The sequence below is a fragment of the Quercus robur genome, chromosome 12, assembly GCF_932294415.1.
Source record: "Quercus robur chromosome 12, dhQueRobu3.1, whole genome shotgun sequence".
Lineage (NCBI taxonomy): Eukaryota > Viridiplantae > Streptophyta > Magnoliopsida > Fagales > Fagaceae > Quercus > Quercus robur.
Window position 1 is genome coordinate 4,831,681 of NC_065545.1, and position 288,358 is coordinate 5,120,038.

The 288,358-nt window shown below is 34.6% G+C and overlaps 17 protein-coding genes, 6 long non-coding RNA genes and 5 pseudogenes across 35 annotated transcripts; 19 read left to right on the plus strand and 9 right to left on the minus strand.

Annotated features, from left to right (window-relative positions):
• The first annotated feature begins 3,701 nt into the window (after positions 1–3,701).
• On the plus strand, positions 3,702–5,044 carry LOC126707919 (carboxylesterase 1-like). The gene has a single exon (XM_050407661.1). It carries the CDS (start codon positions 3,844–3,846, stop codon positions 4,849–4,851), a length of 1,008 nt encoding a protein of 335 aa, XP_050263618.1. The 5' UTR covers positions 3,702–3,843; the 3' UTR covers positions 4,852–5,044.
• A 6,924-nt stretch (positions 5,045–11,968) lies between these two features.
• On the plus strand, positions 11,969–14,074 carry LOC126708049 (carboxylesterase 1-like; annotated as a pseudogene).
• Positions 14,075–16,420: 2,346 nt separating this feature from the next.
• On the plus strand, positions 16,421–17,827 carry LOC126707921 (carboxylesterase 1-like). The gene has a single exon (XM_050407663.1). It carries the CDS (start codon positions 16,691–16,693, stop codon positions 17,681–17,683), a length of 993 nt encoding a protein of 330 aa, XP_050263620.1. The 5' UTR covers positions 16,421–16,690; the 3' UTR covers positions 17,684–17,827.
• Positions 17,828–25,315: 7,488 nt separating this feature from the next.
• LOC126710659 (small nucleolar RNA Z102/R77) lies at positions 25,316–25,402 on the plus strand (annotated as a pseudogene).
• A 1,491-nt stretch (positions 25,403–26,893) lies between these two features.
• On the plus strand, positions 26,894–27,427 carry LOC126708050 (carboxylesterase 1-like). Its single transcript, XM_050407872.1, has one exon. It carries the CDS (start codon positions 26,894–26,896, stop codon positions 27,425–27,427), a length of 534 nt encoding a protein of 177 aa, XP_050263829.1.
• Positions 27,428–33,674: 6,247 nt separating this feature from the next.
• Positions 33,675–83,344, plus strand: LOC126707923 (carboxylesterase 1-like). 2 transcript variants are annotated; one of them, XM_050407666.1, is made up of 2 exons: positions 33,743–34,720; positions 82,998–83,344. In XM_050407666.1, exons 1-2 carry the CDS (start codon positions 33,935–33,937, stop codon positions 83,196–83,198), a joined length of 987 nt encoding a protein of 328 aa, XP_050263623.1. In that variant the 5' UTR covers positions 33,743–33,934; the 3' UTR covers positions 83,199–83,344. The 2 variants fall into 2 exon arrangements, with proteins under 2 accessions (XP_050263622.1, XP_050263623.1); XM_050407665.1 differs by lacking the exon at positions 82,998–83,344 and having other exon boundaries at positions 33,675–35,141.
• Positions 42,936–43,398, minus strand: LOC126707930 (uncharacterized). The gene is made up of 2 exons (XR_007649165.1): positions 43,226–43,398; positions 42,936–43,137 (listed from the first exon to the last, which is right to left on the minus strand). It is a non-coding gene; the product is annotated as an uncharacterized LOC126707930 (long non-coding RNA).
• Positions 73,855–75,074, plus strand: LOC126707920 (carboxylesterase 1-like). Its single transcript, XM_050407662.1, has one exon. The coding sequence runs from the start codon at positions 73,968–73,970 to the stop codon at positions 74,964–74,966; it is 999 nt and encodes a 332-aa protein (XP_050263619.1). The 5' UTR covers positions 73,855–73,967; the 3' UTR covers positions 74,967–75,074.
• LOC126707928 (carboxylesterase 1-like) lies at positions 75,975–77,230 on the plus strand (annotated as a pseudogene).
• A 15,738-nt stretch (positions 83,345–99,082) lies between the features above and the next one.
• LOC126707927 (carboxylesterase 1-like) lies at positions 99,083–100,402 on the plus strand. The gene has a single exon (XM_050407670.1). It carries the CDS (start codon positions 99,197–99,199, stop codon positions 100,172–100,174), a length of 978 nt encoding a protein of 325 aa, XP_050263627.1. The 5' UTR covers positions 99,083–99,196; the 3' UTR covers positions 100,175–100,402.
• A 3,170-nt stretch (positions 100,403–103,572) lies between these two features.
• Positions 103,573–105,890, minus strand: LOC126708051 (uncharacterized). The gene is made up of 4 exons (XM_050407873.1): positions 105,755–105,890; positions 104,434–105,200; positions 104,175–104,262; positions 103,573–103,943 (listed from the first exon to the last, which is right to left on the minus strand). The coding sequence occupies exons 1-4, from the start codon at positions 105,888–105,890 to the stop codon at positions 103,573–103,575; spliced, it is 1,362 nt and encodes a 453-aa protein (XP_050263830.1).
• A 1,821-nt stretch (positions 105,891–107,711) lies between these two features.
• On the plus strand, positions 107,712–108,909 carry LOC126707929 (carboxylesterase 1-like). Its single transcript, XM_050407672.1, has one exon. It carries the CDS (start codon positions 107,889–107,891, stop codon positions 108,693–108,695), a length of 807 nt encoding a protein of 268 aa, XP_050263629.1. The 5' UTR covers positions 107,712–107,888; the 3' UTR covers positions 108,696–108,909.
• A 3,342-nt stretch (positions 108,910–112,251) lies between these two features.
• LOC126707924 (carboxylesterase 1-like) lies at positions 112,252–132,861 on the plus strand. Its single transcript, XM_050407667.1, has 2 exons — positions 112,252–112,341; positions 131,668–132,861. The coding sequence occupies exon 2, from the start codon at positions 131,674–131,676 to the stop codon at positions 132,652–132,654; it is 981 nt and encodes a 326-aa protein (XP_050263624.1). The 5' UTR covers positions 112,252–112,341; positions 131,668–131,673; the 3' UTR covers positions 132,655–132,861.
• Positions 112,325–116,305, plus strand: LOC126707925 (carboxylesterase 1-like). Its single transcript, XM_050407668.1, has 2 exons — positions 112,325–112,346; positions 115,169–116,305. Exons 1-2 carry the CDS (start codon positions 112,340–112,342, stop codon positions 116,140–116,142), a joined length of 981 nt encoding a protein of 326 aa, XP_050263625.1. The 5' UTR covers positions 112,325–112,339; the 3' UTR covers positions 116,143–116,305.
• LOC126707922 (carboxylesterase 1-like) lies at positions 112,400–114,171 on the plus strand (annotated as a pseudogene).
• Positions 132,862–135,504: 2,643 nt separating the features above from the next.
• LOC126708052 (peroxisomal fatty acid beta-oxidation multifunctional protein AIM1-like) lies at positions 135,505–151,444 on the minus strand (annotated as a pseudogene).
• An 881-nt stretch (positions 151,445–152,325) lies between these two features.
• LOC126709901 (putative pentatricopeptide repeat-containing protein At1g02420) lies at positions 152,326–154,504 on the minus strand. The gene has a single exon (XM_050410270.1). It carries the CDS (start codon positions 154,091–154,093, stop codon positions 152,543–152,545), a length of 1,551 nt encoding a protein of 516 aa, XP_050266227.1. The 5' UTR covers positions 154,094–154,504; the 3' UTR covers positions 152,326–152,542.
• Positions 154,505–155,018: 514 nt separating this feature from the next.
• LOC126709784 (pre-mRNA-processing protein 40A) lies at positions 155,019–186,360 on the plus strand. Of its 4 annotated transcripts, none has more exons than XM_050410126.1 (30): positions 155,019–155,206; positions 158,627–158,666; positions 158,751–158,813; positions 159,408–159,473; positions 159,571–159,894; positions 159,988–160,185; positions 161,002–161,075; positions 161,256–161,325; positions 165,344–165,396; positions 165,530–165,587; positions 165,687–166,054; positions 166,164–166,236; positions 166,565–166,663; positions 166,774–166,842; positions 166,920–166,997; positions 167,206–167,292; positions 167,417–167,451; positions 167,562–167,667; positions 169,296–169,376; positions 169,488–169,580; positions 169,646–169,699; positions 169,898–170,014; positions 170,147–170,245; positions 172,560–172,601; positions 172,672–172,764; positions 177,712–177,819; positions 177,933–177,997; positions 182,486–182,588; positions 185,420–185,795; positions 185,895–186,360. In XM_050410126.1, the coding sequence occupies exons 2-30, from the start codon at positions 158,643–158,645 to the stop codon at positions 185,909–185,911; spliced, it is 3,093 nt and encodes a 1,030-aa protein (XP_050266083.1). In that variant the 5' UTR covers positions 155,019–155,206; positions 158,627–158,642; the 3' UTR covers positions 185,912–186,360. The 4 variants fall into 4 exon arrangements, with proteins under 4 accessions (XP_050266083.1, XP_050266081.1, XP_050266079.1 ...); XM_050410124.1 differs by having other exon boundaries at positions 155,022–155,206; positions 165,347–165,396; positions 185,420–185,791; XM_050410122.1 differs by having other exon boundaries at positions 155,023–155,206; positions 185,420–185,791.
• Positions 186,361–196,887: 10,527 nt separating this feature from the next.
• LOC126709447 (uncharacterized) lies at positions 196,888–199,120 on the minus strand. Of its 2 annotated transcripts, none has more exons than XM_050409694.1 (3): positions 197,940–199,120; positions 197,732–197,855; positions 196,888–197,644 (listed from the first exon to the last, which is right to left on the minus strand). In XM_050409694.1, exons 1-3 carry the CDS (start codon positions 198,450–198,452, stop codon positions 197,091–197,093), a joined length of 1,191 nt encoding a protein of 396 aa, XP_050265651.1. In that variant the 5' UTR covers positions 198,453–199,120; the 3' UTR covers positions 196,888–197,090. The 2 variants fall into 2 exon arrangements, with proteins under 2 accessions (XP_050265651.1, XP_050265652.1); XM_050409695.1 differs by having other exon boundaries at positions 197,732–197,822; positions 197,940–199,118.
• Positions 199,121–201,242: 2,122 nt separating this feature from the next.
• LOC126709428 (kinesin-like protein KIN-7N) lies at positions 201,243–209,050 on the minus strand. Of its 2 annotated transcripts, XM_050409670.1 has the most exons (18): positions 208,760–209,048; positions 208,525–208,614; positions 207,863–207,981; positions 207,654–207,767; positions 207,496–207,577; positions 207,330–207,397; positions 207,174–207,251; positions 206,896–207,038; positions 206,718–206,820; positions 206,517–206,597; positions 205,581–205,649; positions 205,450–205,509; positions 205,173–205,325; positions 204,450–204,740; positions 203,877–203,963; positions 203,320–203,478; positions 202,820–203,089; positions 201,243–201,804 (listed from the first exon to the last, which is right to left on the minus strand). In XM_050409670.1, exons 1-18 carry the CDS (start codon positions 208,902–208,904, stop codon positions 201,367–201,369), a joined length of 2,550 nt encoding a protein of 849 aa, XP_050265627.1. In that variant the 5' UTR covers positions 208,905–209,048; the 3' UTR covers positions 201,243–201,366. The 2 variants fall into 2 exon arrangements, with proteins under 2 accessions (XP_050265627.1, XP_050265629.1); XM_050409672.1 differs by lacking the exon at positions 203,877–203,963 and having other exon boundaries at positions 208,760–209,050.
• Positions 209,051–213,868: 4,818 nt separating this feature from the next.
• LOC126709576 (MDIS1-interacting receptor like kinase 2-like) lies at positions 213,869–260,570 on the plus strand. 2 transcript variants are annotated; one of them, XM_050409871.1, is made up of 2 exons: positions 213,869–217,028; positions 260,098–260,570. In XM_050409871.1, the coding sequence occupies exons 1-2, from the start codon at positions 214,283–214,285 to the stop codon at positions 260,160–260,162; spliced, it is 2,811 nt and encodes a 936-aa protein (XP_050265828.1). In that variant the 5' UTR covers positions 213,869–214,282; the 3' UTR covers positions 260,163–260,570. The 2 variants fall into 2 exon arrangements, with proteins under 2 accessions (XP_050265828.1, XP_050265827.1); XM_050409870.1 differs by lacking the exon at positions 260,098–260,570 and adding an exon at positions 217,154–217,792.
• On the plus strand, positions 226,139–228,611 carry LOC126709578 (uncharacterized). Its single transcript, XR_007649427.1, has 3 exons — positions 226,139–226,694; positions 227,406–227,491; positions 228,274–228,611. It is a non-coding gene; the product is annotated as an uncharacterized LOC126709578 (long non-coding RNA).
• LOC126709577 (uncharacterized) lies at positions 229,086–231,553 on the minus strand. The gene is made up of 3 exons (XR_007649426.1): positions 231,252–231,553; positions 230,529–230,615; positions 229,086–229,475 (listed from the first exon to the last, which is right to left on the minus strand). It is a non-coding gene; the product is annotated as an uncharacterized LOC126709577 (long non-coding RNA).
• Positions 249,610–252,074, plus strand: LOC126709579 (uncharacterized). Of its 3 annotated transcripts, none has more exons than XR_007649430.1 (3): positions 249,610–249,851; positions 250,862–251,052; positions 251,221–252,074. It is a non-coding gene; the product is annotated as an uncharacterized LOC126709579 (long non-coding RNA). The 3 variants fall into 3 exon arrangements; XR_007649428.1 differs by having other exon boundaries at positions 251,645–252,074; XR_007649429.1 differs by having other exon boundaries at positions 250,862–252,074.
• Positions 260,571–270,697: 10,127 nt separating the features above from the next.
• LOC126709168 (basic leucine zipper 4-like) lies at positions 270,698–271,270 on the minus strand. Its single transcript, XM_050409282.1, has one exon. It carries the CDS (start codon positions 271,217–271,219, stop codon positions 270,776–270,778), a length of 444 nt encoding a protein of 147 aa, XP_050265239.1. The 5' UTR covers positions 271,220–271,270; the 3' UTR covers positions 270,698–270,775.
• Positions 271,271–271,346: 76 nt separating this feature from the next.
• LOC126710023 (uncharacterized) lies at positions 271,347–273,940 on the plus strand. Of its 2 annotated transcripts, XR_007649556.1 has the most exons (3): positions 271,473–271,776; positions 272,413–272,499; positions 273,553–273,940. It is a non-coding gene; the product is annotated as an uncharacterized LOC126710023 (long non-coding RNA). The 2 variants fall into 2 exon arrangements; XR_007649555.1 differs by lacking the exon at positions 273,553–273,940 and having other exon boundaries at positions 271,347–271,776; positions 272,413–273,328.
• A 469-nt stretch (positions 273,941–274,409) lies between these two features.
• LOC126709125 (uncharacterized) lies at positions 274,410–275,619 on the minus strand. Its single transcript, XR_007649322.1, has 2 exons — positions 275,529–275,619; positions 274,410–274,747 (listed from the first exon to the last, which is right to left on the minus strand). It is a non-coding gene; the product is annotated as an uncharacterized LOC126709125 (long non-coding RNA).
• A 4,769-nt stretch (positions 275,620–280,388) lies between these two features.
• Positions 280,389–284,201, plus strand: LOC126709891 (MDIS1-interacting receptor like kinase 2-like). 3 transcript variants are annotated; one of them, XM_050410256.1, is made up of 3 exons: positions 280,389–283,262; positions 283,359–283,532; positions 283,634–284,201. In XM_050410256.1, the coding sequence occupies exons 1-3, from the start codon at positions 280,517–280,519 to the stop codon at positions 283,756–283,758; spliced, it is 3,045 nt and encodes a 1,014-aa protein (XP_050266213.1). In that variant the 5' UTR covers positions 280,389–280,516; the 3' UTR covers positions 283,759–284,201. The 3 variants fall into 3 exon arrangements, with proteins under 3 accessions (XP_050266213.1, XP_050266214.1, XP_050266212.1); XM_050410257.1 differs by having other exon boundaries at positions 283,655–284,201; XM_050410255.1 differs by having other exon boundaries at positions 283,359–284,201.
• Positions 284,202–288,358: the final 4,157 nt, after the last annotated feature.

The following is a 288,358-nucleotide window of genomic DNA, read 5'->3' on the forward strand; positions in this document are numbered from 1 at the left end:
ATTCGATTGCTTTCTCCACACACCCCTTATACCTGCTCTTAAGTTTGGGCCGTCTTTTAACTGCGCAAAACAAAAAGTAAAGGAGTCAATGGTGGTAACGGTAAAAGCAACAAAACTTAAATGATGAGAAGAAATAATGACGAACCTAAGGTCGGGATTCCCCACCGACAATGCAACCTTGGGAGATCACCTTAAACCTCTACAGAGGGAGTCTCAAAATTGTCCCCAGACACAAAGAAAAACTTGGATTTCCAATATTTGAAAGACGAAGGTAAACCCTCGACGATCCTGGTCTTCCGTTGCCAGGGCACCAATTCATAGTACCCGTGCTCCTTAGACTCTTTCAAGAAATATAAGTAGATAAGCTCGTCTACCTTGAGCATACCTCCGTCCGAAAGCAGCCAGCCATATCCCTATACAGTTGATCACTATCCTCCATGAATTGGGCATAAGCTGCCCAGGAGCAATACCGAAGTGGTCCAATAGCTTCATAAGGAAGGGATGGACAAGAAACCTCAACCCACAGACGAAGGCAGACTCTTAAAAGCATACCTCCCCGGGGAAGAAGTGACTAGCCCGATGCTTTTCATTGGGTAGACGAACCCTAACTCGCTCCAGGAATTGGAATCTATCCTTAAATCTACCCAGAGTGTCGGCATCCAGTCCACACTCCTCCTCGAGGACAGGAAAAGCCCTAACCTCTCAAGGGATAGAGACGGCAGTATCTCCCTCCACTGGGTCACCGCTAGACGATAACCCAGTCTCGAGTTCACTAGACCTAACCTCAGACATTCTCTCCCACTCTCTCACCAAACTCTTAAACTAATCAATCGATTGACGAAGCAAAGGCAACAAATCGGCCAATGCAATGCTCAAACTGTTACCCTCAAAAACAAAATTCTCAATGTGCGGGAAAACGCCTAAAAACCCTCCTAAGCGCGCAAAAAGGAAAGAAATTGAGGGGCAAGCTATCCTAACCTCAAAGTTACTAACCATGGAAAACCAGAAAAAACACAAAGGGAAGAAATAAAAGCTAAATCCCCAAGAAATCGAAGACAAACACTAAAAGAAAAGGAAAGGAGAGAAAGAAAGAGATTAGAAGTTGTATCGCAATAATAAAAAATAAAAAGGAAGCAAGAAAAAGAGAAGAAAAGTACCTCAAAAAAAAGGCAGATAAGGGAGGCACCACCACACTGCACACTGGCTTGAAGAAGAGTTTCAGAGTGAAGTTGGGAAAGAAACTACTCAGAGCAATGATTGGAAGTTTTGAGAAAAGTAAAAATAAGAAGGGGAGAAGTTTAAAAACCAAAGCTCAAAAAACTGAAATTCAACGAGAAACCCAAGAGTCATACGATTGGAGCATTAACTCCACTGATCAAAATGTGCCACGTGGCCACGATGCGTGTGGCGCCGCCACTGTGCATTTAATACGGAGCGAAATCCCAAGGGTCATGGACAGATCATAAAAACCTTTCATCTTCTATAGTCGTCATGACACGTCACGACAACCATAGAACCTCGGGGGCAGCTGACGGGACTGACGAAGTCAACCTTCTTGGACGAAGTCATTGATACTAATGAAGTCACCTTGACAAACGAAACAACTAAGCATCCCTGGCAATACAACCACACCTCTGACGAAGGTAAAGAAGCCATTCAATACAGTCAATAAATAAGACAAGCAATCAAAAGGCCAGCTGGGCAGACCATTGGAAGCCCATTAAAATCGACATTACTAGGGAATAGGCGTTACCTAAAGGAGCATTAAAACCCCATAATAGCCACAACGGCTAGGAGCTAAGAGAATGTATATATATAGCCCTCACCCCTCCAACAGAAGGTACATTGACACATAAACAGTATCCCTAGTTATTTTTATACTTTGTTATTTACTATAAGCTTCTTATATTGACTTTGGCATCGGAGGTGTTATGGTAGGCACCACACCGGTGACCATTGTGAGAGATTGCTATTTCTACGGCGACGTAGACAAATACCTAACTCCATCTGGACGTGTTCATTACGACTGACGAATTTATACTTCATCAAATATCATTGATTATTTTAAGAGTAATGCTATACTCAAACTTTTTTACAACATTTTTACAAACCGTTTTGGTAGCAAATTCTTATTAGTTCGCACATGGACCCACCACTCACATCATTTTTTTACTTACTAGTAACCACTTATTACATCAATAATTTGTAATAAAAAAGTTTGTAGCGCTAGTATTTTCCTCATTTTAGTGACTATAAAAAAATTTATAAATCTAAAATCTAAAACAAAATATACAGGCCCAAAAAAAAATAGGTCAACAACAAAAATTACCAATAGTAAAACTTTAAAAAAAATTAAGCTCAATTAACCAATTTTATTTAAAATAAATAACCTTGTCATTTAAAAAATATAAACAAAAATAATTTTGTTCTTACCAACAAAAAAAAAAAAAATTCTTAACAGCTAAGTAGTAGTAGAGTTAAAGCTTGAAATTGCTGCACATAACCAACAGTAAAGCTGCCCCCCTTAACTCAAAACTCTGGTTCCGTCTTTGCATGTGGAGTGACGATCACGATTAGCACTTTGAACAATACAAGAGTTTATATATTTTCCTTATTATTCAACTATTTCCTTTATTTTATAGCAAAGACTACTTAAATTACTGAACGAATACTATATATGAGCCAAGGAAGTTAATTTCGTACCGTACCAACTGGTACCGTCAGAATTTGCCGTACCAGTACTTAGGCTGGTACAGAAATGCTCTTGTTTCGTTTCGGTTTAAATACCGGCTGTATCGAAGCCGTTTCGGACATACTGGGATAAATACCGGGTTTCGGCTGGAACCGGGCGAAACAAAAAAAACTCAAAAAACCCCCCAAATTTCAAGATCCATCTCCTCACTCTTACCTCGGTTTTTCCTCCTCTTCTTCGTATTTGTCTCTGCTACGCATTTATTCTTCTTCTCCTTTGTTCGCCGGCCTCTATTTCTACAGCCCCTTCATCTTCTTCATTTAACGTGTGGCTGTCTCTTTTTAGTTTTGGTACACTCACTTGAAAGTAGAAAAGTAGTCAGTCAAGAAGCAAGTGACAAGACTTCAAAGCAAAATGTGTGGAGGTGAAAAAAAAAAAAAAAAAAAAAAAAAAAAAAAAAAAAAAAACCTTATAATGATAGACTAATGGGCTACAACCGTAATCAAGATGTGTGGTAAAAAAAAGAGTGGTAAAAAAAAGAATGAAAAAAGAGAGTTAGGACTTTCAATAGTTGACTGGGTGAGTCAGTAACTTATTATAATTTTTAAAATAAAATTTTTAAAAATTCTAGCTATAACTTAACTATTGTAATATGCATTTTTTGTGTTTTGGTGAAACTAAAATAACTATATAACTTCATTGCTACTAATGCTCTAACTCCACCAAAAAATATAAAAAGTTGCCAAAGTGATATATTGAGTTATCAGAAATATAACATTGTATATTGTATAAAATAGTAAAAAATAGCGATAAACTCAAAACGGTACACCGGTATTGATCGATATCCGAAATATATCGTACCGTTGGTTAAACCGGTACAGTTTCTGGTACGGTATTGACTTCATTGATATGAGCACGCCTAACTTGTGATGTTAGCAATGTAATAAACTACAGATCACGCAATAATAGTCCATCTAGCAACCCACTAAGTATTAAATACAAAATAGACCAACGAACTGAATCGCATATAAAGTAGGAACCACAACACTATCAAAGCACTACACTGCTAAACAATATTTTTTTCGATTCTCAAAAAACAAAACAAAACAAAAGAAAGCTTTCTTTATCCTTTCATCGACAAGATCAGTGCCATGTCCGGAGACCAAACTGCACCACCGGTTTCCACCATTGATCCCTATGAGTACCTCCAAATCATCCAAAACAGTGACGGTACCATCAAACGTCTCTACGAAATTCCTAGCACCCCTGCCGCACCTGATCACAACGGTTCCACCCCTGTGATCACCAAAGATGTCACTCTCAACCCAAATCACAACACTTGGGTCCGAATATTCTTACCTCGCCAAGCACTAGATAACACCTCCACCAACAACAGTGTCGGTAATACAAAACTTCCTCTCATTGTGTACTACCATGGTGGTGGTTTTATTCTTTTAAGTGCTGATTCCACCATGAATCATGACTTTTGCTTCAACATGGCACTTCAACTCTCCGCCGTGATCGTCTCCGTCGAATACCGTCTCGCTCCCGAGCACCGCCTTCCTGCGGCGTACGACGATGCAGTGGAAGCGTTACATTGGATCAAATGTACACAAGAAAAATTGTTACGTGACTTTGCTGATTATTCCAAGTGTTTTCTAATGGGTACTAGTGCGGGTGGCAATATAGCCTATCACGTGGGGCTACGTGCATCTACAGCCGTTGGTGATTTTGAACCATTGAAGATCAAAGGGCTGATTTTGCACCACCCGTTCTTTGGTGGGTCAAAAAGGACTGAATCCGAGCTAAGGTTGCTCAACGCTCCAGTTTTGCCACTATGCAGTACTGATTTGATGTGGAAATTGGCTTTGCCAATTGGGGTTGACCGTGATCATGAGTATTGCAATCCAACGGTGGGTGATGGATTTGATCAATTTGATCAAATTAGAGAGCTGGGTTGGTGGGTTGTGGTGACAGGTTGTGATGGAGACCCATTGATAGACCGTCAGATGGAGCTGGTAGAAATGTTGAAGAAGAAGGGTGTTAAGGTAGAGGCACAATTTAATGAAGGAGATTATCATGGGGTGGAGCTAATGGATGCCACGAAAGCTAATGCACTGTCTGTGTTCCTAAGGCATTTCCTAGAAAAATGCTGCTAGGATGGTTTCCCGGTTCTCGATTCCACTTGGAAACATATGCTGTTTTCTTTTATTTTCTATGAATAAATTTTTTATTCAATAAGCAAATTAAATTTTGTTTCTTATGAGTGTTCTCTAATTCTGTGTACTGTAAAGGTTTACAAGTAAGCTGGAATAGATAAATTCAGCCTCAAATCCACAACAATTATGAGTTGGCTGGGCTTTGTTTATACTTTATAATACTCCTGCAGTCCTACTAGCTCTAATCTTTATAGAGACATTTAATTTTGACTTATAAACAAAAGCTATCAAGAGGTTTATCTTATCCTAATCCTTAGACCGTACGTAAACAGCTGCTATTTTATCTTCAAATCAGACATGGGGTTTATTTCTTCTCAAAAAATAAAGTCAAGGAACCAAAGTTGTAGGTTGTAGCCGCCCTTTGCTGTTGATTTGTCCTAAAACGCGTCGCAAAAAGAAAAAAAGAATTGCAAGTTGTATTATACTTTTTTTTTTTTTGCTCTGACGTGTATTATACATTTATACTTTAAGCAAACTGAAAGAGCCGTGCTCTGGTTGTATCTAAACTAAAGTTAACTGCTTTAGAAGATAGATGGCCCTAGAGCAGTAAGAGGGAAGTCTAAGGACTCCTTAGGTAATGTTGTTTTAGTAACGTTAGGTGGTAATGTTGTTCTAATAACGTTGTTTATATTTTCTAAAAATACGTGTGAGTGAAAAAATGTGTGAAAATATGTGTAATATTATTTAAACATTGAAAATTGTTATTTAAACAACGGTAACAAATGGGCCCTAAAATTCCTCATTTGAGAAATCGGTTGTCAAATATTTATTGTTAATGAGTATGCAAATCACGTCATAAAAAAAATAAAAATTCTTTCAAGTAGATGCCTTTTAGGTCTTTTCAAACTATTTTGTTGTTATGGGTCTAGATTTATCTCGAATACAGTTTAAAATTTCATGAAATAATCTAGTTCAACAAGAAGAGTGGATGTAAGTTGAGGTTGCCAATTTTGTTTTGGTTATCAATTTATTGCCAACCTTCTTTGATTACTTACTATTCTTTCCCTTTTCTCTTTAGTAATTTCTAACTATTTCTCTTTTCCATGGATGGTATTTGGTCAAGTTCATAGGATCATAGGAGCATTGCAACCTGAACCAATAAAATAGGGTTTACTGGATTAGGATTCGATGCAATACCTTAGATATTGCACCGGGTGCAATACCAATTCACCTCATTTGTCTCACAAACTTTTTCTACTTTCTACTTCTTATAAAATTTTTCTTAATTTTTTTTATCAATGGTTGAGATTGAAAGTTACTTTTTGCAACTATCAATCTCAACCATTAAATGTAATTGCATCAGGTGCAATTTGATCTCAATCCGGGTTTACTAGGGAAAAAACTAACCCAATTCAGGTCACTGATTAGGTGATAAGGCTGGGTTGAGGTTTTTTTTTTTTTTTTTTTTTTTTTTTTTTTTTTTTGTGGTAGCTTGTTTTGGACTTTGGATTATTTCCTTATAATATTTTTTTGGGCGGGTTAGTTTGGACCTAAGTTCTAAAATGGATCAGAATGTTTGGCCCAGGTCCATGCTCAGCCTTGCTTGGACAAAAGGAGCTTGAAGTTTCCTCTAGGCAAATCAAATGTAATTATCACATATTCCTACAATCCTACCACATGTGAGTTAGGAATACCATCCTCAACAATTATACTATTGTAGACACTCGATTTTGCACCCATGATTTAATCAAGGAAGATGACTGGAATGACCATCCATGTACCCCGAAAATCATGATTGCATTACATGCATCAATTTTGATAGGCCAAGAATGTATTGACCCCTTGTGATAAATTAACCAATTGATTTAGCCAAGTTAATTAATTAATTCAATTAACATGCAAAACGTGTAGTAGCACAAACAAATCACAAATTAACTAAATATGCAGCGAAAATTAAATTGACACGGTGATATGTTTACGAATGGGGAAAACCTACACGGCAAAAACTCCCACCGGGTGATTTTAAGATCACCACTCCCGAAAATTCACTATTATCATAACAAGCGGTTACAAGTAAAGGAATCCCAGTACATTATACCAACCTACAGTTAAACTCTTTCCTCAATACCCAATTAGACTTTTTCTATAGTGACAATTTCTCTTTTTCAATACACAGCTTCCAGTACGTGACTAACCAATAGATGTGTAGATCCCAGTACGCGACTTAATCACCAACTTGAGAAAGATGTTGGCTGCAAAGTTCTTCAGTTTATCACACGATGAAGATCACGAAACCCTTTGGTCACAAAATCCTACAGTGTACAAACACAACAGCCTCTTCAAGAGAAAAATGAATTAGGGCAAATTTTGTCTCCGGTCACAATTTGCATGAACAAAACTTTGCTTCACACTTGCGCAACCTTTGACGGCCCTTAAAATAATTCTTATATATGTTTAGGGTTGTGAGAAAAGAAAACCTAAACATATACACACGGATTGGATGAAAATCAGCTCTGAAAAACTGAATTCCATAAACCTTGACAAATAGGGTATCTATCGAGTTAGCTGTCGAGTTTCGAGTTTCAGTAACTTTTTAAACCTCGATAGATACTAGCTGTCGAGCTAGCTGTTAAGCTTTAAAATCCACCACTTCTTCACTTGTTTTTTGAACAGATTTGCATGGTTTTAACACTAGAACTTGAAACATTGTTCCTTGAAGTATTAAACACATCCTAGATCTACTAAATTACAAGTAAAGTGCGTTTTGTTAAAGAATTAGCCAATTCTAAAATGACATATGTTCCTAACATCAAATCACATATATCCTAACAAATTTGTTCTTGCATTACATGCATCAATTTGTTCCTGCATTACATGCATTAATTTGTTCATTGCATATCATAAAAATGATTTTGAGATTCTAACGATCGCGATGGTATGTTCAATTTCCAAATCGAACCATCAGATCGAAAGATATCACATAATCAAATTTGCACAATCAGCATGCATTGTGTCTAGGTAGAGTCAACCACACACGATTAATTTAAATTAATTCTGATTGGTTAAACAATTAAAATTAATTAAATAATTTTGTGATTGGTTGATAATTAGTGTTTAAAATAGGGATGCATGCATAGGAATAAAAGCGATGACTGGTGTGGTGGGCTCTTTTTACAATGTTAGGTTGGGCTGCCTTCGCGGTATTAGGCCTAAATGTTCTGAGTAAGGGAGTCAGGACTGGTCCAACTGCAACTTACTTTGGTCCGACTTGTGTACAAACTATACCTCGTTTGCTAGGCTTTGATCATAGACCTATGGCAGACAGAGCTGCTGCAGGTAAGTTACGACAGGCAAACATGATAAAGACAATACAAGAAATAATAGACAAAATGAATAAAAGGGAGCGATAAGCGGCAACTCGTAGGCCGAAAGTAGAGAAATAAACGAGGAACAATAATAATGAGTTTATTGAATTAAAGAGGGAAAACTCAGTCTGCCATGCCAAATAATGTTGCGGAGTTGAAACCAAGAAGGTAAACTACTTCCTCAATGCGACTAATCTCCCAGTGGAAAGAAATTAATTGCTTTGAGGGAATGGGCCTGAATGGTTCATGTTTAATAGGGATCATCTGTCTTTTTTATAGAGAGCAGGGCTTTAGAGGGAGAGAGGAGATCAACCTATTGGTGCATACCTGCCATTCTATACTCTCTATTCTCTATCCTTCCTAGTTTTTCATTTCTTTCTTTCTTTTCTTCCTTTTCTTTCTCCGTGTTTTCTTATTTTGTTGTGATACTCTCCTAGAGGTTGCTATTACAGTGTTTTTGTGATTGTGATCCTCCTCACTTTTATTGTGCATGGAAAAACCCCTTTTTATAGTGCTTGCCGTGACCGGATTTTACTATTTTAGCCTTTAACAACATTTGTCTGGTCTGGGTATCCTTGCCGACCACTTACTGGTTTGCCAGCCACCACCATTCACCTGTGCTAGCCGTGACACCAGACAAAGAAGACTATTTTGTTTGTTTACCTGCCATGCTACAATGTGAGTGCTCTCTCTCTCTTCCTATCCTTCATGACATGCACCTAGTGGTCCTAGCTCATCCTTGCTTCTTTTAGGTGGTATGTCATCCCAGTAGGACGTATCCCCCAAAAAAGCCCAAGCAGGAGCTCCAGAATAGGTTTTCCCCTCTCCCCACTACTAGACCATGCCCTCCTACCTCTGACCCATGACCTCACCACCTCTTGTATTGGCTGAATCTAGGCTGGTGATGTTTGGGCCTTGCACGTGCTTCATTTCCATGTATATCTGAAATCTGCCTGTTGCTCACGCGTTCTCCGTCGTCTGGAGACTTGTCTGCACATCCTACCGCCTATCCTTGGATTCTTATGGTGTGAACCATTTTCTAGCTTCTCATTCTTTAAAGCCTGCTCCTTTCGGGACTGGGCTTTTGCTTGGCCATAGGCTTTTCCTCCTTTGGCCCACGCCTTTGTTCTTTTCTGCAGTCTTTGTGTGTCTTGCCGTATTACTTTGCCATTCCTGTCGTGGTGTTATTTGACCCCAAGCCTGCTAGGCCTCTTTGGGCTTGTTGCTTATTCTTCCCTCAATGATGCAGTATAGTCATTTGAGCCTTTTTTTGTTACGCTGGGCATCCTTGGCCCATTTACTCTTCTTGGGCCCTTTTGGCCCTTTTCCTAGCTCTGCATTCCCATGGGCTTTACTAATTCCTTTGGGTTTCCCTGGCCCAATTACTCTATCCTTCATCCTTGCGGTTCATGGACTTTCCATCAACCCTTTAATTTCTTTACTTTCATTATTTCAGGCTTGCTGTGGCCCATTCTCACTTTTCTACATCACATACTGCCCATGGGTTTGCTTCTTCTCTCTTTCCTGGCTCCTTTAGGCTCATCTACTTCCTCAAGGCCCATTTGCTTATTTTATGGGCCTACAATCCATTATTCCTGCCATTTGGGCTTAATGGTTTTTCTATCCACTTACTAACTCTTTTTTGCCCATGTTGTTGGGCTTCTTCTTTCTATTGGGCTTTCAAAAATGATCATCAACAACTGGATAACAATAAAATTATGGATAACCTAAACTTTATCAAGATTTATTTTAAGGAATTTATCCACAAGATAATTGTTCCTAAAAAGTCTGAATTATCCAAAAAAGAGATAAAAAAAAAAATCATGGGCTAAGGCTGAAAACACGTCTAGGTGCAAGGACCGGATCAAAAAACCCTAGAAAGAGAGTCCAAAAGGTACCTAAACACAAAAGAACGTTTGGCATCCAAGAGCACCATTTGGCACTTTTGGAGTGGCACTTTAAAAGTGTTGAATTGGCTCCTTTTAGGCTTTGGCCCAACTCCTTTCAAGTGACGATAAGGCACACTCTTTTCGATCTTTTCACAGAAGAATGCGTCTCGATTCGCATTCTACACATCGGAGCTATTTTTTAGAGTCTTCTGGTCTTTATAAATAAAGACTGAATCTCATAATTCAACACCTCTTTTCCTATGCTCTGAAAGGAATACGTTTTGAGGCTCTCAAATTGCTGATATTTGCTGATCCTCTCTGATATTTACTGCTAAAATTAGGGTTTTTAGGTTTCAAAGATAATTGAATAAATTTCTTTGAACCCTAAAACATTCTCTCAAGAACAAGAAGTGCTCCATGCAAGAGGTTGTTTTCAATCACCCTATTCCTTTTCTTTATGTCTTTTTTATGTTGTTGAATGTTTTTCTTTATCCATGAGTTATTAATCATTGTTTTGTTAAAGCATGATCTTGTTTTTTTTTTTTTTTTTTTTTTTTTTTTTTTTTTTTTTTTTTTTTTAAATAATTGTTATGATCTCTTTCTTAATTCCAATAATCTGCATATGATCGATGCTTTTTCTTAAAATAAAAACGGATCTACATCTTTCTTAGATATAGATTTGAATTTTTCTCAAACAAAAAATGAATCTGCATCTTCATTAGATACAGATCTAAAATTTTCTCAAATCAAAAATTGATTTGTATCTTTCTTATATACAGATCTGATTTTTTTTTTTAACATATGCAGATTTCGAAACAAAGAAAAAGATTATGCATGAATGTGTTTATTGTTGTTTGTTGTGTTTAGCATAAATTTATCTTATGAATGAAATTCTCTTCTCAAAAAAATCTTTTTCATATTTTTTAGACATATAAAAACAAATCTGGGTTTTTTGTCATCAAAAAACCATTTTTTTAGTTCTTAAAAACAGATCTGGTTTTTCAGTCATCAAAAAACCATTTTTTTTTAATTCTTAAAAACATATCTGATATTTTTCAAATCAAAAGACTTTGTTTTATGTAATAAACACAAATTGGAATTTTTTATCTCCAAAAACCATTTTTTTAGATTCTCAAAAGCATATTTGATTTTCTTTACAAACTAAAATCAATTTCTTTTAATCCCCAAAATAGATCTGGATTTTCCACCAAGAACCATTCTTTTTTATTATTACAAAAGATATGATATTTTCAAAATCAAAATAAGATCAAATTTTTTTATCACTAAAACAAATCTGAATTTTTTTAAACAAAGAAGAGGATTCATTCATAAATAAATTTGCATGATTTAGTTTTGTTTCACATGTTCAACATATCATTCATATCATGCATAAAGGGTACATAGGTAACAAGAGTCTAGAAGACTAGACTCTGTCTGAGCAGAATGGGTGCCTAACACCTTCCCATTCCATAACCTAGCCTCCGAATTTAGCTTTTTGGATAAGTAGATCTAAGCCTTGTCTTTATTTTATTTTGGGTAGAATGTAACTAGGACAAAAAACTATGTATTTTTGATAGATTGTAACTAGGACCCAAATCCATGTAATTTTCAAATTTTCAATTATGTAATCTTTTTTATTCAATCAATGAAAGGATACTATTCAATTATGTTTTATTTATTTATTTATTTATTTGTATAAAAAATAAGTGGAGACTTCACATGACTTACACAAAAAGAAAAGTGCCCTAAAAAATACCCAAATCTGTTTTTTTGAGAGACACCCCAATTTTGGCGGTCTTTCACAACTATTAGCAAATTTATTCCTAACACTCCCTCTCAGATCCAATCTTAGCTCATCAAAAAATGTCAAGTCAAACACCTCCATCAAACCCCACCACAGATCCCTACCAATACCTCCAAATAGTAAATAACTCTGACGGCACCATCACACGCCACCGCGAAATCCCAAACACCCTAGCCACACCAGATCCCGACCACCCCACTCCAGTTCTCTCCAAAAACATCCCTATAAACTAGGGGTGGCAAATGGGTGGGTTTGGGGTGGACATAATTGGGTTGGGTATATAAAACTTATTTACCTATTAAAACCCATTTAACTAATTGCTTTTAACCCAAATCCAACCCAACCCAATTATTATGGGTAAACCCCAACCCACCCTAATACCCAATGATCAAAATTACCAAAATGCCACTAAAGTGAAAATGAAGCTTCAATTTTTTACACACACACACACACACACACACACACATATATATATATATATATATATTAAAGTAGTAACCTTTTTTTTTTTTTTTAAATTTTCCCAAGTTTAATCTAATAATTTAATTTTCCCAAGTTTTTTTTTTTTTTTTTTTTTTTTTTTTTTTTTTTTTATGATAAAATTTTTTAATCGATTTTTTTAAACCAGTAACTTTTTTCCAGAACTGTTTTTCATTTATCTACTCCGATTTTCCATCACTTTCCTTCATTTTCCTTTCCAACCTTCCAAACAGAGAATAAGCCAATAAACATCAATGGAGAAATTCAAAACCTTAGAAATCTTGTAGAAAACCCCAAACTCTCGTGTCTTCCACCTCTACCTGAACCGTCCATCTCATCGCAACGCACTTTCACGCAACTTCTTCTCCGAATTCCCCAAAGCCCTCGCCTCCCTCGACCAAAACCCTAACGTCAACGTTGTAGTCCTCTCTGGCGTCGGAAACCACTTCTGCGTTGGGATCGACCTAGGAACCCTAGGCTCGATCTCCAAAAATTCCGACTCCGATGACCGCAAACGCGGTGGAGAGAAGCTCCAGAGACATATCAAGTACCTCCAGGACGCGGTCATCGCGATCGAGCTGTGCCGGAAGTCAGTGATTGCTAGTATCCAAAGGGCGTGCATTGGCAATGGAATTGATATCTTCACCGCTTGTGACATAAGGTTTTTTTTTTTTGTGGGAAAGACTGGGTTGAATTTGGGTGTATTGTTTTTGGGTTCAATGAGTTTTTAGTTAAAACCCAATAATTCCTGGGTCTAATTGGGTTGATGCCTATTTAACCCAATTAGTAATTTAGTGAGTTTGGGTGAACAAATGGGTTTGAAATCACTTTGCCACCCCTACTCTAAACCAATCAAACAAAACCTGGATCAGAATATTCCTACCCAAACAAACACCCGATAATACCTTTCCTTCCAAACTGCCTCTCATAGTGTACTTCCATAGAGGAGGGTTCATTCTTTACAGTGCATCCCCAACAGTGTTCCATGACTTTTGCGCAAACATAGCCATTGATGTCAATGCTATCATCGTATCAGTTGACTATCGTCTTGCTCCTGAGCATCGTTTGCCTGCAGCTTACGATGATGCTGTGGAACTGGAAACACTGCACTTGATCAAAACCAACCAAGATGAATGGCTTACGAAATATGCTGATTTTTCTGACACTTATTATGGGTTCTAGTGCAGGCAGCAACGTGGCCTACCATGCGGGACTACGTGTAGCTTCCGAAGTTGAAAATCTTGAGCCTTCGATAATAATCAAAGGACTAATACCGCACCAACCATTTTTTGGTGGGACCAGAGGACTTAATAAGAACTAAGACTGGTCAGTGATTCTGTGTTGCCACTGTTTGTGAATGACCTTATGTGGGAGCTGTCGTTGCCAATTGGCGTTAACCGTGATCATGAGTATTGCAATCCAACGGTGGGTGGTGGATCTCAGAGGTTGGAGTCTTGGAGAAGATTAGATTGCTGGGATGGAGGGTCTTGGTGATTGATTGCAAAGGGGACCCACTGATCGACCGTCAGATTGAGCTGATTAAGATGATGGAAGAGAAGGGTGTAGTTGTAGTGAGTCAATTGGACGAGGGTGGTCACCATGGTGTAGATCTTCAAGGCCTGTCCAGGGTTAAGGCAATGCATGTGGTCTTAAAGAATTTCATGCTACCTTTCTTGGTTGTCTAGGAAAAATAATGGGTCTGCTTTATTTTAGAAAAATCATATAGTAAAATTACTAAATTTACTTGTTTTTCGTTATTTTTGGTTTCAAATTTCAATATATTGAAATAGAGCACTGCCTTAATTTGTTATTGTTTAATTCATATTTCAAATCTCATATATATTAACACTGCTATAGAAAATGTAGGTATATGTTAAGGAAGATATTACGTTTACAATATTTTTACAACAAATTACAGGTGGTTAGTTGTTATTGGTTCAAATTTCAAATTAACGCTAAAATTACTTTTTTGCCTCAATAATATCAACTAGTAACAACTTGTCACTTAGAATTTGTTATAAAAATATTGTAAACATATCATTTCTCATATTTTAAATGTTTTTAGGACTTATACCCGCATTTTTAGAACTTATAGTTTTTTTTTTTTGTGTGTGGAAGTATTGTTTCATTTAGCATTTTTCTTTTCTATGAATGAGATTTTATGTTTCCTTTAGTTCTCTCTCTCATTACATACCCGATATATCATATACTCTCTTATGTTCTTAAAGTTAAAAATAAATAAATAAATGATCGACCAACTAACCACTAAATTAAGAAGTAGCAAAGCACGGAAGATTGCTAAGCAGACACTATATTTTATTTCGAATAACAACGACCCTTTACATTTGGCTCAATTTAGTCATAAAGATAAAGTTTTATAGGCTATTGATAAGTTCAATATATGGCAACGGCCAAGAAAACATGCCAAACTGAGATTTCATTTTTGGTACAAAAAATATGAATACAAAAATCTTTATCATGAAAGAGATATATAGTAAGATTAAAGACTAAATTAATCTCTTCTTCACATGCCCGTTTGATCATATATTGAATTTATAGGATAATTTAAAGATGGTGTTGTCCAGAAAGCCTTGATGATGAATAGGATACTCTTTAAGAGTCTTATCAATTCCTATAAAAAAGAAAAAGAAAAAAAAGAGTCTTATCAATTGGGCAATACAGAACTGGAAAGGAAAAAGTACTTTAAGGGCTGATTGTTGTAATCAAGGACGGAACCACATTGAGGTTGGAGGGCCATGACCCCCTCAACTTTTTAAAAAATTTCACTTCTATATATATGTACACAAAAAGTTTAAAGATTACACCCCAAAATTTATATTCTTGGCCCTCCTACCCAAAGAAAATTACAAATTGACCCTTGAAATCCAAAAGGAAAAATAGACCGATTATTTGACCTACCCTTTTGCCCAATTGGCCAATTGTCTCAAGAATAACAACAACAACAACAACAAAAACTTAAAACAAATAAAAATACCCAACTAAACAAATCATAGATCTGGATAATAAGAATACCCTTTAGACAAAAAAAAAAAAAAAAAAAAAAAAAAAAAAAACCATCATTTAACAAATCAAAATCTGTTCTATACAACAAACATACCAATAAAAAAATCATAAACCACAAATTCTCTCACTCAGTCAAGATTAGGAGAAAATATAACTTTCATTCTTCTATTCACCGCTCCACTCCAATGACATCGATTAATGCCACCAACCGCTGTACAAAACAATCCGTTAGCATCTCCACCTCTTGGTCAATCCCCTATCTCTGACTCTCTCTCTCTCTCTATATATATGATGTCTTGTGAAGAGTGAGTAGACGTATGGCTATAATTTATCTATCAGAAGATAAGAATGTGTAATAAATTATAGGGGTAATTACACACTTCTCTTTTGAGGTTTGGGGAAATGACATTCTACCCCAAACTTGAAGGGAAAAAATATGTTTTCCTCCGGTTAACATCTGATTGACCAAACTTAGTTAAATTAATATTTAAGATGTTGTGTGTGAATTTTGCTTGGTATTTTTTTTTTCTTTTTTCAATGGGTTATAGAGAGATTTTTCATTACAAGTGTTTTGGTGCATGATAAATTTTGCATTTTTATTCTAAATTTATCAATTTTTTTAACTAATTATTGTTAAATTTTTGTAAAGAGATTCTTATAAAAATTTAGAATATTTCATTACTAATATAAACAAAAAGGGGGAGGAGTGTTAATTTATTCAAATCTCAAGGAAGGCTTGGGGTGAAGTGTCATTCCTTCAAATTTATAAAAGAGTGGAGTATAATTACCTAAAAAAAAAGAAAAAAAAAAAGAAAAGAAGAAAGACAGAAAGAGAAACTCATTTAAGTAGACCTTTTAGTTCTTTTTCAAACTATTTTATTGTTAGGGTCTAGCTTTGTCTCTAAGACAGACAAAAATTTGAAGAGTGCATGTAAGTTGAGGTTGCCAATTTTGTTTTGGTTTATCAAATTATTGTTAACCTTCTTACTTTCTAATCTTTCCCTTTTCTCTTTAATAATTTCTGGCTATTTTCTTTCCCATGGATGATATCAGTGCCAACTAGTTGTAATTTTATTGCAAGTGATATGCTTCACGCATATTATTGCTGAAATTTATTAAACTAATTGAGTCAAATTAAAACATTGACCCAATTAACGAAGCCACATGTGACTGTGAGTTGGGAATACCACTCTGATTCCTCAACAACTATTATTAGCAAATTTATTTCCTACACTCCCTCTCAGATCCAGTCTCAGTTCATCAAAAGGAGTCCAAAAATGTCAGGTCAAACACCTCCATCAAACCCCACCACCACTGATCCCTACCAATACCTCCAAATAGTCAACAACTCCGACGGCACCATCACACGCCACCGCAAAATCCCAAACACCCCAGCCACACCAGATCCTGACCACCCCACTCCAGTTCTCTCCAAAGACATCTCTCTAAACCAATCAAACAAAACCTGGGCCAGAATATTCCTACCCAAACAAGCACTCAATAATCCCTCTTCTTCCAAACTGCCTCTCATAGTTTACTTCCATGGTGGAGGGTTCATCCTTTACAGTGCATCCTCAACAGTGTTCCATCACTTTTGTGCAAACATAGCAATTGATGTCAATGCTATCATCGTATCAGTTGACTATCGTCTTGCTCCTGAGCATCGTTTGCCTGCAGCTTACGATGATGCTGTGGAAACGCTGCACTTGATCACAACCAACCAAGATGAATGGCTTACAAAATATGCTGATTTTTCTAACACTTTTATTATGGGTTCTAGTGCAGGTGGTAACGTGGCCTACCATGCAGCACTACGTGAAGCTGATCAAATTGAAAATCTTGAGCCTTTGATAATCAGAGGGCTGATATTGCACCAACCATATTTTGGTGGGACCCAGAGGACTGAATCAGAGCTAAAATTGGCCAATGACCCTGTGTTGCCACTGCCACTGTTTGTGAATGACCTTATGTGGGAGTTATCGTTGCCAATTGGCGTTGACCGTGATCATGAGTATTGCAATCCAACGGTGGGTGGTGCATCTCAGAGGTTGGAGAAGATTAGATTGCTGGGATGGAGGGTCTTGGTGATTGATTGCAAAGGGGACCCACTGATTGACCGTCAGATTGAGCTGGTTAAGATGATGGAAGAGAAGGGTGTAGTTGTGGTGAGTCAATTTGACGAGGGTGGTCACCATGGAGTAGATCTTCAAGACCTGTTCAGGGCTAAGGCACTGAATGTGGTCTTAAAGAATTTCATGCTAACTTCCTAATTGGCTATCCAGGAAAAATAATGGGTCTGCTTTATCTTAGAAAAATCAAAAAATAAATTACTAAATTTACTTGTTTTTCGTGATTTTTGGTATCGATTTTCCATATATTGAAATGGAGTGCTGGCCTAATTTATTATTGTTGAATTCATATCTCATATATATATTTCTTTTCATATACCCATTGATGGAGCAACTAACCACCAAGCTAAGAAGTAGCAAAGCACAGAAGATTGCTAATCATGCAACAAAGTATAGAAGAAGCAGAACACTATATATTATTTCGAATAACAACTACCCTTAATTTACATTTGACTCAATTTAATTAGTCATAAATATAGAGTTTTATAGGCTATTGTTAAGTTCAATGGCTACGGCCGAGAGGACTTGGCCAAACCAAGATTTCATTTTTGGGACAAAAATATGAAAACAAAAATCTTTACCATGAAAGAGATATATAGTAAGAATAAAAGCTAAATTAATCTCTTCTTCACATGCCCATTTGCTCAAAGAATTTAGAGAATAATTGAATTAAAGATGGTGTTCTTGCTCAAAGAATTTAGAGGATAATTTAATTAAAGATGGTGTTGTCAAGAAGGCCTTGATGATGAATGGGATACTCTTATCAATTGGGCAATACAGAACTGGAAAGGAAAAAGTGTAAGGGCTGATTGTTGTAGGCTAGGCTTTAGTGCTGGTATATACCATGTTAAGCACCAAAAAATTGTGAGAACAGAGGAACAAATTTTAGGGGTCATAAAGGATTAGGTAAAAAACTGGATTGAAAGTTGTGAGAACAGAGGAACAAATTTTAGGGGTTATAGAGAATTAGAAGAAGAACAGGATTGAAAGTAAAGGTGTATATCCCAGCTCTAGTATATTTTTCTTCAACATATGGGGCATCTCAGATGTTGTATTTAAGCCTAAAGTTTGATTTGTGTGGCGGTACTGCACACTCCAATTGATGTAGATTGATAGATTCTTCTTCTTGTTATTTTGGTTTGTTGGTTGATGGGATTTTGTCCTAGTTCTCAGCCTTTGGGTAGTCAGTCTCAATTGTGTAGTTTAGCTACTGTTGTCTTCTTGTTGTTGGCCATGTTGCTGCCTTTGGCTGTTGTGGCTGGTTTTCCAATCTGTTGCTTAGTATAATTCACTTGATTATCAGAAAAAGAGAAGCTAAATTAATTCATGAAAAATAAAACTGAATTTCTATTCAATATTAACCAAATATAAATAAGAGAAAAAACTTAAGATAATTACTTTTTAATACACATGAATTTATCAAGAGCCTTATAATTTAGTGGCATAGTCTATTCTTTTTTATTAGGAGAACCATGATTCAAATCCCTCCTTGTTGTATTATTTACTTATTTAAAAATAAATAAATACATTTGAACTCATTATATATCCACTATTCTTACACAAAAGTATCAAAAATCAACGAGTTGCCAAATAAAATAAATAAATACCATATTAGAATTGTTGTTGAAATTGATTTTACCAAAAGATGTGGCAGAAATGAGGCATGGACCGAGTCACTATCTTGAGACAAATCGTACCGTCTACGGTATATCCAATGTAGTTAGATAATATATTTCTGCACGTTGTCCCCAGGATACAACGGTCTAACCACCTTTATTGATTATCCTTGTGAGCCTACACTGCTTATAGGATATAAACTCTTTATAGTACTTTATTTTTCCAGAAAATTTAGTAAAAGATAATATATTTTTGTGAATAGTAAGAAGTTATAGATAGTAAGTGTTTAGAACAATAATAAAAATTGTTTATGAAAGTCTGTAGCTTTTGTAATTCAAAAATAATATGTATCTTCAAACTTTTATTTCTTTCCATATTTATAGAGCTGGACATGTAACTTGTCCTTAGCCAAAGAATCAAAAGGGTTTGATATCAATTAAATGGTCATAAAATTGTTGAAATCAATATATGATCAAAAGGTTTCTTTATCTATATATATATATATATATATATGTATGTATGTATGTATGTATGTATGTATTATATATAAACCAGTCATCAAAAGTCTTTGCCAATGTATATATGTTGAAACAAGTTAATAGCCAAATTAAGTTGTCTTTTAGTGTCATAATGCTATTGAAAACAAAACAACAGCCCATAACGTGTCTGATCTTTAGATATCAATTAATATTTTCCTTCGAAACTTTGACTATACACAATAGTTACAACCAAGAATGAAAAGCAAGTTGTAATGCTATAAACCATTAACGGTAAATTATATAAATATATAGTTGTATAATTTTCTGATACTTTTCATCTATTACGTAACTATTAAATATATTAAAAGAAACATTTTAAAGCGAAAATTTATAAATGAAAGTATACTAAAACCCAGTTATCAAAAGGATCAAAATTGAAACAAAACAAGATCTAAATGGTTTTGGCCAAAAATAAAAATGTAGCACCCACCCCTATGCGATGCGAAATGAACCCAAAAAATGTAGCAAAAAAGAAGAAGAAGAAATGAAGTCCCAAATCTTCTTCTTCTTATTCTTGTTGTTGATGGTAGATCTGGTAAGTTGGTGATGATGGTAATGAATGAGAGGTTGATGAAGAGGATGAAGAGGAGGATCTTTTTCAATCTCTACGACTTCCATACCTTCCCCACCACTACCACCACCAACACTGAGGACGAGCAACCCTTCCGAGTAAAGATGAGTGCTTTTCTAGAAAAACATGCTCACCTCATGCACTTGAACTCTGCCGCCATGCTTCCCGCTTTTCTAGACTTGGTTGTTGGAGCATCATCGTTGGGTGATGGCAAATTAGAGGTGGTGTGGGTGATGGTAGATTAGCCCTGGGCGTTGATGAGAGGGAGAGAGAAACAGAGATGAGAGGGATCAGAGAGAATAAGGCCTTGTTTGGATTTTGCAAAACTAAGTTAACAAAACTGAGATTTGTTAACTCATAACCCAAAATCCGTGGGGCCCACATATATAAACATTGTTTGGATGATTTTGGGTCAGTTAACTCAGTTAACAAAACTGAGTTTTTTGAGATATGGGTTACCAATTTCGGAAACAGCAACTTGTTTTCAAAGTTTTTTGAGATATGGGTTACCAATTTCGGAAACAGCAACTTGTTTTCAAAGTTTTTTGAGATATGGGTTACCAATTTCGGAAACAGCAACTTGTTTTCAAAGTTTTTTGAGATATGGGTTGCCAATTTCGGAAATAGAAGCTTGTTTTCAAGTTATGGGTTTGTCAACTCAATGGCAATTTTCGTAATTTTTCAGCACAATTAGGTCCCATGGAAGTTTGTAGTTCCATCACTACAGGTTGAGATGCTCCAACGGATATTTTCTCATAACTTTCCCAACTACCCATGCTTGCTTACACTTCATATCACTTTCCCTTTTCATTCTCCCAAACCCACAGCACACTTCAACAACTAAAATAAGCTCTAGAAAACACCGATCAGCACAAGGCCGAGCTCCAGGTCAGCTCCGTTCACCGATTTCACTTTCCGGTGAGACCCAAATTTAGCCCCTCCATCTGTTTACATGCCCGAAAGGATATGTAAATTTGCTAAACCAAAACAATTATTGCTCCAAACAGTCAAAACAACATTGTAAATAAAAACCAACCTTAAAAAAACAAACATTTCTCTGAGTGTCAATATTATTAGACCCACTTTCGCTAATCACACCCCCCAAAATTTCAATATTTCACACAAAGACCATGAAGAACTCCAAAGCTTAAACCCAATATAAAAATGAAAACCCCAGCTCATTTTATCTCCAACCCATTAAAATATTTCACAAACCATTCACAAATTTATGAAGGGAAAAAAAAAAAAAAAAAAACACCCGACATTTTATAAACAAAACCAGGAAGGTTTGAATTGAAGCATACCTTGATGCATGTGGGTTAAGCTTGCAAGTTCAAGGAAAAACAGATCTTGAAAATTGAACATTTTCCTTTATAACATTTCTTTCCTAGACGACAAACGGGGGAGCTAACAGATGTGGGTCCCATGGCGACTATGCAGTTAAGCGACAATGCTATCACTCAGGTCAACGATGGTCAGTCGTGACGAGGTTTGAGAGCAACGGTGTGAATGGGTTTGAGGTGTTTGAGAGGGGAAAGTGAAAGGGGAAATGAGTTTGCACTGCACAATGAAAGAGGAAAGTGCTTGGCCAAAACAATTTTGTTCAATCCATGGGTAACCTAACCGTGTGCACTGCACAGTGGCCAGCCCATGGGTCCCACAAAAAGGTGAGTTGTTGTGAGTTTTTAGGCAAAAATTAGAACTGGGTTTAGTTGCCAAACAAGGGTGGGAGTGTTTTGGGGATTTTTAAGTTATGAGAAATAAGTGATAGGGTGATGAGTGATGAGTGATGGGATTTGAGTAATGAGTGATGAGTTAACTATCACTCAGCAACCAAACAAGGCCTAACATGCTTGAGTTTGGAAAAAATTTTGGGATTTTATGTGGGTTATAATCGTGTGTAATAAGGTGTATTAAGTTTAAAATTATTGGCTAACGTGGTGCTTTATTATTGGTGGTGTGTAAAAGAGCTATTTTACGCCAGCTTTGGACAGAAATTATTCTCCAAAAAAAAAAAAAAAAAAAAAAAAAAAAAAACAGAGAGAGAGAGAGAAATGTTGAAGTCTTAATAAGGGGGAAAAAATGAAAACTTTGAGCTTAGTGGTTCTATTTTGTAACCAAAAAAAAAAAAAAAAATGTGTTTTTATTTTATATATATAATTTTAATTTTAAAATTTTAATTTATAAGTGGATAAAGAAATTTGTAAATTAGGAGAGTGGCTCTATTTTTTAGGCAATATTTTAGTAGGAGTTAGAGTTATATTTTTACCGGATTGTCCTTTAATTTTGTCTCTACTTAAACATAAAGGTATAGGGACATTTTTTAACCAAAAAAAATTGAGGATCCCAAATTGGAAAAACCTTAAATAGTTGTATATATTACCATTATGTGGCATTGGGTATGGGTTAATGTTTTATGATTCCTAAGAATATTTAAAAATTCCCATATTTGGTTGCAAATTACACCAGGAAAATCTGGATTCCCCCTTTAAACCCCTCTCAGTAGGAATGTGGATTCCCTTTAAAATACGTGAGTATCTAGATTTCCAAGTTTAAAGGAAATTGTATTTTTTATAAATTGACAATTTTAATCCTTTTTCCTTATCATTTAAGCAATTAAGATAAAATATAAAACAATTCATCAAAATCTTTTCTCTTGTGTTTATCTTTTCCCTCCAAAATAACATAAATAGGACAGATCTAGATAATTCTATTGATATATTCTTTAACAAAGTTCTATTTAGATTTCACGTGAGGAAAAAAAAAGTTTGAAGGGAACCCTCTATTATTGCTAGGTATTCACTTTTGCTGTTGTGTGTGTGTTGCTCAACAAATTATTAATAGTTTATATTTTTTTAATTATTTATTTAGAGGAAGATTTTTTTTAAAGGACTTGGTAGTTCACGTTCAAATCTAAAGATAGAATGGAAAAAATAAATAATTCATTTAAAATTCTTGGGAATAAACCAAATATTATAATTTCATATTCCTAGGAGTCTTAAGAGATTTTCAATGAAACTAAACATATGAATAACTACATTCCTAGGCATCCAGATTGTAAGGAATCACATTCCTAGGAATCTGGATGCTAGGAATAATGTGGATTCCTTGTACCAAACGCCACATTAGCGTACTTTTCAAGCATTTACAACATCTTTTTTATTTTTATTTTTTATTTAACTTCTATTCACAGAGCGTCATAAACCTCTCCCTTTCTCTCACGCAGTACCAGATTACTTTAGTAGATTCTAAATAGCAGTCAAGGGTTGAAGCACATGGATTTCTCCTCATTGAATCCAACAAAGTAATTCTGCTTCATTTCATTTTCTTACCCACATATCTTAGATTTTTCCAATCTCATTTCACCCAAATATATGAGATTTTCCTCAAATCTCACTTCATTTCCCTACAAATCTAAGATTTTTTGTTTCTTCTTCTTCTTTCTTTCTTTTTTTTTTTTTTTTTTTTTTTGTTTTGTTTTTTTTTTTTCAATTACAAGAACCTGTTTAACCGCTCCAATTTTCAGTTTTTATTTTCCTTAGTATTTGGGTTCCTAAGACAATCGAACTAGATTAATGTCTGATTCTTAACTATACCGATAAATCCGGTCTAGTTTTTAAAACCATGATATAATTGATCGTCACTTGCATTGATATTCACGGCAAATTTTATAATCATTTGTCGACCCTCAACCAACAGTCAAATGGTATCTAGAACTAGAATTTAGGGATGATAATTTTGCCCCGCCCCGCTTAACCCGCCCCTCCCTGCTTCGCCCCATGCAAGTTTTCCCCGCCTCGCAAATGTGGTGGGGCGGGGATGGGGCGAGATTTTAGACCCGCACCATGGGGCGGGGTGGGGATGAGTTTACACTTTTTAGACCCACCGCGCCCCGCCCCGCCCCACCCCGCATTAATAAGGGTTAAATTGTAATTTTTTCATACCCTAAAACCCTACTATTTAAACAAAGATATTGTAGGGACACAATTATTCATGACCCAAGAATGACATTGGGCTCGTACGTAAAGGGCCCGAACAATATAATTTGTAGAGTGTGGGTTTGAAAGGCTTGACCTTGGTCACTGGACAGCGGTTTAGTCATGGTTTTTATGGAAGCTTATATGAGGGTGGGTCTGGTGTGGCTAGCTAAAACTTCCATCGGTGCGAACTGTAGGGTTTTAGTCCTCAGACCCCGTCCGAGGAGCTTGATGCTCTCCTCGTTGTCCCTCCTTTAGGACTTCCTTTTTCCAGGGGGAGGGAAGATCCTTTCTCCCCTCATTCTTCTTCCCTTTTATACTGGTATTTACTTTCCTTTCAATATCCACGTGTCAGTTTTACTTTCTGGGGTGGAGACTTGTCCTATCAGCCCATACCTAGAGTGATTGGAAGCAGTTGTAAAAGTTGAACAGCATGGTGAAGAGCATGGACCTATCAGGCGCAAAGTCCTTTATTACTGTATTGGCAGATTTTCCACTTATCCTGCCTCTGCACTGAGCTCGTCCTTTCCTTCAGGCGTTCTGTGGGATGCCAAGTATAAGATTGTCCTCGGCCAGATTCTTAGGCCCCTTTTTTGGGCTTTCATTATGCGTCCTCGGCAATGGTTCTCCTCGGCTTAGGCTTTGGGCCTTAATGTAAAGTGGGCCAGGATCGCAGATTTTCTGGCCCCACAGATATCATTAGCTTATTTTATTCTACCTAACATAGCTCTACCTCTTTTTTCTCTCTAGCAAAGTTGGAAATAAGGTACCAATTTTAACCTTTTTTTTTTTTTTTTTTTTTTTTGTCTTTATTAGAAACAAATTTATATACTATTGAATTATTGGTTTCATTTATATACTATTAAATACCTAACTTACTTTTCATCATGAACATAATATAATTTTTTTTTTTAATGAGGTACGGGTTTGAGGCTCTAAATATTTGTGTCTGTATCATTGTTTTTGTAATTTTGTGTGGGCATTTGGCTGCTTAACAACATTGCTTGTTTATACTTGTCAAAATCCATATCTATTTTACAAGCTGGGTTTTTGTTTTTTAATTTTTGGAGAACGAGATGATGAGGAATATGTTTCCCTATTGGTTTGATTGCAGATATGATGGCATCAATCATGTACTAGCTCTAACTGATTGTGGGGCCCAATAATTTGTGGCCCTGGCCCACTTTTACGTTGGGACCCAAGGCCCGAGCCGAGGAGGGATATAGCCGAGAACATATAATAAAAGTCCAAGTAACCTAGAGACATAGTCGAGGATGACTCTGTCCTCGGCATCCCCAAGGCTCTCCTGAAAGAAAAGACAAGAACGGTATAGGAACAATTTTGGGAAAAACCTAAAATATCTGCGTTGATAGAAAAAGGACTCCTGGACAGTATGGCGACAAAGGAAAAAGGAAAAGCTGCCATTACTGCCATTAAATACTCTGCACCTGACAGGACCATGCTCTTCAGCTTTTACAACTACCCCCAACCACTTTGGGTATGGGCTGATGGGACAAGTATCAGTCCTGGAAAGTCGAACCTACACGTGGACGTTGGATGAGGGGTACAAGCTAATATAAAAGGAAAAGTAAGCAATCCAAAGAAGAGGCTGGGAAAAAAGGCCAAGAACCAGAGCCTCCCAGACCGTCTCGAGGAGAAAGACTCCTCGAGCGAACATGATTTAATTCTGTATGAACACCACGACTAACCACCGTTCGGTGACCAAGGCCTAGCCTTTCAAACCCACACTCTACAAATTATATTGTTTGGGCCTTTTTACGTGCGAACCCGATATCATTTTGTGGTCGTTACGAATCGAGTCCTTACACTGATCGTTCTCATTCTCCACACAAAAATTATATATAGAATTTAATTTAGTTTTCTGTATTTTTATTAAAAAAACATAAGGTACAGGTTTTAGACTTTGTCCCATTCTCTATGAAATAGTCACAAAATGGAGGAATTAAATAATGCACACTACTTAGTATAAAGGAGATTTGTTTTAGTGTTTTTTAGGCCAATGAAATATAAACATTTAGATAATATTATTTAATTTTTGCTAAAAATTAGTTTGATTTGATAGGATAAATTTATTTATAATTTCAAGTATATTTTTATTATTGAAACATGTTATTTTATTTGAAAAAATGGTAATGGTTGTAAGGAAAATTAACAAGAAATAAAATTTTACGGTGTAAGGCGGGGCTTCACAGGTCTTCGCGGGGCCTTAAGGGACGGGGATGGGGTAAGAAATTTTCCCTGTCATGCGGCAGGGCGGAATGGGGCAAGAAAAATCCATACGGGACGGGAGTGAAGATCTCATCCTTCAGCTCCGCCCCACCCCATTGCCATCCCTACTAGAATCATCTTACATGGGCAATATTTATAACACCAGCAGTCTAGCAGCCGGCCAATTGCCTTTTATGTGTTCCAAACTTGCCTGAATTAAACTATTAAAGTAAACCAATTCACACTCACCAATGCAACAACTTTTAACTTTTATATATATATATATATATATATATTTATATCTTCCCAAGTGAAAGTCAAACACATAGCAAATTCCATCCTTGGTTCCTTACACAGCTATATTACAGTTACTCAACAATTTGAGCAGAAAGCTCATCACAAATCTAGAGAGTTCGCCATGTCAAGTCAAACTGCTCCCTCAAATCCCACCGTTGATCCCTACCAACACCTCCAAATCGCCCTCAATCCCGACGGCACGATCACACGCCTCCAAGAAGTCCCGAACACTCCAACCACACCTGATCCTAGCCACCCCACTCCAGTTCTCTCCAAAGACATCCCTATAAACCAATTAAACAACACCTGGGTCAGAATATTCCTACCCAGAGAAGCACTTGATCATAACTCCTCCACTAAATTGCCTCTCATAGTTTACTTCCATGGAGGAGGGTTCATCCTTTACAGTGCAGCCTCATCAATTTCCCATGATCATTGTGCCAACATGGCAATTGACCTCCACGTCATCATCGTATCCGTGGAGTACCACCTCGCCCCAGAGCACCGGCTGCCGGCGGCTTATGATGATGCTATGGAAGCATTACACTGGATCAAAACCACCCCAGATGATTGGCTAAGAGATTATGCTGATTTATCTAGTATGCTGTCTAGAAAAAATAATGGTCTGCTTTATCTTAGAAAAATCAAAAAGTAAATTACTATATTTACTTGTTTTTTGTGATTTTTGGTATCAATTTTCAATATATTGAATTGGAGTGCTGGCCTAATTTGTTATTGTTAATTCATACCTCATATATATATATATATATATATATATATTATTTCTTAATGTAACTATCATTCATTCTGCCCATTTCTTTTCATATACCCATTGATCGAGCAACTAACCCCCAAGCTAAGAAGTAGAAAAGCACAGAAGATGCAATCAGCAACAAAGTATATAAGAAGCAGAACACTATATTTTATTTCGAATAACAACTACCCTTTACATTTGACTCAATTTAATTAGTCATAAATATAGAGTTTTATAGGCCATTGTTAAGTTCAACGGCTACGGCCAAGAGGACTTTTTTTTGAGAAAGAAGACTATGAATATCATTAAAGTCAGCCATAATTGGCGAACAGTACAGAATGGAGATGTGGAGGAACATCCTCCATCCACACCTTAAAGCCTATCACATGTCTTGCATGTTTTGCTAGGTTATGAGCAACAGTATTGCCAATTCTACGAGTATGGGAAAAAGTAATACAACTGACATCTGTTAAGGATTTGGCCGAAGCAAGAATGTGACCAAATGAAGATAAGGATTCATCATTCCTTTTGAGAGTGTTGATCACCACGTTGGAGTCACCTTCCAAAATGTATTCGGAGAGGCTGAGTTCCTGAGCGAACGTGATGGCTCGTGCTGCTGCAATTGCTTCAACCAGGTCGGAGGAGAAAGGTAATTGGATCTGTTCCAATAGGGAAGCAAGTACCTGCCCATTTTCATTTCGGATAACAACACCAAACCAGCTTTATTAATATCTCTAAAAAGTGCTCCATCGAAGTTGATCTTGAGAGAGTTTGTAGGTGGTGGGATCCAAGTAACCCGGTTTGTATTTGATACCGTAGCTGGATATTGCTGAGCTCTGTTTTCACGGTGGAAAACAGAGAGTGCTTGCCGAGCATTTGGAACGACCTGGGATATGGGGTAGTCACGTTGCTGCACTTTAATCTGATTTCTACGAGACCAGATTGTCCACATTATTGCCACCATCAGCTCTATATTTTTTTCCTCTCCGTTGGCAAAGAGTAACAACTCCTTTATGTCTCGGAATGAGCGATTTCTACGAAAATAGAGCTCCTGTATAGATTCCCAGATCGGTGTAAGGGTTGGACATTCCCATATTGCATGGAGAACCGTTTCAGACACCTGGTGACAATGATCGCAGCTATCTTCTTGGAGGATTTGTCTCCTCTTCAGATTCTTCTTCACGGGGATGGCATCTCTGCATGATCTCCAAATGAAATTTTTTACTTTATTTGGGATCCAGAGACCCCAAATTAGCTTCCAAATCCCATTGTCTTTATCCAATTGTCCTTGAGCTTGGGTATTTGAATTCACCTTTACTAGGAAGTTGTACCCAGATTTTACCGTGTATTCACCCGAAGTAGTGAAGGGCCACACGAGTGTATCTTCAGCTGAGGTGATGCATAATGGGATGCTCTTTATTAAACTCACCTCCTCAGAAACAAATAGACCATGTAGCAGATTTTCATCCCAGCTTTTAGATTCTGGGTCTATGAGATCAAAAACCTTCAATTCTTCAAAGCCTTCAACCTGTGGTGATAGGATTCGTGGATGGTGTAGGGGTGGTAACCAAGCATCCAGCCATACACTAATGGATTTTCTACAACCCACTCTCCATTTTGCTCCCTTCAACAGTACATCCTGACCCTTTAGGATACTATGCCAAGCATATGAGGCTGAGGCTGAACCAGTAGCTTCCATTATTGAACAATCTGGGAAGAATTTGGACTTGAAAACTCGATAGAAGAGGGAATTTTTGTGGTGCAAGAGTCTCCAAGCTTGTTTGGCGAGAAGTGCATCATTAAAGAGGGCTAAGTCCTTGAAACCCATACCACCATCAGATTTTGGACGGCATAGAGTATCCCATTTCACCCAATGTATCTTCCTCCTATCTCCTTTTTGTCCCCACCAAAATTTTCTATTGAGACTTTCAATTTCTGAGCATAAACCCAAAGGAAGCTTAAAGCATGAATACAAAAATCTTTACCATGAAAGAGATATATAGCAAGATTAAAAGCTAAATTAATCTCTTCTTCACATGCCCATTTGCTCAAAGAATTTAGGGGATAATTGAATTAAAGATGGTGATCTTGTTCAGAATTTAGAGGATAGTTTAATTAAAGATGGTGTTACAAAGAAGGCCTTGATGATGAATGGGATACTCTTATCAATTGGGCAATATAGAACTGCAAAGGAAAAAGTGCAAGGGCTGATTGTTGTGGGCTAGGCTTTAGTGATGGTATATACCATGTTAAGCACCAAAAAATTGTGAGAACAAAGGAACAAATTTTAGGGGTCATAAAGGATTAGGTGAAAACTGGATTGAAAGTTGTGAGAACAGAGGAACAAATTTTAGGGGTCATAGAGAATTAGAAGAAGAACAGGATTGAAAGTAAAGGTGAATATCCCAGCTCTAGTATATTTTTCTTCAACATATGGGGCATCTCAGATGTTGTATTTAAGCCTAAAGTTTGATTTGTGTGACGGTACAGCACACTCCAATTGTTGTAGATTGATAGATTCTTCTCTTGTTAATTTGGTTTGTTGGTTGATGGGATTTTGTCCTTGTTCTCCGCCTTTGGGTAGTCAGTCTCAATTGTGTAGTTTAGCTACTGTTGTCTTCTTGTTGTTGGCCATGTTGCTGCCTTTGGCTGTTGTGGCTGGTTTTCCAATTTGTTGCTTAGTATAATTCACTTGATTATCAGAAAAAGAGAAGCTAAATTAATTCATGAAAAATAAAACTAAATTTCTATTCAATATTAACCAAATATAAATAAGAGAAAAAACTTAAGATAATTACTTTTTAATACACATGAATTTATTAAGAGCCTTATAATTTAGTGGCATAGTCCATTCTTTTTTATTAGGAAAACCATGATTCAAATCCCTCCTTGTTGCATTATTTAATTATTTAAAAATAAATAAATATATTTGAACTCATTATATATCCACTATTCTTACACAAAAGTATTAAAAATCAAAGAGTTGCCAAATAAAATAAATAAATACCATATTAGAATTGTTGTTGAAATTGAGAGCAAATTATCAAGAAAAATAGGAAACTGGTTCAATTTAACGCATTACGTCCACAACATAAAACCCCATATATGACTACACTTTTTATATATTGTTAAAATGGATCCAACATATATATATTAGATATAGTGTGATAACTTTAAAACCATTAATAGCACAATGTTTTGTAACTACTGTTGGAAATAAAGGAGAGATAATACCTAACTTTTTCTTGAAAATTACACAATTTGATTTTACCAAAAGAAGTGGCGGAGATGAGGCGTGGACCATGTCACTATCTTGAGACAAATCGTGCAGTTTACGGTATATCGGATGTAGTCACACAATATATTTTTGCACATTGTCCCCAGGATACAACAGACCAGTCATCTTTGTTGATTTCCTTGCAAGCCTACACAACTTGTAAAATATAAGCTCTCTATAGTACTTTCTTTTCTCAGAAAATTTAGTAAAAGATAATATATTTTTGTGAATAGTAAGAAGCAATAGATGGTAAGTGTTTAGAACAATAATAAAAATTGTTTTTGAAAGTCTATAGCTTTTGTAATTCAAAAATAATGTGTACCTTGAAACTTTTGTTTCTTTTCATATATATAGAGCCAGACATGTAACTTATCCTTAGCCAAAGAATCAAAAGGGTTTGATATCAATTAAATGTTCATAAAATTGTTAAAATCAATATATGATCTAAAGGTTTCTTTATATATATATATATATATATATATATATGTATGTATTATATATAAACCAATCATCAAAAGTACTTGCCAATGTATATACGCTGAAACAAGTTAATAGCCAAATTAAGTTGTCTTTTAGTGTCATAATGCTATTGAAAACAAAACAATAGCCCATAACGTGGCTGATTTTTAGATATCAATTAATATTTTCCTTTGAAACTTTAACTATACACAATAGTTACAACTAAGAATGGAAAGCAAGTTGTAATGCTATAAACCACCAACGGTAAATTATATAAATATATAGTTGTATAATTTTCTAATATTTTCCATCTATAACGTTACTATTAAATATATTAAAAGAAACGTTTTAAAGCAAAAGTTTATAAATGAAAGTATACTAAAAGCTGGCAATATATGGTATTAAAAATCACATTAATTTTCAGAAATTTTCCTAACTAAAACCAGTGACAAAAGCTATTCAAATTTTGAATTATATTTGAATTTCAAAATTAGCAATCAACGTATCTGACATTAAGGAGTAATTGATTTCCTCAATTCACATAAATAAGTATTAAAATAAATATGATATTTTTTATTAAAATATCCAACAACTACTATTAGAATAGTCCATGATATTTAATAAAACCATTGTGTATGTGCCTAGGTACTTACCATCTCCTTAATTATATTCGGATCTAGATCTTGTGCAATATCACATAGGTATTGCATGGTGCAATACTTTTGAAAAGTGCAAATTGAAAGTAATTTTTGTAATTTTTAATCTAAACCCTTGAATGAAAAAAAAAAATCAAAAATAGCAAAAAAGTAGAATGCAAAATATATATATATATATATATATATATATATATATGAGAGAGGAATAGATAAGAGAGAAAGAAGATCCATCAAGGGTAAGATTCAGCTAAGCAAGAGGAAAAAAAATGAGAAAGAGAACAAGGTGAGATTATAGGAAAGAAAAACTAATGGTCCCTTTGAATTGAGGGGGAGGAAGGGAAAGTAGAGTAGAAGTGGCCCAAAATTAGCCTATTTTCAGCAAACTCTCCTCCACTCTCCCTTTCTCCTACCTCAATCCAAACGGGCCCTAAAATGGAGAGAGAGAGAGAGAGAGAGAGAGAGAGAGAGAGAGAGAGAGAGAGAGAGAGAGAGAGAGAGAGAGAGAGAGAGCCACGTGATTGTGGATGTGGAATTTGTGAGCCACGTGATTGTGGATGTGGAATTTGTATTAGTGGAGCCAAAGGTAACAATGGCATCACATGTGGACGGGTGTGAGAGAATGAGTGTGAAATGAGGTGATATCGTAGAGTTGTTGAGAGAAGAAAATTTATGATTCCTAGTTTTATGGTCTAATCAAAGTTCAACTAAAAGTCAAACCAATGACATCACATCATTAATATAAAAAAAAAAATTATTATTTTAAAATTAATTTTATTTAAATTTTCATATCTTATTTTAAAATAATTATAAAATAGAAAGAACTTTTGTACACTCCTTTTAAAAAAAAAAAAAAATCTTATTAGTAATCATTGACAATATATATCATAATAGTTTTTTACCCTACTTCAATAAAGAATGAATAATATAAGAGTAATGTTATAGATACTAACTATTTTACAATATTTTTACAAATTGCTGATGTGGCGAATTCTTACTGGTTCTAATATGAGCCAATCACTAGTATCATATTTTTACTTACAATAACTATTTGGAAAATGGTAAAATCACATTAATAGTTTGTAAAAATGTTGTAAAACAGTTTATGTCTGTAGCATTATTCATAATATAATAGGCAATTAGACATTACTTCACCTTAAAAAAAAAAAAAAAAACTCCCATTCCCACTTCTCAGTTCTCACAGCACCCACACACGGCCACATGTTATTTACCTCTAAACAAAAACAAAAAATACAAATACCACTCAACAGTTGCCACACATTACCATTAGTGTAATTTTCAAGCATTTACGACATCTTTTTATTTTTATTTTTTTCAACTTCTATTCACAGAGTCATAAACCTCTCTTTTTCTCTCGTGCAGTACCAGAGTTCTTCAGCAGATTCTAAATAGCAGTCAAGGCTTGAAGCACATGGATTTCTACTCATTTCATCCAACAAAGTAATTCTGCTTCATTTCATTTTCTCACCCACATATCTGAGATTTTTCCAATCTCATTTCACCCAAATATATATATGAGATTTTCCTCAAATCTCACTTCATTTCCCTACAAATCTAAGATTTTTTTTTTTCTTTATTTGTTTTTTTTTTTTTTTTCTGGGTTCCTGATAAAACAATCGAACCGGATTAGTGTCCGATTCTCAACTGAACCAATAAAACCATGATATAATTGATTGTCACGTGCATGGACAATGGACATTCACGGCAAATTTTGTAACCATTTGCCGACCCTCAACCAACAGTCAAATGGTATCTAGAATCATCTTACATGGACGATATTTATATTTCTAAGACTAACAGCTAGCCGGCCAATTGCCTTTTATGTGTTCCAAACTTGCCTGAATTAAATAAACCAACTCACATCCACCAATCCAATAACTATAACCTGTCTTCCCGAGTGAAAGTCAAACACGTAGTTAATTCCATCTTCACACAACTATATTACTAAACAGTTTGAGCAGATAGCTCATCACAAAGCTAGAGAGTAGAGAGTCCGCCATGTCAAGTCAAATTGCTCCCTTAAATCCCACCGTTGATCCCTACCAGCACCTCCAAATCGCCCTCAATGCCGACGGCACGATCACACGCCTCCGAGAAGTCCCGAACACTCCACCCACACCTGATCCTAGCCACCCCACTCCAGTTCTCTCCAAAGACATCCCTCTAAACCAATCAAACAACACCTGGGTCAGAATATTCCTACCCAGAGAAGCACTTGATCATAACTCCTCCACTAAATTGCCTCTTATAGTTTACTTCCATGGGGGAGGTTTCATCCTTTACAGTGCAGCCTCATCAATTTCCCATGATCATTGTGCCAACATGGCAATTGACCTCCACGTCATCATCGTATCCGTCGAGTACCGCCTCGCCCCAGAGCACCGTCTGCCGGCGGCTTATGATGATGCTATGGAAGCGTTACACTGGATCAAAACCACCCCAGATGATTGGCTAAGTGATTATGCTGATTCATCTAACACGTTTATTATGGGTGGTAGTGCTGGTGGTAACATAGCCTACCATGCAGGATTACGAGCAGCCACAGAAATCGATAAACTTGAGCCTTTGGTGATCAGAGGGTTGATATTGCTTCAACCATACTTTGGTGGGTCCCAAAGGACTCAATCAGAATTGAGGGACAATGATCCAATTTTGCCACTAAGTGTTTGTGATCTAATGTGGGAACTGTCATTACCAATTGTTGACCGCGACCATGAGTATTGCAATCCAAAGGTTGGAGATGGGCCTCAGCTTCTGGAAAAGATCAAGCTGCTAGGATGGAAGGTCTTGGTGGTGGGCTGTGATGGGGACATACTGTTTGAACATCAAATTGAGCTGGTAAAACTGATGAGAGAAAAGGGTGTGTCAGTGGTGAGCCAATTTGGTGATGGGGGTTATCATGGGATAGATATGTTTGAGCCTGCCAAAACAAAGGCACTCCATGTGGTCCTTAAAAATTTCATATTATCTTCATTGGTTGCCTAGGAAGAATTGGTGGTGTGTGTGTGTCACTGTGTTGGTTTGCGATGTTATCTTATGCATATATTTTAATAGAATAGTCCACATGTCGAAAGTCTTGCAAAAAGAATAACGTTGTAAAGTTGTTGATGTGATTAATGCTAGTTGTTATATATATATATGTATTGAAAAGCTGTTGTTTTGGCATTGATGCTGTTAAATCATAAATAAAACATCATTTTCATAATTATTGTTTTCCATCTTCTCTGTTAAAAAGACCATTATTGGCATGGGGGGTGTTTTATGTGTAAAAAGTGGAATAATTGAATTAAAAGTTAGAACTGCATTTTATTATATCAATAATAACAAAAATTACCATCTTTTTATATATGGCTGCGGAAGCTGACCATCTTGGACCGTTGAATATCAGAGGGTTGATATTGCAACAACCATTCTTTGGTGGAAGTGGAGTGAGTCAGAGTTGAGGTTGGTCAGCGATCCAACGTTGCCACTGTGTATTACTGATCTGATGTGGGAGTTGTCATTGCCAATTGGGGTTGACTGTGATCATGAGTACTGCAATTCAACGGTGGGTCTAAGCTATTGGTGAAAATAAGGTTGCTGGGATGGAAGGTTTTATTGACTGGTTGTGATGGGGACCAATTGTTTGATCTTCAGGTTGAGCTGGTGAAGCTGTTGGAGGAACATGGTGTACACGTGGTGGGTCATTTCGGTGTTGGAGGTTGTCATGGGGTGGACTTTCATGACTCCTCTAGGGGCAAGGCATTCTTGGAGCAAGTTAAGAATTTTATATAAATTTGATTACACAAATGATTATGTTTTTTCCTTCTAAGACGTGAGTCATGGTGATTAGTGATTTAATTGTGTTGCATAATGGTGAAGGAGTTCTGAATTAAAAATGGCCCTTCCTTTCTTTGTAAGAGTATGATGGAGAATGGAGTTATTATATATGTTCAAGATTCAAATGAATGTGTCCTCAAAATTAAAAAAGAAAAAAAAAAAGAGTTTTATTAAGAACTCAGTGAATGATTCTATCAAGGGAGTCCATCTCGTACCATACCGGCCGGTATAGCTGGAATATTTTGCACCGATGCTTGAAACGGTACATAAATGTGTTTGTTTCGTATCTGTTTAAATACCGGGCTATGCCAGATTGTTTCGGTCATACCAGAAAAAAAAAATCGGATTTCGGTCGAAAACTTCATACCGGACCAAAACAGCAAAAAAAAAAAAAAAAAAAAAAATCTCATATTAATAATCTCTCTCCTTCCTGAATAACTTACTAACTTGCTCTTGCTTGGGTTACTGCCATCATTAACACTGTCGTTGTTGCCACCACGTTGCCTATAACAATCCCTTTGGCCGATCTTCTCTTCAACTTCTGCTCAGACCATACGTTGCTTCTTACGGCTTTTATGTTTGTTTTTATTTTAATCTTAACTCTTTGTTGTTTTGTGTGCTTGACAAGTAGTGACAAGTCACTAACAACCAATGTGAACATCATTTAAAATTCAAACCCTACCTCTTTTAAGTATATATATATATATATATATATATAGTCTCAACAGTACACATCTGCAACAAACTTTGGGGCTAAACACAGGAATAAGAAAAAGCAAATAACTAGGAAATAACTGATTAGCTTGAACAAATAACACAGAATAGTAAATAGAAGATTAGAAGGGAGGCTCAACCTACCACCAAAAGAAATTATAGTAGACAAGTATGGAGAAGAGATAATAGATGAAGAATGTGACAAATGGTAGTGGAAGAGTTATCAGAAAATAGATGTAAAACAAAATATAACATGTAGGAGATAACATATTTAAAATAATGATAATGCACAAAATAATGGATAACTATGGCGGTATGACTTGCCAACTTGATTGAAAATAATTACAGTAACTTACAACTTACGATCGGCCAAAAAAAAAAAAAAAACTAAAGTCACAATCCTCAAGAAACAACCAACATCAGTAGATCCAAAAAAAACATCTCACAAGAAACAATTAACATCAATACATTAAAAAAAATAATTAAAAAAAAAAAAAAGTCATCTCACAAAAAAACAACCAACATCAATACATCCAAAAAAAACTCATACAAGAACATATGGGAGAATATAAAATTTTTTTGAGGGAGACGAACCGGGTTTATGGTGGGGAAATCAAGGAAGAGACGAACTGAGTTAGAAAAGAAAGCTGTGAAAAAAATATAGAAGATAAGGAAGTTGAGCTAAGAGTTTCATATGAGAGAAAATAAAAATTTTAAAAGATGAGAAAGGAGAAGCAAGTGGAAGGGAGTAGGGGTGTCAATGTTCGACCCAACCTGCGAACACGACACGAACCTGACACAAGTTTTTACGGGTTAGGGTTGGACCTTAATGGGTTTAGGTCATAAATGGGTCAACCCGAAAGTGACACGATAAGAAACGTGTCATAAGCGGGTTAACCTGCATAACCCGCAATAGACACGTTTGACATGCCAATTTATTTGTGTTAACTAAAAATGACCTGCTTAACACAACTCGTTTAACTCGTATAACAAATAAATATTCATTTTATTTTAGATTTGTCAAATATCTTTTATATCTAACATATATTTTAAATTTAAAAAGAAAAGTGAGTAATTACAAAAACTTACAAGATATATAATTGAAAATTGAAACTTTACAAACCCTAAATCTCTAAACCTTCTTATAAATATCTAATTTTATTTTTTTATTTTAGCCGTACTACTCACTCTACTATCTTATAGTCTCACGCCCAATTCTCAAACTCAAAGTCTCAAACCGGTTATTGCTCTTTCTCTCTCTAATGTGTTTAGTGAGTTTTAGAATTAAAGAAAACCATTTTCTTGGTGTTTCAAAATTCTGTAGTAATTTTTTCTGCATAATGTTTTTGTTCTATAAACTTTGAACCGATGTGCCGTAATTAATATACGAGATATATTAATTGTTCATTAAGGCCATGGTTGTGCTTTTGTCTTGTGCTGTGTGTTTTTTTTGGTGTTTATATTAGTGTTGACACCATCTGCATATTTTGCAAGTAGGTTTATTGAGATAATTTATAAACTAAATCTGATGGGTATTGCTTTTAAAGATTACAACTACGAGTAACGTTGTAATACTCCCTTTTGATATCATATAAACAATTTTATGATTGCATGATATGGGCCACTTGTTTTAGTTTCTTTGAATGAAAATAAGACAACTTGACTTTGTGCTTGTTGGCCGTAGAACTTGTTTAAGTATTGTAACTACTAATACTTTTTTTTTTTTTAGGCATAGAACTTGCACAAATGAAATTAGATGAGCTTGTGGAATATGTTATGAATTTGGACATCAACAGAGAATCTATGAATGGTAATCGTAGTCATAGTCAGGATTAATCTACTATTTGCTCAAATTCTTTCAATATTGATACTTAGCATTTGGCGAGTTCCAAGGATATTATATTTTTGTTGAACTATGTTATTTTATTTTTATTAAACTATGTTATTTTGAATTTGGGACGTTGAAGTGTATGCACTTCTTTTCGAGTGTAAAAAACTTATTTCTAGATTAATGTTATATTTTTGTTGAACTATATTATTTTGAATGTGGGCTGAAGACTTGAAATGTATGCACTGCTTTTGAGATGTAAAAAAAATTATTTCTAGATAGATATTATATTTAATATTATGTAGGTTGAAATGGGTTGTGTTACATTCATGTCAACTCAACATGACTCGTTTATTAAGCGTGTCAAATGGGTTAGGTCAGGTCAACTCGCCTTATTAACATGTCAGGTTAGGATTGAAGGAACATGACAAGATTATTAAATGGGTCGGGTTAGGGTTAAGCCATTTAATCGAATACTCCTACCTCGACACAAAACAAATCCAACACGCTAACCCGAATTAACACCCTAGATGAGAGAAGATAAGTGTGAGGGTGAAACAAAATGTGTGGTTGAGAAAAACAAAAAAAGGAGAAGTAAAAATAAATAAATTAAAGTAAAAGGTGGCTTGATGGGATATGTGTCTATCATGGAAGGAATTTTACAAAATGAAAATTACAAATTGTATTACAATAAAAATAAATTTTCACAAAATTTTCACAACAATTAAGTTATCAAATCTTTCATATGTGAAAATAAAATTAAATAAATTAATAAAATATTAGATTAGGATTGACCACAACTAAAAACAAAAAATATTGTGAAAATATAGTCACATTTAATTGTAGGACAAAATTTAGCTAAAAAATTGGTTTTAGCCTTAGGCTACAAAATTGGTTGTAATATCTTTTTATTGGAGGTAAATTTTGACAAATCCACCATTAGATTACAATTTCTTCTTATATCTTTCATGGTTGCAAAATTTCTAGAAAATTAAAGATCAAAAGTTATGTCATCAATAAATTTTTTAAATTCCAAGTTTTTGTGGTTTAAAATTATGTATAATATATGCACTTTATTTCCTTAAAAAAAATTATGCATAATATATAAGCTTATAGATAATATAGTAAATAATACCTGATTGACACAAAATTTGGCATATGTATTAAGAGCATGTAGCACACGCAATTCAACTGTTAGATTTTCAAAATATATAGTAATATTTATTTTACTAAGTAAAGTTGTAGCTTTAAATTACAACTAGTTTTTTAGCTAAACTTTGTCCTTTATTGTATCTCCAAACTTTTTAAATTAGTGATATTTTTCTTTAGAAAAAAAAAATTGTGCTATTTACACAATATTTTCATAACAATTTCATGATAAAGTTTACGCAATAAATTGTTATTGGTTCTCATCTAAACCTACTAGTGACATTAATATTTTTTTAACTACCATTAATGAAAAAGAAAAACTGATGAAAACTAATGAAAAAAAGATAGGAAGATCAATTAAGAAATTAAAAGATGAAAAAAGAAGACGAAGATTTGTAACCAAACAAATAAGGAAGGATAAGAGAACATAAATTCACAAGCGCATTAGAGGAAACTCAAATCTTAAATTTTCTTTTTCAACTCTTTACCATTTATTTATTCTACTATAAGAGGCTAGAGGTATGCAACCAAGTCATCGATCCGCTAAAACCTATCCAATTCAACCCAACCTATCGATTTGGGTCAGTTTTTAGAGGTTGGTGAGTCAGTAAATTTGCCTAACCCAACCCACCTATATTTGTTAGGGACATATTTATGTAATTAGCTAATCCTTTGACAATACATACTTTACTTGTAATTTGGTAGATCTAGGATGAGTTTAGTACTTCAAGAAACAAGCGTTCAAGTTAAGTATTGAAACCATGCAAGTCTGACCAATAAACAAGTGAAGGAAGTGTTGTTCATTAAAGCTTGACAAAAATCTCTACAGAAAGACTTCTATTGAGATTTAATGTTGAAGCTCGACATAAGTTGTATCTGTCGAGAATTACGAAATCAGACTTTTCAGATCTAATTACACGCATATCCTTAAGTATTTGTGTAGGGTTTCCTTTCTCACAACCCTAGACATATATATATATATATATATATAATTTTAAGAGCCGTCACGATGGGGATGCAAAGGAATATACATGCATATTGTGACTGGAGGCAAAAATTGCTCTAGTTCATTATTCTCTCTGTAGAAGCTACTGCGTCTTTACGCCAAGGGTTTTGTGACCAAGGAGCTTCCTGATCTTCATTGTTGATGAACTAAAAAACTTTGCAACGAACAATCTTCCTCAAGTTGGTGTGTTAGTCATGTACTGGGATTCGTGCATCATTGGTTAGTCACGTACTAGGATTCGTGCATTGAACGGAGAGATTGCCGCTACAATACAAGTCTAATTGGGTATTGGGGTAAGAGTTCAACTGTAGGTTGGTATTTTTTGATAGGCCAAAGGGTTTGGTAAGATTCCTCATACTTATAACTGCTTGTGATTGATAATAGTGGATTCTCGGGAGTGGTGGCCTTAAATTCACCCAATGGGGTTTTGCTTCGGTGATTTTCCCCATTCATAAATAAATTACTAGTGTCAAATTTATTTTCCATTGCATTTAATTATTTGGTGATTTGTTTGTACTACCACACCATTGCATGTAATTTGACTAATTAATTAACTTGAGTAATTAATTAATTTGCAAGGGGTCAATTCATTTTAACCTAACAATATTTAATATATATTTTAAAAATATATTATATAATTTTATTATTTATTCTTTTGTTTATCAACCGAGTTAGGATAGAGCTATATGATATCCTACTAATTTTGAAGCATTAATAAAATAGTTTGTGTTAGTTTGGTAGTAGGCTCAGGCTTATTAGGTTATAAATTTGCTTTTATTTGTATTGGTGTTGTTTGTATTGGTATTGTTTGAATGCTCAATTATTATTATTATTTTTTAAATTCCAACCTGATCTAGGTGAGCTAGGTTGGGTTAGATCTTTTTTCAACTTGATTATGGTGAGTAGAATTGAAAATACTCCTCAACCCAAATCAAAATATTAATTTTGATTGAATTGTTTATGCTATGGGTACACCAAAAAAAGAAAGTTAAAATGATAACAAATACATTAAGTTGTCAAAGTTGATACTTTAAAGACCAATAACATTCACTTGATACTTTAGGGACTAAAGCACTGATAAATAAATATTAGGGACTAACAATGTAATATTAAAATGGATTAGAATTTAGGTTTGAATCCCTTATAAATGGGCAATTTGAGCATAATTTAAATTTCTTCAAGAAAATTTAATTTAAATTAGTATTTATTGAATCTCTTATAAAAATTTAAGTAAATTCATTATAAAAAAGAAGGTAGAAAGAAGTGTTTTAGTACAATGACATAATATTGAAAATGATAATGTGAATATTCGCTAGCATAATATTTTCAAAATGGAAATGCAAAACCAAAAAAAAAAAAAAAAAAAACAAGAGAAGTGTCAAAATTGACAAAGGCATTATATTGTCAAAATTAATATTGTCCAATGACATAATATTGTCAAAATTAACAAACACAATATTGTCATAATTTTTTTCTTTTACAAGCTCAAGAGTTTGTGCCTAACATTTCAAAGAAAATATTGGATTCAATCCAATTTCACTTGAAATACTTTTTTTTTCTTTTTTCCGCACCATTTGAGGAAGTGCAATTATCTTTCTCCAGACATGTTGAGATTTTATGGCCAACATGCTTGCAAAAGCCACAAGACTTCCTTTTTTTTCCTAATTCTCTTCCACCTTTCATTCGTTTTTTCCTCGAGCGACCTTTTATCTTTGAGAGTGGAGGACAATTAATGAGGTAATCTCCATCAATCATATCATTAACATTAGAATCAACCATATTTTCCTTGTCCACTAAATTTTCATCATCCACCACTAGCAATTGTTTTTCACTTAACTAGTCAATAACCCGTGCGATGCATGGGAAATCTACCAATTTTTTCCAAATGATGTGACATTAGCTATTGGAATTCAGCATCGATTCTCTGGTAGCACATTCTTATTTTTCAATTTCATTTATTTGATGTCTTCCACTAAATATTTAATGCATTCATTATATTTAAAAAATGTTGAAGTTTAGATATTGTTTTTCAATTCCTCTTGATTTTAAAGACACAACTATTGAATCTCAACAACATACCAATGCAAATATTAATTACTTAAAATTCAAAATAAATTATTTAAACATGATAAGTTACAATTCAAATTGAGTATCATGAGTTTTTTAAATGTAAAGAGAATACTACAATATTTAGAAATTAAATGTATATAGACAAACAGTTAACGCTATACTAAAAGAAATCCTCAAATAACTAAATATAAGAGTTTAATTCCTCTATGTTTCAATTTAAAACCAAATTGTGCATAAAAGCAAAAATATTTCCTTTGTTCCAATACGTCTTTAGTATCAAAATCACAAATTCTTTAAAACCAAATTGTGTATAAAAGCAAAAAAATTTCCTTTGTTCCAATATGTCTTTAGTATCAAAATCACAAATTCATTAAAACCAAATTGTGCATAGAAAATCTTAGAGATTGAAAGACAACTTTAAAGTGTTTTTTGTATCTTCTTCCTTTGTTGCTTTGTAGTAGTCCCTAAATATGCCCTTTTGTTTTCCTTGAGTACAGATGTTGGTGTGAGTTGCACATTGGTTTGAACATCAAGTTTTTGAAATTTTGTACAATCACCATCTTCTTCAATTGATAAGTTGTTGCTACATTCATTTGAAGTATCACTGATGTAAACCTGACAATAGAACAGGTTGAGGAATGTATTACAACTTATACATCTTAAATATCATATTTGTAATTTTTCTAAATTAAATAATACTTACTTCTGTCATTTTATCAAGCTGAATTGCTTTGTCAGTTTCTTCAAAAGAGTCAAAAAGTTTCTTGACAGTGTAGAATTCCCATCCATAGTTGAGATTATAGTTATTTAGTTGTATTTGGAAAACAAATTTTTTTTCCTTTCAGATTTTCTATTTGCACAGGAAGGATGACTTCATCGGGCTCCTAACAAAAGTAACATTTTTCAAATTGTACACTGAAGTAAAGTTTAGTAAATATTAAATACTAATTTTATCTTCGACTTTCTCACCTCTAAAGATTTATTCAAAAGGTCTTTGGCTAATATATTGAATAATTTTTCTGCTTCTGAATCAAATAAAATGAATGTGGCCATTCTTGAGCTATCTTTAACCTTTAATTGAATTCTACACTTGATAAAAGAAATAACATATATAATGTTAATATCATATTATTTGTTGTGTATTTTAATATAAAAAGTAAACATTTTCATTTTGTGTACCTTGGGATTGGGAAGCATGCCTTTTTGTTGCAATTGTCGCACCATAAAAATTCATCTTTTGATTTTACCTTTTTACGATATACTTCGCAAGAGATAAAGTACCAACCAGAATGATCTATGTCAATGTTTATAATCTTTCCTTGACAGGTAAAGATCGTTTCCTAGAAATTGAATTTAATATCAATCAATTTAAAATTTTATAGTTAAATTTTGTAAAAGCAAGTCTAAAGTACATAAAGCAATGTTAAGGACACAATGTTATTGTTGAAGGTATATTTTTTTCTTACCTCATTATCAGAGTCCCACATAACTTTTTTGATTTCACTTATGGTTCTTCTATTGATGTTCATCTCTTCTTCAATTGATACTTGTGGTTTGAATTGCTTGGGCATTTGTACTATTGGTTGGTTATTTTCCACCAGCCTATTATATTGCATAAAGATATTAGACATAGTATTGTAGAGACTGTAAATATATTAAAATGGTGAATCCAAAACAAAGCACTTACTGATCTTTGAATTCAACAACCTCAGGAATGTCCAAATCAATATAAACTCTTGTTCCACTTGTTGACGATAAGTTATACTCTCCTGGAATGCATAAGATTCATTAGGAAAAAAAGTACATTGAAGTTTCAATGAAATAATTACTGTAATCAGTGAGAGGTCTAGATTAGAGGGCATAGTATCTTGTAGACATGTAAAATACAGAGGTAAATAATCCAACTTTGCTATGGTAGATATAGATGCTAAAGATAATGACACTTGAGAAAATGTTTGTCACATTTTGAAAACCAAAGGACCCTAAAAACCATGCTCTTGAAACGGATTAAAAAAAAAAGAAAAGAAAAATCTCTTTCAACAATGAAAAATGTAAAGGGAGGGAATGAATCCCCCAACAGTAAGTGATGAATATCTTTTTAATTCTTATACATTGAAATGATTTTTCTCTGCTCAATAATTTAGAGACATAATTATCTTGATTCATTGGATGCTTACATAATAATGTAGGCAAAATACTTTGTATTTCAAACAATTGGATGATTTCTTATGTAGTTCAAAAGATGGTTATAAAGAGAATTAGAAAAGAGAAATGAACTTGCCTTTAAAAGTCTTGACAGTCAAACATGTAGCAATTATGATAAAAGGGCTTGGATTTTCAGTAAAGAAGCTCTCCTCAACTTCATTTGCAATTGATCCCCAAAGTGTAAGCTTTATTTCATTTCCTCTGTCAAAAATTTCCAATGTTACAGTGTAAGTTCATATAATATAAGTGCATGTATTGGTTTATCAAAAATAAATAAATAAATAAAAAGTGCATGTATTGAAAATAATTTCTTTTTTTTTTTTAAAAAAAAGACATACTCTATAGTCATGACATTTATATTTCTCATCGAGACATTTGATCCTTTGATGCAAGGTTGCTCAATCGGTCCAACACCAATCACCTTTGCAATGATATCTAGGCATTAGAAAGATGTGGATGTAATTATTTTCATTTATAACAATAATATAATGCATAATTATTAATAAATTTAATATAACGCATAATATATATAGAGATACCTGATAGCTGGACATGTTTATTAACGCGTTCATGTATTTTATTGTAGTCAACAAATTCGAATTTATGACGCGGTATATCAACATCAACCTCCTTTATTTCCTTAATGCTAGTTTTCAATGTGAACATGATCTTGATGTCATTGTCTACTGGTCTATACAATGCATTGCCATCAATCACTTGAAAATAAGAGAGTTCATAAAATTTTCCTTCTTGCAGAAGAGGCTTGAACTTTTTAGCAATATTATTTCGAATGATTGCATATATTGAATTATTTTGCAAGTAAAGTGCATCAGTTTTATATAGATAGAGTTCATGGTATATATAATGATCAAACAATATTAAAAGCTATAGAAGAAAAACAAACCTACTCATCGATTAAAATCATATCTAAACTAATAATATCATTATTTTTTGAGTTGATTGTATTCCACATCCTTGATATTCTGATCTTGACTTTCCAATTTTCTTTGTGTTTGTCTATACAAAGCTGATTAAGGAGAGAATATTGCATCATCTTGGATCCCTACCTGTACAGATTAATAAATTTGAAAGTTTATAAAAATTCTATCTTTCATTTAGATACTTCATTGAATAAAACAAAACAAAGCAATATAATAAAGACACGAAAAAGTAATTAGCTTGTTAAAGATAGAAAATAGTAATTAGCTTGTATTCAATTATGTTTTAGACATGAAATTTAACAAAACAATAAGCATATACGAAGTGCCTAAATCAATTTGGAGGAGATAAACAAAATATATATATATATATATATATATATATAAATTGATGTTACCTTTATTAGTTGGTTTCTTGAGTCAAAGATTGGTAAAAACTTCTTTATACACAATATTTTTTATTTCAGACTTTTTTTCAGTCTCATCGTTAATGATGAGGAATTTTGGGCCATTTCTGCTTGTAACTCTAGACACTGCAACGTACAATTGCCCATGACTAAAAATAGGTTTTGGCAAATACACTCCAACATGTTTCAATGATTGTCCTTGGCTTTTATTTATAGTCATTGCAAAGCACACTGAAATTGGAAATTGTCATCTCTTTAAAACGAATGGCCATTTTGAATCACTTGGAGATAATGTTATTCTTGGAATGAACACACGTTTGCCTATATTAGTGCCAATTATGATTTTTTGCTTCTATCACCCATGTAGACAATCTTGTTATAATGAGTCTTGTTCCATTACAAAGACCTTCATTCTGATTCAAGTTTCTAAGCAACATTACAGGTAAACCTATTTTTAATGTCAGTTTATGGTTTGGCAATCCTGGAAATCTCAACGTGTTAAAAAATTCAACAGTATACAGGAGATCTTGGTCAGGAACATTTGAAGAAGCCTTGCATATAGAATCTGAACTTAGATATTCATGAACTTCTCCATTTAAGGATGACACAATATAGTCATTTAGTTCTTCCACAACTTCATTTGTAGGGGCAAGAATTGCTCTATCCTGTAGGTAACTTGGATCTGTGTATTTATTTTCCAAACCTGGATATGTGTTGTCAATAATATCTTGCATTGGATTCTCTAAAGGTTGGATAATCAAATCACTTGGAATTGAAATGTTGTAATCCCCATCTCCTTCTCCCAATTCACCATTACTTATTTTAAGAATCCACTCACTAAAGTCCTTTATAGATGATGTTTCTATTCCACTCATACTGTTCTGTAGAAGCCTCATATTTGTTTGGAGTTTAAAGACATTACAATCATTCCATAGATATGACTTGCTAATTGAGGATTGGACTATATCTTCTCGTCTTCCCTTTCTCACAACTGGAAGTATTTGTCAAAAATCACCCCTTAGAACTACAACTTTACCACCAAAAGGTTTTTCAGCATTTTGAGGATCTTCAATTTGTAGTATATCTCGTAACGTGCGGTCAACAGCTTCAAAACAATTCCTATGTGCCATCGGTGCTTCATCCCAAAGTATAATACTTGTTTTTTAGAGAAGTTCTGCTGCTTGTGTTCTTTGCTTTATGTCACAGGTAGAGTCATCATTTACATTAATTGGGATATGAAATCTTGAGTGAGCAGTCCTTCCACCAGGAAGCAACAATGCAGCAATTCCTGAAGACGCAACAGCAAGAGCAATTTTGCCTTTTGTTCTTATACCAGACAGGATGGTTCTATAAAGATATGTTTTTCCCGTTCCACCATGTCCATAGACAAAAAACATTCCCCCTCTTTCAGTAGCAACAACTTCCATTATAGAATTGTAGATTATTCTCTGTTCATTGTTTAGGCCAGAAATTAGGATCTCATGTTCTCTTTTCAAGCTTGATACATTATACGACATTTCTTCTTGAATAAGTCTATTCCCATTCTGAATAAGATCCATATTTGGCTAAGGCATTTGTGGATAATCTCTAAGTGATCTTCCATATTGTTGGAGGATTTGTTCGATTTCATACAATCCATAATTTCTCAATTGGTCATCTGATAAAATTAGTTCTTGGAATTGGAGGATACGCCTTTGCCTATTTAGTATATCTTTTGTAATCAGTTTCCAGTTGGATTCCCAAAGACTTAATGGATCAGCTACCTCACAAAACAATAACATTGTAACAAATAGTTGACGCAATTGTTGCCCACTGGCCCAACTCAAAGCTTCAATTAGGGAATCATGCCATTCTTTGTCATCATCAAGAAGTCCAAGTGCATAACAGGCTTCCTTATAAGTTGGATAAATAACATCGTTTATAGTCTTTAATTCTTTAAAGTTTCTGGGACCTTTGACAATGTTAAGCAACATTCTCAAATAAAACCTTTCACCACTTAAAGGATGTGCGTAATACACTCTTCCAATACAACATTTAGATTTCCTTCTTTGCAATTGCTTATCATTACTATGCCATACCCATTTTGTAGGAAATTCAGCATAAGTCAACTCTCGAGCATCTTCAAAAGCCTCATTTGTTTTCATCCATTTTGTAAACTTTGTTTCTTCAATACCAGGTATATTTAAAACATTATCCAATCTTGTATTTTCCGGATAAATGATGGGATGTTCGTCTTCCAAATGAAAATTTAATCTTTCAACAGGTGGATATCGAAACTGAATTGGAAATTCAAATATCCTCCAACATGATTCAGAAGCTGAAATATATCTACAATCCAAGTATGCTTTTGTCTCATCAACAACAATTTCGGTCTCTTGTCCATCAGTCCCAATATTTGGCAAATTCTCTTCTACAACAACTGTTGCTCTATCTGATCCCTTGTTTATATATTTAAACAAATATTTGATCAATCGAGATCTATTACACCATTCTACATTCAAATGGGATTGGTACTTCACCAAAAGATCTACATTATAAGGTACAACATATCGGTTATCCAAAAGAATTCCATTCTTCTCTATTGCTTTTCCATCATTTCTCCTTTTATATACTGGAAAGCCTTCTTCATCAATTGTTGTTTCATCATAAAATCTTTTCGGAAAATGTTTTGTACATTTACCATTCATCATGCACGGTGATTTCGGATTTGCAAATCCACATGGCCCATGCATCATACATTGTTTTACAGCTTCATTAGCAACAGGATCCTCATCTGGATCTAGTATCTCAGCCATAATGATACCATCAATGTCTGTTGGACTTGGACACTTATCCTTTGGATCCAAGAATAGAAGAATATGTGCATGTGGGAGTCCTCTTTTTTGGAATTCAATTGTATACACAACAGCAATAACTCTTCCAAAATGAGATTTATGCCTCAAATCATGTAATAGTTCATCTAATTTTATCTTAAAAACCCTTGCTACAATATCTGGCCAATCCTCATATTTTAGGCCTTCTATAAATTCTAAGGAATGATTGATTTCTGGCCATTTTGGATTGCAAGTAAATGTAAGAAATAAATCTGGGTAACCTGCCCATCTACATATCGCCATTGCATCTTGATAATTTTGAACCATGTACCTTGGACTTCTAGTAAATGAGGATGGTAGGACTATTCGTTTGCCTACAGTAATGGGATCTGTATCACCACGAAGAACGGCATCTTTCAAACCATAGTACAGCTCTGACCTCAATTTTTTTTTATTGAATCTAACCCATTGTAGTCTTTTTTCTTTGATGGAAGTGTATGCATCCACTATAAATTGTTGAAAAAGCCTCCTGCCAAGCAACAATGTCTTGCCCTCATGAAAGCGTTGTTGAAGCCTATAAGCATAGTATTCTCTCATTGTTATTGATTCCCTTTTTCTAGAATTGCTCCCATTCAAATTCCTATAAGGTATACCAAGCATATACCCATCCTCACCATACGGAAAAAGTAATGGATATTGCAATGCCATAAAGCTTGGATGAGTTCCATTTATACGTTGCAATCCTAAACTTCGGTTCTCAACAATAATATCTATATCAGAACTTTCAATATTAAAATCTCCAACAATAAGAGCAGCTATCTCAGACGTTATAGGTAAGTCATATTGCCTTTCACCAGAATTGCGACTTCGTATTAAACGAATTCTGACATTATGTATATCTGATTCATCAAATCTGTCCCTGACCATTCTAAAACATTTAACCAATTGGTTGCACTGGTCTAACATTTCCATCAACCTGGTAACAATATCTGGATCCACATAATTTCTATCATCTTCACGTATAACTGCATCAATTCTATTTTTAACTTCATTATTAGTTTCATAAATATAAAGCTGTGCATACTTAGGTTTTTGGCCATGGACAGGAAGAAGTGATCCAATTCTATGATGAGTTTGTCCATTTACACGAAACACATATGGACCAGAACCATTATTCACTGATCTATCAACATTACCCCCCAAAGAAGTGAAAGAAAGAGAGAGTTGTAGATTCTTATCCCAAGTTGAAAGTTTATTAATCTCTAATCACTATTAATATTGAGTAAGTTTCCAAGAAAGGGTGGAGGTTCTTTCAATAGAGGGAGTTCAACTCTTCCTTCAGAATAGCACAAACTAAACTTCGGTTTTGTAGGCGTTTTTGACCTTACAGTTCTCTCTTCATACCAAAGTTGAGCTCCACAATGTTCACATACTATTGTTGGAGGTCCTAAATCCAATGGTTCCGTAAATTTTCCTATGACAACAAAAACAAAAATTCACTTTTTCTTCCTAATTTTAGAACTTTTTTGGGAGATCTAAAAAATGCAACACTTACGTTGTTTTCTGCTTTCATCATTAATGCTATATTGTCTACGTCAAATACTCCTTTCAAATGGCTCGTCATCTCTTGTTCTTGTTTGGCCTAGGTTACATACTAATTATTAGGTTACATACTAATTATGAGTTTTTTAAAGAAAAATATTTTTTTAATATGTCAATATCGTACCCCTTCTATTTCTCTTTTCAGATAAAATTAATCTTCATCTCAATCTTGCATAGAAAGCAGAGTCCATGCTTGGGGAATAAACTAAAAGCAAAACATTCACAAAATTTTAATTCATAAATATAACTATATAGCAAAAACATATATTACAAATTAACAGTTAGATGTTATAGAAAGATGAAAAATTGAAGAAAAATATAGCATTCACATACTAACTTCAGAATTAAAAAACATAAAGATATGATTATTTGATAAAATTTTCAAATTCTCTCTACAAACATATTACCAATAAATATACAATAAACAGTACAGAATAAAAGAAAGACTGGTAAATACTTGACTTTCCCGGTCTTGTAGTTGTTTTACCAAATAAGCCAGATATCAAAATGCTAAATCCCTACCTGCAAAACCAATAGAAGACAATGATAAAAGCAGATTTAAAACAGCAACCATATGAACACTATTTAGGAATTCTATCAAACTCTTGTGAGAAGCCAATAACAAAAACATATGTACAGCCAACAAACATCATTATTATGTACACATATATACATCCAACAAAAAAAAAAAAAAAAAACTCTTGACACACACAATGATACTATTTGATTTTTTTTTAATTAAAAAAATAAGGATTGGTATTTGGTACTACTTGGGTTTTTTTTTTTTTTTTTTTGGGAGTTGCACAAAAAAAGATCAATTGCTATACCGGTGTATTTTAATGCTTAAAAAAATAACAAAGGACAAAGTCTAAGAGGTTAAAAATAGACAATAAAGAAACTTTGACTTGAGACTATTATAGATTCAAAAGTAAAATGAAAATAGAACATTGGATCATGAATGTCTGGTTCTTCTTCATCACAAACGCAAATTACTTACAAATAGAAAAAAAAAATCCAAATTTGTGAACAGAACACTACAATATACTATGATATTAAAACTCCAAGCATACAAGCAAATTTAAACCCAATGTAAAGAAAAAAAAAAGACATATAATTCAGTATGAACAATGTAATGAAGAACTAACCTTAACGTACTCCACACCAATTTCGCTAAGATTATCAGGAAGCAAGCTGATAACTCCACCTCGCTCAGTTTCCACTAAACAAATTCAAACCCGTAGCTCAGTTTCCACACAAAAACATATATTCAAATTGATTACCTAAGTGTGTGCACAAAAACTACAATTCAATCAACTCTCGAATACAAAATAGGCTGGGGTAAAAAATAAATCATAGCTCAGTTTCCACACAAAAACAATTCAAAATTGACCAATAGCTCAGTTTCCACACAGAAAAACATATAACTAAAATTCAAAAAACACAAAAACAATTCAAAATTGACCAACAGCTCAGTTTCCACACAAAAACATATAATCACATATATTCAAATTGGTTAAAAATAGACAATAAAGAAACTTTGACTTGAGACTATTATAGATTTAAAAGTAAAATGAAAATAGAACATTGGATCATGAATGTTTGGTTCTTCTTCATCACAAAAAAAAAAAAAAAAAAAAAAAAAAAAAAAAAAAAAAACTCTCACCACTCACATACACAAATTAATACAATAAGCAATATTCTACCACCCCATTACACTGTAGACATATATAGCAACTTCTTCATCACAAACGCAAAATGAAAAGAAGAAAAAATCCATTGCACCATGAATGTCTGGTTCTTCTTCATCACAAACACAATTTAAAAGTAATATGAAAATAGAACATTGGATCATGGACACAATTTAAACTGCATATTTGAGCTTGATCAAAATTCTTGGATACATGGAGGTTAGAGTAAGTATAATATTCAGAATAAAAACATGTAAAAAAGGTTGCTGGGCGCTGGTTTGAAAAATTGAAAAAAAAAAATGCAACAGATATACTATGCTCAAGCTGAAACAAAAGTGCACAGGGAAATAATTTTTTTTGTTTATTGCTGATTTAGTAGATAACTTATTGAAACAATTTCCTCAATCACCCTCTTAATTGAAATATTGCATTAATGAATGCTAGAGATATATAAACGTGTAAGTTTTGTGCATATTTCAATAAAGTTTCTCTCAAGGCAAGCTTAGAATAAAAACGTGTAAAAAAGGTTGCTGGGCACTGGTTTGACAAATTGAAAAAAAAAATGCAGCAAATATACTGTGCTCAAGTTGAAACAAAAGTGCACAGGGAAATAATTTTTTTTGTTTATTGTTGATTCAGCAGATAACTTATTGAAACAATTTCCTCAATCACCCTCTTAATTGAAATATTGCATTAATGAATGCAAGAGATATATAAAATTTAGGAATTCTATCAAACTCTTGTGAGAAGCCAATAACAAAAACATATGTACAGCCAACAAACATCATTATTATGTACACATATATACAGCCAACAAAAAAAAAAAAAAAAAAAAAAAAAAAAAAAAAAAAACTCTTGACACACAATGATACTATTTGATTTTTTTTTTATTAAAAAAATAAGGATTGGTATTTGGTACTACTTGAGACTATTATAGATTCAAAAGTAAAATGAAAATAGAACATTGGATCATGAATGTTTGGTTCTTCTTCATCACAAACACAAATTACTTACAAATAGAAAAAAAAAATCCAAATTTGTGAACAAAACACTACAATATACTATGATATTAAAACTCCACCTCGCTCAGTTTCCACTAAACAAATTCAAACCCGACAAAGTCTTAAGAGGTTAAAAATACACAATAAAGAAACTTTGACTTGAGACTATTATAGATTTAAAAGTAATATGAAAATAGAACATTGGATCATGGACACAATTTAAACCGCATATTTGAGCTTGATCAAAATTCTTGGATACATGGAGGTTAGAGTAAGTATGATATTCAGAATATATAAAAATGTGTAAAAAAGGTTGCTGGGCACTGGTTTGACAAATTGAAAAAAAAAAAAAATGCAGCAGATATACTATGCTCAAGCTGAAACAAAAGTGAACAGGGAATTAATTTTTTTTGTTTATTGCTGATTCAACAGATAACTTATTGAAACAATTTCCTCAATCACCCTCTTAATTGAAATATTGCATTAATGTATGCTAGAGATATATAAACATGTAAGTTTTGTGCATATTTCAATAAAGTTTCTCTCAAGGCAAGCTTAGAATAAAAACGTGTAAAAAAGGTTGCTGGGCATTGGTTTGACAGATTGAAAAAAAAATGCAGCAGATATACTATGCTCAAGCTGAAACAAAAGTGCACAGGGAAATAATTTTTTTTTGTTTATTCCTGATTCAACAGATAACTTATTGAAACAATTTCCTCAATCACCCTTTTAATTGAAATATTACATTAATGAGTGCTAGAGATATATAAATGTGTAAGTTTTGTGCATATTTCAATAAAGTTTCTCTCAAGGCAAGCTTAGAATAAAAACGTGTAAAAAAGGTTGCTGGGCATTGGTTTGATAGATTGAAAAAAAAAAATGCAGCAGATATACTATGCTCAAGCTGAAACAAAAGTGCACAGGGAAATAATTTTTTTTGTTTATTGTTGATTTAGCAGATAACTTATTGAAACAATTTCCTCAATCACCCTCTTAATTGAAATATTGCATTAATGAATGCTAGAGATATATAAACGTGTAAGTTTTGTGCATATTTCAATAAAGTTTCTCTCAAGGCAAGCTTATTTTCCTACAAGTTGGCCAACCCATGGTAGGTATCATGAATGAATAACTCCAAGCATAAAAGCAGATTTAAACACAATGTAAAGAAAAAGAAAAAAAAAAAAAAAAAAAAAGACGTATAATTCAGTATGAACAATGTAATGAATAACTAACCTTAACGTACTCCACACCAATTTCGCTAAGATTATCAAGAAGCAAGCTGATAACTCCACCTCGCTCAATTTCCATTAAACAAAAATAAATCATAGCTCAGTTTCCACACACAAAAACATATAACTAAAATTCAAAAAACACAAAAACAATTCAAATTGACCAATAGCTCAGTTTCCACACAAAAACATATAATCACATATATTCAAATGGATTATCTAAGTGTGTGCACAAAAACTACAATTCAATCAACTCTAGAGTACAAAATAGGCTGGGGTAAAAAATAAATCATAGCTCAGTTTCCACACAAAAACAATTCAAAATTGACCAATAGCTCAGTTCCACACACAAAAAAAATAACTAAAATTCAAAAAACACAAAAACAAATAGCTCAGTTTCCATACAAAAACATAAACATATAACTAAAATTCAAAAAAAAGTTAAGAAATCCACACTAAAATAGTAGCTCAGTTTCCACAAAAAACAAATAGCATACCTTTAACTCTGATTCGAATGGAGGAAAAGAATGAAGAGAAAGGCAATAGCAATAAACCTAGAAATTGAATAGCCGTGAAAAAAAAAAAAAAAAAAAAGCATCGTGAAAGGTTTATATATATAGTTGTAGAGTCCTAATCTATATAGAGTTCGGATTCAGAAAAAAAAAATTATATATATTATAGGTTTATAAGATAATACCTGTGGGCCGGTCTCGACGGGTTGGGTCGATTGCATTGCCGACCGACATAGTTGTTGGGCCATGGGCTTAGGAAGAGTGGAAACTGAGTGAAGTGGATATGGGTATGGTGGGATCTGTGGCCATGGGCTTGCCGTGGAAAGGAAGAAGCAAAGGATCGGTCTGTTGGGTCGGATCGGTATCGAGCTATTGGGTCTTGCCGTGGAAAGGGAGAGGCAGAGGATCATTTGTGGCAAATCGGTGGATCGGTGCTCTGAAGAAGGTGTCGTTGGGTCTTGCCGTGGAAAGGAAGAGGTAGAGGATCGATCTGTTGGGTCGGATCGGGGAAGAGACAGAGGATCGGTCTGTTGGGTTGGATTGGTCTGTTGGGTGTTGCCGTTGAAAGGAAGAAGCAGAGAATCGGACTGTTGGGTCTTGCCATGGAAAGGGAGAGGCAGAGGATCGGTCTATTGGGTCGGATCGGTCCATTGGGTCTTGCTGTGGAAAGGAAAAGGCAGAGAATAGGCATGTTGGGTCTTGCTGTGGAAAGGGAATTGTCATCGCGTGGAGCTCATAGAGGAGGAGCTGGAAGGAAGGTAATGGCAGAGTATTCGTGTGGGAGGAACGTAATGGCAAAGCATCAAAAGAGAAGGCAATTAGGTAGTGTTTTATTTTCGTGTGGGAGGAAGGTAATGGAAGAGAAGGCAGTCGGGTGTTTTATTTTTTTTGTTTTATTATTTTTCATTATTTTTTTTTAATGTTGTGTTGACGTGGAAAAATGTGGAAGCTTCAAAAGCTTCAGTTTTATATATATATATATATATATATATATATATAGATGATGATTCACGACACCAACGTGGTAGTAAATACAAGGATAGACTTTGGTAACAATCTTTATGAAGGAATACACTAAATACATGACGACAAAGTATACCCCAAAATTCAAAATTCTTGCAACAACATGTCATCTTACCATCCCACAATACTTTTTGCCTTTAACTAGTTTCATCTTTATAATATTGTAGCACAAATTCAATACCATTTTCTTTGAAGCACCAAATATTGTGTTTCTCTCCAAAATTCCTCTTGAAAAGGCTTGAAAGCATAGGGCATCAAAACATTATATGCTTGGTCTTCTAATGGTGACATTGATCTTAAAAAAGAACCTCTAAATGTCTCCAACATCGTATCATGTGACTGTGTTTGCTCAATATCTTCAATGGCAAGATCAACCTAAAATTACAAATAGTAAAATAAATTAAAAACTTTTGTATGACACATGAAGACTACAAATATTAACAAAAAAAAAATTATATAACAAAAGAAATCAATGGTAAATAATGACTTACTTGTTTGATGAGTTAGATCAAGTTTGTGTGAGAACTAACAAACCATTTAATAAATGTATCTATACTTTCTAATCTTCCAGTTTTTGTCATTCCACCAAAAAAATGCCCACAAAGGTAACATGGTACCCAAAAGTGCTTGATTTGATATAAACCGATTACATGCTTGTTAAAGAGCATGTCATATTTTGTCATAACTTGAAGCCATTGATTGTCAAAATCTTCACATGACTATAACTTGTATAACTTATAGAAGTCCATGCACCAATTTGAATATTGATTACGAAGAATTGATGTAAACCAACCGCTAAATTTAGCGGTAATATGCCATATACAAAAGGCATGCTTTGTAGCTAGCAATTCTTTTGATATTGCCTCTGTAATCCATGGATCTTGGTCCATCAAAATTGCCTTGGGTTGATTCTCATTAAGCATGCAAAAGTCTACTAATCAAATACAAATTTACTAAAGCATGAAAATATTTCAAATGATATACGTTAAAAAATAATTGTACAAATTTATAAGATAAAGAATGTACCTTCATTAACCATCAAAAGGCACTTGTTGTTTCATTTCGAAGAAATGCACAACTAAAGAGAATTGTCTTTCCATAATTATTGACACCAACAAAAATACCAAAAGGCATATCACAAGTATTCACCTTATAGGTAGTATAGAAAACAATCACATCTCCATTTTTTGGTACCAATCAAAACAATGAGTAGGTGACCAAAAAATATGCTCCAATCTATTTTCTTCATTGGCTGTACATGCATATTGGAATCTAGAGTTCTCTTCTTTAGCAACTTTGCAAAATTGTAGAAGATCCATGGCATCATTCTTTGCATTATTCCTCCTCATTTTTCACATAAAGATTACAAATATCCCTTTGAAAAAATGGAAGTTGTCCATGTTTCAAATGCCTCTCAAGTTCCATAACACGCATTACCTCTCTAATTGAAAGTCCAACTTCTTTCAATAAGAAAATGCGTTTTTCATCATCTATAGTGATAACTTGATTGGCTGGAAGAAATCGCACTTCTGAAGGGGAGAACAAATCATGATTGTGGTCTACAACAAACTTAGTGACATGCCATTCTTGAGGAAAAATATCAAATGACTTTCGCAAAATGATACTTAAATGAGCTTTTACATCCATATTTTAAAGACTTCCTATTTCGTTGCTCCTTAGATGGATTCACTATTTTTAGTGGTTGTTTACCTTGTCGATGAAAAAAGAAATCACATCTTACTATTTCTCCTTTTTTTTTTCTTAGTATGACCTTATCGAATTGTAAAACCATATTGATTTGCATAATTTTTATAGAAAATGAAAGATTCTTCTTCACTAGGAAAACATTGACCAACAAAAGGCTCAAACTCACTTTCTATTGAGTTTATATCTTCATGTTCTTCAATAACTCCCATTTTATCTATTAGACATTCATTCCAATCAATTATTTCATCTCCATAAATATTATTATTTTTTCCGTTATTTGGAAACTCATTTAATTCAACACAATTCTTTGAAACACTTCCATGAACCTCACTTGCAATCAAATCATCATCAACTTGTGCTATATTAAAACAAAAATTAAAAAAACAATCAACATCATATTATACAATATATGAATTATATATTACAAATAAAATGAGCATAATAATACCTTCTTGAGACAATTCATTTAAGTCAAAATAATCCATTGGAACAAATTGATAAGCCTCACTTGCATCTACATTGTCATCCATTGGTGCTATATTAAAACAAGAGTTTAAAATATAAACATCATATACTATGATAAATGAAATGTAAATTTATAAATAAAATAAAATTACAATACATTCTTGAAGGGGTTCATTTAAGTCAAAACAATTTTTTGGAGTAAAGCAATGACTCTCACTTGCAACTACATTCCCATCCATTGATGCTATAATACATGTATTGGAAATAAAAATTAACATCATATTAAGTTTGGTGCTATATAAAAACAAGAGTTTAAAAATATTCTATGATAAATGAAATGTAAATCACAAATAAAATAAAATTATAATACCTTCTTGAAGTTGTTTATTTAAGTCAAAGCAATCTTTTGCAACTACATTCCCATCCATTAGTGTTACAATATACATGTATCAAAAATAAAAATTAATAACATATTAATTTTAATCTATTTTTTAAATATAACTATGAATCAAATAAAATACAATAGTGGTACCTTGTTTAATTATTCCTCAATCCTTTATTGACATTTCTTCATCTCTTCTTCTCTTTGATATTGGTAAAGGGGAAGAAATTTAGTTTGATATTGGTAAAGTGAAAGAAAGTGGATAGTAAAATGTTGGTAAAATAATATTTGGTGGGAAATAAAAAGTGAAAATGAGGAAAATGTGTTAAGAGGACAATTTTGTCCAAAGAAAAAAATGCCCCTTGCCAGTGCTAGCCATGTCCCACATTAAGAAGGCAAATTTGTCCAATTCTTTGTTACAAGTCATGTCATGTTTTTTCTCTAATTTACTCAATTTTTTTATTTATGTGGGACCCACATTGGCAAACCTTAACAAGCCCCCTCTGGTGCTTGTAAACATTCTCCTTTTAGTATTATTATTTAATAGATCAATATCAATTCTATTATAAATATTAGATTATATATATATATATATATATATATTCCTGAGAACACTATATATTTTATATTATTAGTATAATGAATTAACATTTTAGCCAGAGTTTAAATTATTAAATAAGATACGAGTTGATAATTTTAAATATTGTAAACAAATTAAATAGGGTCTGATTAATGGATATACAACTAATATATATATATATATATATATATGTGGGGGCCGGTCGGTCACTAAAATTATTAAAGTCAAGTTAATTGGGCCTGTGGCCCATCCTAGGATGCAAACCTATCCGAGGAGTCTCATATCAGATTGAAGGGGTAACCAAACGAAAGGAAGAGTAAATATTACGAAAAGTGAGTTTAAGTATTCGTCCGAGGACAAAATCCTTCTCGGCAATATGAGTCCGAGGACGATCAAGGCGCTATCTTGTTATAAACCTACTTCGGAGCTACGTCACCATTAAAGGTGGGATAAGGGGCCAAAGGTAAGAGAGAGAAGACAAACAAATATCTATGGCAACAGCTGCCTCTGCATTAACTGCCTCTCAACCAACTCTCTGGCCGCATTAATGTGGAAGTGATGCCTGAACAGTGATGAAGCAGCCTTACAGCTGCTAGAAGAAGGTTCCAAAAGGTGTTAGATGGGACAGAAAGAGATCCCCTGAACCCAACCTACACGTATGTGGTGAAGATGGTATGAAGAGGGCGGTATATAATATGAAAGAAAAGCATGCAGAAGGGGATCGAAACATAGAGAAAAACACAAAGAACACTCAGGAAAAAAGCTTGTAAACCAAAGAACTGTATTTGTTTCAAAGGAATATAGATTGTTATATCAGTTCTAATCCATCTATAAACGTGAGGTTGAATCTTTTTACTTTTAAAGAAGTTAATCTAGTTCTTGAACAGCCACACTCTACAAGTTTTATTGTTTGGGCCTTTTAACGTACGAACCCAAGATCTGTTTGGGATCATTACAAATTGAGTACTTACAATATATATTTAATACTTAGTGATAAACCCGAAACGGTACATCGGTATTAACTAATACCAAAATATTTCGTTCCCCTAATCAAACTGAAACAATCTCCGATACAGTATTAACTCTCTTGCACAATAGAGAAACATAACTGAAAAATGTTGTAAGGACACATTTTGATTCCCAAGCCCAAAAAGTAAAAGGACCCAGGTCCAAAGAGTCCAATACAATGAATTTGTAGAGAGTGGGTTAGGAATTGAACTTCAATAAGTTAGATAACGGTCACAATAGGTTTGAGGTTGCTAGAAAATGAAAATGAACAAGTTTACATAAAGAAAATCTTCCTCAGCAAAGTCCGAAGAGAGTAGTTCTTATATATTTTTGTTGAACTTAAGTACAACCACTATTCTTGAGGCTATCGCGTTTTTTCTCCTTATTCTCAAATGATCCCCTTGTAATGGGGTTTTTCTTCTTTATATTCTTCTACTTCCTTTCATCTCAGTCTTCTACATGTAGATCAATTTGTTGGCTTTGATCCTTATCCCATCAGTACATTCCTAAAGTCTTGGTAGGTAGCTGTAAAACTGAAGATTACTGTTCAGGTATCACCTCCATATCAATGCGGCTAAAGAGTTAGTTACAGAGCATTCAATGTGGTGGTAGCAACTTTCTTCTAGATATTTCTCAGCTTTCCTTTGTCTTATTCCCTTTTGAGGCTTATCCTCATCAATATGACCGTTTGGTGTGTTATTCTTTATGAAAGGTCGAGTCTTTGACCTCTCCTCGGACTTCACTCCTAATCCTTTACGACCAGACTTCTTTTACAGCTTTCTAAGTTGTATGCTCTCGTTAATGTCTTTTTATCCTCGAACAACTTAATGTCCTCAGACATGGCCCACAGCCCAATATCCCTACAAATGTGTTATCTTTAAAATATTATTATACAAGGGTGGTGGCACGTTGAGGCTAGGGTGGTCACAAGACCACCTTGACCTGAAAAAAAAAATTTATATATAATAGTTAATTTTTTTTATTTATTTGTCTACCCTTAAAAAAAGATTTGTGACCACCATGAGTTTTTTTAATGCCCAATAAAATTAAACTTTGGTCCATAATTTGGTCCACTTAACAATATATTAGGGCCTTCAAGCAAAATGAAAAGGCCCAAAAAAAAAAAATTTGAACTCAAATCCAGAAAAAATAAAAAAAATAAAAAAATTTATAATAAAAGCATGCCCAAATGCCCAATAAAGACCTTAGAGAAAAAAGCCCAAGATCAATCCTCACTCATTACTCAAGACAGATTTTTAAATCAACAAAAATAATAATAATAATTAAATTTCAATAAACGAAATACCCAAACAAATTTTAAACCAAAACAATTCCTAACCTAAAGGGAAATAAGAATCTTAGGTCCTCAGCAACTGCAAAAGCCAAAGCAGACGATGGCGACGACAAGATCGGGAAATAAGAACCTCAGCCTTCAACGTGCCGCCACCCTTGACCTCAGCCTGCAACATGTTGTCGCCCTTGGCCTCAATGTGCTGCTGCCCGGTCCGCCCCTAACCTCAAGCAACATCAAGGTATTTCAATACTCTCTCTTTTTCTCTATCTCGTCTTTGCTCTAAGCGACACTTTCTCTCTCTTGTTCTTTATCTCATACTAATAGTCTGACTACTGACTTGTGTTGTGACTTAGACTTAGGTAGGCTTTTATCTTTTGACAATATAAATTGGCTTTTCAACTTTTCTTTTTGTGTAAGTGTATGTAAATATAAAATATGTAATTGTGTTGAATATCTTGATTGGCTCTTTTCTCTTAAGTGGGGGGTGGATGGGGCCGTGGCATTGAATATTTGAATTGGGGTAGTGGTCCATTTAAAAGTAAGTGAACACTTAACAAGACATTGTAAAAGACAAAAAAAAAAAAAAAATATATATATATATATATAAATAAACTATGTTAGGCAGTGAGTTGAGCCAGGTGAATGATGCACTGATGTAGTGTACTTTTAGTCTTTACATTGTGCAAAGCAAACTAAACAGTGGGGTGTATGCTAGGTGGCCAGTAAAGAAAAAAAAAACTAAATAACAATAATTAATAATTTTATTAATATTTTAAATGAACTTATTGTTTATTGTTTATTATTTTGCTAGTATTATGGACAAATATTTGATAAAAAACCACATACCCAAGATTCATCTCTTGTGCAAGATTCAATTCCTATGCAAGATTCATCTTCATCTTTATCTTCTAAGCGAATTCGTGTTGACTTTAACTTAGATAATCTTGTAGCATTGATAATGAGATTATTATGTAACGATTTCATAATATGAAAACTTGTAGAAGGAAATTGTAAAACTTTATATATTTGCGTATTTTATTGTTGTTGTTGTTGTTGTTGTTGTTGTTGTTGTTAGTATATGTGTAAGGACCAGATTTGGGGCTCAGCCCAGGATGAATGTACTTAGGCCCAAAAAACCCAAAAATATGAATTTGTAGAGAGTGGGTTGGAAAACTAGGCTCAAATGAGTTAGACAGAAAGATAAAATGACAAGAACAGGAAGATAGATTGATTTTTCTAGGGAAAATCGTCCTCGGCACAATCCCAGGAGATGAATTCTTATATATTCCACACAAGTTTGATTACAGATTTGATTCTTGATTGTGACAGTGTTTTTCTTTTGATTTTTCCAATCCCTTCTCCACGATGGGTTTCTTCTATTATATAGTTCCCTTTAAACGATCTTGACCTTCCACTTGTCGGACACCCCCTCTGGCCCTTTTGTGCGTTGGGATGGCCAATATAGCCCTGTTCAAGGGTCTTCTCTACATTAATGCAGCTAAAAAGTTAGCTGCAAAGCCTATAATGCGGTGGTAGCAGCTTTCTCCCTAGATATTCTAGGACTCCCCTCTGTACTTTGTTTTTGCAATGCTTATCTGTGCCTGCAAAATTTCCGAGAACATCCCTCTGGGCGGCAAACCACCTATTCGGACCTCGGCTTTGCTTATCGAGGTGACATTTATCCTCAGCCTACCCTTTTGTGCCATTATGACCAAAACTGACCTCATCATCCACTAACACGGACTCCCTTGATAACGTTTACCCCTTTTCGAACGATCTTTAGTCCTTGGTTTGGGCTTTAGGCCCAATTCATATATGGATAATGAGCTCCTGGACCCAATATCCCTACAATATGAATTTCTCTTTTTATTAGATTGTGTAATTTATACTTCTTAAGAACCACACTGAAAAAAATTCTTGAAGCCGCCACTGTTATTGTATATAGTATATGATATGATATGATATGATTCGTGATTTATTTGGTATTTAAGTTTGGAAAATTTTGATGATAGACTTTTATTTTTATTTAAATTAAATATTTGTTAAATATTATCCCTTAATTTGAGGAAATATATCATAACAAATAATATAAATTAATTTACTAATTAGTTGTTTTTAAAATATTGATAATAGACTTTTAGTTAGAGTAGAAGACAATAGGTTGTTTATATATTTAGAAAAAAAAAAGTGGGTTTTTGTCTGCGATTTAAGTTTAGAATTTTTGATGATAGACTTTTAGTTTGAATATAATTTGAAATTGTTGAAGTTTAAATGATATGTTTGATCTAAATTAAACAATTGCTAAATACTATCCCTTAATTTGAGGAATTATACCATATAAATAATATAAAAATAATTTATTAATTATTTGCTCTTAAAATATTGAAAATAGAATTTTAGTTGGAGTCAAAATACAGTTTTTTTATTTTTTTTTTTAAGAAAAAAAACATGAGTTGTTTTTTGGGATTAAAGTATAGAATTTTTTATAATTGACTTTTAGTTTGAATAGAATTTAAATTTGTTGAAATTTAAATGATAAAGTTTGACCTAAATTAAAAAAATTGTTAAATATTATCCCTTAATTTGAGGAAATATCCTAAAAAATAATATAAAATTAATTTACTAATTAGTGAGAGTAACCACTTGACACAATCATAGCTTCTAAAATCAATTTTTATTATATAGTATATTTAAATGATAAAGTTTTACCAAAATTAAACAATTCTTAAATATTACCGAAAGAATACTACATATGAGCAGACCTAACTTGTGATGTTAGCAATGTAATTTGAGGAAATATATTATAACAAATAATATAAATTTGTAATTTACTAATTAGTTGTTCTTAAAATGTTGATAATAGACTTTTAGTTTGAGTAGAAATCAACATGCTGTTTATATATTTAGATAGAAAATGTGGTTTTTGTCTGCAATTTAAGTTTAAAATTTTTAATAATAGATTTTTAGTTTGAATTTAATTTGAAAATTTTGAAATTTAAATGATATGTTTGATTCAAATTAAAAAATTGCTAAATACTATCCCTTAATTTGAGGAATTGTATCATAAAAATAATATAAAATTAATTTATTAATTATTTGTTCTTAAAATATTGATAATAGAATTTTAGTTTGAGTCAAAATGCAGTTTTTTTTAGAAAGAAAACATGGGTTGTTGTTTGGGATTAAAGCATAGAATTTTTTATAATAGACTTTTAGTTTTAATAAAATTTAAATTTGTTGAAGTTTAAATAATGAAGTTTTACCTAAATTAAACAATTATTAAATATTATCACTTAATTTGAGGAAATCATTTGCTATATAATAAAAGTTGGCTTAGACGCCGTGATTGTGCCATGTGGCTTCACCAAATTGCAGAAATTTTGTTATATTTTAAAATATATATATAATTTCTTTTTGTTCTTATCTTCTTCATCAAATCCTTTTATTATTAATTTATCTATAATTTCTAAGTGATTTATTTAATTAGCAATAGGAGATCTACTTCATTTATGATTTATGAGTTCTAGCATTCTAAGGGATTAGAATTTTGGTTTCACACTGATTGTTCATATCAACATTAATTTAAAAAAAAAAAAAATCATAGTAGGTGCATACAACTACTAATATCAACCTTTAATTTTATTTTTTATTTTTTTTAAAACACCTCATAGATAGACACAAAATTATAATTGTTATCTTTTGTTTAAGTTACATATGATTCTTCATCTAATCCTTTTTTTTTTTTTTTTTACATAAATTATATTACTACACGTCCAAAAAAAACAATGTTATTGATATTTTTTTAGATTTTCAAAAAAAAAAAAACATAAATTATATTGTAATCTAAAAAAAAAAAAAACATAAATTATGTTGAATATATGCGTTAAAATCAACTTAACATTATGTATATGTTAAAATCAACTTAAAAATTATAGCATTATTAGTTCATATTTTTTAGATTTTCAAAAAAAAAAAAAAAAGATAATATTTTGTTCTTATCTTTTTTTCCTATAATTTATACTTTTGCAAATTAGACTGACATTAGACTTTTTTAGGAATGTATTTGTTTACACTAATTTTTATATATATTTGGTTACCCTAATTTCTTCCATCAAATTGAATAGGTTTTGAGTATTTTTTTTTTGTCTTTTGTTTAACCTAAATTTATTAAGTTTTATCTAATTATGGTTATGGTTTGAGAATCAATTATTAATAAATTTGATGATAAATTGTTCTATCTATTTTATTATTTAATTTTACTTAAATTCAAAAATGTTTTCCTATTTTATTTAGTTTATGCATGATTCTTGATTAAGCCATGATTGCGCCAAGTGGGTTCACCAAATTGCATAATTTTTTTTAGATTTTTAAGGAAAATATATATATATATATATATATTTGATCTTATCTTCTTCTTTTATAATTTTAAGTTGATAAAAATATTAACTTGATTACAATCCAAATTTTAATCATTTTATTATTGTGGGGCCAGAGAACTTATGACCCGGCCCACTTTCCATTAGGACTCAGGGCCCGTGCTGAGGAGAGTAGTTGCCGAGGACAAGTGGTGAAAGATCAAATAGCCTAGAGATGCAGCCGAGGATGACCCTGTCCTCGGCATCCCAAGACTTCAAAGGGAAGGGCGACATGTCGTCGAAGGCAGCCTCCAAAGCGCCCCTAGAAGAAGAGGCGAGTAGAATGGGATTCACATGGGGGTACGGAGTAGGGGTGGTTCAAGGTAAAGACATCACCTCCGCATTAAATGCGCCCACAAACGTCCTAGCCATATTAATGGGAAAAGACTCCTGAACAGTGTGGGTTCGGTTGCTGCAACTAACAGAGAGTGGGAGGAGGCGGCTGATGGGACAGGTACTCGAGTAGGTACCTGCCTGATCAACAGATGGAGGGTCAGGATCAACCGAGAAGGGCTATATAATATGAAGGCTTATGACCCAAAAAAGGGGGGGCCGGAAAACCAAAGACCCAAAAATAGGGTAAGGAAGAATATGAACATTAAGCTTTATGGGCAAGATCCACGGACAACCATAGCTCGTCTCTACGTGTCCACCATGAGTACCATGACTAACCACCGTCCGGTGACCAAGGCCTAGCCTTTCAAGCCCACGCTCTACAAATTATATTGTTTAGGCCCTTAACGTGCGAACCCAACATCATTTTGGGGTCATTACAAATTGAGTCCTTACAATTGGCGCCGTCTGTGGGAAAGGCTTGTGCGTTGGCACAGGCGATGGATCGAGAAAGTCCCTCCATCACTTCCAGCAGCCCGTTGTTGTGCCCTAACATAAAGTTCCAGAAGGGGCTATGCTTCGAAGCGTCAGTAGCGCGGACGGTTCTAGGGGCTTCCAACGTCAGATCGACGTCCCACTCCTTGGCCGAGGGGCTAATTCCCCCAAACTACTTAAGTAAAATATCTAAGTTTTGGACAGAACCAAGGTATTGCATGGTCCTCGGACTCAAACCTATGGGGAAACCAACTACTTAAGCAAAATATCTAGGTTTTAGACAGAACCAAGGTATTGCATGGTCCTCGGACTCAAACCTATGGGGAAACCAACTACTTAAGCAAAATATCTAGGTTTTGGACAGAACCAAGGTATTGCATGGTCCTCAGACTCAAACCTATAGGGAAACCAATTACCTAAAAGAAATATCTAAGTGCTGGACAGAACCAAGGTATTGTATGGTCCTCGGACTCAAACCTATGGGGAAACCAACTACTTAAAAGAAATCTAAGTTTTTGACAGAACCAAGGTATTACATGGTCCTCGGACTCAAACCTATGAGGAAACCAACTACTTAAAAGAAATCTAAGTTTTGGACAGAACCAAGATATTGCATGGTCCTCGGACTCAAATCTATGGGGAAACCAACTACTTAAAAGAAACCTAAGTTTTGGACAGAACCAAGGTATTGCATGGTCCTCGGACTCAAACTTATGGGGAAACCAACTACTTAAAGGAAATCTAGATACCAGGCTCGGCCTAAACAATGCACATGACATCTCAGATGATGCCTATATCTCCCCAGAAGTATGTTCAAACACAAGTTCAACGCCCTATGGGCTCGGGTAAGTTAGAATTTCGGGATATGATCCCAAATATATCATATGCACAACCATTCATACGTGTTAAGATAACTAGTTCAAAAATCAGGAGATCCACAACAATAGTAAATATCAGCAAGGGCAACTAACATGTAATTTAAAGGAAAATGGAAGAAAAGAATTTCATATATGTGGTCAATAAGTTCAACTGCAAGCAAACTATAAAGTTTTCAAAACAAAAGGGAAACTAGTTAAATAATTAAACTCGAAACAAATACAAAGGTTGGCCAGGGCTTTTTACTTCTTCGATTTCGTTTGGGCCACATCCTGGGAAGGCTGATGGAGATTAGCCTCGGAGCCCTGGGAAACATCCCCTTCTTAGGAAGGCTTGGCAAGATCAGTCTCGGTGCCCTAGGGGACATCAATAAGAGGAATGGCCTGAAGGGGCTGAACCAAGATGGCTGGCTTCTCGACACAGGAGATCTGGGCACTGACTATAGACGGGGCGACCTTCTGAGGCATCTCGAGATTCAGGCCTCCAGGTGCTTCTGTCGCAGCATGAGGCTCTCCTCCTTCAGTCGACTCATCAAGAGGGACAATGATCTGTGCAGCTTCTGATTGAGCAGCCCCTACCTCGTGTGGATCGCTCATAGCCTCGGAGCTAGCGGAGGCGGTCTCACGGATGGCTGGAGGATAAAATATGCTCTCCGCCTTCCACAAGTCGGACGAAGCTTCCACCCCAACTCGTTTGAGGGCCTCTTCCCAAACCTGGGAGCAGTATAAGCCTGATACTCCCGAGATTTGAGCTTTAAGGGAGGCCTAGGTTTCAGCTACTCCCGTCTCATAACCCTCCTCCTCGGCCTTGTCCCTAGCAGCTTCGGCCTCGTTTATGGTAAACTCATCCTCCTGCTTGGCCCTCACGGCTTCGTCCCGGGCAAACTCCGCCACGCCCTTAGCATTGTCTGCCATGATTAGTTTCTTCTTTAAGTCACTGATCTGCTCCTTAGCTATTTGCAATTGCTCTTCGACATCGAGTAGGCGCTTTGTCTGTTCCTCGACCTGTTTTTGGGCACCAGTTAAACCTGCCAAGGCACTATCCCTATCTCGAGTAGCCTCCTTTAAGTCCTCCCTAACCTTCGCGAGGTCAGCCTCGGAAGCTTTGAGGGTCCGCGCAACATCTATGCGTTTGGTGCGTTCATCATCGGCGGCCTTACTCTGCCCCTTAACTTCTTCCTCCATCCTATAGGTGGCCTGGATAGCCGACCAATTGAGACAAGTATATTGTGAATGAAAATCTGGGAGCCAGAATCGATAGAGCCTTAGGTTTCAAGAGTCTTACCATACCCAGGTACCTCTTCACACTAAGGAAAACCTCCTGCATCCTCATGTTCTTTAACTCTTCCACATCAGTAGGAAGCAGCATGGTTCTCCCTAATGCGTCGGCCACATAACCGCCATCGCCGTCTCCAAGGTCCCTCATGAACGCAGTTTCCAACAATGGCTCCCCGTGGAGCATTGGGGCGGGAAGCCAAGCACTCGGCACGGATTGGGCTTCGATCCCTTTCCCCTTGCTTTGGTGCTAAATCTTTAACTGTTTTGGAGCTCGCGGGGCTTCATCCCCCTCTTGAGAGGATTGAGATTTTCCCCCATCCATGGGTTCCTTCCCCTTGGGGCTCCTCTTTCTCTTTAAGTTAGCGGGCTCCGGCCAAGGAGGCAGAGCTGATTGAGGAGGAGCAGGACGTTTGGGATGGGGAGATTGTGGCTGCGACTTAGTAGACGAGGACCTAGTCTGGACGGGCTGAGGCTGAGACGGGGGAGTTGGAACACTAGATTGCGGATTTTCCTGTGCACCCTTCCCCGGTTGACCCTCGATGAGGTCGAATAGGCTGGTCGGGGGCTTTCTCTTGAGACCCATCTCGGCTCGGAAGGATATTCCCACTGACAACAGTTCCGTTTCGGACAAGTCTGGGTCACCTAGATCACCGGAAGGATCCTCGGATGGGTCGGCTTGGTCAAATGCCCCAAAACCCTCCTCGGACAGACCCAAATTACCTTCGTCCTCCACTGCCTGATGAAACGACGAAGAGCTCACCAATGGGATGCCCTCTGGGATAGGAGATCCTTCGGAGATCAAAAACCCTTGTTCGACTACGGTAATTTTCGGAAGCCGAGGACGGTTAGCGCTAATCACGTGCTTTGTGAGCGGCTCTGACTTAACCATCCTCGTCATTTACAAAAACTACCGCTTGAAGAACGGTTTCCAAATTGACCCGATTAACCAGATGAAAATGTCGGTGAAAGGCGTTTGGATCTGCAAAAAGAAGCATGTACATGGTTAGTAACCGAACCACACCAAATTAAAATGGCGTAAAGGATTGGCACCCGTTTGCTCTCTACACCCCACCTGGTTCTCCCTCCACCATCAGGCATGGAAGGCCATCATGCCATTCCCCAGATACGATAAGAAAGTCCTTGTTCAACCCTTTGTTGGAGTCAGGGAGGCATTGGATTAGCCGAACCCTATCGTCTCTCGTCTTTATGTAGTAGGATTTGCCCTTCAAATTTTAGAGATTGTAGCACCAATTTACGTCATGATGGGTTAGTCTTAGCCCCATTTTTTCGTTTAAGGTATCCACACAACCCAGAATCCTAAACATATTGGCAGCGCACTGGGTGGGAGCTAATCGGAAATGCCTAAGGTAACTCTTCATTACCGGTCCCATGGGGATTCTCATACCCCCCTCTACGAAGACGAGAATGTGAATTACCACCTCGCCCGTCCTTCTCAAAAGATGCCACTCCCCCATCTTATAGTGCCTCAAACTCACATTGGGGGGAATCCTATTATCGGCGATGAACTTTTCCATCGCCTCTTCAGTATCAATCAATTTTCTCAATCTCAACTTAACCATCTCTAAGAGTTACTAAACAAACTCAGTGGATGACGGGAGAAGGAGAGGAACAAGAGAAAAATAAACCCAGAAAATAAAAAGCACGAGTTAGTGAAGGCAGAGAACTTACAAAAAAGAGGAAAAGTGCCTCGGACAGGCTTTTTCTACTGAAGATAAACTTGAATTTGGATGAAAGTTTGGATGAACCCAGGATATATGCGCTAGAACTCTTAAGTGCAAAAGTGAAGAGACAAGTCAGTTCCAAAAATCATTTATACCTCCCATCAAAAGTAACTGCACGAATTTTCCCGCCCATAAAGGCAAGGAAATCTCCACCGTTAGATCACCATCACGCCGTTGAACGTGGGAAGCACAGAACCGCCCGCATTTAATGAGGACACGTTTCACCTTCCAAAGGCTCCAGGAACGTGTCTCGGGTAGACGAAGAGTCTCGGGAACCGATAGGTGACAAAGATTGACAAGCTTTAATAGAGGCCTGATGTCATCAAAACCCTCCTATCCGGTCGAGGATCCGGACAGCAGGATTTTGAGGGGCTATTATGGGGCCAGAGAACTTATGACCCAACCCACTTTCCATTAGGACCCAGGGCCCGTGCCGAGGAGAGTAGTTGCCAAGGACAAGTGGTGAAAGATCAAATAGCCTAGAGATGTAACCAAGGATGACCCTGTCCTCGGCATCCCAAGACTTCAAAGGGAAGGGCGACATGTCGTCGAAGGCAGCCTCCAAAGTGCCCCCAGAAGAAGAGGCGAGTAGAATGTGATTCACACGAGGGTACGGAGTGGGGGTGGTTCAAGGTAAAGACATCACCTCCGCATTAAATGCACCCACAAACGTCCTAGCCATATTAATGGGAAAAGACTCTTGAACAGTGTGGCTTCGGTTGCTGCAACTAACAGAGAGTGGGAGGAGGCAGCTGATGGGACAGGTACTCGAGTAGGTACCTGCCTGATCAACAGATGGAGGGTCAGGATCAACCGAGAAGGGCTATATAATGTAAAGGTTTATGCGCCAAAAAAGGGGGGGGGCCAGAAAACCAGAGACCCAAAAATAGGGAAAGGAAGAATATGAACATTAAGCTTTATGGGCAAGATCCACGGACAACCATAGCTCGTCTCTGCGTGTCCACCATGAGTACCATGACTAACCACCGTCCGGTAACCAAGGCCTAGCCTTTCAAGCCTACGCTCTACAAATTATATTGTTTGGGCCCTTAACGTGCGAACCCAACATCATTTTGGGGTCGTTACAAATTGAGTCCTTACAATTATTAATTTATTTTTTACTATTTTTTTCTCTTCACAGTCATACATAGTTACTTTTTTTTTCTTTGGATTAAAAAAAAAAAAAAAAAAACATAGTTAGGAAGAGTTAGACATGTGCATGAGTTGGAGAGTTATAACTTATATCTATTTGATTATTGAGATAAACCAATCTTCATTGTGAGTTTTTCCTCTTCACACACGATTACTTTTTTTTTCTTTTCCTTTTTACGTGAATAGAAAGAGTTACATATGCATTGGAATATACATATACATCCAAGTCTACTTGGTAACCCCATAATGTCATTTGTTTATTTATAATAAAAAAAATAAATTCAATATTTGATTTTTTGTATTTCTAATAACTCAAGTCTTTTTCCTATAGAGACAGACCAACTAGAGAGAAACATTCATGACTAGGACCCTCTGAAATTATCAAGTTAGAATTATGGGTGCCATTTACATGAATTGAAAATTATTATAATTATTATTATTTTTTGAGATTATCTATTAGATGAAGACGTTTGAATCCTAATTAAGTTAGGATTTCTAAAATATATATATATATATATATATATATATATATATAGAGTTTTTATTCAGTGTATTCTTCTTTTTTTACAACCTCTGTTTTTCTTTTTTTTTTCTTTTTTTTTTTCTTTTTTTGATATAAAGTAGAAACACTACTTATTATTCTAATCAATTCTCTCCCCCATTATCAATAATTCTCCTTCTTTCATAATTTGAGAAATCCATATTAGAATGATTTGTCAAACCTACCATCCACACTTTATCAAACCTACCATCCACACTATTACAAGTATGATTTTCTCTTCTTCGTTTTTGTGTTTTGTGTGTGTATATATATATTTAAGGTTTTGCTTATGAGTCATAAAGACAATTTTAAATCCATTATATATTGTGTTATGTTTATATGTGCTTATTACAGTTTTATTTTTGTTCAAATCTCCTTTATAAGTTCAAAGTTTTTAATCTAATTTTTTTAGATGAGTAATTTAATTATATTTTTGAAATAAATTGTTTGATTTACATATACTTTTTTATTAAGCCATGCATTGCACGGGCATAACACTAGTATATCCTAAAAATAATATAAAATTAATTTACTAATTAGTGATAGTAGCCACTTGGTGCAATCATGACTTCTAAACTCAATTTTTATTATATAGCATATATAAATGATAATGTTTTACCAAAAGTAAACCATTGTTAAATATTACCAAAAGAATACCATATATTCCCATAAAAAAAAGAAAAAAAAAAAAAAAAAAAAACCCCATATATGAGTGCGCCTAACTTGTGATGTTAGAGCAACCGCATTAGTCTATAGATAATTTTGCAAAATACAAAAAGCAACTTATTTTACACATTTTGACCAAAAAAAGACCCACATTAACGGGTGTAAAATTGTGCATAAATACACAAGAACTACAGTAAACGTGCATATATGCACGGTTATTGTAGCTCTTCTATACATTATTTTAGTAATTTCTAATTTTGCTCCTTTTTTTTTTCTCTCTCTCTTCTCCATCTGCAAAACCAATAAACTCATCATCTGCTTCTTCCTTTGATACACACTCCCACAAACACAAAATAAAAAATCAACCACAAAACTCAAAAATCAACCACAGACACCACAAAACCAAACACACCCACACACAGACACACCAATAGAGAGAGTGGATTGGTGCTTGTGGCGGATCGGCGCTTTTGGATCGACACTTCTAATAGATCGGCACTTGTGGATTGGCGAGTATCAGTGCTTGGATTGGAGTTCTTCTCACCGTGCTTGGATCAGAGTTTCAAAGAGAAAAGTTTCTTGCCGTGTTTGGATCGGAATTTCAGATGGAATAGAGAGAGCGACATGCTTGGATCGAAGTTTCAGAGAGGAGTTTGGAATAGAGAGAGAGTCTTGTGAGTGGAGAGAGAGAGTTTGAGATAAAATCATAAAAAATGTGAGAAAAATGATTATTTAAATAAAATAGATGGTAGAATAAACAAACTGATTCGAGTGTTTTGTAAAAATTAATGTGTAAAATAGAAAAAGTAGGATTTTAGTATAAAATAGAATGAAAGTTTTACACTTATTGATGTGGTTGCTCTTAACAATGTAATAAACTACCTATCACGCAATAATAGCCCATCTAACAACCAACTAAAGTATTAAATAGTACAAAATAGACCAACGAACTGAATCACAAATAAATTAGGAACCACAACACTTCCTATGCACCACATTGTTAAAAAATCTTAGAATTCTTTTTTTTTTTTTTTTTTTAAAGGAAAAAAGAATTCAGCTTTCTTTATCCTTTCATCAACAAGATCAGTGCCATGTCCGGAGACCAAACTGCACCACCGGTTTCCACCATTGATCCCTATGAGTACCTCCAAATCATCCAAAACAGTGACGGTACCATCAAACGTCTCTACGAAATTCCTAGCACCCCTGCCGCACCTGATCACAACGGTTGCACCTCTGTGATCACTAAAGATGTCACTCTCAACCCAAATCACAACACTTGGGTCCGCATATTCCTACCTCGCCAAGCACTAGCTAACACCTCCACCAACAACAGTGTCGGTAATACAAAACTTCCTCTCATTGTGTACTACCATGGTGGTGGTTTTATTCTTTTAAGTGCTGATTCCACCATGAATCATGACTTTTGCTTCAACATGGCACTTCAAATCTCCGCCGTGGTCGTCTCCGTCGAATACCGTCTCGCTCCCGAGCACCGCCTTCCTGCGGCGTACGACGATGCAGTGGAAGCGTTACATTGGATCAAATGTACACAAGAAAAATTGTTACGTGACTTTGCTGATTATTCCAAGTGTTTTCTAATGGGTACAAGTGCGGGTGGCAATATAGCCTATCACGTGGGCCTACGTGCATCTACAGCCGTTGGTGATTTTGAACCATTGAAGATCAAAGGGCTGATTTTGCACCACCCGTTCTTTGGTGGGTCAAAAAGGACTGAATCCGAGCTAAGGTTGCTCAACACTCCAGTTTTGCCACTATGCAGTACTGATTTGCTATGGAAATTGGCTTTGCCAATTGGGGTTGACCGTGATCATGAGTATTGCAATCCAACGGTGGGTGGTGGATTTGATCAAATTAGAGAGCTGGGTTGGTGGGTTGTGGTGACTGGTTGCGATGGAGACCCATTGATAGACCGTCAGATGGAGCTAGTAGAAATGTTGAAGAAGAAGGGTGTTAAGGTAGAGGCACAACTTAATGAAGGAGATCATCATGGGGTGGAACTAATGGATGCCACGAAAGCTAATGCACTGTTTGTGTTCCTAAGGCATTTCCTAGAAAAATGCTGCTAGGATGGTTTCCCGTTTCTGCGATTCCACTTGGAACTTATGTTGTTTTCTTTTATTTTCTATGAATAGATATTTTATTTAATAAGAAAACTAAAATTAAGTTTCTTATGAGTGTTCTCTTATCTGTGTATTGTAATAGCTTACAAGTAAGCTGGAATAGAAAAATTCAGCCTCTAGTCCAAAACAATTATGAGTCGGTTGGGCTGTGTTTATACTTTATAGTACTCCTACTAGCTCTAATCTTTATAGAGACATTTAATTTTGACTTATAAACAAAAGCTATCAAGAGGTTTATCTTATCCTAATCTTTAGACCGTAAACAGCTGCTATTTTATCTTCAAATCAGACATAGTGTTTATTTTCTTCTCAAAAAATAAAGTCAAGGCAACAAGGTTGTAGATTGTAGCCGCCCGCCCTTTGCTGTTGATTTGTCCTAAAACGCGTCGCAAACAGAAAAAAAAAGAATTGCAACTTGTATTACACCTTTTTTTTTCTCTGACATGTATTATACATTTATACTTTAAGCAAACTGAAAGAGCCATCCTGTGGTTGTATCTAAACCAGATAGATGACCCTAGAGCGGTAAGAGGGAAGCCTAAAATTCCTCATTTGAGAAATAGGTTGTCAATTATTTATTGTTAACAATGTGTATGCAAATCACATGTCATAAAATATAAAAATTCAAGTAGATGCCTTTTAGGTCTTTTTCAAACTATTTTGTTGTTATGGGTCTAACTTTATCTCGAATACGGTTTAAAATTTGATGAAATAATCTAGTTTAATGAGAAGAGTGGATGTAAGTTGAGGTTGCCAATTTTGTTTTGGTTATCAATTTATTGCCAACCTTCTTAATTACTTACTATTCTTTCCCTTTTCTTTTTAATAATTTCTAACTATCTCTCTTTTAATTTCCATGGATGATATTTGGTCAAGTTCATAGCCATTGCAACCTGAACTAATAAAATAGGTTTTTTTTTTTTTTTTTTTTTTTTTTTTTTTTTTTTTTTGTGGTAGCTTGTTTTGGACTTTGGATTATTTCCTTATAATATTGTTTTGGGCGGGTCGGGTTGGATCTGAGTTCTAAAATGGATCCTAGTGTTTGGCCCAGGTCCCTGCTCCGCCTCGCTTGGACTGAATGAACTCGAAGTTTCCTCTAGGCAAATCAAATGTAATCATCACATATTCCTACCACATGTGAGTTAGGAAAACGTACCATCCTCAATTATTAGCAAATTTATTTGCTACACTCCCTATCAAATCCAATCTCAACTCATCAAAAGGAGTCCAAAATGTCAGGTCAAACACCTCCTTCAAACCCCACCACTGATCTCTAACAATACCTCCAAATAGTCAACAACTCTAACGGCACCATCACACGCCACCGCAAAATCCCAAACACCCCAGCCTCACCGAATCCCGATCACCACACTCCAGTTCTCTCTAAAGACATCCCTCTAAACCAATCAAACAAAACCCCTCTTCTTCCAAACTGCCTCTCATAGAGTCATAGTGTACTTCCATGGTGGAGGCCCTGGAGGGTTCGTTTTTTACAGTGCATCCTCAACAGTGTTCCATGACTTTTGCTCAAACATAGTCATTGATGTCAATGTTATCATTGTATCAGTTGACTATCGTCTTGCTCCTGAGAATCGTTTGCCTGAAGCTTACGATGCTGCAACGTGGCCTACCATGCAGGACTACGTGTAGCTTCTGAAGTTGAAAATCTTCAGCCTTTGATAACAATCAAAGGGCAAATATTGCACCAGCCATTTTTTAGTGGGAACCAGAGGACTGAATCAGAGCTAAGACTGGTCAATGACCCTGTGTTGCCATTCTTTGTGAATGACCTTATGTGGGAGCTGTCGTTGCCAATTGGCGTTGACCGTGATCATGAGTATTGCAATCCAGCGGTGGGTGGTGGATCTCAGAGGTTGGAGAAGATTAGATTGCTTGAATGGAGGATCCTGATGATTGATTGCAAAGGAGACCCACTGATCGACCATCAGATTGAGCTGGTTAAGATGATGGAAGAGAAGGGTCTAGCTGTGGCGAGTCAGTTTGACAAGGGTGGTCACCACGGTGTAGATCTTCAAGACCTGTCTAGGGCTAAGGCACTGCATGCGGTCTTAAAGAATTTCATGCTACCTTCCTTGGTTGTCTAGGAAAAATAATGGGTTTGCTTTATTTTAGAAAAATCATATAGTAAAATTACTAAATTTACTTGTTTTTCATTATTTTTGGTTTATATTTTCAATATTTTCAATTTACTTGTTACTGTTAATTCATATCTTAAATCTCATATATATTAATGCCGCTATAGAAAAAGTATAGTTTAAATAGACCTATATTCTCGTTTTTACGACTTATACCCGCATTTTAAAACACATTATAGACTCTCTTTTTTTTTGGTAGTGGAAGTATCATTTCATCTATGAACGATATTTCATGTTTCCTTTAATTCTCTCTCTCATTACATACCCGATATATCATATATTATCTTCTGTTCTTAAAGTTTAAAAAATGATGGACCAACTAACCACCAAGCTAAGAAGTAGCAAAGCACGGAAGATTTCTAAGCAGACACAATATTTTATTTCGAATAACAACAACCCTTTACATTTGGCTCAATTTAGTCATAAAGATTGAGTTTTATAGGCTATTGATATAAGTTCAATGGCAACGGCCAAGAGGACTTGCCAAACCGAGATTTCATTTTTGGTACAAAAAATATGAATACAAAATCTTTATCATGAAAGAGATATATAGTAAGATTAAAAGCTAAATTAATCTCTTCTTCACATGCCCATTTGCTCAAAGAATTTAGAGGATAATTTAAAGACGGTGTTGTCAAGAAAGGCTTGATGATGAGTAGGATACTCTTATGAGTCTTATCAATTGGGCAATATAGAACTGGAAAGGAAAAAGTTTAAGGGTTGATTATTGTAGTCAAGAAGGGAACCACACATCGAGGCTGGCGGGCCATGGCTCCCCTCAACTTTTTTTAAAATTTCACATCTATATATATATATGTACACAAAAAGTTTAAACATTACTCCCCAAATTTTATATTCTTGACCCCCCTTCCCAAAGAAAAGTACAAATTGACCCTTGAAATCCAAAAGGAAAAATAGACAAATTGCATGACCTACCCTTTTGCCCAATTGGCCAATTGTCTCAATAATAATAATAATAATAACTTCAAACAAATAAAAATACCCAACTAAACAAATCATAGATCTGGATAATAAAAATAACCTGTAGACAAACAAAAAATACTATCATTTAACAAATCAAAATCCGCTCTAAACAACACAAATGCCAATAAAAAATAAAAATAATAAAATAAAAAATAAAAAAAAAATAAAAAAAAAAACCTTAAACCACCAATTCTCTCACTCACTCAGGACTAGGAGAAAATATAACTTTCATTCTTCTATTCACCGCTTCACTCCAATGACATCGATCAATGTCGCCAACCGCTATACACAACAATCTATTGGCATTTCCACTTCTTGGTTAGTCACCGCTTCACTCCAATGACATCGATCAATGCCGCCAACCGCTATACACAACAATCTATTGGCATTTCCACTTCTTGGTTAGTCCTCTCTCTCTCTCTCTCTCTCTGTCTCTATATATATATATATATATATATATATAATTGAAATCTCTGAAATTCCTATAATTTTTCACGTCAGCACAATATTATTTTATTTAACTAAACAAGTCCAATTTAAATTCAAACTCATCATTATTAATTTTCCATGTTAGCACAATATTTATAAAATTATTATTTTATTTAACTTAACAAGTCCAACTTAAATTCAAACTCATCATTATCATTTTTTTTAAACAAAATTATTTTTGTTTAATCAAAACTTAATAAGCAATGAAACTCTCTCTCTCTCTCTCTCTCTCTCTCTCTCTCTCTCTCTCTCTCTATATATATATATATATATAACCGAAACCTCTAAAACTCTCATAATTTTCCACATCAGCACAATATTTAAATAAAATTATTATTTTATTTAACTTAACAAGTCCAACTTAAACTCAAACTCATCATTATCATTTTTTTAAACAAAATTATTTTTGTTTAATCAAAACTTAATAAGCAATGAAACTCTATCTCTCTAACAAATCCAAGTTAAACTCAAACTCATTATTATTATTATTATTATTATTATTATTATTATTATTATATAAAACCGAAGCCTCTAAACCTCCCACAGTTTTCCATGTCAGCATAATATTATTTTATTTAACTAAATAAGTCCAACTTAAACTCAAATTCATCATTATCAATTTTCCACGTTAGCACAATATTTATAAAATTATTATTTTATTTAACTTAACAAGTCAAACTTAAATTCAAACTCATCATTATCATTTTTTTTAAACAAAATTATTTTTGTTTAATCAAAACTTAATAATCAATGAAACTCTCTCTCTCTCTCTCTCTCTCTCTCTCTCTCTCTCTCTCTCTCTCTCTCTCTCTCTCTCTCTCTCTCTCTCTCTCTATATATATATATATATATATATATAACCAAAGCCTCTAAAGTTCCCACAATTTTTTACATTAGCACAATATTTAAATAAAATTATTATTTTATATATTTAACTTAACAAGTCCAACTTAAACTCAAACTCATCATTATCATTTTTTTAAACAAAATTATTTTTGTTTAATCAAAACTTAATAAGGAATGAAACTTTATCTTTTTAATAAGTCCAACTTAAACTCAAACTCAAACGTTGATAATCTATATCAAAACAAAAATTCTAATAGGACTCAAAAAAAAAGAAAAAGAAAAAAGGAGACTCACTTTGAAAATAGGGCTCAAGAAAAAAAAAAAAAAAAAAAAAAAAAATCTCGTTAGATTAAGAAAAAGAGAGAAAGAGAGAGTCCCCTCCTCAAAGTTTTTTGCTAAGCTCCAAGAATTTCCATTCTAGCATCATTTAAAAAAAAACTGAAATTCTGATTTTTTTTTTTTTTTTTTTTTTTTCCAGAGTTATAATATAAGTAAAATTAGGATTTTTTGCTAAGTTAATCATGAACACTATAAAAGCAGTGCAAACCCCAATTTATTTTTTAAAAAACCGAGTAGAGGTATGAGCTCTTCTTCAGTTATTTTCTTCTTCTCTACTTTGTTAAAAAAAAAAAAAAAAAAAATTATTTTATGGTTTTTCATGTATTTTTAAGTGATTTTCGTACATGAACCACCAAACCCTATGCCTGTGACTGTATATGATTTTTTTTCATCGTTTAAAGTTTAGACCCGTTAAAATTTAAAACTTATTGCTTTATGGATTTGTGTACTTTTTTCTTTTCTTATATTTCTCTTTTGAATTGTCATATATTTTTTGAATTGTTTCAATAACTTATTCTTTAATTATATATCTTTTTTGGCATTTTGAAAGTCTTAACATTTGAATTTTTGTTAGTTTTTGCAATATTTGAAAATGTTTAACATATTTCAATGATTATACCATGTATTATTCTTTTGAAGGTAATCAATTTTTCTTTTATATTTCTCTATTGTGTAACCATATACATTTTGTTTTCTTTAAAAAATTTATAGGAAGTAAATCTTATGATTTTTTAATATTTTTTGGTCTTTCAAAAATTTTAACATTTGAATTATTCTTTTGATGGTAACACACCTTTCTCTTATATTTCTCTATTATATAGTCATATATATGTGTGTGTGTGTGTGTGTGTGTGTGTGTGTGTGTATTATCTATAATTTGTAGGTTTTAAATCTTTTGATTCCTTTCAATAGCTATAACCATAGATTATTCTTTTGAATGTAACTTATCTTTCTCTTATATTTCTCTATTGTTTAGTCATATATATATATATATTTTTTTAATAATTTCTAAGCAGTGAATTATCTGATTTTTTTGAATTTTTTTTTTCAGTATCTGAAATTATCTAACAAATTTTTTATAAGCAATTGCATATTCAAGCAATGACTTCTTTATCAAATTGTAACACAAATTGAAGTTATACAAAAGCAAATCATGCAATGGTATAGTTTATTAATCAATTTAAGATTTTATAAAATTATTTTAGTCTATCTCGCGAATATGTAGATTCACATGCATAACACGGGTTAGCTAGTAGTAATATATATATCCGATTGTTTTAAGGACTCAATTGCAAAGCTAGTGAAAGTGTCTTCAATCGTAATTATAATTTAAAAGTAATTTTTTGATGGAATAATATAAAGTTAATTTGTCTATTCTATATTTCGTTATCTTCGTCATGCATGATGCATCACCTACCGAATACATTGGTCATCTTTGTAACTTACAGTATTTTTGAATCATTTTTTTGTTTTGGAAGCTTATACCTGATAGTATTAATACAACATCTAACATATTTTTGGATCTATAAGCAATATACAATAAAGAAACAAGAGGCAGCCAAAATTTCTAACAGCCATCAAAAGAGAGTAGAATGTCAAGTCAAGATGCACCAATCAATCCCACCGGGGATCCGTACCAGCTCCTCCAGATAGTCCGAAACCCGGACGGCACGATAACCCGAGCTCTATATATTCCAGAAACCCCACCCACATCTGATCCCAGCCTATAACTTATATATATCTTCCCAAGTGAAAGTCAAACACATAACAAACCCCATCCTTAGTTCCTTATACAACTATATATATTACAGTTACTCAACAATGTAAGTGGAATCAGTGACTGCATTGTCTACAAATGAAAAAGGTCAAGAACACACTGTTCCAACGGTCACTTGAGTTTAAATATTACTGAGACTTAAAACGATGACGTTTGTCTAAATGATAAACGGCATCGTTTCTTCCTTATGTCGGCACAGCTTATTCAAGGCAATCCTTATGTCGGCACAGCTTATTCAAGGCAACACACAGTGTCGTTTTATACAGCTGTTCTTCCTGATTGAGCACGGGCTTGACTTCCTCTGTTTTCAACAAGATTGAGCATCAGATATTTTTGTGTAGAGTGGAGATATTTTTCTGTACAGCTGTCATTTTCTGTTCTAGAGTTTGTTAGATAGGATCCTTCTAGAAGCTTTTGTATACTATATATTGAGATGTAGGTGCATGAAACTAATGAAGCTTGAATAACTAATTCAGAGAGTTCTCTTCCTAACTTTTCTCTCTGTTTTACGCTTTCTCTCCATTGTTGAAGCTTCAAGCTTTTCCTAACTCTTACAAACAATTGGAACACAAAGCTCAGCACAAAGCTAGAGAGTCCGCCATGTCAAGTCAAACTGCTCCCTCAAATCCCACCGTTGATCCCTACCAACACCTCCAAATCGCCCTCAATTCCGACGGCACGATCACACGCCTCCGAGAAATCCCGAACACTCCACCCACACCTGATCCTAGCCACCCCACTCTAGTTCTCTCCAAAGACATCCCTCTAAACCAATCAAACAACACCTGGGTCAGAATATTCCTACCCAGAGAAGCACTTGATCATAACTCCTCCACTAAATTGCCTCTCATAGTTTACTTCCATGGAGGAGGGTTCATCCTTTTCAGTGCAGCCTCATCAAATTTCCATGATTTTTGTGCCAACATGGCAATTGACCTCCACGTCATCATTGTATCCGTCGAGTACCGCCTCGCCCCAGAGCACCGTCTGCCGGCGGCTTATGATGATGCTATGGAAGCGTTACACTGGATCAAAACTACCCCAGATGATTGGCTAAGAGATTATGCTGATTTATCAAACACGTTTATTATGGGTAGTAGTGCTGGTGGTAACATAGCCTACCATGCAGGGTTCCGTGCATCCATGGAAACCGATAAACTTGAGCCTCTGGTGATCGGAGGGTTGATATTGCATCAACCAGGCTTTGGTGGGTCCCAAAGGACTCAATCAGAATTGAGGGACAATGATCCAATTTTGCCACTAAGTGTTTGTGATCTAGTGTGGGAATTGTCATTGCCAATTGCTGATCGCGACCATGAGTATTGCAATCCAAAGGTTGGAGATGGGCCTCAGCTTCTGGAGAAGATCAAGCTGCTAGGATGGAAGGTCTTGGTGGTGGGCTATGATGGGGACTTACTGTTTGAACATCAAATTGAGTTGGTAAAACTGATGAGAGAAAAGGGTGTGTCCGTGGTGAGCCAATTTGGTGAGGGGGGTTATCATGGGATAGACATGTTTGAGCCTGCCGAAGCTAAGGCGCTTCAGGTGGTCCTTAAAAATTTCTTATTATCTTCATTGGTTGCCTAGGAAAAATAGTCCACATGTCAAAGTCTTGCACAAAGAGTAACGTTGTAATGTTGTAGATGTGATTAATGCTATTTTGTTATATGTATTGAAAAGTCGTTGTTTTGGCTTTGATGCTGTTAAATCATAAATAAAAAACACATCGTTTTTGATGGGAATGACGATTCTACCTTCCACTGACGAAGGTAACAGTAGTGACGAAGGAATCATCCATGACGAGGTCATCAGAAATAACGAAGAAAACCATCATCACTGACGAAGACAGGAGGTCATTCAATGCAGCCAATCAATGACCTGAGCAGTTACTAAATCAACCAAGCAGACCGTTGGGAGCTTCTTAAAAGTCTCATTACTGGACCTTGGGCGTTACTTCTGAGAACATTAACAGCCTCAACGGCTAGCCCCTAAGGCCCCAGGTATAAAGCTTCCATACAATCAACGGAAGGGGATATATATGCAAAAAATACTCTGAAATTATATTTTACTTCTTTACTGTGTTTAATTGTGATCCTAACTTTGGCATCGGAGACTTTGTGGCAGGCACCACACCGGTGTCCCTCATCGAGCAAACCTTCACTTTCCACAAGGGATTCCATCTGCTCACTCTTACTGACGGATTTGTGTTCCATCAGTTTGGCGCCGTCTGTGGGGAACGAGTTTTCAGATTTACATTCGAAAACGTAGTTTCCATCAATTCACCATATTCAGATGGAATCCAACCCAGATTCAACGACCTTGGCCCAACAAGTTCAAGCCCTGGCAGCCACCATTGAGGAACTCACTAGGCAGAACCAGGAAATGAAGCTACGGCTCCAGCAGGTTCAACAAGCTCAACAAGAAGAAAACCGGTCCAAGGGTAACACGAAGGGAGAGGGGGATAGCCAACAGAGGGAAACCCCCCGGAGACCAACTACTCCGGACGAACAGAACTCAGATCTTCTTCAGGAAATGAGGAAAGAGATGGACGAACTAAGGAGCGCTATCAAGGAAAAGACAGACCGGAGTGTAGACAAGATGGTAAGGGCTACAGATTCGCCCTTCACTGCAACGGTACTTGATTGCCCCATGCCGTCAAAGTTTCGCCTGCCTCAATTAGAACCATTCGACGGACTCAAGGACCCTCAGGATCATCTTAATACCTTTAAGACGACTCTGGGTCTTCAGCAACCACCTGACGAGATATTGTGTCGTTTCTTCCCTACGACTCTCAAAGGAGCTGCAAGAAAGTGATTTACTAAGTTGCCAAACTCGTCCATAGACAACTTCGATCAGCTAAGTAGTGCTTTCTTGCGCCACTTCATAGGGGGACAACGCCCAAGGAGACCAGTAGATTACTTACTCACCATAAGACAGGGAGAGAAGGAGACTCTGAGGTCATATGTCAAGCGATTCACCCGGGAAACTCTGGAGGTGGACGAAGCTGATGACAAGGTGCAACTGACGACCTTCAAGGCAGGGTTGAAATCCAGAGACCTTGTGGCCTCTCTTGCCAAAAACCCCCCGAAGACAATGGCTAAGATGCTCCTGAAGGCCCAAAAATACATGAACGCGAAAGATGCTCTAGCTGCCATAAAAGATACCGAGAGGCTAGGAGACAAGTCCAAGAGGGAAGACGACCGCAGAGGGCAAAAGAGAGACAGACCAGAACGTCGGAACAATGACGGGAATAGAAGGAGAGATGACAAAAATCCTCGTCAGGTAAAATTTACTCCTTTGGTTATGCCTGTTGACAAGATTTTCACGCAGATCAAGGACGAGCATTATCTCAAATGGCCCAGGCCATTACACTCGTCCCCCAACGTACGTGACAAGAACAAGTATTGCCGGTTCCACAGAGACCACGGCCACAACACAGAAGATTGCAGAGACCTGAAGGAACAAATAGAGGAGTTAATACGGAAAGGAAAGTTACAGAAATATGTAAAGAAAGGAGAATATAGCAAGTTCAGAGATGACAACAGGACCCAACATGAATCCTTCACTCGGGATGACGACCATCTGTCCCAACCTCCACGCAAAGTGATCGGGGAGATAAACACGATCACGGGAGGACCATCCTCAGGAGGATCGTTTAGATCACTCAAAAAAGCATGCCACAGACAGGTGAACAGCGTCCACACCGTGCCTCCGTCCAAGCACCGACGAACATACCAAGACATGTCCTTTAATGAAGGAGACACCAGGGGAGTAAAGCAGCCTCACAACGATCCCCTGGTCATAGTGCTGAATATAGAAGGGTTCAACACCAGAAGGATCCTTATTGATAACGGGAGTTCAGCAGATATCATCTACCTCCCAGCCTTCCAGCAGTTGAGATTAGATCCAAAAAGGCTCCACCCTTTTGACTCTCCGTTCGTCAGCTTCAGTGGAGACAGGGTCTACCCCAGGGGAATGGTGACTCTGACGGTGACGGCAGGGACCTACCCGTTGCAGTTGACCAAACAAGTAGACTTCCTGGTGGTAGATTGCCCCTCGTCCTACAATGTCATCATAGGGAGGCCCACCCTAAACAAGTGGAAGGCGGCGACGTCGACCTACTGTTTCAAGGTAAAATTCCCAACAGACAACGGTGTGGGTGAAGTGAAGGGTGACCAAGTCCTGGCAAGGGAATGCTATCAGGCCGTCCTGACAAGAAAAGAGAACCACACGTGGATGATTGAAGAAAAAGAGGAGGACGGGATGGAGACCCTGGAAGTAGTGGAGTTGGTAGAAGGAAATGCGGACAAGACGACCAGGATAGGGACGATGCTAAGCCCCGAGATGAGAACGAGACTCATAAAATTCCTTAAGGGGAATCTAGATGTCTTTGCATGGGGTCACGAGGACATGCCGGGCATATCACCAGAAGTCATCCAGCATAGGCTGAATGTGGACCCCAGCAGGAAGCCCGTTCAGCAACGACGAAGAACCTTCGCTCCGGAACGAGATCAGGCAGTAGCAGAGGAAGTAACCAAACTCTTGACGGCTGGATTCATCCGGGAAGTATATTATCCAGAGTGGCTCGCCAACGTCGTCCTGGTAAAGAAAGCCAACGGAAAGTGGAGAATGTGTGTAAAATTCACCGACCTGAACAAAGCATGCCCAAAGGACAGCTTCCCTCTACCAAGGATAGACCAGCTCGTGGACTCCACCGCCGGGCACAAGCTACTAACGTTCATGGACGCCTTCTCAGGGTACAACCAGATAAAGATGGCTGAAGAGGACCAGGAGAAGACTGCCTTCATCACAAGCCAAGGACTCTACTGTTACAAGGTGATGCCTTTTAGGTTGAAAAATGCTGGAGCTACGTACCAAAGATTGGTAAACAAAATGTTCAGCCAACAGATTGGCAGGAACATGGAAGTATACGTGGACGATATGCTCGTCAAGAGCAAGGAGGAGTTCGCTCATCTGGACGACCTGGAGGAGACTTTTGCAACCCTGAAAAGACACTAGATGAAGTTGAATCCAAGCAAATGTGTTTTTGGGGTAGCCTCGGGAAAGTTCTTGGGATTCATGGTATCCCAGAGGGAAATAGAAGCAAATCCAGAGAAAGTACGAGCTATCATTGACATGGCCTCACCCAAGACCGTCAAGGATGTACAAAAGCTTACAGGAAGGATAGCAGCTCTAAATAGGTTCGTCTCTAGGGCCACAGACAAATGCCTGCCCTTCTTCAAAACCCTCAAGCAGGCTTTTGCTTGGACCGACGAATGCGAGGCAGCGTTCCAAGAGCTGAAGCAATACCTGAGCAGTCCACCTCTCCTGAGCCCGTCCAAAGGAGGGGAGAACCTATACTTGTACCTGGCAGTGTCAGCCTCGGCAGTAAGCGCAGCCTTGATTAGAGAAGAAGGCAAGAAGCAACTCCCGGTGTACTACGTCAGTCAAGCCTTGCAAGGAGCTGAGTTCAAGTATCCAAGGATCGAAAAGATTGCGTTTGCACTTATAGTAGCCTCACGCAAGCTCAGGCCGTATTTCCAGTCAAATCCTATCCTTGTGATGACGGATCAACCAATTAAGAAATCAATGAACAAACCAGAAGCAGCAGGGAGAATGGTCCAATGGGCAATCGAAATCAGCCAATTTGACATCGAGTACCACCCAAGAGCAGCCATCAAGGCCCAAGCCCTGGCTGACTTCATCGCTGAATTCACTCTTCCAGATGAACATGGAGTTACAGACGAAGTTGATAAATGGACAATACAGACAGATGGTTCGTCAGCCCAAAAGAAGGGGGGAGTAGGGGTCGTCATAACCACCCTCGACGAAGAAGTGATGAGATACGGGGTTCAACTGAAGTTCCCAGCCACTAATAACAAAGCCGAATATGAAGGAATATTGACAGGCTTGAGGCTTGGGAAAGCTCTTGGTGCCAAAAACTTGCTGATCCAGAGTGATTCAAAGCTGGTAATCGGACAGATCAGTGGAGAGTACGAGGCAAAGGAAGAAAGGATGCAGAAATACCTTAAACTGACAAGGCAACTAACTCAAGAGTTCGACACAGTGGAATTCGTCCAGATACCAAGGAGCCAGAATATGGGGGCCGACGAAGTATCAAAACTAGCGTCATCAGAAGAAGGGAAGACGAGCACAGACATGGCAATAGAGATCCAGAAACACCCGAGTATTGAAGAGGTGGCGGTATTTTCCAATCAGAGCACAGACACCTAGATGACGCCCATAATATCCTTCCTCCAGGACGGGCACCTACCTCAGAATACTGACGAAGCCAGAAAGGTCAAGAAGAGAGCAGCCAGGTTTACGATCCTGAATGACGTCTTGTACAAGAGAGGCTTCTCCATGCCTTATCTAAAGTGCGTCGACGAGGACGAGGCCAAATACATCCTGGAAGAAGTACATGGAGGAATCTATGGCGACCATGCCGGCTCCAGATCCCTAGTCAACAAGGTGATAAGAGCGGGGTATTTTTGGCCAACCATGCAGGGGGATGCTGCTGACATCGTCAGAAGGTGCGACAAATGCCAGCGGTACAGGAATGTGCAACGGCTTCCAGCGGAGAAAATGACGACCATAGCCTCCCCATGGCCGTTCGCACAATGGGGAATTGATATCGTCGGTCCTCTACCCCAAGGTAAAAGTCAGGTAAAATTTCTTCTAGTTGCTATTGACTATTTCACAAAATGGGTTGAAGCAGAGGCCCTAGCAACCATCACCGAAGCTCGAATCCGGAGCTTCGTGTGGAAAAACATAATCTGCAGGTTCGGGATTCCCTTGACGATCATATCTGATAATGGGAGGCAATTCGACAGCCAAGGCTTCAGAGACTTCTGCTCGGACCTCGAGATCAAGAATCAGTTCTCATCCCCGGGACATCCTCAGGCAAACGGACAGACGGAAGTAACGAACAGGACGTTGCTCAAGATAATCAAAACCAAGCTGGTCGAAGCAAAAGGTGCCTGGCCAGAAGAACTACCTAGTGTCCTGTGGGCATACAGGACTACAGCCAGAACCCCAACAAGAGAGACGCCCTTCAGGCTTACCTATGGCACGGAGGTAGTAATCCCAGTAGAAGTTGGAGTAACAAGCATCAGACGAGGAACTTTCAGAGATGGACTCAATGACGAGGAACTGCGGTTCAACCTGGATTGCCTGGATGAAGTAAGAGACAACGCGTCCGGTAGAATGACAAAGTATCAAAAAAAGATGGCTGAGTACTACAACAAGAGAGTCAAACTCAGGCGTCTGGACATAGGGGACCTCGTCCTTCGCAAAGTTACTATAGCGACTAAAGACCCTACTCAAGGGAAGCTGGGCCCTACATGGGAAGGGCCTTATCGCGTCATTCACTACTCTAGACAAGGAAGTTACCATCTGGAAACTATGGATGGACAAAAGCTTCCTCGTCCTTGGAACATTGAGCATTTAAAGAAATACCATGAGTAAATGTAATACACAAATGCATTCATTATTGAAGTTAATAAAAGTATTATTCCTCTGATGTTTTTGCACAGGTAGTGCTGGTCGACCATGAGGCCTGTTAATCACTAAGTAACAAGATTCCGCCTTGACGGATGTAAGTTACTGACGACCATAAAAGTATGGTTAAAAGACTAAGTAACAAGATTCCGCCTTGACGGATGTAAGTTACTGACGACCATAAAAGTATTGTTAAAAGACTAAGTAACAAGATTCCGCCTTGACGAATGTAAGTTACTGACGACCATAAAAGTATGGTTAAAAGACTAAGTAACAAGATTCCGCCTTGACGGATGTAAGTTACTGACGACCATAAAAGTATGGTTAAAAGACTAAGTAACAAGATTCCGCCTTGACGGATGTAAGTTACTGACGACCATAAAAGTATGGTTAAAAGACTAAGTGACAAGAGTTCGCCTGGACGGACAGAAGTCGCCCAGGCAGCACCCCCTAAAGTCACAAGTGGCAGAAGTCAGTTGACGGAGAAAAGAGCGCAGTGCATCAAATCAAAACAAGATTCCACAACTAATTAACAAAGCACAAAAATTGTAGACATATGCAAATCAGCCAAGATATCTAGAGGAAAAGTAAGTACGCTTCATTCCAGCCCATAACCACTGGGCCACTATCATTGTTTCCAAAATAAAATTAACTGTTTTGAAATTAGAATTACAAAAAGAAAAGGCCCAAAACAAGAGGGGCACCCACCGTAAAAAAAAATAAATAAATAAATAAAAAATAAAAAAAAAATTCTAAGTATTAAAATTAAGCATCAGCAGTGCCTTCACTGGCCAGTACGTCAGCAACAAGCTCAGGTGCATCATCGCCAGGGGCAGAAGATGAAGCCGCCTCCTCCAAAGCCATTTCCTTGTCAACTTCCTCCAAATCCAGACTCTCCAAGTTGACTCCAGAAGGATGCTTGATCATGTACCTCCGGAGAAGATCAAAACCTTTGAAATACCAACTGAAGAGCACGGTATTGTACTCGTCAGTGGTCTGGAAAGCCTCCACGGATCGAGCAGCGATGGTCGCGATTTTCTCCTTGGCTGCAAGAAGCTGCTCGTCCTTCTCGTGAGTCAACCCACGCTCAACTCTGAGGTCGTCCTCCAGCACCTTGACCTTCTCCTTCAATGTCGTGGCCTCGTCCATAGAAGTGATCAGGTTCGTCCTCAAGTCAGAGTTCTCCTTCTCCAAGGCTTCCATTCGGGTTGCCAGAGACGCCACCTTGGCCCCTTGGGTGAGGTACTCAGCAGTGATATGGAGACTCTCTCCCAACACCTGGAGGGAATTATGAAGTCGTCTAAAAAAAAAAAAAATGAAGAGGGAAGAACCCCACACCTGGACGAGTTTGTGGACATGACGAGAGGCCACCTCGTTTAAGGACAAGTCAGAGAGAGCCTTCAAGTCCGCTGAAGTGACGACCTCGTGAGCTCCTTCTACGGCCAATGACTCGTCATCCCATATTGTGGATGAACGAGTATCAGTCTTCTCCTTCCCTTTGCCAGCCACACGCGGTCTTTTGGAGCCGGGAGTAGGAATCTCTTCTATTGAAACGGTCGGGGAGGCAGTCCTCGTCGTTTCAGAAGCGATGGAAGGAACGATGCTGAGCGGGATGGATGCAGGACCCTTCCCGGTGACTCGTACAGTCTTTTTCTCCAGATTGGACAGGGGTTCATCCTTCTTTGATCTCATTTTCGCGTACATATCCTTGTTGAATTTTGTCGTCATCTCTGCAAGAAGGAAGTGTGTCAAAAATCGCTTAAGTATACATAAGAAGAATCAGTAATGACGAAGTTAAAACTTACTCTTTTTTCCTTCAATGCCAAGCTGACGAAGAACGAAGGGAGACGGGTCAGGACCAAGGTTGTAAAATGCAAGAGACCGGGGGTCAACCAGTTCGTCCCAGCTCTCAATCGTCTCAGCGTACCCGATCGCAGTCTCTATGCGTTCCTTATACCGTCTCTTCAAGCCGGGCCGTCTCTTAACTATACCAAGCAAAGAAGTAAAGAGGTTAGCAAGACCAGAGTCTCAAAATTGGCAAAATTGAAACAACGGGGAGAAATACTGACGCACCTAAAGTCGGGGTTCCCCACTGACGGAGCAACCTCGGGATATCACCCCAATCACTGCTGGATTGAGTCTCGAAGTCGTCCCCAGACACAAAGAAAAATCGCGACTTCCAATACCTGAATGACGAGGGCAATCCCTTGACGATCCTAGTCTTTCTCTCCCAAGGGACCAATTCATAATACCCCCACTCCTTAGACTCTTTCAAACGATACAGGTAGGTGAGCTCGCCTATCCTGATCATGTCCCCGTTGGAAGCCAACCATATTTGCATACAGTTGATGACGATCCTCCACGAGTTAGGCATGAGCTGCCCAGGAGCTATACCAAAGTGATCTAAAAGTTCCATCAGGAACGGGTGGACGGGAAGCCTAAGCCCACAGGTGAAGGTTGACTCGTAAAAGCAGATTTCGCCTGGAAAGAAGTGACAGGCCCTATCTTCTTCCCTAGGTAGACGAACACGAACCCTAGACGGAAATTGAAACCTATCCTTGAATCTATTCACGGTCTCGTCATCCAGACCACAAACCTCATTAAGGGCATAAAAAGCCCTAACCTCTCGAGGGCCAGAGACGGCTGTATCTCCTTCAGTCGGGCCACCACTGGATGATAGCCCAGTCTCGAGGTCACTAGACCTAACCTCAGACATTAATCCTCTCCCTCCTAAACCCTCGAACCAATTAAGTGATTGACGGAGCAAGGGCAACAATTCGCTCAAAACGACGCTCAGACTATTGCCTTCGTACACAAAATTTTCTAAAAAAGGGTAAGTACCCAAAGACCCCCCTAGACGCGCAAAAAGGAAGGAGATCGACGGGCAAGCTATCCTAACCTCCAAGCTATCAACCATGGAAAATACAGAAATCGAAGGGCAGAAAAATAAGGTACGACACTGAAACCCCAAAAGAAAAACAAGAACCAACAACAGAATAGAAGCGAAAGGGAATAGCAAATCAGAAATTATGCTACAATAAAAGAAGAAAAAGAAGAAAGAAAAAGGAAAGAAAAACGTACCTCCAATGGCGGAACGGCAGAAGCTCAGCGCAAGGCAAATCAAAGAAGAAAGGAAGTCTCAAAATGCTCAGAGTATCATTGAAAAATTGGTTTGTTTTTGCTCTCTGAGAAGTAGACGAAAAATTAAAAAGGAGAAGTTTTAAATGTGGGCCAAAAAACGATTGAAAAACCAGCGGGAAACCCAAGGGTCATGCCATTAATTCCACAGATCATCACGCGCCACGTGGCCATGACTGCGTGTAGCGCCGCCACTAAGCATTAAAAGCGGAACAGAACCCCAAGAGTCACAAGAAAAACTTTTCATTTTCTGTGATCGTCATGACGTGTCATCGACGACCCCAGAACTTGGGGGGCAACTGACGGGAATGACGATTCTACCTTCCACTGACGAAGGTAACAGTAGTGACGAAGGAATCATCCATGACGAGGTCATCAGAAATAACGAAGAAAACCATCATCACTGACGAAGACAGGAGGTCATTCAATGCAGCCAATCAATGACCTGAGCAGTTACTAAATCAACCAAGCAGACCGTTGGGAGCTTCTTAAAAGTCTCATTACTGGACCTTGGGCGTTACTTCTGAGAACATTAACAGCCTCAACGGCTAGCCCCTAAGGCCCCAGGTATAAAGCTTCCATACAATCAACGGAAGGGGATATATATGCAAAAAATACTCTGAAATTATATTTTACTTCTTTACTGTGTTTAATTGTGATCCTAACTTTGGCATCGGAGACTTTGTGGCAGGCACCACACCGGTGTCCCTCATCGAGCAAACCTTCACTTTCCACAAGGGATTCCATCTGCTCACTCTTACTGACGGATTTGTGTTCCATCAGTTTTCATAATTATTGGTTTCCATCTTCAGACCATTCGGCCATACCCAACCCCAATTTTCAGAGTCCAACCAACAAAAATCCCAGCAAATCCAACAAAGTAACAGCACATTCGACCATACACAACCCCAATTTTCAAACCAAAGAAAAATTATCAAGCTTTACCGTCCATAGTAAAACCCAGTTATCAAAAGGATCAAAATTGAAACAAAACAAGACCTAAAGGGTTTTAGCAAAAAATAAAAATATAGCGCCCACCCCAACGCGATGCGAAACGAACCCAAAAATTTTAGCAAAAAAGAAGAAGAAGAAATGAAGTCCCAAATCTCTCTTCTTCTTCTTATTCTTGTTGTTGGTGGCAAATTTGGTAAGTTGGTGACGATGGTAGTGAATGAGAGGCTGATGAAGAGGAGGATCTTTGCCGATCTCTACGACTTCCATACCTTCCCCACCACTACCACCACCAACACTGAGGATGAGCAGTCCTTCAGAGTAAAGATGAGTGCTTTTTTGGAAAAACATGCTCACCTCATGCACTCGCACTCCGCCACCATGCTTCCCACTTTTCTAGACCCGGTTGTTGGAGCATCATCGTTGGGTGATGGCAAATCAAAGGTGGTGTGGGTGATGGCAGATTAGCACTGGGCATTAATGAGAGGGAGAGAGAAATAGAGATGAGAGGGATCAAAGAGAATAAGGCCTTGTTTGGATTTTGCAAAACTAAGTTAACAAAACTAAGATTTGTTAACTCATAACCCAAAATCTGTGGGGCCCACATATATAAACATTGTTTGGATGATTTTGGGTCAATTAACAAAACTGAGTTTTTTGAGATATAGGTTACCAATTTCGGAAACAGCCCAAGCTTATTTTCAAGTTATGGGTTTGTTAACTCAGTGGCAATTTTCGTAATTTTTTAGCACAATTGGGTCCCACAGAAGTTTGTAGTTCCATCACTGCAGGCTGAGATGCTCCAACAGATATTTTCTCATAACTTTCCCAACTAGGGCTATCCAAACCACCTGGCCACCCGCCCAAACAGCCCAATTCGCCCAAGCCCAACTCGTCGCCACCCGATCCAACATCTCCGGTGGTCGGACGTGGGTCCGAACTCTCTAACTCGACCCCATGCGGGTTGGTTGCCGGTTTTACCTTTCAAAACCCTTGACACCCGACCCGAACTGAAACAATCATCTTCTCCGGCAAAATATTACGAATTTAAGACCAAATCCGGTGAGATCCGGTGATGTTCTGGTGTTCCTCAGCTCCGATCCGGCCATCCTTGGTCTTCCTTCACTCAGATCTGGTGTTATTTGCTCAAATTCACTCAAATCCGACCAGGATCTACTCTCCTCCTTTGCTCAGATTTGCTCAAATCCGGCGGTATTGGGTTAGATCTGACTTAAATCTACTCAAATTCGGCTATTCTTGGTTAGATTGGGATCCAATCTACTCAAATCCGACAATAATCCATTAGATCCGGTCGGCCTTCAACTTAGATCGACAAAGATGATCTTCTCCTCCACTCGCCGTCGCTCATCATAAGACTCGACCGACCCGACCGTTCGCTCCCCTGAGCCCGACCGACTCAACCTGTGGTGGTCGGCAGTCAGTTGTGGGTCTGTTTTTGTTCCACCCAACCTGAGCGGGTCGAGTCCAAGTTGGGCACAAGCTCGACCCGTGGACACCCCTATTCCCAACTACCCATGCTAGCTTGCGCTTCATCTCACTTTCCCTTTTCCTTCTCCCAAACCCACAGCACACTTCAACAACTAAAATAAGCTCTAGAAAACACCGATTAGCACAAGGCCGAGCTCCAAGTTAGCTCCATTCACCGATTCCGCTTTTCGGTGAGACCCAAATTCAACCCCTCCATCTGTTTACATGCCCGAAAGGATATGTAAATTTGCTAAACCAAAAAAATTATTGCTCCAAACAGTTAAAACAACATTGTAAATAAAAACCAACCTAAAAAAAAACAAACATTTCTCTGAGTGTCAATATTATCAGACCCACTTTCTCTAATCACACCCCATAAAATTTCAGTATTTCACACAAAAACCATGAATAACTCCAAAGCTTAAACCCAATATAATAATGAAAACCCCATCTCATTTTATCTCCAACCCATTAAAATATTTCACAAACCATTCACAAATTTATGAAGGAAAAAAAAAAAAAAAAAAAAAAACCCAACATTTTATAAACAAAAGCTAGGAAGGTTTGAATTGAAGCATACCTTAATGCATGTGGGCTAAGCTTGCAGGTTCAAGCAAAAACAGATCTTAATGAACCCCAGATCTTGAAACTTGAACATTTTCCTTTATAACATTTCTTTCCTAGACGACGAATGAGGGAGCTGACAAACGTGGGTCCCATGGCGGCAACGCAGTTGGGCGACGATGCTATCACTCAGGTCAACAATGGTCGGTGGTGACGAGGTTTGAGAGCAGCGGTGTGAATGGGTTTGAGGTGTTTGAGAGGGGAAATGAGTTTGCACTGTACAGTGAAAAAGGAAAATGCTTGGCCAAAAAAAATTTGTTCAATCCGTGGGTAACCTAACCATGTGCACTGCACAGTGGTCAGCCCGTGGGTCCCACAAAAAGGTGAGTTTTTGTGAGTTTTTAGGCAAAAATCGGAATTGGGTTTAGTTGCCAAACAAGGGTGGGAGTGTTTTGGGGATTTTTAAGTTATGAGAAATGAGTGATAGGGTGATGAGTGATGAGTGACGGGATTTGAGTGATGAGTTAACTATCACCCAACAACCTTGGGAAAAATTTTGGGATTTTATGTGGGTTATAATCATATGTAAAAAGGTGTATTAAGTTTAAAGTTATTGGCTAACGTGGCGCTTTATTATTGGTGGTGTAAAAGAGTTGTTTTACGCCAGCTCTGGACAGAAATTATTCTAAAAAAAAAAAGAAGAAAAAAGAGAGAGAAATGTTGAAGTCTTAATAAGGGGGAAAAATGAAAACATTGAGCTTAGTGGTTCTATTTTGTAACCCAAAAAAAAAAAAAAAAATTGTGTTTTTATTTTATATATATAATTGTTATTTTAAAATTTTAATTTATAAGTGGATAAAGCAATTTGAAAATTAGGAGAGTAGCCCTAATTTTTAGGCAATGTTTTAGTGGAAGTTAGAGTTGTATTTTTACCGGATTGTCCTTTAATTTTGTCTCTACTTAAATATAAAGTTTTAGGGACATTTTTGAACAAAAAAAATAAGGATCCCAAACTGGAAAAACCCCTTAAATAGTTGTATATATTACCATTATGTGGCATTTGGTATGGGGTAATGTTTTAGGATTCCTCAGAATGTTTAAAAATTCTCATATTTAGTTGCAAATTACACCAGGGAAATCTGGATTCCCCCTTTAAACCTCTCTCTATAGGAATGTGGATTCCCTTTAAAACATGTGAGTATCCAGATTCCCAAGTTTAAAGGAAATTGTATTTTTTATAAATTGACAATTTTAACCATTTTTCCTTATCATTTAAGCATTTAAGATAAAATATAAAACAATTTATCAATATCTTTTCTCTTGTCTTTATCTTTTCCCACCAAAATAACATAAATAGGATAGATAATTCTGTTGATATATTCTTTAACAAAGTTCTATTTAGATTTCACGTGAGGAAAAAAAAAGTTTGAAGGGGACCCTTTATTATTGCCAGGTATTCACTTTTGCTGTTGTGTGTGTGTTGCTTGATAGGCCACAAACTGAATGACCCATTGTAATAGAAATTAATTAATTAATTAGCCAAGTTATTAATTAATTAATTTATCATGCAAACGCGTGGTATTACAAACAAATCACCAATAAACTAAATATGCAGCGGAAAATAAATAACACGGTGATTTGTTTACGAATGGGGAAAACCTAACGGCAAAAACCCCACCGGGTGATTTTCAGGTCACCACTCCCGAAACTCTACTATTATTACAACAAGAGGTTATAAGTAAAGGAATCCAAGTACCTTACCAACCTACAGTTGAACCCTTACCACAATACCCAATTGGACTCGTTTTGTAGTGACAATTCCCCTTTCAGATGCACAACTCCCAAGTACGTGACTAACCAATTGCGCGGATCCCAGTACGCGACTTCAATCACCAACTAAGGTTGTTGGTTGCAAAGTTATTCAATTCATCCGCACGATGAAAATCAAGAAGATGCTTGGTCACAAAACCCTATGGTGCACATACACAGCAACTTCTTCAAGAGAAAGAGATGAACTAGAACAAGAACTTCGTCTCTGGTCACAATTTGTTTGAACAGAGTTTACTTAAAACTTGTGCAACTTGTGAACTCTTTGACGGCCCTTAAACTGATCATTTTATATGTCTAGGGTTAGGAGAAAAGAAAGCTCAAAGACATATTCACGAATCCCAAGAAAATCATATTAAAATTATGAAAATCTTAAACCTCGACAGATACAGGTGTCGAGAAGCTGTCAAGCAGATGTCGAGCACACCGAATGTAGAATAGCTTCCTTAAGCTCAATAGATGCAACTGTTGAGCTTTAATGATTTTGCACTCTGAACTTGTTTTCTTGAACAGACTTGAAGACTTCAATACTAGATCTCGAAACAAGGTTTCTTGAAGTATTTAAAGACATCCTAAATCTACCCAAATACAAGTAAAGTGCGTTTTGTCAAAGGATAAGCCAATTACATAAAATCATGACATATGTTTTTAATATGTGAAACACATATGTCCTAACATTGCTCAACAAATTATTAATAGTTTATATTTTTTTTAATTATTTATTTACAGGAAGATTTTTTTTTAAGCTCAATAGATGCAGCTGTTGAGCTTTAATGATTTTGCACTCTGAACTTGTTTTCTTAAACAGACTTGAAGACTTCAATACTTGATCTCGAAACAAGGTTTCTTGAAGTATTTAAAGACATCCTAAATCTACCCAAATACAAGTAAAGTGCGTTTTGTCAAAGGATATGCCAATTACATAAAATCATGACATATGTTCTTAATATGTGAAACACATATATAACATTGCTCAACAAATTATTAATAGTTTATATTTTTTTAATTATTTATTTATAGGAGGATTTTTTTTTTTTTTAAAGGACTTGGTAGTTCACATTCAAATTTAAAGATAGAATGAAAAAAATAAATAATTCATTTAAGATCTCTGGGAATAAACCAAACATTATAATCTCAAATTCCTAGGAATCTTAAAAGATTTCCAATGAAACTAAATATAGGAATAACTACATTCCTAGGCATCCAGATTGCAAAGAATCACATTCCTAAGAATCTGGATGCCAGGAGTAATGTGGATTCCCCGTACCAAACGTCACATTAGCGTACTTTTCAAGCATTTACAACATCTTTTTTATTTTTATTTTTTATTTAACTTCTATTCACAGAGTCATAAACCTCTACCTTTCTCTCATGCAGTACCAGATTACTTTAGCAGATTCTAAATAGCAGTCAAGGCTTGAAGCACATGGATTTCTCCTCATTGAATCCAACAAAGTAATTCCGCTTCATTTCATTTTCTCACCCACATATCTAAGATTTTTCCAATCTCATTTCACCCAAATATATGAGATTTTCCTCAAATCTCACTTCATTTCCCTACAAATCTAAGATTTGTTTGTTTCTTTTTTTTTTTTTTTTTTAATAATTACAAGAACCTGTTTAACCGCTCCAATTTTCAGTTTTTATTTTCCTTAATATTTCTAAGACAATCGAATTAGATTAGTGTCTAATTCTCAATTATACCGATAGATCCGGTCTAGTTTTTAAAACCATGATATAATTGATTGTAACTTGCATTGATATTCACGGCAAATTTTATAATCATTTGCCAACCCTCAACCAACAGTCAAATGGTATCTAGAACTAGAATCATCTTACATGGGCAATATTTATAACACTAGCAGTCTAGCAGCCGGCCAATTGCCTTTTATGTGTTCCAAACTTGCCTGAATTAAACTATTAATGTAAACCAATTCACACTCACCAATGCAACAACTTTTAACTTATATATATATATATATATATATATATATCTTCCCAAGTGAAAGTCAAAGACTTAGCAAATTCCATCCTTGGTTCCTTACACAGCTATATTATAGTTACTCAACAATTTGAGCAGAAAGCTCATCACAAAGCTAGAGACTAGAGAGTTCGCCATGTCAAGTCAAACTGCTCCCTCAAATCCCACCGTTGATCCCTACCAGCACCTCCAAATCTCCCTCAATGCCGACGGCACGATCACACACCTTCGAGAAGTCCCGAACACTCCACCCACACCTAATCCTAGCCACCCCACTCCAGTTCTCTCCAAAGACATCCCTCTAAACCAATCAAACAACACCTGGGTCAGAATATTCCTACCCAGAAAAGCACTTGATCATAACTCCTCCACTAAATTGCCTCTCATAGTTTACTTCCATGGAGGAGGGTTCATCCTTTACAATGCAGCCTCATCAATTTTCCATGTTCATTGTGCCAACATGGCAATTGACCTCCACGTCATCATCGTATCCGTCGAGTACCGCCTCACCCCAGAGCACCGTTTGCCGGCAGCTTATGATGATGCTATGGAAGCGTTACACTGGATCAAAACCACCCCAGATGATTGGGTAAGGGATTATGCTGATTCATCTAACACGTTTATTATGGGTGGTAGTGCTGGTGGTAACATAGCCTACCATGCAGGATTACGAGCAGCCACAGAAATCGATAAACTTGAGCCTTTGGTGATCAGAGGGTTGATATTGCATCAACCATACTTTGGTGGGTCCCAAAGGACTCAATCAGAATTGAGGGACAATGATCCAATTTTGCCACTAAGTGTTTGTGATCTAATGTGGGAATTGTCATTACCAATTGCTAACCGCGACCATGAGTATTGCAATCCAAAGGTTGGAGATGGGCCTCAGCTTCTGGAAAATATCAAGCTTCTAGGATGGAAGGTCTTGGTGGTGGGCTGTGATGGGGACATTAAATTTGAACATCAAATTGAGCTGGTAAAACTGATGAGAGAAAAGGGTGTGTCCATGGTGAGCCAATTTGGAGAGGGGGTTTATCATGGGATACATATGGTTGAGCCTGCCAAAACTAAGGCACTCAATGTGGTCCTTAAAAATTTCATATTATCTTCATAGGTTGCCTAGGAAGAATTGGTGGTGTGTGTGTGTGTGTGTCACTGTGTTGGTTTGCGATGTTATCTTGTGCATATATTTTAATAGAATAGTCCACACGTCAAAAGTTTTGCACAAAGAATAACGTCGTAATTTTGTTGATGTGATTAATGCTATGTTGTTATACGTATTGAAAAGTCGTTGTTTTGGCTTTGATGCCGTTAAATCATAAATAAAACATCATTTTCATAATTATTGTTTTCCATCTTCTCTGTTAAAAAGGAATAATGCAAAAAATACCACTATTTTACAAAAAGTTTTATAAACTGCTGATGTAGTGAGTGATTATTGGTAACTGAAAAAGTAATATTAATGGTAGGCTTAGATAAAACCAATAAGAGATTGGTCACATCAACATTTTGTAAAAATGTTATAAAATAGTTTATGTCTGTAGCATTACTTATTAAAAAGACCATTAATTGAAGTTTCAAAAAAAAAAAAAAAAAAAAAAAAAAAAAAAAACCATTAATTGTTGGCATGGGGTTATGGCGTATGGGGTTTTCTATGTGTAAAAAGTGGAATAATTTTTTTTTAGGGGGAAAAAAGTGGAATAATTGAATTAAAAGTTAGAACCGCATTTTATTATATTATTACTAATAATAAAAATTACCATCTTTTTATATATATACGGCTCTACCATATATATAATCTTTGAAAATAAATAATGACACTTAAGAAACACAAAAACTTTAATGAAAATTTAATTTTTGTGCTTTATAGTCATCTACACATCAAATATCTTTCCAAAAAAAAAAAAAAAAAACACATCAAAATATTCATAATACTATACATAAAAAATTAAAAAGAATACCTGCTAGGATATATATATATATATATATATATGTGTGTGTGTGTGTGTGTGTGTGTGTGTGTGAAGAGAACAATTGAGTTATTGATCTTAATATTTGAGAAATAATGAGAGTATATATAGTTAGCTCAATAGATAAAGTCTATTGTGAAAATGTGTGAAGAGAACAATTTCAATTGATAAAGTCTTTGCATCATAAAAAGTAATCATTATAGAGATAATAAAGAGTAATCATCATGAAGAGACATAAGTTGAAATTCTATTTTATATATCTTGAAATTCTATCTTATATATCTTATATATCTTTAGAAAACAATTGTTTGTTCTAAATTAAACAATTGCTAAATATTATCCCTCAATTTGAGGAATTATATCATAAAAAATAATATAGAATTAATTTATTAATTATTTGTTCTTAAAATATTGATAATATACTTTTAGTTGAAGTATAAGTCAAAATGCAGATTTTTTTAGAAAGAAAACTTGGGTTGTTGTTTGGGATTAAAGTTAAGAATTTTTTATAATTGACTTCTAGTTTGAATAGAATTTAAATTTGTTGAAGTTTAAATGATAAAGTTTTACCTAAATTAAGCAATTGTTAAATATTATCCCTTAATTTGAGGAAATACATCCTAAAAAATAATATAAAACTAATTTACTAATTAGTGAGAGTAACCACTTGGCGCAATCATGACTTCTAAACTCAACTTTTATTGTATAGTACTAGTATTATGCTTGTGCGATGCACGACTTAATCAAAATTTATATGTAAATAAATTTTTTTATTAATTTACTTAAAATAAATAATAAAAATAAATGAATATTTTACTTTTAAGTTACATAAAAAAAAAAAAAATGCAAAACGGCGTCGTTTTAGTGGGTCTAACAGTAGCCACTAACAGAAATGTAACAGAGCCCTACATTGACAAAAATTGAAAGTTAGAGGACTGAATTAACAAAACTGAAAGTTGGAGGACTGAAATGAAAAAATGTGGAAATTAGAGGGTCAGTTTTGCATTTTTGCCTTTTTTATTTTTATTTTGATACATATATATGGGGGATTTGAATAATCCCCTCTTAAAAATAAAGTCTACTCGGCAATTTAAAATTTACATAAGTGATGTATATCTAAAATTCACTCCTTGTTTTATTATGCTCATAAAGATATCCTCTCTTTGCGTATATATGGAATAGCATCGCTGTAAAAGAGGCATAGCTAAAATATATCAAATATAAAAGAGGTGTTTAGTACATGAACTCAAAAACTGAAAATATGTGTTTGATAACATGTGTGGAAATATGTGTAAGTGAAAAAATGTGTGGAAATACATATAATGTTGTTTAAAAACTGAAAACATGTGAATATCTCTCGATCTCTACGTATATATGGAATAGCATTGCTGTAAAAAAGGCATAGTTAAAATATATCAAATATATGAAGTTTGACATGCTACCATAAATATATATATATATATATATATATATATGGATGACCACTTTATTATTATTATTTTTTATACAAGATAAAATTCTATTCTAAAATAATTTAAGTGTATATCTGTGTGAAATTCTATTTCAAAGACTTGAACCTCGGCCTTTGGTTCCTACATCTCACAAATACTTATACTTGTGAAGTGACGATCACAGTTACCTAATTGAACAATACAAGAGTTTATATATTTTCCTTATCATTCAACTATTTCCTTTATTTTATAGCAAAGACTACTTAAATTACTGAACGAATACTATATATGAGCACGCCTAACTTGTGATGTTAGCAATGTAATAAACGACAGATCACGCAATAATATTCCATCTAGCAACCCACTAAGTATTAAATACAAAATAGACCAACGAACTGAATCACTTATAAATTAGGAACCACAACACTATCTAAGCACTGCACTGCAGCTAAACAATCTTTTTTCGATTCTCAAAAAACAAAACAAAACAAAACAAAAGAAAGCTTTCTTTATCCTTTCATCAACAAGATCAGTGCCATGTCCAGAGACCAAACTGCCCCACCGGTTTCCACCATTGATCCCTATGAGCAAGGGCGTAGCCAGGAATACATACTTAGGGGGGCCGGGTTGCAACAGAGATATACTAAATATAATTCTTAAGTCTATTGGATACAAAATTATCAACTTTCATATATCATTATATACTTTAACATGTTGGGAATTCAACCGAAATTCCAAACCTGTGAGAAACAAAAAAATAGAGAAAACAAAACGCCAAAAGTAAAACAATCACACGCACAAGACAGTATTTACGTGGTTCGGCAATTTGCCTACGTCCACAGAGTTGCAGGGATTTCACTATTATCAAAGAAAATTACAATGTGCGGCTACAGTGTTTTTCTTTCTCAAAAACAACAACAAGACAAAACCCTAATCACCAAAAAAACGGCTTTTATATCCTACGCACAGGATTCACAATGGGCTACAAAACGGGCCAAAAATTTTTTCTCGGCCCAAGCCTCCGCTCCATAAACTAAGTCTCAGTAAATCTCCCATTATTCGAGTCAGGTCAAGTCATCAACCGAATCAAATCATGCCTGACAACGATTTTTCATGGAATAAAATTCATCCATTATCATCGCTATAGTGAAATTCCCTGCAATTTCCTTCTCTATATAAACTATCATATTATCTGCCAAAAGCTCATCCTCCATTCTATTGCGAAGTCTTGTTTTTAACAACTTCATAGCTGAGAAAGCTCGTTCTGTAGTTGCTGTAGAAACTGGAAAGGTCAACACAAGACGAATAAGTCTATCAATCAAAAAATAGATTTTAGACTTTCCTGAAATTTTTAATCCCCTACATAGCTCGGAAATTGTACTCATATTCTGAAAATCTGGATGTTTTATCGCATCAAACTCATAATGTTGCAATTGAGACTCCAAAAGTTCTTGTTCATATTCTGTGAAATCTTAAGGATAATATTTATTAACCAAATTGCATATATCAACAATTTTGAATAATCTAAAAGCATCCTTAGGATTTAAAGCTGAACTAAGAATGACAAGTTCCGTTGTTAGTTCACAAAATCTACTTTTCAATTCTTGCAATTGAAAGTCTATTGCAACTATAAATATGCCAATTCTGAAATGATGTTCCATTGTTAAATCGTCATCTTGACGACGATATCTACCTCGACCCTTAGTGTAACGAGCATTCATATCAGGAATATCAATTTCATGTTGCTCACAAAATGATATAACACTAGCAAGTAAAGGCTCCTATCCATCATCTCTCAACTTTTGAATAAGTGATTTTGTAGTTGAAACTAAATGCATGGCATTTAAAAGGTCTTGAGAATGTTGTTGCAAAGCTTGACAAAGAACATTAGTAATTCCCATTATCTCTTTCATCAAATGCAAGATTAAAATAAATTCAAATGATGTTAATACCTGATAAGCTCCCTCGATATCACCGCGTTGTTTATAGTTAGCCCCTTCCTCAAAGATAGTGTTGATAACTTTGCAAGCAGCATCAAACATTTTAATCAAACTACAAATAGATTGAAAATGAGATCCCCACCTAGTATCTCTAGCTCGTTGCAAAGTACCAATCTGGTTTGCACCTCTTCCAGTCTCAATTTCATTAGAAGCAATCATATTCTCAACTTGTTCTGCTTGAGCATGTTGCAATTCATCATTACGCTTACTAGAACCAACAACAATATTGATAATATTAACCAAATGATTAAAGAATTGATGAACATCTTTTACTTCTCTAGATGCTGTAACTAGAGCTAATTGCGACCTATGAGCCATACAATGTACATAATAAGCATATGGGCAATCTTTAAGAAAAAGAGCTTGTAATCCATTCCATTCACCACGCATGTTACCAGCCCCATCATATCCTTGACCTCGAATATTTTCAATGTGGAGGTTGTAACGAGAAAGGACAGCACATATCTTATTCTTTAAAGTCAATATAGTAGTGTCTCTAACATGCATAACATGAAAGAAACGCTCTTTAATGAAACCTTCTTTATCAACAAACCTCAAAATGATGGTCATTTGCTCTCTCTTCGACTCATCCCGGGCTTCATCAACAAGAATGCAGAATTTTGCATCCCCAATTTCTTCACGAATAGCATTTCGCACATTACTAGCAAGAATATGCAAAATCTCCTTTTGAATTGTGGGTGATGTATATTTGGCATTTCCTGGAGCATTTTCCAAGACAACACTAGCTATTTTGTCATTGAAAGTTGATGTAAATTTTATCAATTCAATAAAATTACCTCTATTTTTTGAATCAAAGTTTTCATCATGACCTCTAAAAGCACAAGCTTGGAATGCTAGCCATCAGCACACTCTATTGAGGTTTTGAGCCGCAACCGATTATTCTCTAATTCTTTTGACATTTGTTTCTCAATTAGCTTGTCAATATGTCGTGAATAATTCTTTAAATCCTCGCAACATTTCACAGCAATTTTATGTGGGAAGTTTGGTTCTTTCCCTTCATGACGAATTAAAGGACAATTCATTCCATCTTTCACCTTTTTCCAATTATTAAAATCTGTTGAAATGAATGCATCTGATCCGGGACGACCTATTGGTTTCTTACTAAAAAAGTAGCACTATAGACAATATAACGCATCCATTGAAGGTGAGTATTCCAACCAATCATTATGTGAAACAAACCATGAAGGTTGAAATCGACGATGATGAGTATCATCATTGTATGGATAGACTATATCTATAGGTTGGTATAGACCTTCTATGAGATAAGCTCGTCGGATTTCGTCTTGTTTGTTGATAGGAAATTCACATATTTGTTTACGTGTTCCTAGATCATGATCTATCTCTTCAGATTGAAATTTTGGACATTTGGATGGGTGTTCATCAGGCATCGAAGTATTAACATTTGTTTCTACAGCCACAGGTGTCCTAATTTCTGAATTGCTAACATCTTTTTTCTTAAAGAATGCATCAATTGTTTTTCGTTTGCTCATAATTCTTTTAGCTTTAAGAATATGACTCAAAAATTAACTTGAAAAGAATTTTAAAAAATAAAATTTTAATTAGAAATTTTTGCTTAGTTATATGAATGTTATTCATACTCAAGAAAAAACAAAATTTCCACTATAATTTAAACAGTCAACCCATTTTTAATACAACTTTAATTAATAATAACCCCTCAAACAAAAACAAAAATAATTTAATTAATTTGTCTTTTATAATGTATTGGTTAATTTAATTATATAGCTTTAATTATTGTTGTTTAGCGTAACAATAAACTATATTGCTTTAATTTATTTGTCATTAATTATAATGCTTTAATTTGTTATATTGTTTAGCCCAACAATATAACAAATTAAACACACGTTACACTAAAGACCAACACACGTTACACTAAAGACAATAAACACCAATTTGTTATAACAATATAACACTAATTTGTTATATTGTTTAGCCCTTTAATTTGTTGTTATAATGCTTCACAAAACAGTAAACACACGTTACACTAAAGACCAACACACTGACCAACAAAAAGGGATAAGATAAAGACAAATTTAAAAAGACCAAAAAAAAAAAAAAAAAAAGGCAAAAGCCAACCAATAAAAGAGTGAGATCAGATTACAGATAGGCTATTAAAGTTAAAGAATAAAGAGACTCAAAGAGAGATGTTCATAAATCATAAATTTCATTTCAATTTTTTCATTCAGTCATTCAGTGAGATAGAGAGAGAGAGAGACTGAGAGAGAGTCAGAGAGAAAAACCTTGAGGGAGGGCCGGACTACCAGAGTCGAAGCGAAGGAAGCAACGAGTGAACGAGCAACGCTGCACCGGAGCAGAGGCAGAGCAATCTGCCGTCTGCGATCTCCAATGACTGATCTACCGTCTACGATCTACAAAAATTTCATTTCATTTTTCATTTCAATGAGAGAGAGAGAGAGAGAGAGAGAGAGAGAGAGAGAGAGAGAGAGAGAGAGAGAGAGAGAGAAAAAGAGAGAAATACCTTGAGGGAAGGCCGAAGGGAGCACCGAGCACCGGAGCAAAGGCAGAGCGATCTGCGATCTCCGATCTGCGATGAGGGGCGAGCGACGACGACGACGACAAGCGAGCTGCGGCGTCGCGGCGACGTGACCGTGGGTTACTGGGTTTGGTTTGCTGGGGTTTGGTTTTGGTTTGTGTATTGGGGATTTTTTTTTTTTTTTTTAGATAAACACCTCTGTCACTCTGTGTTTGTGTTTGGTTTACTGTTGAGTTTGATTTGCTTTTGCTGATTTGCTCTGTATAGGCAGTATTGGGGTTTGATTTCTCTGCCAGCGACGTGATGGGTTCGATTTTCTGATTCTCTGTAATTTTTTTTTTTTTTTTGGGGTTGAGAATCCGTGGGCTTGCCGTGAGCAAGCTACTGGGCTCACCGTGGGCTTGGCTTGCCATGGGCTTCTCTGTTAAATTTTTTTTTTTTTTTTTTTTTTCAGATTTTAGTTCAAATTTTTTTTGGGTTTTTTTTTTTTTTTCTTGAAAGTAGAACAGATAATTTTTTTTTTGTTTTTTTTTTTTGTTAATTTGAGGGTGTTCCTAATTTTTTATTGAGGCCTAGGAGAATGGGTGAGAAATGGGTAGGGGGGGCCGGCTGTCTCATGTTGGGGGGGCCTATTTATTTTTTCTTCATAGTCTAATGGGAAATTTTTTTTTTTTTGCAGGGGTCATGGCCCCCCAAGCCACTATGTGGCTCCGCCCCTATTTATGAGTACCTCTAAATCATCCAAAACAGTGACGGTACCATCAAACGTCTCTACGAAATTCCTAGCACCCCTGCCGCACCTGATCACAACGGTTCCACCTCTGTGATCACCAAAGATGTCACTCTCAACCCAAATCACAACACTCGGTTCCGCATGTTCCTAGCTCGCCAAGCACTAGATAACACCTCTACCAACAACAGTGTCGGTAAGACAAAACTTCCTCTCATTGTGTACTACCATGGTGGTGGTTTTATTCTTTTAAGTGCTGATTCCACCATGAATCATGATTTTTGCTTCAACATGGCACTTCAACTCTCCGCCGTGGTCGTCTCTGTCGAATACCGTCTCGCTCCCGAGCACCGCCTTCCTGCAGCGTACGACGATGCAGTGGAAGCGTTACATTGGATCAAATGTACACAAGAAAAATTGTTACGTGACTTTGCTGATTATTCTAAGTGTTTTCTAATGGGTACTAGTGCGGGTGGCAATATAGCCTATCACGTGGGGCTACGTGCATCGACAGCCGTTAGTGACTTTGAACCATTGAAGATCAAAGGGCTGATTTTGCACCACCCGTTCTTTGGTGGGTCAAAAAGGACTGAATCCGAGCTAAGGTTGCTCAACACTCCAGTTTTGCCACTATGCAGTACTGATTTGATGTGGAAATTGGCTTTGCCAATTGGGGTTGACCGTGATCATGGGTATTGCAATCCAACGGTGGGTGATGGATTTGAACAATTTGATCAAATTAGAGAGCTGGGTTGGTGGGTTGTGGTGACGGGTTGTGATGGAGACCCATTGGTAGACCGTCAGATGGAGCTGGTAGAAATGTTGAAGAAGAAGGGTGTTAAGGTAGAGGCACAATTTAATGAAGGAGATTATCATGGGGTGGAACTAATGGATGTCACGAAAGCTAATGCACTGTTTGTGTTCCTAATGTATTTCCTAGAAAAATGCTAGGTTGGTTGGTTTCTCGTTTCTGCGAGTTCACTTGGAACCTATCTTGTTTTCTTTTATTTTCTATGAATATATTTTTTATTTAATAAGCAAACTAAAATTAAGTTTCTTATGAGTGTTCTCTAATTCTGTGTACTGTAAAAGTTTACAAGTAAGCTGTAATAGAAAAATTCAGCCTCAAGTCCACAACAATTATGAGTCGGTTGGGCTTTGTTTATACTTTATAATACTCCTACTAGCTCTAGTCTTTATAGAGACATTTAATTTTGACTTATAAATAAAAGCTATCAAGAGGTTTATCTTATCCTAATCTTTAGACCGTAAACCGCTGCTATTTTATCTTCAAATCAGACATAGTGTTTATTTTCTTCTCAAAAAATAAAGTCAAGGCATCAAGGTTGTAGGTTGTAGCCGCCCTTTGCTGTTGATTTGTCCTAAAACGCGTCGCAAAAAGAAAAAATGAATTGCAACTTGTATTATACTTTTTTTTTTTTTTGGTTGCTCTGACGTGTATTATACATTTAAACTTTAAGCAAACTGAAAGAGCCGTCCTCTGGTTGCATCTAAACTAAAGTCAATTGCTTTAGAAGATAGATGGCCCTAGCGCGGTAAGAAGGAAGCTTAAGGGGTCCGTTTGGTAATGTTATTCTAGTAATATTATTTGTATTTTTTGAAAATACATGTGAATAAAAAAGTATTTGAAAATACGTGTAATATTGTTTAAACACTGAAAATTTTTGTTTAAACAACGGTAACAAACGGGCCCTAAAATTCCTCATTTGAGAAATCGGTTGTCAAATATTTATTGTTAATGAGTATGCAAATCATATGTCATAAAAAAAATAAAAATTCATTCAAATAGATGCCTTTTAGGTCTTTTTCAAACTATTTTGTTGTTATGGGTCTAGCTTTATCTTGAATACAGTTTAAAATTTGATGAAATAATCTAGTTCAACAAGAAGAGTGGATGTAAGTTGAGGTTGCCAATTTTGTTTTGGTTATCAATTTATTGCCAACCTTCTTAATTACTTACTATTCTTTCTCTTTTCTCTTTAGTAGTTTCTAACTATTTCTCTTTTCCATGGATGATATTTGGTCAAGTTCATAGGCTCATAGCCACTGAAACCTAAACCAATAAAATAGGGTTTACCGGATTAGGATCCGGTGCAATTCACCTCATTTGTCTAACAAACTTTTTCTACCTTTTACTTCTTATAAAATTTTTCTTAATTTTTTTCATTAATGGTTGAGATTGAAAATTACTTTTTGCAACTATCAATCTCAACCATAAAAAGTAATTGCATCAGGTGCAATATGATCTCAATCCGAGTTTACCAAGAAAAAACATGATCCAATTCAGGTCACTAATCAGGTGATAAGGCTAGAATGAGTTGTTCTTTTTTTTTTTTTGGTAGCTTGTTTTGGACTTTGGATTATTTCCTTATAATATTGTTTTGGGCAGGTCGATTTGGACCTAAGTTCTAAAATGGATCTAAGTGTTTGGCCCAAGTCCATGCTCAGCCTTGCTTGGACTGAAGGAACTCGAAGTTTACTCTAGGCAAATCAAATGTAATTATCACATATTCCTACCTAGGGGTATGCAGCCAACCTACTAAAACCGACTTGACCCAACCCAACCCGCTAGGTTGGGTCAGTTTTTAGTGGTTGGTGAGTTGGGTTGGGTTATGGATTTTTTTTTTAATAGCAAATCGTGTTGGGTGCGGGTCATAACAATCACAAACCCGCCTAACCCTATCCGACCAACCTATATATTTAAAATTTAAATTATATATATAGAAATATATTATATAATTAATAATGTTTTCTCATATTCGGCCCTTCCTATCTAAAACCCAATTTCCTTACAAACCCTAACAATTTTATTTCTCTCTTTGCCACCTCCCACTCCTATTTGTTTATAACTAAGTTGGGATACTAGTTTATGTATATTTTGTTTATCAATTCAATTGGATATGTTTTGTTTATAACTGAGTTAGAATACTAGTTTATGAATATTTTATTGATCAACTCAGGTGACAGGTGGAATATATATTTTTCCTACTCAAGTTAGTAATAATAGTAATAAAAAAACTGTCAAACTCATGGGTTCAACCCAATTTATGTGGGTTGGATTAGGTTGGGTTGTACCTTTGTGATGGGTTGGGTTGGGTTGAATTTTTTTAACCCACCATGGTGGATTGGGTCGAATACATTGGTTATCTTTGTACCTTATAGTGTTTTTGAATCATTTTTTTTTTTGTTTTGGAAGCTTATACCTGATAGTATTAATTAATACAACATCTAACATATTTTTGGATCTATAAGCAATAGACTATAAAGAAACAAGAGGCAGCCAAAATTTCTAACAGCCATCAAAAGAGAGTAGAATGTCAGGTCAAGATGCACCAATCAATCCCACGGAGGTTCGGTAATCGAAGACAGCCATCAAAATTTTATTTTTTCTTCTCTCTTCATTTTTTTCCATCCATATGTTTGTTCTTTTTCTTTTCTTTTTTCTCATGTTTTTTCTCCTCCACACACATATCCCCACTTCTCCTCTTTATCTTCATTTTTTAATTTCATTTTCTACCTTTTCATCTACTTGTATGATCTCTACTAGGATCGAAGGTCTTGGTGGTGGGCTGTGATGGGGACATACTGTTTGAACATCAAACTGAGTTGGTAAAACTGATGAGAGAAAAGGGTGTGTTAGTGGTGAGCCAATTTGGGGGGGGGGGGGGGGGGGGGGGGGGGGGGGGGGGGGGGTGTTGGTGGGGGGGCTGGTTATCATGGGATAGATATGTTTGAGCCTGCCAAAGCTAAGGCACTCCATGTGGTCTTAAAAATTTCATATTTTCTTCATTGGCTGCCTAGGAAGAATAGTCCACATGTCAAGTCTTGCACAAAGAATAACGTTGTAATGTTGTTGATGTGATTAATGCTATGTTGGTATATGTATTGAAAAGTCATTGTTTTGGCTTTGATGCTGTTAAATCATAAATAAAACACCATTTTCATAATTATTGTTTTCCATCTTCAGACCATTAATGGCATGGGATTATGGCCGTATGGGGTTTTTTATGTGTAAGAAGTGGAATAACTGAATTAAAAGTTAGAAGCTAGAACCACATTTTATTATATTAATAATAATAATAAAAATTACCATCTTTTTATATATGCAGTTCTACCATATATATAATCTTTGAAAATAAATAATGATACTCAAGAAACACAAAAACTTTATTAAAAATTTAATTTTTGTGCTTTATAGTTCATCTACGCATCAAATATCTTTCAGTAAATAAAAAACCCATCAAAATATTCATAATACTATAAATAAAAATTAATTTTTTTATGGAATAATATAGAGTAAATTAATTTGTCTGTTCTATATTTCGCTATCAGCTGCTTCGTCATGCATGGATTCATCACCTACCGAATCTTTTTTTTTTTTTTTAAGAAAAATCACCTACCGAATCCATTGGTCATCTTTACACCTTTTAGTATTTTTGAATAATTTTTTGTTTTGGAAGCTTATACCTGATAGTATTAATACAACATCTAACATATTTTTGGATCTATAAGCAATATACTATAAAGAAACAAGAGGCAGCCAAAATTTCTAACAGCCATCAAAAGAGAGTAAAATGTCAGGTCAAAATGCACCAATCAATCCCAACGGGGATCCGTACCAGCTCCTCCAGATAGTCCGAAACCCGGACGGCATGATAACCCGAGCTCTCGATATTCCAGAAACCCCACCCACATCTGATCCCAGCCTTTAACTTATATATATCTTCCCAAGCGAAAGTCAAACACATAACAAACTCCATCCTTAGTTCCTTACACAACTATATATATTACAATTACTCAACAATGTAAGTGGAATCAGTGACTGCATAGCCTACAAATGAAGAAGGTCAAGAACACACTGTTCCAATGGTCACTTGAGTTTAAATATTATTGAGACTTAAAACGATGACGTTTGTCTAAATGATAAACGGCATCGTTTCTTCCTTATGTCGTCACAGCTTATTCAAGGCAACACACGGTGTCGTTTTATACAGCTGTTCTTCCTCATTGAGCACGGGCTTGACTTCCTCTGTTTTCAACAAGATTGAGCATCAGATATTTTTGTGTAGAGTGGAGATATTTTTCTGTACAGCTGTCATTTTCTGTTCTAGAGTTTGTTAGATAGGATCCTTCTAGAAGCTTTTGTATACTATATATTGAGATGTAGGTGCATGAAACTAATGAAGCTTGAATAACCAATTCAGAGAGTTCTCTTCCTAACTTTTCTCTCTGTTTTACGCTCTCTCCATTGTTGAAGCTTCAAGCTTTTCCTAATTCTTACAAACAATTTGAGCAGAAATCTCATCACAAAGCTAGAGAGTTCGCCATGTCAAGTCAAACTGCTTCCTCAAATCCCACCGTTGATCCCTACCAACACCTCCAAATCGCCCTCAATGCCGACGGCACGATCACACGCCTCCGAGAAATCCCGAACACTCCACCCACACCTGATCCTAGCCACCCCACTCCAGTTCTCTCCAAAGACATCCCTCTAAACCAATCAAACAACACCTGGGTCAGAATATTCCTACCCAGAGAAGCACTTGATCATAACTCCTCCACTAAATTGCCTCTCATAGTTTTACTTCCATGGAGGAGGGTTCATCCTTTTCAGTGCAGCCTCATCAAATTTCCATGATTTTTGTGCCAACATGGCAATTGACCTCCACGTCATCATGGTATCCGTCGAGTACCGCCTCGCCCCAGAGCACCGTCTGCCGGCGGCTTATGATGATGCTATGGAAGCGTTACACTGGATCAAAACTACCCCAGATGATTGGCTAAGAGATTATGCTGATTTATCTAACACGTTTATTATGGGTGTTAGTTCTGGTGGTAACATAGCCTACCATGCAGGGTTACGTGCATCCGTGGAAACTGATAAACTTGAGCCTTTGGTGGTCAGAGGGTTGATATTGCATCAACCATACTTTGGTGGGTCCCAAAGGACTCAATCAGAATTGAGGGACAATCATCCAACTTTGCCACTAAGTGTTTGTGATCTAATGTGGGAATTGTCATTACCAATTGCTGACCGCGACCATGAGTATTGCAATCCAAAGGTTGGAGATGGGCCTCAGCTTTTGGAAAAGATCAAGCTGCTAGGATGGAAGGTCTTGGTGGTGGGCTGTGATGGGGACATACTGTTTGAACATCAAATTGAGTCGGCAAAACTGATGAGAGAAAAGGGTGTGTCAGTGGTGAGCCAATTTGGTGAGGGGGGCTATCATGGGGTAGATTTTTTTGAGCCTGCCAAAGCTAAGGCACTCCATGTGGTTCTTAAAAATTTCATATTGTCTTCATTGGTTGCCTAGGAAGAACAGTCCACAGGTCAAAAGTCTGCACAAAGAATAACGTTGTAATGTTGTTGATGTGATTAATGCCATGTTGTTATATGTACTGAAAAGTTCGTTGATCATTTTCATAATTATTGTTTTCCATCTTCAGACCATTATTGGCATGGAATTATGACCGCATGGGGTGTTTTATGTGTAAAAAGTGGAATAATTGAATTAAAAGTTAGAAGTTAGAACCGCATTTTATTATATTAATTATAATACAAAATACCATCTTTTTATATATACGGCTCTATCATATATATAATATTTGCAAATAATTAATGGTATACTTAAGAAACACACAAACTTTAATTGAAAATTTAGGGATTGTTTGGTAACTTTACTAGAGTAACTTTGTTTGTATTTTTATATTTTTGGAAAATTTGTGTAGATGAACAAATGTGTGGAAATGTGTAAAAATGTTATTTAAAAACTAAAAACATATCACATATGTTTAAACTCTTATACCAAACGGTTCCTTAATTTTTGTGCTTTATGGTTCATCTAAGCATCAAATATCTTTCAGCAAAAAAACACGTCAAAATATTCATAATATTATAAATAAAAAGATAATAAAAATACAACCTGTTAAGATATATGTGTGTGAAGAGAACGATTGAGTTATTGATTTTAATATTTGAGAAATAATGAGGGTATATATAATTAACTCAATAAATAAAGTATATTATGGAAATGTGTGGAGAACAATTTCAATTAAAAAAAATCTTTGCATGATAAAAAGTAATCATTATAAAAAGAAAAAATTTAACATATTGCTCACAATAAGTTAGTGAAAGTGACTTCAATCGTAATAATTTAAAATTAAATTTTTTATGGAATAATATAAAGTAAATTTGTCTGTTCTATATTTCGCTATCTGCTTCGTCATGCATGATTCATCACGTTTGTACCTTATTGTATTTTTAAATCATTTTTTTGTTTTGGAAGCTTATACCTGATAGTATTAAGAATTTAAGACAACATCTAACATATTTTTTGGATCTATAAAGAAACAAAGAGGCAGCCAAAATTTCTAACAGCCGTCAAAAGAGAGTAAAATGTCAGGTCAAGATGCACCAATCAATCCCACCGGGGATCCGTACCAGCTCCTCCAGATAGTCCGAAACCCGGACGGCACGATAACCCGAGCTCTCGATATTCCAGAAACCCCACCCACATCTGATCCTAGCCTTTCCATTTCAGTTCACTCCAAAGACATCCCAATTAACCAATCAAACAACACATGGGTCAGAATATATCTACCTCGTGAAGCACTTGATAGCTCCTCACACCTGAAGCTACCTCTTTTAGTTTATTGCCATGGGGGAGGATTCATCTTATACAGTGCAGCCTCATCTCATGTACACGATCATTGTGTCCGCTTGGCCAATGAACTACGTGTCATCATCGCATCGGTCGAGTACCGCCTCACCCCGGAGCATCGGCTCCCGGCGGCTTATGATGATGCTGTGGAAGCGTTGTACCGGATCAAAACCACCCAAGATGATTGGTTGACAAAGTACGCTGATTTTTCAAACTGTTTCATTATGGGCATGAGTGCTGGGGGAAACATAGCCTACCAAGCAGGACTACGTGTAGCTGCGGAAGCTGACCATCTCGGGCCTTTGAATATCCGAGGGCTGATATTGCAACAACCATTCTTTGGTGGGACCCAAAGGAGTGAGTCAGAGCTGAGGTTGGTCACTGATCCAACGTTGCCACTGTGTGTTTCTGATCTGCTGTGGGAGTTGTCATTGCCAATTGGGGTTGACCGTGATCATGAGTATTGCAATCCAACGGCGGGAGGTGGGTCTAAGCTATTGGAGAAAATGAGGTTGCTGGAATGGAAGGTTTTGGTGACTGGTTGTGATGGGGACCTTTTGTTTGATCGTCAGGTTGAGCTGGTGAAGCTGTTGGAGGAACATGGTGTACACGTGGTGGGTCATTTCAGTGTTGGAGGTTGTCATGGGGTGGACTTTCATGACTCCTCTAGGGGCAAGGCATTCTTGGAGCAAGTTAAGAATTTTATATTAATTTGATTACATGAATGACCATGTTTTTTCTTCTAAGCCATGAGTCATGGTGATTATTGATTTGATTGTGTTGCATAATGGTGGAGTTCTAGATTAAAAATGGCCCTTCCTTTCTTTGTAAGAGTATGATGGAGAAAATAAAATTTGGTGAACACCATTTTGGTCCTCACACTTTAGAGTTATAGTCAATTTGATCCTTATATTTTAATAACAGTCAATTTGATTCCTGTTATTTTCATATTGCAGTCAATTTGGTTCTTACTGTTAACTTACTAACGGAATTGCTTATGTGACAAACGGTGTGCACTATTGACATACTTAAAGATAACGTAACTAATAAAATAATAATAAAATTTTTTGTTAGTCATTAAAATATTCCATGTTAGTATTTAAATTGTAAAAAAAAAAATTAAAAATCTCAAGAATAAAAAATTAAGATCACCCTCAAATTTTCTTGTATTTTCCTGGTAACTAATCACAAGACTCAAACTCAAATTTGTTCCAAATTTGATTTTCTGCTTCTCTTTATTTGTTTCTTTCTTAAATAGTAAAATCTAGAGTTGATCTCTCTCTCTCTCTCTCTCTCTCTCTCTCTCTCTCTCTCTCTCTCTCTCTCTCTCTCTCTCTCTCTCTCTCTCTCTCTCTCTCTCTCTCTCTCTCTCTCTCTTTTATCTCACAATCTCTAAAATCTCGCAGCAAACTCACAATCAAACTAATAGCAACAAAGACACATATTCAAATAAAGAATACCCAGAAGACCAATATTTCAATTGCTTATATATATATATATATATATGAGATGGGTTCAAGTTACACCTGGTGTAACTCTTTAAAGTTACACCTGGTGTAACTCTTTAAAGTTACACATTTTTTAAACCATTGGATTTAAGTAAATCCAACGGTAAAAAAAAAAAAAAAATCTCTCATTAATACTAATATTCTGATTAGGATCTCATTAATTATTTCTCATTTATTGTATTTTATATCTATCTCTAAACACAAAAAAAAAAAAAAAAAAAAAAAAATGTAATATTTGACTCTCTCTCTCTACGTTTCTCTCTCTCCACCATTGTTGAAAGATTGCCGACAGAAGAAGGAAAGAAAAATATAAAAAAAATAATTGCAGAACACTACATTAGATGTTTGTGAGAAGGAAAACAAAAATGAAAACAAAGAGAAAGAGATAGAGAAGGAAAACAAGTAAATGCAAACAGAAAGCAAGAACTTGCATTAATCAATAGAAAAGTTTCAACAGATTCTGACAAATGCGTAACTTTTCATGATTTTTCCCTTGGAACCTTTGAAGATTCCTTATATTTTCGTGCCCTGAATGTTGGCTAAACAGTTCCTCAACACAAGCTGTGCTATGCCAATACAATTATTTATGATGTTGTAAAACTTTGTCCCTCTTGTCAATACTCATGATCAAAATGGCATAAATACAGTTTTAAAATCGTGATTTTTGGAAGGTGCAGAGATGGTGAATTTTGATATTTGGTGATCCAAAATCATATCTTAAATTTTTGATATGGTGATCCAAAATCACCATCAAATCAAATATTTTTGATATCTGGTGTAATTGTAAATCCGAGTATATTCTCTAAAGATGTGCAGAGAAGGTGCAAGCTAGTGTACAGTTTTAAAATCGTGATTTTGAGGAAGGTGCAGAGACGGTGATTTTTGGAGTGATTGTCAAGTCTTTGAAAATACCCGGAGTTAAGTTTAAGAGCATTCTAATTCTTGTTGTAAATTGCAAGATGGTACAGGTCTAGTCAAGAAATTCTCAAGCCTTAAGATTCTCATGGAAGGAGACCTATGTCAAAGATATTTTCATGAGACTCGGAAAGAAAACTCTGTAATATTTTTATTTTTCAATGATCTCCATGGAATGGCCAAGTCTGGCACTTTGTCTGGCACTTTTTCTAGAGGTGTTGTACCGTGGTAGTGGGAAGGTGATTGAGGGATGTTGGGCAATAAATGTGAGAAAATTCAGTAAAAGTAATTGACTTGGCATACAATAATTCTGCATTAATGAGATAGCAAGTAGTAATTTATCACCGTTAGATCTAATGAGAATTTATGGTCTAAAAATTGTGTAACTTTTATAAAGTTACACCAGGTGTAACTTGAACCCATCTATATATATATATATATATATATGAGATGAGTTCAAGTTATACCTTTTTTTAAGCCATTAGATTAAAGTAGATTCAACGGTTAAAAAAGCGCCCTCAATATTACAAATATTTTTAATAAAATCTCATTAATTACTCTCATTAATTTCCTTCAAACCTATCTCTAAACCCCAAACATGTCTGACTCTCTCTCTCTCTCTCCCTCTCTCTCTCTCTCTCTCTCTCTCTCTCTCTCTATGTTTGGTTTAAGCCGTTTGTCTCCGTTAGTTTCTCTCTCTCTCTTTTCTAAACTTGCGTTTCTCTCTCTCTATCTCCTCCTCCATTGCTCCACTTCCACCTCCACAGGTTGCTAGCAGAAAAAGAGGAAAAGAAAATAAAAAAAACCAAGCCGAACATTGATGAGAGAAAATTCACAATTGTCTTCGATGGGTTGTGGGTCATTTTCCCCCAATGCCAAACAAGATGTTTTCCTGCCAAAGTTGGGTTATCATCTCCGACTTCCCACTCGGCAACAACGGAAACTTGGGCACTACCTACTCATCGCAGCACAAGGTGAGTCCAATTTCCCTTTCTTTTTGGCCAGATGAAATTCTAGGATTTTCATGCCCTATAAAATAAAATGTTCTACCATAGGCGTTCTTGATTTTTTAATTATTTTCTTTTCTTTGATTCCCTTTGATAATCATGTTGATCTATTTGATAATTACAGTTAAGTCCTTGATAAAATGGTGTATCTTGAGTGATTTTTGTACTGGGTAATTAGGAATTCAGGCTCATTCCTTTTGTGCTCCAACTGTTTGATAAAATGCCCCAATGGAATTTATTTATTTATTTTTTTTGTTTCCATTTTAAAAATTTTGGGTATGGTCTTTTCATGAAACTTGCCTATTTCCCTGAGAAAAGCTTACTTTAATCATCAAAACTCATTCTTGGACATGCGATTGTTATCATGTAAATTCTTAAGTATCAGGAACAAGGCATAAACATGTAACTTTGATTCGTAAGTCATTTTAGTTTCTAGATCATGCTAGAAGTTATATTTTTTGCTTAGATATGATCAAGATTAGTGGTATGATCATTTTGGCACTTGCATATACATGCACTACAATGTGCAAAGTGAATCTGAGATATATGTGGTGAGGACAACATTTGGTTAGATGATTTTGTGTTTGTTTTTTAGGCTTATTTTGATGTTAAAGAGATGGTAAATGTGTGATTGGTGGCTGTTTATTATTGTATTTTGAAGTGTTCTTTATATTTATGGATGTAGTATTTTCGCCCATCCACAATTATTGCTACTTGGATGTGAGGGCCACTTAGTTAACCTCTCTTATGTTGCTTGGAATTTGATTTTGCAGCAATTAACCTCTCTTATGTCTTAGCTTCAATTTTACTACATTTCTACTCAAATCACTTTTATGCCAACCTTACTATGGTTATATGCACAATTTTAATGATGATTACTAGTTAATAATACTCAAGTAAACTGTTGGAAGTATGAACCTATTAGAATTTAGATAAAACTAATTTTTTATTTTTCCTTTAAGCTATTGGTTGGGTAGGATATGTCATATTGTGGCTCTAATTAGCCTATTTTATACTTTATAGGAATTGGATTCAATAGTGTATTTTTAGTTTGTGCTCAACCATACATATTCAGCAATGGAGCAATGTAAAATGAAGAGCCCTGCCCACACTACAATCTTGGATACATAGTTCTTGAATGGGTTGAGGAGAACTCAACTCTTTCTAGCATAAAAGAAATATATGGTTCTGGAACTATTCTTCCAATGATGATAATAGTCAATTCTGCGTAATGCTTCTATTGAATTCCTTATACTTTTCTAGACAGTATTTCATGGAGTTTTTTTTTATATGTATTATGAAAATGATGGAGTTCCTTTGCCTCTTTTACAGGTGCGAATTGCGCAAGGTCTTGTATGGAAAGGCTTTCTGCTCCTAGTATTGGAGTATATCAAGACAAAGACTCAAGTAGAGAGGCAAAATGCCATAACAGTGCATTGGAAGAGTTCAAGCCAAGAATACCTAAGCAACAGTGCAGACAATGCAGTTAAAAGTGTAGTAAACAGAGTAGACAGTGCAGTAATTTAAAGTAGCTATACTACCTGTAGTTTAGGATTAGTTTTTAATTGTTAGTTGTGATTTATATACACGTGTAATGATCTGATTGTTTGTAAAGACTAGTTCCACATTAATTCACTTTTGAACTAGTCTACAGTCATTCAAACATGGGTTTACAGCACTTCTTGAACTATCTGTAATTATATGTCTAAGTTTTGTATAAGCACACTTGTTTATAGTTAAATGCATCAAATTTATTGGTTTGGTTTGGTTTTATAGTCATCCCAATTGAATTCCTAGGATTGATGGAGACTAAATGACAGTCACAGTGCCATTGATATAGGTACAAACAGTGCAGTGCAGTAAACAAACAACTATGCTAATGCAGTGCGGTAAAAAAAACCACAAATGCAGTAACTTATGCAGTGCAGTAAACAAACAACTATGCTAATGCAGTGCAGTAAAAAAAAACCATTAATGCAATAACTTATGCAGTGCAGTAAACAAACAGTGTAGTACAGTAAACAAACAACTATACTAATGCAGTGCAGTAAAGTGCTGTAAACAGTACAGAACTTATGCAGGAACTTATGCAGTGCAGACTTAAAAAAACTACTAATGCAGTAACTTATGTAGTGCAGTAAATAAATAGTGCAGTGCAGTAAACAAACAACTATGCTAATGTAGTGCAATAAGTGCAATAAAAAAAAACCACTAATGCAGTAACTTATGCAGTGCAGTAAACAAACAGTGCAATGCAGTAGACAAACAACTATGCTAATGCAATGCAATAAGTGCAGTAAAGTGTAGTCAATAACTTAAAGCAGCTATACTACCTATTATTTAGAACCACAAACAAAGATAGATCAATTCTAAGAAACTGTTATTAAAAAAGTAAACACAAAGCTGCAAGTACCCCCTCAAAACAAGAGGTAAACAGTAGAAAATTTGAAAAAATGAGGCATATGTCCTTAAATAACAGTATTCCAACATAGGTCCTTAAAAACACACTGTTAATGACATTAAATTGAAGCAAAAACAGTATTGCAACATAGGTCCTTAAAAAAACAAAACAAAAAACCAAATAAAACTATTTCATCATGATTAACAATATAGCTCCTTAAACATAGTTCCTTCAGCTACTTGGACTCAATATATATATAAATTCCACCATGGAATGATCATTTTGTGATTCTCTTCAGCCACATGTATTTACAGTAGAACAAAAAAAGGTATAAGTAAATTTGAAACATGAGATATATATTATTACAATAAAAAATTCTTAAAAAAAAAAAAAAAAACTTGAAAAATGTAATGAAAGAACTCACTTTATGCTAAATCATCAATATCATTGTCATCAACCTCTGTAATGTTTTCTTCATCTTGGTAATCACTTCCTTCGCCATTAAATTGTTTACAAGTACAACGATTATGACAATAACCCCCACAAAGTTGACAAGATCATCTTTTTGTCATTGCACGAGCTAAGGATATTTCAAGCCCACCTTTAATTCTCCCACTAGGACCTTGTTTCTCGGTACTTTTCTTTCGACCTTTGGTTTGTGATACATGTGGATCTTTTATATTTAAAGGAACAATGACAGAGCAGTCTTCTACTTCAACAATGTCAGCAGATTCGCCACTCTTGTGATGCATATCCATTTCATCATCTTCCTTATCTTCAAGCAGTTCATTTTCCATTCCAAAAGCTTTCTTAAGGGTATGGTCTAAAAGTCTGAGATTATCATTTTATATATATCTTCAGATTTTTTAGCAAGGTAAGACAATTGACTTACACGTTGACAAACATGGATGCTTCGTAAGGCTTTTGACATATGATGCTCATCCTCAAAGCTTGATCTATATTCTACACTTTTGAGTTCTTTATTTGCTTCTTTTGTCCAACGTTGTAGGATGTAGTGGCTAGGAATCTGAAAAATATTTTTAACCTGGAAGATTAATAACATGTGCCTACAAACAATTCCCACAAACTCAAAAAGTTGGCAGTCACATTCACAAACTTTTGATTCCATGTTCAACTTCACAATAAATGCATCATTTGGATCAAAGGGAACTTGTTACTTTGTACCTATAAAAAGTTCCATTTTTCTCAACCTTTTCCTTTGTAAAGTGATTACTACTCACCAATTCTTTTTGGAACTTGTTCAATATGGTTCTCATGTATATAGAAGCAACTTGATGCTCTATTTTTGAGCCAATTACCAAAGAAGGTGTTTTATGTCTTGAATCAAAGTCTTCCTTCCTTTCTTTCTTATAACGACTGTCCACCGCCTTTGCAAATTTGACCACAAAATCCTTTAGTGTAGTTCTTGAGTTAACAAAGGAATCAAAGAACACATTGATGCTTTCACTTCTCTGGGTAGTGTTCATTCCTGCAAAGAAAGTATTTCTATTGTAAACCGGTACCCATGACTCTCGAATATTAAATAATCCTTCAAGCCATTCATTTCTCTTCAAGCCATAAGTCAATATTAGGCTCTTCCAAGCCTCCTCAAATTTTTCCACACTAGGTGACTCACGTATGCATCTCTTCAACTCACGTTTGAATATTGAATTCTTATGATATATATGGGAAAGTTTCTCTAGAAATTTCTTCTTAATATGCCAAAGACAAAGACAATGACTAGTTCTTGGGAATACCTTTGCAAAGCTGCACCCATGGCTAAATCTTGATTTGTAATAATAGATTTTGGTTCCTTCCCCCACATTGCTTGAAGCCAAGTTTCAAATAGCCACACAAAAGTTTGTTCTGTCTCATCTTGCAACAATGCACAACCTAATAAAATTGATTGACAATGATGGTTTAACCTCGTAAAAGGAGCAAATGGCATATCATACTTGCTTGTTTTGTAAGTTGTGTCAAATGTCACTACATCCCAAAAGTATTGATAAGTCATTCTTGATCGCGCATCCACCCAAAAAAAATTATATGGCCAACATCATCACATTGAATTGCATAAAAGAAATTGGAGTTTTGAGCTTGTTGTTTTTGGAAATAATTAAGGACAACTGAGGCATCTCCAACATCTAGATTTTTTCCCCTAACATCTCTCAAGTGATTCCAACAATCTCTATTTGTAAATGTTTGGTCACCTACATTGAACATCATGGCAACTTTTCCTGTTGGAAGACCTTTTTTACCAAATTTTTCAACTAGACTCTTAGCAGCGGTAGAAATTTTTTTGTGGCATCGGAGGTATGACACACTCTTTGGACTAATAATACCATGATTGTGGTTGTTGTCAAATCCCTTCACAACCCATTTCTGCAACTTCTTATTTTTCATGACCCTAAGCATTGCTTCACATCCAGTTCTAAGACTTGAGCAACTTCTATGGGCCTTGTTTTCATCATCTCTACTCAAACCATTGTCTAATGCATTTTTTGTTTTGCACTGCCCTTCACTACAACATACATAAATATGACTTGTTACATCATCACTTCTGGGTGCTTTTTTACTCGTACGGATACGGATTCCAAAACCTTCTTTTTTGGCAAATTCTTTGTAAAAAGTTTCAACATCATCAAGGAAGTCAAATTGCATTCCGACATATGGCTTGGATTTCAACTCACAATCACCAAAATCTTCAAGCGGTAACTCTTGTTCTAATGGTCTCGAATTGTCTGGGGCATCATATAACTCTTCACATTCCATTTGTGATTTAGTAACTATAAGAACCAATACAAATAATGAACACACAAAAAAAAAAAAAAAAAAATGCAATCATTTTAAATAAAAATGTTTAAAATGACAAAGATATAAAAATGTACATAATCATAACCAAACACTCAAGTGGACACTCAAATTCAATTTCGACTTTGAAAACATGAAATTTTTTAAATAAAAAAAATATATATTCCATCAGTCTAATTATGGATTTGGAACATGAAAACTAGATATTTCTGCCAAATAATGTTTTTTATTAAATTGCTCCAGAGCAGTTGCATCATCAAAATCATTAATTGGTTGGCAAATTGTTGTTTGTCCATTATTGTATCATCATCAGCCACCTATATAAGTTCATGTCTCTTTCTCGCAAAAGAAAAAAAGAATTAATATGTTCATGTCTAGCTTCAGTGATGTCTTTTGTTTATCAATTTCTTCAACTATTCAACAGTGTAAGTCACAATGTTAGTTTTTTTAGAGCACTCACAACTTGGGGATGTAACTAGGGAACTACCAACGATGTAAGCCACAGTGTAAGTTTCTCTAAATTTACTACACATACAATGGTTTTAACAAATCTGTATTGCCACATGATTCTTTGTGAACCATTTATTGTGTTCCAGAAAAGGGGAAAAAAAAAAACAGAGCACTCACAACATAAAAGAAAGGAAAAATAGAAATAGAGTACTCACAATGGTGGAGGAGCAATGGTGGAGGTGGAACAATGGTGGAGCTTTAATGTGTTTGTACTTACAATAGAAACAGAGCACTCACAACACGTTAATGCAATCAATGGTTTTTTTTTTTTTTTTTTTTTTTTTTGTGGTGGCAACCTGGAACAATGGTGGAGAAGCAAATGGAGACAAATGGAGAGACAAAGGCTTGAACACCAAATGTAGAGAGAGAGCACTCACAATAGAAACAGAGCACTCACAACACGTTAATGCGATTTTTTTTTTTTTTTTTTTTTTTTTCTGGCAGTAACCTAGAACAATGGTGGAGGAGCAGCAGCAAACGGAGACAAACAGAGAGAAAAAGGCTTGAACACCAAACGTAGAGAGAGAGAGAGAGAGTCAGATGTATTCTTTTATTGGGTCTAGATATACGTATTGAATGCAATAAATAAGAGATAATTAATGAGATACTTGTAAGAATGTTAGCATTAATGAGGGTCTTTTTTTGACCATTGGATTTATTTAAATCCAATGGTTTAAAAAATGTGTAACTCTTTAGAGTTACACCAGGTGTAACTTGAACCCATCTCTCTATATATATATATATATATATAAATTTTTTTATTATTATTATTTTTTTTTGTTTTTGTTTTTGGACAAGCAAAGAGAAAATGGTTCCAAGGAAAGAATTGAAGGAAGGAAGGTGTCTAAGTTTGCGCATGTGTGTTATCTGTTATGGCTAACATCATGTCCGATGGAGCTGCGGCAGTCAATGGCCTTGGAGGAGAGCGAAGACATTTTTGCTGGCAATCAAGCAGCAGCACTGCTAGTAGTAAATGCTAGAAGAGCTTAAGGACTTTGGCCATGGAGGATTGAAGCTAGGTTCAGTTGTAGATTAGAGTCATTAGAAAGTGAGAACTTTGGGTTTGCAAGTGAGAAAGAGAGATAGATAAAGAGTTTGAGAAGGAGAAGAATAGTCTGATATGGTACAAATTTATTTTTAAGTTTGGTGTTTGGCTAAAAAGAATGTAACAGAAAAATTGGGAATGGTCTAAAATTTTGTTTTTCTATCTTTTTTTAATTGATAAAAAAAAAATTTGTTAATTTAAATGCTGACACATTGTAATTTTTAATGTTTATTAAAAACTTTTTTTTTATGAGAGATGCTACATCTACAACATTTTTACAACAAATCACAGGTGGTTAGTTATTATTGGTTCAAATTTGAAACTAACACTAAGATTATTTTTTTGCCCTGACAATAACAACTAGTAACAACTTGCCACTTAGGATTTGTTGTAAAAATGTTGTAGACATATCATTTCTCTTTTTTTATTAGCCACGTCATTTTTAAGTATGCCAATAGTGCACAACATTTGCCGCGTAATCAATTCTGTTAGTAAGTCAACGGTAGGGTTTGCCACATAAGTAATTCCGTTAGTAAGTTAACAGTAGAGACTAAATTGACTGTAATGTGAAAATAATAAGGACCAAATTGACTGTTATTAAAATGTAAGGACCAAAATGGTGTTTTCGCCAAAAAAATTTATTTTCATTAGAGTCTTTCTTGAAGCAAAAAAATAAAAAGAAAAGAAGAGAAGAGTATGATGGAGAATGAAGTAATTATATGTTCAAGATTCAAATGAATGTGTACTCAAAAAAAAAAAAAAAAAAAATTTATTAAGAACTTAGTGAGTGATTCAATTCTATGGCTTATCATTTCTATCCAGCTCTCCATTATTACTCATATTTGGTATTGCGTTTTCTCTGTTATTTTGTTATTTTATTTTATTTTTTTGTTTTGAAAGTAAGAATTCTCTAGTTATCTGGTGGTCATTGTTGATGTTGGTGTATGTTCCAAACACTTTTATTATTATTTATTTTCTAACCATTAAGAATTTATAAGTAAAATAGCCGTTGGACAATTATGAGATTTCTAGCCGTTGGGAATTTGTGAGTAAAATAATAGTTTGGTAATTATAAGAAAAATAGTCATTAGGCAAAAATTGATGATATAGCCATTGGACTTTTATAGATTATTAGTAACCAATAACTATAGATTATTATTTTCATAAGTAGCCTATATAATACTTATCATAACACCTTTTCCAAAAAAAAAGTTACTGCTCTATATTTAGATATACACAATTCTATCATCTTTCTCTTCTACATATTTTTTTTACAAGAATATTTGTTTTTAAGGAAAGGCAATAGAAGACTATAATCTAAACTTGGAGGGTTGTTTGTCCAAGAGAACCAATCACACTGAGTTTTACTTTGGATGACACGAATCAACTTTTAAGAACAAAGTTCTTTGAGTGAATCTATAGCACTATGAGATTGTTCCTAAATTTATTTATATTTATTATTATTGCTAATTTACTTTCTTGTTAATTATTTGGGATATTGTTTGTTGTATCAAATTTTTTATTCATTTTTATATTTCCAACAGTAGTCCTATTAGCGAGGATGTCATCACATCATAATTCGTAAGTATCTAGTTCCAAAGTAGCTTCAAGTTACAAAAGTTTCTACTTGATTACAACTAAGTCCATTGCTTTATTAGTTTCCCTCAAGTTATACTCTAGCTAGACATTTTGAAAAGTTTGGAAACAGAAGCACTATTAGTAATAAGAGAAACAACATCCATAGCATCTAAGTCAACAACAATTTAATTAGCAATCCCTAGCTAGCTTAGCTCTAATCATTATTGAGCCATCCCACAAAGCCCAAAGTGTGGGGAGATTAACACCTTGAAGAGTTTCCTTGAATAATTAATATAACATATAGAGACACATTTTAACACAAAAGACCTAAATCTCATGGGTATATGTTCAATTATGTTATATTAAGTACTTATTTTCTCAATATTATTTAATGTGGGACTTCACTCACACTTGTACACCCAATAGTCTCCCCTTTATATTTGAGTCTCTATCTCTCTGTGGGCTTTCAAAACCTCTCTCTAGGCCATGAATAAGTCCTACTCACTTCCCTTGCTTAATAGGCCTTTCCCTTCACTAGTGCATTATCCATGGGCCTCTACTTGTCAACCCCGCATGTCTTTTATCCTCTATGGGAATCTCGTACCTCATTGTTGTTTTGCACTATTGGCAATAATACTCTTTTGTTGGGTCTTTTCTAAGATCGTTTATGTGAGCTTTATGGGCTTGCTTGGGCAATATATTGTCCCCGCTCTAACTGTAAAAGGGACTCACCCTGCTTCATTTGCAAAAAGGCTCCAAGTATACGTACACTATGTTTCTGCTCCAACTACGAAAGGAATCTCGATAACCTTGCCACCTTTGCCCCACATCACCATGGACTCTAATACCACTTGTTGGGGAGATAAACATATTGTGAAGCTTCTTTGAGTAATTAATATAACATAGAGAGACATACTTTAACCCAAGAAGCCTAAATCCCATTGATATGTGCTCAATTATGTTATATTAAGTGCTTATTATTCTCATCATTATTCAATGTTGGACTTTATTCACATGTGTAAACCCAACACAAAATTTTGTGACAAGGCTAGCTAGTAGCAATACCAATAACCTTAGAAAAACCTTGAATTAAAGTGCGCAAAGACCATTAGTGTTAAGCTTGAACCAACATACAGGTGATTGATCCATTTGAGAAAGATGTCATATATAGTGGGTCCACCCAACAGGTTTAGAGGAAGAGAGAAAATGAAATCCAACGGCCTTCATAATGCACTATTTAGTAAGCTCTAAGTTGATTGCCTCTTTTAATTGGAAGAACACTTTGTTCCTATGTAGACAAAGCCCACACTCCAAACAAGAAAACAACACACCAAGGAACACGTGTGGCATTAAAAAATTGTCACAACTGCCTTGACATGTTGTGATTGAAAAATGTCAATGGTGGCTAGGTACATATAAAATGATGTTTCAACTTTCAACTACAATTTGCGACCTTAATAAGTTGTGAACAAAGTTACGATCTAACTTCTAACATTGCTTGTTGAAAAATAGAGTTTAGCTTGGGCTCACTTAACATTCAACATAAAAGCTCTTGTTCTTTCAACCACTAAGAGTATCTCCAGCAACTTCTTCAAATTTTTGTACTGTTTGAACAGTGAACAATTATATATTCCTTTTATCTACTCACTTTTTCAAATACATTTTTCAACACATTCTCTATATTTTCTCTATTCTATATAAATATTATTTTTTCATTCTTTCTTTAATATTTAAAATTTTTGGTGATATTTTTTAATAAATCTTGAGTAGCACTTGTGGCAATGATATAGTGAGTCGTAGGATCATCTATTTTTAATGAGAAGTGTAATGTTCCTATGTGGTAAGTTATTACCGGTTCTAATTTGAACTCACTACTAAAATTATTTTTTTCTCAACTGCAATAGCCAATAATAATCCGCAACTTAAAATTTATTGTGAAAGAATTGTAAAAATATCATGATAACATTTCTCAATTTTATTTTTTCTTCTCTCTTCATTTTTTTCCATCCATATGTTTGTTCTTTTTCTTTTCTTTTTTCTCTTGTTTTTTCTCCTCCACACACGTATCCCCACTTCTCTTTATCTTCATTTTTGAATTTCATTTTCTACCTTTTCATCTACTTGTATGATCTCTACTAGGATGGAAGGTCTTTGGTGGTGGGCTATGATGGGGACATACTATTTGAACATCAAACTGAGTTGGTAAAACTGATGAGAAAAAAGGGTGTGTTAGTGGTGATCCAATTTGGTGGGGGGTGGTTATCATGGGATAGATATGTTTGAGCCTGCCAAAGTTAAGGCACTCCATGTGGTCCTTAAAATTTTCATATTTTCTTCATTGGCTGCCTAGGAAGAATAGTCCACATGTCAAAAGTCTTGCACAAAGGATAACGTTGTAATGTTGTTGATGTGATTAATGCTATGTTGTTATATGTATTGAAAAGTCGTTGTTTTGACTTTGATGCTGTTAAATCATAAATAAAACATCATTTTCATAATTATTGTTTTCCATCTTCAGACCATTAATGGCATGGGATTATGGCCGTATGGGGTGTTTTATGTGTAAAAAGTGGAATAACTGAATTAAAAGTTAGAAGCTAGAACCACATTTTATTATATTCATAATAATAAAAATTACCATCTTTTTATATATACGGCTCTACCATATATATATATATATATATATATAATCTTTGAGAATAAATAATGATACTCAAGAAACACAAAAACTTTATTGAAAATTTAATTTTTGTGCTTTATGGTTTTTAGTTCATCTATGCATCAAATATCTTTCAGTAAAACAAACACATCCAAATATTCATAATACTATAAATAAAAATTGAGAACAATTGAGTTATTAATCTTAGTATTTGGGAAATAATAAGAGTATATATGGTTAGCTCAATAAATAAAGTCTATTATGGAAATATATGGAAAACAATTTCAATTGATAAAGTCTTTGCATGATAAAAAGTAATCATTATGGAGAAAATAAAGAGTAATAAGGATAAAGAGATGTAAGGGCGGTTTTTGGGATCCAGGCCCAGCAAGCAGGCGATTCTGGCCCAAAAGACCCTCAACAATGAATTTGTAGAGAGTGAGTCACAGAATTACGTCTTGACAGAGTAAATGCAATTATTAATATGCCATGCAACAATTTGAACGTGGGGATATTTCATTAAGTTTCATGGGATAACAGTCCTTGAGGCTGTATGAGTGCTTCTTATGCTCTGTTTACAGAATTCCTTTCTCTTTTTCTCTCTTCCTTCTTTTTCCTCTCAATTTTCCGATCCCCTAGTCATAGGGATTTTCTTCTCTTATATAGCATCCTTCAATTGATAATGGCCTTACACTTATTAACCATCTAGGCCTCTACTTGAGTGTCTGTCCCATAGGACATCCCCCTTCTTTTCCTGTGAGTTGCACTGGCCAAGATAATACTATTCTCCTGTCCTTTCTACATTAATGCGGCTGGAAAAGTAACTTCCTTGCATTTAATGCGGCAGTTGTGGTTGCCCCCTGAACGTCTAGCATTTTCCTTCTATTTGGGACGATTTCTCACCGTGTACAGGGCGTGAGTTGGACTCCCATTTGGTTCGTCCGAGGAGACACTCCTCCTCGGACGCCCCTTAAACAAGCCCGGCCCAACAGGATTGGGCTGAAAGTCTTCCAGCCATGTCTTCACTTCTTGCTATGGCTAGACTCCGCACAGGTCCCAAGGCCCACTGTTGACTGATGAATTTTACCCCCACAAGAGACATAAGTTGAAATTCTATTTTATATATCTTAAAAATAAAAATCTAACATATTGCTCACATCCGATTGTTTTTAGGACTCAATTGCAAGGTTAGTGAAAGTGACTTCAATTCAATCGTAATAATTTAAAATTAATTTTTTTATGGAATAATATAGTACCTGTTTGGATTCAAATTAATTTGGCGATTGCGTTTTGTAATCTGCAGTTTTTTTTTTTTTTTTTTTTTTTTTTTTTTTGTTCAGCCTGCAATTGTTGACAAGTCAATTGTGAACAGTACACCTATGCACTATTTACAGATCCCACAAATTACATTTTTCAACAAGTTTTTCATTAAAAATTGGTCTTACAATATTATTTACACATTTAAAAATTATTTTGCTACAGTATTTTTAGTTTCAATTTTCAATTTCAGCAAAAATAAGTTGTATCGAAACAAACCCATAGAATAAATTTGTCTATTCTATATTTCGCTATCAGCTGCTTCGTCATGCATGGATTCATCACCTACCGAATCTTTTTTTTTTTCAGAAAAATCACCCACCGAATCCATTGGTCATCTTTACACCTTTTAGTATTTTTGAATAATTTTTTGTTTTGGAAGCTTATACCTGATAGTATTAATACAACATCTAACATATTTTTGGATCTATAAGCAATATACTATAAAGAAACAAGAGGCAGCCAAAATTTCTAACAGCCATCAAAAGAGAGTAAAATGTCAGGTCAAAATGCACCAATCAATCCCACCGGGGATCCGTACCAGCTCCTCCAGATAGTCCGAAACCCAGACGGCACGATAACCAGAGCTCTCGATATTCCAGAAACCCCACCCACATCTGATCCCAGCCTTCCCATTTCAGTTCTCTCCAAAGACATCCCAATTAACCAATCAAACAACACCTGGGTCAGAATATATCTACCTCGTGAAGCACTTGATAGCTCCTCACACCTGAAGCTACCTCTTATAGTTTATTGCCATGGGGGAGGATTCATCTTATACAGTGCAGCCTCATCTACTGTACATGATCATTGTGTCCGCTTGGCCAATGAACTACGTGTCATCATCGCATCGGTCGAGTACCGCCTCGCCCCGGAGCATCGGCTCCCGGCGGCTTATGATGATGCTGTGGAAGCGTTGTACCGGATCAAAACCACCCAAGATGATTGGTTGACAAAGTACGCTGATTTTTCAAACTGTTTCATCATGGGCATGAGTGCTGGGGGAAACATAGCCTACCGTGCAGGACTACGTGTAGCTGCGGAAGCTGACCATCTCGGGCCTTTGAATATCCGAGGGCTGATATTGCAACAACCATTCTTTGGTGGGACCCAAAGGAGTGAGTCAGAGTTGAGGTTGGTCAACGATCCAACGTTGCCACTGTGTGTTACTGATCTGATGTGGGAGTTGTCTTTGCCAATTGGGGTTGACCGTGATCATGAGTATTGCAATCCAACGGTGGGAGGTGGGTCTAAGCTGTTGGAAAATATAAGGTTGCTGGGATGGAAGGTTTTGGTGACTGGTTGTGATGGGGACCATTTGTTTGATCATCAGGTTAAGCTGGTGAAGCTGTTGGAGGAACATGGTGTACACGTGGTGGGTCATTTCGGTGTTGGAGGTTGCCATGGGGTGGATTTTCATGACTCCTCTAGGGGCAAGGCATTCTTGGAGCAAGTTAAGAATTTTATATTAATTTGATTACACAAATGATTATGTTTTTTTTCTTCTAAGCCATGAGTCATGGTGATTATTGATTTAATTGTGTTGCGTAATGGTGGAATTCTAGATTAAAAATGGCCCTTCCTTTCTTTGGTAATTTTGACAAAAGGTGGAGCATGACACGGAGACAAAAAGTGTGAAAGAAAATTAATTTTAAAAATAAAAATGTGAAGAGTGATTCAATCAGGCCCGCCCTATGATTCCTCCATCTTCATGCGTTGAATGAAAGTCACCAATTTTCTCTGAAAGAATTGTTAAAAATATTTTTCAAAATAAATGGGAAAATAAAAATAAAAAAGCGGAAAGTCGAGGGCAGTTTGGTCAACGGGATGTAAAAAAAAAAAAAAAAATGAAGAAGAAGAAGAAGAAGAAAGGAAACGAGGTCAGACGGCGAACATTCTGAATTTCTGATCTGGTGGCGAATGAAATGACGGAACTAGCTCTGGAAATCATGATGCGTCCCCATGCAAAGAGGGGTATACTAAAACCAATAAAGGAAAATATTCGACTTCCACAGGGGCACTTCTGTCATAAATGAAATCCAAACGGAGTCACTAGTAGTAAGTCGTAACCGCGCTCCCACGAACTCACTGAGTCAAAACAAAAATCGGAAAAATCAGAGCAACAAACCTTAGATCTCGAGCTTACAGTCGGTTTGGAAAGACGGCTTGACTCCTCAAAGCCATCGAGAGCGCCGTCGCTGGCAGAGGTGGCGCTGCTCCATGACAGCGGCGTGGTAGGACTGGCTCACGCAAGCTCGGCCTTCTTCTTCGTGGTGGAGTCACCATGTCTGGGTGCTGACTTGGAATGATGCTGGCGGATAGTCTAGCCGAGGCGGAGAACAGCCTGAACAGGCTTCGGCAGAGGAGGCTGAGCTTGGAAGAGCCTTAACAGCAAATCCACCACCATCGTGTCGTCGGTCATCGCCTCCTTGACCCACTCATCGTCGCTCATATTCTCATTTTTATAGATTTAAAGATGACTCTTCCTTTCTTTGTAAGATTTACTTCTTAAGTTCATTATAGAATTGTGCGTTCATGGTAAAGTGTCAATTATGGCGTATACCAAAAAAAAATTAATTAGTGTCTTGTTTTGACAATAAAAAGCTATCATCAAGAATAGATGTTATAGGTTAAAACTTTATTAAAAAAAATTCAATATAATTTTTTTCCTTCATAATTACTTACTCTCTTTTTTTAGCTAGCATGTTATATTTATTCTTAAAATTTTATACATACATATATATATATATATATATATATTAAGTGATTTAACATTATTTTATGTTTCATGTATAACTGGTAGATTATTAGAATTGATAACTGAACTATAAACGTAAAGAATTATATATTATTCAACTTATATTTTTAAGTGTTTTCTTCGTTCATTTATTTGTATAGACAGAAATACAATAACAAGAGTAAAAAAGTATAAGTATATCAGATCAAAAATAAATAAATAAAGGAGTAAAAAAGTTTTTTTTTTTTTTTTTTGGTACATGAAAGAAGAAATGGTCATGTTGGATTAACCCAACTCACAAAGAATGTAAGGATCCGACTCCCCTCTAGTTTAAAATTTTCTTATTCCCTCCCATTTCAATCCGTATAGAAGACATGTTGCAAATGAAAAATCTAATAGTGAAAAATAAGGCAACCTCGAAATGTTATTTATTGCTTTGTTCATGCACATTACAACAACCTCCCTTGCAAACCCTCAGCCAATACACCACTGCCACTGTCACTGCCCTTGGTAGCAGTCGGCAAGTAGCCATCGGAAATAGTGCCAGAAACCTAAAAGTTATTGGAGTTACCGGCGTCATTCCGAAAAGCTCTTTGTGTTACAGCTCTTCTGTAAGAAAAAAAAAAAATATATATATATATATATATATATCATGTGGAAACTCCCAATTCTCTTCTGGGTCATTTGCACAAATCCACAGAAACTCTATATGGGTCTAGCCCATTCTCATTCAATACTTGAAAACCCACTTTCACCATCTGGGTTTTGCTCCATTCCTCTTCCTAATGAATTTCACCAAAATTCACTTCCTAGATTTTGGGTCTCTCAGATTTAGACATAACTTTTGTGGGTTTTGCTCCATTTCACTTCAAAGTAATCGAAACTCTTAACATTTACAGCAAATTAGCGAAGTAAAACATATTGCCCCTTTGACCGTGTTAATACAAAGCCTTATCTCATAGAAGTCTTAACTTGGCCTCGTTTCATTACTCATTGGAACGTTAATTAGTTGGTGTCGAAGAATCTGCATATAATCATGCAGTATAAAATCTATAGATTAATCCATCTGGACTATCTATGAAGGATGCAACTGTCATGTTTCTAAGTAGAGTTTCAGATGGCTCCGCTGCCAAGGACTCTGGTGTATGGGCTGTGGCTTTGCAAGGGAGGTTGCTGAAGGTGCGGGTAAAATTGAAATAAATTACATTTCGAGGTGCCTTTGTTTAAGACCACCTGAATTCCCAACAACCAAACAAATCAGTAGAAAGGATTGTTCAACATTTTAACCAAGTGTTCTTGATAAGGAAACTTTGAGCATATTATGGCTACAAATAATATTACAATTCCATCACAAACATGTGTCATCCCCTCTTCACCTGTATCTATACATTCCACTTCAAGCTAACGAGAAACCTCCTTTCACCTGTATCTTTGCATTTTACTTGAAACTAATGATAAACAATACCAGAGCCTTCCTCCTCACCTGATGTTTCTCTTTAAACTAATAGGATTAATTGGACGGAAGAGATTTGTTATGGTTCAGTTGAGAATGATGACAATAGAGATGAGGAAAATCTCACCCTGATTCCAGGAACAACAATAATAATAATTTTATTAAAGAAAGACAATGTGTTTGCTGTTGTGGAAAACAGCAAACACATTGGGAAACCAACGTCTTATTACTTCTAAACTTCAAAAAAAATTACAAGCCCGAAAAATAAAAGACACCTTTATTTCTCTTCTTCATACTCAGTGTGCTTGCTTCAGGTCAGAGTGGATGTAAAACCACTGCTCACAAGCGTGACTTTGATGTTGGAGATGGTGAAGAAGGCGCACTCTGCAAGAAAAGGCAACAATGTCATTGAGAGAGAGAGAGAGAGAGAGAGAGAGAGAGAGAGAGAGAGAGAGAGAGAGAGAGAGAGAGAGAGAGAGATAGGAATAGTTTATCAGTTTTCTTCCACTATAACCAGAAGCTCTGTAAGTCTGTATTCTCTTAAGAACAACGTATTGTCATTGCAGGAAGATAATATTATTAACATACAAATTTTTTCCCCTGTTCAACGTCAATTAACCATTCTAGGTAACTTTAAATTACAATGAAACAAACAACCTGACCCATGAGGCATCAAAATTAATGCCAGGGTGAATTAAACTCTTCCCATCAGGCAGAGAATAGTCTGTTTCTTAAAGTTGAATTGGTCGATGTGAAGAAGCAAAGGTTAAAAGAAAAGGAAGGATAATAGGGCTCTTACCAATGGGATGCCTCTTGTTGCTCTTTCTTCCAAAAACCTTGATGGTTCAAAAAAATTTCCATAGAGTTTTGACCATTTCTTCAGACTTGCATAAATTTGGTTAGGCCCAACTGTATCTGCCCAAAAAAACAATACCACCACTGGAACAAAGAGATGATTGCCATAAGATTATTAGATAATTAATTTTTAAGCAAAGGCAATGTAAGAGTTGTAAGATGCCATATTTATGATTTGATATAATACATCTAACAATGCACCAATTATATCTCAATATCCCATTTTTTAGATAAGAATTTTGTGGTAATCTGTAAATCCTTATTCCTGACAATGCAATTCTCATTTTTCCAGAATAACCATCCATAGATGGCCCCTCTTTACGTAGCAAACATATTTTTATAAGTCTGCAGATTTAGTAGATGGCCGGGTTTACCAATAAATTTATCACACACACAAGTTATTGCCGCAGGACAAATCAGCAATTTGTAATTAATCACAAAAAAAAAAAAAAAAAAAAAGGGCTAAATTATGATTCAGGGAAGCCTCCAGGAAAAATATATTAAGTGGACATAACAATGATATTCTATGGATGAACTCAAAATGAGCAGTCTGGTGACACATACATCTTTGGCTGAGCATACAGAGATAAATGGTATTGCAAAATATGTAAACATCGACTGACTAAGATGTATATATGATTAAAATATTTTAGGAATGAGCACCTAGAAAAGTTTGCAATATGAAGAGAAATTATTCAAAAGTCCAACTAGAAAGAAGAAGGTAATGGCCATAAAGTCACTCACTGGAAAGATGGAAAACTCATTCCAAGAACAGATGCAGTGTCAAGGTCTGATGCTCAAACAACTACCTGTTCATCTAAAACACGACATGCCTCATTAACCACTGGAAAGAGTATCATCTCCACTATTTCTTGGTCAGTAACAGATATAGGCCGCCAGAATTAAAATAATCCCGCAAACACATTAGTTGCAGTTCCAACCAAACCTCAGGAAGAGATTATCGTAATTATGTCTTACAAGGAATGCAAAGATTAACAGTAGCACAAGTGGGCCAATGACAACTTGAGGCAGTATGATGCTATTTCATGCAAATGGAATGTTTATATACTGATGTATACTAATAGTACCTTTCCACCGGGCATAATATTGGTTAGCCATCTAGACTCCTCAATAATTGGTAGCATGGATGGGTCAGGTTTCAGCTTACTCCCCCTTTCAAAAATGTAGTATCCTTTCCCATTGTTTTTACCTTCAAAAAAAAAAAAAAAATGAAAAGCATTAGCAACTTTGAAACAATAAGTAAGATTTATATGCGTGGTAACAGAAGTCCTTATTACCATTTCTTCCATTTTTCAGCAAAAGTTCAACCAATGGCGACATAAATGAGCGATCAGAGAATGCATTAGCAAGTACTTTCCCAGCTGCCATGGCTACTCCATATCCAGCTACGTCTTGAAGCCTGCAAATCAACGACACAAGGACATTAACATCATATTTCAAAATGATTGTTTTTTTAGACTTTCCATTTAGTGAGGATGAAGAGCTTTAAGGCCCAACCAGGAAGCAGTCACTTGATGCTTCAGCCTCTATAAGAGCTCCTATAACCAAATTAAAAGTTGAACATTTGCTCCTGGTATTTCCCCCACCCCCACCCCAGCCCTAAAGAAAAAGAAGAATACAGCACTGCCAACATGATCACCACATGCACATTAAATATGTGAAACAATATAACACAAAGTATAATGTTAAGGAAAGAAGAATACTGGAAAGGACCCACGGGGAGGCCAAAACTGCTGATTTCCCTGACAATTCTGAACACGTCCACACCTAAGTTTACCAGAAGAAGTGCACCTTGCGAATATGGGAAAAATGTCCGATTGACTGCAAAGCCAGCGCAGTTACCCACTACAACAGGAACTTTCTTAATGATTTTCCCAACTGTCATGAGATCAAGGATTACTTAAGCAGATGTCTTCTCTGTCCTTGCAATCTCCAGAAGAGGCATCACATGAGCAGGACTGTTCACAAAAAAGCCATGTTACAGAGTGTATGCAAAAGGCATCACAAACTGTTTGACTCAAAGAAGAGTGCTACTGGAGTAAATTTTAACACAGTAATATTTTTTTTGATCGGTAACACAGTAATATCATTTGGATACCTTGATGCATTGCCACCAACAGCACGCTGTTAATAAACTTAACACTGTGAAAGAGAACATTTTAAATCATCCAAAAGATATAACATTTAGATAAAATAGCATGATCAGTCCATAAATAAAGGAATGCCTCTGTCATCCCAGCATTAGTTTAACTTGTCATACTAGAAGAGAATGACCATTACTTTCACAAAATAATTATTGAGCTAAGACTCAAGTTAAGTTCTGTCAATTGATATGCATATTATACCCTGGCTTAATATCTTAGACTCTTAGCACAATGAGATTTTAGTTTTCTTTAAAATTTTCCAACATTTCCTGATTGAAAACTGGTAATGGTAGGTTGGCATCCTACAGTTACGCAACTAATAGTATGACAAAAAAATCAGAGCTTTCTAAATGGAAATAAATATTCCCCCTCCTACAAGGGGTTGGAAATTCTTGTCGCCCAATGTATTATTGGCAACCAAACAAAACTTGAGGGAAATATATATAAAAGTAAATACCTCATGTAAAAGAGTATGAGGTTCTGCCATGTAGAGCATTCTTTAAAGTTCTCTTCATTTAACCTTCCACCTCACCAAACTTTGCATTTACCTCACCAAATTTTGCATTTATATCAAAGTATTATTCAAACATACACACATATATATGAGTTGGGTTCAAGTTATACTACATAACTTTAAGCAATATTCCACCACTTAATATTTTTTAATTAGATATGAATTTTGACAAATCTACCGTTGGATTACATTATCTTCATATATTTTCCATGATTGCAAATTTTCAAGATGATAAAAAATTAATAGTTATATCATCTATCAATTGTTTAAACTTAAGTTTTTGTAGTTTAAAATAATGCATAAAAATAAGTTTATAGATCAAATGGTAAATAACATCCAATTGACATGCATATTGAGAACATATAGAACATGGAACTTGAACATTGCTTAGAGTTGCACTTAGTGTAACTTGAACCCAATATATATATATAATTGGAGTAATTTTCCTTAGTGTCCACTTTTCCATACTTCTAAAATTAACTCTATTAGATAATTAGATAACTGAAAATTTAATAATAAGACAAATTAAGGATTTAAAAGGTAAGTTAAAAAATTAAAAATTAAAATTCAATTACATAAAATTAGGACAATAGGGCAAGTTAAAGATATAAAGTTTAATTTATAAATTTAAAATTCAAGTTCAAATTTCATAAAATTTGGACACACATTTTATACTTAAATTAATACTTACATTCACGACTTAAAAATATTATATTTTAATTTAAAAAAAAAAAAAAAAAAAGAGTCTTTGAACACACACATACACATAGCGCACATGATTTATATATAAGGAATTTATATGGTTATTGTAGGTACTCAAGAATTCTTTGCCTTTGACTTTGGCTTTTCTGGCTTGATTGTCTTGCCTTACCTTTGGCTTGAATTCTTTTGTCCCACATTGGAACGATCTCTTTCCTCTTTCTACCTTATAAGGGATGAACCAATGGAGTTAGAGTACCATTAGTTTGGTTATCCTTTTATTGTAGGTACTCAAGAATTCTTTGCCTTTGGCTTGAATTCTTTTGTCCCACGTTTTCCAACGTGGGACAAAAGATTTCAAGCCAAAGGCAAGGCAAGACAATCAAGCCAAAAAAGCCAAACCCAAACCCAAAACCAAAGAATTCTTGAGTACCTACAGTTATTTTTGTTAAAAATTTATATAAAAATAATTAATTTGGAATATTTATAATAAAAAAATTTAATTGATTTGGAATATGACATTCTTTCTCATATATATATCTCATATATAGGCTTTGCCAACAATTGAATCGAAACCCATCATGAGACAGAAGTGAATTTAAGAACATGCAATCAATAATATAAAAAATAATTGTTCACTTGAATAATTAAATATCTTTTTACTGAATAAATAATTAAATATTGATGAATTCTTAATAGTCATATGTGGATGAATAGTGTGGAATTGAGTTTTTTCTCTCTAGCTTGGTGGTGATTCTAAACAACCTTAGGTGGTGAAAGCTAGAGTTATTTTTATTTCCTTTTTTATATATAAGTAATTTCCTTTTTCTCCATGCTGCATCAACTTCGAATCAGTGCGAAATTCGTTATTGGTGAGGAAAAATTATCAATGCATAAAGATTTTGCTGAAGGGAATAGATAGTAGTTGGGAATAGATGGTTTATGGTTATAAAGATTTCTTCTGTATTTTCCTGAAGAAAATTCTTCTGTAACATAAACTAATTGATTCATATATTGTGATCTTCTGTATTTGAGTTCTGAAACTATGGGTGGTTCCATTTTCTTTTTTCTCGAATCCAAATCGTTTGAATTTTCTGTGGAAGAGGGTGGTTCTTTCTTCTTGTTACGCATTTTTGAAAGATATAAGGATTCTCTCCGATCGGTTTTCATGGGAAAAGAGAGTGCTTTTCGGTTGCTTACGTATATTGAGGATCACTTGTCAAATACCCGTCCTGATAACTTTGCTAGAACCTTCAGGGATGGTAATAAGGTTCTGATTTTGCAAATGGGATTCAATGCACATGGAAGCTTTCTTATGATCTCTGAGCTTCTTCATGGTCGTCGGAAGGGCCTCATCATTGTACCAGAAGGAAAGCTGGGTAGTGGGTGGAGAGGTTTTGGCTTTCATCTTCGCAAGGCCATTGCTCCCGTCTCTCCTGGCGTCAAGTTGCCACCTCTTTCTGCCCCGTTTCCGTCATTGCAAAAGTCCAGAAAGCATAAGTCTTTTCTGGCGGCAGCGGTGGAAGGTGATCGGAAATCCTTTGGTGGTAGTAGAACTGGAAAGCTTGCAATGCCCAATTTTCAAAATTCTATCAAATCAAATCTAGCTCACAAGTCTAGATTGAGCAGTCAGAAGTCTCAGAGCCTGGATTTGCGTGATAGGGGTGCTGGGCAGGTAAGCACAGTTCCTGAGGATGAAGTCACGCTTAATCTTCAGGATGACGCTCTTACAATGGCTGACTCTCCCCTCTCGCTAGAAGTTTCTTTTCTTTTGGTACGTGGGCTGAATGGCAAGTGGGACATTAAGAGTTCAAACATTAAGGAAGTGGGCTGTTCTGGTGTTGGGCCCTTGAAAGATGTCTTTAAGCCCAATGCTCTAGCTGAAGCCCCCCCACTTAACCCACCTCATGTTCCCAAACTTAAGCCCAAGACTTCGTTGGTCTGGCAGCCCAGAAGATCTGCTTGTAAAGAACTTCCGACTACCATGACCTGCCCGTCGCGAGAGACCCATCCTCCAGATTGGTTAAGTCCTGGCGCGAGATCCTTCCAGTCGTCGCCGTGCCCTTCGACTTTGCCTCTGAGGTCGTCGGTGGTCTCCGATGTCGCCGCTGCCCATTCTCTCATATCCGACAAGTCCGTCGAAGCCAGGTTTGAGCCACCGGCGACGACGGACTCGAATCTTGTTTCCGATGTAGCCGAGTCTGTGCTTCTCGGCTCCGACGAGTCCGAGGAGGCCAGGAATGGGGTCTCCGATGTCACCGCTGCCCATTCTCTCAGAACCGACAAGTCCGTCGAAGCCAGGTTTGAGCCACCGGCGACGACGGACTCGATTCTTGTTTCCGATGTAGCCGAGTCTGTGCTTCTCGGCTCCGACGAGTCCGAGGAGTTCAGGAATGGGTCGGTTTGCTCCACAGTTTACGATGAGAGCTTAATGCTTGATCCCCGACTGTTTCTCCAGGAGCATTCCGGCATTTTTGACAAGAAATGGGGAAACTCGGAGCAGTGGTTTCTTGAATTACGCGATGGGAGGAGGGTTGAGGTTCCGGTGCAGATTGCTTTGCCTCCTTGTGAAGCTACAGAGGTTTTGGAAAAGCAACAACAGCTTGTTACGTTGGATTTTTCTGAAGTCACGAACATGTCTTTGGCTCTGTTCGAAGAAGATGATGTTTTGGTGGAGGATTGGGCTTCGGATTCCTTCTCAGAGGAAGCTAATCAGCCCCTAGTGGTTGATCCAATTGCTTTTTCTCTACCCTTGGCCAAGGAGAAGCAGTCTCTTGTAGATGGGGATAGTGTTGTGGGTGTGGACACTTCAAGGAGTCAGGAACCTTACTCCGATTGGTTTCAAAAGAGATTCAATAACTTTGATAGCTTCCTTGGCACGTCACTTGTGGGTTTAGAAGATCAAGCAACAGAATTTTTATTGGCTGTTGAAGCTGTATTATATCGGAGGGCTGAGGTGAAAAAGAAATCGTGTGGTTCAAAAGGTTCGGGGGTGAAAGGTTTAAGAGAGTTGAAAGGGTTGTTTAGTTCTATTAATTATGGCTCTTCATCTTCTAGGCGATGTGGTATTAATAGGAATCGGGTTCTTTCCGTTGCTCAATGAATTTAAAGCTTATTTCCTGGAATGTCAGAGGTCTGAACGAAGTTGACAAGAGGCTTCAGATTCGTAACTTGTTGCGATCCTGGAAGGCTGATATTGTGTGTTTGCAAGAGACCAAACTAGAGTGGATTACTAGAGGTACTGTTCGTAGTATTTGGAGTTGTCCTTATGTCAATTGGTTGTACCTGGGCTCTGAAGGTGCTTCGGGAGGAATTTTATTGATGTGGGATAGCCGGGTTGTGGAAAAGGTGGAGGAAGCGGTGGGGCATTTTTCAGTTTCTTGCAAGTTTAAAAATGTAGGCGACCAATTTGAGTGGGCTTTCACAGGTGTATATGGGCCTAATTTGAACAACAGGCGTAGGTTGATGTGGGAGGAACTAACCGGGCTGATCAGTTGGTGGGATTTGCCTTGGTGCCTTGGAGGGGACTTTAATATTATCCGCTTTCCTTCTGAGCGTTTGGGGGCTGCCAGCTTCTCCAGGTCTATGTTTGGTTTTTCTGACTTTGTTTCTTTGCATGGGTTGTTGGATATTCATATGGTAGGGGGCCTTTATACCTGGTCTAATTCTTCCTCTGCTTCAAGGCTAGACCGGTTCCTTTTCTCCCCTCTTTTGGCTGATCACTTCTCTCAGTTCACCCAAAAAAGGATGCCTAGAGTTCTTTCTGACCATTTTCCTATTTCGTTGGAGGGTGGGTGTCAGCGAAGAGGTAGAATTCCCTTCCGTTTTGAAAATATGTGGTTAAGGGTGGATAACTTTGTAGACAAAGTGAAGGAGTGGTGGGCTTCCTATTTGTTCCATGGTACCCCTAGTTTTATTCTTGCTAAGAAGTTGGCTGCATTGAAGTCGGACTTAAAAAAGTGGAATGAAACTGAGTTTGGCAATGTCACTTTTAAGAAACAGGCCCTTTGGAGTAAGTTGATTGATTTGGATGCTAAAGAGGAGATTCATAGTTTATCTGCTGAGGAGAAGTTAGCTCAATCTAACCTTCGTTCAGATATTGAAAAGTTGACTCTTATGGAAGAGACTAGTTGGAGACAAAAGTCTAGGGTGTTGCATTTGAAAGAAGGGGATGCCAATACCAAATTCTTTCATAGAATGGCTAATTCCAACAGGAAAAATAATGCCATCGAAAGCCTTATGGTTAATGGTACTTTGTCGTCGGATCAGGGTATAATTGCAGACTACGTTTCTCATTTCTTCATGAATTTGTACTCTGAGCAGCAGGTTGAGCGGCCGTTTCCGGATTCGTTGGTTTTTCCAATGATATCTGGGGAGAATGCGGATTGGTTAGAGAGGCCTTTTGAAGAGGCAGAAATCTTTGATGTTATTCAAAGTTTTCATGGTGATAAATCCCCTGGTCCTGATGGCTTCCCTATGGCTTTTTTCCAAGCTTGCTGGGGGATTGTTAAGCCGGATCTCATGGCTGTTTTTCATCATTTTTTTGCCAATGGTCAGTTTGAGAAAAGCTTAAACACAACTTTTGTTACTCTTATTCCTAAAAAACATGCAGCTAATGAGATTGGAGATTTTCGGCCCATTAGCTTGGTTGGGGGGGTTTACAAAATTATTGCTAAAGTTTTGGCTAATCGTCTCCGCTTGGTGATGGGGGATATAATCTCTGCATCTCAGAATGCTTTTGTGAGGGGCAGACAAATCCTTGATCCTGTTCTTATTGCTAATGAATGCCTTGACAGTAGATTGAAGTCTGGGTTGCCGGGGCTGATTTGTAAGCTGGATGTTGAGAAGGCTTTTGACCATGTAAACTGGAATTTTCTGCTTCAGATGTTAGAAAGAAGTGGTTTCTCTGCCAAATGGAGACAATGGATTCGCTTTTGTCTTTCTACTGTCCGCTTCTCCATCTTGATCAATGGCTCTCCTTGTGGTTTTTTTGGTAGCACCAGAGGCTTGAGGCAAGGTGATCCGTTGTCTCCTTTGTTGTTTGTTTTGGTGATGGAAGCTCTTGGTCGTATGTTGGACAAAGCAGTGCTTGAAGGTCACATGTCGGGCTTTAGTGTAGGTAACTTGGAGGGAAGATCCATGGCGGTGTCTCATCTCCTCTTTGCAGATGACACGCTTATTTTCTGTAAGGCTGATTTAGATCAGATTTTGTTCCTTCGCATGATTCTTATTTGGTTTGAGGCGGTGTCTGGCCTCAAGATCAACCTGGGCAAGTCAGAATTGGTTCCGGTTGGGGTAGTCAATGATTTTGACCTTTTCTTGGTTGTTCTTGGCTGCAAGCAGGGCTCTCTCCCTATGAAATACCTAGGTCTTCCTTTGGGAGCTAAATTCAAGGATAAGTCTATATGGAATCCTATTCTAGAGAAAATGGAGAGGAGATTGGCGGGTTGGAAACGTTTATACTTATCCAAGGGAGGTAGAGTCACCCTTATCAAAAGCACCCTATCTAATCTACCCACTTATTTTCTTTCTTTATTTCCTATTCCTGCTAGTGTGGCTAACCGTATTGAGAAGCTCCAGCGGAATTTCTTGTGGGGCAGTCTTGGAGAGGATCCTAAAATCCATTTGGTTAAATGGGCTACCGTTTGTTCTCCTATTTATGCGGGTGGCTTAGGGATAAGGAAGATTAGACTTTTCAATGAAGCTTTACTTGGAAAGTGGCTTTGGCGTTTTGGGGTTGAGGTAGATGCCCTTTGGAGGCAAGTGATAGAGACAAAGTATGGTTGTATGTGGGGGGGCTGGTTCTCCAGAGCTGTGATTGGCCCTTATGGTGTTGGTTTATGGAAAAATATCAGTCAGGGATGGCCTTCTTTCTCTCACCATATTATGTATGATATTGGCGATGGATCTAGAGTGAAGTTTTGGCAAGACCGGTGGTGTGGGGAGACTTCTCTTGCTGTTAGATTTCCAGACTTGTTCAGATTTTGTAGGAATAAGGATGCTAGTGTGGCTGAGCTTATGATGTTCGCTCATGGTGTCCTCTTTTGGGATGTGAGATTCATTAGGAGTGTGCATGCTCGGGATCTAGAGTCTATGTCCGACTTCATGGCATCTATTTATGGTTCGCATATAAGGGGGCGAGGTGAGGATAAAATGTGTTGGATTCCTAACAAAGTTAAGGGTTTCCTGGTTAGTGGTTATTATAGAATTTTAGCTGGCACCGCTTCCATTGGGTTTCCTTGGAAAAGTATATGGAAGCAAAAGATTCCCTCTAGAGTAGCTTTCTTTGTTTGGACTGCTGCTTTAGGGAAATGCTTGACGATTGATAATTTACGTAAAAGGAAGGTGTGGATTCTGGATTGGTGCTACATGTGTAAGAGAAATGGTGAATCGGTTGACCATCTATTTCTTCATTGTCCTTTTGCTTCGGATCTATGGTCTATGGTTTTGGGCCTTTTTGGAGTTTCTTGGGTTATGCCGCACTCTGTTCTGGGGCTGTTATGGTGTTGGCAAGGCAGCTTTGGTCGTCATCGAAATGGTTATATTTGGTCCATCATTCCTCATTGCTTATTGTGGTGTCTTTGGAGGGAGAGGAATAGTAGATGTTTTGAAGATACTGAGAATTCTATTCCTGCCCTCAAGCTTCTCTTTTTTAGAACTTTAAGGGATTGGTTGTTTGCTTTGCAAGATAAATCTTTCCCCTCTTTTATTGATTTCCTAGACTCTTGTAATTTTTGTATTTGACTTCTTTTCCCTTGTACACTTCCTGTGCACTAGGGTGTTCCCTTTTTTATCAATATATCTTTTACTTATCAAAAAAAAAAAAAAATTCTTAATAGTCATATGTTCATATTTTTTATTGCATTAATTTTAAAAATTGTTATATGCATATATAAAACAAACACTGTAGCAGCCTCAATTTATGCTATATAATTACAAAGTTTATTAATAGGGTAAATACGTTTATTTTCATATATTAATTATTTATACATAGTGCACTAATTACTTACATAAAATGAATTTCTATTTTTAATTTTCCTTAGATTTATATAAGAAACAACTTATTTGGAATACGATGTTCTTAATCAAATTTAGTAGCATTGGAAATAATTGAAAAAAATTCCAGCAAAAGATAAAAGCAATTTTTGTATGAAAAAGAAAAAAGCAAATTTAATAACATGAAATCAAGCATATAAAAAATAAAAATAACTCTATGCTTAAGTTAGAGGAGAATAATTAATTATTTGTCTAATCGCTCAAGCAACAGGTTCAAAATTTTAATTATTTCAATGTTAATAATGTGTTTCCTCTTTCTAATGATATGATATGCAATGTAATATAATTGAAGTTGATTTCCTAAATATACATGTAACATAAGATAATTTCTTACAAAATATTTCAAAATGCACTGGGCATTGCAGTGGATATTGGCTAGTGGTTTTAATACTAAAGTATCTCTTCATGAGGAGGACATTTCTGTCATGCAGAGAAGTGAGCTTATACTTCAGGTTATATCTATGTGAAACAAGACTCTCAGAGTTCAATACTTTGATAGTTCCCTTCCTTGGCTGAGCGCAACTAATAAGCCTTTTTTTTTTAATGATATGTAACGAAAAAGACTATGAAGCCTTTTTTCTTTTTGAAGGGGACCATTATTTTTCAGTGCTAAATGCAAGATCTGTGATGAAGGCCACATATTTGATATCTTCCGTCAAAAAACTCAGTGAGGATCTGCTTGGTCAAGTGTAGTACTCACAGGTCTTATTCAATATGATGAGGACAAGGAAGAGTTCAAGGAAAAAGAAGATTAATATACAAAGATTCAAGAATTGTGGTCTAGTTTTGATGTCGGACCTTCTTTGCACCTTTGATAGGTCATTTTAGTTATTAGTATTGAGTCTTTTAGGTTGAGAAGCTGCTGGATCAGTTTCAATTAAGATCTATTAGAATAAGGGCAATTTCGTAATTTCCAGAAATTTGGAATGGGCTGTCCTTGGCTGTACCAAAGGCCCATGAATCTTATTTTATGTTTACGTATTATTAAGTCTTTTATTTAATTATTATTAGTATTCCTATTTATTCTAGGAATAGGTTATTTAGAGTCCAAGTCCTACTAGGAAATGGACAACTATAGCCTCTATATAAAGGCTCTTTTGTGGTCATGTGATGCAGAATATTTTTGATTAATAAAATTCAGCAGCTTATTTTAAGCTTTGTTTGTGCGATGCAAACTTCTCCGAGGTGTGATGCTTAGGAAGACCTAGGTGTGATTGCCTAGTATTTTATTTACATTATTTTCTGTTTATCCCCTGTTTCAGCCCCCAAACAGCCATCAACATTTATACTTTTTCTAACCTAAACTCTTAAACAATAATCCTTATTCAAGAATTCATCAAGAAACCTAGTATAGTGCTGAACTTCTTAACTTTCCTGCATCACAATACCATTATGAAGCATATGTATCAACATTTTACTTAAAAAAAAAAAAAAAATTGTGTCAACCTTTTACTTGCAACAAAAAAAAAAAAAAAAAAAAAAAAAAAAAAAAGCATATTATCAACCTTTTACATATATAGAGCATATGATTGAAAGCATTTACTAGCAAAGAGAAAAGAAATAGGTCACCTGAAAAATGTGCCCCCACACCACAATGCAATCTTGAGAGCTTGTCTTTTCCCCAACTATGTTGAGGTCAATAGTAGATGTGTTTGCTGCTAAAATGCAATGGGCAGGGCAAGCCTTCTCAATCTCACTAAATATTTTTTGTTTTAAAGGAACACTCTCAATGACAGCCTGCAAAAGAGGAAAAAGTGAGCAATACATATTATCTGGATCATTTATTCATAAGATATTTCACTAACATAAAAACACAGGATAGAGAGTGGATAAATAGAAAGCATTGAGTAAACATCACTAATTTAAAATATAAAAATTGAGTAAAAATTATCAGAATAACATGCATTCTACTGTCCACAACTCCACATCCCATTTAACAAGAAAAAACTAGTGATGCCAGCAGTTTGTAGATGTAAAGTTCCATATTTGACCATCATAAGAGATTTGAGACAACCCACCTCTATGACCATATCCACATCTTTAAATTCTGAGTGGTCCAATACACCTTTAAGCATTGATAAGGTTTTTTGCACTTTATCTTGTGTCAACTTTCCTTTTGTTACTAAGCCTTGAACATTTGCTGTAACAGAAAATTCACAAAGTTTCTATCACATAAAACATTTCAATGGCATTATTCATGAAAAGACTGCAAAAAAATCCCGGTAAATAAAGAATTTGAAAGACTCATCCTATCTACCTTTTTAATGGATACTTCATCCTTAATTCTAAGAGACACCATAAATCTTAGTGTGGTTCATTTCTTTTCCTTGTTGAAATATCGATCATTCAAAAAATTAGCTGCTATAAACTGGAATGTTGGCATATAGATTGCATGTATTGCCCCTATAATCTAAATATCTCAGTATATTAAGTTAGAAATATTGCAATTAACTCCACAATTATCTATTAATGGCCAATATTACAATATTACTTCATTTATCTAAGAGTAAAATTTCCTGTAATGTTTAAGTTGCACAAAATGAAAATAATCATGTACTTGTCTCTGGATAATAAAATTCCAAACTATAGGCAGGTATAATTTTTAGCGTCACAATGTTTAGACAACACCTAATTACTTCTCATCAATCATACCAGGTAACAATTTAAGTAAGATTGTCTGAACTGTGTCCTTCCTATTTAAAAGCATACTATACAAGAATATAACATTGTGAATCTCAACTTCTTCTGTGGGAGAGAAAAAAAAAAAAAAAAAACCTTCTACTGATTTTAATCCCTTCAGAAGATATTCGAAGTTGACTTCCTTGGGACCTACAGAAATGTTGCTCAAAATAAGAGCTGTAGCTATGCCAGAACCCATTAGACCTCCCCCAATAACAGCAACTTTCTTTACATGCCTTGGTTTAAGCCCGACATCAGTGACATTAGGCACTTGTAATAGTTAAAAGACATGTTTAAAAGGAGAAAAATGAATCAAATGAATTCAATTTGTTCATACAAATCAAGACAACTTACTAAAACTCATTCAAAGACACTTAGACTTAGTACATCAAGCTTAAACTAATTGTATACCTCCAGAAGCTAATAAATTTACAAGGTCCTTAATGACCCCAATGACCAAGATATCTATGAGGACCTTACATCACTAAAATTTCTAAATAAAAAATCTTCCCCTTTTATTTTCCTCTTATCTTGAGGTGGCTCTCTTGCTGCATATTCTTTTTCAAATTTATCTCTTGAAAAATTACACATACCAAGCTTGAATTTTCATTCTTCAATGAATGGCCACTAATCTTACAATTGAACATTTAGTGTGAAATTGGGAAGGGCCTCATATTGCTGATTATTAACAAGTCCAACATAAAGAATTATGAGTTATTATTAATTTAAAAGGAAATTGTATATATAATAGAAGGTTGCAAAGACAACAAACATACATGTTAAACCAGGGGTGGGGGGGTGGGGGGGGGGGGGAGGGAAGAGAGTAGATTTTGAGTTCTTTTTCCTTTTCAATGAAAGAGCATTAGTTGGAATCACATAAGCAAAATAACAATTCACCACATCTAAAGGAACTTTATACACCTCAAGTAGCCTTCTAATATTTTCTTTCGAATTAACACTAGAATGGAACACAGGTGCTTTGCAGAGTATGGGTACAATCTTGTAATGAGCAGGTATTGCATCACATGACTAGGACAGAATGAGGCTTGAAATAGACAGATGCAGACAAACTATGATTGAAGTCAGTATATATCACAGACACATTATATACACTTATAAGTTTTATATGTTCATAAGAACTACATAAAGTCACATCTCATGTTAAGTTACATAGTTTTAGAACAATATCCTTTACAAGAATCATGAAAACTGATTTTTAAATAAGAATTTGTTAGCAAACCCGGGTAAAATTAAGTTTGACAAAGTTGGTCAAGTAAAAGAATCACCACTCTAAGACAAAACCACAAACCACCAGATACTACAGCCCCTAGCTTTCCGCAAATTCAAGAGCCAAAAGCTCGGGAAACTCTATCATTTTCAGTCAAATTTAATGAAATTGCATAAAGTCAATTTTCAATGTGATATAATGATGTACTAATAAAGAAATGTGATAGAATGAAAGTACAGCATTTACAATATAAGAGAATACAAAACCATCACCATCCAACCAAGGATCCTGCATATATAATTCACTCCTATATTGAAGAAACAAAAAAAGAGCTGGGAGGAGGTACTAGCATCACTTCTAGTACCTTGGATGTTGCACGTTGGGAAAAAAAAAGGCATGAACAAGTCCTTTTGAAGTGTCTGATGAGACTACATCGTTAAAAGCTTTTTTCTCCTGCAATGAGATTTTCGTCTATTAGTACATAAAAAAGGAAACAAGCCAGCTGTTTCATAAAAATTAACATATGAAGCCCGGGTCATCAAGCATGCCTACTCAAGCAAACAATAATAACCATCTGATTCCAAAAGAGAGACAACCAACTATATATATATATATATATATAACAAGAGACAACCATAAATTTTTAGTATTAAAATAAAGGACACAAACTTTTTACTTTGAAGGAAGATTTAATTTACACATGTATAACAATATCTCCCAAAACCAAAAATACCTGTAGAACTCCACTATATCCTCCTTGAACAATGCCCACCTCGATCGTATCAAGGCAGACCTGATGCTGAGGCATATTTGGGGCAGTATTTCTGGCTTGCTGCCTTGCAATATTTATTAGATTGCGTGCTTCAGAAAGGGAACCAATCTTGTCTGTCCTGTGAAGGGAACGGACCCATGGTTTGTGCATATTTGCTACGTCTAAAGCCCATTGCCAAGATACTCTTAGCAACTCTTCAGAGGCCACAAGAGAATCAATAAGGCCTAGCTTCTTCCCTTCTTCTGACATGATTGGTTTGGATAACTGCACTTATATTCAATTGGATTTATGATAAAGGAATTCAACTCTATACAATAACTACGAAGATTGTTTGTGCTATGGAAGAAGTCTCTCTATCTGATCTTTTAATGAAAGAATCAGACCTTTTTTGGACACAACTCTATACAGTTCTTATGGAAGCTCAGACTATGACACCAGCCATTCAGGAAGATGGCATTGGGGGAGCCAGTAGTGAGTCTAGTGGACAAACCAATGAGCATGGTTTGTTCCCTTCTTGCTCAAGCAGTGAAACCACACCACCACAGAAATGGAGATGGGATGAAAAAAGGCAGTCAAGGTTTCAGTGCGAGCTCTTGACAACTGATGCCTTTTCTTTTCCCTGTAAAAACCAACCCCGTGGAACTATGATTTACCATATTTGGTGGCTTTGAAATGAGAATTCAGAATGGAAGAGTAAGAACTGATTAGTAGATCTTGAAAACTGTCATGTTTGATGTAAGGGGAAGATTAGCAAGGCCAAGTCAGATGAGAAGCTCATTCCAAAATAAGGCTTTATGCTGCATTTGGAAGTTGCCCCATCCTATTTTTGTAAACTCAAAACTAAGTATCCTTACAAAGCCAACCGATTGATTTAGCAGCAATGGTGTTAAGCATAATCAGTTGCTGTCCAATCTCCTCATCACTCTTTCTTGTTCAATTTCAAAGCATTCTTTCACTGTCAATGGAAACAAGAACCGTGTAGATGAAAGATAAACAAATCAGTTACGTTACATTGTTACATGATCAATTCAGCAAAAAGGCAAGTTAAATGATCAAGAAAACAATTGCCTCTGCATGAGTTTTGTGTATAATACAAAGAGAACCAAGTGGCCAGTATAAACTAAATTGCTGAATCTCTAAACATTGAGTTTTGCATTTTTGAAATGGTTTAAAGGACTCAATCTGACAACTTCTGCTTCATCAGTTCTTAGCACCTTCTAGGGCTAAGATTGGTCACAAAAGTATGATTTACTGGAATTGAGTCCAAATCTAATGTCTCTGTTGGGCTATCTACAGATTTAGGAATATGCATCCCAAAAATGGCCATTTTCTCTAACAAGTTCTGTAGCGCCTCATGCTTGTTTGTAAGTTCCATGAGCACCTTGATCCTTCTAAAAGAAACTTGGCTTGGCTTATGCCCCTTCTCTACCATCTGCAAGAAACACTTTTCTGCTTCCACCAACTTTCCCATATCACACAGCAAATCGAACAACACATCAGATACCAAGGTATAAGACCCAAAACCCTTCTCCACCATGTCATCCCAAAACTGTACAGCCATCTCCACCTTTTCCTGCTTCTTAAACAACCTAATTAGGAACATACAAGACTGTGTATTTGGCAAGCATCCAGTCTCCATCATCCTCTGGTACAAATTCCATGAACTTGGCAAATCATTCCACCAAAAGAAAACCCTAAAGAACAAATTATAAGTAGTTGCATTTGGATTTAAACCCTTATTCACCATCTCATCCATCAAACTATAAGCTTCACCAAGCCTCTTCGCGATACAATAATTCCTTATAGCAGCATTATATGAAGCAACATCTGGGTAACACCCATACTCCTTCATTTCCTTCAAAACATCTCTAGCCTTATCCGGCTGACCAACCAACCCCAACCCTCCAATAAGACTAGTATATGTAATCACATCCGGCATTATATCCTCGTTCCACATCTTCTCAACTGCCTTATTCGCCTTGTCCAATTCTCTCCCCTTACAATACACATCAACCAAACAATTGTACGAAACAACATCCGGCTTCACACCCATTTCCCTCATCTCCTCAAAGAACCCCTCGGCCTCCTCCGTGGACTTCCACCCCGACAACAATATATTAAAAGTCTGCAAATTTGGCCTAAACTCATGCTTCAAACTATGATAAACATTCCTCGCATCTCCCATACTCTTCTCTTGACACAAAGTCCTCAACAAAGCATTAAAACAACCCGTATCAAACCCCGGTACTAGCTTCTTGAACCTTCTAAAAGACTCCACAGTCTGTCTAACTGAACAAACCTTGGCAACTCTAGCTAAAACAACCATAACAGTACGCGGTGAAATCAATGACGAATCTTTTCGCCGCATTTCAATCAAAACCTCCCAAATTTTATCAAACATTCGGCCTCTACCAAGTATATAAAGCATTGTATCCAATGAAAAAGCAGTGTGGTAAAACCCTCTTCTATTCCCACTGTAGTAAAAAAACTCTAATGCATGTAATGGATTTCCATGGCTGAACCTGACCCTTTTCAGAACCTTATCAATTAAATCATTTGAGAGGAAAACCCCACTAGATTTCAACGATTCCTTCAAGTTTTTTGAAGAAGGAGAGCTATTAATTATACGAAACACCGTCTCAACATCGTGGTTTATAGATGGGTTTTCAGAGCAAAATAGTCTAGAGGAAAATGGGACTCTGGGAATGCACTTGAATTGTGAATGAAATAAGAGATGCTTAGTAATAAACATTGTCATGTTGCTTGTCCGCACTAGGAGTAGTAATAAACAAATGATTTCTGTATCTGTATATGTTGAATACTATTTGAAATTAAGATAGACAAAAGCTTTGATATGGTTTACAAACCCATATAAACCAAAACCAAAACAATGAAATTTGAAGAGAGAGACAGGAATCAGCGAACCAGTAGACAATAATAGGATTGGATCTGAAGAAGAAGAAGAAGAAGAAGAAGCGTGGCACAGATATGAGACTCAGCGTGAGAGGTGTAATCGGTCCGGGTCGGAAGGGATTGCTTTCAACGTTTTTGGGCTGGACTGATGGAGAAGAAGGTTGTGGACCTGTAGTAACGCCTGTGCGTTTCTGAGACTGAGAGAAGAAGAAAGTTGTGGCCGTACAGAGAAGAGAGAGAGAGAGGGGCGATAAAACGTAGGGTTATTAATGAGGTGATGGGTGGGTCCTTTCGGTGAAAACGCGTGACCTCGATTTTTAAAAAATCGAGTTTCAATAAAAAATTCTTTACGTTTCAAATTCACTAACATATATTTTTACATAATTTTTTCACCCATACGGCCATACACATATAAAAAATGCTAAAATAATATTATTTAAACTTCCCTACCAAACACCCATGATAAATTTAATATACAACTCAAATTCCATATATTTATTTTTTATTTTTTTAAGTTTGATTTCACGTAACCTAATTTTTTAAAAATCGAGTTTAAAACAGACTTTGTCGCCTGCTTTTATTTTACGATTCTGTGAAATGTATACATGAATTTTTTCTGATTATAGCTGATGGATGTTACTTACACACGAGGAGTCATGACTCATGAGTGATGGATTGGAGTCACGGGGCGCGTTGCGTGTGAATTTTTTCGCACATCTATCTCTAGGGCTATTTTCGGAATACAATTAATCTCTCTCTTTTTTTCTTATTTCCCAGCATTCTCTCCTACGATTTTATTTTTTATAAATCCCTCTCTCTCTCTCTCACCTTCTACTCTCTTAAACCCTAGCACCCGAGATTCCGACACTGAGAGATCATAAGTATTTCACTTCTTCTCCACCGACAAGCACTCGTTCAGTACTTGTTGCCCACCGCTTCTTCCTCCTCTGCTCTGCCTGTAAGTTCCCTTCAACTTTTTTTTTGCTACTCCAATTTTTTTTTTTCGAATTTGTTTGTATTGCTAAATTTTTATTCTTTGTTTGGTTGCTGGGAAAACAGAGGACAAAAGAGAAAAACGAAATATTGAAATTAGGTTTTTGGTGGTCAGAATTTTTGTCTGATTTCCTTTAAGGAAGCCCGACCTTGTAGAATTTTTTTTTAATGGTATTAACATTATTGAATTTGGTTGTCTGAAGATATAGATACTGATTGTAGCTACCTATTGTTGTCTGAATTATTTGTGTTTAGTTCTGATGATTATTTCTTGAGTCATTTAAGTTGGGAAAAGTGGAATGGTGAGTGATGTGTGTGCGCGAGCGGGCCTATTTTTTGTTTTTTGGTAAGGAAGAATAAGTTTATTGAATAGAGACTATTTCATGAAAAAAAAACACGAAGCAGCCTAAAAATTTACAACTTGAAAAATATCTACGTATGAGTTGACTCTGTGGAAGATTGAACAGAATTTCCATCTATGAAACCCGAAGCAAAAGACCGCTCATAAAGAGAACTAATGAAGGAAGCTATCAATTGAGTTGCGTGTGCCTTTTGATGTAAATAGGTAATGGTAAGTGATGTATGTGCACATTATGGCAAAATCAAGAATGTTGGGACAAAACCCTTAGGCTCCATTTGGGAGTTAATAAGGAAATGGAATGGAATGATCATAAAGGAATGAAAATGAATTAAACGAAATGGAATGTATTTAAGTAAGGGAAAAGAATGGAATGGAATGGAACTAAGTAACTTTGATTGGATGTTTTAAAATAAAGGAATATAAATGAATGAAAATGAATGGAATGTGAGTAAACTTGTTTGGGAGCAATATGGAGGGAATGGAATGAAATCATTTTATGACAATATTACTATTAGACCCCTATTTTAAAATAAAGAATTGAATATATAAGGGTATTCTGGGAATGAAAATTTGAGAGTTTAAAGAAATAAAGAGGAATGAGTGTTCCCTTCTACCTATTCCATTCCCTCCCCTCCCACTTAAACTCCTAAACAACTCCTAAACAAGGGAATGAACTTTTAATTCCCTCTATTAAAACTCCCAAATAAGGAAATAGAAGAATATTCTAAAATAATTATTTTCATTCATTTCCATTCCATTCCATTTCCTCCTCCCAAACAAGGCCTTAGGAGGGATGATCTAGTGAAAGTGAATTTCTAGAAAGAGGGGGGGGGTTAGATTGATATCAGGTAGGATTTATATATTTTCCTTTTTTTTGTTTTTTTCTTTTGAAATGTGGATTTATCTTTTACTGAACCCGTTATTCATTAGAAAGGTGCAGGATTGGGAATTCGAAGATATGTATTAGTTAATTGCTGTCCTATATATTATAAAGTTACATTGCGGGGAGGGAGACAATTTATAATGGATCCCTTTGAGGACACAAGGCTTCGAAGTGAAGAGTTATTATATAAGGCTCTAAGAGGAGGTTGGTAAGCTTATGTTCCATCAATTGTGTGTCATTAGGTGAGACCTTCGCTACATTTAACCTTAGGAAGTGAGGGTTAATCATTGGATTGGTGCTTTATGTGCAAAAGCTAGGGAGAGAGCGTGTCCTAGGAATTGTGGTCTTTGATATTTTGCTTGTTTGGCATGTCTTGGGTAATGTCTTCTTTTGTGTTGGAATTTTTATCTTGTTGGAAAGGATGTTTTGGTAAGAGAAGCAATGGGGAGATTTGGAACGCTGTTTCCCTGTGTATAATCTAATGTATTTCAAGAGAAAGAAATGTTTGCTGCTTTGAAGGGAAAGAGAAGCATACCTTGAAGTTGAAGTATTTAGTCTGGAAGCCGTTATCTTGTTGGAAAGGACGTTTTGGTAAGAGAAGCAATGGAGAGATTTGGAACGCTGTTTCCTTGTGTATAATCTAATGTCTTTCGAGAGAAAGAAATGTTTGGTGCTTTGAAGGGAAAGAGAAGCATGCCTTGAAGTTGAAGTATTTAGTCTGGAGGGCTTTGTATGATTGGACTTCGACTTCTTAGGCTTATTCCACTGTTGACTTTCTATAGTTCTTGGACCTTGAATTTTCATTAACATCTTTCATATAAATTTTTAATTATTTTTTTAACTGGACTTTCCACTTGTATACCTGCCATCAACTGGGGTTGCACTCCTTTATTTATTTATTTATTTATTTTAAAATGGATTTTATCACTTATCAAAAGGGTGTGTTTGAACTTTGAAGTAAGCATAACTAATATCTCTATTGATAGAGATGCCAATGAACTCATTTCACTATGATCATAGGAATAAATAATAAGATTAAACAAAGAGAGCTAATGTTACATTAGCCATAAGAATTTATTTTTTTTTTTTTTCCCACTTCATAATCAATGTTGGTAAAAGCGTTGAGTGCACTTAAGCTCATAGGCCTCTTGGATCTTAGGAGCAAAGTACAAGTGCACCCTTGAAATGAACTGCAAATATTTCAAAAATAATATATAATAACCTCTGCTACAAAGATAAATAACATGTAATAGAAGACGTTAATAAACTCAAAATATTAATATATTTTGCCTATTAGCTAAGATGGTGCAATTGCACAAAGTTTCGTTAGTTCAAATTTTACATAAGTTATTTCAATTTCTTAAATTTTTATGTAGTAAATTTGAAAACAATTATCATTGGACAATATGATAATAATCTAGTCATAGAAATTTTATATGTAATTCCCTTTTCTTTGACATTTTTTACCTATCAAAAAAAAAAAAGAAAGAAAGAAAGAAATTTTATATGTAACATTTTTATATAGCTCTCATGTTTTATAAAAATACATAACTATGATATGTTCAATAGACAGAGACAAGCACAAGAATAGTAAATTATCCTTTTTTTTTCGTGTTTTTTGATATGTTAAAAAAAAAGTTGTTTGTGTAATATAACACCTTAAGAATAGTGTTTGTATAATAAATCACTGGTCCTTGTCTTTTCCTTCAAGATCGAGTAGGTAATTTTAATGTTTCATATTTTTTTTAGCAAAAATTAAAAAAGCAAACCTAGGTGTTCTTTGTGCTTCTTCAAAAAGCAACAAAAAAGTGTACCTGAGGCGCTCTTCTTTAAATGAGTTTTGAGCTTAGATCTTGGGGTTTTGAGTTCTAATTTTAACAATACTATTCATAGTTCATATGGCTGTGATCAGAAACCTATTAATAAAACTGAAGACCTGAATGGAACATTAAGAGAAATATTGCAATGATGGGCTGTGTAAGTTGGCTTAGAATTTTTTTCTTTCATTAGCTCAATATCATTTGCCCAGATTATTTGAGTTCTTAGAAGCAGATGGATGCACATTGCTCTCCTGTTTGTGGGGCTGTAGCACTGTGTTATCTTATTGATTTTGATAAGATGTTATTACTTGTTGATGCAAGAGCCTTGTACCTCTTGATGTTTCTAGCAAAGATATCCAAGGTTCAAATCCCCCCTCTCCTAGCTATTGAATTAAAAAAATAAATAAATAAATAAATAAAACCTTCTGACTTGTTAATTTTTCAGCCATTTGAGGGGGCTTGCTTATGTGGTGAAATGGCCAACAACTCTCAGTCCTCTGGTTCACAGGTAGCAAACTTAACTTTTGGCTTTATAACTCAGAATCTGAACCTTATACACCCAAAGTTATGTATTTATTGTTGTCATATTTTTATGGTGTGGTTACAACTCTTTGAATATGCTTTGTTTACTCAGCTGTATGAGTTTATTTTCATCTCAAACAAGTTGACTCTGGCAAAGGTTTCATGGAAGTAGGTTGAAGTGTGATAATTTTTCCTGAGTATCTGTGTATCTCAGTCATTTTTGTTTGCATCCCTCTGATTATGAAAATATATTTCCTACCTTTTTAGATTGAAAATTTATTCTTCTTCAAATAAAATTAACTTGAATGTGATTATGTGAACATGGTACTTTCGCTCTGTCTTGACATTGTGGTCAGCTGAATTGTTTCTAAACCTATTCTTTTATTTTTGGTCTGCTCAATTAATCATTTTTGAATGAATATTTGCTTAAAGAAAATCATTTTTGAATGAACCTTTGCTTATAGAAAATCATTTTTAATCTCATATAATGCTTACACTTTATTTAGATTTTATATGAAGGCATATGGCATTTATTTTACTTTTTAATTCTTTGTTCCTGGTCTCTCTTTCTCCGGATTAGCCACTTCGGCCTCCTTCAGTTGGATCCTTGGGTCCTCAAAGTTTTGGTTCATCTTTATCTATGCAAGTAATTTCCTCTCCCTTCCTTGTTTAGTGAGTTTTATCATCTGTTCTTTTATAAGAGTTTTGAGTTACTGTGTCCTGGGAAATTTCTTTGGCTACAGTTTCGGCCAGTTCCAACACAGCAAGGACAGCCATTTGTTCCACCGGCATCTCAGCAGTTTCGGCCTATGGGACAGGGGTTCCCCTCCAATGTTGCAATGCCTACTGGTCCAAGTCAGCCACTACAATTTTCTCAACCAATTCAGCAGTTACCTTCAAGGCCAACTCTGCCTGGTCATGCTATGCCATCATCACAGGGTATACAACTGCCGTATGGTCAGACAAATAGGCCGCTTGCATCTATGCCACTGCAGTCTCAACAAAGTGCCCCTGCTTTAGTGAATCATATGCCTGGCTCAGGAATACCTATCTCTTCATCATATACTGTGAGATCTCACTAAGGTTTTCCTGTTATATGTGCTTTGCTTGATTTTGTGGCCTAGATTTGGCACTTATTCACATTTTTCTGCATTCTTCAGTTTGCACCATCTTCTTTTGGCCAGCACCAAAATAATATTAGTGCATCGTCCCAGTTCCAGCCAATGTCTCAAATGCCTGCACCTGTTGTACCTGTTGCAGGGCAACCTTGGATGTCCTCTGGAAGTCAGAGTGCAGCATTTGCGACACCAGTACAGCAGACTGGTCAACAACCTCCAGTCATTCCTTCTACGGATTCTGTAAGTGTTCTTCATTTTCTCCTTGCTTTTCTTTGCATTTCACTATTTTATGATGTGCTTTTTAAGCCCATAAAGTGTAATATAACATTTCTTAATAATATTTAATTCATTTTAATATCATATTAATTTGGAGAAGGTGATTTTCTTTGTATTGTAGTCTTACTTCATTGTTACGTACATACATATATATATCCACCCCCCCCCCCCTTTTTTTCATCTACTTTGTTGTTTTCAAATCTTGTCTTGGCATCCTCATGGTAAAGCAAACTCTCAATTTGATCCAAGTCTTGGTTTAACGCATTACTAGAAATTGTTGACCAGGTTGCTAATTTTTCTTTAGACTAGGTTTACCTGCTAACTTGATTGGGTTACTGATTATTGCACCATATAACTTGTGACATTTTTAACCTTAATATTATCCCATGATGTAATGACATCAGTAATCATTTCTCCTGCCTTTTTTCAATGTAAGCCTATCAATGTATGTTAAGTAATTTTAACAAAATTGTAATCCGAGTGAAAGGCAGATAACCTGAGAGGTGTGGATATTCATATTTTCAATAACCTTAAGGGAAATTCAGTTGTATGAATTGAAGGGTAGATAACTTGAGAGGGGAGGGTAGTGATATTTTGCAGTCACCTTATGGGAATTCAGCAGTAACATGAGAAACTTTGAAATATGCTTCTGATAATTGCTCAATGTAATACTAATAGATTTTTGTATCTGGCTTTAGTCCTTGTGTGTTGATTTATTTATTTTTGTTGTTTTGTGAAAACTGACTAGTTATGGTTTTGGAATTTCTAATTTGGATCCAGGCAGTAAATGTCCCTAGCCTTAATCAACAGTCCGCATCTGATTGGCAAGAGCATTCATCTGCTGATGGGAGAAGGTAATTTATTGCTATGGCTGCAGGTCTTATTATTTATGCTTGTCTCCTGCAATGTTATTGACCTCATGCTTCATTGTAATAGTTCAGCATTCTGATTTGAATTTTAGTTTATCTTTGATATGGTTGATGGCATTCTCTTTTCTCTCTAGCTCACTCTGACTAAATCTTGCTTTCTTCCAGATATTATTACAACAAGAGGACGAAACAGTCTAGTTGGGAGAAGCCACCGGAATTGATGACCCCAATTGAGGTGAGTTAGATTACTGATTGGTTGCTTTTGCCGTATTTAATTGTCATCTTCTGTTACCTGTTGAACATGCCATTGAAATGTTTTAGTATGGCCACAAATTTTATTCTCTTTATGGGTGCTGATAATTGGAGCCAGATTGATCATAATTGTTTTATGCGAATTCTCCTTTTATTTGCATGTGCTTCACTGGTTTGTAGATGTCATGGCAAGTTTGGAGAAATTTAACGACTGCTCTATATGCTCACTATGAAGGCGGCGTTTCACTTTCTCAAGGCAGGCAACAATTTGTTATTTGCATATTATTTATCATGTAGGGTCAATTTTAATCCAGAATTGGTGGTTGGATGTATTTGACCAATGTCAAATATTGGTGTCGTAGGATAAGGAATCAATTTCATATTTATTATGGCAATAGTCTGCTACTATCGTCTGCTTTTATTTGTTGTTTCTTCTTCCTCTTTTTATTTTTTCATGTACCATTTTCTCCCTAATTGTGCAATTCTTTTTTAGATGAATGTGGATTGCAATCTTGCCTCTGTGCTCTACAAAACAGCAATATTACTGTCTCCATGATATGTGTTCTGTGAGACTAACTTTTATTTATCCATCTTTCATGTTCATATGTACTGTGCCTTTTATTATAATTGGTTTTTTTTCCCCCTTTGTAACAGTTGCATGCTTTTGTTTGTTTTTTATGACTTGTTTGGTATCTATGGTTTTCAAAGGGTGTTTCTGCAGGTACAATTAGGTGCTTACTGATTTTGGAGGTATGAAATGCTGGGTCAATGTTAATTGCTGTACCCAAGTTTAAATTGTTGGTGGATTGTATTATATTTCATATTTCTGAATCTTTTTTCTTAGCCTCACTAGTTTGACTTGTAATGGAGTTAATGGTAATTTATGTTCTGCACATACAAATCCGTGCTCAATTCTGTTGTGTTTTTCCTGGGGGCTGAGGTTGCTGAAAAAGTTCAGAACCTAATGGTTTCTAGAGAACATAGTTCAGCTTCTCCATGTCATTAAGGCCTTGTTTAGGAGAAGGGAATGAAATGGAATGGAAATGAATGAAAAGAATAATTTTAAAATATTCTTCCCTTCCCTTGTTTGAGAGTTTTAGTAAAGGAAATGGAAAGTTCATTCCCTTGTTTGGGAGTTTAAGTAGGAGGGAATGGAATTGGTAGGAGGGAATACTCATTCTTCTCTATTCCCTTAAAACCTTAAATTTGCGTTTCCCCCAAAATTGGGAAGAATGGTAGGAAATGGAATTAAATTTAATAAATTTTTTACTAAAACTCTCAAAATACCCCTATATATTCAACCATTTATTTTAAAATATGGGGTCTAGTAGTAATATTGTCATTAAATAATTTCATTTCATTCCCTCCATGTTACTCCCAAAGAAGATTACTTACATTCTATTCATTTTCATTCCTTTATTTTAAAACATCCAATCAAGTTTATTTAATTCCATTCCATTCCCTTATGATCATTCCATTCCGTTCCATTCTATTCCATTCACCTATGAACTTCCAAACGAAGCTTGAAGGGCAACTGGGTATTTTAACCCACCTGAAGAAGTGGGTTTCTTGTCAAATCTGGCAAGAAATAATTTTTCTTAGGTGAAGAAATAGCAGATTTGTAGTTGAGATGACATAATAGCATATGGAATCTAAAATTTCAGTAATGAGAGAATTATGTGTGTTCACAGTGTCTTTAAAATTTAGTGTTAAAAAACTTTGGCCTCTCTTGGTCCTGTACTCGTCTTTCTCTTGTTTATATTTATCATGTACTCATCTTTTAGATTGTGCTAGGCATGAGATAGACCTGAACTGGCTGATTCCCTTTCTTTCTAATTAGATTAGATTGCTTAAACTTTCTGATTTGGTGGTCAAATATAGGAACTGGATGCTATCTCTTGATTTCCCTCGCAATAATAGGAAGCATGATTTCTGGGTTGAATTTTGCAATAGTATTTGCCAATTTGTTGTAGCTTACATGAAGATGTTGCTATTTTATCTAAAATACGCTTTGGATTGTGCAGCAGATGCTGCTATGGAAACTTTGTATTTTCTCTTCTCTTAGGTTCTGCATTTTTTAAGGCAAAAAGAGTCCTTACCTGATATGGTCCTACATATAGAAGTAGGAGATGAATCCTTTTTTTAAAAAAAAAAGCAAAAAGAAAAAAAAATATCTTCAGTCTTTTGGGGAATATTTTGTTCCAGATCATATTATTATTGATCAATATTAATTTTTTTATTTTTCTCTTGTAAGACCTGGAAGTCATTGTAAATGATCTTGGTTGGATTTGTAGCAGATTAGTTTTTTGAGCTCATTTATTCAACCTTTGATTGGGCTTCATCTTTATAGCCATACAGTTCATTTGTGATTGATAGTTCTCAAATGTGTTCAAATTTATAGTATGTCCTGTTTGACAACATATAGTGTGACAACATTTATTAAATTTTCTGCCTTAAGGCTGCCCTCTTTTAATGTGCTGCTGTCATATGGTGACTCTGTTAACATTTAGCAATGTTTTATGTATATAATGTAATGATATAAGCCTCACTATAATTGAGAAGTTAAGCGTCTACCCTTCACCATACTATGATGATGCAAATTACATTCTTTGTCACTCTGTTTTTAGTTTTTAATATTTTTATACGTGCTGCTCACCATCCCCACTTGCCATATGTCAATGCAGGTAAATAATTTTCTTCAAAATTGGCACTGAGTAGTCTTTTTTATGTCAACTCTGGTCTATAATGTGTACCATTAGGCTTTAAGAGGGGGGTGTTTTGGGCTGATAGTTTCATCAAATCTGAGGATGATCATCTCAAAGGTGATAGGAGGTATATTAGGACTTCCAGGATAATGTGTTTGGGATACTAAGGGTATGGATAGATGCATGAATGGAATAGGAATTCATTCCACATACTTGAAGCTGTTGCTTAAAATCTGGAATTTCTCTTCTCAGATTGTTATATATTACGAGTTTCTATTGTGCAGTATGCAGAGACTCTACAGTGTTCTCTGCTTGTCTAATATGAATTATGGAGTTCATTGTCTGTCAGAAAAATTAGCGGTTATACTGTAACAACTTTATCATGGACAAATGATTTTGTTGGAATGATTTAATTGGATGGTGTTCATCTTGTATTACAGGTTGATAGAGATCATGGAATGTTGGAAGAATGGTAGACACACTGTCAAATATACCTTTTTATTATGGTTTCATCATGGATCATCTATTGTAACTAAACATTTACGTATAGTGAGAAACTTGTAAATGTGTCCAAATTTGATGTGCATAAGGGCTCACATATCATTCTTAGTTTACCTTACAGTATAGCTTCAATTGTCGAGGTTGTGTTATTGTTTGTGTTTAGAGGACTCATCTGACTGCAAGGATGAGGTAAGTGTTTCTTGCAAGAGCTCCTTTAGGGATTCTACTATTCTTTTTGGTCATATTAGGACGACCAAGAATATTCTGTGTTTATGGGGTTGTTTTGGAGACAATATTGGATGGACAAAAACTTATGGCAATTGTTTCTGAAATTAGGGCCACATTTGTGTCACTTGTTGAATTAACCATTAAATATTCCATTTTTGGTCAATTTTCACTTTTTGCTTGTACTGTGGATATTGTTTAATTTGCATGGTTTTTGCTTCCTGTATTTAATTGCATTTTGTCGTAACTGGGGCATGCATGTCCTTTATATATAAACATAAGCATTTTAGGTTGATTTGGTTTTTATTTTTAATTCTTTGTTTTATATTTTGTGTGTATAAGTGTAAAGATTACAAAGTAACTAAGTATGCAGGTAAGTTTTCCATTGTTCTTATTTGCTTTTAATTGTTGAACATGTTCTTTTTATTTTCCTTAGTGTGTGAAAATGTATTGACCCTGTTAATTTTTCCCTTTTTCTTATTATTTTTAAAACACTTTAGTATTCTCTCTCGAACAATTTACTCTTCTCAATTTCACATGCTCACTTAATTATTATTGTGATTGCAACAGAAGGCTGATGCATCAACTGTGTGGAAGGAGTATACCTCTCCAGAGGGAAGAAAGTGTGTTCTTTCTTTCTTTTTCTGTCTAATTTTCATTTACCTGTATCTTTTTTTGGCATTCTGTTTATCATTTTCTTTTTTAATGCTTGATGTATACAATTTTTTTAAGCTATAATAGGAGTGGCTTTTGCAGGTATTATTTCAACAAGGTTACTAAGGAATCTAAATGGACAATTCCAGAGGAATTGAAGGTTTGTCATTAAGTTTGGCTTTTTGTTTTTTTGTTTTCTTTAATTTTTAAAATTTTAATTTTTTGGTGGGGAATTTAACTTCGGGATGCTTGCTTTCAGTTGGCTCGTGAACAGGCTCAAAAAGCAGCTAGCCAGGGAACACAATCAGAGCCAAGTGTGACCTCTCATGCCCCAGATGTCACTGTCTCCTCAGCTGAAACATCTGTGGCAACTATCTCAGTTAGCTCCAGCACTACTTCAACATTAGCTGGGGTGGCTTTGAGCCCAGTTCTAGTGACACCTGTCGTTGCAGTTTCTAATCCTTCCCCTGTGCTTTCTGGATCATCAGCCGTTTCTAGTGCACAGCCTGCTGTACCAGCAAGTGCAGTTGGTAACCAACCTCCTGTACTGGCTGCTTCTCCAGTTAGTGCTGTTTCAGGAAGTACTGGAGTTCCTGCTGCTTCAATCAATGCCAACCCAGCATCAACGTATGGACTTATTATATCACTTTTATTTTGAATTTATATTATGTTATTTTTTTTTTATTGACTTAGGGTTTCAGTTTGAATGTTCCTTCTGTATCCTCAATTGTTACAGGAGTCATTTTGAAAACCTAATATCTCAGGACTTTCAAGGTTCTGTTGATGGAGCTTCTGTACAAGATATTGAGGTAAGGCTAGTTTCTTCAGCAGATGCTTCTGTAAGTCTTCAATTGGACTATTATTTTCAATCATGGCAACAATTGTCCTGGCCCTCCTGGATGCTGGTTGCATATTTTGGAGAAAAGCACAAGATTTTTATTTTCCATAAAGTGCATGTCATGTAAAATAAGTTCATAACAATATCTATCTAGCTCAGGTTATCCTTTATAACAAGGTTGCTCTTGGTCGGCCCATTTGCAAAACATATTAACCACCTTGTCAAAAATAGGCATACAATTACCAAAACCCAATACTTGATTTGATTTCCTTGACATTTTCCTGTGGTGTCTCTGGCAGGAAGCAAAAAAAGGAATGGCAGTTGCTGGAAAAGTTAATGTGACTCCTTTGGAGGAGAAAATGCTTGATGATGAACCTTTGGTGTATGCCAGTAAGCTGGTACTGACCTGCAGTTTTATTTCTTATTGAGTTTCTTGTTCAGAACTGTGAAGCTGCGCAGTCATTGTCATTCTCATGTTTCTCAACTCCACTTCATCTTTTGTATTTAGGAGGCAAAAAATGCATTCAAAGCTCTACTGGAATCTGTTAATGTGCAGTCTGATTGGACTTGGGAGCAGGTAGCTTGGTTAATCCTTTCCTGTTTTGACCATCACTCATCACTTTCTAAATGCTTCTCAATGAATTTTAACATCAGGCAATGAGAGAGATAATTAATGACAAAAGATATGGTGCTCTGAAGACACTTGGCGAGCGGAAGCAAGCATTTAATGAGGTAAGCCTTTTGTGCAACTTATGTGAATGATTTTACTTTGATTTTTTTTTCCCAGTTTTGCAGAAATGGAATTGTTTTAGAATTCAACTAGTCCTTAATGATTCAAAATTTTCTTGGTTATTAATTTTCTTTATATACATAAAAAAATTCCATCTTTTTTTTTTTTTTTTTTTTTTAACACAAAATTGGTTATATATGTTATTACCAGTACTTAGGTCAAAGGAAGAAACTGGAGGCAGAGGAGAGGCGCATGAGGCAGAAAAAAGCTCGGGAAGAATTCACAAAGATGTTGGAAGTATGTTGATTGAAGTTTATCATGTCCCCTTTGGCATTCCTCTATAAAGCTGATCTATATGCTGCTTTTTAACTCCCTAAATATTTATATATATATATATTTTTTTGGTGTGATGTCTTTTCAGGAGTCCAAAGAACTAACATCATCCACCAGATGGAGGTTCATGCCTCTCATTGTACTCTTTTTTTTTTTTTTTTTTTGGAAATAATAATTTTAGGTTGGAAGCAAAATGTTATAGATTTTCTAACTGAAGATTTTTCCCTGATCAGCAAAGCTGTTAGTATGTTTGAAAATGATGAACGATTCAAGGCTGTTGAACGAACTAGAGACCGGGAGGATCTTTTCGAAAGCTACATGGTGGAACTCGAGAGGAAGGTAAGAAATTGCTACTTCATTTGCTCATGTTACAATTGTGAAAGAGGCATCCAGTTTTAATTTCAGATCTTTGTCCATAGTATTCCATATATAATCAGAGAAAAAGGATGGGCATAATGTTAGCTGTCAATGTAAAGCTTCTCATTATTGGAATGCTTATTTATCGATCAAACTTTTATTTAAGCACATTTAAATTCCTTTATTTTGTAAGAAAAATCATATTCTCTTCTTTTGCATTAGCAATTACAAGCATGGGTTTTTCCAAGTGAATAAAGGTGTTCCTTCCATTTGAGGTTTTTTTTTTTTTTTTTTTAATTTTTTAATCCTTGGTTTCGCACCTCTTCTCTTTTATTTATTTTAAAAAAAAAACCCAAGCTAGGCCCAGTGGGGAGTAAACCATGGATGTATGGCCTCACTTGTCAGAAGTCAGAACCTTGTTTCAGCTAATCCAAGGGAACTCCTAGTGTCTCCTCTATGCTACAACATAGTGGGTAAATGGCTGAATTTCAAAGTGTAAACTTATGGGGATTTGACAGCTAGAGTCCCTGATCAGATTAAAATATGATCCAACTCTTGGACTGTTGAACATAGACTCACTTTGCTTAAAATAATAATACACAAGGAAGCTGTTCTCTACCTATCACTTTTTTGTAGAAATATTGATATGTCAGATTGCATTGATATTTGATGAATATTTAAGACTTAATCTTAAACTGTGTATCTTGCTAAAGGAAATCTTATTATTTGCTACCAAATTTAAACATTTTTCGGGACAATCTTTCCTTTAGTTCCTTAATGATTTAAAGAAAGAACTCACATGCAACCCCCAATTTGCTTCTGCTTTCAAACTATTAGATCATCTTCCAACCTGCTCTGGGACAACTGAATACAGCCTTGCCAGCTCTCTGCTAGCATGAAATGCCATTAATTTATAGCTTTTTCAAAGCTTATGTTCCAATGTCTACTGTAAATGTCTTTTTCAGCTTGCTGGTCATATCTTAAATTGTTCCATGTCTGTACCAGACAAGAACTCTGCTTGGATGTCCAGAACACTTTTTATGTCATAGGAATCGTGAAATTTGAAAGAGAAGCAAACATCGTATGCATATTGGTTAAATATGTTAATTTGTTTTCCCATTCATAGGTAATGGATATACCACAAATGCATCAGTGAAGCATTTTATTGATGTACATGTTTTTCTAGGTTGTGATATTGTTTGTTGGTTCAGTCTTTTGTGCTTAGGGACCAATAATGAAGTAAAATTTGAGTCAGGAGGCAGTTAAATTAGCATAACCGTTCCTTTTACGTTTTTTACAAAAAAATAAAAATAAAAAATAGAAAAAGAAAGATCTTTTATATATTAGCTAGCATCATATGTTCCGTTTCAAAAAATATGAATTAATATTTTAAAAAGCTATGGGTCATGCAGTTACATAGATTAAAAAAGTATACACACAATTGTTGTGTTGCATATAGATTGAGAAAGATGCTTTAGCAACACGCTCGCGTGCGCGCACACACTTTTATATATTTCAATAGAATTTGAGATTATATTTTTCTGGAGAGGCCATCTGTATGTCGGTAAGCACATGCTTCTTTCTTTTTATGCCTTTATATATGAATGCAGGAAAAGGAAAAGGCTGTGGAGGATCATAGGCAGAATGTAGCAGAATACAGGAAATTTTTGGAATCCTGTGACTTTATCAAGGTATATCCTGAAAAATGTAGTACATAGAGTCATAGAGACAAGTTACTATATGTTTTTTTTATATAAAAATCTTGAGCCTTTCTTTTTCTCTTTTTTTCTTCTTTATTTTAGGTAAATTCACACTGGCGAAAAGTTCAAGATCGCTTAGAAGATGATGAAAGATGCTCACGTCTTGAAAAATTGGACCGTTTGCTCATTTTCGAGGTATTTTGCCTTATTTATGCTTGATCATATTTACTGGAACTATATGTTGACATAGGTTGTGGCAGGACTATATACGTGACCTGGAGAAGGATGAAGAGGAGCAAAAGAAGATACAAAAGGTATAATCCATCTTTATGATTATTAATTTTCTTGCCAATGACCTTTAGCTTAACTGCACCTTCACCCCTTGCAAGTGTTAGTTGGAGGGTGATGTCATGGTTTCAAAACCTACTGGGCATGTGTAATATACTTATAAAAAAGGATTATTAATTTTCTTCTACTCTATTTTCTCATTTTCATTTGTGTCCAAATATAAGGAACAATTGAGACGGGCTGAGCGGAAAAACCGTGATGAGTTTCGCTTGCTGATGGAAGGACATGTTGCCACTGGCATTCTTACAGCTAAAACTCACTGGCTTGATTATTGCTTAAAGGTACCTATCTTGTTCCATTTATTGTGAAACAAATTTGAAGAAGAGTCACCTGAATACAAAATTTTGGTTGAATAGGAAGTGCTTCTGGATTAGAAATTGCTTTTGTGTTTAGTGTTTTTTCTTTGTATTTAGGTGAAGGATTTGCCTCAATATCAAGCCATTGCATCAAACATCTCTGGTTCCACACCAAAGGAGCTATTTGAGGACGTTGCTGAAGAATTAGAGAAACAGGTAAATTCTCTTTTTTTAATTATTGAATGTCTTATTGATTAATCACTTCTGTTTGTCAGAAAAGAAAAGTATAGAGCCAAAATATTTGTTTAGGGCCTGTTTGGATTGGGGGGAGAGAGAGGGGGAGTAAAGTAGAGTTGGTAGGAAATTAGCCTAATTTTTGGCAAATTCTTCTCTACTCCCCTCCACTCCCTTCCTTCCCTCTCAAGCCAAACGGACCATTAAAGTTATTGCTTTTATAAAGATTTACAATAGAAATATATATAATAATTGTATATGTGGAATATTTTTTGTTTGCAATTGATATGTGCAAACCACCCCCCCCCCCCCCCACCCACCCAAAACACACACACTCATAGACAGTAAAAATAATTATTCATAAGAGAAGATACTTTAAAATAATTTGATATGTGCTTAGATAGTTTGGGAGACTAGCTGCCTGCTTCTTTTAGTGGTTCTCTTTTTTACTGGTCTAGGGCTTGGGGACTAACATCTAGTGACTCCCTCCCTTTGTTCCTTAGTTCTCTTCTCTTTTGTAATCGATTTTCTTTTCTCTTTCTTCCTTGAACACTTTGACTGCTTTGTGCTCATTTTGCATAAAGTAGCTTTTTTTAATATACATCTTTCTTACTTGTAAAAAAAAAAAGACAATAAAAACATCGTAAGTCTTTTTCCCATCTCTTCACTCTTGTTCAGTGTGTTTTTTTTTCCTCAGACGTGAGTTTTTTGTTAGTTATAGTGTCCCTCAATTGTAGACTTGTTCTGACTTAAATTGAAAATTCTAGGGCATTCCAAAGTTAAAAAGTGAACTTTAGCTCGATAACTTGTTAGAATTTCTCACACTTATTAAAAAAAGAACTTGTTAGAATTTCTCTCAGATGTGTGTAATACTATTTTATCTTTGTTTTAATTTTTGATAAACAATAAGATATCGTAAGAAAGTGTCAAAAGGGGCACAAGCACACAGGTAGTTTGCAAATGGGATAAGCCCATATAAAACAAAAAGAAAGTTCTCATCTTGATTTGTAATTTATTCACTATTGTTGTTTTTTTTTTTTTGGTCAATTTTCATTAACATATTTTGCTTACAACCACAAGCCTTTCGGGCCAAGACCTAATCAATGGATCAAGTGTCTGATTTTGCACATGCTTTTGTTTCTGTATTTTTTTTTTTTTTTTTTTGGGTCTGCCTGAACAAGATGCTTTCTTCTTTGCTTTTTATTTTTTTGCTGGATCTAAAGTTTCATTGAACATCGTAGCCTATTTAATTTGAACTTGTCAACATCTTATGTAATTATTGATTGTCATTTATGTACCTCTTTGGTTTTAGTGGTTTTGGCAATAGGTTCAGTGTTGTGCCACTTGGTTTTATTTATTGTTATCATTTACTACTACCACTAATATCAATCCCCTTTTTCTTGTATTGATCACATGTTCAGGAAATTAGAACCTCTGTGCTTCATGTTGTATTGTTGATTATCTTTATTTTATTAATTTATCCTGATCTATGCTTCGGGCTGCTCCCAAAAACTTCATTGTTGTGTTTATATACTGGTTATTTAAATGGTGAAGTAAAATGATGCACTGGATGTCTTAAATGCATCTTAAAAGAAGAAGAATCTACTTGAAAGCATTTTGGTGAGGACGCCAGTTACTGAGTTACACTCATCGACCCAATTGATGCTGATTGATTCTGTTGAACCCAATAGATGTATTAATGTTGATTGATGCTGATAGATGTTAAGACTTTTTAGGATTTTAATTTTATTCGATTTTATTTTCGTATTTCATATAATTGATTATGCGTTATTTCCTCTTCTTAGTTTTGGAGTTTTTTTTTTTTTAATTTATTTGTTATTATTTTTTTATGATAAGTAATTTGGGAGTCTTATTTAAAGGCTCCATAATGGAAAGTTGATCATGGATTAATAAAATTTGGGTTGGAAGTTTTTTTTGGTGCTAATTCCAAGCAATCCAAGTGCTAATTCTTAGATTCCTAGCATTCTCTCATGCTTGGTGCTGACTGCAAGTAACTCTAGGTGTTGACTTTTAGGTTTTATTTTCTGTTCTTATAGTTTGGTGCTTACAAGCAAACCCTAGTTGTTGATATTTTTTAACAAGTAATGGAACCCTAGTTGCCGATTCTTGGGTTGTATACCCTTTTCCTTCTCATTTTATTTTCCAAACACATGCTCCCCTTGAGATTTCATTGTCCTGCATTATATTTGACATGCATTTAATGTTTTTTTGAAGTAATTGAAAGCTGCAGTGCTAATATATAAATCTCTAACTTGGTTCTTTTGCATATTGACAGTATCGTGATGACAAAGCACGTATCAAGGATGTAATGGGGAAGGTAGGATATTATGAACTTCTTGTTGTGTCTTCTATTGGCATATTTTTAATTTCAACTATGTTTTTTGCAGCTTACCTTTTTGGCAACATGGACGTTTGAAGACTTTAAGGAGGCCATTATTGAAGATGTCGGTTCCCCACCAATTTCAGATATCAACTTAAAGGTACCTCTATAAAATTATTTGTGTTTTATTTTACCCCTTCTCTCTGAGTTTATTGCATCTGAGAAATCAGAATATGTAGTCATGTGGTCAATTTAGATCTATGGTTCAATAGAACTTGAGGTCTTTGTCATTTGATTGGTTGATGTCAAGTGCAATAAAATTTTGTTCACCTAGTTGAGGTATTCAAGTTCCCTAAAAATCATTTGAGTTGGATTTTTTCCCTAATGGACATTTTTCCTGTGAGTTCTCTTTCTACTCATCTAACCAGAAGCAAGCAATGCCTGCATCTAAATGGAGAAGTAACACTTTTGTTTAAGTAGTATTCATTCTACCTTTTTTTTTTTTTTTTATTAGTAATAGTCTCTAATCATAATTTAAAGGATGGATGACGTCTTTCCATCTTTCTGGCTTAAGGCAATACTCATAAAAAAAAAAAAGGAGCAAAACTTTTTTTGTACAATTGTTGGTAAAGGTGCATTTAAGCATTCAAAGCCAAGCACTAAGGGTGAAGTGCTTTTTACTCACAAAGTGAAGCTCATTTGAAAAAGTAAGCCTAAGTGTGCTTTTTTTTTCTTTTTTTTTCTTTTTTTTTTTTTAAGTGCAAAACATGCTCTTTTGTTCTTTCTTAATATTATTGATACGGGTACTTCATTTGTTACACAAATACCAATATTGTGGTGTGATATACTACACCAAAGCTCACCTTTCATTAAAAATTTCTGAAGAGAAAAAAAAAATTAAAAGAAAATTTAAGTGACCATATGGTTTAATTTCTTTGAAAGATATAGATGATGGTGATGAGTGATTGACTGGGAGAAGAGAAGAAAAACCAATGACTGCTAAAATGATCTTGTGTTTCATGATGATTACTTGACATGGGGTAGTTTTATTTTAATAAATAATAAAACTTCATTGAAGAAAAAAAGATCAAATACAATGAGCCAATGCACACAGGAAGTGTACTGAGGAAAACATGAAAACAAAAGGACTATGATCCAATGCATTTATCTATCCAAGCAAATTTTGGAAAAAGGAAGTTTTAGGTCATGAATCGATCTTTTGGTTCCTTAAAAAATCCGAGCATTCCTCGCCTACCAAATACTAGACATGGCAAAACGGGTCAGACCCGTTTTGACCCGACCCGTTTGACCTGCAACCCGTTTGACCCGTAACCCGATTGACCCGTTTAAAAATGACCCGTTTTGACCCGTGACCCGTTTTGACCCGCGACCCGATTGACCCGCGACCCGATTGACCCGACCCGAACCCGAACCCGAACCCGACCCGCACGTTTTGCCACGTTTACCAATGTTGAGTAGATTTAGATTAAGGTGTAATTTTTATAAAATATTTACTTATTCTTTTTTACTTAATATGTTATGTACTCCATTATAGTTTGTTATTTTTTACTTGCCACCTTTATTTTCTCTTCCTACTTTAAATAGATTAAAGATTATACCAAGATTAGTTTCTAGAAAGCTGGAACAGGAGTTGCACCAAATTTGGGTATCAATTCAAGTGTTTAGTGGTAATTGATAACAATATCACTAGTGAGAATCTAATCACAATTAAGGAACTCATAAACAATTGACAGATTGCATCTATTTCCAAAAAAAAAAAAAAAAATTGTTTGAAAAATACGGGTCAACTCGACCCGACTCACGACCCGACTCAACCCGCGACCCGTTTGACCCGCAACCCGATTGACCCGTTTTAAAAATGACCCGTTTTGACCCGTGACCCGTTTAACCCGCAAACCCGATTGACCCGACCCGAACTCGACCCGACCCGCCCGTTTTGCCACGTCTACCAAATACTCTACATTAGGCAATGAGGGATCATGTTCCATACTATCCCATTTCTGTGTACACGCTAAACTTGACATGGGGTGATGTTGCTAGAGCTGCTGGATTTTGTTTTTGATTAGCTAGGAAGCACGGGTGCGCCGATTTGGCCGGCGCACCCAAGTCCGATTCACATGGATGCACTGTGTGGCCATGGACGCAGCTGCATGCACGTCCGTGAATCAGTCCGATATGGGCCGAAATTCTTTTTTTTTTTAAAAAGCATAAAATATTAGATCAAAACACACCGTTTTGTCAACAATCTATAAAGGAAAAACCCTAAAATCATCTCAGTTCTCTTTATTATCTACTATTACTCTTAAATTGATATATGCTTAGCATTATATGGAAAAAATAAAAATAAAAAATAAAAAATCTTAGCAATATATAGAAAATATAAATAAAAATATATTTAATAATTGATTAATAAACGTATCCCGCCACACCCGTATCCTACGTTTTTAAAAATTGCTACGTCGCTGCATTGCACCCACACCCGAACCTGAATACGCACCTGTGCTTCCTAGTTGATAAGTAACCTAGAGCTGCTGGAGTTGAAGAAAGATTCAACATGAGATCAAGAGTGAGGTTACTAGGGAGGGCAACAGGTTCAAGTTCTAGTTCATAAAATACTCCTAATGAGGGAGAGGCTATTAGTTTAGATGAGTAAGATGATGAGGGTTACATTAGGCAATGAGTGATCATGTTCCAAATCACCCCATTTCTGTGTATACTAAACTTGACATGGGGTAATGTTGCTAGAGCTGCTGGATTTATTTATTTTTGGATGAGTAACCTAGAGCTACCGGAGTTGAAGAAAGATTCAACATGAGATCAAGAGTGAGGTTACTAGGGAGGGCAACAGGTTCAAGTTCTAGTTCACAACATACTCCTAATGAGGGAGAGGCTATTAGTTTAGATGAGTGAGATTATGAGGGTTAAATATCGTGTGATGTAATGATGATGGTCTTCTGTTTAATGCACATGATGATTCTATATTTTTGGATTGTATTGCATTGCTTATGTTAGGCATAGTATTTGCCTTTTGGTTATATTTTGATTAAACTATGTACTTCTGATTGTGGCTGTCAAATATCATAGATTTGTATATTTTGTAAAGCACAAGAGAATTAATTTAAAATGTTATGTTTAAATATTACGTGATGATCACTCGGTCATTATATTGTCTATGAATAATTGCTTTCAGTTACTAAGTTTTTTTTAAACAATGTCTGATTTTTTTTTTTTTTTAAACAATGTCTGATTTACTTCAATTAAATACTATCTAATTACGGCAATTAAATACTATCTGATTACTTCAATTAAGTGCAAGCACCTCACACTTTCATCTACAGTGTAAAAATCATCTGGTGCTCTTTGTGTGACATCTTCAGCAAACCTCTTAACTTCTTTGTTTCATGAGACATGGCCTGACTGTGATGACATAAGTGCTGACCCTTGATAAGATGTGCTGAAGATGCTTCTTTTGTTTTAAGGACCCCATGTAGGACTTTTTGTTGTCCAATTTTTCCAGTTACATTAGTTAAATCATTTATACAGGGTTTTCTTGAGCTGCTCAATTTTCACATCACAGATTATAAATTTAAGTTTCATTTTTAAGGTCTCCCCCCCCCCCCCCCCCCCCCCCGGCGGGTGGCCCCTCCCTTCTGATTTAGTTTGACCCTGTGAAGCACAGATAGGAATACGATACGCCCCCAACTTGGCAGTATTTGTTTCTTCTTGGGAATTTAGTATACAGTAGTGCTGGGATGCATTGATGAATTAATTTGTAATTGTGTGTGTGCACTCAACCACACAATATTTTGTTTAAAAGATAAATAACAAACACCAATGGCATAAACTTAGACCAAGACATTATAAATCTAATTTTGAAGCTACTCATAAATAAATAAATAATCTATTTTGAAGCTAAAAATTAACAAAAGAGCACATGATCAATGATCCATGTTTGAGATTCATAGAAAATTTAGGTTTCAAAATTTCTAACACATTGGATCCGAAATCTAACATTTAAACTCTTCATTTTCTTTTTACAATGCATTTTCTTTGATCCCATATCTCAAATGTATCTTTGTCATATACAAGCCATATCCCATTTTATCCCAGCATATCTGTGAAAAACAAATAATATATATTTTAATTTTTAGATATATATTCTACTTCTCTCTCTCTCTCTCTCTCTCTCTCTCTCTATATATATATATATATCAGATATGTATCTGTGTGTACCTGTATCTGTATTGGATATGTTTAGATACCACAATTGTTAAATCTTGTGTCAATTTTTAAATAGACTTACACCTAGAAAAATAAACTGAATATTATAATTTTATATGCACTGCACGTATTTTGAAAAATTAAGCATAATGCTAAACATTACTCAATTCATGCTGCCTTCCTTTGCCTCTCTTTCTTACTATTTTTAGTATCATTTTTATTCTTTTCATGACGTTATCCTAACTTCATTCTCTTTTCTCAATTACACCAAAATTCTTAAAAAGAAACATTCTCAAGACTAGACTGACTAGTATTAGGCAGTGTTTCATTTAGAAGTTAAATTTTTAATACTCATTGGGATAATACCTTCACCTTAATTTTACTGCTATTTTTCTTCTTATTTATTTAATCTATTATTATCATCATTGCTTTGCTTTTATCCTCTGTTTTTATAAAGACGTGTGTGTGGCTGTCTTATATGAGATCTCTTTTAAGAAATCCCATATACAACTAACACCACGTTTGGATTCTATGTAAGATTGGTTGGATGCTGTGAGTGATCATTATTTTTTCTGATTGGATGTCTGTTGTGTTACATTTGGTCATAAATGCTTTACATGGAGCCTTAATTGCTACCATGTTTGCTACTTATTGTTGCTCATGGCAATAATTTGTCCATCCCTTGTTGGAGTGACTGAGTTGGAGAGACAATTTGATTGTTTTGTTAAATAAGCCTGAACCACCTTGCTTCTGTTATCATATCAAGATGAAATCACACTGTGATTATAGAGTATGCCTGATCCATGTGCATGAAGTTTGTTTGTACTATATGTTAAATTAAAATTTTAATTGTACTTCTTTGAAGCTTGTGTTTGAGGAGTCATTAGAGAGAGCCAAGGAGAAGGAGGAGAAGGAAGCTAGAAAGCGTCAACGTCTTGCCGATGACTTCACAAAGCTATTATACACATTCAAGGTATAGTGAGACTGTTGTTAAATTGGACATAGATATTTCCGTTTTGAACTGCTAGGGTAAGTTCATTGTGTTGACCATCCCATCTAACTTCTGATTTCTGTTCCACTTTATAGGAAATTACTGCATCTTCTGTTTGGGAAGATTGCAGACCACTTTTTGAAGAGAGCCAAGAATATAGGTACTACATTAACCCCCTCCCCACTCCCCCCTTTTGTTCTCCTCTGTAGAACATATTTTTGTTAGTTGATTTTTGTGAGTTTAATCTTCCTTTCTTAATAGTGGACTTAGTTAAGTTACTATCTTGCCCCTTTGGTTGTAATTCCCAGTTCTTATGGCATATGATCCTCAAGGCAATGTGCTATACATCTTTTCCATTGGTTATTGTTAATTGGGAAGGAAATATTTCTTAGGAATGCATCTTTTTGATGCTCCAACATTAACCCATAAATAACTCCGCTTAACGAGTCAATTTTGTTAATTTTAATTTTCCTGTGTAAATAAATCCATTATTATATTGTATTTCTTTCCGTTGGCTATAAACTTGAAAGTATTTGTTTTAATGCATAAAACTAAATTTTATTAAACACTAAAGGATCCCTTTGAGGACTACGGCTTTTATTTGATTATTAAAAAAAAAAAGGTGTGAGAAATGTTGTGCATATTCTAGAACATGGCATGTCAAGGTAATATATGTGTTTAACTAACAGTCTTATTTTATTGGTCATAACTTGATGGTTGCTAGTTTCATGATAACTATAGGCAGAATTGCCATGGGTGTAAAGCTAATTGAATTAATGTGAATACATGTAGGCACCCTAATTTGTATCAGCATTACCAATATCTCCAATATTGAAGGAATACTAAATTACAAATTGTACCCTCTAAATGTGATTCCTTTGGCTTTGCCTGTTGGTATTTAAAATTTTGTAATGTTTTAAAATTAGGAAAATGATGTGTCAAACATGTATGAGATATATTTTTCCTTTTAGAGATTGTGTGAGATATATATAAATTAGAGATAGTGAGTTTAGGAGAAGTTGTGGTTCAGTGGGCTATTATTTATTTTTTAAACCTGGTTAGTCGTTTGTTTTTTTTAAATAAAAAATAAAAACTCTATCTAGAGTTTAGGAGAAGTTGTGGTTGGGCTATTAGAATCCTCTGCCAAACAAATTGTAAAAAGAAAAGATTTTAAAAGTTGTGAGTATTTTAAATTTTAACTTTTGAAGAGGTATTCTAACTTTTAGGAAAATGGGGTGAACGTTGGAATTGAATTTTTTTTTTCGAATTTAGTTATTGAATTTCCTTATATAATATATTAGGGGTATTTTAGTTAGTAGAAGTAGATATATATATTTTAAACATGGAGAGTAAAAAAAAAAAAAAAAAAACAAACAAACATGTGAGAGGGGGAAAAAGAAAATGTTGTAGCTAAAATTGAGGAGTTTTTAATTTGGATGATAATTGATGAGCCAGTTGTTTGGTAACTTGAGATATAGAGTTTAACAAAAACAAAAAAAAACAACTTGAGATATATTAGTGATTTTTTATTTATTTATTAGCAAAAGATATACTCGAGTTGGAACTAAAATTTAGGAACAAATTGTTGGTAAACAGCTTTTTTTTTTCTTTTTTTTTAATTTAGCTAAAATTTAGTATTTTTTAAAATAAGAATTTTACCTATATAACCTATTATTTAAGCTTTACAAATTGGTAAATTTGAGAGTATTTTAGGCATCAAAATTGAGATCCCAAACAGGGAAAGCCATAATAAATACTAAAAAAGAAAAATCTTCTCTTCTTTCTCTACCTCGTCACCAAACCCCAGTCGAAGAATTGAAAATCTTCACTCTCTCAATAGAGCAACGAGAAAATGGCTTGCTAGGTTATGTGAGTTCATTTGGGGATTGGCTTTATTAGTGAATTAGCGACAACGTGGGTTGATGCGATCATCGTTGATGGATGGGTTGCGATTAGAGGTGATGGGTTACAAAATTGAAGCTTTGTTTTGGTCCAAAGTAGCTTAAATACTATAGACTATAGAATATAGAGTTCTTTTTAGAAATATATATCTTTTAGTCTTTCCCTCTGCACAGAACCCTTAACACTGAAAGCCCAAATCTGCAATCGCTCCTTTGAGTTTGGTAATGAAAAAACAAATGTTATTGTTGTCCCAGCAGTCTCCTAAACGACATTGTGTACAACATCCTGAGTCGGATGCCAGTGAAATCCTTGAGAATCTTAATTGAAATTTTAAGAGCAAATCATTGTATTGATGAGCAAATCCAAGAGTGACACTAGAAACTGTAAGGTAGTCACGAGTAGGAACCATCTTAAACATTTTAATGCTTGGGTTCCACAAATATAGACTTCAACCAGGGAAGCTCTTCTCAAAATTATTAGTGAGACAAAACAAGCCATTACAGACGGCAACAATGTTGGTACAACCAAGAACATAGGGGATTTCAAAGCTAGAAACCTCAGTCAAAGAGTGGTCAGTGTTGTAAACAACGGTATGCACCTCAGTCAAAGTGTGGTCAGTGTTGTAAACAATGGTACGCAATTCTTCCTCAATGTAAGGTGATGAAGGATGTGGTGTATAGAGAAGATAACCATTGTGAGTGTGAGTGTTGTTATTGGATAGTGATATAGCTTGGTTGAGATATAGCTTGGTTGAGATGTGTGGCAATGAATTTGGGGTTGGTGATTGTGGAGGCAAAGGATTTCACTAGCATCCAACTTAGGATGTCATACACAATGTCGTTCGGGAGACACTTCTGGGACAACAACATTTGTTTTTTCATTACTGAACTTAAAGGAGCGATTGCAGATTTTGGTTTTCTGTAAAGAGGGAAAGACTAAAAGATATATATATATTTCCAAAAAGAACTCTATACTTATATTCTATTCTATTTAAGCTACTTTGGACCAAAACAAAGTTTCAATTTTGTAACCCATCACCTCTTAATAATCACAACCCATTTATCAACGATGATTGCATCAACCCACCTTGTCGCTAATTCACCAATAAAGCCAATCCCCAAATGAACTCACACAACCTAGCAAGTAATTTGCTTCTCTCTATTGAGAGAGAGAGGATTTTCAATTCTTCAATTGGGGTTTGGTGACGAGGTTGAGAAAGAAGAGAAGTTTGCTTTAGAATTTATTATGGCTTCCCTTGTTTGGGATCTCAATTTTGATGCGTAAAATACTCTCAAATTTACCAATTTGTAAAGCTTAAATAATAGGGTTATATATGTAAAATTATTAATTTAAAAAAAAAAAGTCGTTTACCATCAATTTGTTCCGAAATTTTAGTTCTTACTCTCTAATATATCTTTTGCTAAAAAATAAAAACTCTAATATAATCTCAAACATTTTTTTTTCCGATAAGTAAGAAGAGAATATTATTAATAAAAGAAAAGCAAGAAAAATACAAGGAGTTCACGGTAATGAACAAAGGAAAAAGGAACATCAAGACAGAAGTAGCCCCTAATCTATTGTAATAGATGAAAGAAAATCCATAAGGGTAGAACTATCCGAGAAACCCCAACAACGAGACCAATCAAAGAGGGTCCGTTGGCAAAGCTCTAATAACTGAACCACAACTTTCCCCTCATCCTCAAAAGACCGCCAATTCTGTTTAGTCCAAATGGTCCACAGTAAACAACCTGGAACCAAATTCCAAATATCAGAACTATGCTTCCCAAGCCAATTATACCAACAAAATAGTAAGTCCACAATTGAACCTGGCATGACCCAATCGATCCCAAACAGCCAAAGCGTATACATCTACAAAGAATGAGCTATTAGACAAAAAAGTAACAGGTGATCCACAGATTCCGCATTACAACAGCACATACAACAACGATTCGCCAAAGGGCGACCACGAACCATAAGGTTATCCAAAGTAAGAATCTAACCATGAGCTGCTGTCCACATGAAATTTTTTTGTTTCTGTTAAACTCTCTAATATAATTTTTTTCTTTCTCCCCCTCTCTTACGTTTTTTTGTTTGTTTTTTTTTTTTTTTTCCCTCTCCTCATTTAATATATATATCTCTACTTCTATTAACTAAAATACCCCTAATATATTATATTATCACTACACTTAATAGAAAAATGGGGCATATAAGGAAATTCACTACACTTAGTGTTTGGTCCTATTACACATGTTTGAGGTGTGCACCTAATTCTGTGTTCCCTTGGAAAGGTGTTTGGGGTAGTAAGGTTCCACATAAGGTAGCTGTTTTGGTATGGACAGCAGCTTTGAATTTTATACTGAGAATAGATAACCTTGTTAAACAGAAGCTATTGGTTGATAGATGTGTAATGGCAATAGTGAAACAGTAGAGCACTTCTTGTTGCATTGCACTATAGCTAGACAATTGTGATCTTTTGCACTTATGGCTACACCGCATTGCATTATATGATACATATGGAAAGAGAGGAATCACCAGACTTTTGAGAACAAAGACCAATCTATGCAAGAAATTTAGAATAGCTTTTTGAGATTTTTGTTTGAATATTTTACTTCAATTGGGAGGGTGCCTTGCAGTTCTATTATTGATTTTAAAGACCTAATGAGTGTTTGCCCGTAATTCTTTAAGGGTATTTGCATTTGAGCATTCCTTACTTTTACTTATCCAAGCAAATTTTCCCCTTGTTCAGATCAATTGGGGAGGAGAGCTTTAGGAGGGAGATTTTTGAGGAATACATTGCAAACTTGCAGGAAAAGGCTAAAGAGAAGGAGCGCAAGCGTGAGGAGGAAAAGGTATGCAAGTCTTGTCAAACATGCCTAGATAGTTTGAAACAAGATAATTAAATTGTCTAGTATGATACGTATGTTATTACAAGTTCAAATATTGAAGTAGTTGACTGGAACTGCCTGCTATGTAGTATATCTGCCATATATAACTTGGTCTGCTAGTTTCATTTTCAAAGCACTTCCAAGAGTTACTGTTCCTTACCCTTGCTATATATTTTTGAAGCAGATATAGATGTGAGTTGTGTAATCCATCAAATGAAATTGAATCTCTTCTTTATTGTTATACCTTTCATGGTGTTCATGTACTAAGTTAGGAGCCTAATATTATTTTCATTTTTTGCCTCATCTTATCATGGTGATGAAAACAAACTACTGAAACAGTGACCAGTTGATTGACGTCTTTGTTGGGTTTTTTCTTTTTCAATAAAATTGCAGAGCTTTTGTGTTTGTTTTGCCAAAAATGCTTTTATACGTTAATAAATTATATATTGTAAGATAGGGTAATTACATAATAAAGCCTAAAGTTTGACATCAGATTCGTATTCTAAAGTTGCAATTATATCAATGTCTACTTAATACTTTCAAAAAACGTTACAATTTGAATCCATTGTGAGTCTATAGTTACAAAACATATACTCACATAAACTGTACTTCTTAAGTACTGAAAATCCTTCAATTTGAAGGGGTAACAATATCTGCTGATACAACCCATGAACATGACACACCTTCTTGGGGGTTAGTGTTTAGATAGGACCCATATTGAAAGGATGAATAAATTGGGCAAATTCATTTTGACTTGCTGAATCTGTAATCAACCTGAAACGAACCGGTTCATTATTCATGTCAAGGTCGTTGAACCTCTTCATTGTGTCATTGTAGAATACCTATTAAGTCAAAGGAAATTTTATAATATTTTTATAAGACTAGCTATGCTTTATGGTACTAAATGTTGTGGTTTTTAAAAAGCAACGTATTCATAAAATGACTATAGCTGAAATGATAATATTAAGATGGATAAGTGGAAATACACTGAAAGATAGGATTCGTAATGAGAGAATTTGCTTAAATATTGGGGTGACCCCTATTGATGAAAGGACGATTGAAAGTTGCTTGAGATACATGGAAAGATAGAATTCAAAATTAGGAAATCCCTAAAATATAGGGTTGACCCTTATTGATGAAAAGATGAGGGAAAGTCGCTTAAGATAGTTTGGTCATATTCATAGGAGAGTGATTGTTGCAAAAATAAGTAAGAGTGGACTGATTCAAGTTGAGGGAACGAAAAAAGGAGGAAGATAAAAAATGACATTAGTAGTAGTTAAAAAGAACTGTCAATTAAGTATACCCTAAGGAGGAAAAGACGTGGGAAAGTTGCTTGAGATAGTTTGGTCATATTTATAGGAGAGTGATTGATGCACCAATATATAAGAGCAAACTGATTCTAGTTGAGGGAACAAAAAAAAGGTAGAGGAAGATCAAATAACATTAGTAGTAGTTAAAAAGGACATTTCAATTAAGGAAGTATCAAAGATTATGACTTTGGATAGAATAGAATGGAGGAAAAGACTAGATGTGGCAAATCCTAATTAAAATGTTGAAAATCCATAGCTGACCTCAAAAAGATTGTGCCTAAGGTTTTGTTGTTGTTTATTCTGCATAAATTTGAATTTTAAATACAAAAGTCAATAATTAAAAGAAATTTAATGGTTACATTGATAATTCTTCTCTTCATTGGAATTTTATAGTCCTTAGGCCTTTTACCCCAAAAAAAAAAAAAAAAAAAAAAAAAAAACTCTCATTTCTTTTTAGGGAAAAAAGCACTTTCCCCCCTTATGGGGGTAGTTTACAATTTCTTCCCTAAAGTATGAAATCGATTAATGTCCTACCTTAACTATTTAAAAGGGAAGGAAGTGCTTTTTTTCCATCTTTTTATTTTAATTGTCTTTCTAATTTTGGGTGGAATTTTTTTGGGTTAAATTAAAAACTTTTAGATTTTATGTTATTAGTACTTTAATCGATTTTAGTATGAAATAGAATTTGTGTAAAATTTATTTGTTTGTAATTATTATAATTTGTGCTTACAAGATATGAAATAATCACTTTGGCTGATATTTTGTAACTTATTAGTGGGTTGAAATGGGTTGTATCTATGTGAACCCAATACAACATGTGTATTAAACGACGGGTTGAAATGGGTCACATCTATGTGAACCCAATACAACATGTTTATTAAACGACAGGTTGAAATGGGCCATGTTCAACCCAACACGAATTGTTTATTAAGTCGTGTCATGTCAATTTGCTTAATAAACAGGTTGTATTAGGGTTGAGGGGTTTTCACATGATTATTAACTGGGTTGTGTTAGGGTTGAATAGAATGCCCCTAGCTCATCACCAGTCCAATAAAGACAACCTCTGGTTGTGGGTTTTCTTGCCCTAAAATACTGCTTGACATCCACATGAAGGGCTTTTCTCAGTGCCTAAAAGGTCTCAGGTGCAGCCATAGATTTCGTTACTTTAGAATAGAGATTCCCTAAGTGTGAAGACTGCAATGATTTTAAAATTATAGGGTAGACACTGATGCAATTGAAACATCAAGGTTTAATTTGAAACCAATTGCAAACATTGGTTTATTATGCCCCTGATAATTAAGATTGAGCATCCTGTGTACCTCTTACTTGAGAATGTCTGTTGATCTGAGTAATTGTGCAGCTTGTGGAGGCTTTTTCTGTGAACCTTTCCTTGTGTTGTAAATGATACTCATTAAGTATACATATATATCTCCAGCAGTTCTGTCATTTGAAGCACTTCTATTGAAGATTGTAATTTCTTTGCAGGCCAAAAAAGAGAGAGAGAGAGAGGAGAAAGAAAAGCGGAAGGAGAAAGAAAGAAAGGAGAAGGAGAGGGATCGTGAAAGAGAAAAGGGGAAGGAACGATTTAAGAAGGATGAAACAGATGGTGAAACCATAGACGTGATTGACAACCATAGCTATAAGGAGGACAAGAAAAGAGAAAAAGACAAAGATAGGAAACACCGGAAGAGGCACCAAAGTGCCACAGATGATGTAAGTTCTGATAAGGATGAGAAGGAAGAGTCTAAGAAATCACGCAGACATGGCAGTGACCATATAAGTTCTGATAAGGATGAGAAGGAAGAGTCTAAAAAATCACGTAGACATGGCAGTGACCGCAAAAAGTCAAGAAAGGCGGCAAGTGATTTTCCTTTTTGATACTTTTTGGTAACTTTTTACTCTTATGTACAATGATTTCAATTTTATTTATTTTTTAACTTTTCCTGATGTTTCTTTGCAGCATGCATACTCACCTGAATCAGATAGTGAAAACCGGCATAAAAGACACAGGAGAGAGCACCGGGATGGTCGAAGAAGTGGATATGAGGAACTTGAAGATGGTGAGCTTGGTGAGGATGGGGAAATCCAGTAGCCATATATTCCATTCTTAGAGATTGCTAACATTCGCTTAGTTCATTATAAATGCTAGCTAAGTACTTTTGACAAAGTAGGACTAAGAATTGCTTCACTGATCAGCTGTTCAAAGAAAAAAGAAACAGATACGGTTTGTATATTAGATTGGATATTAGATGCATCTTATATTCTTAAAATGTTTCTGGTTCTGTTTCTATGGAATAGTGTTCATTGATTTGATTATAGGATTTTGATCGTATGCAAATGTTATAGTACATTTTCAAGCATGTTGATTATTGGGTTTTGGAAGTGACAAATTATGAATACGAGGAATCTGGATGTTTAGTGTCGAATTGCATGAAATCTGGATTCTGTGCGGACATGTAAAAGTGGTGCCAAGTAGAATTCCGGATGTGATTGTACGTCCGGATTCAAATTAAATAATATTTCTCTTTCTATCTTTCTAACGTGAATCCAGATGTTTTCACATTTTCTTTCCCCTTTCATTTTTTATTTTTCTCCCAAGTGAATCATGAGATTGAACATCAAGAATCGTTTTTTTTTTTTTTTTTTTTTAATTGTGTTAAGGCCTTTACTAATCATTTTTATTGTTGTTTTTTTTTTAGAGATTGTAAAAAAAAAAAAAAAAATGAAATCAAGTTCTAATTTGGGAGAACAAAAAAATCATCAATAGATATAATTATATATATAAGCAAAGTATGAGAGTATGAAATTCTGTCACATGGCGTATTCCTTGAGATTTTTTTTTACTTAGACTTATACCTCAATAAAGTTTTACATCATAGTATTACTTCATTAAATTAACTAATAAAGTAAATGCATATATTAATTATATATAATTATACATCAATTATTTATTTTAGAAGAATTTAAATAATTATATATATATATATATTATAAGAAAATATTTTTATTTATAATTATAATAATTGATTTAAATATAATGTTCTTCCTTTATGAGAAAATATTTATATTTATAAAATAATAATAATTGATTTAGAATGTTTAGTGGTTTTGATAACAATTGGCACAAAAGTCATAGAAAATTAAATATTTGTGAAATCACTGAAATTAGTTATAACCATTTAAACTTCTTAACTTCTTTTAGTGATATTATATATATAACCAACATTGTAGTATTTATTTTATTGAATTAAAAAGAATACTAATATGATAAATAAATATATTTTTTATATTAATTATTTTAAGTGGTTCATTAGTTAGTTAAGTATAATGAAATTTTGATGTTAATTTTCTAAGATTTATATGAGAAAAAATTAATCAGAAATATGGTATTCTTGCACAAAATTAGTTACTTTTGCAATTGTGAAAATAAGGTCCAATAAAAGAAAAAAAAAAAAAAAAAAAAAAAAAAAAAACAATGAAGAATGTAAAGACAATTATATATATAATATATATATATATATATAGAGAGAGAGAGAGAGAGAGAGAGAGAGAGAGAGGTTCAAGTTAGTGAAGTTATACCTGGTGTAATTTTATAAAAGTTACACATTTTATCTCCCGTAGATCTCAAGCAATCTAACAATTCAAAAAAAAAAAAAAAAAAAAAAACTATCTTACTTAATTAGTATAGCATGTTTAGTGTTCTCTCTTTTATTTTTTACAATAAATTATGAAATTCTATTCTATTTTAGTATTTTCTTCCTCTATCTGAATCACTGTAAAAAATAAAGAATCTCTCTTATGTTTTCTCAATCCATGACTTTCTTCTTTTCCATATTTAAAAGAAGAGTAACGCTAGAGATAAACAAATTTACAAATATTTTACGAAGTGTTGATGTGATGTGGTCCACATTACTTTTTAAAAACAATTATTGAGAGATATTTGTATTTTTATTTATCAAAATGATATTTGCATTTGTTTAGTAGACATGAAACTAGCTTTCAAATTTATAAATACATATAGTATGATCAAATTTTTACACTACTTTTATGGCTTGTTTGGAAATTTAGAGAGAGAGGAGAGTAAAGGAGAGTAGAGAGGAGGAAAGTAGTGAGGAGAAGAGTAGAGGAGAATGGTTATCCTCTACTTTATTTAATTGTTTTTAAAATTAATAAGGGGGAAGGGAGTAATTAGCTTTTTCTCTTGTTTGGATGTTTTAAAAATTATGATAGAAATGAGAGGAAATTATTTAAATGGACAAATTTACTCCTATTTGAAAATAGACTTATAACATTGGTCTATAATTAATTTGTTAGATTATATAATTATGACTATAACATGCAATATTTTTTTTGATAATTTTTATTTTTTTTCCTGATGTGAATTAAATAATCAACATTAGTCTATGATTAAATATTTTTTCTGCTTTTTTATTATACTAAAAAAAATCCATCCTTAATTGATAATAATTAAAATAAGAAAAAAAAATGATTAGTTTTTTTGTTTATTGAAAAAATCAACAAAATATTAAATTTAATTGTTGCAAAAAACAGATACCACTTCACATCAAACCAAAACAATAACTTCCATCAATTCAAATTCCTTGGTTTTCTCACTACCCAAACAATGGGAAAGGGCAGGGAAATCACGCAATCAAACTCAAATCACTGTTGTCTTCTCCGTATACAGCAACCAGACAATGTTGAAGGAAAAGATAAGACAACAAACAAATTTGGACAAAGATAATACTAACGCACTGATTGGTTACTGAAAAAAAAAAAAAAAAAAAAAATTATTTCAGCTAAAACAAAACAACAGAATTCTGAACAGGGCTGAGAGAGGTTGAGAGAAATTTGTGGGTTACATTTTTTTTTTTTACGTTACAAAACATTGTAATTTTGTTAATATAATAAGGGTAAATTAGGTAATTTATTTGGTCAATAATTTATGTACTCTACTCTTTCTCCAAAACTATCCAATTTAGAGGGACTAAAAATGAGGGGTTAGAGATAGTTGAAACCCCTCCCCCTCTTTCCTTAAAAAAACTTCCAAACAAGGTAATTGAATTATTCTCCTTCCCTTTACTCTACTCTCCCTCCTTTTTAAACTTCCAAACAAGGCATTATTGTCTTTCTAATTTGTTTATAAAATAGAACACTAAATATTAAAATTTTTTAGAAGTACAATTATTAAAATATCGGAGAAAACAAACAAAATGAATCGCAGATCGTGTGGAAACTCAACTAATAGAATCTAAAATGATATCCAAATTTATATAGGTGAAAAAAAAAAAAAAATTTGGACCTTAACCGGCCGAATTTCCTACAAACTCTAAAAAATTGATTTATTGCGTCATTAACAAGTATTTGCTAATAGCCTCATTGTGAATGTTAAGTACTTCACTGTATACAATTATTTGCCAATTGCGAATAGCCTCACTATATTCACTGTATATGATTTGTTTGCCAATTGCGAATAGCCGCACTGTACTCACTATATATGATAAGTTGTGTGCATTTATTTAAGTTGTATAATTGTTTATTTGAATTTGGCAAATTAACCTCTAGCATAAACTGTAGACTGCAAATGTTCTTGCCATTGATGGATTTGGATCTGGTTAGGGGGTATAGGCGTATAGCACCATGCAATACCTCCTAATTTACTTATAAAAAGTTTCAACTTTTTTCATCTTTTTACCTCTTCTAACTTTTAAATATTTGTACTTTTGTAACTTCTTTGATCCATTGGCTAGTATTACAAGTTATTTTCTTAACTTTTGGTTATAACTATTGAAAAAGTATTGTACGATTTATTACACCTGATCTCAATCCACCACTAACTAACGATGAATCACATTGACTGATTAATGCAATAATTGTTGGAGTTTAATTATTAGATATTTGAAGAGTATAGCTAATGTGGATTTCTACAACAATAAAAACAAGCTTCCTAGTTCAAAAATAACATAAGCTGTGAAAAAATTAACATTTTGTATTAGATGACAATGTTTTTATTGGTGTGGATTGCCATATCGGTTATGTTCCGGAAGTATAATTATTATTATTATTATTATTATTATTATTATTATTATTATTATTATTTTCGTTTTATATAGTAGTGTACAGTAAGTAGGTTTCCGGAAGTACTTAATTATTTTTTTTCGTTTTATATGGTAGTGCACAGTAAGTAGGCACCACGAACAAACCAACACATTGCTTTCAAATTATAATGGAACTATTTGCAAACTCACACAATACATGAGAAAATGTAATATAATTATTGTATAAGAATATAATATAAAATTTGTAAGATAAATAGTGCATGTGTCATTTAAAAGTATTTTTTTTATATAATTTGTATGTAATGTAAAGTATTTTCTTTTTTAAAAAATATTTTTTTGTATAAATGGAGAAAATGTTATTAAAATGATTTTTTTAAAATACTATAATTAGTTGACTTATTTGAACATATCCAAGAATATTTTAAATAAATAAAAAAACATACACCCTCATTTCATGGAACACATATAACATGTTATATTAAGTTTAAACTAGATGATACCCCGTGCAATGCGCGGACTTCTTTACAATTTCATTTGAAATCATTTTTATGTATATTAAAATCTACATATCATACTTAATACTTTTTTTTTTTTTTGGTATAATATTTATGTTTGTCTACAATATTGTTAATTTTGAAACTTGATTTTCTTAATTCATATTTTCTTTTAAAAAAATTGTATGGCACTGTAAGATTATAATATATTATAATATTTACTTTTAAAAGTAGATTTTATTTTTCAAGCTGATTAAATGATCTTGAAATCTACAAATAAGAATTTAAAGTATATAATACTTTTATATCCTAAAATTATATAAATTTCAGCAACTTACCAAAAACTTTCTCGACTACTCTATTCTCACAACCAAATATGGAGACCTTGATCACAAACACCCAATTAATTATCTCAATAAAATTAAGAAAATCATTTGTAAGTATCAACATAAAGAGAACGTGATTAAACAAAGAGAAATTTGCCAAAAACACATTCATTTATCAGAATTCAATTGTCTTTAATTGGGCTTTTGTATCCTTAAAAAAAAAAAAAAAAAAAAAAAAACACTTTTAAATTATCATCAATTTTTGTTTTTATCACTATGCTTCATACTGCACAAAATAGTAGTAAAATAAACTTACAAAGAAACCTAAAAATTATGAATTCTAACAAAATTTTAAAACAAATAGCTAACTTTATAAATAATCAATTAGAATGTTTCTTTTTCTTTTTCTTTAGTTCTAAAAAAATACATTTATAACTTTCCCAAACCAAAATCTCAAATACCCAAAAACTCTAAGCAAATCTTAATCTTCACAAAATCTACAATGTCTGACTTCAACATCAAAATCGTAAGCTATTGTCACTGAATAAAAAATGCAAGCCCCCTTCCTTCGTCATAGCCTACTCATACGGGTTACGATCAAATGACACTATAACGTTGAAGTTATGTAGGTGTCATTGAAAGGTTGAAAGTAAAAGACATCGTTTTTTGTCTAAGTGTATTTGAGATGGGATGGTATAAAAGGCTATAGACAAGTGTATATAAATGAGTAGAAGTGAAAATGGTGAATGGAAATGCAAAGAGTTTTTTGTGTGTATGAGAGATAAAAAGTCTTAAAACATTGAACCAAATAAAACAAATAGTAGTCTTAAAACATTGAATAAATAATGTAACAATAATAGTCTTGAAATATTGAATCAAAGGAAATAAAGAGTCTCTATTTTTAAATTTGTTCTTATATCTAATGTGGCTTAAGGGTATTTCAATTCTCTTCATAGAATGCGCTACATGGCAGAACCTCATGCTCTCTTGCATGAGGTCTTTGCTTATATATATATATATATATATTTATTGATGACTATTATTGTGGGGCCCGATAGTTTATGGGCCAGGCCCATTTGCTCGTGGGGAGCCCGCAAGCCCAAGCTGAAGAAAGTCGTGGCCCAAGCTCAAAAGTTTAAGGCCGAAGATGGCCCAGATATGCAGCCGAGGACGGCTTAGTCCTCGGCAAGCCTAAAGCTCCCTTGACAAAAGGGGTAAAAGAGAGCTATAAGAACAAATCCATAAGAAGATCTAAAATATCTCAGGACAGTTGTCCTTAATACCCTTCATTGATAAGACTTTACACCTAACAGAACCTGATTTTTAGGCTTTATTAACAATCCCCAACAATTCTAGGATTAGATTGACGGGACAAATATCAGTCCTGGAAAAATTGACCATACACGTGGACGAGGGACAACAAACGTAGGCTAGTATAAAAGGAAAGGTAAACTAATTAGGTGGGGGGCCATCTCACTTCCTGCAGAAAAAACTCCAGGAATGAGAATGACCGGATAATATATGTAAACCACCACGAAAAAGTCACCGCCGGAGAACCGGAGAAAAACATTAGTGCTCCTCGGACCTGATCCGAGAAGCCCAATCCCACAAGTTATAAAACTGTGGGGCTTGAATATCCATGCCGAAGCCTTTTCTTATCTGAGTTCCTTAAAATCCGGTTTAGACCAACATCCTGTGACCAAACGCTAGTCTTTTAAGCCCACTCTCTACAAATTTTATTGTGAGGGATCCTTCACGTGCGAGCCCAACGTAATCGTTGGGCCGTTTGAGAATCGTGTCCCTACAATTGGCGCCGTCTGTGGGAAGGCTTGCGCGTTGGCACGGGTGGCGCGTGAGTCAGCTCTCTAGCAAGCAGAGATTCACGAGTCTTTCCCATCTCCGGCGACGTGCAGTTGTTGCTCCGCCATAAGCTTCTACTAGGGGCTACGCCTTGCATTGCTAACGGCGCGGGCAGCTCTAGGGGCTTCCGGCCTCAAGCCAACTCTCCCCTCCCTGGCCTAGGGGCTGACCTTCGAAAAATAAATAAGTATAGAGAAAAAAGTACCAAAAAAAAAATCTTACAAGTTTTGGACAGAACCAAGGCCTTGCATGGTCCTCGGACCCAAGCCTGTGGGGAAACCAAGTACAAAAAAGAAATCTTACAAGTTTTGAACAGAACCAAGGCCTTGTATGGTCCTCGGACCCAAGCCTGTGGGGAAACCAAGTACAAAAAAGAAATCTTACAAGTTTTGGACAGAACCAAGGCCTTGCATGGTCCTCGGACCCAAGCCTATGGGGAAACCAAGTACAAAAAAGAAATCTTACAAGTTTTGGACAGAACCAAGGCCTTGCATGGTCCTCGGACCCAAGCCTATGGGGAAACCAAGTACAAAAAAGAAATCTTACAAGTTTTGGACAGAACCAAGGCCTTGCATGGTCCTCGGACCCAAGCCTATGGGGAAACCAAGTACAAAAAAGAAGTCTTACAAGTTTTGGACAGAATCAAGGTCTTGCATGGTCCTCGGACCCAAGCCTATGGGGAAACCAAGTACAAAAAAGAAATCTTACAAGTTTTGGACAGAACCAAGGCCTTGCATGGTCCTCGGACCCAAGCCTATGGGGAAACCAAGTACAAAAAGAAGTCTTACAAGTTTTGGACAGAACCAAGGCCTTGCATGGTCCTCGGACCCAAGCCTATGGGGAAACCAAGTACAAAAAAGAAATCTTACAAGTTTTGAACAGAACCAAAGCCTTGTATGGTCCTCGGACCCAAGCCTATGGGGAAACCAAGTACACAAAATAAAAACCATAAGTTTTGGACGGAACCTAGGCCTTGTATGGTCCTCGGACTCAAGCCTATGGAGAAACCAAGTACACAAAAGCACCATCGGAGTTCCCTACTTCCCAGTCGATTGCTCGGATGGATTATTTAGAGATTATCAGCCTTGGACGGTATTCACGCGCTTATCACAGAATATTCAACTGTTATCCCGGTTAGTTTCCTAAGTTTGATTTACTATGAATTATCGATATAATGCCTGGTAGTATTGATAAATTGGAGTTAGTTAGATTATGTTTCAAGCTATTTTGCTCTAAATATTCTTGAAAAAACACACACATGGGGCACACCCATTCACAAAGTAGTGCTGTCAAAGGAACAGTATCCAAAACAAGTAAAGAAATTTCCATTTTTACTAAAACAAAGAAATAGTACAGCGTACAATGAAAAGCTGAAATCAGTTTGTGTCAAAGCTCACTACATAACCAAAAAGAAAGGAAGATACAAGAGAATAAAATAAAGCTGAGGAAGTAGATCAGAGGAGAGGTTGGCTACAGCTCCAAGACCTTGTTCTTCCTCAATGCTTTCACATGCCCACAACTCAAACAGCAAAAGAGACCCAACTTGATCCTGACACCGCTGAAGGAAAGGTGCAGGGAGTTGGAAGTTGAGGAGCTTTCTCTAAATATTTGCCTGCCACAAGGCAAAGGCGCTGATGGAGGAGATGAATGAAGAAGATGGAGGACATGAGTAGGAAGGAAGAGAAGAAGAGGGAGAGGCAAAGGGGGGCGCCAGTGAACAAAGAGAGGAAGAAGCAGGGGCACTTAGTACCTGCCCCAGTCCTGACTCCTAACACGCTGGCGCCATGTTAGATATGCTCGTGAGAGAGCGGACGGTGGTGATAATGGCTGTTTTTGACTCAGTCACACCGAAAGTGAGATGTGACGAGTCCCTGCTTCGGATTTTGGCTAAAAGGAAGGGGAGACAAATCTTGAGTCTCCGCCATCCTTGCCCTGACCGAGCCATCTCAAGCTTTATTAGGACATGGCGTTTCTGGGAAAGGAATGGTCTATTCATGGCTGACTGCTATGGTGAACGTATTAATGGATAGGGTATAACCAGAGAGAAGAAGTGAACTCTGGGAAAAGCCAGTGTGATTCTGATATGAGAGAATCACCTTTTGTCTTCTCTCTTTATATAAGGGACGAAGAAAAGGGTGCATAACCCATTCAGATCCCCAGGGAAGCCTACAGATAAGAATGCGCCGTTTCGTTCTCCCACACCATCCATAACCGTCAGATCTAGTAAGCATCGTAAAGGGAGGATATTAAAGACGCGCCTTGAATACCCAAACGACATAAGGGCAACGTGCGCAAATTAAGGGGAACAGCTCGTGGACCGGTACATTCCTTGGGCATGTGAAGAGTTACCCGCGTCCTTCAAGGGCTGAAATGAATGAGCCACAATAAAGGCTCAGCATTACCAAAACCCACCTTTCCAACCAAGATGTTGGACAGCAGGGTTTTGAGGGGCTATAAGAACAAATCCATAAGAAGATCTAAAATATCTCAGGACAGTTGTCCTTAATACCCTTCATTGATAAGACTTTACACCTAACAGAACCTGATTTTTAGGCTTTATTAACAATCCCCAACAATTCTGGGATTAGATTGACGGGACAAATATCAGTTCTGGAAAAATTGACCCTACACGTGGACGAGGGACAACAAACGTAGGCTAGTATAAAAGGAAAGGTAAACTAATTAGGTGAAGGGCCATCTCACTTCCTGCGGAAAAAACTCCAGGAATGAGAATGACCGGATAATATATGTAAACCACCACGAAAAAGTCACCGCCGGAGAACCGGAGAAAAACATTAGTGCTCCTCAGACCTGATCCGAGAAGCCCAATCCCACAAGTTATAAAACTGTGGGGCTTGAATATCCATGCCAAAGCCTTTTCTTATCTGAGTTCCTTAAAATCCGGTTTAGACCAACGTCCTGTGACCAAACGCTAGCCTTTTAAGCCCACTCTCTACAAATTTTATTGTGAGGGATCCTTCACGTGCGAGCCCAACGTAATCGTTGGGCCGTTTGAGAATCGTGTCCCTACAATTATTAAGATTAGAATTATAGCATTTGTATCTTTCCAAATATAAGTATAATGCATATGTTATTGAAAATTGAATTTTTAATGTAATCTTTTGAATAATTATAATTTTATTGCCTTTTTAGGGTCCTTATTTGCAATTTCTAATGCCAATTTTTTATGTATATTTTGGTCTAAATCTAAGAATTTGGCCCAAATAGAATAAAATTTTATAATTTTCAACCCAAAATTAATGGAAAAAAAAAAATAATAACGAAATTTTGAGCTCAAAATTGAAAAGGAAACCAACAAAGAGAATCAATTTAAAACCCAATTAGTCCAAAATAGACCGAACAGACCAAAATAGACTGAAATGGATCGAACCAGAATGAATGAACCAAAGTATACCGAATTGCACATAGCTCTAAAATTTTAAGGGAATTAAAGAAACCATGCACATAAGAAAACATGGACCGTAGTTAAAAGTCAAAACCTCCAAATGTAAAAAAAATTGGTGAAATTGTTTGGTATACACTTAAAAAAATGTGAATAGAGTATAGAGACAGGTCACAGAAAGGTTGGTATTTATTGGACTAACAGATTTGAGAGATTGAATACGTATGAAGTTATTCAAAATTTCAAGGTACAGTCACTTGAAGGAATGTTAATATTGTAGAAAGGCTCACCAGACTTGGTTTTTAGTATTCTTTCTTTTCAACGAGGGTTACTCTTACATTTTTGCAAGCTAGATATCAAAATAGGAAATCCCATTTACCAACAAACTTGTTTCTTTTTTTCTTTTTTTAATTAATTCATATCTGTTAAAATGCAATATATATTCACTGGTGGTTAATAGGATAACCCTGCACCATATATATATATATATATATATATATATGAAGCTTTGGAGTCCAGCCTGGTGCATTTTCCAGGCAGCCCAGGAACACATGCTTGTAGGACAAAGCAACCTTGGTACTTAATTGAGTTGAAATCAAATATCTTAATGCCTTGTGATTTGTCATTGTTGGTGGTTTATAAATCAATCACCACTGATTAAACACCCGTGGATTTTTAGAATACTTAGTCACAAGCATACTTGGTCCCGAGTGTGCACACATTCACATGTTTAGTGTCAATATGCTGGATATTAACAGATGATATCAAATTAAGTGAACTAGACAATGCCACTGAGTTACAGTGCGTTGAATGTGAATAATATTGAACTATATGAAGACAATATGCGCTCAAAAATGGAGTAACCAAATACCACAAAGAATGTGTGTATGGTTTCTCTTCTGGCTCAAATTGTTATATACATCTGTTCTCTTTTGCATATGGGGAATCCGCATAGATCAGCTAGTTGGTGTTTGGAATCAATTTAGAGATGAGATGACATAGAAGAGGTAGTAATTAAATCAGAAAATAAGTTCTACATGTAGTTGGCTCCAGAAAATCAATCATTTCTGTGACAAGTTCATTCTTGATCTCTTCCAAAATGGCATCTCCAATCTCCATCTCAACTTCCCTCTTCTGCTTTTCAATATCACTCCATTCTTCCACTGAATCCATGAAATCCAAGTCCAACAAATAATTTTTCTTTTTTTTGTCTCCAACCTGTTTCCCCCTTAACTTTATTCTTTCACAGATGAGCATCCCAAGCTCTTCAGGCCCCAAGAACTCTTTGTAGTGTTGCTGCCTTCTCTCATTCTTCACTTTGGTCTCTACCACATCCCTCACACAATCAAATAGAAGTTTCTTTGTTTGCTGCAATACTCGTTTCAATTTCAAGAACTGCAAGAAAGGGTTAGACTCATTGAGCCCCTGCAATCCTGTACAACTTGATTTCTCTATCGCTGAGCGAAAAAGTAATTCCCTTGATGGAGCTGAAGATAGTGAGTCTTCTAAAACCTTCTTGGGACAAGCTGTTAGATTCCCTTCTTGTCTAATCCTAGCATTTTGTTGCACTGTTTTGTTTGAAAGAGCCAGTTAACAAACATAGAGAAACAAAAAAAGACCATTAGCTTATAGTGAAGTTTGTAGTAGACCATAACCTTCATGGGAGGGTACTTCTTCCAGTACTGATACAGGGCTGAGTTGCTGACTGTCTTCCATGCATCTCCACCGAAGTGTTCTATCTGTAACCTGTTGCAGCCTGTTAACTTTGTGAGCAACACGCTGAAATCAACAATTTTGAAAGGGATTTTCAAAAGGACAGTAAAAAACTTATGAAGAGGGTAATTGGAAAAATAGCGTTTCCACCTCTCTCTCTCTTGTATTGTAGATTTTCAAAGCTTGGGAAGTTTCTTCATCAAAGGTGATGCGATCTTTAGGCAATGAAATCGATGTTTCTTCTCTATCACTCTCACAGCATGAATTGAACACTGTATTGCTGCTAGCGGAGGAAAATCTATCTGATTCCGCAATTTCTTGGACATCACTGCCCATTTCAGTGACACCATATTCTTCATTTCTACTGTCACAACTCTTCATGCTCTGGTCCTCTTTAGTGGAAACAAACTTCTTACACACAGTCCTGAGGATTTTGGTACAGTGTGGAATACCCTTTCTGCTCTTGATTAGGCCACAGCTGGCTGACCTCTTCAGAAACTTGGTTGAGTTGCTGTGGCTGCAGCAGCCAAAAGTACCTTTTGAATTTAAGCTGTTCTTCTGATACCCTCTTTCTGTAAGGTGATCCTCTAGGACGAAAGGTTCTTGGTGCTCTTGTAGAAGTTCTCCAAGCTGTTTTAATGGTTTGGGTGGTGTGGAAGCCATTTCAGTAGGTCTGTGTTGAAGGGTTTTGGAGGGGCTGAAAGACAAGCGGTTGCTAGTTTTGCTGTTTTAGCAGTGGGAGGACTTGGATGATGAAGTAGTGCAGGTGACTTAGAATTGGGATGGACAAAGCATACCTATCAGCTTGGACAGAAAATTTGGACAAACTAACATCATGTTTGGAAGTTGGGAGGGAAAGTTAATGGTAAGAGGGAGATAAAAAGCATGAGATTGCATGCCTTTTCCTCTTGTTTGAATGTTTTGAAAATTAGAACGGAGAGAAGGGAGTGTAAAAAAAAAAAGAGAGAAAATGATGATATATAAATAAAAATGGACAAATATATAAAGAACAAAATGGGAGGTACATAAAATTCATTAAATTAGAATCTTTATCCTATGAGTTGCGAAGATTGCCAGGACATAATGGTTAAAGTGTGTTTTTAATCAAGTCTTCCATTTCAGTGTTCTGGTCATCAATGCCTATTTGTTGTCATCAACCCTCTTTAACCCTCTCTCTCTCTCTTCAAGTTATTATGATGGTCCCTAAAAATTGTCTTATGTGATGGTCCCTAAAAATTGTCTTATGTGTGAAGGGTACCCATAACAACAAAGCTGATGGAAACAGAGGCAAATTGAATGCTGCTGCTATATCTGGATTCTTGAAAGTGTTTGATTACAGCCCTATCAATAACCCTTTCATAGATACACACACAAACATGCATAGTTAAATATAGTTGACTAAATAAATTTTGTGGTTGCGTATGAGCCAAAATTCTCTCTTATGCCCCTAATTCATGGACGTGAAAATGATAATTATATTCTTTTTCCTTTTTTTTTTTTTGTGCTGAAAATTACAATTATATTCATACCTTGATTTATTATACTTTTTCATGCTTCAAAAGAGAGCCATCTTCTTTGTAGGCGCATAATAAGTTGGTATGACCGTATGAGGGTCAAGTAATTTACGCAAAGACTAATAGTCAATGATTTGGCAAGGACGCTAAACTCATAAAATGTAGTAGAATAGAACTAATCAAACGCAATACAGGGCAAGCGAATTAGTAATTTGGCAAACCTCAAAAGAGTCACAAAATTGAGAATCAATTTGAAAGCATAGTTGTTGAATTCGAAAAATGTGGCAAATCTATTTCATACTACTTCATGAGAATGCCAGTGAAAGCAAAGCATTTATGCATCCAAACTTTGTTTCACAATTTAGTTAGGAGAGAAATGGATAATGCTTGTTGACCCCCAAAAAAAAAAAAAAAAAACTAGCTGGTGCCTCGAAAACTTTTTTTATTTTGGGTTTCTTTTTAATTTCTTGGATATAAATTAAGATTAAAAAAAGAAAAACAAGCTTTACCAACAATCAAAAGTATGCTTAATGATTAATGGACCCTACCTATTAATCGAAGTGATAATGGCTATTATAATCTGATTAGAAATATAAAAAACTCTAACCAAAGAGTCAGATGATAAAGCTACCAGTTTTGATACTGTCCTTCGTATTATTGAACAACAATTCCTAATTTGTCGGAATCTGGTTTGATCTTGTCCTGTGAATATGCAAAATCGCGTAATATTAGTAGTTTGAAAATTTGTTGCACCTCACGGATCACACTTTTAATATCAACATATTTGTGATAGACTTTGATGTATAATGCATTATCCAATCATGTAGGGCTCCACAACGTGTTTTAAAATTTAATGCACTTATATTGATGGGATTTGAAATGGACCTCAATTTCCATCATAATCAGTCAAGTCGGTAGCTCTAATCATTTTTTTTTTCTTTGATAAAAAAGTCGGTAGTTCTAATCAACCCCACAAAGCATTAGTGTTCACATTTTCGTTAAAAACCATTCAAAAAGCATCCACTCCTTTTGGGGAAATGAAAGTGACAAGATACCAAATTTGTCGGACAACACACATTAAAATCCCTTAAAAAAAATCATACAGAAAGCAGGAATTGAGCAAATCTTGAGGAAATGTAAACTGGTATTCATTGCACTCTTATGGAGTAATTGAGCAGATCTCACTGTATTAAAAAGCAGTAAAAACTAAAATCGAGCAAGTCTCACTATATGGGATATTTTTGTCCTCACAGTTTCTACCCTTTGACCGAACCCCACTTAAAATCATTACTACAGCTGCAAAGAGATAATATGTATGGTCTAGTTACCACGTACCGTTTCCCAATAAAGACCAAAGTTAGTCTGAATAGTGACGCTCTCTTTATTTTGACACAATATTCTTGACCAATGATTTTGGTATGTTCTAAAGTGTGTTTGGTTGGGTTCTTTAAACAACAATTTTTGTTGTTTAAACAATACAACACGTATTTTCTCAATACCTTTTCATGTATACGTAATTTTTTCAATACTTAAATAACGTTTATATTACCAAACGGCCCTAGTGTCTTATATAAACGAAAACTAAGTCTAGTCAACGAAAAACAAACCAAAAGAGAGGGAAAACTTTTGTTTGTCATTCCCTTGTTTCCTCAACCCCTTTATTCCCATGTGCCATCACATCACCACCACCACCACCGTTGCCTGTCCTGCTACCACCATTTTTTTGAAATATTAATGATTTTCCTTGAAAACCAAATGACAAAATGCTTTTGGGAGGAATCATTTTCAAAGTCACAACCAAACACATGAAACAAATCATTTTTTTTAAGAAAATGCTTTCTACATCTCACCAAAACATGGTAATTTTCAACTCAAAACTCCAATTCCTAAACTAGTCCTCATGGTTAAGCATTAATACATCTCTAAATAACTGAATAAATAAGCTTAAAGCACGATCCATTTAAATACATAACAAGGGTCATAATGTTCGTCTCAAATACAAAGGAAACAATCAGGCTTCAAATTGTAAGCCTGCCATAACATTAAACTAGCACTTATGACCTTCAACACCCACGAGATTTGGGTAAAGAAACTAAACATTGAGTTCTCAGTTTTTCACAATTAGAATTAATATCACTATGGAAAGACGCAAGTGATCTTTGACGAGAGGCAAAAGCAACACTAAACTGTTTGATCTCTTCTTCAAGATTTTTCCTTCTCCGTACTTCGGTGTTCAAATCCTTCAAAACATTTTCCTTTTGGTCAGTAACCAGGGAAAGTTTTTGAGATGAGTCAGAGACCATTTGGTGCAAAAGATCTCTATCTTCTTTCAACAGCCGAAACTCTCTTTCCAAGCTATCATATCTTTCTTTAGAAACCACCAGGAGTTGGTTATTGTGATCTAACTCTTTCTCCAAGCCATAATATCTTTCCTTGATGGTGTTCAGCTCATTGCTCAGTTCTTCCTTCCAACAAGCAGTTTCTCCTCCCTGAGTGCAGCCCTTAAACAGAGAAACTAAACCTTTAACAAAGATGGAAAGCAACCTACAACACTTTCTATAACTTTAGCCATAATTTAGTTCTGTTTCATATGTTCTATGGGAGAAGATTCATGGGTTTATACCCAAATGTCAGGCATCTGGGGTTGTAAAGCATTTTATGCAGGGTGTTGATGCTCCTGACACTGTTCTCTTACTAGAGATTAATCTTCTAGCATTTGCTTTAACAAAATTGCTCTTCTTCTATAATGTGGTAATACATCACCTTCTGATGATGATCCTTAACACTTACCAACCATACCCACCCTCACAAATTAAGTTTAGGAGGGTGGATAACTTAAGCATTCCTAAAAGCTACTTCAACAACAATTTATTCACTTTCAAATTTTTATGTAGGGAAGCTACTCTATTCAAACGCTTCATACTAATTCAATAATCTTCTTTGATCATCAGAACGAGCCAAAAACATATATGTAACTTGTACATACTACAGAATCTAACTCCAAACGGGATACTTCCTACGGTTTGTAACTGTCTATCAAGCATGTCCTGACACCAGAAAAAGACCAGGGAGATCATTCTTACATTCAAATGTGCACAACTATTTCCTAGAACCATGCTTTGTGTTGTTTCTAGTAAGGACCATAAGAAGTAAATGTAAAGTCATACAGAATCATAAAAGAGGGGGGGGGAGAAAGAAGAGATTTGAGTTTTCAGATACAGACATTATCATCATAAAGGAGAACCAAGATAAGCTCATACTTCCCACAATTTTGTCCTAGAAATGCGCAAAAATGTGAAGAACATTTAAAACTTAAAAGTTATTTATTGGTTCATAGTCTCATACTATACAAGAAAAAAACTGGCCAATTGAGGTAAAAAATTCAGTCGAAATATATAGTATAGATGATTAAAGTATCAAAATCTTGAAAAACGAAAAAAAGTATCCTAACAGAACTGTGGAGAATAAAATCATAATTAATAAACAATAACTTGATAATTGTGACCTGGCAGCTACCTTATTTCCACAGCTACATAGTTGAGCCCTCGCTTCTTCATTCTCAGAGGATGGTGTTTCTGATGATACCAACGATGTAATTGTACTGTTCAACTTCTCATAAAGCACTTTGCATTGTTCTTGAATTAGAAAATTGTTCCCAGTGGAAGAACTTCGGTCATCCATTGCCATTGAGAAATGAGTTTCCAAAGTTGTAAAAAGGCTTTTACCAATTTCACTTGTGCTTGATAGCAATTTTGCAGTTGAAGATTCCCCATCAGATACAAAACTCTGTTGAGATCACAAAAGAAAAAAATAGTTGTTATTTGATTGGTTATCATCATATAAAGGTCAAAAGATCCAAATATGACTAGTGTATTTAGAATGGAGGGAGAGGGGAAGAGTGGTCAGAATATGTATACTCCAACCACCTTTTTTTTACGAGTACATAATCCAGTGACCCCCTCCTATCCCTCCATCAACCCCATCCCCCCAAATTGAAACATAGGAATAGATTTGACCTGTACTATTGACAAAATATCCTCATAGACATCTTTGCAATTTCCCACAGATTCACTTAGCCTTTGAGGGATTTCTTGGATAAGTTTTGCTTCTTGTTGAAGTTTGGATATTTCATCCATTAGTTGATGGTTCAGCATAATCTGTTCCGCATGCTTTCTCTGTAAACATGTGCATGGAGGAGAAGTATAAATCATCAAGAAAATGAATGGCATCAATAACAGAAACAAGGTCAAAGCTAGAGTGTGCACTTATAGTTTTTACATATAGCAGAAATTTACTAATTGAAAAGTAAATAACTAACAAAGACAGGAAGAAACTATACAGATGAACGAGTTTGGAAATTATAGACTTCATTGAAAATTTTATAAAGTGTGGACTAGAGCTTAGAAGGCTTACTATTGGCTGTTAGATGAAGCAAGCAAAAGATAATAATTTGACAAGCAGCATCAGCAATTTACAATATACATGCATTTTCTAAGCCAAAAAAAAAAAAAACTGCATTTGACGGTTTTGTAGTAACCAAGAAGAACAAGTTAAAGTTATAATATATACTAACCTCCAGTTCATTTTTGTCTTCAGTGGCAATCTCTAATTGTCTCTTGAGTTGTTGAACCTCTTTTTTAAAATTATCATTTGAACAAGCCTAAGAGAACGTAAATAATCCAAACAAAACAACCATAAAACATTAGGCTCTAATAGAATTAACAAATCATACAAAATGAAAAGTACATTACCACCTCAGTCAGATATGACAGAATAATTGATCTAAGTTTATTATATGTTTAAAATATGTTTCTATTTCATCCAGCCAACTTCAACCACCATGACAAAATAGGAATGTTTGTTTATAATGTCTGAAAAGAAAAATGTAAGACAACCAGCTTCTAATTTACCATTGTTCACTTCACCATTGAGACCATTTGAATATGAAGTATCTAGAAGTAAACAAGCCAACTAAAGAGGGAAAAAATCAATGATCATTAACTTTGGCTTCTTAGTATAAATATAAACAAATTGAAATATAAAATTTTTGTTTTTGCTACCTGGAACATAATATCAATATACCACTTAGAAATAACATGAGTTCATCAAGTTCAGGAAAAAAAAAATCAAAGCAATATAAACTCACAGGAGTTATGTCATTGGAAGGAAATGATTGAACTTTTCTTGCAGGAGTCATTTGAAGTGAATCAAGGTCCGCCATGTAACCTTTGTTCATTTTCTGCCATGTGTCTTCATCAGCCACATTGCTAAATGTATCAGGAAGAGGGCTATAATCAGGCAGTGTTGAGTAATTTGATCGCTTGACAACAAAGGCTTTGGGATCTGCCTTGAAACAAGGGGTGCTAAAAGCATCTCCTTGATGTACACTACTTTCACTGCATTCTTCCTTAAGGCTTTGTCTTGCAGAGCCCTGTCCCTGCCAGTACATACAAATAATCAGATCGTCAATAACCCATTAGAAATGTTAAAAAAACAAAAGCAGGCACTAATAACATTAAAATTGAGTGTGCATATCACTATTTTTATGAAGAGGAATCTTCAGTAAGATCATAAAATAGCTATAGTAGTGCTGGGTGTGTTCAATGGCTTGCAGTCAGGCATCTATGCAATTCAAAGAAGCTACAGAACTAGTAGACGAAGCAGAATGGCAGAAAACAATTCTTATTAACAAAATCAAGTGGTCAAAGGCTTGGATGAGTTTTAATTAATGTATACAAGATGCTTTCTGAAGTGAAAGAAAGGTAGTATTCTGCCTAGAGAATCTAAAAACAATCAGAATAGGAACAAGAGTGATGTTAGATAGCATTTACATGAAAGAAACATTTTTGATAAGACTACTAAGCAATACCTGATTAGAGTTTCTGTCAAGGTCTGAAAAAGAAACAAGATTACTTAGATTGTCAATTTTCATCTGTTGCTCACGAATGCATTGATCACGTTCCTTATGTGATTTCCTCTCCTCTTCCAATTCTGTCGCAAGCTTCTCCCGCTCTAGTTCATACTGAAAAATGGAAAACAGGCAATAAAAAAAAAATGCATCCAATCAAAGGTATATGGTTTATGTTTGATGCTCGATATAAAGGTCCAAATCTCCCCAAAAAAAAAATAAATAAATAACACCCTACCTTGAGCATATCATTCCGCAATTTTAAGATCTCTTGCTCCAGCACCTCAGCATGAGATCCCTGAACAAGACTTAACTATTTAGTTTGTGTCTAACCTCATCACTGTAAAATAAACATAAGTTGATCATCACCTGAAGCTTCTTACGAAGATCCTCAATCTCTAGTTTTTGCCGCTTCAATAAGGCTGCATCTGTCAAAATCTATGAAGATGTATATACCATTATTAGCCTTAGTTGCATCATCAAATTTAATGGGAAGGATCAAGAAGTAAGCTCAATGATACCCAAATAAGTATTAATGGCTGCAGAGAAAAACATCATATATTGGGTACACAACATCTGCTAAGTGCAAGTATGTCAAGTGGTTCAGTGGTTGACTAGGTTGTACAGAAAAATTAAAATTCATAAATCTATATAATCTAGCTACTTGATGAATGAATCACATATCACATCTGTTTGTTTGCGCATATCAATAATATAATCTTTAGTTATTTAACTTGATTGGCAAAAAGGTACAAGAGGCTTTAATCCCTACAGAGTTAGTGCACACCCCACAAAATTTCACTATAACTGAATTGTATGAAATTTGATACATGTAATCATAAACTCAAAACTTCACTCATAATATATTGGGATTTTATATCACTTTGATTTATTATTGTTGTCAATCCAACAATCAGATCCAATATTGTTTACTGGATAGGGCAGCAATAACACTATAGCTTTTTAGCCCATACCATAACAACATTCAACCGTGACAAAGGCTCAAAGATTAACCAAATATGAAAAACTGAATAGTTAATGCTAAAAGAAATAAATAACATGACCAGGTTAAGAGGAAAAAAAAAAAAAAACAACAACAACAACAAAGAAACTGAAATAATATTCCATTTACCTATTGCTAGAAAATATGGGGAAGTGATCAAAGTCTTTATCAGTGTTGTTTGTATTACCATAACACAAACCAAAGTCTACTATTGAAATGAACATAAAAAGAAAGCATATACTAGCGAGATCATAGTTTAATGCATGTGACAAAATAGTAAATGTACAAAACAAAGAGCATACTTCATTCACTTGAGCACAATTAGTGATGCGCTTGGCTCTGCTAGCAAATTGAAGAGTTCCCTTTGTTTCTTCAATGTGTACCTAAATGTATTGGTACCATAATATATTAAGAACTGAAAATGCTAAACTTAACATAAGATGCCATAATGATATAGAAATTGAACATAAGATGAATTTTTTTGGAAATAGATAATAAAATACCTCCTCAGGTGCTATGGTGCATATAATTGAAGTTTTGGCATTGCCACCAAGAGCAGGTTGAAGTATTCGTGTTAGCTTACTATCACGATAAGGAATATGACCCCTGCATTGGAAAATTGTTTTACCATGACATTCTTGTTTTATCAAATCAAAACGATTTAGTGAAAGAAGCAAATACCTCTGTTTTGCACCCTCACTTAGTTTGTTGATCACGTTACCCAGAACCATTAAACTCTTATTAATGTGCTTTCCTTCCTTAAGACGTACTCCGTCAGCTCCAGTTTTAGCAATCCTTTCAGACCCAGCTAAATCTACCAAATTCTTTTTTTTTTTTTTTTTTTTTGTGAAACAAAGTAATAAAATTTTAAAGGGGAGGGAAAAAAAAGACATCATGTCATCTAAAATACAAAATAATGATCACATGCAATTTTTTAAAAGGAATAGCAGAGTACAAACCAAGACTGAAACACGGATAGCATCAACACTTGAAGAATCCCCTGAAGAATTGGTATCCTTCCCTTTGCTTTCAATCACCTGCACACATAAGATAAAGTTGCATGAAATCCAATGAGTTAAAACTGGAGCTGATGAACCAACAGGTCAAGGACATACCATTCTGAATATTGTGTGGGATCTACTACTACGAACATTCATATTTGTCTCACCAAAGTGCCTATTAACTGTAAGAAACGATTTTCAAGAGATATATAAGAAACAATATTCCAACTAAAAGAACATTTAAGAAGCCTATGGCCAAGGATTTGTGTCACTGGCATACCTTCTCCCAATTCAATGAGCTTTAACACTTGTTCAGCATTGTTAACAATTTCCTCCCTCAGACCAGAGACGAATATCCCACGCTAAAAGCCAAGAAAATTAGTTATTCTATCGAAAGAAACTATTGAAAACTGTCAAAAGTGTCCATAGCCAACCAACCTCCAAACTCTCATGTATTTGCAATTTCTGATTCTCTACAGAGAAAAGGTCATTGATTTCTTCATTATAAATTTCCATGTAGGAAACTCGAATCAGAAACTCGCGATCAGATATCTGAAAACATTACCCCCCGCAAAAAAAAGCAAGAATTAAAAAGGCCATTCTCATTACCAAAAGCTATAACATCCACAAAGGTTCCAACTTCTTACCATCTGAATTTTTGCAAATACATCCTTAACTGCCCTGTTAATAATCCCCGCATCCGTTTCTGAGCCATTCATGGTGAAAGTCTTGCCACTGCTGGTTTGTCCATATGCAAAAGCAGTTCCTATAGATATTCCATTGATCAGATTCAAAGCTATTATCCAAATGAAATGAGGAATCGATACATTCTACTTGTTGTGCATTACAGCCCAAAACACACATCATATAGCAATATAACATGAAAAAAAAACCCGAGTTAGTTTAGAGACCTCAAACTGAATGACAAATCCTATGTAACACACTAATTACTTTCATGAAGTACACCCAAAATAAAAATCTCCCTGCATAAATATACTCCAATGAGCTGCATTCAAATTTTTTTTTTTTTTTTTTTAAATTCTCGCTCATGCTAATTTCTAACAAATCCTAAAAATATAACTATTACACCATCAAAATGTGATTTCGTAATTTGACAAAACTTTGCCAAACTCAATCTTCAAATTTAATAGCTAATACATTTTCGACTTGGTAAACAAAATTTATAACATATCCGAAAGCTGAAAGTTATTCAGTTATTCAACAACAATTAATCCATTCACTTATAAATTAGAACCAAAATGGAGCTAAACTCAAAGAAGGTAATCAAGAAAAAGAAAAGGGAATTTACCGTTAAATCCATCAACTGCTGCGTGAATGATATCCTTCGTAAGAAGCTCGTAAACCCTAGCGTTTGTGGAACTTTCGTCAAATACATGATCTGCATAAAAAAAAAAAAAAAAATCAAAATCAAAATCAGTGTGAAACAAACAAACATACAAGAAGATCTCAAAGAGACGAAGAAAAACTAAAAGGAAAATGTATATATGTTAGAGAGAGAGAAAGGTGTGTGTGTGAGTGAGTACCAAAAGTGTAAGAGAGGCCAGAGATAGGGGTGCCGTGAAGCCTGTGAAGAGAAATGCGATTGTCTTCGACATTCCAGTAGGCTCCATTGAAGGATTCTGAGGATACCGAAGGTCTCACTCGAACTGCAACGCAGATCTTCTCCATGTCTCACCAACTCTCTTTCTCTCACACTCACTCTCACTGTGTTTTTCTAATTTTGAAATTCTCTGATCTGATTTTTCTGGGTTTGGTGAGATGCTCAATTTTTTGCACACTCAGAGGCGGGCTGTTTTTTCTTTATGCGTTTTCGATTTGAATTTTATGCGTCGTTTACGGAAATGCCCTTCAGGCAAAGGTTTATTGACATTTGAGTCTGATTTAAATCAAACGGATGGGTGGGTCATGGGCCTTGCCTAAAAAATCCGGTTAGGTGCTTAAAACTAGTTATCCCAAATGCCCAATATTTATGGTCTACTTGAAAAGCGCAACATGTATGACACCCAACTAGAAGGTAGTTATGAACTTTTATATTGGGCCAGTATAAATTTGTATAAATGGAAAAAAAAAAAATATATGAGGCTTATTAGTTACTAAATGGCTTTTAAATATATGAGGCTTATAAGGGTCTGTTTGGATACCACTTATTTTGTTAAAACTAAAAAAATTATTCTGAAAGTACTGTAGATAAAGATAAAATTTAGTTGAAATAATACAGTGGGGCCTATAAATAGTATCAAAAAGTGCAGTGAAACTCATGAATAGTAGTAAAAATAAGTTGAATAGTGAAATAATTTTAATTTTTTATTGCTTCCTAAACACATGCTAAGTTAAAAATAAAATGGTTTTTGTAGCCTAAAAAAAAATAATTAAAAATGATATGGCATTATTTTATTGGATAAACTAAACATGTGTAGCTAGCTTATGTGGCACTTAACAGAAAATATGGATGAAGAGGTTACTGATGTAAACAAAATAAAACTTAAAGGGGGTAAACTCCAAATTCTGAAATTTCAAGATGTAAAATTCAAACACCACTAAACTTTAAGGGTGTAGTTTGTAATTTAGTCTAAAAATAAAATAGTTTTTAAGCCAGGATTGGATTGCCCTATCCGATCAGGTTAGGTTGTGAAACAATGGGCAGGCTATTTTTTTTTACTTCAAAAATTGTGTGTCCTAAACCACAACAACCAACCAACCATTCATGATTTGACAATTTCAAGGGAGTGACATTTAAAAATAAAATAAAATAAAAAATTGAAAAGGCAATATGGAGTTTGAAACCTCAACTCCCAACCCTCCCCCCCCCCCCCCCCAATTAAGTGTGGTTGCATTAAGTTACACTATGATTTTGAATACATCTCACGTTAACTTTTTGCCAACCCGTTTTTTCAAAATCAAAATTTGCTTTATGTATTTGCCTAATTTCATCAAATCAAAACCATTGATATTATCCCTCATGCAACAATCTTGATGCATGTACAATATTATGGGACATGTGCCCCCTAAAATAGAGTTAAGTGTTTTATTTAATTTGCATTGCATAACATTAGAAGGGATAAGCAAATTTCAGTATTGTCATTTGACAGACGTCATAGGATGCTTTCTCCACATATAACCGAACTCTTAGATCTATGTTTTGGGTTCAAGATACAACTTGACCTAGCTAAGTTAAAGGATCTTATAACTCTCAGATCTTTGGCCTTATTTTAAAGAGAAATGCTATGTCTACAACATTTCTACAACATTTTTACAACAAATCCTAAGTGGCAAATTGTTACTGGTTGTTTTTGTTGGGGCAAAAAAGTAATCTTAGTGTTAGTTTTAAATTTGAACCAATAACAACTAACCACCCATAATTTGTTGTAAAAATGTTGTAGACGTAGCATCTCTCTATTTTAAATCAATTACACAGAGGTGATCAATCACATCTTAAAAATCTCAATAACCGGTCTCGACTCATAAATAATCGGGATCAAGAAAAAGAGAATATGACATTCTATGTTGAAAACAAAAAAAATCAGTCTCAACTCATAAATAAATATATATATATATATATATGTATGTATGTGGAAATTAGATACACCTTAGTCCCTAAATCAATTGGTTCAACATCTATTTCTTGGTTTTATTTTGTGTACTAGTAGGTTAAATTTTCTACTTATGCTTAATATTAAATATTTTCTTTTGTGTGTGTTTGTATCTTTTAAAAAATAGTAATAATCATATTTAGACAAAAAAAAAAAAAAAAATTTAACTATGTTGAACTTTCTTGTGTATTGTATAGGTTACCCACTAGTTTACTCATCGACTTAAATTGGTAGTTGAAGTGTCCATATTATACGCTTTGCATGAAATTTTCTCAGTTTCATTTTTTTTTTTCTTCCTAGGGAAATCTCGGGCGCAATATTAAAAGTTCTAACAAGTGACGCGTATGTGAGCATCACGTTTAAAAAAAAAAAAAAATATATATATATATATATATTACATGTTTAACGGGAAAAGAGTAGAAAGAGTAAAAAATAAAAGAATAACTGAGTGGTAGAGAATTTGATGTGAAACATTCTTGATATTCAATTTCCAGTAATCGTTTTCCAAATTAAAATATATTGCAACTCTATGTGAGCATCACGTTTTTAAAGAAAGTACAGGTTTAGCAGAAAGAGACAGAGTGTAGAAAGAATTAATAGAAAATAAAAGAATAATTGAGTGGTAGAGAATTTGATGTGAAACATTAATCGCTTCCAAATTAAAATACTACTAGTCGCTAACCCGTGCGATGCACGAGATAGTTAAACAAAATTTATACACATTCACTTTTATTGGTACAATCATTTGAAAATAATTCTAACTAATACCCAAATGTAAGAGACACATTGACTTACTATTTAAAGTAGCCTTTTGAAGAATTTACACATATTGTGCAACTGAGCCTTAATTTCTCATCAACAATAAAAACATGGAAATTCAAAACATGGAAAGAAAATAAAAATTACAACAATTAATTCCATTATCTTTCATGCTATACTTTGTAATTGTACGGAATTAAGTCAACTCAATTTAAGTAGTTGTAATAAAATTGGCTTCTACTATTCTCTATTCTATAGAGATATGAACATATTGAATTTCTCAAACAATTACCGGTATTGCAATAAAATGATTTATTATTGAAAATAAGAAACAAAGAAAATCTATCTATAGTTTAAGAAACACAATATACTAAAATTAAAGAGATAAAATTTTCGGAGGACAAAATATTATAGATAATTTTAGAAACAGATTATACACTTAAAATGGTTAGTAATTTATAGCACTTACCCCCCCACTATTAGTATACAGATGCCAAGTGCGGTCGTCGTAACCCTTTGAAAGAACCTTCCCCTGTTGGACCCTATCAAAAAAAAAAAAAAAAACACCCAATTAACAAAATTGATCCAAAAGGGTCTAAAAAGCACACAAAATCAATTTAAAAACAAAAATATGAGACAAAGTAATTACTTTCTGCTGCCAATGAAATCGTCTTTTGTATTACTGTTCCAAACTGCAACACTTATCTCTCTAAGGCCTTCAATTAACGAAAACACGAACTTTTCTTGGAATACCGGAGTATTATGACTATCTATACACACACACAAAAAACAAAATCAGCATAACTCACTATAACTTTATAGAAGCCTAAAAAATATAAAGAGAAATTAAAGGGGTTGAATTTGATATTTATGTTTGGAGAGAGAGAATTTGCAGAAACTGTGGCTTTATATTTCTTAACTTGAGAGAGGGGTAAGGTTGCTAGGGTTTTGAGGTGTTATAATGTTTTTATTTTTATTTTTTATTTTTTAAATATTGTGCTGACGTGGAAAAATGTGGTGCCAGCAAAGGCTTCGGTTTTATATATATATATATATATATATAGATTATATGACAAGTGACAACTCTATGAAACAATTCCAAAAAAAAAAAAAATCACGGAGAAGAAGATAATGAATAAAATTTCTCGATTTGATTCTTGTGTGTCAACAACTGAATAATGGAGAAGCTGAGAACGAAGAAATTTCTCATTTGGATTCATGTGTAATGATGTCTACCTAAACTGAACCAGGCTGAATACTTTGACTTGAATACAGTATGCTGTCTAATTTTCTTTGTTCTAATTTGTATGCTGTCTAATTTTGATTCATCTGTGGGTTCCAATGAGCCCGCACAAGGAAAAGCACTTGTCATTCGTTGGTTATTAGGGGCATCCCGAAAACGTTTGGGTCTCTAATGGTTCAATAAAAGATTTGAGATTTAATCCCCGCCTATATTAAAAATCGATTGTTGTCTTGGTCTAATAATAAAAGAGCTATCATTAATAATGGACGTCATAAGTTCAAACTCTCTCTAAAAAATTATAAATAAAAAAAAAATAAATTTGTAGGCTTCTATGTGATGTGAACATATTGTTTTTTTTTTTTAAATAAAAAAATAAAAAAAGGAGAAAAATAAAAGAATACTTGCACTGCATTGAGTAAAGTTGGTAAAATCTCCAACGCCACATTGTCAAATTTGGAAGTATGTTTTTCAAATTGAAATATATAGTATGACACCTAATTCAAGGTTTCGTTTGAAAATTTGAATTTAGATTTTAAATGCCTTAATTTTAAATCCATTGATTTTAGATATCATTTTAAATTTAGGGTTTTAAAAGATTTAAAATCAATTTGACTAAGTGACTGTTTGGATTCCACTGAAGCTGCGTTTGCGATTTGAAGCTGCATTTTCGTTCTTTTTTTTTTCACGCATTTTAGAGTAGTGCGGTTACTGTTCATGTACTGTTCATTGAACAGTAACCGCAAATGTTGACTTTCCACAGTGAACAGTGTATACGTGTACTGTTCACGGACTCACAAATTACACTTTTCAGCAATTTTTTCATTAAAAATGGGTCTTACGGTACTATTCACACATTTAAAAATTATTTTGCTACAATATTTTCAATTTTCAGTTTTTTGTTTCAGCAAAATAAGTTTTATCCAAACAGATCCTAAATCCAAATCTTTCTTTTAAAACTATCCAAACGAGGAATTTGGATTTTAATCGCTTCAATCCAAATCAACAAACTCAAATCCTGCTATCCAAACGTGCAACAAAGGCAAGTTTGAAGGATGAACACCTAGAGTGAAAATTCTCTCTTGAACACTCTTGATCACTTCCAGATGGAGTTTTCCTCGGCTACGCCTGTTAGGTTCCCACGTTCCTACCTTAAAATGTCAATTCTTTGAACAACGAGTCAAAACAATACAAGATGACAAAAGTCATCGCCTTACTAGAGTGATGGCCTAACAAGTGACGAAAACAAACCGACCACAATGTAATCTCAAAGCCATCCCCTCAATCAATTACTTTAATTTATAAATATCAAGAAGATGGAAATGGACACTGAAGTTTCTCGAGCTAGAATCTTTATCCTTTTTTGAATATGAAAGGAAGAATGAGAAATACTATCTACCTCAAATGAAGCTCTCTATCATCATTATCCATTAAAGTAATTACACCAACAAAAAACTATGGGAATAGGATCATCATCAACCTTTGAGAAGGTATTCTCTCACATTTCCTTTGTTTTGATTGTTTTGTTTGTTTCATCATCAATTGTTGCTTCTGCATCTAAGTCCAATGAAGAAGCTGAAGCTCTTGTCACATGGAAAGCCAGCCTCCAAAATGAAGACCAGTCTCAGCTATCATCATGGACTTTGCTTCCTAATAACGCCACCAATTCTTCTACCAATCTTAATTCAAGCACTAGCCCATGTACTTGGTTTGGTATTTCTTGCAACCCTGTTGGAAGTGTCACCAAAATAAATCTTACTCATTCAAGCTTGAAGGGTTCACTGCATGAGTTTTCAGTTTCCTCGTTCATTAATCTTGAATATGTGGATCTTAGTAAGAACTCACTCTTTGGTACCATTCCACCACAGATTAGTAACCTCTCCAATCTCATCTATTTGAACCTGTCCATGAATCAGTTCTCTGGGAAAATCCCACCAGAAATTGGCCTACTAACAAACCTTAAGGTCTTGTGTTTGGGTATGAATAAGTTAGATGGCTCAATTCCTCAAGAAATAGGTCAGCTAAGGTCACTTAATGTGCTTGATTTGCAAAGCAATTATCTAGATGGTCCCATTCCTCCTTCTTTGGGTAATTTAAGCAATCTTGGTTACTTATGTCTTGATCAAAATTCACTATCTGGTTCCATTCCTTTAGAATTTGAAAATCTCACTAACCTGGTTGAACTTTACATAAATAACAATAGTTTAGCCGGTCCCCTCCCTACGGAAATAGGAAATTTGAAATCATTGAAGTGTCTGAGCCTTCAAAAAAACAATCTTGTTGGTTCTATCCCAACGTCATTATGTGAACTAGGAAATCTTACCTATATTGATCTCTCCCAGAATAGCCTTTCGGGTGCCATTCCACAAGAGATTGGACACTTGAAGTCTCTTGTCGTTCTTCAATTGAGTGTAAATAAACTCAATGGTTCTTTTCCAAGTTCAGTTGGAAATTTGAGCCAATTAGAAATTTTGCATGTTGGTAACAACCTAATCTCTGGTTCCATTCCTCAAGAGGTGGAAAATCTCGTGAAGTTGACTGTGTTTCGAGTGGCCCGAAACAAATTGACAGGTTATTTGCCTCAAAATATTTGCCAAAATGGATTGCTTCAAAACTTTACTGCAAACAGTAATAGTCTAACAGGTCCAATTCCCAAAAGCATGAGAAACTGCACAACTTTAAATAGAGTTCGTCTAGATGGAAATCAATTGACTGGAAATATATCTGAAGTTTTTGGCATCTATCCAAACTTGTATTACATAAACATTGCCAACAATAAACTTTATGGTGAACTTTCACCTAACTGGGGAAGGAGCTCAATACTAACAGATCTAGAACTTGGGGGAAATAATATTAGTGGTACCATACCACCTGAGATAGGAAACATAACTAAACTAAGTGTTCTTGATCTTTCTTCAAATCATTTAGTTGGGGAGATTCCTAAGGAATTGGGAAGGTTGATTTCTTTGGTGGAGCTTATATTGAGCAACAATCAACTTTCAGGTGGTATACCTTCAGAGGTTGGATCCTTGACTAACCTTGATTATGTTGACTTGTCCAATAACAAATTGAGCAAGTCCATTCCAGGAAGTGTAGGTAGCTTCTCAGGCCTATTTTATATGAATTTGAGCTACAATAAGTTCAGCCAAGGAGTTCCAATTCAGATGGGAAAGTTAGTTCAGTTGTTCGTGCTAGATTTGAGTCATAACCATCTCACAGGAGAGATACCAACGGAGTTTATGAACTTGCAAAGCTTGCAGACCATGAATATATCCCATAACAATTTCTCTGGTACTCTAACAGCTTTTGAGAAACTGTACGGGTTGTTGGATGTTAACATAGCATACAATCAATTCCGGGGTCAGACTCCCAACATCAAAGCATTTCAAGATGCTCCAATTGAAGCATTGGAGGGGAACAAGGGATTGTGTCGAGAGGTGAAAGGACTACAACCTTGTCAACTGGTCACCACAAACAAAAAACATAGAATTCATGATCTCATGTTCACGATCATATTTCCCCTTTTGGGAGTATTTGTACTACTAGTTGCATTTATGGGACTGACAAGTTTTATAAGAAAAGGGAGAAAGACACGAAATATACAAAATGAAATCTTGTATCCCATATCAACCTTTGATGGGAAAGAAATGTATGAAGAAATTCTAGCAGCCACTGAGAATTTTGATGCCAAGTATTGCATAGGGAGTGGTGGATATGGAAGCGTTTATAAAGCACAATTGCCTTCGGGTGATATTATAGCTGTAAAGAAAATCCACGCTTCATCATGTGATGGTGATTTGACAGATCAAAAGGAGTTTCATAATGAGATAGTGGCATTAACAGAAATACGACACCGAAACATTGTGAAACTATATGGTTTTTATTCAAGCACACAACACTCGTTGTTGATGTATGAGTACCTTGAGAAGGGCAGCTTGGCCGCGATCCTAAGCAAAGAAGAAGAAGCTAAAGAATTGGATTGGAGTAGAAGGGTGAATATTGTTAAAGGGGTTTCACATGCCTTGGCATATATGCACCATGATTGCTCACCGCCAATTGTTCATAGAGACATATCAAGCAAGAATATTTTGCTGGATTCTGATTATGAAGCTCATGTCTCTGATTTTGGCACTGCTAAACTTCTGAAGCAAGACTCATCAAATTGGACAAGCTTTGCAGGCACATATGGATATGTAGCACCAGGTAAAAATTATTTTACACTTTTGTCAATTTTACATTAGGCAAAAAAGGCATCAATATATGATGACAACTCTTTTTGATATGATTTTAATTTTTCCTTAACTCTTACCTCTCCCAAATTTTGGCAGAGCTTACTTACACAATGCAGGTGACTGAGAAATGTGATGTCTATAGTTTTGGAGTTTTAGCACTTGAAGTGATCAAAGGAAATCATCCTGGTGATTTCATCTATTCTACATTGTCCCCATCAACTAACATATTGCTGAAGGATGTATTGGACCAACGCCTTCAACCTCCCACAGGTCAAGTTCGAGATGAACTGATAAATATTGTAACTATTGCAACTGCTTGCTTACATGCTAATCCACAATCTAGGCCAACCATGCTCAGGATTTCTAGGCTGTTATCATCCACAATTGTGCAGATTCCTACAGCAGTCACATCTGGAGAACTAGTCAGGGTCTAAATCATAATGCTACTATGTCTGCTACAAACAAATGTACTTGCTGACATCATCAAATACCCAAGATATTTCATAATGATTCTCCATGTACAGACACAATCCTCTCCATTTGCTTTTGATGTGGAGAGTGACCCAAGAAGAAAAAAGAAACATACACCATCCAAAATTGATGTGATTGATGTTACTTGAAAGTTGAAACTTGAGGTTATATGGCATTTCATGAAACTGGTATAATGTGCAAATTTGTAAGGCGTACTCAACAATGAACCCACATTTCTCCACAAAAATCAATGTACATTAGCAATACACAAACACTGACTTGCTTAGGTGATAATTTAATTTTGTGTTGATTACACATTTGTTCTTCAACCTTTTATCTTTTGTTTTAAATTAGTCCATAACCTTTCAAATATTTGTCTTAAGGTGATTGTAATTTGTAGCTAGAACTGTAAATGAACCAAACCATTCATATATATAGTTTGGGCTTGGCTCCATAAAATGTCTGTTTATGTTTATTTGTTTATAAATAAATCAAGCTTGATCCTTAGTTTTAGGCTTGTTTAATAAATGAGTCAAGGCCAAGCAAAAATAAATTTCTTCATGAACAGGATTGTAAACAATAGGGTTTGATAGACAACAAACCAAGCCTGGGCTAATTTATGGGCTTAGTAATAAGCTTGATATGAACTTTGAGCAATATAAACCCATATTTTACTAAACCCATATTTTACCAAGCCTATTAATAATTGGGAGTTAAGAACACTTATCCAAACCAAATGGACTTAACAATATGGTTAATATGAGCTTAATAATATTGGAGCTCAAGCTCAAGCTCAAGCTCTGCTTGACTAAAGAATCAAGTCAATTTCAAGTTTTTGGAATTTCTGACAAGCTTATGCTCAAACATTGTTTGTAGGCATGGTTTGAACTAGAGTCATGCTTGACTGTTTTACTTTTGATGTCAAGCCAATCTCGAACATTCAATACTTGATAACTCCCAACTCGTTTACAACCTTATTTCTTGCAAGAGGCATTACATCAATTAAAGAGTATAATTTAGTATTTATTTGAGTATATGTGATTCATATTGATTTGTTTACGATCCATCTGTGGCTAGAGACATTGAATCGATTAAAGGGTATTCTTTTGTATTTATGTGAGCATGTGTGATTCATAATCTTTCAAATTAATATTGACGATCTAGATATTTTTGTAGGATTATAGAGTTTTTGTTTTAATTAAATAAAATTGAATGATGGAAAAGTTAGTAAAAATAATTAAACAGGATTGTAGGTATAAATATTATGAGTGATACCTCCCTTAAGATATTGGGGTTTTGTGGCCCATATTGGTCGGGTAAAGACTTCTGCTCTTTTTATGATTGGATAATCAAATCTTCTTTTGCTTTCTTTGTTTCCAGAATGACACTTCGATGATTTGATGTGGCTACATATTCAACATGTAATTTGTACGAGCCCAAAAAAGGCTGACCCCAAAAAAGGCTAAGCCCACTTAGAATAGTGGAGTTAGGTTAAAAAGGTCCAATGCAATTAATTTGTTAGAATATGGGCTTCCAAGGTCAATTTTAATGCACTTTTATGGTCTAGTTGCTAGGTTAATGGAGAAAAATCTGAATGAATCATAAAAAAGGAACCAAATTTGGAAATAACACTACCTTGGATCTGGTCGATGAGCAAATGTTCATAAAAAGTTTCAAGCCTCTAATACAGGATGGTTCTACAAAATTTTTATGTTCTCTTCTCAATCTTTTGTCTCCCCATTTGAAGGGGTTCTCTTTCCTTATATAGTCCATCAAATTGCATCTAAGCCCTCCACCTGTACAGCTAAAGGCCTCAGTTTAGATGTTTGTCCCATCAAGGCTATGCTGGAGGTGGTAGAATGTGTTGTGAGCTGTGAGATTACTATTCAGAGGTTATTCCTTTATTAATGCAACTAACTGAGTTGGTATAATGCATTGAATGCGAAAGTGATGACTACTTTACCTGGATGTCTCTACCGTCTTCCTTGGTATCCTGTCCTTTGGTGCAAATGGCTCGCTCAATGCTTCCTGAGGTAGGCTTGCTCATTGGGCTCCTCAGGAAGTTGGCCTCCGAGTCCTTCCTTCTCGGATTCTCATCCATGAGTTGGGTTAGAATTTAAGTGTGGAATAGGGCCCTTCCATCCCTCGGGCCCTATTCCATACTCGGATCTTATCCCTCCCACATAATCCATTCCTTGAAAAAAAAAAAGGATCTTAATTAAATTCTAAAGGATGTTTCTTTGCTTCAAGTTATAGATATATATATATATATATATATATAGTGTGTGTGTGTGTGTTTATATATTTGTTTAAATTGCAAGTATTTTCTTGTCTAAGATTCAAGTATTGCCATTTCTCATACCAGAATAAAGTGTATACTAAAATTAAAATGAAGCATTTTAGTGTGTTTGGTTAACTTATCTATATCTATATAATAACTAATATTCAAAACATTTGACTTTTTGTTGACCGTGTCTCAATGCACCACGTGGTTACATAAATCACTGACACGTCTACATTTTAGAAAATCCGAAACATGGTATCTTTTCATTTGACCACTTAAGTAAACCATTTTAGTGAAAACTTTACCACCGTTGGTGTTGTCTGTAGTAAATTAAATACACAACATTTTCTCTTGGGTAGCAATTACAAAAGATCAAGGGTCCATTTGGTAAGAGATTTCTAGTAACGTTATTTAAGTTTTGTAAAAATACATGTAAGTGAAAAAGTGTGTGGAAATACATGTTGTGGTGTTTAAACAACAGTTTTCGTTATTCAAAACACCATTACCAAACAGGGCTCAAATAAATGCTTCTTTTCTCATCTCTATACTCTTCTCTCTCCTTCTCTTTGACTTTTATTTCCAGTGGGTAACTATTAAACAATTTCTCCAAATCCTCTAAAGCGAAACTTTCTGTATGTACTCACTTTCTGTGTGTTTGGATACCGCTTATTTTGCTGAAAACTGAAAATTTATTACTGAAAATAATAAAAAAATAATTTTTAGGTTACTGTTCACTGTTGAAAGCACTGTAGCTTGCCTTAATTCACTTTTCATGTCCCATGAACAGTGCAAGAGGCGCTAGTAAAAAAAAAAAGAGGTGAAACGCTAGACGCCAGACGCCAACCGCTATCCAAATGGAGCTTATATCTCATCGAGAAGAAAATCACATAGGGAGAGAAAGAAAGAGAGAAATCTGTGGCCGCATCCCACCACCCTCATATTGTCGTAACCGAACCGCAATTGGTAAAGATAATTAAAATAGACAAAACTTAATTGTTAAAATAAGATTTAGATTTGGTTATTTAGGTTTGATTAATCTAATGTTGTCTACGATGAAGGTTGAGATTGCCCTAAGGTTTGATTAAGAGGTAGTTGAATGACATAAGGATATCAACGTCAAGCCTCTAAGGTATGTGTTTCCTTCTTTTTATCTCTAATTTACAATATAAAGGCTTTAAAAATAGAGTCGCTTTTGGAATCTCGACATTAGTAATAATGGATTTATGTGTTTATGTTTTTGAGATTTTTATGATTGTTTACATAATTGGGCTCTTTACACTTCTTTCATGTCCCGTTTAAAGTTAATCACGTTGAAGAAGTGCCTTTGTTGTTGTCTAGGCTCTATTTATCTTTAAAAAACATACTCTTTTTTAAGATGTCCTTTTTTGTTGGTATCTGCATTAGCTTATTGCCTTTGGTAATTGTTTTGAACAACATATGATGATTTGTTCACTATGTGTTCCATGTTTTGTTACAGATGGACACCATCACAGAAAAATGTACCTATTCGTTTGGCCGCTTAAGCAAACTGTTTCAGTACTATTTTTACCACCATTATTGTTCAGTTTCATCGTTCCAATGGGTAGTTATGAATTTTACACTGTTTCAAATAAATTTCACTTTATATTTCTTTAGACAAAAAACCTAAAACTTTAGTTCATTTTTCATACTCACTCTCTTTATAGTGAGCTTTTTGTTTTTGTTTTTTTATTCAAGTTATTGAGTCATATTTCAATAGCAGAAAAGCTATAATCATGGATTATTCTTTTAAGGGTAATCCTTCTTTTTATTGTATTTTTCTATTTCATATATATATATATATATATATTAATATATATTTCAATAATTTTGAAGTTTTGAATCTTCTTGAATTTTTAATTTTTTTTTGGCCTTTTGAAAGTTTTAACATCTTAACTTTTGTGTTCATTTTTTCCATTATTTGAAAATCTCTAGAAGATTTCAATGATCTTTATCTTATGGTTCTATTCCTAGTTTTTTTTTTCCCCATATTTTTTCTTTAATTGTGCGTGTTTATCTTCTTCTTCTTCTTCTTTTTTTTTTTTTTTTTTTGGTATTTTTACTTTCATAGCATATGTATGTGTTGTGTATGATCTTTGATTCTTTCTTTAATAGTTTGTGTGTGACTATGTGTCATCTTATGCAAAATCTGTAAAGATGCTTCTTTTTTATAAAAAATCCTGTGCTTTTCATGACTTTAATGCATCGTATTCTTAAATGATAACAATGGTTTCCTTTGATATGGGTTTTGTTAATATTGGTTTCAAAGTTTATTTCATGTGCCATTTCTTGGCTTATATCATAGATTGTAATATATTTATTCATCAAATTGTTTAGTTGAATTTTTTTTCGAAGTTGTTTTCAACGTTGGACATTATCTTGAAGCATGCATGTTGGTATCATATATTTAAATACTGTTAAGTTGATAATAATAATAATGATAATATATATAGTTTAATAAATTTTTGAAACGTATAGTTGTTAACTAATGTTTTAGCTATATGGTTTTATTTTACAAATTCAATTTCGGTGTTTTAGTAAAATAAACCAAGATTAAATTATATATTGTACTCAATATTTTTCCCATGCATCACACGGATAAATGACTAGTTTATACTACTATTTAAGGAGTTTCTCCTGTTTGGACCGGATTTTTTTTTTGGTTCCAAAATACCCCTAAACCCCTAGGTTTAAGACTAAACTAAATGATAGTCTGGTAAAATACATGTCTAACTTACACTAAAACATTGCCTACAAAATAGAAACACTCTTTCACTAACCCATTTCTTCAAAGTAATTATATATTTATTGTTTTTTTTAAATAGAAAAATAAGTTTTTTTATAAGAAATAAAAAATTTAAACAACCGATGTTGCTGCTTTTTTTTTCCTTTAAAAAAAAAAAAAAAAAAAAAAAACCCCATGTTTATCCAAAAAAACTATAAAAAAAAATTAAAAAAAAAACACTAAATAGATATATACACTTTTTTTTTATAAGTAGATACATCTTTAACTCCCACTAAAACGTTGCCTACAATCCTAATAGTTTTCAAATTGCTCTTCTATTTTATTTTTTATTTTTTATTTTTGTAAAAGTTAATAATTTGCATCAATTATAATTTGAAATTACTACATTTTTCAATTACAGAAATACCTAGGGGTGTAATGAGTATTCTACGTTTTGGATGAAGCAATTTGCTCATCACACTCTTAGGTTTTTTTGTGATTGAAAAATGTAATAATTCTAAATTATAATGAATTTAAATTATTAATTTTTGAAAAAAAATAGAAGAGCCTCTAAACACGCGCGTGAGCGCGTGCTCAGAGACTAGTATATATATATATATATATCTATCTATCTAAAAACTAAAGCGTAGCATTTATTGTTACTACGCTCTAGTTAAGCCATATTAGCGCTATGTCATCATTTATTTTCTTATTTTATTTTTTATTTTTAGATTTACTGGTTGACATTTATTAAGCATCTCCTTAAATTCAAGTGTTACTCTATCTCCAATTCTATCATATGTCTCATCATTAACCCAAACTCTTCAAATGCCACTATTATATGAAATTCTAATAGTTGCCAATAGATTACAACCTTCTCACCTCCTCTATCTATTGTAACTTTTTCCAATTATTAGGTATGATGTGACAAATAACACCATATGGCAAACAATTAAGGATACATGTTGATCTTTTTAGCATTTGTCAACAATATGCATTATAAGTTCCACCATTATAATTAATATCCACTATAAACTTAAATACTCCATCAATTTTTTTTTTTTGGAAGTAACCCAAAAATCATGTTTTACCATAACTAAATCACCCCTAACAAAATCTGCTTTTCCTAAGAAAAAACAAAACCACTCTTTCCTTTTTTTTTTTTCTTTTTTTTTTTTGGTTTTTCCCCTTCCATCACTCGTAAAACACAAATCTTATTATATATATATATTATGAAATTTGGATTTAAAACAATTTATGTTTTTTTTCCCCTTCCATAAACCCATAAACCTAAAAATCTATGCTCTCTTTCCTCTTTTTTCATTTTCCTATTGCCATAATATCTATACTTTCTTTCCTCTTCTTTCATTTTCCTCTTACCATAATGATTCTTAACGTTCCAATTAAGCATATCTCTACACCTCTCTCTCTCTCTCTCTCTCTCTCTCTCTCTCTCTCTCTCTCTCTCTCTCTCTCTCTCTCTCTCTCTCTCTCTCTCTCTCTCTCTCTCTCCTTCTTTTATCAACATATGAACCAATATTACCTTTTATTTTTTGTTTCCATTTGAATGTTAAGCTGCCAATAGTTTTCTTTGCTATTTTCATTCAGCATTTATTCATACTTCCTATTGCGTTGCCATAATAGACTCATGTTAGGGTTAAAAAACAAAATAGAGAGACGTAAAAAATTAAAAAAAAAAAAAAAAAAAAAGCATTGCCGATAGGATGAAGAAAAAAGAGAGAGATTTGCATTAGGACTCATCTCTTCCCACCTCAAAACCCTAACAACTACCAACTCAAAACCCTAAACTTAACTTGTAAGGCAACATTCTTTCTTTTTTTTTATTTTATACGGCAATTTCTGCTTTCATATGTACTTGAGATTTTCTTTCTTAAACTTCTTCTTTTTTTATGTTCAAAATTGATTTTCTTTTGAGTAATTGTTTGCTTTCTTAACTAAAGCTGTGGCTTTTGTTGATTAAAATTATCATTCAATCTTACATATAATTGTTTGTTTGGATTCAACATAAAAGATAATGGAATAAAGTGTTATAATTTTGATATTGTTCCATGTCTTGAATTGTCTATATTATTGTTCATCAAAAAAAAAAAAATTGTCTATGTTATTCTTACCACAACTAGCATTACTACTCAAATTTGAAGCTTGGTGTGTCCTCCTCATGCCATGGTCTTTTTCTGTATCTTTGCAATTTATGTTTTGAAAGTTTGTTGATGAGAAAATTAAGATTTGGTTGTACAATATATGTATGTGTTCAAACAGTTGTAGTTCTAAGTGTGTGTGTGTGTGTGTGTGTGTGTGTGTGTGTATTACTTTTGGTAGTTTTGCTTCATTAATTTAAGAGTTGTGAATTACTTTGTAGGTTTAGTAACTATGCACTTGCAGTGAGTATTGACAACAGAATCACATATGTTTGGTATTAACAGTTTATAAAAACCTTTCCTAGCAATCCAATAATACAACACTTCTAAACTATGGAAAAGCATAAAAATTAAATATTTCTTCCCATTGTATTTTATTTTAATTATTATGACTATTCATTTTTTATAAAAATGTTATCTTGCAAAATGTCTATAATATGCATATTATTAACTAAATTTCCTATTTATATATTTCATTAGATTTTATTATCAATAGTTTTCCCTAACGACTAGTCTATATATATATAAAACCGAAACTTTTGAAACTCCCACAATTTTCCACATCATCATTTTAATTTATAAAAAAAATTTAATTTTTTAAACTAAATAGTGAGAGAGTCCTGACAAGAGTCTTTCTCTTTTTTTTTTCCTTAATCTTAAAGTTTAAAAAAAAAATTTAACTGATTTAAAAATATAAAGTTTCATCCAACTGAAACTGTCCGGCCACAAAACCTAGCTACTCCTCTCACACTTTTATAACCTTTTTTTTTTTTTTTTTTTAATTTTTATTTTGAGAAGCCTCTATCACTTAACTAGACTGCAAAAAATCTGAGGATTCAAAAATAGTTTTTTTTTTCTCTAACCGCACTGCACTAACAAACCATATTATTTCACTGGATACAAGTACCATATTTTTGTAACTTTATGTATTTTTTTTATTGTTCATATATAATTTCAAGTCTCAACCCAATAAATCCTGATTTAAAGAGAGGGAGAGAATGGAATACAATTGCACAAAGAAAAGACACATAAAATACATAAGGAAAAAAATAGGAAGGCCAAAAAATAGAACCTCAATTTCACGATCTAATGCATCTCTTTCTCAGTTAACGTTTTCCATTTTTCAATTTTATAGGTCCAATCTCCACCAAATCCAGCCTTTCCCTTTTTTTTTCAACTTTTATAGCGTTTGACAGAAGAAGATGAGAAGGAAGATAGTGAATGATCTTATTGTAGGGAAAAGAATAGAAAAGAAAAATTAAAAAAATGGAAAAGATAGGAAAGAGATACGAAGGGACAGTTAGAGAGAAACTTCCTGGCAATGTATATAAAAATACCATTCCCAACTATCTCCCAATGGAGAAAGTATACCATGTTTCAGAAACTTCACATCAGCAAGTAGTTGGTGTTTCTAAGCCCAATAAGAAATTAATACCCGTCTAAAAATAACATGTCAGCACACCTTACCCTATACATCTGAAAAGACAAATATGCCCCTGAAAAATTTCTAACCCCCGCCTAAACACCATTTTTCCCTAGCAAAATCAAAACTCTCTTTCTCCTTCTCTGCTCTCTCTCTCACCGAACCACCATCTGCTCTTTTTCTTTCTCTCAAGTCCAAAGCTCCACAGCCACTGCTTAGCATCACCGCCGGAAAAATTTTCAAACACTCGCCCTCTCTTGCTTTTCCCCTTTTTGCAAAATCAAAATATTCATCTCTTTCTCCCTCCGTTTCTCTCTACACCACCACAGCACACCAGCACCTCCAAGGCTCCGTCTTTTCTCTCTCAACTCCAAACCTTGACAGCTGCTGCCTAGCATCGCCGCTGGAGATAGAGATACACTGCCGATCATCACCAGTTCCGACGAGACCGACTTTTGTCTCGTCGGAAAACGCCTAAAACTGTCTCTTTCTCGGTGTTTCCAACCACTAACACCGGAAGTATTCTCACCACTTCTAACACCAAACGTTGTAGGAAGGTTTTATTCTCTCTCTTTTTGAATTTATTTTCTGAAATTTTATGTTTACATGTGTCTTGTTTTGTTTTGTTTTTTATTTATGTTTTATAAATTGACATATACATTCATATCTAGAAAGGAAACTTCTACTGTTTGATAAAATGCTTCAGTGAGAATATTGATTAGATGATGCATTTATATATTGTAGCACAATTACTAGTAGTATTTGGAGTTGAAGCATTTACAAAAAAAAAAAAAAAAAAAAAAAAAAAAAAAAAAAAAAAACCCAAAGAATGGTGATTAGATGATGCATAGGAATCGGAATAGCCAAAGTCTGGGAGACTAGCAATTCCGGATTAGCTAAGTTTAAGTAGTTTCTGGATTAATAAAAACCATTTGTGATCAGTGTCTATACATACCAATTTTATATGTACATTTCACTATCTATCTATCCACACATACAGTCACATTTCACTAACAATACAAATCTATCCTACAAGAATTCATAATTCTTATATTAGAAATTGTTATCAACAAGATTTTGGTATGCATCTTGCATGCATACTGTTAGACCAATTAATTCAGTCACTACTTTCCAGGAAAGATACCTAGTCTGACTTGAGTAATAAGCTCACCCAACTGGTGCAGTGACTTGCATTATTTGCTTTTTCATAGTTGGAATTTTCACAATTTATTTCATTCTTTGTAATAATATTTTTTTTCATGGTGCAGGGATGGATGTGATGTTTTTTTTTTTGTTGTTTTTGCTGAAGGAATTGATTTTGATAAATAGCTTCTTCCTAAGAGTGTCCTCTAAGGTATTCAATCTATCTTTTTGTCCTTTTCTTAGTTTAAGTCTTTGGTTGAGTTATTATGAAAAATTATGATGTTTTGATAATTGGTGTAAAGCTCTTGAGTGTGTGTTTGTTTATGGCTGAGGAACAGCAGGTGGCTGGCAGCATTTTTTTTTTTTTTTTTTATGACTTTATGGTGGTTAATGTTATGTTGCTCATTCAATATTTTTTTTTTTCATAATTAGGTTCGACTAGTCATGGATTTTTCAAAAAATGCTTTTGTTGCAATTGGGGACAATGATAAAAGGGAAAATTTTGAAAATGTAACTTTGGGTGAATGTGATGAATTTAAAATTGGAATGCAAGTGAGGTCTGAAGAAGAAGCATATAACTCTTTTAAATTGTATGCTTTAAAAAGGGGATTTAGCATTCGAAAAGCGGTTAAACGAGAGTATAATGGTGTTATTAGGCAACGAGAATTTGTGTGTTCAAACAAGGTTCTAAAGTATCATAATTTAGATGTAAGAATGGGTTGTTGTGTTAGGATCTGGTTTGATGTAAAAAAATGATATTTGGAGTGTTTCACACTTTAATGACACACAATTATGAATTTGCAACTCCGGAAGAAAGATGTAACTTGAGACCGAGAAGGAAGGTGCTACCTGCTCATGGGAATATAATTAGCATAATGGTTAGCTCAAGTATAAAAGCATTAAAGTCTTACTTTTTATCAAAAGAACTTGGTGGTGCAAATAATATTGGGTTCTAATTTCTTTCCCCCTAATATTGTTCTCTCTTTTTTGTAGGGCACTGCAAAAATTCTGGACGAAAAGCTCTTTTGGATAGTATTTTGGACATTATACTGCACAGCTAATGGACAACATTTTTGGACAGCATTTTCAACATTATTGCACAGTGCAGGAACATCTTAGATAGTATTTTTGACTTGCCAATTTTTTAGATAGCATAACTGAAAATTTGGACAAGTGATTGCATAGCCAAACACTAATTATTGTTGTCATTTTGGAAAACTTTTGTAACTAATGAAGTTACTCAAACATGATAGATTTTGTGTATGTTTGAGTAGACTAATTATATGCAGATGTTGAAAGTTTTTAATGCAATAGTACATTTTATTCTTTTATATTAGTTTCAAATTGGTGGTGGAATTGCAATGCAAGATTGTTGCAGGTGCTATATTGTTCAGTGCTATATTGGGATGAATGATAGCACTCATGAAGAGTTCCAGTTAAGGGGATGATATAGTGAATGACAATATTTTCGTGCGAGAATATTTTTTATTTTTTTTTATTTTGATGATGTGCGAGAATATTTTTTTATTTTGATGATATAGTGAATGGCAGGTGCTATACCCCCTTTTTTTTTTTTTTTTTTTTTTTTTTTTTTTTTCTTCAGGGGAGAATTGTACAATGCTACAAGCTGCTCATTTTTTATTCAAGTCTTACAATAGTTGAGTTCACAAGTGAGAATGATTGCCCCATTATCATCAAGCCAAGGAAAAAATGAATTAAAACTATTCATTTCTACTTTTTTTTTTTTTTTTTTTAAACAATGTCTGTGTGTTCTCTTTTTTCTTTCTTAAAGTTGCAAAAAGATATATTGGACATGTGACCAAATCACCCATTATATATATAATTTTTTTTTTTTTTTTTTTTTACAATAAACCAATCTTTATTAAAAATAACAAAATTGAAATTGTACAACCTAGAGCATCCTTCACGATCACATATATCATACGATCAAGTAAGGCCACAATTTACAAAACCATTCCGATTGTTAACAAAGCCCCACTTAGCAAGCTCATGAGCTACTTGATTTACATCTCTCCTAACTCAAATGAAACTTGGTCAATCTCATTTGCTAAGTCCAGCACATCTTCAAGTATAGTCCTTAGGCTATTGCTTAGGTGTGGTTGCTCCAGTACTGCTATATGCTACTGAAATTTATTTTCTATGACAGCCATTATAAACAAGCAATCTTAGACGATCTGCAAAACCAATTCAAGGTTGGTTAGTTGGTCGCTTTACTCTAATACTAAAGCAAATTAAAGTAAAATTTAATGGAAAAGACACACGCACAAACAATAGACAATATTGAATCTAGTTACTAGTTAACAGATTTTTGCTTTGAAAATATCAAATTTTTAATTTCAAACAAAGTAACCAAATTAAAGTTCAAGACTTCATATATTTAAAAAAAAAAAAAAAAAGTTTTTAAGAATAACCACAATAGAAAGCTACTCTTCATTTGTTAATGCATTCCAATGTTGCTCACAAGCAACTAGAGACCACCCCTTAAGGACATAGCATATACAAAAAGGATCCTATCAAAATGTATAATTAGCAAGAGCACATCTAATTTGATTATTTCCCAACATTCAATGAATCCATTCTAATGATTGTGGTACAAAGTTACACGAAAACATAAAAATTATTGACAGACTATTGCTTCAATCGTATCATCACCAAGGCATGTGCACAAAGTAAGAATCAAAATGCTAAATCAAGTAATCATGCATGAGTTCCTATAAATTGATAAAAGCAATAAAGTGCAACAGCTGGACAAAAACAAGAAATCAAGCCGTTCAAAATAGTTCAAAACACACCTAGCAGCAGTAAAACATCAATACAACTATAGCATCTATAAAACTTACAACACCAAAACAACTACAAAGGTCTACAACTTACCCAAAAAAAAAAAAAAAAAAAAAAAACCTAAGGTCTATACAAAAGGAGCCCAGGTCTGATAGATAACCACAAAGAGTACAATAGACCAACACCTTTCTGTGTTAGTATACAAAGTGTAATGAGTCTTACCATTTGGACCAACAAAGGCAGACTTCCCTCTTTAAGAATAATCACGCCAAAGGCACATAGTCATGGTAGCAAATAAAAAAATTTCAAACCTTTTTCATGTCCCTTCTTGTGTTCATTATATAAATTTCAATCCATACACTGATCAACAGAAACTATGTATTTGACATGAGGACAACAGATACAATTATATATGTATAAATGGAAACCAAAGAAGTGCAACAGACCTGAAGAGAAGGCTGAGTGAATCTCGTAGAGGTCTAACGTTAGAGATAGGGTGTTCGAGAGGCAGCTCACACAATATGATTTAGTAACTGAAATAAGCAACATACTAAATAAAATCAGCAAGGTTCTATAACAGAAACTAGTGCCATAATGCAAACTAAAAGAAATAGGGTATATAAAGCCAATGATAAACATGACTGATGCTGATATAATCCAAAGGTATCTAATGAAATATACCAAATTCCTCTTTATTTATTGATAAGGCAATGTAGACTCTGTGCAAGTAACAAAGTACACTGCTAACAATATATACACATTACCTGCAAGGAACTATCAATATTAATCTAGGCAGCTCAATCCCAAGTAAGTTTATAGACATTGATAATAAAATAGGGATACAAACTAAACCAAAATACCAAATCACATCAGACCTGTCTCTTCACTAAACAAAACACCCATATCTTACACCATAACACCAAACCCCATCAGACCCATCTCTTTCCTAAACAAAAACACTAAAATCTCACACCATAACATATCTTACAAGGGTCTATCTTTCAATTGAGTCTTGGTTATAAAAAGTAGGCCCCTTGTAAGGTAAGATTATGCAGCCAAATCAATCATCATAAAAAGATTGACCCTTGTAATTTCGAGAAGAAAAAAAAAACATAAAAATAAGATGTGAAAAATACAGAAAATAAACAGAAAAAGAGAGAGAAGAAAACCTTCTTGCGACTTTTGGTGTTGGAAGTGGGGAAAAAGCCTCCGTCGTCGGGGTTGGAAGCAATGAGAAGGAGATACGATTTTGGGGTTTTCCGAAGAGACAAAGGTCGGTCTCGTTGGAATTGGTGACGTTTGGCAGCGTAGCTCCGGCGGCGATGCTAAGTAGTGGCTATGGAGCTTTGGAGTTGAGAGAAAGAAAGAACGAGAGAGCAGATGGAGGTGCGGTGAGAGAGAGCAACAGGGATGGAGAGAGACTTTTGATTTTGCTGAAGGGGAAAAAGGTGTTTAGGCAGGGTTTGAAAATTTTCAAGTGCATATTTGTCTTTTTAGGTGTATAAGGTTTGATATGCTGACATGTTATTTTTAAACAAGTGTCATTTTCTTATTGAACTTAGAAACACCAATTAAATGCTGATGTGGAGTTTCTGAAACATCATAAACTTTCTCCTCCCAATGGTCTTAATAAAATATGTGTTATTTATTTATTTATAGCTTCTACTCTAACAACAACTCTAATCCCAATGTGACTCTATTTAGGGTCTATTTGGATAGAATTTATTTTGCTAAAATTGAAAACTGAAAACACTATAGCAAAATAATTTTTAAATGTGTGAATAGTACCGTGGAACCCATTTTTAATGAAAAAGTTACTAAAAAGTATAATTTGTGGGTCCATGAACAGTGCATACGTGCACTGTTCACTGCTGAAAGTCAACATTTGCTGTTACTGTTCAATGAACAGTAACTGCAATACTCCAAAACCCGTGAAAACAAAAAAAAAAAAAAAAAAAAAAAAAAAAAAAAAAAAAGAAAAAAAACGCAGGAACAAAACACAACGCAGCTTATAAGTGAACCCAAACACACTTAGTATTTTTTGTTTTTTCCTTTCTTTTGTCTCCAAGAACAACTCTAAACCCAGCGTGATTCTATTTAGTATTTTTGTTTTTTTCTATGTTTTATCTAGTCTTAATAAAATATGTGTTATTTATTTATTTATAACTTCTACTCCCAAAAAAAAAAAAAAAAAAAAAAAAAAAAAAAAAAAAAAAAAAACAACAACAACAACAACAACAACAATAACTCTAACCCCAGTAGTATTTTTTTGTTTTTTGCTAACGTATGTCTCCAACAACTCTTAACCCCAACGTGACTCTATTTAGTATTTTTTTTTTGTTTTTTCTTATCTTTTGTCTCCAACAACAACTCTAACCCCAACGTGATTCTATTTAGTATTTTTGTTTTTTTCTATCTTTTATTTCAAATATATATATATATATATATTTTGTTTTTACAATTACTTGAATTTGGTATGGCTTAATTTCTGGACATTTTCACTATTTAACCCAAAAAAACCAACTTACAAAAAAAGAACTACCCAAACTGTTTGGAATTTAGATGACTTTTCATTTTTCAATAGGCACATTTTTTATTAATAGATACATTTTTTATTTAATAGACACATTTTCGGTCAATAAACACATTTTATACCAAAAGGCACCTTGTAGCTAAATTGGCACCTCCCCATGCATAAAGTGCTTGGGGGTCTAGGGAGGAAATAGTTCAAACTGCGAGGTTAGCAGCATGTGATAATTATTTCTCAAAAAAAAAAAGAAAAAACCAAAAGGCACCTTTTGATATATTTAATATGAAGAGTTATGACTTTTCAATAAACATCGTTTGGTTAGACATGGCAAAACGGGTCAGAATTTTCTGACCCAACCCAACCCAAAAAATACCTAATTCGAACTTGATTTTTTTGACCCAAAGCAAAAAGTTAACCTGTGACCTGACCCGTGTTTTTTTGTGGGTCAACCCGACCCTACTTAAACCATTTTTAAATTTTTTTTTTTTGGTTTAAAAAAAATAAAACTAAGACAATATTGGTTTAATTGTTTGTTGTAAGCTTTAAGGAAACAATTGAGACATTTACATAACTGCATGCAAATTAATTGAAAGATGAATGGTTGAGTATTTTGTAATGAGTAAAGATTTTTAGATATCAAATAGCAAAGTACATGCCAAGATAATCTTGTTACAGTAAAATTAAAAACATAGACTTAAAATTGTAAACATGTGTGAGAAACATTTATAAGTGTGAAAATAGTGAAGTCAAAGTATCAAATTAATTTAAATTGTGAATGCTTAGACCTATTTTTTTAACAATTTATGTCCAAAATAAATGGCTTTTGAAATAAATTATGATATTTCTTAGAGTGTGTGTTGCTTAACAATGATATAATATTCATAAAAGAGACCATGTATAAAAAAGCAAACAAACAAACTTTAATGTATATCTCAAATTGAAATAAAGTGACAACCACAATTAATAATAGATTATAAAATTAATTTTCAAGATTGTAAATTTCTTATATGTTTTTATTCTTTGTCAAATGATCCAATAAGTCATTAGTAATTTTATTTTATATTTTGGGATGTTGATATTGTGTAAAAATAAAACTTGTGCATTTGTTTTACTTATCTTTGTGTTATTTTGTTTTAGATAGCAATGCCAAGATTTGTATAATTTTAAAATTATTGAATAAGTATTAATAAGTTAATTGAGTTCATTCTTGATATAAGTGGTGAATTCAAAGTAATGCATTTTATATTAAGTAATTTGTTGCATGACTTTTCAAATAGCAAATACATGTTACTTTCCTTATAAAAAAATAAATAAATTCATGTGAAAAATACGAGTCAACCCGACTCGACCCACAACCCGATTGACTTGACCCGAACTTGACCCGATTCAACCTGCCCCTTTTGCCATGTCTACTTTTGGTAGGCACCTTTTCATTCAATAAACACATTTTCATTCAATAGGCACTTTTTCGGCCAATAGACACTTCTTCGATACACAGACACATTTTCATTCTATAAACATATTTTCAGCCAATAGACACTTTTTGGCATATATATTACAACTTATCTTATATATACCTATATATACAATACAAACTAAACTAGAGAAGCAACATTTTGTCTCTTATTCCTTCCTACAAAAAAAACTAATAAATAAAACAACATTATTTTCTTCTACCTAACTAATAAGAATTTTTGCTATTTCTTTCAATATCATTTTTTTTTTTTTTAATTTCATGTATTTTTACTTACTATTGCAACTTAAAAATAATGGCTTTTTTTTTTTTTTTTTTGTTCTTGAAACTCATTTAGTGGCTATTTCTGTACATCACATGAGTTAGCGACTAGCATATTTAAAAGTTGAAGCATAGAGTTTAATGTTGTTACGTTCCTATTAAACCACATCATCAACCTATTTTCAATATTTTCTCTCTTTTTAAATTATTTTTCTCTTTATTAATTTGCCACTTTACAATCACACTTTCTCCAATATTTACTTACTTTTACATTTTTATCTCCCCACTACTCTATATCTTAACCTTGCAATTTCTCCATCCCTTTATCTTCCTTTTATTTTGACTCTTCTTCTCTCCAATTTTTTTGCTATAAAAATTTGTTATTTTCTATTTCATTCAATTCATATTTTGCTCACACAAAAAAGTGAATCATCTCTCTCTCTCTCTCTCTCTCTCTCTCTCTCTCTATATATATATATATATATATATTCTTTCTTTTGGTGGATGCTTAATTCTTTAAATTGATGAATTTTTATATTTAACTCTACTTTAGGTTGATATGATTTGGTTATATTTTAATTTTTTTTATCTTTTTAATTTTATTTTCTTTGTTTGTTACATGTTATCTTATTAAGTTACAGAATGATTTAATGTTACTCTATTATATAGCATGACTTGGATAAATTTGGTGTCTACAACTATACATTTTCTTTTAAATATTTTTCTACTCATCTTCTTTTATATAATTTTGTTATTTATGTCACATTCTCTTCCAAAAAAGGTGATTGTTCTCTCTCTCTCTCTCTCTCTCTCTCTCTCTCATTAATTCTTTCTTGCAACTCTATTTTAGATTGATTTTTTTTTTTGGTCTCTACTTTTGGATGATACACTATAGCCGGAAGAGTTTGCCAGGATGGCTTGGTAAGCAAGCAAGCAAGCGCAAACTCTCAGTTTTTTCTCTTCTTTCAATCAAATGCACCTAAGTTTTAACTAAAAAAAAAAAAACTCAAAATAATAGAATGATATATTTGTAAACATGGAGAGATGAAAAATAATTTTAGAAATAATATCTCTAGCACGTTTTATAGAATAAATAATACATTATATCACGTTACAAAATAGTATATATTTTCACGCTTCGCATGGGTCTGCAACTAATCTATATTTATATATATTTAAAAACTGAAGTGTAGTATTTATTATTGCTACGCTCCAATTGAGCCACATCAACATTCACATCATTGTCTTTTTTCTTTTCAATTTTCCCATAAGTGTTTTTAACATTTATTTTTTTAATATTTACGCTTCTCCAACCTTTTTCTCTCCTTTACATTTTCATCTCCCTATCATCTCTCCAACCTTTCTCATTTGCTTACTTTTTCATCTCCCTACTACCCTCTACATTAATATCATTTTTTCTCTTTCCCTTCATCTTCCTTTATTTTTGTTTCTTTTTATTCACACACTTTTACTATAAATTCGTCACTATCTTTTTCATTCTATGCATAGTTTTCCCTCACCAAAAAAAAAAAAAAGGTTCTCTCTCTCTCTCTCTCTCTCTCTCTCTCTCAATTTTTTGGTGGATTTTTTTATTTTTCTTGTATTTCTGCTTTAAGTTGATAATTTTTTATATTATTGAAAACTTTACTTTAGGTTAATGCGATTTGGTTTTGTTTTTAAAATATTTTTTTTGTTCTCTTTGATTGTTAAATTTTATCCTATCGCATTATAAAGAATTAAATATAGCATATAAAAATATAATATTATTCATATAGCATGATTTGGATAATTTGGTTTTTATTTTTTTTATTTTTTTTCTCTTTGATTGTTAAATTTTATCCTATTGTGTTATAAAGAATTAAATATAGCATATAAAAATATAATATTATATTACATAGCATGATTTGGATAATTTGGTATTTATTTTATTACACATCATGATTTTTTATAGTACTCAATTTAGATGTTAAATTATGAGACTTTACTAATTTTTGTTTATTTTTTAATCCTTTGTGGTGGACAAAGTACTCTTAATAATTGTATTAAAAGTACTCTATAATGTTATTTATTTAGAGAAAAGAAAAAGTTAACCAAACAAAAATAATCAGATAGGTGACAAATTTTAGCTTTTACAATTTTACTTTAATTGTTGTTATTATTATTTTATAACAATGCATATATAGAAATTCAATTCTTAGATTTTGCTAATAATGTTTATTTGATAATATGTTTTGGGTAGAAGAAATTACAATTTCTGTAAAGAAAATAGCCTTAATAGATTATCAACAACGAATTGTTTTTCCTAATTGGTCCAATTAATCATTGTTAAGTTTATTAATTTTCTTAGTTATGTTTTTCGGTGTTTTGGATTGTAGGCAGAAAAAATAAGGTTTGAGAAAGTTTTCTTAAAACTAAAAGAATAATTTCCAAATTTTATATTCTTTTTAATAATTCACAAAATGTTATAAATAAATTTGATTAGAAAATGAATATTTTCATTAACTTGTCTTCTAGATTTTTGAGAAAAATTGTATTGTTTTCATTTTGGTACGATAAAATTTATATTTATGATTTATAATTGTTCTTATATTACATTTATGATTGTTTCTATAATAAATAAAAATATGATTATGAAATACATTATTCTTTATTAAATTAGTTTAAATTGTAAAAAAAAAAAAAAAAATTAATAAAACCACCATAAAAATGATTATCACGCATATCGCACAGGTTCGCGAGGATTCTGGCATTTTACCCCTAATTTTTTAAAAAAATTAGCAATATGCCCCTATTTGCAAACTATATAGGAGCGTGCCCCTATTTCGATACTCGATTATCCTAAAATCGAGTTCAATTAAATACTCGATTTGTAGAAAATCGAGTTATGCCCGATCAAACTTAAAAAAAATAAAAAAAAAATAAAAAAAAAAAATTCCATGGAACTCGAGTTTCAGGAAATCGAGTTCCATGCAAAAAAAAAATTTGTAAGTGTGATTGTCCTATATTCAAGGAGCCCTATAGTGGCGTTTTTAAGCCCTATAGTGACGTTTTAAAGCCCTATAGCGGCGTTTTCCTGCAAATTTTTTTATAAGTGTGATTGGCCCATATTCAGGGTGCCCTATAGTGGCGTTTTTAACCCCTATAGTGACGTTTTAAGGCCCTATAGCGGCGTTTTCCTACTAAACTTTTTATAAGTGTAATCGCTCTGTTCTGGGTGCCCTATAGTGGCTTTTTAGGCTCTATAGTGACGTTTTTAAGCCCTATAGTAACGTTTTAGAGCCCTATAGCGGCGTTTTCCTGCAAAAAAATTTTATAAGTCTCCATACCAAGTTCAAGGGGCCCTATAGTGGCGTTTTTAAACCCTATAGTGACGTTTTAAAGCCCTACAGCGGCGTTTTGGAACTCGACTTCCCTAAAATCGAGTTCCATGCTTTTTTTTTTTTTAGTTTTATTCGGCATAACTCGATTTTCTACGAATCGAGTATTTCATTGAAACTCGATTTTAAGGTAATCGAGTATCGAAACAGGGGCATATCCCTATATAGTTTCGAAATAGGGGTATATTGCTAAATTTTTTAAAAATTAAGGGCAAAAGACTAGAATCTCCCAGGTTCACAACTAGTCTATATATTACTAAAAACTGAAGCGTAGCATTTAATATTGCTACCATGATTGTTAAAATCGCAATTTGGATCATAGGATCGCACGATTTTATGATTTCACCTTACCAAAACGTTTAGAATCGCCCTAGGATCATAAAAATGGTAAGATCGTATGTAGGATCGTGTAAAATCGTAGGATTGTATGAGATCCTACTAATTCTACCGATCCTACTAAAACATCAAATTTTGTTTTTTTTTTTTTTTTAAGGGATAAATTTTTGGTTTTGATGAAACTTCAAGGGTTTTATTTTTCTATGGTGTGAATGTATGACTTTTTATTCTATTTTTTATAAAATTATGTTAACCTAAGAAAATGTTTTGTATTTTTTAGTTCACTTGTAATAAAAATGAAGGAATGTTTCATCGTTTCTAAATGAAAATTTTATATTGGCTTTTGCTACATTTTAAGGTATAATGTTGTTAAATTTGTTTAATCAATATTCTAATTTGTATTATGATAGTTTTTAGACCCCTTAAAACACAATTGATTTAACTTAGGTAATTAGCCAAGTTGTTACTTAGTCCAATTAAACAAGTCTAGGTTATCACAATATAAAAGATCAAATCATGCAAAGCAGCGGAAAATAAATAACACAAGATATGATCACCCAGGAAACCAAACCGGTAAAAACCTAGGGAGGATTTGACCTAGCTATCCTCAAGGTAAACTTGAATCCACTATCTTGAAAGAATCGAAGTTCATACAATAAGACTTACAAGCCCCCACGCTCGACTTTTTATTGCTACCAACCAGTAGAACTTACTGACACGATCACGTGCAAGCTCCGAATCCACGGACTCATTCTTTCTTGGATTCACCACCAGATACAAGCACACCCGCTTGTGTTTTCTTTAAACTTTAATGGCAGCAACTGAATTGATCATCAAGGCATAGATAAATCTTCTCCTTGAAAATCCTAAGTTTGTGTAAAGGAAAGCTCCTCTAGATCTCACAAGAGATTTACACAAACTGCAAATATGAGTAACACTAAAACGTGACTAGGGTTTGCCTTTTATACTTAGGACAAATAAGAAACCCTAAAAACGTTTTAAAACAACTAGGGCTGAGTTGGACGAATCTGCAGAAAAGCATTCTGCCCGAGCTTCTATCGATCGAGCCTGTCTCTCGATCGATCGAGCCAGGCCGAAAGCCACAATGCTTCCTGCTTTAACTCGATTCCAACTTTACATAAAATCACAACTTTGAGCTAGACTTAAACACTTCTAAACACATTGTTTTGATCATGGTTTGCCAACAATACACATTAGAGTTCTAAATACATAAAATCCTAAACTTTAGAACCTAACAAACTCCTCATTTGGCAATCCATGACAAAACACAACTTAGAAGCTCAAAATTTACAAAATAACAAGCCCTTTACAAAATAATGCTCATAAAACAAATTCAATCCTAACTACTATCCATCAGTTGCAAGTATAGACAGTAACTCAATTGAATCAACCTGTATATTTCCTGAAACACTAAACAAAATGCATAACCGCATGTGTGGAAACAATACAAGTAAACAAAATAACTTCTTGATTTCAAACAACACACAAATAAAGACATATATCAATGAATAACTCATAAATATAAATCAATAAGCAGTTTGAAACAAGAAACAAATAAAGTACCAACAAAACATAAAACTCCCCCTAACATGAATATCCCATCAAAAACAAGGTAAGGGCTAAAAATGTTAAGTACACAGTGAAGCACCTAGATACAATCTAAAACTCCACAAGCTCCAACCAAAAAACAAATAAACTCCCCCTAAAAACAAAAACCCTACAAAGTACTCCCCCTTTTTATGACGGAATGCCAAAGGGAAAAGAAGATATCCATCATCAAAAGGGAGGTGGTCGAAACTGCGCCAACTCCACACGCAAGGCACGGATTTCATCAAGTACGTCCACCAAAATCTGTCCTTGAGCCGCCTAAACGGCCAAGACATGATCCAACGTGCGACGAATGTCTGAATCATTTGAAGCAGTCGATGGAGGAACATCAGCATCAGCATCAGCAGCAGCACCTGAAGTCTCAGCAGCAGCTGTACCTATAGGAGAGGAAGGAGGGGGAACACCACTAGATGACACATCTCTAGGACGAGAAGGAGCAACTCTCAACTGAGCAGCCCTCTGACGAAAAAAGGTGGCAACTATGAGAGCACTCACATGAACAGGCTCACCAGACGGAAAACCATCTAGACTTAAGTAGAGCAAAATCCTATGAATGAAGATAGGATGAATCAATGCATGCCCTACGGCAGAACTCCTATGAATCTCGTTCAAAGAACGAAGGAACAAGTGAGGAAAACTGATGGACGCTCCAGAAACAAAAGCATACAAAAACACACATCGCTCGAGAGAGATGGTGTGGAAGTGAGAGATAGACCACAAGGAATGACACGCTATCCTAAAGAGGAGATAGGCCGTCTCAGTAAGCTCAGTGGACGTGATCCGAGGATCAGAACCCCACTGGATAGATGACCCAGTGATGTAAGACATGACAACGTCTAATGAGGGTGACTTATCATAGGGATAGTCAGCATCTCGAACAACCGGCACCCTAAGAGCCTCAGCCACTACCCGAAGGGTAATGGTGAATTCTACACCTCGTATCCAACTCCTAACTAGGGTGTTGGAATCATAGACGTGGCAAGAGAGGTTCGAGAAGAATTCTCTAATCAGGGCGGTCGGGGGTGGATGATCTATCTCTAAGAGAGGCAACCAACCTCTAGACTCAAAATTGGGCTTAATGGCCGGATCAAGCTGATCTAACACAATAGCTCGCTCAGACTAGATCTTATGCTTACAGTTCAAAGTGTCAAAGGCTTCTCTACACTTATCATTCTTAAACAACTCAACCCTAGTGGGAGACTCAGAGGAAGTGGAAGTAGTCCTATGAGCTCTAGTTTTCCTAGGCATGGTGCTAAGATAAGGATCAAAACACAGAGCGAAAAAACAAAAACACAAAACCAAAACCAAAACCAAGGGCAGACTGCAAGTTAGCACAACAAACAAAATATAGAATAAAAATCTATATGATGCATGAACAAGTTTAAATGTCATGATGCATGTTCTAATGCAGCAAATTAAGTCCAAAAGGTTCAAATTTCAAAATTGGCTTGAACATTAAGATTTTTAATACAAAAACCCCCAAAATTTGGACAACCACTTGATCAATTTGAAAAATATTGACGAATTGATCAAATGCATCAATTGGATAAGCCAATTTCATCAATTTGAGCCAATTTGACAAAATCCCCAATTCGGATCAAATTCAAAACCCTAGAATTTTCAAATTTTCAAAAATCTCAAAATTGATCAAATTAAACTATAGGGAACATCATTATAGATTCATAGCACAAAAACCCATTGATCAATTTCACAAAAATAGGTTCGAATCATCAAAAACCCCAATATGTTGAAAGTTCCGAAAATACCCATGATAATGCGTGAAAAATGCATGAAATAAAGAAATAAACTTGAAAAAGAAGGGCAAAAGGGACTTACCGGCCTCCAAGGACAAAAACCTTGCAAAAATCTTGAAGGAAAATGACAAAAAAATGGATGGTGGAGCCTAGAGCCAACGCGGAGAGAGAGAAAAACAAATAACTATTTGAAAAGTAACTTTGAAAAATTTCAATTCTACCTTTTAAAAAACCTGATTCACGAGTTTCGATCGGTCGAAAATCAGCCTCGACTGGTCGAAACAGACAGAGACTCCCTCTCTCAAATTTTAAAAATTTTGATCGGTCGAAAAACAAAATGGACCGATTAAATTAGGCAGAGGCTCACCATATTTTTGAGGAAAAACACAATTTTTGAAAAACAAGTTGATTTAACTCAAAGCATTGAAATTTAAGAACAAAAATGCATGAGTATGAGATGATACGATTTTCAAATCAAGGATTTCAAGCCCAAAATCCCCAAAAACAAAATTTTTGCATTCTCCACAAATTTTCAAGCAACAAATTAAGTTTGCACATAATTCAAAGTATTTGCAAAAACTTGGTTGGTCAGACCATAACCACACACAATAACATGTACAATGTTTAGCAAAGAGTAACTCGTGTAGTGTGTGCAACTAACAAAACTTGAGATGCATGTGAGATGATATGTGAATAGCAATCAATCACAAAGTTTACAAAATTCATCACAATGAATTTAAAAGAGACTTTAACCTAAAGAGTTACATCATATAACTCCCACATCTCCTAGATCATAAGCTTACAATCATGTAAGTTTCTTGTATTTATGCCTCATAATATACATTCCAATTTTAAGTTATGTGAGTTTGGCATCAAACCTAATAGTATACACCAATTTTGATTTTAAGAATTAAACAATTTAACCCGAGGCTTCACCTTATGTTCTTTTTGTGCATGTGCTACACTTTCTCGAAGACAAAATCTTATGATATATACTAAGGTGTTCATGATTGGCTAGTGAATAGTGGTGAGATGGTTATTTATGCCTTTCTCTAAAAGTTCAAGTCCAACATTTAAAAACATGTGACTTCAAGATTAAGACATAGTAATCAAAAACCATAAACATCTTTCTCACACAACATGCACTACAAAGCTTCAACTAGTAAAGTGCAATAAATAAGCTCATCAAAGCTAAACAAGGTACAAAAGACATGTTATGTGAAAATAAATTGACCAACCTTGTTATCAAAAACCAAGAAGAATAGTGCAAAACAAAAATGTGCTTCCTTTTTTCCTTTTTTTTTTATTTTTTTATTTTAATAAAAATAAAATATCTATAATGAAATGCATGAATGTTATGCTATGCAAATCCTAGAGACAAAAATAAATAAATAAATAAATAAAACCAAAGAACAATGGTCACAAAGGGTAGAGCAAATGAAGTACAAGGACCATGTCAGAAAGACTTAGTTAGGTCGAGTCTTTTGCATCTAAAACCTTTTAGATGCACCACGAGCATTGGAGTTCTTATTTACTTGAGAATGATTACCAACTCCAGGATTGGAATAAAGGTTTAAAGCCTTTACCAAATCACCAATAAGTACCATAGGATCAAGTGTTTGAGGCATAGGTACTTTTGGTTTGTTAGCTCTCTTAATAGCTTGCAGCTTGTAGAAATTTGGACGGATGTGTCCAGACTTTCCACAAAAGTGACAAACCCATGCAGGTTTATCATGTGTCTTATCCTTAGATAGGGTAGGCTTCTTAGGTTTAGACTCTTTTAGATCAACCCTAATCTTCCTAGATGATGAACTTTCTAAGGGTTTAACAACCTCACTCACAGAGGGTTTGACATTTTCACTCACTGTCTCACTCACTGAAGGTTCAGAAGAAGAAGATGAATTTGTGGAATGGGGAGCGAACACAGAGATGCTATCAACAAAACCTAATTCAGTTTTATCAAAAGACGACTTTTGAACACTCAGCATTTGATCAAGTTTAGAACTAGCAGATCTAGCAACAGATAAATCAAGTTCCAAAGATTTAACTTTATCAAGCAAAAGCATGATTTCATTTTTCACATTGTTCAAAAGACATTAGCATCAAACAATTTAACAAGCAAATTTTTCTTTTCAAACTCAAGAGATTCAATTTTCTTCAGGCCAAGTTCAACATTCATAGCATCCTTTGCAGCAACTTTGTAAAGTTTGTTATAGGCCTCTTGAAGATCTGCATCTTCAGAGAGTTCCCTATGAGAAGGGTTTTCTTCAACAGATATGCTCTTATCAACTACAGCAGTAGCGGTGAAAGCAATGAAGTTTCCATTCTCATCACAATCAGACTCATGATCAGAAACTTCACCATTACTAAGGATTACAGCCATAGCCTTACCCTTAGACTTCAAATAGGTTAGACATTCAGATTTCATATATTCATATCCTTGACATCCAAAACACTGAGAGTCCAAGGAATTATTGGAAGATTGACCTACCATTTCTCTAGGTTTATCATTGTTGTTAACTTTAGTGAGATCATGCTTCCTAAAATTTCTAAGTTCAGTAGTGTTTGTGCCTCTTGCCTTTCTATTGCTAGTCCTGAGAAAGTTTCTAAAGTTTTTGGCAAGATAGGCAATCTCTATAGCAGAGAGCTCATCATAAAATCCACCACCTTCAATATCATCAACTGACTTAAAAGCCATTGATTTGAATTTGGTAGTTTTGGGTAGATCCAACTCATAGGATTGAAGGGATCCTACAAGTTCATCAACAGGGATGGAGTCCACATCCTTGTTTTCAGTAATGACAGTCACCTTGGGTCTAAAGTCTTCAGTCAAAGATCTAAGAATCTTCTTAACAATTTTAGGTTAATCATAAATTTCACCCAAGTTAAAAGCAAAATTAACAATATCATTCAATTTAGCATAGAATTCATCAAAAGATTCATCATCAGACATCCTAATGCTTTCAAATTTAGAAGTCAATAGCTGCAATTTATTTATTTTGACAGCCTTTGTGCCTTCATGCATAGTCTGGAGGATATTCCAAGCAGTATAAGCAATCTCAACATTCGAGATTCTCTTAAATTCCTCCATAGAAACAACGTTAAAAATCGCATTCATAGTTTTGCTATTAAATGAAGCTGCTTCTTTTTGAGAAGTTTCCCATTCACTAACAGGAGTAGTGGACTTCTCCCATCCGTATTCAACGGAGTTCCACAACCTCTCATCAATGGATTTCAGGAATGCTTTCATCCTTACTTTCTAGTAAGCATAATTATTCCCATCAAAGTGAGGAGGAATAACTAGAGAGTGTCCGTGTTCCATGACAACAGGGGTCAAGGATCAACTCAGTGATCAAAGGATCAACAACAAAAAAGCTACCTGCTCTAATACCACTTGATAGTTTTTAGACCCCTTAAAACACAATTGATTTAACCTAGGTAATTAGCCAAGTTGTTACTTAGTCCAATTAAACAAGTCTAGGTTATCACAATATAAAAGATCAAATCATGTAAAGTAGCGGAAAATAAATAACACAAGATATGATCACCCAGGAAACCAAACCGGTAAAAACCTGGGGAGGATTTGACCTAACTATCCTCAAGGTAAACTTGAATACACTATCTTGAAAGAATCGAAGTTCATACAATAAGACTTACAAGCCCTCACGCTCGACTTCTTATTGCTACCAATCAGTAGAACTTACTGACACGACCATGTGCAAGATCCGAATCCACGGACTCCTTCTTTCTTGGATTCACCACCAGATACAAGTACACCCGCTTGTGTTTTCTTTAAACTTTAATGGCAGCAACTGAATTGATCATCAAGGCATAGATAAATCTTCTCCTTGAAAACCCTAAGTTTGTGTAAAGGAAATCTCCTCTAGATCTCACAAGAGATTTACACAAACCGCAAATATGAGCAACACTAAAACGTGGCTAAGATTTGTCTTTTATACTTAGGACAAATAAGAAACCCTAAAAATGTTTTAAAACAACTAGGGCTGAGTTGAACGAATTTGCAGAAAAGCATTCTGCCCGAACTTTGATCAATCGAGCCTGTCTCTCGACCGATCGAGCCAGGTCGAAAGCCACAATGCTTCCTGCTTTAACTCGATTCCAACTTTACATAAAATCACAACTTTGAGCTAGACTTAAATACTTCTAAACACATTGTTTTGATCATGATTTGCCAACAATACACATTAGAGTTCTAAATACATAAAATCCTAAACTTTAGAACCTAACATATTATAATATTACTAAAATGTTTTTCTTATATATAATTTTATTAGTATGCTTGTATTTTTATATTGATTGATTGATTGTTTTGAGCATGCTCTATAATTGTTACTGAGTGGTATAACTTGAATAGTTGAATATGAAGTTGTATCTTGATCTCTTTTGTAGCTCTAGTATACAAATATACAATGTCTATATAGATAAAGAAATGGATAATGATGATTAGGACGATGGTCATATGAACCCTAGGATGAGAATAATTAAATGTTTACTTTACCTTAATATTAGTCTTGCTTTTGGATTTCATATTTTAGTTAGCTAGTTTCCATTTGATAACTATTTTTGGATTTTAAACTTGAAACTTGGAATATATTTCCATATGTGTTCATAAATATTTTGGTATTTGGTTGCTAATTAAACTTTTTAGATACATTGGGTCAAAACTTAAATATATTTATTTTGTTAGTATAGACGTAGCGATGTGTGACATGCAAATTACATTATATAATGCAAATCTTTGTTTTTTTTTTTTGTTTTTTTATGGATAAATTCACAATTTAATTATTATTCAATATACAAAGTCATTATCAATGTGTTTTTTGCTTTAAATATGAAAATATATAGGATCTTACGATTCACGATCCCATCTACCTTTCACGATCATACGTAGGATCCCAATTTTGATAACATTGGTTGCAATGCTCACATTGAGCCACATCAGCAGTCATGTTATCATTTTTTGTTTCCAATTTTTCTTATATATATTTTTAAACATTTTCCCATTTAAGGTGACTTAAAAACTCCATTATTTAAAAATTAAAATATCTTTTAACCATCATTTTTATTATTAATTTTCCAAAACTCTCCCTCCCTTTTACCTCTTCATCTTCCTACTACTTTCTACCTTAATATCATTCTTTCTCTACCTTTTTATTATCCTTTATTTTGACTCTTCTTATTCTCAACATCTTATTATAAATTTGATATTTTCTTTTTCATTCTATGCATAGTTTTCTCACACAAAAAAGGTTACCTCTCTCTCTCTCTCTCTCTCTCTCTCTCTCTCTCTCTCTCAATTTGTTTTTCATTTTTTGTTTGATTTTTTTTTTATTGCATCAATTCTTTAGGTTGATGAATTTTTGTGTTAATTATAATTCTACTTTGGATTGATGCAATTTAGATTTGTGTTTTAAGTTGTTATCTTTTATATTCTCTTTGATTAAATATTATCCTACTGAATTATACATATAGTATATAATAATATAATGTTATTATATTACATAGAATGACTTGGATTATTTGATGTTTATTACTATATATTTTATTTTTACTCTTTTTTCCTCTCATCTTATTTTATTCAACATTTAAATCCAGTCACATCCTCCATACTATTAAATTATGCAGCACAAATCAAGAAAATGGGTAGACACAAACCTACCTTCCTTTACCATACATTGGGGGAATCAAAATATTTGTGTGATAAAGGGTCATATAATTTATAGTTTAGATAGCATCCTTTGAATGTGTCTAGGCCCATAGATTGATAAATTTGTAGACTTAAAAAGCTATTGAGAATGAACTTTTTGAATCAAGTCTAAAAAAATTTGAACTACTATATATCATTTAGATAAAAACTTTTATCATAGATACATTAATATTTTTTTGCCACAAATTTAAATCACACAAACTTAATAATTTTATATTATGTGTTAGCATTGTCTCTGCTTCTTATTCTTCTTCTTCTCAAAAATATTATGTATCATCTTTAAAGGATGCCAACAATATTGATCTTATGGGAAAAGTTACATAAAATATTGAGAAAAAAATGTTTTATATTACAATCTACTAAAAATGTTTTTTTAAATATTTAAACCTTTCTATTTTTCATATCACTAACGTGTTTTACAACTACCACATGCGTTAACTTAAGTCTTAATATTCTTAAGTTGTTTCAGCAAAAAAAAAAAAGGAAAAAAAAAAGTTGTCACAAAAGAGGAGTTCATGTAAAATTTTTTGCAAAATGAAATATTTGTTTTGTAAGGCCACCAAACTTGATAATTTGCAAATGATGGAACCATTTGCAACAATATTTGCATAGTTATATAGTTCCAGCTAAAGCAATTGTGTATACTTTTAGTGTTTGTTTGGTTTGCGCGTCCACGTTTTGGACATCCGCGTTTCAAGCTTTTTTTTTTTTTTTTTTAATTTTTAAAAACCAACGTCTATTGCATTGTTCATGGGAAATGAACAGTGCAAATAGGCATGTGAACAGCATTGTTCATGGGACATGAACAATGCAAATAGGCATGTGAACAGTAATTTTGAAAGTGAACAATAACTGGAAAATGATTTTTATTGTTTTCAGTTTTCAGCAAAATAAGCGATATCCAAACACACACTTAGCCTTCAAAAAACACACATCTATGTGAACAGTAATTTTGAAAGTGAACAATAACTGGAAAATGATTTTTATTGTTTTCAGTTTTCAGCAAAATAAGCGATATCCAAACACATACTTAGCCTTCAAAAAACACACATCTACCGGTGGTTAAACGTTCATCTTGGGTAGTTCTAACTTTTCATATAATTTTACCTTTACATATTCATATATTTTAATTTAGATATTTTTTTCAAAAAAAAAAAAAACTTTAATTTAGATATTTATAAGTAATGAAATAATGATTCATGAATAGTAATAATAAAAAAATTATCTATACATATTTATCTTGTGTGGTTGTAACTTTACATATAATTTTGCATTTATATATTCATCTACTTTAATTTAGATGTTTATAACTTAATAATGAAATATATAAACAAGGTAATTAAAACAATCATATTTTTACAATTCAAAAGGTCACAATTTCTTTTTTCAAAAAAAGGCCTTTTACATTTCCTTGGAATTTTTAAATTTTTTTTTTTTTTAATAAAACTTTTGACATACCACTAACCTAACCACTTCACACATTAAAAAAAATTAAGGCTTATTGTTACTTCCATTAATATATTATGGATATCTTAATTGATTGACACCAAACTAGAGAAATGCCTTTCATATTTCCTTGAAAATTCAAAAGGAAAAAAATCCTTTGATATATCACTAACGTAACTACATCTATAACTATTTAAGCCATCCATGATATCTATTTCTTATTGATAACCATAAAATTTACAACTAGCAAGGGAACATACAAAGTAATAAAGAATAAATGAAGGAAGAAAAAAAGAAATGAAATTAAACATTAATTAATAACTATTATTTGGAAAATAAAAAGGTGGTCAAGAGGAGTAAGAAATAAAATAGAGATGACTATACAAAGGACATTGAAAATTTATAGTGCAATAAAATCAACAATTACATTTACTTAATTAAATCAATAATCAACAATTAAATATAATAATACAAAATTTAAACTTAAAATTAATCAAACTCTAACTAGGGAAATTATATATATATATATATATATATAAAAACATAATTTTCATACACCATGACTTAAAAAAATTTATTGAATAGTTCTACCTCTTATTTAATGTCTATGTTATGCAAATCATCAACCAATAAATATATGATAATGGTAAAAAAACGTTATAGACAAGATTATGAAAAATATAATAAAACTATTTTTTTAAACTCTTTATAAAGTCTAGGGACTAAAATAGTATCTTGTCTAAAAAATTATCATGCGCAACACGCGAATCTGAAACTAATCTATATATAAAATAATAGGTGAAGCAGAGAGAAACTCAAATTGCAATTCCAATTAGAATTCTAATTTTGTGCCATTTGTCTCTGCCACCTATATTCAATTATTCCATAATCTGTGAGCCACGTGGGGACCGCATAATAATATTAATCTAGGTGTCACTAATTAACTCATAAATTCCATATGGATTTACCTTGAAAGAATCCATAATGTAAGACTCTCTCTCTTCTTTCTCGGCTCTTTGCCTCTTCCCCTTCTTATTTGCACGACTCTTCGTTTCTCCAATTCTTCATGTCCCAGTTCAGTTGCCTCTATCCCTAAAAAATCAAAGAGCCACGACTATTAAATGAAAGAAAGAGGTCTTTGTCCTTGGAACAAGACCCAAACTCCCATTGGAGCCGTTCTCTTCCTCGGCAACAGTATTAACCCAGACCCAAAGTGACGAGTCCGTACAAAAAGGTTGCTCTTTCTCTAACTCTTCGACTATATCCATTTTAGTACGAAGAAATGGAGTATTATGGTTTCTTAACCTTCAATGCATCAGACATTCATGAATCGTTTTAACTTTATTTAGTTTTACTGATTCGTTAATGTTGATAATTGCTTTAGTTTGAGTGTTGTTGGTTTTGAAATTCAATTTGGATTACAAGAGTCTATTAATTTGTTTCCACCTAATTATTTCTTAATATAATTTCTTAGCCCACCAAGGAGTTTGTTTTCTGTTTGATAACAAGATAGCATTTTTTTTTTTAATCTTTTTTGGCTTGAGAACAAGTTAATATCTTTACTTGATATCTAATTACGTGGTTTTTTTTTCTCCATTCTTTGAGGTTTGCATGTGAAACGATTTCTGGGTTTGTGAGGGTTTGTGAAATTGAAGGGTTTTTATATTATTTTGTCCTGCAACAAAAAAAAAAAAAAAAAAATATATATATATATATATATAGTGGTACTTCATGTTGGTGCTTTTGCTCCTAAGATTGGCCTTTTGATATAATCAAAAGGCACTCTTTAGGAAGTTTGCTCTTCTCCTAATAATTTTTCTGTTCTGTAACATATTCTTGCTAAGAAAATGGTCCTATTATATTCCTTTCATACTTGGGATGTTTGCTGTGTTACCAATTTGGTAATGGCTCAGTTTGCAATTCATCTGAGTTAAACTTCTCCTAAAGGAAAGTAAATGTTGTTGTCTCCAAGTTTCCAATTGTAAGTCACACCAAAGTCCTTTTTCTCTTTTTCTTTTTTTCAAGGTTTTGTTTGCAAATGGGAATTGGGAGTTTCTTTTGGTGTTGGGATGATTTTAGAATTTAGAGATTTTAAAGATTGGTTCATTTAGGAAATTTAAGGGACTTCCCTTTTTTTTTTCATTCAAGATAATTTTCACAATTTAGGTCCATCACAAAGAGCTTTGACTATCTTAATTAAATTCAAGATTATATTAAGCTTTTCTTTTTCAAAAATATTTATAGATATCAATTGGTGTTGGGTGAAGACAATCCCATGGTGGAGGGTTCTTAGAAGCAAAATTTTTTTTATTCTTCTCTGTATCTTTCTAGAACCTTCCATGCTTCTTCTTCCACTCCTCCTCCTGTGTTCAATTACCGATCCCTCAACTTCTCCTCTGCGGTTCAATCTCTCCACTACTCCATCTCCATGGAAGGTACACTCTTTATTGGCTCTTTTTATTTGCTTAAATTTTGTTTGGTTGCTTAAATTTTGTGTTTCTTTTTAGCTATCTTGAATTTTGGCTATTTTACTATTTTTTGGAGGTACTTGAGAAGGTTTGCATTTTTTTTAGCATATTGGCAAATATGTGTCTTTCTTGCAGGTTATACTCTTGATTATTTTGGCAATCCCTTTTGGCTTAGAAGCAAAATATGTATTTTATTGAAGCTTGTGTCTGGAATAACAAGTGTTGGAGTTGCACTTCATCTTCATGTATACAATTTTGATGCTCCAATCTCAGTTTACGTGTACCACTTTTATTTCCAAGCTCTAATTTTAACAATTCTCTGTAATTGTAATTAATCGTGGTTAATTACATTGTAGTGCATCACCTTTAATAAGTTATGTCTTCTTAATTATATGTTCTTTTGAGTACAAATTGAAAGAAAGAGGTATAACTTTCTTGGTTTTAGTGTTCCTTTGGTCTAGCAAAAACTTAATAGCATTTTATTTTTAAAAAGTGAGAAACCAGGCTGCACCTTAACATATGGTCTTAATCATTTCTAATCTTATTGTTTCTTTATCAGGCTAAGGGCAAATTATAAATACAAAATGAAAAAGCATACAGCCATAAAGACAAGAGTACTTTTACAAGCACCTATGGGAGCCAGTCATATCTACATCTTGGCGCAAGTTTACTGACCTTGAGAACATGCGTGTCTTAACCCAATTCCTCGAAGTTGACACATTGAGTTGCAAGATTCATCCATAATCTATTATCTTAGAAGCTTTATATCAGCCGTGCAGTTACTATCCATTTTCTTGGCCCATGATTCATAGGCAAAATTGGTTGGTCAGTTACTAGACATTGTTGGTTAAAACGTTGAAATTCATTAGTTTTATGCATTTTTGCAATGTGAGAAATGGCGTGGAATTGGAACAAGAAATTAAGGAAGTCAATGTTACAATCTATTCAAGCAGAGTGTAACAAATGAGTGAATATTATTTATTGGTCAAGAGTATCTTTGTTGGTGTTATTAGTATATAAAATTCATACTTGAATTTTTTTTTTTTTTTTTTAAGTCATACTTGAGTAACTTAATCATCCTAATAAGCTAAAAAAAGTTAGGTTGTGATTTATTTGTTTGTATTTTTGGTCTATAAAAGAATATTCGATGCTTTGATGTTAGAGTACCAAAAATAAAATTTGGTTTAACTATTAAATTTTGGTAATTTTTATGAATTTCCACACTATGAGAAAGGATGTGAATTCCAAACAAGAATTCTCTATTTCAAATTCCGTTAGAGTACTTGAATTTTTTAATATTGTTGTCAACTGTAATGTTTCACAGTATTATGGTTGGTGTACTCCACATAATTAGTTTTTGTAATACAAGACTCACATGCATACTATTTTGTAAATTTGTAGAGATGCAAGCCGAGTTGTCTAGAAGAGAGAAAGCAGCCAATATTATGCCTTATCTAGATATTGATATCTTCATTAAGGTAAGAAAGAAGTTGTTGTGAATGGCTTATTCTCTACCTCAATAAATGATAGATAGTCTAGCTCAAATTGTGTTTTTATCAAAGCCTACGCTCAAAGTAAGATTTAATATACAGACTCACCTTTTCTGGTCTAGAGAAGTCACATTCGTTGCGGTTGACAAGTTATGTGGTTTTTTTTTGGCTTCTACTATTTTAAGGGAGCATTAACTTAAGGCCAAGAGGCAAGCTAGCAACATTATAGATTATTTTCTAAAGGCAACATTAGCATGGAGTGTCAAAGTTCCATAATAGTTTTGCCTGATTTATCATTTATTTGAGTTCACTTCATTACAAGTATTGGGATTTGAAGTGTACATTGTTACCGTGGTTGGAGATCAAATGTTAAAGGGGCATCTCAACCTCAGGAGGACAAAGAAAGTGTGTTATAGCAAGTAAACTAGATTAAGCAATTTACCTTAACTTTTGTTAATTGAAATAATTATGTCTTTGATACTTAAATGAAAGACGAGATCTCTTGATCCAAAAAAATAAAAAAAAGAGTGAAAGTTGAGATGCTGGTTGGACCAGTAAAAGCACAGTTTATGGATGAGATATCTATTGATTTGGATTGCTTGACAACTTTTCAAATAGTGAATTTGCTTAAATAATGTATTCACAATCTTCATTGAACTCCAGTCATCTCACCTCCTTCAGCCAACAGTACAAGAGACTTTGATCTTTTTGATGATATTATTCTCATCTCTGATGGCCAGATTGTGAACCAAGGTCCTTGCAAACTCGAGCTTGATTTTTTGAATCCATGGGCTTTAAATGTCTTGCAAGGAAAAGTGTGGCTAACTTCTTTCAAGAAGTAGGTGTAGATATAGGTTTTTCTGTTTAATATGTTCCAATAGAAATGCTTGATCTTTGAAAGGTGAGCATCACATGGAGACTCTCATTAATTCATATGCATAATAAAATGTTTATAGGTGACATCATATAAAGACCAAAAGCAATATTGGGCATGTCAAAATGAACCTTACTGTTTTGTTGAATTTGTCGAGGCATTTCAATCATTCCATGTGGGAAGGAGTTTAATTAAATTTGAAAAATAATTAAGGTCAGTAATTAGTTTATGTTTTTCTAAATTGTACACATACATTGCTTAGATTGGCACTTGCTTTTGATTTATGTTTTTTATTTTTTATAAAAATGTGGTTTTTGATGTATTTGTTTTTGGTGTTTAATGATGATATAGGAATGCAGTGATTCTTAAGTCAATGACTCAAGTGAATAAATTGAGGGAACTGGGTATGCGCCTCTTTTTGAGAAAGTAGAGAGTTCATTTCTTGGTGGTTTTCGTTATTGTAATGTATTTTCACTATTTTGTATGGAACAAATGATTCTTGTGGATGTTAAATTTGCATTTGGGTTTGAGGATTTAAAACAAGGGTTTTAAGAATAGTTGTTTGAAAAATTGTTAGGTGACTTTGTCCAGCCAAAAAAACTTGCAATATTATGAATTTGAAACGATATCTAAAATCTAATCATTTTATGTAAGGCGACTTAACCCAAAAGGGGGAAGAAAGAAACATACTTGAGTATTAGATTTCTTTTGTTCTCAAAAGTGTTTGAAATTGAAAATTTTTTAGATCCAAACATGCCATAAAATTCAGTTCGGCAACTATCACTATTAAAGGATATAATAGTAATGGATATCGTTTTGCATTTTCCTTTCCACATTTCTGAATGGCAAACAAACTCAAACAATTAGTTAATTATTTTTCTCCATGCAAAAATATTGTGTTGTTAACTCATACTTTCATCTCCATGTGGTTAAAATGAAAGTCACCATTCATTGGGATTTATTTTTGTTTTTGTCAAATGTGAAATATATTTTTAAAATTTTGTGCATGTACCTTAGCAACATGATTTTTCTCTTATAACATGGTTTTTTTTCTTTTTCTTTTTTTGTTAAATTGAAATATAGTTTTAAAATCTTGCGCATGTACCTTTGCAACATGATAGTTTACTATCTATGGGGAATTCTAATTACAAATGAATAAGTGATGGAATTTTTTTGTGGTGTTCAGTATTGTGTTGTTTCATACCCTTCAAAGAATTGAATTTTTGTATAGTTGTAGTTTTGAAAATGTATCTCACAATTTAGAGATGTGTTTTTGTTGTACAAATCTTTTTTTTTTTTCCCTTCCTTTGGTGTCTAGATTTGCTACCATCTCTAGCCTGGTGTGTAGCTTTGTATATGTGCAATTTTGTATCTTCTCTTTTTGGTGTTTTATATTGTTTTGAACTGATTGTATATGATTCTTGAGTGATAAATCAACTAATTCATCAAAAGAATGAATTAAAGCTTTAAGGTATCAAATTCAGCTTAATGTTTGGTTGCAAAGAAGGGTAGTTGGGTTGCTATGATGTAATAAGTAACGTGGACATTAATACTCTCTCTCTCTCTCTCTCTCTCTCTCTCTCTCTCTCTCTCTCTCTCTCTCTCTCTCTCTCTCTCTCTCTCTCTCTCTCTCTCTCTCTCTCATGTCCTATATGTTTAATAACCCAAGCTAATATCAATAATACCACTACTATTGACTATTCCCGTGCGTAAGTAGATGCTCAATTGACTTTGAAATGTTTAAGTTGGTTAATAGGTTTTTTTAATTCTCTTTTTTTTTTTTTTCATTGTAGCACGACTTAAATAATAAAATGCAATATTTTGTTTTTTTATTCATTGTTTTATCTAATGCCATCCTCGGAGTGATAAACCAAAAAAAAAAAAAAAAAAAAAATTTACCAATAGCATCACTTAAATAATAAAATGCAATTTTTTTTCATTGTTTTCTCTAATTCTATCCTCCATGTGATAACCCCCCCCCCCCCCCCCCCCCCAAAAAAAAAAAAAAAAAAAAAAAAAAAAAAAAAAAACCAATAGCATCACTACGATTAACCATTCCCGTGCGATAGCACGGGTTACATATTAGTTTAAATCGCACAGGTTACATACTAGTTTAAATAAATCACATGACTATTAAATAGGTCACTTAACTAAAAACACATATAAATTGTCACCTAGTTTGTTTAAAGGTGAGAGAAAAAGTTAGTTTAACAAATAAGCTGATTTCTTTAAATTTCGTTACCACTTCCGGATAGAGTTTTTCTCAGCTGTTGAGCTCCTAGGGTCCTACCTTAAAAAGTCTAGTCTTTCCACAGAGTCAAAGAAGAGAAAACAAAACATTACAAAAAGTCAAACTCATCTCTATACTAAAAACGATGGGCTAAAAATCGATGAAAACAAGCTGACCACAATGTCATCTCAGAGCCGTCACATCAATTCTAATTTATAAACATGAAGAAGTTGAGAATGAACAATGAAGTTTCTCAAGCTAGATTCTTTATTCTTTTGTGAATACGAAAGGACAAATGAGAGATAATATGAATATCTACCTAAAATGAAGCCTTGAACAATCATATACCTATTCAGCAAAAAAAACTAAAAAACAATCATATACCTATTCAGCAAAAAAAACTAAAAAACAATCATATACTTCACCACCAACACAAAATTATGGGAATGGGATCTGCATCAGCCTTTGAGAAGGTATGCTTTCATATTTGCTTTGCTTTCATTACTCTGTTTGTTGCATTATCAATTGTTGCTCATGCATCTACGTCCTTTGAGGAAGCTGATGCTCTTGTCACATGGAAAGCCAGCCTCCAAAACGACGCCCAATCTCAGCTATCTTCATGGACTTTGCTTCCTAATAATGCCACCAATTTTTCTACCAAGCTAAATTCAAGCACTAGCCCTTGTACTTGGATTGGTATTTCATGCAACCCTGTTGGAAGTGTCATAAAAATAAATCTTAGTCGTTCAAGCTTAAAGGGTTCACTACATGAATTTTCATTTTCCTCATTTATTAATCTTGAATATGTTGATCTTAGTCAGAACTCACTCTCTGGTACTATTCCACCTCAGATTAGTGACCTCTCCAATCTCATCTATTTGAACCTGTCAATTAATCAGTTCTGTGGAAAAATCCCACCAGAAATTGCCCTACTGACAAACCTTAAGGTCTTGTGTTTGGGTATAAATAAGTTATATGGCTCAATTCCTCAAGAAATAGGTCAGTTAAGGTCTCTTAATGTGCTTGCTTTGGAAAGCAATTATCTAGATGGTCCCATTCCTCCTTCTTGGGTAATTTAATCAATCTTGGTTACTTGTGTCTCGATCAAAATTCACTATTTGGTTCCATTCCTTTAGAACTTGGAAATCTCACCAACCCGGTTGAACTTTACATAAATAACAATAGTTTAGCTGGTCCACTCCCTAGAGAAATAGGGAATTTGAAATCACTGAAATGTCTGAGCCTTCAAAAAAACAATCTTGTTGGTTCAATCCCGACATCATTATGTGAACTAGGAAATCTTACCTATATTGATCTCTCCCAGAATAGTCTTTCGGGTGCCATATCACAAGAGATTGGACACTTGAAGTCTCTTGTTTTTCTTCAATTGAGTGTAAATCAACTCAATGGTTCTTTTCCAACTTCAATTGGTGAATTGAGCCAATTAGAAATTTTTTATGTTCGTGACAACCAAATCTCTGGTTCCATTCCTCAAGAGGTGGAAAATCTAATGAAGTTGACTGTGTTTCGAGTGGCCCGAAACAAATTGACCGGTTATTTGCCCCAAAATATTTGCCAAAATGGATTGCTTCGAAACTTTACTACAAATGGTAATAATCTAATAGGTCCAATTCCCAAAAGCTTGAGAAACTGCACAACTTTATATAGAGTTCCTCTAGAGGGAAACCAACTGACTGGAAATATATCTGAAGTTTTTGGCATCTATCCAAACCTGTATTACATAAACATTGCCAACAATAAACTTCATGGTGAAATTTCACCTAACTGGGGAAAAAGCTCAATACTAACAAATCTAGAATTTGGGGGAAATGGTATTACTGGTACCATACCTTCTAAGATTGGAGACATAACTAAACTAGATGTACTTGATCTTTCTTCAAATCATTTAGTTGGGGAGATTCCTATGGAATTGGGAAGGTTGACTTCTTTGGTCAAGCTTGTATTAAGCAACAATCAACTTTCAGATGGTATACCTTCAGAGGTTGGGTTCTTGACAAACCTAGATTATGTTGACCTATCCAATAACAAATTGAGCAAGTCCATTCCAGGGAGTATAGGGAACTTCTCATGCCTCTTCCATATGGATTTGAGTCACAATTGAAAGTTCAAATATGTGTATAAACACCCTTAAACGTTTAGACCCCCAATTTACAAATTAACCAATTCAAGTTTTATGTCAAACAACTAGTGTGTGGAAAATGAACATAAACTGTAATATAGAATTGGAAAAACAATCTAAGCCAAATTAAAATCACAACCCACAGCAGATAATAAAAGACAAAGATAAAAGGGAAGGAAGATACAAACACAAAGACAACACGTGATGTGTTATCGAAGAGGAAATCGAAGCCCTCGGCATAAAACCTCTCCGCCGCCCTCCAAGTAGTAAACAATCCACTAGAAAATGTAGTTGGGATACATGGACAACAATAGACCCTCCAAGCCTAATCTACCCAGTGCACCTAAGCCCTCCAAGTTTCTTGCTCCAACGAGGTTGCGCCGAACCTTTTTCTTTTCTAGTTTCCCGGATTCCGCTACTAGACCGTAGCATCAACCAATATAGATTGGTTCCTTCCTAACTGCTTCCCAGAAAACCAAACAGCCCTCTCACAGTGATGAATATGGTGAGAACAAGGTTTTGGTAAAATACCTCTCAAGGATTTGATAATGGAGAGGAAGAGAGTTGAGAAATTTGAAGAGACTCTAATGTATAGATTGTAGGTGAATCAATCTTGTTTTTCTTTAGGGTTTCTCTCTCAAAATTCTTTCTGGAAGCTCTCTTTCATTTGTGGGTATAAGGGGTATTTATACTGAGGTGAGAGAAGAATGTGAAACGTCAGGTTTTTCAAAACAGGGGTGGCTCGTGGCTTGGCCTCGCTACTTGACTGAGTCGCGAGTTCCAGTCGCGAGATAACCGTATGGCCAGTTATCCTGTTTTGTCCTGTAGTGCTCCAGCTAGCATGACTGTTCACCTTTCGGCATGCTTGACACGTGTGCTGCATCTGGCGGCTTGCAACCGCGAGCCACCCGCGAGATCAAGCCGCAAGTCTCTGTTTTCTTGCACACTCTTGAGCAATCAACACTCTATCTCACTCACTACCCTTTCAACAAAACCCACCTAAATACAAGGTTACTAAATGCTGAAATACAAGCAAATTTGGCACGAAACAAAGCCAATAAAATGGTTGATTAAATTCAACCTTACAACAATGAATTCAGTCAAGGAATTCCGATTGAGATGGGCATGTTTTTCCAACTGTCCATACTAGATTTGAGTCATAACCATCTCATGGGAGAATATCAGTGAAGTTTATGAACTTGCAAAGCTTGCAGACCATGAATATATCCTATAACAAACTCTCTGGAATTCTTGCAGTTTTTGAGAATATGCACGGCTTGTCGGATGTCAACATAGCATACAATAAATTCTGGGGTCAAATTCCCAACAACATAGCATTTCAAAATGCTTCGTTTGAAGAATTGGAGGGGAACAAAGGATTGTGTGGTCAGGAGAAAGGACTACTACCTTGTCAACTGGTCACCACAGACAAACAACAAAGAATTCGTAATATCGTGTTCATGATCATATTTCCCCTTTTGGGAGTACTTGTACTTCTTTTGCATTTGTGGGACTGATAAGTTTTACAAGAAAAAAGAGAGACTCCCCAAAAGAACACAATGAAAACTTGTATGAGTTGTATCCCATATTAATCTTTGACAGGAAAAAAATGTATGAAGAAATTATAGCGGCCACTGACAATTTTAATGCCATTTATTGCCTTGGGAGGGGTGGATATGGAAGCGTTTATAAAGCACAATTGCCTTCGGGTGATATTATAGCTGTAAAGAAAATCCACACTTCATCATGTGATGATAATGTGACAGATTAGAAGGAGTTTCTTAATGAGATAGTGGCATTAATAGAAATACGACACCGGAACATTGTGAAACTATATGGCTTTTGTTCAAGAACACAACACTCGTTGTTGATGTATGAGTACCTTGGGAAGGGCAGCTTGGCCGCAATCCTAAGCAAAGAAGAAGAGGCTAAAGAATTGGATTGGAGTAGAAGGGTGAATATTAGGGGTGTCGCATGCCTTGGCATATATGCACCATGATTGCTCGCCGCCAATTGTTCATAGAGACATATCAAGCAAGAATGTTTTGCTGGATTTTGATTATGAAGCTCATGTTTCTAACTTTGGCATTGCTAAACTTCTGAAGCAAGGCTCATCAAATTGGACAAGCTTAGTAGGCACATATGAATATGTAGCACCAGGTAAAAATTATTTATCACTTTGTCAATTTTACATTGAGCAAAGCATTGAAATATGATAGCTCTTTTTTATATGATTTTAAATTTTCCTTTAATCCTCACCTCTCCCAAATTTTGGTAGAGCTTGCTTACACAATGCAGGTGACTGAGAAATGTGATGTCTATAGTTTTGGTGTAAGCACTTGAAGTAATTAAAGGAAATCATCCTGGTGATTTCATCTATTCTGCATTGTCCCCATCGGTTAACATATTGCTGAAGGATGTATTGGACCAACGCCTTCAACCTCCCACGGGTCAAGTTCGGGATGAACTGATAAAGATTGCAACTATTGCAACTGCTTGCTTACATGCTAATCCACAATCTAGGCCAACCATGCTCATGATTTCTAGGTGGTTATCGTCCTCAATTGTGCAGATTCCTACAACAGTCTCACTTGGACAACTTGTCTGGGCCTAAATCATGAGGCTACTATGTCTACTGCGAACATATGTGATTGCTTTTGATGTAGAGAGTGATCCAAGAAGAAAAAAGAAACATACAAAATCCAAAATTGATGTGATTGATGTTACTTGAGAGTTGAAACCTGAGGTATATGATATGGCATTTCATGAAGCAGGTATAAATGTGCAAACTTGTAAGGCATACTATTCAGTGAACCTACATATCACAAATTTAGCATGTATCTGTACAAAAAGCAATGAAAATTTTGCAATACACAACCTGATGAGGAGATAATTTAATTTTGGTTCAGTTACGCATTTGGTTCTCAACCTTTGTCTTGTGTTTTAAAATGATCCATTACCTTTTTAACATTTTAGTTCAGTCCTTAACATTTTATGTGTAAAAAATGTATTTACTAACAACTAATGTATAGAAAATATGACATGACAAACGGAAATTAATGAAATTCTTAATTGCTTGGAGGATACAATGTAATATGAATAAGAAAAGAAATCTTGAGTTGACTAGAGGAGACTTAAAGGAAATCCTGAAAAACACTCCAAAAATTCAAATTTAAAAAAATTTACAAAACCAAATTCTATGAACTCTAGCAAACGTCCTAGAATAGACGAGACTTATTCTGACTTTAAATTGAAAATTGTAACAAAATAAATTAGTGTATATATATAGCAATATTGACCAAATGAAAGTATAAAAGATGGAATTTGCTCAAAAAGCGGCATAAGTCATCCCATAAAGGGATGAGTTTTGATATCACAAATATTCTCTTCTGATCCCCAAATTTCACGCAATTCTGTTATTTGTTCTAATGATTTCTACTAAACTTTTCTACTTTAATAATTTCTTTGTATTAACTTCTAACAGTTTCTTTACTCGAAAGTCTGTACTATACGTTTTACATCACTGCAATACCACCAAAACAAATCAAAAGTAATAGTTATTTTATTCTATTTTCTTATATTTCTTATGATATTAATTAATATTCCAATGTTATTACTATACTGCCGTCAAACATGCCCACTCTGATCTGTTTGGTATATGAGGCTATCACTGTCACAAATTAATGGATTACAACAACAATCACATCAAATCTTGTTGTCCTCGTTACCTTTATTTGGTGATAATTCACATCATTACCCAATAATCCATGCTTCTGGGTCAAAAAGAAAATCTCAACTTTTTTCTAACTTTGTTAACATATGATTTTCATGGGCCGCTTCTAAGAACTTACCAATGAAGAAAGTGAGGGTGCAAAAAATATTACAAAAACATTAACATTACAAAAGGACAACAAATATGAACTTGGCCAACAAACAGTTGGCTAACAATACAATAACAAGTAACGGGTATATGGCCTAGGCGTAGGCATAGGGTTAAAGTAAAGCATGTTTTTCTTAATAAGCTGATTATACTCTTATTGCTTGGAGTGTAAAACCGTAAATGAATCAAGTTGTTTATAAATAAATTAGACCTGTCTTAATAAAAAGTTTGTTTATAGTTGTTTCTTTATATAAATAAGTCAAGTTTGATATTTAGTTTTAGACTTGTTTAACAAATATGCCAAGCTCAAGCAAAAAAAGATTGATCATGAACAATCTTGTGAATAATAGGTTTTAATAGACAACAACCAAGCTTAGGCTAATTTATGGGCTTAGTTTAAGTTTCACATGAGCTTGAAAAATATAAACTCATATCTTACTAAGTCTATAATTAATTGGGAGTTAGGAATACTTGTCCAAACCAAATGGACTTAACAGTATGCTTAATATGGGTTTGCTAATATACTTTTGTTGGATCTCAAGCTCAAGAGCTTAATTTTGAGCTCGAGCTAAATATGACTAATAAATCAAGTCGAACTCAAACTTTTGGAATTTTTTGACAAGCTTATATTCAAACATTGTTGGTAGGCTTGGCTCGAGCTTGAGCTTGAGTTGAGTTTAAACATTTTACTTTTGATGTCAAGCCGAGCTCAAACATTCAAATACTTGATAAAGCTCGGCTAACCCTATTTGTAGTCCAAGGAATTGCATCAATTAGAAAGTAGTATTTACTTGAACATTGTGATTCATAATCTATTTGGAGCTAGAGGCATTCATTAATTAAAAAGAATTATTTTGTATTTATGTGAGCATGTGTGATTCATAATCAATTAATATTGACAATCTAGATATTTGCGTAGGATATAGAGTTTTTTTTTTTAATTAAATAAAATTGAGTAATGGAAAAGTTAATAAAAACAGTTAAACATGATTGTAGGTATAAATATTATGAGTGATAACTCCCCTAAGATATTGGGGTTTTGTGGCCCATATTGGTCAACTATGCATTGCGGGTGAAGACTCCATTCTGCTTCTGTTCTTTCTATGATTGGATAATCAAATCTTCCTTTTTCTTTCTTTTGTTTCAGGAATGACACTTCGATGATTTGATGGGGGCTACATATCCAATTTGTAATCCATTCCTTGCACCTGGATCAAAAAGGATCTTAATTAAGACATTTAAAGGTTAATATTCCATGCGCCTTTTCTTAGTCATCAATCATTATTCAAATTAAACACTAACTAAACACGTGTAAATTTTAAAGGATGGTTTCTTTGCTTCAAGTTCCAAATTTTATTCTTTCTCAAAAAAAAAAAAAAAAAAATAGTTCCTAATTTTATTGGCCGAAGATATCTGAAACTTTGAAAATGTTATATAAATATAAATATATATAGTTGTAAGGACACAAAATCTTTAACGGCCCAACAACGATGTTGGGCTCGCACACGGAAAGTCCCTCACAATAATATTTGTAGAGAGTGGGCTTGAAAGGCCAGCGTTGGATCACAGGGCAACATTTCGGGCCGGACTATAGGTGAACCAATATGAGAAAGAGCTTTGGGCTGGATATTCAGGCCCTTCAATCTTGTATCCAGGAGGATTTGGCTCCTCGGATCACGTCCGAGGAGCGATGGTGCTGTCCCCGGTTACCCGTCGGTGGGTTTTTATGTGGTGTCCGGCGTATATTATCCAGGCATTCTCTTTCATCAAGTCTTTCTCAAGAAGCTAGATGGGAGAGATCCCCCCCTTTTGGTCACATAACATTCTCTTTTATACTAGCCTACCTTCGTTGTCCTTCGTCCACGTGTAGGGTCGATCTTTCCAGGACAGATATCTGTCCCATCAGTCTAATCCCAAAAATTGCTGGAGATGATCCATAAAGCCTAAGATCCCGGCTCTGTTAGGGGCAGTGTCATGTCAGGGAAGGGTATTAAAGACAACTTCCCCAGGATATTTTCTGATCTTTCTAGCTTACTCGTGTTCCATTTCTATCAATGAGGTTTTGGACCTGCCGAGGACGAAACCGTCTTCGGCTGTGTCTTCGGGCCACTTTTTATGTTTCCTAGTTTCGAGCTTGGGCCCTGGCCTCCTTCAGTTTAGGACCGGTGGGCTTCCCATAAGCGCGTGGGCCGGACCCATAAACTATTGGACCCCACAATAGTTTATTTATTTGTTTAAATTTGAAAGTTTTTTCTCATGAGAGCCTTTGAATAAAAAAAAGTTGGCAGCAAATAAATTGACCAAAAACACATTGTCCTGACCATGCATGTAGTTTCAAGGGTCAATTTGGCATATTTTATTTGTATTGACTTATTTTGTTTAAAAATTAATTAAGTTAAATAAAAATATAATTGTACTTAAATAAGTAAGACTTTAAATAAACTTATAAATAAGCTAATGTTTAAGTTTAGATAAACACATAGTGAATAGTGATTAAGGAAGTCAATATCGTATCAGAGGCTGTACCGGTTTGGTCACCGATACAATATATTTCAGGTATCAGTTAATACCGGTGTACCGTTTCGGATTTATCGCTATTTTATATATTTAATATATATAACTAACAATAAATGTGAATTTTTGTTTAATTGACTAGACATTTTAAAAAAATTATAAGGCAAATTCTAGATCTCTTTTTTACTCAAATCCGAAGTTGTTGCACATGTACAACCCAAGGTATACCTGCCAACATTTGTTACTATATTTTTAGTTTTTATTCTCTTCCACTATTTTTAGTATCTTTTATTATTATTAATATATATATATATATATATATTTTTTTTTTCCCTATATCTAATGGCTCCTTCCCTCGTTTTTATCACCTTGAGTTAATTTTCATTCACACATTTTTTTTTTTTTTAATGCTTCACAGGCAGGCCTAATTGATAGCTCTTCCCATCTTGTTTTCTTTTTTTTCTCTCCCACATCACAAGCCTGTCCTAGTCACCGGACATGCACCTCCAATTTCCAAGAACGCTTTATCTTCACACGTTTAAACTTAACTCTTCAGTTTTCAAAGTTCATTTATTTATTTATATTTACTTCTGATCTATCTCCTTTAGTTTCACTTTCACCTCACCTCTCTCTCTAGTCTATAGTTTCATCTCCTCTCTCAAGTGCCACTGTCCATCACCACTCAAGATTCAGTGATAGGCCCTTGGCTTCAGTAAAAAAAGAGACAGTGAGTGCATGAGGTGATTCTAACTTCATTTTGCAAAGCTATTTTGCATTTTTCTTTCATTTTTCTCTTTCTTTCTACTGAGTTTTCTTAGCTTACTCAGATTTAAATCATCCTGCCCTTAAAAAATTGCCAAAATTACCCAAAAAAAGAAAAAGGAAAAAAGAAAGAAAACATTTTGTGTTTCGGCCCGGTATCCATTTACCAACTGAAACAGCTGGATTTCGCCGGTACAGCCAGTTATTTTTTCCGGTATAAAACAAGGGGGTTATCTGTACTGGATTACTGGCCAATATGGTATATACCGGCCGCATCAGCCGGTATGATACGGAATTGACTTCCTTGATAGTGATAAGTTTTAAACTAAATAGATCTTGACATCAATGGTGGGAAAAAATATTTAGGGGCCGGGAAGTCAAATTAAATATGTTGAAACTTTGAGAGCTAGCTTTTATACTTACATAAAAAAAAAAAAATTATTTTAACATAATTCATTATATATATATTATAAAAAAAGTTTACATACATATATTCTTTACTTTTTTTTATTATTATTAAAAAAACAAGAGACAAAAGGCAAGAGGAACGATTCTCATGAGATGATCATCTGCTTAATAGGAATCCAAAATAAAGAGGGGGAATTAGCAAACGAGTGCATGAGTTGCAGTGTTGGCCTCTCGGAGGACAAGAGAAAAAAGACCAAAAAAATTGTGAAACCAAAATATAATGTCTTCAATCAGAGGTGGGATGAGCCAATGAGAAAAAGATTCTGTCTCTTAACTTAACTCAAGATAAACATTTAATTTCTTTGATAGATTAATCCTAGCTAACTTATGAAAACAATGCTCTATATACTTTTATATTATAAAAATCATCTCTAATTCATGTTGTACTAAACTTCATAGCAATCTACATATATATTTAAGCAAGAAAATAGCAACAAAATAAAATACCTCAAAGAAAATATTAACGCCTAAACAAATACAAAATACAATGAAAAAATTAAAAAAAAAAAAAAATATATATATATATATATATTAAATTACTGATTATCTCAAAATGCTTAAACTTAAGTTTTTTGGACAATTGTTAATTTAATATGATATCAAAGCAGTAGATCTTAAGTTCGATCATTGTCTTCTTAAATTTATATAAAAGTTTACACAATATAAAATTGAAAACATAAATTAGTGGTAGTTTTATTTTTGTGTGTTCCAGGCCGACAAAACAGCAAATTAGTCTTGAGAGAGAGAGAGAGAGAGAGAGAGAGGGGGGGGGGGGGGGGGGGGTAAAAGCAAAAGCAGGTTCAGTCTTTACGTATGGAATTGCTTCTGTTTGTTAGCCTCTAAATTTTTTCATCAAAAAGAATTAGCCTATAATTATGAGTGCCTTTTATTTTAATCATGTGTACAAGCTACACGACAGAAGAAAGTAAAAAGTAGTGCAGATGACATCTTTATTTATTTAAACCAGTGCTATTTGGGATTTTAAAACATATGAATATGAGTAAGACTTTTAATTAAAACAGAACTTATATTCCAGTCAGGAATTAGAGAGCAAATATTAAAAGCTAGAGTCTCTGCCTAACATATATTTATAATCAATCGTGGGTCCTAGCTAGTTTTATTTATTTATTTGCACTGGTGGGATGCAACGCCAATTAGTATTGATTTTTCCTATCATGCATGCGGAATACAACCCAATCATATCTAAGCTATAAAAAGGAGCTAGAAATTAAAAATCTTCATTCTTGTTTTGATTTTTCTTATTATGTAATCTGGATTGGAGCGCAAATCATATCTAAACTAGAAAGGTGCTGGGAAATAAGAATCTTCATTCTCACCAAGAAAGTAATAGTCTTCTTCAATTTTATATAAATATGTGTATATATATATATATATAATAAAATTGAAAAAATAAGTTAGTGGTACATTATTTATTTATTTTTTGGGTGTGTTTCTGGACAGCAAAACAGCAAAAGCCCCCAACAGCAAGATTGTCTTCACAATTAGTATTCTTGAAAGTGAAATATCAGTCTCCTTTACTCAAACTAATGGGGAGGAAATAAAATGGAAAAGAGGAAGACTAAATCCAATCAAAAGCAAAAGCAGGTTCAGTTATTTGACTTATTTTATAAGGAATTGCTTCTCCGTTTATTGAGTTTTTTTTGGAACCTTAAACATCTTCATTAAAAACACCAAAATGTGTTAGTTAAGTTATAAGACTTTGAAGAGGTACGAGTTTGTTCATCAAAATGTAATGGACCTGCTTCAGCATTGACCTCTATTGCTACTGTAAATTCTACTTCACAAGTGTGGCTAGAGGAATGCCCAGACTTCTGGGCACCTTGTTCACAGAGATATATAGTGATTTGTTTAAAAAATATTTATGACTTAAGATGAAAATTGATGTTTATTATAAATTATAAATAAATAAAAACAAGTTGTGGTGTAAGATCTCTGCATGTTCTCACTTAAACCTCACTAATCTCTGGTCTTGTGCTGTCGCTAAACTAGAGAAGCCATTCAAGTTTACGATTTACATGGATATGAGGAAGAGAGACAAACTTTGGAGAGAAGAGAGTAATTAGGAGAGACAAAAAGAGTGAGGATGCGAATTTTGAGGTATTTTAACCACCATTAGATGTAGTAGAATCAAAGGTTGAAAAAATGTGTAACTAAAAAGAAAAAAGATTTAAAAATTATTTACTTATTTTAAAATTATACCAGGTGTAACTTCAATATATTTATAAGTGAAGTAAAAATAGTGCAAATTATATCTTTTTTTTTATTTATTTATTTAAACTAGTAGTAGTTGGTGTACTAAAATTTATAAGATAGACATTAATTAAAACAAAACTTATATTGTTGTTAGGAAATAGAGGGCAAGTTTTAAAAGCTAGACTGCTAGCTAGAGTCATTGCATGGCATATATTATAACACATCTTGGGTCTTAGCTAGTTAATGAATAAAAAGATGGAGAGGGTGTGTGTTCAGTTATAGTCTAGTTCATACCATCATAATAATAATAATAATAATAAGGGCATATATTAGTAAACTATTTTAAGAAACTTTTTATAAAAAAATGAAAATTTTTATGAAAAAATAGAAAAATGACCAATTTTTTTGACAATTTTCTAATTTTTCATTAAATGTTTCCTAAAATGGATACCAGACACTAACAATAACAACAATAATAATAATAAGCCATCAAAACAAGGTTGTGTTTACTAAAATCAACTGATTTTTAGCATTAGTTTTTTATGACCAAAACAAAATAAAAATAAAAATACCAATACAAGTAGTTTATTGCAAGAGTTTTGAAAAAGACACATATAATAACAATAACAATAACAAGAGTTTTGAAAAAGACACATATCAAGTAGAACGAACACTCTCATGCCTCCACCCATGGTTAAGTAAAGATTCCACTAGTGGTGAGTCAAAGTGATCATGTATTGGTGAGTCCTATAGTTGTGCAACAAAGACTCCCATGTTTTCCCTAAACATGGTTGAGTAAAGGGAGACTTGGATTGTCAAGAAAAGGTCTTCCTTTCAAGAGGGAGACTAACCGAGGTGCCACAAGTGGCTTGGTAGAGGCTTACACATGAAGGGGGACATTTTTTGGAATATTCACTTGTGAGTAGTGTGGTTGGTTAATGAATGAAATCTTACATTAGATACTAATAAAAAAAATGAGTGGTTAATATAACATAGTCAAGCTCATACCCATTGGGTTTAAGTTTTTTGAGTTAAGTTGTGTCTTTATGTGTTATAATAACTACTCAAGAAGTCTTTCCAATGTGTTTCTCCCCCCAACGGTGTCTATAACTATGTAGTTGTCCAATAACTCTCTAGAGAAGAGTCATTCACAAAATAGAAATTGAACAATCTTTAATACTTCCTCTCTTGAAAGCAAACATATTTTATAAAATAATTGAGCATCTTTAGGTTTGAGTTTTTTACTGTTGTGGTTGATTGTGAGTGTATATAAGTATATATGTAGTTGTCCAATAACTCTCTAAAGAGGAGTCATTCACAAAATAGAAATCGAGCAATCTTTAATACTTTCTTTCCTGAAGGCAAACATAGTTTATAAAATAATCGAGCATCTTTAGGTTGCAATTTTTAATTGTGGTGGTTGATTGTGAGTAATAAAAAAAAAATGAGAGGTTTATGTAAAAGTGATAAGTAGCTTAGAGGTTGTTTGGATCACTTTTTTTCATCACTCAATTTCCGTCATTCAATTTTTGTCACTCATCACTTATCACTTTAAATTACCACACCCATTTGGCACCATCACTCACTTCCCATCACTCAATATTTTTCACACTATTTGTGGATCCCATACCTGTCACTTGGTGCAGGTTTTTTTTTTTTTTTTTTTCTAGTACCCAGATCACCCGAACCCAATGAAAAAAAAAAAACCCATTTATACTATCAATTTCAAACCATGGCAAGCTTCAACTTTGTGTGTCATAGCATCAACAAACCTAGAAAAAAACATCGAACTTCAAACCCAGTGAAAGACAACAAACCCAGAAAAAAGAAGAAGAAAAAAACAACAAACCCAGAAAAAACCCACACCCAAACTGGCAAGCAACCCATCGATTCAAGACCAAAATTCAAACCGTCCTTCAACACCAAACTCAGACCGATTCAAGCAACCCACCCATTCAGCCCTGTTTCTTCATTTTTATTTTATTTTTTATTTTTTATGGGTCTAAGATGAAAAAAAAAAAAAAAAAGGAAACAAATTGAGATGAGAATGGCGAAAAGGAAGAAAAAAAAGAAAGAAAGAAAGACCGAACGGAAGAACAGAGAAAGAAGAAAGAAAAGTGGAGAAGAAAGAAAAAAGAAAAAAAAAAGGAGGGTGAGTCAAAAGTTGCAACTGGTGGGTCCCTTGATATATGTTTAATTACAGAAATGTCATTAAGTTATGAGTTATAGAAACTGAAAACAGTAAAAATGTGTTTTCAGTTTTCATAACTCAAAAATCAGAGAATTGAGTGATGAAAATAAAAAAAATAGAAACAGAGTTATGGTGCTCCCAAACGGACTTCTCGCTATTGATCCCACCATTTTTGGGTTATGAGTTATGGAAATAGAGAATTGAGTTATGAAAAAAAAGGCTATCCAAACAACTTCTTATTATCATAGTATGCCACATAAATATTGTCACAAAAATTGTACGTGTAGCACAAAGAGTTATGACCTTAGAATAACTCAATTCCAAACAACATTTACATGGACTTATTCCAAGAAACTTTTGTTTTTTATTTTCTTCGGTGTCCTTCCATTTTGATATTTTGGTTGGATGGATATATATTATTCAACTTTACTAATGACACAGTCTATATATGATGTGTCCATGGCGATTAATGATGAAGAAACAAAGATCGCACCGATTTACCTTTACTGTCCCAGAAAATTATATATATATATATATATATATATTGCTGATTTGCATGGAGCGCCCAACATATAATTGGTGGCCCTGACTTCATCACTAGCAAAACATTTAAAAATACCTTATTCAAAAAAGAAAAAAACAAAAGCAGACCCATCAAATCTTTACATCGTCCAACCACGTGATGATTTCTTACAACCACTACACCTTTTCTTTTTTTTTTTTCCCCTCAAAAGAAAGAGCTAATGTTTTCATGGGTGAGCTGCCAAATGTACCAACCAGCTTTGATTCCTATGCTTTGGGAAAGAGATAGATAGAGAGAGACAGAAAATCTAGCTAGAGAGCCCTAAGTTTGTGCAAATTTAGAGCTTTTTATTTAGGTCATAAAGAGTTTTAATACAAGTTACTTTACGATTTGGAAGCTTAGCTTTACTGTGCTTGCATGGTAAATAAAATCCGATATAGATTCGAAAGTCTAGCCTGTAGAGCTACAGATTCGAATCTTAAGCGCTCATTTTCGCCCCATACAACGTGGCACTGTCGTAAAGCCGAGCCTAACCACTTCTTCAATTCCTGGTTCTCCAACTCCAACTGGTTCATTTGGCTCGAGAGGTTCTCTACGTGCTTCTTCTTTCGCCACCTGGACCGCCTGGCCGACTCCCGGTTCGATATCATGCGCCTCAGCCTTCTCTCATTGTCATTGTAAACTGCCCGGCTCGAGCCCTCTGAACCGGAGTTTGGGCTGAGGGAGACAGAGTCTCCTCCTGACTCTAAGAGGGACAAGATTTCTTGGAGTTCATCTGGCGTGAACCCGGTTTCTTCGGGAACTGGGCATTGGAATTGGACCGGTTCTTGGGAGAAAAACATTGACATGATTTTTGAAGAAAACAGAGCACAGGCTAAAAGAGTGAACCAGAGAGAAGAAGGAAGGGGAAAAGGGAAGGAACGAAGTGGAGGGGGTGGGTATTTAAGGACCGAGCGGAAGGAGAATGTTTATGATGTTTCAGAAACTCCACATCAGCATTTAATTGGTGTTTCTAAGTTCAATAAGAAAATGACACTTGTTTAAAAATAACATGTCAGCATATCAAACCTTATACACCTAAAAAGACAAATATGCACTTGAAAATTTTCAAACCCTGCCTAAACACCTTTTTCCCCTTCAGCAAAATCAAAAGTCTCTCTCCATCCCTGTTGCTCTCTCTCACCGCACCTCCATCTGCTCTCTCGTTCTTTCTTTCTCTCAACTCCAAAGCTCCATAGCCACTACTTAGCATCGCCGCCGGAGCTACGCTGCCAAACGTCACCAATTCCAACGAGACCGACCTTTGTCTCTTCGGAAAACCCCAAAATCGTATCTCCTTCTCATTGCTTCCAACCCCGACGACGGAGGCTTTTTCCCCACTTCCAACACCAAAAGTCGCAAGAAGGTTTTCTTCTCTCTCTTTTTCTGTTTATTTTCTGTATTTTTCACATCTTATTTTTATGTTTTTTTTTTCTTCTCGAAATTACAAGGGTCAATCTTTTTATGATGATTGATTTGGCTGCATAATCTTACCTTACAAGGGGCCTACTTTTTATAACCAAGACTCAATTGAAAGATAGACCCTTGTAAGATATGTTATGGTGTGAGATTTTAGTGTTTTTGTTTAGGAAAGAGATGGGTCTGATGGGGTTTGGTGTTATGGTGTAAGATATGGGTGTTTTGTTTAGTGAAGAGACAGGTCTGATGTGATTTGGTATTTTGGTTTAGTTTGTATCCCTATTTTATTATCAATGTCTATAAACTTACTTGGGATTGAGCTGCCTAGATTAATATTGATAGTTCCTTGCAGGTAATGTGTATATATTGTTAGCAGTGTACTTTGTTACTTGCACAGAGTCTACATTGCCTTATCAATAAATAAAGAGGAATTTGGTATATTTCATTAGATACCTTTGGATTATATCAGCATCAGTCATGTTTATCATTGGCTTTATATACCCTATTTCTTTTAGTTTGCATTATGGCACTAGTTTCTGTTATAGAACCTTGCTGATTTTATTTAGTATGTTGCTTATTTCAGTTACTAAATCATATTGTGTGAGCTGCCTCTCGAACACCCTATCTCTAACGTTAGACCTCTACGAGATTCACTCAGCCTTCTCTTCAGGTCTGTTGCACTTCTTTGGTTTCCATTTATACATATATAATTGTATCTGTTGTCCTCATGTCAAATACATAGTTTCTGTTGATCAGTGTATGGATTGAAATTTATATAATGAACACAAGAAGGGACATGAAAAAGGTTTGAAATTTTTTTATTTGCTACCATGACTATGTGCCTTTGGCGTGATTATTCTTAAAGAGGGAAGTCTGCCTTTGTTGGTCCAAATGGTAAGACTCATTACACTTTGTATACTAACACAGAAAGGTGTTGGTCTATTGTACTCTTTGTGGTTATCTATCAGACCTGGGCTCCTTTTGTATAGACCTTAGGTTTTTTTTTTTTTTTTTTTTTTTTTGGTAAGTTGTAGACCTTTGTAGTTGTTTTGGTGTTGTAAGTTTTATAGATGCTATAGTTGTATTGATGTTTTACTGCTGCTAGGTGTGTTTTGAACTATTTTGAACGGCTTGATTTCTTGTTTTTGTCCAGCTGTTGCACTTTATTGCTTTTATCAATTTATAGGAACTCATGCATGATTACTTGATTTAGCATTTTGATTCTTACTTTGTGCACATGCCTTGGTGATGATACGATTGAAGCAATAGTCTGTCAATAATTTTTATGTTTTCGTGTAACTTTGTACCACAATCATTAGAATGGATTCATTGAATGTTGGGAAATAATCAAATTAGATGTGCTCTTGCTAATTATACATTTTGATAGGATCCTTTTTGTATATGCTATGTCCTTAAGGGGTGGTCTCTAGTTGCTTGTGAGCAACATTGGAATGCATTAACAAATGAAGAGTAGCTTTCTATTGTGGTTATTCTTAAAAACTTTTTTTTTTTTTTTTTAAATATATGAAGTCTTGAACTTTAATTTGGTTACTTTGTTTGAAATTAAAAATTTGATATTTTCAAAGCAAAAATCTGTTAACTAGTAACTAGATTCAATATTGTCTATTGTTTGTGCGTGTGTCTTTTCCATTAAATTTTACTTTAATTTGCTTTAGTATTAGAGTAAAGCGACCAACTAACCAACCTTGAATTGGTTTTGCAGATCATCTAAGATTGCTTGTTTATAATGGCTGTCATAGAAAATAAATTTCAGTAGCATATAGCAGTACTGGAGCAACCACACCTAAGCAATAGCCTAAGGACTATACTTGAAGATGTGCTGGACTTAGCAAATGAGATTGACCAAGTTTCATTTGAGTTAGGAGAGATGTAAATCAAGTAGCTCATGAGCTTGCTAAGTGGGGCTTTGTTAACAATCGGAATGGTTTTGTAAATTGTGGCCTTACTTGATCGTATGATATATGTGATCATGAAGGATGCTCTAGGTTGTACAATTTCAATTTTGTTATTTTTAATAAAGATTGGTTTATTGTAAAAAAAAAAAAAAAAAAATTATATATATAATGGGTGATTTGGTCACATGTCCAATATATCTTTTTGCAACTTTAAGAAAGAAAAAAGAGAACACACAGACATTGTTTAAAAAAAAAAAAAAAAGTAGAAATGAATAGTTTTAATTCATTTTTTCCTTGGCTTGATGATAATGGGGCAATCATTCTCACTTGTGAACTCAACTATTGTAAGACTTGAATAAAAAATGAGCAGCTTGTAGCATTGTACAATTCTCCCCTGAAGAAAAAAAAAAGAAAAAAGAAAAAGAAAAAAAAGGGGTCTAGCACCTGCCATTCACTATATCATCAAAATAAAAAAATATTCTCGCACATCATCAAAATAAAATAAAAAAAGAAATATTCTCGCACGAAAATATTGTCATTCACTATATCATCCCCTTAACTGGAACTCTTCATGAGTGCTATCATTCATCCCAATATAGCACTGAACAATATAGCACCTGCAACAATCTTGCATTGCAATTCCACCACCAATTTGAAACTAATATAAAAGAATAAAATGTACTATTGCATTAAAAACTTTCAACATCTGCATATAATTAGTCTACTCAAACATACACAAAATCTATCATGTTTGAGTAACTTCATTAGTTACAAAAGTTTTCCAAAATGACAACAATAATTAGTGTTTGGCTATGCAATCACTTGTCCAAATTTTCAGTTATGCTATCTAAAAAATTGGCAAGTCAAAAATACTATCTAAGATGTTCCTGCACTGTGCAATAATGTTGAAAATGCTGTCCAAAAATGTTGTCCATTAGCTGTGCAGTATAATGTCCAAAATACTATCCAAAAGAGCTTTTCGTCCAGAATTTTTGCAGTGCCCTACAAAAAAGAGAGAACAATATTAGGGGGAAAGAAATTAGAACCCAATATTATTTGCACCACCAAGTTCTTTTGATAAAAAGTAAGACTTTAATGCTTTTATACTTGAGCTAACCATTATGCTAATTATATTCCCATGAGCAGGTAGCACCTTCCTTCTCGGTCTCAAGTTACATCTTTCTTCCGGAGTTGCAAATTCATAATTGTGTGTCATTAAAGTGTGAAACACTCCAAATATCATTTTTTTACATCAAACCAGATCCTAACACAACAACCCATTCTTACATCTAAATTATGATACTTTAGAACCTTGTTTGAACACACAAATTCTCGTTGCCTAATAACACCATTATACTCTCGTTTAACCGCTTTTCAAATGCTAAATCCCCTTTTTAAAGCATACAATTTAAAAGAGTTATATGCTTCTTCTTCAAACCTCACTTGCATTCCAATTTTAAATTCATCACATTCACCCAAAGTTACATTTTCAAAATTTTCCCTTTTATCATTGTCCCCAATTGCAACAAAAGCATTTTTTGAAAAATCCATGACTAGTCGAACCTAATTATGAAAAAAAAAAATATTGAATGAGCAACATAACATTAACCATCATAAAGTCATAAAAAAAAAAAAAATGGCTGCCAGCCACCTGCTGTTCCTCAGCCATAAACAAACACACACTCAAGTGAGCTTTACACCAATTAATAAAACATCATAATTTTTCATAATAACTCAACCAAAGACTTAAACTAAGAAAAGGACAAAAAGATAGATTGAATACCTTAGAGGACACTCTTAGGAAGAAGCTATTTATCAAAATCAATTCCTTCAGCAAAAACAACAAAAAAAAAGCATCACATCCATCCCTGCAAATGTGGGTCCACGTAAAAACAAAAGCATTATGGGAGTGAGGGAGTTTTGTCTAATAATTTTTTTTTACTATTTAAAATCCATTTGGATACAGTTTATTTAATTGAAAACTGAAAACAATAAAAAAATTATTAAAAAATTTACCGTTCACATGTGGGTACTGTTTATTGGCCAGTTTCCACTGTTGATGTCCCATAAACAGTGCAAGAGGCACTGAGCTGAGGGAAAAAAAAAAAAAAACCAAAAACGCTGAACATGGATGCGCAAAATGTGCAATACAAATAAATACTGGAAATTTGATTATCACGCGAAGCAATGGAAAATTTTAGAAACACCCCTAAATGCACACTAACCAAAAAAGAATATTGGAAATGCAGCTATATATAGAACTAAATTATAGATGAATGGTTTATCAAAGAATCACATGTGAAGACCTGTGTTAAAATGTATAGTAAGCATTACTCACTGAAATATAAGTGAATAACTTAAATGGGAAATAGAACAATAGGAATCCCATTTCAATTGTATTCCATAAATATAACCCGTTACAAAAGCATTATATGTTTCTAGCAGGTTCAATTACAGACATACAAATCAGATAGACCTTTTGTTCTAGGAACATCAAAAGAAGCAGATCGTACATTTATGAAACAGGTTGTAAACAAATGAGGTGGAATTTTTTGAATTAGGAAGAGTGTAATACCCGTCTTAGGAGATAAATAATGACGTTAATAACAACCATTTTAAATCATGCACAGATCACAGAAAAAAAATGATTTTTTTTTTTAAAGTGGAATTACCCAATTAATGCTATGCTGCAGCAGTAATATGGCATGTAAAACATGATTATGCAGGTCATATGTCATCCTATAGCAACAACTGGTTTTTTCCCTATCTTTATCTATTTCTTCTTGAGTTTCAATGGTTAGCTCCCTTTGTCATGTGAATACAGGACAGGGACCCTTCCACCCTTGAATTAATTCTATCCCTTCCATCCCTCTTTTTTTTTTTCTTTTTTTTTTTTAGAGAAACAAAGACACATGAGGGAAAGGGAAAGAGATTCTAACATAAAGACACACCACAATTCTAATCAAAAGCCATGGTAACTCAATCTTCTTTTGGTTTACTAACTTAATGGTCTACAAACAAAGCAAATTATTCATAACAGAAGCAATTAAGGCAACCTCTAAATACAACTTTGAGAAGAAAACATTCAGGTTTTGCATCAATTAGTTTGTGTGCATGTAAATAAAAGAAAACTATGAATATATATTACTGTTTAAATAGTGTATTTTGATAATAAAGAAATTGCTACTAAACGGTGCGTATTGGCTCACTACTTGACTAAACCAAAAACTCTATTCCTAAGACCATTCACTCTTTTTACATAGTTAGTAGAAGTAGAAATGGCTTTTAAATATATGAGACTTATAAGTTAAAATAAAATGATTTTTGTAGCCTAAAAAAATTAAATAATTAAAAAGGACATGACATCATTTTGTTGGATAAACTAAACATGTGTGGTTAGCTTATGTGGCACTTAACGAAAAATATGGATGAAGAGGTTGCTAATGCAAACAAAATAAAACTTAAGGGGGGTACTCTACAAATTCTAAAATTTCAGGTTGTAAAATCTAAACACCATTAAACTTTAGGGGTATAGTTTGCACTTTAGTCTAAAAATAAAATGGTTTTTATGCCAGGATCGGATTGCCCTATCTGATTAGGTTAGGTTGTGAAAAAATGGTCAAGCTATTTTTTTATTTATTTTTTTTACTTCAAAAGTTGTGTGTCCTAAACCACAACAACCAACCAACCAACCAACCATTCATGATTTGACAATTTCAAGGGAGTGACATTTAAAAAAAAAAAAAATTTAAAGGCAATGTGGAGTTTGAAACCTCAACTTCCATCCTCCCCTAATTAAGTGTGGTTGCATTAAGTTACACTTTGATTTTGAATACATCTAAAGTTAACTTTTTGCCAACCTATTTTTTCAAAATCAAAATTTTCTTTATGTATTTTCCTAATTTCATCAAATCAAAACCATTGATATTGTCCCTCATGCAACAATCTTGATGCATGTACGATATTATGGGACATGTGCCCCTCTAAAATAGAGTCAAGTGTTTTATTTAACTTGCATTGCATAACATTAGAAGGGATAAGCAAATTTCAGTATCGTCATTGACAAATGTCATAGGATGCTTTCCCCACATATAACCGAATTCTTAGATCTGTGTTTTGGGTTCAAGATACAATTTGACCTATCTAAGTTAAAGGATCTTATAACTCTTAGATCTTTGGCCTTATTTTAAATCAATTACGCATTGATGATCAATCACGCATTGATGATCAATCACATCTTAAAAATCTCAATAAGTGACAGGTCCATATACTATATTCATTATTCACTCCCTATACACAATCACAACCTCACAAGCACAAGTAGTGTAAACAAACAAAGATAAGCACTCACACACACTTAGAGGGATAAACAAATTATTTGACATTCTAGGATGATCAAAATTAGTGGCCCCTGTATTGACAATTGGGCTTGGTCAAGTATGAGAATTTAAAAGAGAATAAGAAAGGGATCAAGAAAAAGAGAATATGACATTCTACGTTGAAAACAACAACAACCAAAAAAAAAAAAAAAAATTCGGTCTCAACTCATAAATATATATTTTTTGGAAATTAGATACACTACCTTAGTCCCTAAATCAATTGGTTCAACGTCTATTTCTTGGTTTTATTTTGTGTACTAGTAGGTTAAATTTTCTACTTAAGCTTAAAAATATTTTCTTTTGTGTGCGTTTGTTTCTTTTAAAAAATAGTAATAATCATATTTAGACCCAAAAAAAAAAAAAATTAGACTATGTTGAACTTTCTTTTGTATTGTATAGGTTATCCACTAATTTATTCATTGACTTAAATTGGTAGTTGAAGTGTTCGGACAAAATTGCCTTATGCCCTTTTCACCCAAATTATATAGCCTTATGCTCTCTTTCCCAAACTAATTTGGAAAATGCCCCTCTTTTGAAACTCGATTTTCTCAAAATCGAGTTACAAAAGAAGGGCATTTCCCTAATTAGTTTGGGAAAAATGGCATAAGGCTATATAATTCGGGTGAAAAGGGCATAAGACCATTTTGTCCTGAAGTGTCCATATTATACGACTTTGCATGAAATTTTCTCAATTTCAATTTTTTTTTTCCTCCCTAGGGAAATCTCAGGTGCAATATTAAAAGTTCAAACAAGTGACACATATGTGAGCATCACGTTTAAAAAAAATTAAAAAATAAAATAAAATTACATGTTTAACAGGAAAAGAGTAGAAAGAATAAAAAATAAAAGAATAACTGAGTGGTAGAGAATTTGATGTGAAACATTCTTGATATTCAATTTCCAGTAATCGTTTTCCAAATTAAAATATATGACAACTCTATGTGAACATCACGTTTTTAAAGAAAGTGCATGTTTAACAGAAAGAGACAGAGTGTAGAAAGAATAGAAAATAAAAGAATAATTGAGTGGTAGAGACTTTGATGTGAAACATTATTGATATTCAATTTCTAGTAATCGCTTCCAAATTAAAATACTAGTATATGACAAGTGACAACTCTATGAAACAAGTCAAAATAAAATCACGGAGAAGAAGATAATGAATAAAATTTCTCGATTTGATTCTTGTGTGTCAACAACTGAACAATGGAGAAGCTGAGAACGAAGAAATTTCTCATTTTGATTCATATTCATATGTGTAATGATGTCTACCTAAACTGAACCAGGCTGAATACTTTGACTTGAAATCAGTATGCTGTCTAATTTTCTTTGTTCTAATTTGTAGGCTTCTATGTGAACATATATATATATATATATATATATTAAATTCAACAAAGGGGAGAAAAATAAAAGAATACTTGTCTGCACTCTGCACTAAGTAAAGTTGGCAAAATCTCCCGCACCAAACATTGTTAAATTTCTAAGTATCTTTTTCAAATTGAAATATATAGTATGACACCATGAGCTTTCTAATTTAAGATTGCATTTGAAAACTTGAATTTGAATTTTAAATGTACTGATTTTAGATATCATTTCAGATTTAAGGTTTTTATAGATTTAAAATCGTTGGTGGATTCTGTTAAATCCAAATCTTTGATCTTTTAAAATTATCCAAATAAGAAATTTGGATTTTAATCACTTAAATCCAAATCTACAAACTCAATTCTGCTATCCAAACGAGCTTAAAGGGTATGTATTAGTATTTTCAACTTCAAGAATTCAAATCCCTTGGGATTCTTGCGTTTGAAATATGAACACCTAGAGTGAAAATTCTTTCTTGATCACTCCCGGATGAAGTTTTCCTTGGCTGTGCCTGTTAGTTTCGTACGTTCCTACCTTAAAATGTCAAGTCTTTGAACAACGAGTCAAAAAAATACAAAATGTCAAAAGTCATCGCCTTACTAGAGTATTTTCAACTTCAAGAATTCAAATCCCTTGGGATTCTTGCGTTTGAAATATGAACACCTAGAGTGAAAATTCTCTCTTGATCACTCCCGGATGAAGTTTTCCTTGGCTGTGCCTGTTAGTTTCGTACGTTCCTACCTTAAAATGTCAAGTCTTTGAACAACGAGTCAAAAAAATACAAAATGTCAAAAGTCATCGCCTTACTAGAAGCGACGAAAACAAACCGACCACAGTGTAATCTCAAAGCCACTTCATCAATCAATTACTTTAATTTATAAAAATCAAGAAGATGGGAATGGACAATGAAGTTTCTCAAGCTAGAATCTTTATTCTTTTTTGAATATGAAAGGAATAATGAGAAATACTATCTACCTCAAATGAAGCTCTCTATCATCATTATCCATTATAGTAATTACACCAACACAAAACTATGGGAATAGGATCGTCATCAACCTTTGAGAAGGTATGCTCTCACATTTCCTTTGTTTTGATTGTTCTGCTCGTTTCATCATCAATTGTTGCTTCCGCATCTAAGTCCAATGAAGAAGCTGATGCTCTTGTCACATGGAAAGCCAGCCTCCAAAATGAAGATCAGTCTCAGCTATCTTCATGGACTTTGCTTCCTAATAATGCCACCAATTCTTCTACCAATCTCAATTCAAGCACTAGACCATGTACTTGGTTTGGTATTTCTTGCAACCCTGTTGGAAGTGTCATCCAAATAAATCTTACTCATTCAAGCTTGAAGGGTTCACTGCATGAGTTTTCATTTTCCTCATTTATTAATCTTGAATATGTTGATCTTAGTAAGAACTCACTCTTTGGTACCATTCCACCTCAGATTAGTAACCTCTCCAATCTCATCTATTTGAACCTGTCCATGAATCAGTTCTCTGGGAAAATCCCACCAGAAATTGGCCTACTAACAAACCTTAAGGTCTTGCGTTTGGGTATGAATAAGTTAGATGGCTCAATTCCTCAAGAAATAGGTCAGCTAAGGTCTCTTAATGTGCTTGATTTGCAAAGCAATTATCTAGATGGTCCCATACCTCCTTCTTTGGGTAATTTAAGCAATCTTGGTTACTTATGTTTCGATCAAAATTTACTATCTGGTTCCATTCCTTTAGAACTTGGAAATCTCACCAACCTGGTTGAACTTTACATAAATAACAATAGTTTAGCTGGTCCCCTCCCTACGGAAATAGGGAATTTGAAATCACTGAAATGTCTAAGCCTTCAAAAAAACAATCTTTTTGGTTCTATCCCAACATCATCATGTGAACTAGGAAATCTTACCTATATTGATCTCTCCCAGAATAGTCTTTCAGGTGCCATTCCACAAGAGATTGGACGCTTGAAGTCTCTTGTTTTTCTTCAATTGAGTGTAAATCAACTCAATGGTTCTTTTCCAAGTTCAATTGGTAATTTGAGCCAATTAGAAATTTTTTATGTTCGTGACAACCTAATCTCTGGTTCCATTCCTCAAGAGGTGGAAAATCTCATGAAGTTGACTGTGTTTCGAGTGGCCCGAAACAAATTGACAGGTAATTTGCCTCAAAATATTTGCCAAAATGGATTGCTTCGAAACTTTACTGCAAATGGTAATAATCTAACAGGTCCAATTCCCAAAAGCTTGAGAAACTGCACTACTTTATGTAGAGTTCGTCTAGATGGAAATCAACTGACTGGAAATATATCTGAAGTTTTTGGCATCTATCCAAACTTGTATTACATGAACATTGCCAACAATGAACTTCATGGTGAACTTTCACCTAACTGGGGAAGGAGCTCAATACTAACAGATCTAGAACTTGGGGGAAATAATATTAGTGGTACCATACCATCTGAGATAGGAAACATAACTAAACTAAGCGTTCTTGATCTTTCTTCAAATCATTTAGTTGGGGAGATTCCTAAGGAATTGGGAAGGTTGACTTCTTTGGTGAAGCTTATACTGAGCAACAATCAACTTTCAGGTGGTATACCTTCAGAGGTTGGATCCTTGACAAACCTTGATTATGTTGACTTGTCCAATAACAAATTGAGCAAGTCCATTCCAGGAAGTGTAGGTAGCTTCTCAAGCCTATTTTATATGAATTTGAGCTACAATGAGTTCAGCCAAGGAGTTCCAATTCAGGTGGGAAAGTTAGTTCAGTTGTCCGTGCTAGATTTGAGTCATAACCATCTCACAGGAGAGATACCAATGGAGTTTATGAACTTGCAAAGCTTGCTGAACATGAATATATCTCATAACAATTTCTCTGGTTCTCTAACAGCTTTTGAAAAACTGTATGGCTTGTTGGATGTCAACATAGCATACAATCAATTCCAGGGTCAGATTCGCAACATCAAAGCATTTCAAGATGCTCCAATTGAAGCATTGGAGGGGAACAAGGGATTGTGTGGAGAGTTGAAAGGACTACAACCTTGTCAACTGATCACCAAAGACAAAAAACAGAGAATTCATGATCTCGTGTTCACGATCATATTTCCCCTTTTGGGAGTATTTGTACTACTATTTGCATTTATGGGACTGACAAGTTTTATAAGGAAAGGGAGAAAGCCACGAAATATACAAAATGAAAACTTGTATCCCATATCAACCTTTGATGGGAAAGAAATGTATAAAGAAATTTTAGCAGCCACTGGGAATTTTGATGCTGTATATTGCCTTGGGAGTGGTGGATATGGAAGCGTTTACAAAGCACAATTGCCTTCGGGTGATATTATAGCTGTAAAGAAAATCCATGCTTCATCGTGTGACGGTGATTTGACAGATCAGAAGGAGTTTCATAATGAGATAGTGGCACTAACAGAAATTCGGCACCGAAACATTGTGAAACTATATGGTTTTTGTTCAAGCACACAACACTCGTTGTTGATGTATGAATACCTTGAGAAGGGCAGCTTGGCCACAATCCTAAGCAAAGAAGAAGAAGCTAAAGAATTGGATTGGAGTAGAAGGGTGAATATTGTTAAAGGGGTTTCACATGCCTTGGCATACATGCACCATGATTGCTCACCGCCAATTGTTCATAGAGACATATCAAGCAAGAATGTTTTGCTGGATTCTGATTATGTAGCTCATGTCTCTGATTTTGGCACTGCTAAACTTCTGAAGCAAGACTCATCAAATTGGACAAGCTTTGCAGGCACATATGGATATGTTGCGCCAGGTAAAAATTATTTACACTTTTGTGAATTTTACATTGAGTAAAGAAAGCATCAATAAATCAATAATGATGACTCTCAACTCTCCCAAATTTTGGCAGAGCTTGCTTACACTATGCAGGTGACCGAGAAATGTGATATCTATAGTTTTGGAGTTTTAGCACTTGAAGTGATCAAAGGAAGTCATCCTGGTGATTTCATCTATTCTGCATTGTCCCCATCGGCTAACATATTGCTGAAGGATGTATTGGACCAACGCCTTCAACCTCCCACGGGTGAGGTTCGAGATGAATTGATAAAGATTTTAACTATTGCAATTGCTTGCTTACATGCTAATCCACAATTTAGGCCAACCATGCTCATGATTTCTAGGCAGTTATCATCCTCAATTGTGCAGATTCCTACAACAGTCACATCTGGAGAACTAGTCAGGGTCTAAATCATAAGGCTACTATGTCTGCTGCAAACATATGCACCTGCGGACATCATCAAATAGTTTGATACCTCATAATGATTCTCTGTGTACAGACACAATCTCCATTTGTTTTTGATGTGGAGAGTGATCCATGAAGAAAAAGAAACATACACAATCCAAAATTGATGTGATTGATGTTACTTGAAAGTTGAAACCTGAGGTGTATATGGCGTTTCATGAAACAGGTATAATGTGCAAATTTGTAAGGCATACTCAGCGGTGAAGCCACATATCTCCACAAAAATCAATATACAATTAGCAATACACAAACACTAACTTGCTTAGGTGATAATTTAATTTTTTATTGATTACACATTTGTTCTTCAACCTTTTATATTTTGTTTTAAATTAGTCCATATCCTTTCAGATATTTTTATTAAGGTGATCATACTTTGTAGCTAGAACTATAAATGAACCAAACCATTCATATATATTTTGGGCTTTGCTCGATAAAATGTCTATTTATATTTATTTGTTTATAAATAAATCAAGCTTGATCCTTAGTTTTAGTCTTGTTTAATAAACGAGTTGAGGCCAAGCAAAAATAAATTTCTTCATGAACAGGCTTGTAAATAATAGGGTTTGATAGACAACAAACCAAGCCTAGGCTAATTTATGGGCATAGTAATAAGCTTGATATGAACTTTGAACAATATAAACCTATATTTTACTAAGCCTATTAATAATTGTGAGTTAAGAACACTTATCCAAACCAAATGGACTTAGCAATATGTTTAATATGGGCTTAATAATGTACTTATATTGGATCTAGAGCTCAAAAGCTTGATATTGAACTCGAGCTCTACTTGACTAAAGAATCAAGTCAATCTCAAGTTTTTGGAATTTTTGACGAGCTTATGCTCAAACATTATTTGTAAGCATGGTTCGAACACAAGTCAAGCTTGACTATTTTACTTTTGTTGTCAAGCCAATCTTAAACATTCGATACTTGATAACTCTCAACTCGTTTACAACCTTATTTGTTGCTAGAGGCATTACATCGATTAAAGAGTACTAGTAAGTTGCCCGTGCGATGCACAAATAATTTTGTGATATTTTATGTAAGACAGTTTTGAATAATGTTGTGCAAATATTATAAAGAAAAAGTAAATTAAATTAGAGTAAAGAAACATATACATTTTGAGATATTAAAAATTAGTTTTGTAGTTTTACTGCATATTTGTAGCCTTCTTAAGATAAGATTTAAAAAAAAAAATTCATGAAACCAAAAATAAATGCAAAAAAGTAACAGAACTATGAAAGTCAATTAATTTGTGTTGTGTTCACATATTTCATACCATGAAATGAAAGTATGCCAAACTCTCTGACCGTTTTCCACTCATTGATAGTGCGGCATTAAGACATGGTGTGGGCAATCTTAAGCATTCAATACTCGATAACTCTCAACTCGTTTACAACCTTATTTGTTGCTGGAAGCATTACATCGATTAAAGAGTACTAGTATTGCACGGATAATTTTGTGATATTTTATGTAAGACAATTTTGAATAATGTTGTGCATATATTATAAAGAAAAAGTAAACTAAATTAGAATAAAGAAACATATATATATATATATATATTTTTTTTTTTTTTTTCAGATATTAAAAATTAGTGTAATAGCTTCACTGCATATTTGTTGCCTTCTTAATGTAAGATTTTTTTTTTAAAAAAAAAATCATAAAACCAAAAATAAATGCAAAAAAGTAACGGGACTATGAAAGTCAATTAATTTGTTTTGAATTCACATATTTCATACCATAAAATGAAAGTATGCCCAACTCTCTTATTGCTTTCCACTTATCGATAGTGCGACATTAAGACATGGTGTGGGCAAGTATGTATACATGTGTCGTATAAATGATTTAAAATTAAACCATGGTAGAATATGGCTTTACATTGCGCACTCAATATTCTCTCTACTTATATACCCAAAACAAAAACCATCCAACCAAATTACCTAAACCCAAATCATATTTAAGACCCTAAATAAAAAATAAAAGGGAAAAAAAAATACCCATAGGGGTTTCGGCGTCTTGATAATAGTGGGAGGCCAGTATAATGGAGGTGGTAACCACTCAAATTCCTCTTTCTCTCTATTTCAAATGTTTTGTTAGTTTCAGGTCTCTTATTTTGGTAATATATAGTTAAACAATGCGTTTTTTTTATAACAATCCACAATATTTTTATGTCTCTCTATCTCTTTCTAGGCCCTTATCTGATTAGCTATTACTATTAGCTCTTACTTATTTTATTTTATTAAAAAAAAGAACTAAAACAGTGGGTATGCTAAAACACATGAAGAATAGAGAAAGGTATGGTGTGAGCTTAGGTAATTAATGAGATATTAATGAAATAATAGTAAAATAAATTAATGTGAACTTTTGGGTAATAGTAAAAAAAAAAAAAAAAAAATCCTTAATAAAAGAGGTAAAAAATGCTAAATGCAAAATTAAAGCACCATTTGGCAGGACTTCATGTAGTCTCACATGAGGTCTCTACTTTTATATATATATATTGATTGATGATTGATTGCTTATTTAGTATTTATTTGAGTATATGTGATTCATACTCATTTGTTTACGGTCTATCTGTAACTAGAGACATTGAATTGATTAAAGGGTATTCTTTGTATTTATGTGAGCATGTGTGATTCATAGTCTTTCAAATTAATATTAGCGATCAAGATATTTTTGTAGGATCATAGAGTTTTTTTTTTAATTAAATAAAATTGAATGATGGAAAAGTTAGTAAAAACAAATAAACAGGATTGTATGTGTAAATATTATGAGTGATAACTCCCCTAAGATATTGGGGTTTTGTGGCCCATATTGGTATCAAACCATGCATTGTGGGTAAAGACTTCTGTTCTTTTTTTTGATTGGATAATCAAATCTTCTTTTGCTTTCTTTTGTTTCCAGAATGACACTTTGATGATTTGATGGAGCTACACATCCAACATGTAATCCAAAAAAAAAGAAAAAAAAGAGGATCTTAATTAAATTCTAAAGGATGTTTCTTTGGCAGAGCTTGCTTAAACAATGTAGGTGACCGAGAAATGTGATTTCTATAGTTTTGGTGTATTAGCACTTGAAGTGATCAAAGGAAATCATCTTGGTGATTTCATCTATTTTGCATTGTCCCCATCGGCTAACATATTGCTGAAGGATGTATTGGACCAACGCCTTCAACCTTCCACGGGTCAAGTTCAGGATGAACTGATAAAGATTGCAACTATTGCAACTGCTTGCTTACATGCTAAGCCACAATCTAGGCCAACCATGCTCATGATTTCTAGGCGGTTATCATCCTCAATTATGCAGATTCCTACAACAGTCTCACCTGGACAACTTGTCTGGGCCTAAATCATAAGGCTACTATGTCTGCTGCGAACATATGTGATTGCTTTTGATGTGGAGAGTGATCCAAGAAGAGAAAAGAAACATACAAAATCTAAAACTGATGTGATTGATGTTACTTGAAAGTTGAAACTTGAGGTATATAATATGGCATTTCATGAAACATGTATAAATGTGCAAACTTGTAAGGTGTACTCATCAATGAACCTATATATCACAAATTTAGCATATATTTGTACAAAAAGCAATGAAAAATTTGCAATACACAATCACTAACCTAATGAGGAATTAATTTAATTTTGGTTCAATTACGTATTTAGTTCTCAACCTTTGTCCTATGTTTTAAAATGATCCATTACCTTTTTAATGTTTTAATTTAGTCCTTAATATTTTATGTGTAAAAAATGTATTTACTGACGACTAATGTATAGAAAATATGACATGACAAACAGAAATTAATGAAATTCTTAATTGCTTTGGAGGATACAATGTAATATGAATAAGAAAGAAATCTTGAGTTGACTAGAGGAGACTTAAAGGAAATCCTGAAAAACACTCTAAATATTCAAATTTAAAAAAATTTACAAAACCAAATTCTATGAACTCTAGCAAACGTCCTAGAATACACAAGGGACTTATTCTGACTATAAATTGAAAATTGTAACAAAATAAATTAGTATATATAATATATAGCAAAATTGACCAAATGAAAGTATAAAAGATGGAATTTGCTCAAAAAGAGGCATAAGTCTTCGCCGTAAAGGGATGAGTTTTGATCTCAAATATTCTCTTCTGATCCCCAAATTTCACACAATTCTATTATTTGTTCTAATGATTTCTACTAAACTTTTCTACTTTTTGAATTTCTTTGTATTAAGTATTAACTTCTAACAGTTTCTTTACTCGAAAGTCTGTACTATACGTTTTACATCACTGCAATACCACCAAAACAAATCAAAAGTAATAGTTATTTTATTCTATTTTCTTATATTTCTTATAATATTAATTAATATTCCAATGTTATTACTACTGCCGTCAAACATGCCAACTCTGATCTCCTTGGTATATGAGGCTATCACTGTCACAAATGAATGGATTACAACTACAATCACATCAAATCTTGTTGTCCTCGTTACCTTTATTTGGTGATAATTCACCTCATTATCCAATAATCCATGCTTCCGGGTCAAAAAGAAAATCTCAACTTTTTTCTAACTTTGTTAACATATGATTTTCGTGGGCCGCGTCTGAGAACTTACCAATGAAGA

What these genes read in the sequence shown, in the direction of transcription:
- LOC126707919 (XM_050407661.1), top strand. Translation starts at nt 3,844, where the DNA reads ATGTCCGGAGACCAAACTGCACCACCGGTTTCCACCATTGATCCCTAT.
- LOC126707921 (XM_050407663.1), top strand. Translation starts at nt 16,691, where the DNA reads ATGTCAGGTCAAACACCTCCATCAAACCCCACCACCACTGATCCCTAC.
- LOC126708050 (XM_050407872.1), top strand. Translation starts at nt 26,894, where the DNA reads ATGTCAAGTCAAACTGCTCCCTCAAATCCCACCGTTGATCCCTACCAA.
- LOC126707923 (XM_050407665.1), top strand. Translation starts at nt 33,935, where the DNA reads ATGTCAAGTCAAATTGCTCCCTTAAATCCCACCGTTGATCCCTACCAG.
- LOC126707920 (XM_050407662.1), top strand. Translation starts at nt 73,968, where the DNA reads ATGTCCGGAGACCAAACTGCACCACCGGTTTCCACCATTGATCCCTAT.
- LOC126707927 (XM_050407670.1), top strand. Translation starts at nt 99,197, where the DNA reads ATGTCAAGTCAAACTGCTCCCTCAAATCCCACCGTTGATCCCTACCAG.
- LOC126708051 (XM_050407873.1), bottom strand. Translation starts at nt 105,890, where the DNA reads ATGCCTGATGAACACCCATCCAAATGTCCAAAATTTCAATCTGAAGAG. An exon ending in ACGAGCTTATCTCATAGAAG is followed by an intron (nt 105,201 to 105,754) that starts GTCTATACCAAC and finishes AAAATGCTCCAG; the next exon opens with GAAATGCCAAATATACATCA. An exon ending in TCGTTACACTAAGGGTCGAG is followed by an intron (nt 103,944 to 104,174) that starts GTAGATATCGTC and finishes AAGATTTCACAG; the next exon opens with AATATGAACAAGAACTTTTG.
- LOC126707929 (XM_050407672.1), top strand. Translation starts at nt 107,889, where the DNA reads ATGTTCCTAGCTCGCCAAGCACTAGATAACACCTCTACCAACAACAGT.
- LOC126707924 (XM_050407667.1), top strand. Translation starts at nt 131,674, where the DNA reads ATGTCAGGTCAAAATGCACCAATCAATCCCACCGGGGATCCGTACCAG.
- LOC126709901 (XM_050410270.1), bottom strand. Translation starts at nt 154,093, where the DNA reads ATGACAATGTTTATTACTAAGCATCTCTTATTTCATTCACAATTCAAG.
- LOC126709784 (XM_050410122.1), top strand. Translation starts at nt 158,643, where the DNA reads ATGTTTCTAGCAAAGATATCCAAG. An exon ending in AATTGATGACCCCAATTGAG is followed by an intron (nt 161,326 to 165,343) that starts GTGAGTTAGATT and finishes TGATTGCAACAG; the next exon opens with AAGGCTGATGCATCAACTGT. An exon ending in GGCTTGATTATTGCTTAAAG is followed by an intron (nt 170,015 to 170,146) that starts GTACCTATCTTG and finishes CTTTGTATTTAG; the next exon opens with GTGAAGGATTTGCCTCAATA.
- LOC126709447 (XM_050409694.1), bottom strand. Translation starts at nt 198,452, where the DNA reads ATGGCTTCCACACCACCCAAACCATTAAAACAGCTTGGAGAACTTCTA. An exon ending in ACAATACAAGAGAGAGAGAG is followed by an intron (nt 197,856 to 197,939) that starts GTGGAAACGCTA and finishes TGTTGATTTCAG; the next exon opens with CGTGTTGCTCACAAAGTTAA. An exon ending in AGAAGTACCCTCCCATGAAG is followed by an intron (nt 197,645 to 197,731) that starts GTTATGGTCTAC and finishes CAAACAAAACAG; the next exon opens with TGCAACAAAATGCTAGGATT.
- LOC126709428 (XM_050409670.1), bottom strand. Translation starts at nt 208,904, where the DNA reads ATGGAGAAGATCTGCGTTGCAGTTCGAGTGAGACCTTCGGTATCCTCA. An exon ending in CTATCCGTGTTTCAGTCTTG is followed by an intron (nt 207,039 to 207,173) that starts GTTTGTACTCTG and finishes AAAAAAAAAAAG; the next exon opens with AATTTGGTAGATTTAGCTGG. An exon ending in GCACCATAGCACCTGAGGAG is followed by an intron (nt 206,598 to 206,717) that starts GTATTTTATTAT and finishes CAATACATTTAG; the next exon opens with GTACACATTGAAGAAACAAA.
- LOC126709576 (XM_050409870.1), top strand. Translation starts at nt 214,283, where the DNA reads ATGGGAATAGGATCATCATCAACCTTTGAGAAGGTATTCTCTCACATT. An exon ending in ATATGGATATGTAGCACCAG is followed by an intron (nt 217,029 to 217,153) that starts GTAAAAATTATT and finishes AAATTTTGGCAG; the next exon opens with AGCTTACTTACACAATGCAG.
- LOC126709168 (XM_050409282.1), bottom strand. Translation starts at nt 271,219, where the DNA reads ATGTCAATGTTTTTCTCCCAAGAACCGGTCCAATTCCAATGCCCAGTT.
- LOC126709891 (XM_050410255.1), top strand. Translation starts at nt 280,517, where the DNA reads ATGGGAATAGGATCGTCATCAACCTTTGAGAAGGTATGCTCTCACATT. An exon ending in ATATGGATATGTTGCGCCAG is followed by an intron (nt 283,263 to 283,358) that starts GTAAAAATTATT and finishes AAATTTTGGCAG; the next exon opens with AGCTTGCTTACACTATGCAG.